Source organism: Cupressus sempervirens, chromosome 3, assembly GCF_028749045.1.
Source record: "Cupressus sempervirens isolate cs-2001-9-10 chromosome 3, ASM2874904v1, whole genome shotgun sequence".
Classification (NCBI taxonomy): Eukaryota; Viridiplantae; Streptophyta; class Pinopsida; order Cupressales; family Cupressaceae; genus Cupressus; species Cupressus sempervirens.
In genome coordinates, this window is record NC_143120.1 from 850,154,942 (window position 1) to 850,443,299 (window position 288,358).

General features: G+C 33.7%; 2 protein-coding genes and 2 non-coding genes across 7 annotated transcripts; 2 read left to right on the forward strand and 2 right to left on the reverse strand.

Moving 5' to 3' along the window:
* Positions 1-18,149: 18,149 nt before the first annotated feature.
* TRNAP-UGG (transfer RNA proline (anticodon UGG)) lies at positions 18,150-18,221 on the reverse strand. Its single transcript has one exon. It is a non-coding gene; the product is annotated as a tRNA-Pro (tRNA).
* A 130-nt stretch (positions 18,222-18,351) lies between these two features.
* TRNAK-CUU (transfer RNA lysine (anticodon CUU)) lies at positions 18,352-18,424 on the forward strand. Its single transcript has one exon. It is a non-coding gene; the product is annotated as a tRNA-Lys (tRNA).
* An 87,377-nt stretch (positions 18,425-105,801) lies between these two features.
* Positions 105,802-209,282, reverse strand: LOC149569448 (kinesin-like protein KIN-12G). Of its 4 annotated transcripts, none has more exons than XR_016362746.1 (22): positions 208,687-209,282; positions 207,758-207,913; positions 206,451-206,534; positions 203,358-203,477; positions 203,133-203,240; positions 202,910-203,002; positions 202,665-202,754; positions 181,080-181,144; positions 180,782-180,856; positions 170,283-170,370; positions 170,138-170,196; positions 169,880-169,943; positions 169,673-169,738; positions 169,342-169,578; positions 159,910-160,014; positions 159,500-159,735; positions 143,832-143,906; positions 137,123-137,188; positions 136,162-136,241; positions 119,471-119,552; positions 119,254-119,362; positions 105,802-106,253 (listed from the first exon to the last, which is right to left on the reverse strand). XR_016362746.1 is itself a non-coding variant. In XM_089822152.1 (22 exons), exons 1-21 carry the CDS (start codon positions 209,011-209,013, stop codon positions 119,273-119,275), a joined length of 2,361 nt encoding a protein of 786 aa, XP_089678278.1. In that variant the 5' UTR covers positions 209,014-209,281; the 3' UTR covers positions 105,802-106,253. The 4 variants fall into 4 exon arrangements, 3 of the variants coding, with proteins under 3 accessions (XP_089678278.1, XP_089678275.1, XP_089678276.1); XM_089822152.1 differs by having other exon boundaries at positions 119,273-119,362; positions 143,832-143,901; positions 208,687-209,281; XM_089822149.1 differs by having other exon boundaries at positions 143,832-143,901; positions 208,687-209,280.
* LOC149569449 (uncharacterized) lies at positions 172,138-174,124 on the forward strand. Its single transcript, XM_089823425.1, has 3 exons — positions 172,138-172,282; positions 173,200-173,548; positions 173,706-174,124. The coding sequence occupies exons 1-3, from the start codon at positions 172,138-172,140 to the stop codon at positions 173,872-173,874; spliced, it is 663 nt and encodes a 220-aa protein (XP_089679551.1). The 3' UTR covers positions 173,875-174,124.
* Positions 209,283-288,358: the final 79,076 nt, after the last annotated feature.

Below are 288,358 nucleotides of genomic sequence, written 5' to 3' on the forward strand. Positions count from 1 at the left end.
CTCTACCACCCTTTCTTGAGGCATTGAAAACTACCTTTTACCTCCTTAGTCCATTGAATTTTTGATTTTACACCACCTTTGATAGTGTTAAGGATAGGAGCACATATCCTAGTAAATCCCCTAATTAACTTTCTATAAGAACTAGCAAGACTATGTAAACTCCTAACTACTCCTAATGAGGTTGGAGTTGGCCAATTTAGAATGGCATCCACCCTTGATGGATCCATTTTCAAAATGGCTTGAGAGATAACAAAACCCAAGTAAACAAGTTTTGTTTTAGATAAGATGGGTCTATGGGACTGGAAGCTTACATCAAGAAAATAGTAGACAAACGGAGCACCAAATGGTGACCACAAAAGAAAAAGTACAACCAAAGAAGAAGAAGAAGAAAGCAGGAGACATCATAGAAAAGATTAGGTATCTGTCCATGTAGGGAAATAGTCCAACAGTGATTGATCAATACGGCTACTAGAGGCCCTATGATAAAGCTGAGTGCTATGAGAGGAGTGTCGCTGGCAAAGAGGTCCCCTGTAGGGTCTCACAGATCTGGAATGACCCGTATTAGGGAAATTGTACGGACGCTTCACACCCTGAATTGGAGTTAAGGGCGAGAAGAAGGTCATAATAAGCTGTGTTTGGGCCTAAATCCTAGGAAATGAAAGCTACAAGTTAGTCTTCTACTTCTCCTCAAGCTTCTGCATCAACAACTTCAAATGCTCAAGGTGCTCTTCCTTTGACCTATTAAACACCAAGATATGATCAAGATATACAATGAAAAATTTACCAATAAATTGAAGTAAGACCTCATTCATCAATCTCATAAAGGTGCTTGGAGCATTTCTCAACCCAAAGGGCATGACAAACCATTCATAAAACCCCTCATTGGTTTTGAATGTTGTCTTTCATTTATCCCCATGTCTAATTCTTATTTGATGGCAACCATATCTCAGATCAATCTTTGAATAGTAGCATGATCCAACCAAGTAGTCTAATAGGTCATCTATCCTTGGCATTGGGAACCTATATTTTATAGTGATTTTTTTTATGGTTCTTGAGTCCACACACAACCTCCACTTTCCATCATTTTAGGGGCTAAAATTGACAGCACTACACAAGGACTTAGACTTTTACTTATGAGTCCTTTTTTTAGTAACTCCTACACTTTCTTACTTATCTCTACATTTTGTTGCGGTGTTAGCTTGTAGGAATCCTTAATAGGTAGTGTGGATCCTAGTATTAAGTCAATTTGATGACTTATTCCTTTGATTGGTGGTAATGACTCAGGTTGGTCCCCTGCAACAATACTAGGAAACTATTTCAGTAGACTATCTATATTCTTGGACAATGGCTCCCGATTCTTCATGTCCTCCTTGGGCTTGATCACGACTGTATACCCTCAGAAATCATTCTCCTTTTTTATACTCAATAACTCTTTACCCCTTACTAACATCAAAGAGGTCTCACACCTTTCTCTTTACAACATTGATCAAGAAGAGGATCCATTTTGAACTTCCTTGCCATTTTTTGTGATTAGATAGGTGTTTTTGTCTCCATCATGTCGAGCCTTAAGATCAAATTGCCATGGCCTACCTAGTATTAAATGTCATGCATCCATTAGGATTATTTCACAAAGAATCCTATCTTTATACTCACCTATTTCAAACTCAACCCATGTATTCTCTTCCACAAAAAAACTATAATTTTTGTCGAGCAAAGAGATCTTATGAGGTGATGTATGGAGTAGTCTTCTAAGTTTGCAATTCTCCACCATCTCCATTGACCCCACATTCTTGGTTGATCATGAATCCATAATTATTTTGCACAATTTTCCATAGGGTTTTCCTTGGGCTCTAAATAGGGATTTTATTTGAGGAGGCTTCCGCATCAATGCAATGTTTAGAAGGGTCCTTTTGATCATCATACTTTCACCATTAATAATTGGTGTTGCACTCCCAAGTGGTGCATTAACACTATTACTACTACTACCCTCATCCTCCAATATGAGTTGGTTTCTTTGATCTCTACTTGGAGATGAAGTGGATGGTCTTCTAGGACACTGATTTTTGGTATGCTCAAACTGATAACAATTGTAGCACTTACCTGCGAACTTTGCATTCCCTCTTCCTGATCCTCCATAATGTCCTCTACCTCTTCTAAAAGGTCTTCTCTCTCCCTTAAAAATTTGTTAACCTTTGTGACTATTTTCACCTTAGAAGTCACTTCTCTATGATTCGTCATTCTTACTGCTCTATCCTCTTCTATAGTTACCTTTGTCCCTACTAATACTCCTACCTCCTCTATCTCTATTTCTATGAGCATCTTTTATTCTAAGTTTATCCTTAGCCTTGATAGCTAGTTGAAAAATCTCATCCACAATTTTAGGTAGAAGTAGACTAATTTCATATTGGATATTGTATTTCAATCCATTCACATACCTGGTCACAAGACCCTTCTGATCTTCATTATTGTTTTCCTTCATGCTTAGCCTTTGGAATTCTTTAGTATAGGTGGCAAAATCTAGGTCTATCTACCTATGATTGTGAAACTTCCTAATCACCTGTACTTCAAAGTCTACTGGCATAAGTTTCCTTTTCATCATAGCAATCATCCTGTTCCATTTGGTGATGGGATTTATGCCATTCCTTTGTCTCTCATTTTGAGTATAATTCCAAAAAAATAATAACATAACCCTTGAGCTTGGTCCTTGTATACTTGACCTTTTCCTCATTCAAATCAAATAAGTGTCTAATACTGCTATCCAATCAACCAATTGTTCTCCATCCATTATGCCATTGAGAGCAGTTCGATCTTGAAGCCTATTTCTTGGAGGGCCTCTTATAGAAAAGCTCATCGATTTTGTCTAGCCTCATCTTCAACTCTATTGCTTGAGGCCTTACGTAATGTCCCCGTTAACATTTAGCTTGTGACATGTCCCTATCTCGTATGCTGACCACTGCCCTTCTCCTCTTATTAGACAATGTCTATAAAATTCCCTCTTATCCATCAATTATCGCTCCTTACCACTTCCTTCGATGCTTTTCTTATGTTTTATCCATCAACTTTAATCCTCCCTTAATGCTTGGAAGTATTTTGAGTTGTTTTTCTTACTCGACGTTTCTTATTTTATATTTCTTATTGCATGTAATATACTCATGCATACTTTTATTAAAATTTGACATATAATAAAGATCTTATAATGGTAGATGGGAAGTATCTACTATTTGTGTTTTATTCGTTGTGTCATCTTCTTACCATTCTACCCATACCATATATAGTGGGCCAACTGATGGTACTAGTATCTTGCGTGGGCCCCAACCAAAAGGTGGCACTCGTCGAAGGTTTGAATGATTGGGTTATTGCTAAATGGGTATTGTTAATATTTATTTTCATATATTATTTATTAAAATTTATTTTGATATATAATAATAATCTTATAAATTAGTAAATTATCTGCACAATAAATAATTACCTCATATATGAAATAAAAATACTTGATATTATTTAATTATATCTTTAATCATTTTAATATATGGTATTATATATTTACATAATCTTGATTATCATTTTTAATTGTTGGGCCTAGGAAGGGTCATGGCACTTTATGTTCTTGGTTTTGGTCCCCTTCTCTTTCTTCTCGCTCTTCCCACTCTCCTCACTCTTTGAATTGTTCTCCTTGGCCTTCATCTTTTCCATCATCTATTTCAACCTTTGTTCCCATTTACGATCAATCCTCTTCTCCAATTCTTTACTCACCCTTTCAAGGTTCTTAACCCCTTTAGGAGATATATTGTCCTACTAATCTATCGAGCTGAAAACAAAACACTTTGGTATAGCTTTGATATCAATTTGATGCAAGGGAGGATGAACTAGGACAACAAAAAGTCCAAATTAGTCTAGGCGAGTTGCCCAAGGCAATAACCAATCTTCAATATGGGCCAAACCACAAGGTAAATAGGTACTAGACTATCTCTCTAATCTACCTAAACCTTAAACTCCCCTTGTTCCTACTCCCACATTCACAACTCCACCTAACTCCAACTTGACTCTGTATTTACCCTTCAACCTTCACAAGTGCCCCATAAGATATTTCAACACCCATGATTCCAAGGAATCCAAGGAGCATTATAGAGGTATAATAAAACTCTTCTAGAATAATTCAAACCATTTCCAAAATTTTAAGCATTGATGAGAGCAATTTATGTCCTAGATTATGCCATATTTTATCCTTCGTCGAACCCTTCACACTCTTTTCAATCCCCATTTTCTATTCCATTTTATCCTTCTATGTTGCATATGATACGATGTATATGAGTGATATTTAATCTAGTTATTTGATAAAATATGTGAATACATATATGTGATTGTATTTATTTAGCATGTTAAGTTACAAATCTTCTTGTAGCTATTTCATCAATAGAAAGCCCCATGCTATTTTACAAGTTAGATGTATTACACTTACTTCCAAAGCAATATTAGTTAGTGAAGATTATATTATTAAAGAAGAAGGCTGCAATACATACTTCTTATTGCTTATTGTTTCTTGTTGGTATACAGACACGTTTTCAAGCATATACCATTCACAACGTAGAAACACATGAAGAGTACATCAACAAGATTTACATGGTAGCATATGGAAGTAAGCTTGGCCCGTAAATAACCACTATCATTACTACGTAAGGAGGTAAAGACAAAATATTACAGTTGAGATTCATTCCCAAGCATTATGTGGACACAAAACCTGTCTCCCTATATTTGTACTTTTCTATAATAAAACCATTTGAAAATCGTGGTTTAGCAAATGTGGATGAAGGAAATAGTATTCTATTTGAATGATGACATCAAATTGGCTATTCTTTGCAAGCCATAGATTTTTGTTATAACTCTATTATGTAATGGCCACTCTCTTTATAGAGTGCATAACAAAGTAGTTATTAAGTTTCTAAAGCTGCATCTATATAAGCAACATGAGACATAAGTAGAAAAGGATATACACAGTTCTAAAAAATGCATAGCATTGTACAAAAAATGCTGTTGTTATTTTGCAATATAACTCCCATATTCACGTGCATGATTTCAAAGGTGTAAAACTATTACTTTTCTTCATCACTAAACATCTGAGGAGGCAAGGCCCACTCTGAAGTTACCCAGTGATTAGTTTTCATTTGTGTGTGGAGTGTATTTAAGTTGGTTTTCATTTGTATTTTAATTAGCTTAGCATTACACAACATACATTTAATCATAGTATATTAGTTTATATGTTCAATATATATAAACTCTAATATCCATATTTGATTAGATAATAATATTTCATATTAATTAGATTATGAGATGATAATTTATTAAGAGTTGTAATTATTTTGATTACTGATTAGTTTTTTTGAGTCATTTATGTTTCTAATGTTCCTGTCGCCAAGAAGTGACAGTTCTTGTTGCTAGGTTTATTTAGTTTTTCATAGATTCACTATCGCATGTTGTAGTTGTATTCATAACCCCTCATCTCACAACTATCAACCCTTGATAGCATACTGCTTGGACACCTTTCGCAAGCTTATGCTCTCAGATTGACATGCATAGACCAGCCGAACTTCATCATAAAATTGTTAATTCTTTTGTTATTATTTGCCCCATTGTTGGCCTATTAAACATTCATTCAAATACCCATAACATCAAATTGTCAACATGGCTCAAACTAGACCTAATAAAATTAGGCCTCAAATTCTATTTTTTGGAAAATAACTCTAAATTTCTCCAAAACAACCCCAAATCTAATTTAGAGTTCAAACACCCATTTGAAAGGTCTCACAAATTCCAATGTTTTTGGCTCTCAAGTTGCTTCTAAGGTACAAAGCCCCAAATTACCCAATGGATGAGGGTTTCAAGCCTAATCAGCTAGGGCTTCTACAAATTCACAATTTTACTGACGACCCAATTGAACCAACTTCACAAACACTTGGAAACTTCAAAAATAACTTCCAAAAACTTCCATACCATGTTCAATTATTTTTAACCTTTAATTTGATAACCCTAACCTTAATATAACTATAGTTTTAACTAGGGTTACAATTAAGATTACTATAATATAACTATAGTTTTTAATATAAGATTACAATTAAGATTGTAATTAAGATTGCAATTAAGATAATCTTAATTGTAACCCTAGTTAAAACTATAGTTATATTGAGATTAGGGTTTTTAATATAACTATAGTTATATTATTAAAAGTTACAATTAAAGGGTCAATCATAGTTAGTATTATAATTAGGGTTACAATTTTTATTAGAGCTAGTGTTAGGGTAAGGATTGAAGTTACGTTAAGAAGTATGATTACTTTTGTGATTAAGGTTAAGGTTTTTAATATAACTATAGTTATATTGTTAAAAGTGGGGTTTTAATATAACTATAGTTATATTATTAAAAGTTACAATTAAAGGGTCAATCATAGTTAGTATTATAATTAGGGTTACAATTTTTATTAGAGCTGTTAGGGTAAGGATTGAAGTTACGTTAAGTATGACTAGTTTTGTGATTAAGGTTAGGGTTTTTAATATAACTATAGTTATATGATTAAAAGTTACAATTAAAGGGTCAATCATAGTTAGTATTATAATTAGGGTTACAAGTTTTATTAGAGCTAGTGTTAGGGTAAGGATTGAAGTTACATTAAGAAGAATGATTAGTTTTGTGATTAAGATTAAAAAACCCTAATCTTAATATAACTGTAGTTTTAACTAGGGTTACAATTAATAGAGCTAGAGTTAGTATTATAATTAGGGTTACAAGTTTTATTAGAGCTAGTGTTAGGGTAAGGATTGAAGTTACGTTAAGAAGAATGATTAGTTTTGTGATTAAGGTTTAAAAACCCTAATCTTAATATAACTGTAGTTTTAACTAGGGTTACAATTTTTATTAAAGCTAGTGTTAGGGTAAGGATTGAAGTTACGTTAAGAAGTATGATTAGTTTTGTGATTAAGGTTAAGGTGTTTAATATAACTATAGTTATATTGTTAAAAGTGGGTTTTTAATATAACTATAGTTATATTATTAAAAGTTACAATTAAAGGGTCAATCATAGTTAGTATTATAATTAGGGTTACAATTTTTATTAGAGCTGTTAGGGTAAGGATTGAAGTTACGTTAAGTATGACTAGTTTTGTGATTAAGGTTAGGGTTTTTAATATAACTATAGTTATATGATTAAAAGTTACAATTAAAGGGTCAATCATAGTTAGTATTATAATTAGGGTTACAAGTTTTATTAGAGCTAGTGTTAGGGTAAGGATTGAAGTTACGTTAAGAAGAATGATTAGTTTTGTGATTAAGATTTAAAAACCCTAATCTTAATATAACTGTAGTTTTAACTAGGGTTACAATTAATAGAGCTAGAGTTAGTATTATAATTAGGGTTACAAGTTTTATTAGAGCTAGTGTTAGGGTAAGGATTGAAGTTACGTTAAGAAGAATGATTAGTTTTGTGATTAAGGTTTAAAAACCCTAATCTTAATATAACTGTAGTTTTAACTAGGGTTACAATTTTTATTAAAGCTAGTGTTAGGGTAAGGATTGAAGTTACGTTAAGAAGTATGATTAGTTTTGTGATTAAGGTTAAGGTGTTTAATATAACTATAGTTATATTGTTAAAAGTGGGTTTTTAATATAACTATAGTTATATTATTAAAAGTTACAATTAAAGGGTCAATCATAGTTAGTATTATAATTAGGGTTACAATTTTTATTAGAGCTGTTAGGGTAAGGATTGAAGTTACGTTAAGTATGACTAGTTTTGTGATTAAGGTTAGGGTTTTTAATATAACTATAGTTATATTATTAAAAGTTACAATTAAAGGGTCAATCATAGTTAGTATTATAATTAGGGTTACAAGTTTTATTAGAGCTAGTGTTAGGGTAAGGATTGAAGTTACGTTAAGAAGAATGATTAGTTTTCTGGTTAAGGTTTAAAAACCCTAATCTTAATATAACTATAGTTTTAACTAGGGTTACAATTAATATTACTATAATATAATCTTAATTGTAATTTTATATTAAAAACTATAGTTATATTAATTGTTATACTAAAAACTATAATTATATTATAGTAATCTTAATTGTAACCCTAGTTAAAACTATAGTTATATTAAGATTAGGGTTATCAAATTAAAGGTTAAAAATAATTGAACATGGAAATGACATTTGTTTTCCTTTAAAACTTTATAATTAAAAATTAAAAATATTTTAAATCATAACTTAAAACTAAAATTTGAAGGTAACCCAAACTAAGTTTAAAGATTGCTTGAATCAAATATTAATAAAATAATATATTGTATTAATTTCTGGAAAAGATTGTGTGAGAGTTTTTTCATATTATTAATAAAATAATATATTAATTATTTTTATAAAAAAAAAATATTAACTATTATTTTTAATTTTTACAAATTTTATACCAATTTCAGCAAATTAAAATATTAACCTACGATTCTTTATGCACATCCAATTAAATTAAACCATATAATATAAAATGTATTGTAGTTTTAAAAATGATTAAAGTCTTACGGATGGAAAGAGTTATTTGCTGCATGGCACGGAGGGCACAGAATATTTGGCTGACTGTTCTATCAGCGAAGGACGTCAGAGTAAAGCCAGTGCCCGAATATAGAACTTAGCCGCTTCCTATTACTGAAGTGACAAGACTATTATACTATAATTATTTTATCTATTATAAAGTGAAATCTAGATACACTTTGAATGATGAGGGAGCTATTTTATAAATGTGACAATTTTCGAGTCGCTAAAGTATATCTGTACACTTCATTTGAGCTATTGTTTTCATAATTAAACATTGGAAATAATGTAAGATAAATCAATGCAGCAATTCATTTTAACTTAATAATTTATATAAAACACTTTTCTATGATTTGGATGAATAGTTTTACCTCTTATATGGATTTAAGATTGTTTTTTTATTAATATTTAATATTTTTATATTTCAGAAAGTTAATTTAGATTTTGTGGGTTTAATATTGTCTTTGTTATTTATTACTATTTAATATTATTATATTTTAAAAAGTTAATTTACATGTTTATGCTTTTAATATATAATTTTTTAAAGCATTTTATTTTTAATAGATTACCAAAATATTATATATACTTATATAATATGATAAATACTATTATATATTATTATCTTAAAAATATTACTATTTTGATATTACAATTTATTTATACTAGTACACAAAAATACATGCAATGAAAATTATAATTATATTGACTAAAATATTTCATATATTATAATAAATTTATTAAATAAAATTTAGATTTATACTAAAACTAAAGGCAAGTACTAAGCCACTATATGACACTTGTCTATATTCTCTCTATGCTTAGTTTTAAGTTTCCTTACAACATGTTTTCATGCTAGTGCTAGGCTTATTTTGGCTAGCAGCAACTGCTCAATTTAAAGCAAAATTTGCTGCTTATTTTTAAATAGTACTCTTAAATATATTTTTTAAATAAAAATTTAATATTATTTATTGTAAATAAAATATAGATGCAAAATGTTAGGCCAATGAAAAACAAGATAACTCTTTTTTATGAAGACACTTCTAGGTTTTTCAATAAGCATGTGCCTTATTTTAAGCCCCCTTTTTCTCCCATGGCTTATTTTCAATTCATAAACAATAGCTGCTCCAGATTCCGAATTTTTCCTTTCTTGGAATTAAAAATTTACATGAGAACACTTCAAAAGCTTAACTTTGAGCATAGAAGACACTTAAGCAGCAGCATGGAACATGAGGTTATTTCGTAAAATCAAAAGCCTCTAGCACACCAACTAATCATTGCACATGGTCAATAGGTTATGTCACTAGTACTTACAGATATATATGTGAAAAGGAAAATGACCATATTGGCAATAGTAGACATAATTATTGGCATATAGGCTTGTCACTTAATTTGGCTAGCAGTTATGTTCCATATTTTATGGAGTAGGTGTTCCCAAGAAATTACAAATTCTCTTGTTTTTCTGCTTATAATTTTTAGACATGATTTTGGGAGAGAAGATTAGGCGAAAATATAAAAATGAAGGAAAATTTTGTAGAAACACGTAGTTTTTTTTGCATATGCAGCTGCAGCTACATGAAATGAAGATATTTTATGTTAATTTTTTTTAGCACAAAATAGAGAGTTAAGCAGTGGCATAGGAACATAGGGTAAGTGGGGAAGCCCCCGATATTAAACTGCTATTCTGAGGCGCCAAACAATTTTCAAATTACGGGCACAAAAAAACAACTTTCACCTGAGGAGCTCTACTTAAACACTTGCAACTGTTGATTGATATTAGATATTGCTGGAAAATCCCGAGTGCATTTCTAACATTATTTATCCACTCGCTCTTCTACATTGGATATACAAATTTTATGAAAGAGATAAATCGTTAGAATGGTAAAATTAGATTATGTTTTGAGTGGAAGGAAAGCAAAGTTAACCTCAGATAACAAATCTGGTAAATAAAATTCCATTGACTTTAAGCTGCAGTAGTTCCATTGAATTGGAAAGAAAATTTATTTTGGATTAGTACCAATTTCCAGTAAATTATTTCAAGTTAGCACCAATTTCTAGTACAACACTTATTTCAAGACCGAAATCTTTACAAATTTTAATATGATAGCAGAAGGGATGTTGCGAGAATTGAACTCGCAACCTCTCGTACCCAAAGCATTTAACTTATAGTTGACAGGAATACCAATTTTGTAGCCCATTATATATCCCATTGTGTGGAAGACTAGTTTACGTCTGAACTGCGGATATCAAATAATAGGCGCGAAAACGGATTTGCGAGGCTCTTAACCTTGTGGTCGTGGGTTCGATTCCCCACGGTGGGCACAAAACGTAGGTTTTATCTGTTCGGTAAAGGAATTGGTTCAGCCATATCCTACCATGCAGGATGATGATGCTCTCTAGTTTTCCAAATGGATGCACAGTTTGTTTCAAGCATCGATTCGATCCTCAATATGATCAACACCAGTATATTGGCGGGTGTAAATAACGTACTAAGAATTCATAGGGTAAATATATGGCATTTTCTAAGTGATGATGGGCCTTTTCTAAGGGCCTCTTTTCTACGAGCGATTGAAGTTAGAGTTGTTGGTAGTGTATTATCTAGGGTTTAGCCACTTCCCGTGCTTGAAATACCCTATTTAGTTCTTGACCAACTCTCCAAAGTAACATTCTTTTATTCTAGTAGATATGTTTTCTTCAATTCGTCTTCATTTCTTTTTCATAATGTTTCTTGGTTTAAATTTATTTATGGTTTAAATTTATTTATCATAAGCTTGATACAATCATTCTTCCAACAATAGACCGTCTCTGTATACAAATCCCCAGCAGTGGTATAGGTCACTACACCTCCCAACCATATGAAACCCGTAGGTCCACTCCTATCATGTTGATGGAGATAATGATCCAACCACAAACACACAAAAAGTAAATGTCCATGGCTAACACACATGACAGACAATAAAGATGACTGAAACCAAGATCATAAGATAATGCAAGTACTACAAGTCCTGGTCAGACACTCAATGAGTAACTATGCAGGGACTCATTGCATGGGGAGTCACTTGGCATTGAAAAGCCTAAGTTAGATATCATATAGTTCAACTTTCCAATGGAAGGCTCTTGCACTGTGTCCTCAAACTTAATCGGGTGTTCACACATTTTATTATCTTAAGTTTTATTACCACCCAATATTTTATTTAGTTATCACTTGATTAAAACTTCCTCTACCAACCTTCTAAGCACAATGATCATCAAGTTGCGAAATAGAAGACCCCTCCATGGTGCTACCCTACCCTACCCATGCTCATCCAACGATGAGTGCCCATAGGCATGCACATTCCCAACCCAACCCCAAATGATCATAACTTTCCAAAATACAAACATGAGTTTGGGCCTTGCAAGTCACTCGACAAATGCACGTGCATGTGCTCGTGTGTGGCGCACCACCATCACGAAGATCATAAAGACTGGATGAGAACATAAGCAAAAATAACACTCAACCAAATACAAGCTCGAGAGGACAAATGTAACATGCATCCCAATGCAACATAAAAGTGCAACAATGGTCTAACTAACATCCTACAGATGGTCTAGGTCCACAACCAACATCATGCCAAGAAAACTCGAGAAAATTTGGGCAGCATGCAAATCGAGGTAAAAACCCCAAAACTAAAAAACTTTGAAATAAAAACCCATTTGGTCTGAAAACACAAAAGCCACGAAAATCCAATAAATTTCAAGTTCGGACACCATATGCAGAAACAACCAGCATAATGGTGCTAAACCCCAAAACCTCTTCTTGAAAAATAGGAAAACATTCATACTTGACCAACTAGGCAGAACCAACAATTAGAAACGAGAGGAACACTAGTTCTCAACCTCCTAACATATAACTACCAGAAACATAAGTATAAATGGAGTTGAAATACAAAAACGGCAAAGCCCCACCTAATAGTCAAAAGGGTAGAAACAAGAATCAACACAATAAAATAATTAACTGGCAGAAGCTACTGAAAGTCACGATAAAACAAGGTCTCCCCAAGCTGGATCCAACGAGACCGATCTCATGAAGATCTCATGCCCATAGCTCTCACAACGAACATAAACACAATCTTCCAGTAGAGGATTTTGGAAAAAGCTCTCAAATTCTTAATTTCCAAAAGTGAGAAGTGAGGAATTAATTTCCTCTTTGAATACTTATTCACTTTTTCAATTAGGGTAAATAACCAAGAAACCTAGTTAAATCTCAAATCAACCCAAACAAAAACAAGCTATTCCAACTAATTGAAATTCATCTATGACAAAGCTAACATAAATTAAAATCAATCAAAATAAAGTCTAAAGACCCAAAACATAGAATTTTTTTAATTACTTTTGCAACAATGTGAACCTCTAAATGCACAGACACATTCACAAGTCTAATCGCATAATGCAAATGAGTCTAGATTTAATCAAATCACCGGAAGGTTTAAATTAAACACTTAAATAAGATACATCAACCATATAGGGAGACATTGGTTAAATATGAACAACTGAATCACTAACTCCATGTGCCACTGCCAGGGATATAAATCCTGCACCCTAAAACACGTGATCAAGTGCAATTGCATATAATAACATAGTCAAAGCAATAAATGCATTATAAACCTAATTTAACCATTTATTTGAATATGCTAAAGTAATCCATTTACAACATTCACGTTCGCATAAAGCATAACAAAGAAAGAATGAAGTAAATAACCATAGCAATAAATCCAACACATAAACATGATCAAAGATATGTTCAAATACTGGATAACCAGATATCATTGTAAAACATACTGTAATCTCAAAATGGCATCATCATGCAAATATGATCAATTGAACAACATAGTAATCTAACATCTATGATACTAAAATTGAAGTATAACACCTAACCCTCCGGTCATCTCAAATGTAAAACATAACATGAGTAACAAGTATTTTTTGGATCAAAATAAAAAGGTACAGACTGCAAACACGAGCGCCACTATAGGGGGGGACAATCATGTTGTGAAGTACCTTAGGATTTGTTTTTCCATCAACCCAAACATAAATGAGATGTGGACTTGGGCTAAAGAGAAAATTAGTACGAAAATCAATAAGTGGAACTCTTTTAATTTGTGCATGACTAGGAGGATCTAGGTCTGCCAGAAAATCCTCTCGTCATATTCAATATACTTTTCCTTAGCTTGGCTACTTAGTGTCAATCAATTTAAATTTATGCAAAATATAATTCATGATTTCTTATGATCTGATGGAAAAGGAATGAGTAAGTCTTGTGTTGTTAGATGAGAATGGTTCTTTAAAAGTAAGGAGTATGATGGCCTAGCCTTGAAGGACCTTAGAACATAGGGCATAGCCTTGGCAATGAAATGGATTGTTAAATAAACTCAAGGAAATAATTTGTGGAAAATTCTTATTAGATGCAATCTAACTAGAGGGCACCCTTGTGGAGTTAAGTTTTTGAGTAACCTGGATGCATTGGACTTCCTAGTATGGAAGGCAAAATAGTGATAGGGGGTTCCAATGTGTTCCGGTCATTGTGGGAAATTTGAGCAAGGGTAATGTCACTCCTTGGCACTGTCCTAAGAACAAAAGCTAGCAACATCTGGTGTGGTGGTGGGTCTATCTGGTGGAACTTAAAAAGTAAATTCAAGCTTATTTCCCTTGTTTAAGGCTGCTCAACAAAAAAATGGGCCAAAGTAGGTATAAGGGTATATAAAGACATTCTTAGCAATGGAAAACTGATAGAATGGCCAGTTCTAAAAGATAGCCACTCCTTTCCCAAATCTTAGAAGAGTACCTTTTGTTTTATCAAGAGTGCTCTTGAAAGCTCGAGAATTGGACTTGAATGTTGCTCTCCCAATTCTTGTGGTTTCCAATTGCATTGGCCCATGCGACCTAGAAGAAAATTCTTATCCATCTATGGGAAAGACATATTGAACCTAAGATCATTTGCTTCCTTTGGAGAATGTTGCTTTAAGTTTCCCTTTAAAAAACTAGGGGGGATTTCAAGATCTGTTTTGTATGCTCTCAACCAAAATCTGTCATTCATGTGTTTTTCCATTGCCCCTTTGCCTGTGATATATGGAACCTTTATGTGTTTGAACTTGATAACAACTTTTTTATTGAAAATATTATCTTTGGTAAAACTTGTATTAGCAGCAAAAAAAAAATGTGTTATGGACTATTATTTCTTCATTGATTCTCTAATCTCTTTAGGAGTTTAAGAATAATTCTTGTGGTTTTGGACTTGAATGTTGCTCTCCCAATTCTTGTGGTTTCCAGTTGCGTTGGCCCATGCTACCTAGAAGAAAATTCTTATCCATCTATGGGCAAGACATGTTGAACCTAAGATCATTTGCTTCCTTTGGAGAATGTTGCTTTAAGTTTCCCTTTAAAAACTAGGGGGGATTTCAAGATTTCTTTTGTATGCTCTCAACCAGAATCTGTCATTCATGTGTTTTTCCATTGCCCCTTTGCCCGTGATATATGGAACCTTTATGTGTTTGAACTTGATAACAACTTTTTTATTGAAAATATTATCTTTGGTAAAACCTATATTAGTAGCAAAAGAATTAATGCATTATGGACTATTATTTCTTCATTCATTCTCTAGTCTTTTTGGGAGTTTAGGAATAATAGCATATTTCAAGGTAAACATATAATCCTTATTGAGTCTCTAAGGAGACTCATAGCTGCTAACACTGTCGTGCAGGACAATTCAATATTCAAACTCAAGGAGGAGTAGTTCCGATAGTTTGTACAAGAAGACAAAGGGACACTGTACAAGAAAGACCTCTTTTATGTTTTCACCACCATGAAGGAGAAGGAGAAGAGCACCCTCTTGGATGAATTCAACATTCCACTTGCATAGTTAATTCAAAGGCTTAAGGAGGAGGGTGTTTGGAAAAGTCATGCAACAAATAGGGATCTTTCTCCCATGAGATTCATGCCCTCCCCTTTTAGATTCACAACCTTGGATTCTAGCAATGAAGAGGAGGAAGAAGCACCTCCAAATAGATAGATCTATACTTTTTCTATTGTTGTTAACTATCATAGAAAATGATTAAAACTCTTTGTGATATCCTTATGGTTGATTTTTGTAATATGTAGGGTAGCAGTCTTAGTAGTCAGTATACTTGTGATATTGCTATCAGAATTTAACTATGTGATTTTGAGTCAAACTCATTGACCCATGTTTCATGAGTAGTGATTCAACATGAATCCATCTCTCATGAGAATAAATGGAACACTTAGCACTCATTGTATCTAGGTGATGCTCACAAGGGTGAAGCACTGAGACTTCTCGGGAACTCACCCATCCCAGTACTACTCCAACCTGAGCGCGCTTAACTATGGAGTTTCCTCCATGGTTAAATCCAAAGCTTACAACCCCATTTGCAAAACCTTCACCAAGTGTTGTGCCTTATGTACCATTCATTATAAAGCCTCTTAAGCTCATCAATTGATAGGTGGGAGATCATTTCCACAGCAAGTCAAATTGTGATATTGCTATCAGGATTTAACTGTGCGACTTGGAGTCAAACTCATTGACCCATGTTTCATGAGTAGTGATTTAGCATGAATCCATCTCTCATGAGTAGTGATTCAACATGAATCCATATCTCATGAGAATAAATGGAACTCTTAACACTCATTGGATCTAGGTGATGCTCATAGGGGTGAAGCTCCAAGACTTCTCAGGAGGTCACCCATCCCAGTACTACTCCAGCCTGAGCATGCTTAACTACGAAGTTTCCTCCATGGTTAAACTCAAAGCTTGCAATCCCATTTGCAAAACCTTCACCAAGTATTGTGCCTTATGTACCATTCATTAGAAAGCTCCTTAAGCTCATCAATTGATAAGTGGGAGATAATTTCCACAAGTCAAATTGTGATATTGCTATCAGGATTTAACTGTGTGATTTTGAATCAAACTCATTAACCCATGTTTCATGAGTAGTAATTCAACATGAATCCATCTCTCATGAGAATAAATGGAACACTTAGCACTCACTGGATCTAGGTGATGCTCACAAGGGTGAAGCACTGGAACTTCCCAAGAGGTCACCCATCCCAATACTACTTCAGCCTGAGCATGCTTAACTACAGAGTTTCCTTTATGGTTAAACTCAAAGCTTGTAAACCCATTTGCAAAACTTTCACCAAGTGTTGTGCCTTATGTACCATTCATTATAAAGCCCCTTAAGCTCATCAATTGATAAGTAGGGGATAATTTCCACAACAAGTCAAATTGTGATATTGCTATCAGGATTTAACTGTGTGATTTTGAGTCAAACTCATTGACCCATGTTTCATGAGTAGTGATTCAACATGAATCCATCTCTCATGAGAATAAATGGAACACTTAGCACTCATTCGATCTAGGTGATGCTCACAGAGGTGAAGCACCAGGACTTCCCAGGAGGTCACCCATCCCAGTACTACTCTAGCTTGAGTGTGCTTAACTACGAAGTTTCCTCCATAGTTAAACTCAAAGCTTGCAACCCCATTTGCAAAACCTTCACAAAGTGTTGTGCCTTATGTACCATTCATTAGAAAGCCCCTTAAGCTCATCAATGGATAAGTAGGAGATAATTTCCACAATAGGATTTAACTGTGTGATTTTGAGTCAAACTCATTGACCCATGTTTCATGAGTAGTGTTTCAGCATAAATCCATCGCTTATGAGAATAAATGGAACACTTAGCACTCTAAGGGGCTTTCTAACGAACAGTACATGAGGTACAATGCTTGGTGAAGGTTTTGCAAATGGGGTTGCAAGCTTTGAGTTTAACCGTGGAGGAAACTCCATAGTTAAGCGCGCTCAGGGTGGAGTAGTACTGGGATAGGGTGACCTCCCAGGAAGTCCTGATGCTTCACCCTTGTAAGCATCACCTAGATCCAATGAGTGCTAAGTGTTCCATTTATTCTCATTAGAGATTGATTCATGTTGAATCATTACTCATGAAACATGGGTCAATGAGTTTGATTCAAAATTACACACTTAAATTCTGATAGCAATATCACAATTTGACTTGCTGTGAAAATTATCCCCTACTTATCAGTCCGTGTACTTGTTATACAGTTGCATTTTAAACTCCCTCGTTTTTTCTTGATGTGCAATAGTAAAAATTCACCTCCGTCAAAAAGAAAATAAAGATGGGGGCTCAGCTGCACAAATGATGTAGAATTCAGCGGTGCCGATGGTGGCATTTCCGAGCAGAGCGTCAAGTCAGAAGCCAAGCACATTATCGGCATGAGAGACTGCTAAAATAAATGCAGTGCCACATTGGCAAACCAAAACCAGTTTTCCGATGACTAAGGCAGACTACCCTTATCTGGCGTCCACTAAACATCCTCTGAGCATGTGCACATAATTTTATAAATATATTCTTAGTTACATGTTGTAAGTTGATGATTTAAAAATATGACTTTAAATTTGTTTCAATACAAATCTACGTGAAAAATAATACATAATAGTAGATTTATTTGAATCAAGATGAATACAAATACATAACAGTAGATTTATTATGTATACAAAATATTTGATTGCATAACATAAAACGAAATTGGGGGCGTTGCGAGAATCGAACTCGCGACCTCTCGCACCCAAAGCGAGAATCATACCACTAGACCAAACGCCCGCTACGTTGAAAATTGAAATCAAAATAAAATTTGTACAGCGAGACAGCATTTTGCAGCCCATTACGCGTCTTGTTGTTTGGAAGGCTAATTTACCTCTGCAGTACCACCGTTAAAGAATAAACGAATATAGCCCGTCTAGCTCAGTTGGTAGAGCGCAAGGCTCTTAACCTTGTGGTCGTGGGTTCGAGCCCCACGGTGGGCGTATTATGAAGGTTTTTACTTTACTTAATTGGTAAGACTTTTAGTAATTCTGTATACGATTCCGTAAGATTGAATTGAGGCTATAAATAGTCTGAGCAGAGGGAAAAAAACTGAATGCATTTGGAGAAGAACACGAAAAAGGAAGGAACTATTTTTTAAATTGTTTTTCTTTCAAGTTTTATGTATGATAACAGTAATATGGAAATAGAAAACATTTAATTATGTTACTGATAATGTGCATTGTGCACATACCTTATTTTCATGAGAATCTTGTGATATGATCTACACTACCAAATCTGAACATTCTAAATTATCCTGGATCGTTGTTGTTGCAATGAGCAGAAGCCATGTGGAAATAGTGTGGTAGACATGTATGCAACATAATACATGTGGAAGCACAGACAAGGGACGTTAACTGTTTGATCAAATGCCTCATTTTTTCCCGAATGCCTGTGTATAGTAATTAATTAATCATTTATAAATTAACCTGGTAGGCATGTATGCATAATGTGGAAGTGTTAAAGGAATTTTAAAGAGAGGTGGAGAAAATAACATTCATTCTATCTTTTCTTAACAATTACTAATTAGTATTTTTGAAATGCAAATGTTACTTTTACTAATCGCTTGGTAAATATATTTGTCAATTGATCTTTTGATTTGCAATATTGTACATTGATTTCTACATTGCTAACCAACTCTTTGATGAAGTAGTAGTAACATGTGTTGATGTGCTTTCTTTTTTGAAGAAAATTTTGATTTTTGGAAAGTGTTGTTGATGAGTTCTCATAAAATATAGTGATCGGTTCCTACTTCATTCCTGGGTCATATCCCTCATTAATTTCTTCATCCATGGTGCTTGGTAAGTTGTTGTAGCTTCTACGTACTCTTCTTTTGCATATGAAATGGTGACTATGGGTTGTTCCTTGGATGCCCATGAGACTATATATTTAACCAAACAAAATGCATGACTTGACGTGCTACTTTTGTCATCAACACTTCCAAAATTTACTAGTGCACCTTCATTAGTTTTACTCAATTTAGTACCTGGAACAATAGGAGTTCTAAATGCCTTACCATTATTCATTCTGAATTTTTTCAATACATCCTATGCATACTTCCTCTGGGTAATGAAGTTACCGTGTTACAATTGTTCAATTTCTAGACAAAGAAAATACTTCATGTTATAGGTCACCCACACTAATTGATCCCATGTTCTTCAAAAATTCTGAGTATTTAGGTGCTTAAGATAGGGTGTAATTTTTGGCATTAACAGGACCTCAAAAGATGACTCATCTATGTCTATCTATATCTAGACCCATTCCTCATATCTGTTGGCCAATCAAAACTAAGGATATTGTATGTCACTTTTCTGTAAGAGTTGTATTTTACTGCACACTAAGTAACCTCTTCCTCAAAATTTTCATATTATAACCATGAGCTAATAATTTTCCCCATGCAGTCCTCCAAATATTCTAAATCAAGATTATGGCATATTTGATCAATTGTTTCAATAATATTTTCTATTGCCTTACTTTGCCACCTTTGGAATTGCTTTACATTTTTATCTCCATCCAATATAAGTGGAAACATTGTATTTTTAGCCCATCAAAACCAATTTGTAGTTCAACCATTTTGGCCTCAATATACTTGGGAAATACTGTAAATTTAGTTAGAGATTTTACTAACCTTGAAGTGGGCATAACCTTGGTTGAACTTGTGTTTTGTAGTGCCTGCCCCTAGTTCGCATTTTGCTTTCATTGCCAAACTCTTTTAGGCCAGTTTTATGCTTGATGTTTAGTAGCATTGCTTATAGATTTTCAGATATTGTTTCAGATTTAGTTGATTATATGATGAGATTACTTGGTACTCTACATTTCATGTATGCGTGATGATTATTCACTAATTTTAGTTATTGATGATGTTTAAGTTAGATGGATTATAATATGTGTTTCTTATGGATACTTACCTCATACTGCATGTGTATGGTGTGTGTGTTTGTTTTCTTTATGTATGGCATTTCTAATGTGGTTGAGGAAGGGAGTCGTAGTCACCTGCTAGTCGGGATCTACATGATGCACCACTTCCTGTCATTGCTTGTTTAGCTTAGAATATTGTGTCTATACATGCATGGATTTTATGCAGGTTGCAGGTACCAGGTATCGACTTCCCTGAATTGCCAAGATGAGCGTACCCTATCGCATTATCTCAATGGTAAGAGAGGGGAGATAAATTCTTAAGTCCAAATCCCAACCAGTTAAGCCATTTGTCCTAATTGAAAATTAGAACGAGTATCTGAGTCAAGTACCCTCTGAATGCATCGAATGACATTAATTCATGATTATAACCCCTTTGTTTGATTTTGTATGTGTTCTTCTATGATGGGTTCTCGTATGTTGTTTATGAGTCCTTAATGATTTTCTATTAATTAAGTCTAATTTAAAAAGATTAAATTAATGATTTAGTTTAAAGGGAAATTAATATGATATCTTTAATATTTAATTAATTGAGAAATTAATTAAATAAAGAGAATTAAATTTGGAGATTAAAGTTTTAAGTATAAATTTAGAACGTGATAATATTTAGTTAATTTAATAATAATATATTTAGAGTTCATTTTTAAATAAATGCTAAATATTATTATTATTTGAGTTAATAAATATTTTATCAATTAAGTTTCAAAAATAATTTAAAAAGTGAAAATATAATTATTTAATAAAAGATTTTAGATTGCATTAAGTGGGTGCATGAGATTAATTTATTAAATTATTTAAAGGAGAAGCCAAGTGAAAATTTAATAAATTTATTTAATAATTCTTCTAATGTGCGTGAAAGAGATTAATGCAAGATAAAGCAAAGATTAATAAAAAAGTTAATATTGAGTTAAGGGTTGTGAGGAAGGAGTTCTCCTGGGTGAACGCACAATTAGTGCCCTGATTTGAGGAGAAAACTCCTTATCACAATTTTGAGGTTCATTTTTGAGGGACACGAATTTTGGAGACGAATTTTGAAAGCAAATTTCAGAAGGAGAATTCTGAAAAAAAATTTAGAGAAAGGTTCTTGAAGAGGAGTGATTAATTCTCTCACAGTTCTCGAGGGTTGCGTATTAGCATCAGGCTTAGGTAGGGTCTTGTGTTTTGATCACTGATTAATTATGCAATTATCCTTTCCTATATTCTTCGTGCCTGTGGATTGTAAATCTGAATTTTTTGTAATGAAAGCTTAAATATTTCAATATTGAAAATTATTAAATGCTTGTCAATATATTCGGCACATGTAGAGATTATAAAAGTAATCAGGAATCCTCATTTGCTAGATTAAAGAAATCAGGATTTAATCGGGAAGGGTTGAATTTGAAATTAAAAATGAAAATTATAGATTGAAAATTCGGATGGTTAATAATAGTTTCTCTATTAGACTAATGTTTGAAAAAAATTTAAATAAAATATCATTATACAATTTGAAAATTAAATTGTTTTAAGTTTTAATAAACAATAAATAAAATTATAAAACCAGTATTTAATTTTTAATTAAACAAACAAAATTTTAAAAAGATATAAACTAACAAATAAATGTGATTTCAAATTTATAAATGGGGAGGGGTTTGACCCACCCCCCCGATGTACTTGGTCGGCGATGGATTGTTCGCAAGCCTGTACTACACAGTGTACCTGCATTTGAAAAAGTCACACGACTTTTTAAAGCCCGTGGCGTCCTTAGAAAAGGCTACAAGGCTTGGTCGGCGGGCCCTAAACGTATGCAATGTTTCGTTCTAATTTTATTTTATTATATTTAATAAAGTTATATTATATTAGATATATTAAATTTTAATTTGTTAATATCGATTTTAATAATTGTTAATTTAATTAATATTAATGAAATTTAATATAGCTTATTTTTAAGTTAGTTATTAATAAATTTTATTAAATAGTTTTGTTAATTATGAAGTAATTAATAATTAATAAAATATTAATATAGTTGTAGATTATAATTAAATTTATTAATAGATTGGCAACTGTCCTTTGAGATGGTGCAAGAATTTGATGATCTTGTTGCTCAGGATTGAGCTCCTTGTTGAGCTCTCCTTGTTGTATTCCTTTCTGTCTTAATAAATTTTTACCCCTCTTTTTGCAAAAAAAAAAATATAATGATTAATTTAATTTTAATTATCTAGTTATTTTATAAATAACGAATAATTAGCTTTATTAAATTTGATTTTATTGAAAGGGGGTAATTTTGTATTTTATCTGAACATAGAAATAGGTTAATTAAAAAGGGGTAATTGCAAAAACTTATTACTTGAAACATATATGAAAATTGGAAAACATAGGCCTTATTGTTTAACTCAAAACTTTATGGTTTCCCAAATCAAACTCAACTGCGAGACTATGATGTTTTATGTACTATTTATGCTTTGGGAGTTTTGGGCTTGTTTAGACGTTGACTAGTTAGGTTGTTACCAGAAGCTCGAGGATTATGTGGTTGTGTTGTCATGTTGATTTGATCTTGATCTTTTTTACCCAACCATGGTAATGTGATGGTTTTCTCTATGATATGGTTGTATTTACTACTTGTTATTGTTTCCAATCTTCTTGTGTGAAGCTGAGGAGTATGGATATGAGATACCCGACTTAACCATTTTTGAGTCATTGATCAGTTATATTTGATTTTTTTCCACTTTCTTTGAGAGGACTGAGATGTTTTGGATGATTTGTTCTTGATGATGTCATGTTGTGACATGTTTAACTTGACCATTTTGGAGTCTTCGATCAGTATTATTTTGGGATGTTTTATGGTTGTTCGTTGGAGAACCAATGGATATTGTGATTTATCAATTGATGCTATTCAGTTTCTCATGGAGAACTGATGTGATTATTGTGGATTATACTTATAATACTTTCCAATCACTTGTATAGGACTGAGGTGATTTTTCTATGATTTTTGATAGATGAGCTTAGGGTAGGTAATCTATATGTAGTGTCGGGAAGTGGCTTGCAATGGGGGTCGGGCCCTAAGTGGCTACTAGGGTAACTCATTGTAAGTTGTTTTTAATAAGTGATAACATTTACACTAAATGAGAGTAAAATGAACCAAATAAGATTAATTGTATATTCTCACCCATGCCTCAAGTGCTAGTACAAACTAGGATGGGAGTAGAGAGAACGCTTGGTTACGACCTTGCATTCCGTAGTATGCCTTGTCAGTATGAGAGGATACTATTGGTTGCAGGGATCACTAAGGACCTAGGATTCCTAAGGGATTTCTCAAGTAACTCTGAACGTGATTTTTGCGATGACACTTGCTTTCTTATATAGTAGATTCCTACATGTCTTTGTGTGCCTCTGGGTCTAGATTTTGATCTACATGTTGGAACCTTTGAGTTAGTATACTTTAAGAATTTCTTGGACTTAGAGAGTATTTTTTTTATGTGAGTTGATATCCTATTTGGGATTTGATACTATCTCCTCAACGTGGTGGGAGTGGGCCATTTAGGTTCCACGCGGTCGGGTGGTAGTGCTTTTTCACTCTTACCATTGAGACCCGTCCGTAGTCACCATGGCTGGAGCATTCCTTATTTGCATTAACTTTCATTCTTTCTATGTATCATTGATGGATGGATATACTTTATGATGTAAATTATATCCTTATTGATGTATGGATGTATCATGTATGGTGGATGATTTCATTTATTTTATTGTACGTATCATGGATCCGAAGAGGATTATGTATTTCTATTTTTACATATGTATATTCTTTTAAGCCTTTCATACCCTGTGACATGTACAGTGGATGAATGAGCATTCCGAATTAATTTTTCAAGAGGCATTCGGAACAAATGTATATTAAAAGGACTTTGAACTTTATAATTATTCTTTCATGTGGATGTGGTAGTTGTTAGACTTAGAATTAATTAAATTTAAATGTGACTCAACGTCTTGGGATCCTTAAGGAATGTAACCTGTTATGTATGTTTACAATTGATTGTATGTTATTGCTTCTGCTACTATGTGTTTGATGTGTATGATCTATCTTTTTTGTTTTAAAAAAAAAATGTTTAGAAAACTTAGTAAAACTTTACGTTAATTCTTTTGGATCCCTTGGTGGGGCGTTACATGTTTGAGGATATACTAATCATTTTGGTGTATCACCATTTTGTCTATTCATTTCTTAATCATTAGTCATTCTCATCCCTTTTCTTCACAAGTTTTTTTAATAGTTCTCAGTTAATAACCATAGAAAAAAAAATAGGAACCAACCTAGAATTTAGAGGTTCGGTCAAGTTATAGGTCACCCACACCTTTGATTGATCCCACTTTCTTCAAAAATTTTGAGTATTTAGGTGCTTGAGATAGGGTGCAATTTCTAGAGTTAACATGACCTCAAAAGATGACTCATCTATGACAATGTATATCTAGACCCACTCCTCATATTGTGCATTTGTTGGCCAATCAAAACCAAGGCTCTTATATGTCACTTTTTTGTAAGAGTTGTATTTTACTGCACACTAAGTAACTTCTTTCTCAAATTTTTCATAGTACAACCATGAGCTAATAATTTTCCGCATGCAATCCTCGAAATATTCTAAATCAAAATTATGGCATATTCAATCGACTCCTTCAATAATATTTTCTATTGCCTTACTTTGCGACCTTTGAAATTGCTTTACATTTTTATCTCCATCTAGTATAGATGGAAACATTGTATTGTTTAGCCCATCAAAATCATTTTGTAGTTCAACCATTCTTGCCTCAATATGCTTGGGCAATACTGTAAATTTAGTTAGATATTTTACTAACCTTGAAGTGGGCATTACCTTAGTTGATCTTTGTTCATTAAACCTAGCAGCCAACTGAATAGCCTTCATTTTTTCAACTCTCTGAACCCATTTTTCACATGTAGGTCTGACAATTAATTTAACCTCATCAAACTTACTTATAGCTTGATGTAATTAAAAAAAACCTTCATAGGCTGCAAACAACCTAGCATTTACCTTTTCATGTAAATAAAAAATATTGATTGGACAATACCTACTTTATCTTTTTCAAAATTTACTCTGCTCTTCTCAGCCTACCTTTTTAATTAAGAAATATTTTTATGCACTGACTCTATGGATTCACTACCATTGATAATTTTTTGCAATGGCAAGGTATCCATATTATATACTACATGAATTATCCTCAATTATCTAGGAGAAACTACCAAATTTATGCCTTTAGGTTTGGCAACTTCAAACTCTACTACCCTCTCTCTTTGTATTTATTCTCATATTCCTGGTAGATATGTCTACACCTTAAAGTCAAATCATTATAATCCCTTTTACCTTATATGTTGCACCATGAACATAGTTAGTATTTTTTACCATTTCAACAATAGCCTCACCAATATCATAATCCCCAACCCTTTGCAAAATAACATTTCCTCGGATGTCAATATCCTTATCTACAATTTCCCTTGGTCTACTAGAAGGGTTACAAGACCATATGGGAAAAGTGGCATAATCTTAGCTATAGTACATTCACATCATTATCTTTCCAACTTGTTCAAACCTAGGTCTATGCAACTTTATGCTCTTTCTTATGGAATCAAAGGCCATAGTATCCACTAGGTCAAGGCTAGGTAGAATTAAACCCCCTTCCCTTTGCTCTAATTTTCTTCCTTCTTCTGCAGTAAGAGCCTAGAACCTCTGATTCAATTCATCTATTACTTCATTCATAGAAGTATCCTTTGCAACATCAAGCTTCTATTTTTTTCTCTCTTCAAATTTTTTTTGGTATTAGTGGTTGTGTTATTGCCACAAGAATTTTTGAAAAGGAAAGTTTTGAAAAAAAAATCATCATCGAAAAATTCATGACATGCCTCCATTTTTAGATCCCTAAGAAACATACATTTATCTCCTAACTAGTTAACTCTAATGTTTGAGCAATAGGAATAGGAGGAATTCCCTCCATCATCATGTTATTAGGGTAAACAATCACATCCTCTTCTTCATATTCATCTTCTTAATATGGAACTAATTTTAACTTTGTGACAGCCCTATCCTTTTCATCCTTCTCTCCTTTTTCATCAAAAGGTATCACATCCACCTCTTTTGGATATATTTTATCCTCTAGAATCATCTCATGGTGCTACCTTGTGGGTGATGGAATAGGTGGAGGAGGTGGAGAAGGAGGAGAATGAACTCTTCTTGGTGGATCAACTGCCTCTTGCCCTTTAAATGTCACATTAGCCAAAGCTTTTCACCTAGGGGCCTCTTTTTGATACACCATTAATTATTTTCCTTCTCTTCTTCTCTTAGCTTCCACAGTCTCCTCTAGTTTACATCTTCCTTGGGCACTTTATGTCCAATTTTACCCTTATGGGCTACCCTATCATTAATTTTCTCAAGGAGATCAAGACCTTTGTAGATTCAATAAACACAACTCTAGCACTTTTGGACTTTCCAAGCTTCTCATTTAATGTAAGATATATTTCAACAAAATTATCAACACGTGTTCTCAGTTTTAGTGACATGGCTTCTATAGAACTAAGTAGATCACATCTTTGGTCAAATTTGTGTATGTCAACCATCATATGTTTGTATGTGAACCACTTTCTTCTCTATTCAGCTTGTATTTTGAAATTGAATTCATTTCTAATTACATCCTCAGGGAAATTGAAAGTATGTGACCCTCATGATGATAATTTCACCCTTTACATCAATGCCTCATAGAAACCTTCTACATTACTTAATCTGGACACACCAAGCCCCCATCTTATAGGGTTTCAACACTTCACCAATCCCTTTCCACCCTCCTCTTGTCATATGAAAATGATGAAAAGAAGTCACTTCTAGAAACAAATTACCTTTCCCCCTCTTAGGTGGAAGATCTTTATCCTCCAATTCCCCTAATTGCATTATCTCTAAAAATCCCATTCTTAAAGTGATATGGAAAGGCGTTACAAGAGGAACACCTAGGAAACCATAAAGTCTAAACACAACATTACATGGGTAAGGGATGATATCCCCCCAATGGTGGGAGATAGGGGGGAAGCATCTCCACTCAATTGGTTTTAAGAAGTTAACTAGAGGAGATGAAAGTCTCTCTAAAATTGTTACTAGATTCTTCCTCATTGCACTAGAAATTTGGTCATCAAATAAAATAAAACTTGGTTTTTCCCAATCAAGGGACATGACAATAGAACATAATTAAACTAGTACTGTCTCACCTCACTCCTCAAGATTCAAAGTCATAGATTCTCTAAAATATGTCATATTTTTGTATAGGATCATATGCATAAGAAAGGAAAACCATTTAAACCTTAGGGCATCCCCATCATGCAACAATGTTAATCCCTTATTTATTTTCTCTTCCAAATATGTATCATAATTATAAATTGTAACATGTCCTGGGTTCTAGATTTAAAGACACATCCACAAAGTTTACCTGATAAAATATCTATTGCTAGATAATCCAAGGACTTGACACAAAGAAGTGTGTGTATCTTTAATTTATTTTTCATAGTTCTTCACTTCAAATACCCCCTCCCCTAGATCCTTCACAGTGATCTTTATACTATCCACAATCTTCAAATGTGCATCAAACATCCTTTCCAAAACCTTTAAAGAAGTATATTTAAAAGAGTTCTCAAACCTCTTAAAATCAATATATTTCATGGTTGCAGAAATTTAATTCAAACCAACAGTAACCTTAATCTCAATGGAAGCGATCTTTACCAAAGTCTCACATTCTAAATATTTTATCTCCTTAGTAATTGGTCATACCTACTTGCTACCGTAAGCAATAGGTCAAAGTCTAAGAACATTGTCAAGGACCACCAATTTACACAAGTCATATTGCAATGCATTCTAGAAAGAATTTCCCATGTTCCATTGAATGAACCCCAATTCAAATCTGTCAAGCTCCAAGAATTAAAAACAAATACAATTGATGCATCAATTTTTCTTTAAATCACATCTGTCAATCACTGGAAATTGCGAAGTGTACAAAAAGAGCTCATACATTTAAGAGAACATTCACTTATGTGCATTTTAGTTCAATTTTTAATCGCTTCCATTGATCTTTATTTACTTCATCATCTCAGCTGACAATCCTTCTTATCATTGAAAATCCACATCACCAATTGGAACGCCATTTTCGACCAATAAAACATGAAAATAGAATCGAGTAAGCTCCACATCAATATTTGACCTTACAAAGCTCATAAGGTGGGTAAATCCACATGGAAAAATCTTGTATTATCGCCAAAGATATCTATCGAGAAACTTTGAAGGTGATAACATGATAGTGGTTAGCTCCTTCATACAATTTAATCTATGCCTTTTTTTAGTTTTGGTTATCGCTCGAGCACCTTTTTTATTCATATTAAAAGATCTATGTCAAAATCCACATATTATTCATCTTCATCTTCATATTTTAGAACTAGGTGCATCTATGTGACACCCCTATCCTTCTCATCTTTCTCTCATTTCTCATCAACAGGTATCACATCCACCTCTTTTAGAGCATTTTTTCCCCTCTAGAATAATCTCATGTTTCTCCCTTGCGGGTGATGGAATAGGTGGATGAGATGGAGGAGGAAGAGGAGCTCTTCTTGGTGGATCAACTTCCTTCTTCCCTTTAAATGTCACATTGTCCAAAGGTTATCACTTAGGGGCCTTCCTCTTATACATTATTAATTATTTTTCTTTTCTTGTTCTTTGAGCTTCCTCAATCTCCTCTAGTTTATCATCTTCCCTTGGCCTTTTATGTCCAATTTCACCCTGAAGGGATACTCTATCATCAATTTTCTTAGGGGATCAAGACCCTCTATAGATTCAGCAAACACAACTCTTGCACGCTTTGACTTTCCAATCTTTTGCTTTAATGTAAGATATATTTTAACAAACTTCTCAAAAAGTGTTTTCATTTATAGTGTTATGAGTTATATAGAATAAGTGGATCATATATTGGGTCAAATTTGTATATCTCAGCCATCATATCTACATGTGTGTACCACTTTCTTCTCTTTTCAACATGTATTTTGAGATTTAATTCATTCATGTGACCCTCATGGTAATAATTTCACCATTCTCATCAATGTCTCATAGAAACCTTCTACATCATTTAATCTGGACACAGTAACCTCCATCTTATAGGGTTTCAATGCTTCGCCAATCCCTTTCCACCCTCCTCTTATCATATGAAAATGATGAAAAGAAATCATTTCTGGATACAAATTGTGTTTCCCCCTCTTACGTGGGAGATCTTTATCCTACAATTCCTTTATTTGTCTCATTATCTCTCAAAATCCCATTCTTAAATTAACATGGAAAGGCATGACAAGATGAACACCTGGGAAACCATAAATTCGAAACACAATGTTGTATGGGTAAGGGATATATCTCCCCAGTGGCTAGGAGATAAGAGGTAAACATCTCCACTCAATTGGTTTTAAGAAGTGAACCAAAGGAGATGGTATTCTCTCCAAAGTTGTTACTAGTTTCTTCCTCAATGCACTAGAAAATTGGTCATTGAATAAAACAAAAATTGGTTTTGGCCAATCAGGGGACATGACAATAGACCAAAATTAAACTAGCAGTGCCTCACCTTCCTCCTCAAGATTCAAAATCATGGATTCTCTGAAATATGTCATATTGTTGTGTAGGATCATATGAATAAGCAAGAACGATGACTTCAAATTTAGACCCTTCTCATTATGCAACAATGTAATCCCTCATTTATTTTATCCTCTAAATATGTAGCATAATTATAAATTGTAAGATATCTTGGGGTTTGGATATAAAGACACGTCTACAAAGTTAGTTTGGTAAAATATTCATTGTTAGACAATCCAAGGACTTGAAACAAAGTAGTGTGTGTAACCCTAATTGATTTTTCATAGTTCTTCACTTCAAAGATCCTCTTCCCTAAATCCTTCATAGTGAGATTTATGCCATCTACATTCTTCAAATATGCATCAATAATCCCTTCCAAAAGCTCTAAAGAAGTGTACATAAAAGAGTTCTCAAACCTCTCAAAATCAATATCATCCATGGTGGGGGAAATTTCAATTAAACTAAAAGTATCCTTAATCTCAATGATAGCAATCTTTACCAGAGTCCCAAATTCCAAATATATGATCTCCTTAGTAATTGGAGCATACCTTCTTGCTAGGCTAAGCAATAGTTTGATGTCTAAGAACACTGTCAGGACCAAAAATTTATTCAAGTCATATTTCTAAGAATTCTAGAGTGGATTTCCCATGTTCCATTGACCATACCATTGTCTGAAATTTTCTAACCCTAGAGTTGGCATGAAAGAATCCCTTACCCACCCATATTTTTCTATTAGGATAAGCAAAATCTTCAGTCCTAATATTTTCATTATGTCAAAGACAACGTCTCCATTGTTGACCCAAGAAATTGATCAAGAAACTCATAAAAAAGCTGTCTATCTTCATAATTAAGTTTTTTGTAATGGATTTTTGGATACATGGTTAGAATTTTACGATTTTGACTTACTAGGGTTTTTTGTCACAAGTTAATGACACAACTAGGGCTCTGGATTAATTTATTCAACCAGAAAACCTTATAGAAAGGAAAAACCCTAGCATCCAATTCGTAGAAAGAGACAAAATTAGGCAATACTTCAATCTAGGGAACATAACTTGCATTTCCCTCTAAAAAATTCTTTTTAATTTTGTGAATGAACCCCACTTCAAAATTTGTCAAGTTCCAAGAAGTTGAAATGAATACAATTGATGAATCAAAACCTTTGAATTCTTCTTTAAATCATGTCAAACAACCACTACAAATCATGAAGTGTGAGAAATGAATTTCATACATTTAAGAGAATGATCACTTCCATACATTTTAGTTCAATTTTGAATCTCTTTCATTGATCTTGATCTACTTTATCATCAACAACTCACAATCCTTTTGGCCATCCCTAAAAATCCACATCACCAGTTGGGACCACCATCTTTGACCAATGGAACATGAGAATATCACTAAGATCCATATCAATGTTTAACCTTTCAAAGTTCATAAGGTGGGTAATTCCACATGGTGAAATCTCAAGTTATCACTAAACATATCTGTCAAGCAACATTGATGGCAATAACATGATAGCCATCAGATTCTTCACGTTGTTTAATATATGCCTTCATTTAGTTTTTAGCCGATACACTATTATAGGTGAAGACCTTGTCCCAAACTTGTCTGGCACTTAATACAACTAATTATTCTCAAAGATGGTTTGGGCAAACTAGATTGTGTATCTTTCACTAAATATAGTATTAAACAAAATCAACTATTTGATCTGATCACAATCTTTCTTAATAAAGTGAGTGTCCTGAAATCTGATCTAATTGCAATCTTTTGTAATAAAGTGAATATCAATTGGTTTCAACTTTCATCTTTTCTATGGCCCTGCATTACTTAAGATTATTATTAAATAGATTTGAAAAATAATTGTGGAATATGTTATAGCTTTAGGAGAGAATGGTTAGTGGGAAACACCAGAGGGCTCAATCATGATGGATTTGGTTTCTAATGTGATAATGAAGATGGCAGATAACTTCAAGATGCTCTTCATGAGAGAAGAGGACATTGACATGTCAAGAAAGCTCCTCCCTCTATTTTATCCCCATCGACCTAGTGAATGAGGGTTTTGAAGATAATTGATTACACCATCAATCTATCTTAGGAAGATATTACTTATAATGTTGATCTTTTTGCTAGAATTATTCACATCAACTATGAACTATTCTTTGGCACCTTACTTCTCTTATTTTGATCTATGGAACATAATTTTGATATATTCAGTCAAATTGTTATTCTTTCTTTTTTCTATTAGTTCTTAGCATGTAGAGTGGCTCAGATAGTTCCAATGGTTAGTCCATTTATTGTACAAAGTTTGTGGCTGAGAACTCTAGAGGAGGCTCAATGGAAAACATGTCATCTTTTGATAGGTCATTGATGGCATCGACTACTCTAGCAGCCGCACCTCCAAGCCTGTTGTTATCATGATTGCAAGAATGCCAGAGTTTTCTAGCCTCATCACATTCTAATATAACTTATTTTGTAAATTTGTTAATTAAAGTGTTAGTTTTATCCAATAAGGACAAATTTCATGTAGAAGTCATTATGATGTATTCATTTGTGTGAATTTCAAGCCATAAATGTGTTTAGTGGTTCATTTAGTAAATTGTTTGTTTATAAGACTATTAGTTTGGAACATGGAGAGACATGTAATATTCACATAACAAAATAAATTATTAATCAAAATTTTGTTAATGGTCTGATTGATTTAGTATATTTTGGAACCATTTTTGTTTTGTTTCCATAGGTTTGTGTAGCCATCGGCTATCTTTGTAAACCCTTGGAAAGTTTTCCCTAATGGGTATTTAAGCACGACTTTTAGGTAGTCATTAGGTATGCATTTTGGATTATTTATTTGTACTATGAATTCCTATTGGAATTCTCTATTATTCGCCATTTTGAAAGTGAAAGATCTTCCCTACTTGGCTTTCCAATTTTGGTGGGATTCAACTGTCATCCTATTCCATCATTTGTAACACTTCACTTGGATCTAGCAAATCAAAGCACTATATTATTTGTTGATGCATATATTTATCTCTGGTACAAATTGAATCAATTACTTTGGTATTATTAGCAAATGTATGGTTTAGTTCTAGCACTAAGCATAGCTCAATTTCACATTTTGTACAGACCATTATCCATCTATGAGTTCAAGAAGTACCTACCATACTGCCTAACTACTCTCTATGGCACAACTTCTCTCCATACATTGTACGGCCTTGCATTTCTCTCTCGTGCATCATCTACACCATCAGCTACCTACGGATTTGCCTTCCTTATACTATAATTCCATCAAGTGGAGACCGTACAGTCTCTTCCTTCATCCTATTGTGTGGCCATCAAGTATATTGTATGACCTTGCTATCATATACGACATCTTTCTACACTCTCACTGTACAGACATCAAGTATATGTTATGACCTTGATATCATCTATTTTTTATCACCGTACGATGCCAATATCAATCTTTCTTCATACAGAGCCTCACCTAGCCATTGTCATACACATTGCATATCATACAGTATTGTTTGAGTTGCATCCAACTAGCATCCGGAGGTCAGGAATAGTACAGTGGTATCAAAGCTTTGATCCTACTAGTTTGTGGACAGTGAATGAGAGTTTATAGCCAGAAGAGAAGAAGAACCCATTATGTTGATAGAATGGTTGTCGAACCAGAACCCATAGCTACCAAATGCATGGCACTACTAAGAGAATTTGCGAGGAATTGAGTGCAGATCAATGATACTTAGTGACTCATGAAAGAAACTCTCAAGAATTTGGCAGACAATAAAATATTTAGTGAACAAAATGGTCATAGCATGGACTCGGTGTTGAGTAAAGAAAGCCCTCATCCAACATGCTCTCGACCTTCCATGTAGTCTTTTCCCCCATGGACAGAGGCACCACATGGAGGGAAGTAGCCTACCTTTGAAGAATTGCAAGAACAATTGAGAGAAGACTGGAAGAATGTGAATTTGGAGGAAGATATATCCTACAAAGATTACACAAATCTAAGAATTAGATATTTGGGAGGCAGAAACAAAAGATATTTTAATAATGATCTCAAGAGGAAGTTGAGTAAAGTAAACCTATCATCATTTGATAGATCTAGATACATAACTATGAAAGCATGGGTAATGAAGGAAAATAATTACTTCCATCTTAATCCCATGCCAAAAAAAGAAGCAATTAAATTTTTGATCTTACACCTAGAGGGAGTAGCGTATGAATGGTGGCATCACGACACCATCACACTGGGGCATGATCAAATAAATACCTATGTGGAATTCATTAAGAGATTGATAGATCAATTTGATGGTAAAGATCCATAACTCAATTTTAAAAATTTGGCATAGCTTAGGCAAATTGGATCGATTGACCAGTAAATTGCAAAATTTCAAAAACTTTTGTTTTGGTCATGTATATTTCTGAAAGATGATGGATTGTGCTCTTCATGGATGGTCTGACAGAAACACTAAAAGGTTGGGTAAAAGGATTCAATCCCACCACCCTGTCGGAGGCCATTAAGAAGGCATAGAGTATGGCATCATCATCGACATCATCCTCTCAAGGTTACTCACATTCCAAACCATCGGTGTTTCCACGAGACAAAGATAATAAACCTCTACTTAGGAAGTTGTCATTGGACAAAGCTACTAGACATGAGCTCCAAAGGAAGAAACTATGTTTCAATCGCAAGGGACCATGGGAACCTAGGCACAAATGCCACAAAAGAGGGAAAATTCACTACATTGAAGTTGCATCCAATGATGAGAACAAATAGGAAGATCTACCCTCCAAAGACAACCATTCCCATGAAGATACCAAAATGGTTAGTCTAAACCATATAGAGAGAATTACAACATTAGTATCTCATGGAGGAACTATCACCTTAGCTAGGAGCTCGAGGTGTATGGTGTTTTGTGTATGGGGAACCCTTCAAGGACAAAGAGTCATGGTGATGCTTGATAGCGAAGCCACTGTCAACTTCATAAACTCGTCCCTGGTGAAATGAAGAGTTCTACCTACTAAGTCACACATAGGATTCCAAGTCAAGGTTGTTGAAGGGACCTTGTTTCTCTGCACACACCTTTTTCCTTAGCTAAGTATCACAATGGTGAATCACATGGTGACAGAGGATTTCTTCATAGTGGACCTAGATGATATGGAGGTTATTCTAGGCATATAGTGGATGGAGACACTTGATGAATACACTCAAATATTTAAACAAATGGACTCCACTTTTGTTGTCGATGAGAAGAAGATTATTCTCCATGGAATGGTCAATGAAGGACCGAAGGAAGTTTCTACACATCAGATGGAAGAAATTTTTTGGCATGATGATGTTGCTTGGGTTGCACATTGTTTCATCTCAACAAAACCACTAAAAGGGCAATGGGCACCTCCCTGGGATGATGATCTCCAAAATATCTTGAGTGATCATGATGAATTTTTATAGATATTCCTCCTAGCATACCTCCCCATCAAGGGTTTTAACATACTATTGATTTGGAAGTAAGCACCAAGCCGTTCATAACCACACCCTATCGCCATCTCAAGAAATTCAAAGATGAGATTGAAAAGATGATCTAGGAGCTACTTGAGAAAGGATGGATTTGTCTCAATTCTAGCCCTTTTGCGCCATTAGTGGAATTGGTAAAAAAGGACAGAATAATGCACATGTGTGTGGATTATTGTGCATTGAATAAAAAGACGATCAAGAATATATATCCTATTATGAGGATCAACGAGTTGTTGGATGAATTACATGGTGGGGTTTATTTTTCAAATATTGATCTCTATTTCAGATACCATCAAATCTGCATAAGGGAGGAAGATGCAGAGAAGATGACCTTTTGATGCAGGAGCATCTTGCATGGAAAAAAAAAATTTGTGGAGGAGAGAGAAAGTGACGAAAATTAGAGGAGAAATAATAAAAAATAAAATAAATGGAAAAAAGGAGAAAAAGAGAAATTTCTATTTTCGAGATGCATAGGTGGCATAATAGAAAAAATAAAAAATAAATGGTTGTCATTCCATTTATCGAGGTGTGGGTAGAATTCTAGAAAGTTATGAATATTGTAGAAAGTTGTGGATATTGTAGAAGGTTATGGAAGTTGTAGAAGGTTGTGGATATTGTGTAGGTGGAATTCTAGAAGGTTGTGGATAAGTCATGCATTGGGTGGTAAGTGCCTATTTAAGCAAGGCATATGAGCATTTCTAATCAAGCTTGAGAAGTGGAAGCTTGAGAAGAAGAAGCTCAAGAAGGTGAAAGCTTGAGAAGGAGAAGCTTGAGAAGGAAAGCTCGAGGAGTAGAAGCTCGAGAAGGTCAAGCTTGGAAAGGTGAAAGCTTTGGAAGGAAAAGCTTGAAGGTGTGAAAGTTGGAAGGTGTGAAGGCTTTAAGGTGTGAAAGAGGAGGAGGAAGTGAAGAGTGAGTTTTCTTGAGTCTGTGGACAGAGCGCCGAACGTGGGGCAGTTTACAGCAGGATTGTGATGGACTTGTGAGTGTGTAGATAGAGCGCCAAATGTGAGGCAGTTTACACTTGGATCTTGGATAAGATTGGAGAAGAGCTAGTGACTGCGGTTTAGAAACAAGGAGGTTGCTTGGTGGCTTGCGAGAACAAGTTGAGATCTTGGAGGTTTCTACCAGAGTGTGGATCTGGACTAGCTTGGGTTTGGATTAGATCTTGAGAGATCTTGTAGAAATGTTAATGTAATTGGTATTGGATTTTCAAGTATAATAAAAGTGTTCTTTGGGAAGCATTTTATTTTTTATTGGTCTTCGTATTGTTGTATTCTTGGTTATGAGTTGGTAAGGGTGGTGTGGCCTGTCATCAAGTGGTATCAGAGCGTACCTTCATTAGTGGTATCAGAGCATACCTTCATCAGTGGTATTAGAGAGTACCATCATCACCTTTCATTGTCACTATAGGCAATATTACTTCCTAGTCATTCCATTTAGATTAACGAATGAACCCACTATATTCCAATCATGCATGAATCACATCTTCAACAAACAATTGTGTAAGTACTTATTGGTATTTTTTGATGATATCCTTATTCATAGAAAGACATGGGAAGAGCACCTGAAGCATATAAATGAAGTCCTAGGAATCATGAAGGATCAATCCTTGTTCGTCAAGTAATCCAAGTGTGGATTTGGTATGAAAAAAATATTATACCTGGGGCATGTTGTTAGTAAGTATGGAGTATAGGTTCATCAGGAGAATATTCAAGGTATCCTTGATTGGCTTCCCCCAAAATCACTCTCTAAGTTGCGAGGATTTTTTGGATTGTGCAGCTATTATCGAAGGTTTGTAAAGGGATTCTCTCAACTCAATGCACCATTAAAAAATCTGACAAAAAAGGGCTCCTTCTAGTGGAATGAAAAGGCGCAACTCACTTTTGATAAATTGAAAGAAGTAATGAACACTTGTCCTATACTGGCATTACCTGATTTCACTCGACCATTCATTCTAGAGTGTGACACATCTAGAGAAGGCATTGGTATGGAACTGATGCAAGATAGACACCCTATAGCCTGTGAGAGTAGGAATCTTACATGAAATAGAATGCTTATATTCCATTTATGACAAAGAAATGTTGGCCATCATACATGCACTAACCAAGTTCTGACAGTATCTGGTAGGTGCCAAGTTTGTCATTTGTACGGATTACAATAGCTTGAGACATTTTCTAGAGCAACAAGACTTGAACAAGAGGCAATAAAAAAGGTTAAGAAAGGTTCAGGCTTTTGATTTTGACATTGAATAAGTGAAAGGAAAAAACAATGTGGTTGCAGATGCTTTGTCCAGGAAACTCGTCATCTACTCACTAACCTAGATTTTAGCTGATTGGAAAGCACATTTACTGGTAGAATATTCCAAAAGCACATTTGCATGTGAGCTAATTGATGACAACACTTAGGCTAATCGGTACAAAGTGGTGGATGACATCATTTACTATAAGAATCAGATATATTTAGTGTTGGAATCCAAATTGAAGTAGAAAATTTTGGAGGTACAAAACTCACCCTTGGCAAGACACCTGGGCTTCCTCAAAACTTACAGATATCTCAGGGAGAGGTTTTTGTGGAAAATTATTAAAGGAGATTTATTGCAATATGTAAGAGAGTGCACAGTCTACTAGAAGAAAAAATCTGAACATACTCTACCCATCGAGTTACTACAACCTATGCCAATTCCAAAACAGAAGCGAGAGAGTATCTCGATGTATTTCATTAGTGGACTTCTCAAGGTGAAAGGAAAGGATTATATATTCATATTGGTTAATAGAATGATGAAGTACATATATTTCTTTGCCATCCCCTTAGATTTTTAGGCTACACAATTAGCCAATCTACTTTTTAGAGAAGTCTTTTGTCTACACGGGTAACCCTTAAACATTGTCAATGATCGGGATGGGCAATTTATTAGTATCTTATGGATAGAACTATTTCAGATAACATGAACAAAATTGTTGTTGAGTACTAATTACCACCATCTAGTAGACAGACAAATGGAGATTTTAAACAAGTGGCTCCAAGGCTACATTCAGAACTACATTTCAACACAACAATGGACATGGGTCAAATGGATACATTTGACGGAATATTGCTAAAATACAACTTACCACATGTCCATTGGGATGGCACCTTTCAAAGAACTATATGAGTACGAACCCCTTTCCTTCATCGATACAATTCTAGGTGGTAGTCATGTACCAAGGGTGAGGGACTAGCTTTAGGAGGGGCAAGACATCCTAAGATGCTTGAAGAAAAACTTACAACAAGCACAGAATCAAAAAAAGATGTACATTGATAGACATTAAATTGAGAGAAGTTTTGAAGTGGGAGATTTGGTCTATCTCAGACTTAAACCATACCAGCAATTCTCATTGAACGAAAAGGGGAAATAAAAATTGAAGCCATGATTTTATGGCCCTTATTGGGTAGTTTTCCACATCAGTGAAGTTTCCTATGAGCTAGAACTTCTAGAAAAGAGTCATATTCATAACATTTTTCATGTCTCCTACCTTAAGAAAGTTGTGGGACAGAACATCACGATAGCTGCAGACCTTTTTCCACTTAATGAAGAAGGAAAGTTCATATTGGAACCAACCAATATCATTAAAGTACATGAGAAGACCCTATGGAACCGCATGGTGAAGGAATATTTGGTATGTTGGAAACACTTGTCATTAGATGATGTGACATGGGAGGGCGAGCACATTCTATAGCATCCAACATTGCATTTGCTTGAGGATAAGCAAGATTTGGGATGAGAGGACTATAATGTTCCCGTTATAAAATAAATTATTAATCAAACTATTGTTAATGGGACGATTGATTTAGTATATCTCAGACCCATTTTTATTTTGTTTCCATAGATTTGTGTAGCCATTGACTATCTTTGTACACACTCAGAAAGTTTTCCCTAACTGGTATTTAAGCACGGCTTGTAGGTAGTCATTAGGTATTCATGTTGGAGTATTTCTTTGTACTGTAAATTCTTATTGGAATTCTCTATTGTTCACCATTTCAAAAGTGAAAGTTCTTGCCTACTTGGCTTTTATGGTTTCGGTGAGATTCAACCCTCACTCTATTCTGTTGTCTGTAACACTTCACTCAGATCTAGAAAATTAGAGCACTATATTACTTGTTGATGCATATATTTATCTCTAGTATGAATTGAATCAATTACTTTGGTATTAATTAGCAGATGTATGGTTCAGATCTGGCACTAAGCATGGTTCAATTTCACATTCTATACAGACCACTATCCATGTGTGAGCTCAAGAAGTACCTACCATACAACTTAACTACTCTCTGTGGTACAACTGCTCTCCATACACTGTATGGCCCTACCGTATGGCCTTCCATTGCCCTCCCATTTATCATCTACACCATCAACTACCTACGAGTTTTCCTTCCTTATATCATACTGCCATCAAGAGGAGATCATACGACCTCTTCTTTCATCCTACCATATGGATATCAAGTATATCGTACGACCTTTCTATCATATATTTCATCTTCTTACACTCTCACCGTACAACCATTAAGTATACAATACGAACTTGATATTATCTATTTGATGTCATCGCACAGTGCTAGTACCACTCTTCTACCATATAGAGCCCAACCCAACCATTCTCATACTCATTGTATACCGTACTATATTGTTTGAGTTGCATACAACTAGCATCCAAAGGTCAAGAACATTACAAGACAAATATAGGAAGGAAGGTTAGAATCAGATAGAAAGAGATATCTAATAAACCCTTGTTAGAGGCCAAAGCATCAGATAATTGGAACTCTAGATTTTTTAATTGGTTTTTTTGAAGATCTTTGATCAAAAAATTTTAAGGTACAATTCAAACATATCTTAAAGAGAAGGAGCATGTCCACTCTATTTTGAATCCACAATGTTGTAGCAGTGGAACCAAAATTTGAATCTTCCTACAAGAAATTTTTGTGGTGTTAGTATTTTATTGATTCTTTTTGTTTTCTAAGTAGTTGAACATATATAATAGCTACACCCATTAAATTTGTGTTACTACTAGGTTTAAACTATAGTACTATCTCACTTCATGAGAGAATAGCCTTGGTTTTATCAGCTTATCTCAAAAGTGAACATTTTAATACTATCTCTGCTTTATAATTGTTTGATTCTAATTGAGCGTAGAGAAGAAATAAAATGATTGTCCAATAAAGAATATGGTTGCAATGATGAATTAGGTGAAATTCTAAGAAGAAACTCGCATATCCAACCCATTCCATCCTATAAATAGCCATTCTTTTTGTTTGTGGACATGGGAAGGACTGTCAAAAAGGTTTGAAATAGAAATATGATTTGTACAGTGTACAAACAACTTATTATTGACATTGGGTTTGGGATTTTCTCAGGCAACGCATAGTGTATTCTCTTCAAATCATGGCAAATACTTAAAGGTCAATCATTTTTATATTTTCAAAAAAAAAAAAAAAAAAAAAAACTTAGATTTATTTATTTTCTCAGTTAGTTCAAAAAAACCACCTAAAGCTTTAATGTTAGCTTTTAAATATGTAAAAATTGTACTCTTACTAGTGGCGATGCATTTTTTCTATTTGTTTGGCTTGATTTGCTTAAAGATTTATTGCCAATGCTTGCAATCATTCTATTTGATTTACAAATTCTTTTCAAAAAGATCAGTTAGTGGGAAAAAGATGTGAAAACGATGTAGAACTATCATACCTTTTATAAGGTTGGGATTTCGCTCACATTGTGCATGACAGATGACATTTTAGGAAGAGAAGAGTTTGATCTCTCCCATCTTTTGTATTAGTTGGATCAATTGTATTATTCATTCCTAAAATGCTTCCAAATGCAAACATTGACGTCGATCATGCATGAAAATGAATGCCAAGTTGAAATTTAATTAATGTCTAGTTGATAAAAAAAATTGTGAAATTGGGGTGAATGCTGAGATGTCATTTCAAAAATTATTTTATTAGAAAATTTGTTGAAAGTAGTTTTGAGTCCCTAGGAATTTTGGGACAAAGCCATTTGGGATGTGTTGTATCATTCCAACCATGGAACATGTGAAATTTAGGCAAATGGAAGATTAATATAGCAATAGTATGTTTAAAGAGTACCTTAAACAACTTATGATATATCATCAAATGTTCTGATTTTATAATATAATTTATAATATACAAAATTATAACTTGAAGATAAATCATTAGCTTAAATTTTATTTTAAACATATATAATAAATAAGGATTAATATAATCAATTACCATAGATAATAATAATACATAATGAAGCAATTCATTGGACAAGGTTGGTTTGGTAGCTCACAATTTATTTTTTAGTGTTTTTGTCTCATTTGTTGTCAATTTGAATTTATGTAAACTTTGATTCTATTAATTAATAGAAGCTTTGCAAATGAAACATAATATATAACCTTTGCAAATGGAACATTATATATAAGCTTTGCAAATGGAACATATAATATAATTTATTCTTGAACTACAGTCAAACTTTCAAACCCTAAGAAGCAAAGATTGGAAAAAAATTGGTTTAGATACTTCACAAATTCAAACACAACACATCCAATCTTGAGCAAGTGTATCTAAAATTATACTAATTTTAAAGTTAAAAAATAGATTAAAATTTTCTTGAATAGAGAAGTGCACATTCATGTGTAGGACCCCTTTAATACTACAAAGAATAAGAAAAATTTTAAAAAGAAAAGTTTGGGAGAAATCAATTATTATGAACATATACTTAATTGGCTAATTATTATTAAAGACTTATACTATATTTCTATCAACGTACCCCTTGCAACTTTTGGTGCAAGTGCTAGTTATTATTGCTCAACACCTATTTCATTCAGATTAAAAAATCTATGTCAAACTCTGCACATGCAAAAAGATGGGACCATTAGTTGTTCAACCTTTAACTATAGTTGAACCCACCCTTCTAATAAGAATACAAGTAAGCATTGTGTGGACCAATGAGGTAAAAGGAATCTACCACCACAACAGGACCTACTGAGAACTTCACACTAGATATCAAGTCCACGTGGAGAAATCTGGCTATATTGCTACCTTTAAAGACTGAACACTTTTCCAAGTGACATGGATACTATTGCCAGATTGTGATCAATATTTAACATCCATTGGAACTCTGGCCCCAATGATCAAATGATCTAGCACTATTGATATCTCCACATGTTAGCATCTGGTCAAACCTGTCAAATCCATGAACCAATCAAATGCAAGGAGGAAAAGTAGGGCCGAATTGACCCATTTACAGACTTGGGGACACAAGAAAAAATCTTGTGGTATCCAGTTCTTAAAACTATTTTGTGGTGCCCTTTGTTGGTTGGTAGCTCACAGGATTCATGCCTGGCTGAGCTGCCCCACAGGTCTAGATCCTCCATAAAAATTAAAAATTAAAAATAATAATAATAATAATAATAAATTGAACACTTTTCAAGTGATGACATGACCACCTTCAGATCTTGATCACTCTTTAACTAGAAAATACATGCAATGGGCCCGACAAGCATGATAGATGGAAACACATTGTGATACCACTAAAAATCTCTTATATTATAGTGATATCATGATAATATAAAATTTGTACAAACAAGGAAGGTCCCACACATTCGAAAGACTATAGTGTTTCACAAGTGACAAAGATCTTAAGCTTAGGAAAAAAACATGGACCACAAGTCAAAATATTAGGAGAAATGACATAACCCTGTTCGACGTGATTAAGACCCATAACTTAAGTGAAGATAAAGTAATGATTAAAAATAGAGTTCATATGGTTTACAAGTGATTTCAATAGTCTTAGGATATAAGGGAAAATTATAAATCTTTTATCATAGCTCTAAAACCCTAGACCAAGGAATTGCACGAAGATTCAACATTATTTCAAAAAAAGTTGGGTTCAGTTCAATTTACCACCACCAATTACTACTTTAAATGTTAAAGCTTTTCTTATATATTTATATTCTTAGGCTTATGGAATTTGGATTAATTGAAGCATGACCTTTTATTAATTTCTAACCCTGACACCATCTAAACATATTTTTGGTTGCATATTGTATGTATTTATGGTTTAAAATATATATCTTTGTATTTCATTCAATCTACAAGAAAGTTCATATATAACAAGAGGTATACCTCCACATTTCAAACAAATTTTGTCCAATTAAGATAAAGATTCTTCAATTATTGGTTTTCTTATCTTAGAATTTTATTTTCATAAAATTGGCAGTGACATCAATTAACCAACATAACTTCTCTAGAAAGATGCATCATTGACAAATTTTAGGTGGGTGACAATATCCATGTTGTGATTTCTAGTTTTTCTTTTAAATCTCTTCAAAGTACCTCAATTGTGATGATAAAAATAATCAAGACAAAAGAGAGTCACTTGCAAAGTACTAATAAAAACAAGAGACACAATGTGTCAAAGTTTTTGCCAATTGAACGGAAAGGGAAGATTAGAAGATATGAAGATCGAATTAGAGAAGAAAATAGAATGTGATTGGAAGATAGAAGTAGATATGAAGACAATGGAATGAAGATGGAAGAAGATGAAAAAAGGGGAGAGGAACAAGATGAAGAAGATGAAGAGGAAGTAGACATGCTTTTAACTATGCCATATCCTACAGAATGATAAGCCCCTTACCAATAGCCAATGTTGTTACAACTAAACTTAAAATATGACTAAGAAATAGAAATCTATGATGTTAATTTTACGATAAATATCTATAAGATTAGTTTATTTAGAAATATTTATTCAAATAATTTTTCAAGAAATATAATTTTTGAATAATTATATTATAAATTAATTATATTATAAATTAATTATATACATTTAACTAGTATATTGATTTTGAATGGAATATGTCAATTTTATTTATTTATTTATTTGTATAATACTGACATAGTTATTTTGATATCTTTTGTGAATATAATCATCTCTACTTATCATAATAACTATCATCAAACAACAAGAAATGAAAATTTAATATATATTTAACATTATTTATTAAAGTTTGTAATTTTCTTTAATGGTTGAGGAAAAATGACTTTTAATTTATATTTAATTAACATTATATTAATGAAAGTAAATTATTTCATATTTTTAAATCAGATTTTAATTAATGGGCTAGTCATCAATAGTTTTGTATTATTTATCTAATAGAAAAATGATTTTTCTCTTGATCATTATTTCATATATGATTAAAAGTAAATTAGTTATATATTTTAATTATTACAATATCTATTTTTAAATGACACAAGAAATAAATATTTAAAATGATAAAAAGATTATAAATTATCATCAATTTTATAATAAATTTAATATAAAATTATTTGTACAATATAGTATCATGTCAAAATCTCATTATAAGATTAAAAATGTATATTTCCATCTTTTACATTTATCATGCACATGATGGAGACTTGAGAAATTAATATAGAATAAAAAATATTCTACAAGATTTTAAGATTTTAATTAATGAGCTAGTCATCAATAATTTTGTACTATCTATCTAATAGAAAAATGATTTTTCTCCCTTGCATTTTTTTGTGTTGGCCAATAAGAACATAGATAAATGATGATTTTAACAATCATTACAATAGAAAATTGTATTAAACTATACAAACTTTTTCTAAAACTTTTAATTATTGGTTATGATTGGTTGAAATAATTCACGAAATTCTTCTTAATGATTCCAATAGTTTTTTGCCTTTGGAAAGAACTAAAAATTATGACACCCTCTTATATATGTTATATCATGTCCAACTTCAATGGCCTCCATTTTGTCCTGGATATTTTTCAATTGATGAATTCATTGACTATGATAATAGCATCCAAAATCTAAATCTTCTTTGAGAAAGTTCCTTATTCTTTCAAAATTACTTCAGTTGAGATTCTCTTGAACGTGACAATTATATCCTTTCCTAAAAATTTATAAATTGAATTTTTTGGTGAAATGGGTCTAAATAGCCAAAGCATTTAAAATTATTAATCTTGGGATTGATGCTAGGAAGGTTGATTTGCATCCGCTAAACATAGATTTATTTCTACTACACTCCTATACTACATACGAAATATTTCAACACATAATAGGCCAATTACCTTATGGAAAAAATAGTCAAGATGTTATTGAGGCTTGGGGACTTCCTAGCTTCTAAAGAAAAGATGGAATTCCTATTTTTTTATTGAGAAATGAGCTCAAATTGACCTATTTATTCTCCTAAGAAACCATAGAGGTAACATTCCTTATAAGACACGTTAAGGCTTTTTCGATTCCCTTTTGGTTCTCCCCCTTGTTAAGTAACAAGGATCCCTTCTACAAATGTAACAGCATTGCCATTGAATTGATATATTCTAAATACATAATTGAATGGTTTACATTTATGAGAGGAAGAGACATGTCTCTATGGTTAACCATTATATATATATATATATATATATATATATATATATTTGTCTAAATGATGCTTTACCAACAACAATGTATCTCATTGTGGAATCAATCTAACTAAAGATGCAACCTTAACACTCCCTCTTAGATAGGAAGGATTCTTATAGAACACATTATGCTCTCAAGCATGTGAAGAGATATCATCTCAATAAGATATTCCTGGAATCAAGATATATCCATCAACTCAGATGTTACCTTCCAATATAATCTGAAGTATATTTCAACAAGAAATATGATCAATCATATTATATTCTAATGTGCATTGACAGTAAATCCTAGATGCCTACCAAAAAAATATGGTGTATCTTAGAAAGATATGTGTTATATGATCTCTGACACTCTGGGACAACAACTGAATGTAGTCTATCAAATAATAGTCATGATCTCAAGGACAACAGCTTAATTTAGTCCAACATTCAGAGTACCATGATCTTGAGGTAGGATTTGATCAATATGATCATCTCACTAGCATCAACATCATGATATCTACCAATAATTATATTATTATATGTCTCAAAAGGATATGAGTTATATGATCTCTGACACATTGCAGGACAACAACTAAATGTTGTCAACCAAATAACAACATGATCTTAGTGGCATCAACTTAATATAGTCTCCATTATGACAAGTGTCATGACCTTTGGCACACTCTAAGACATTAACTTAATGCAGTTTGTCATGATAGATTTGTTATCATGATCATAAAGTATCAAATAGCTTGTGATATCAGTATGTGGATGAAATCAAACATATGCATATATGTATGTATATGTATATGTATATACATATACATACATATATGTATGTGTAAACATGTTCCATATACTGATATCAATTTGATCAAACTAAAGTTATTATTTTAACACTCCCTCTTAGTGAGGGAGGATATGATCAATTTCTTAATCTCATATTCAAGTTTGCATAAAAAATTCTTATACACAATTATATCCCTTTAAGAATATATACTATTTGATTTCTGGCACATTCTGGGATACAAACATAGTTGATCAGACAATTAGTTTTGATCTCATGATATCCGGCTTAATCCAGCACTATCATGATTTACTTAATGGCATGCCTTTTGGTAAAGTATGAGACGACAAGTTAATGTAGTCTATCATGAAAATGGATCAAGAATGTAGTACAACAACCACAGTATCATGATTTCTGACTCATTCTGTGATAGCAATTTAATGTAGTCAATCATGAAACATTTTCTTAACATGATTAGTAGCATATTCTAGGACAACAACATAATGAAGTCTATCATGATAACATGGTCAAATTATCACTTTGTCACCTTACAATAGTAACCTTGCACATATATCAAATGAAAGATCATCACCTTTCATGACATAAGTCACAACAACATCATGTAGTAACTCACATAGTATCCACATGAAGCAAGTTAGAGGGTGGATCCACCATAACTACTGCTAGAGGGTGGAACAAGGGTTTTTACTTAAAACTTCTCTCTTAAGGAATTCCACTTTGAACTTTTCTTTTAAAGAGGACTCATTAACAAGGAATTGCATCTTGTGATTCTTCCTCTGAAAACAAATATCCTAGGAAGTCAAGTTCTCTAGTTATTCCCTTAGAGGCTCTCTTCACCAAATCATACATGTCGAACTCCCTCTAAATCTGATATTAGTATTTCAACTTTCAGGTGACAAGTCATTACTTTCTCATGATGTACAGTAGGCCCATCAAAATCATGTAATCACACATGCATTTTAGACTCCCTCTAAATACCAATCTTCTTAGCTCTTTATCTAGCCTGATCATCAGATGACTAATGAATTTTTTTATCACAACTTCTTTAGATTTTTTTTCATAAGATTGAGTCTACACAATATTTGGCAAAGTACCAACCTTATGTTCATGCAAGAACATCCTTAGACATAAAAAAAAAATCAAGGAAAATAACTCTTATAGGATGTATATGATTGATAAATAATTAAGTAGATAAATATTAAAGATAAGAATACTTATCTGCACATGAGTGTCCATAGACATTTGAAAATGGAACATCTATTTTAAAGATGGTTCAAGTAGAAATGAAATATTTGTTATTATTCCCCTAAAATGTGAATTCCTACTTATACCAGTTTAGAATTTACCGCTACTCACTCATCCTCCTTTCTATTCATCCTCCTTTTTATTGTAATATGTCCCCGATCTGATCATATATGCTTTGGAGATGACTTTGAAGACTAATTGACTTCAATAAGAAGATTTAGATACATGTGGGATTGATCCTTTACGAATCAATTAGATTACAAGTACTATGAATACTAGAATGATCTTCTTGTAATGTTCACTTCACATCATAATAGATTATTTTATTTGCTAGATGCAATCTCGTGGGGTTCAATCTTGTCACTACGAACTAGATGTATTGACAGTATTGTTAGTATTCAATTGACAAATACAATCATGTTATTTTGAGATAATAGAAAAATGTGTAGCTCTTCCAACTAGGCACCGGAGAATTTCTTTGTTCTGGTGTTTGATGTCTATAGTCGTTGAAACTAATTTCTCATGAGTCAAATACGCATTATGTTTCTTTGGTCAGTAGTTCGGTGATATGCGGGTTTTGAAGCATGGTATAATTTTGAAAATATCCAACCATGTCTTTCTTCTATTTTTCTTCATCAAGCTTCTATAGATATCCTCATATTATGTTAAGCTTAGGATTAAAAAAATTGCCAAGAAAGGTGAGTTCCACTCGCTGTGTGCGTGGGGTGTCGACAGGATTTATGTGTTGGATTCAATCTAAGTGTGTTTGATTTCTTTTATCTTGCATGGATTCTTCCCACATTTTTGGTGATCGAGTTCCTTCGTTTTCCTTGTTGCGTTGGATGTTTTTATTGCTCATTGAGTTCTTTCCAACTTAGTAATGGATGCCATTTCTTCTGTGTCAACTTTGATATATGCAATCTCTTATGTATGTGGGAGGAGGCATGGTCAAAATATATGACTTTGCTAAGCATAGGTGGAGTCGTATCTAATAGAAAAGATGATTAAGTTTGATTAGTTTATTACAGTGGTAAACGAAGCTCTATCAAACTCTTCCCACTATCTTTTCACCACATCAAAGAAACTTGGGCGTGGCATCCTCATATCTTCGCCCGTGAAAAGACAGGAGTGGATCATTGTACAACAGCTTCAACCGAATGGTGAGTTGAGAACTCATTATGATCTTTTTGGAGGCATTGGCTAAACTCCAAACAAAATGCACTAAAGATTAAAAAAATCAAACATGATTCTTTTTCAGATTTATGAAAACACAGCAAAAAAATTTCAAAATTTTTGTTGTTTTCAATCACAAAATATATAGATCGTGAATATCAAATGCTAAATTTTTTTTTAAAAATCATTGTGTTTTCATTTTTTTTAAATTTAGTCAATGGTACAATTCGTAGGGAGGATAGTCACGTTTGATGTGTGAGTCAATTCTTTCATATGAGATGATGAAGGTAAGACAACACTCTGCTACGTTAATGAAGGTGCACATGATGTGGAAGGGGCATTAAAATTATTGAGTATTTAAGAGGAGTCTACTAAACAAGACATTTATCAAATGGAAAATAAAAATCTTTTGATGTTGTGGTTCATCCAAGAAGGGATGCGATTATCCTCCCTATAAATTGTACCATTTACTAAATAATTTGATCAAGCTGGTAAGACTTATCTAGTGATCACTGGGTATCAATATCTCTATCAAGCTGGTAAGACTTATCTAGTGATCATTGGATATGTATAGTTTGCACCTCTTGAATATCAATATCTCTATTTCATGTTCCACTTCTCTCCCTCGCTGATAATGAGATTACTCTCTTATTGCAACTTCTTTCTCTCAAGAAGTCATTCTCCTTCGAGGTCTCAGTAATCTGCACAGCTACTTTATTTTCCAATCTCCTTTTATTGATTCATTTGCAACCAGCTCTGATACAATGTTGAGTAACAAGGATCATTTCTACAAATGTAATAACATTGTCATCATATTGATATATTCCAAATGTAGATTTGAATGAATTATAAATATGAGGGGAAGAGACCTGTCTCTATGGTTAACCATCATTAGATAATAATAATATATTAACAATAAAATATATACCATGTATGTATGTATGTATGTATGTATGTATGTATGTTTGTATGTGTGTGTATATATATATATATATATATATATATATATATATATATATATATATATATATATATATATATATATATATATATATATATATATATATATATATATATATATATATATATATATAAGAGTATTTGTTTAAATGATGATTTACCAGCAACAATGTATATCATGATTGAATCAATCCAATTGAAGCTACAACTTAACAACCCTACAAAAATTCATTTTAAAAAAATGTACTCCCTACATGTATATTGTATTTTCCCTTATCAATATAAGAGTACATACATGCATAATGTATGTTTGTATGTGTGTGTATATATATATATATATATATATAAAAGAGTATTTGTTTAAATGATGATTTACCAGCAACAATGTATATCATGATTGAATCAATCCAATTGAAGCTACAACTTAACAACCCTACAAAAATTCATTTTAAAAAAATGTACTCCCTACATGATCTCAAACCTAAAGAAGAGAATGGTCTTATCAATTTTAACAACTTTTATGGTATATTTGTTATGTAGAATAATTTTATATTGCAACCCTCCGATTTTAGCCATGTGGCCCTTGATTTTTATTACAATCACATTTCATTCACTCTCATGTTAGGGTTTTGATTATTTGCAGCATCAACTTCTTCGTAAGAATCTTTACTAGTATAAATCGCATAATATCTAACTCAATTATATCAAGGTGCTCTTGCTCCTTCATTTCTCTTTTTAACTAAATTTATTAGCCATCATCACCTTGCTCTATATTCTCATTTTGTAAACAATGACATATTATTTTCTATGAATATAACTCATACATCCTTCGAATTCTTAATCCCACCAATCCTTGAGGCGGGTTTCAAAGTTGGGATGCTTGAACAACTACATCACAATAGGTTCGTCAAGTATAAATTACCTATTGACATTAAGAGCGACAAGATAATGAATTGAAGAAATAAATAACCTTGGAGTAAGAGCTATAAGATCTGATGTCTAATCAAAAGGGTTTCACTTAATATTTGCCTCCCTCAAATGTCAATTGTTCATGGAATGCCAACTGATGTGCAAAGTCATTGTTTTGTCAATATGCATCATTTAATTTTTTATTCAAATGTCGACCAAGGCATGTGCAAGGTTGTCTACTATAAGGATCATTCAATGAGACTACAATGATTGGAGGTTATTGCACTATGTATAGTGACTAACTTGACTAACTTGTATTGTTGACTTAATCCAAAGCAATATGGAACTTTCCTAATGAAGCTTCTAGGTTCTGACTTACTCGTGCTTTAAAACTTAAAACGGATTCCTAACATGTTTCTTCCCTATTTTACCAATCTAAAATAATAATAGAGTTTCTATCTAATCTATTCAAAACATTAATTTGTCAAAAAGAAATGATGCTAACCAATGAAAAAATACTTTAATTGAACTACAACAAGTAACCTAATTCTAAATAGTTTTTATCAACTTTACCATATCTTTATCTGCTAAAAATCATCCATTTAAATTGTGTTCCTGTTTCAACACATTCTATACTTTTTAAAGACGAAAATAATTTTCCTATTAAAAATGTTAGAGTAAATTATTATTATTTACGCTTTTACTTAAGTTTACTTAAGTTTAATGTATTTATTTATTAGCTATAGTCTAGGAGTTGTTGACAACATGGGAGTTTGTTCCTATCCAAGTCATACTTATCTCCTCACCTTGTTCTAGGACATTCCACCTTTTGTGGACGTATGCTTAGTTGTCATTCTTATCTCCTAGCATCTTCTAGCTTGTTCTAGAAGTCTCCTTGAGGCCTTTATATTTAGACTCTCTCATTTTATTTCACAACTCAACTCATTTTCAAGGCATATTTTATAGCAATACATTTTTCTTTTTTTGCAATATCTTCTCTCTCAGTCCATTTAGTTTTTCCAAGCTCCACCTTTTCCTTCTTTGGTTTCCCTTCAGTAGGTTATTTGCATGCAGGTGATATTGGCACACTATGAAGTTGGCTTTCATCAACATCTACATGGTATCAGAGACTCCTTGCTGCTTCTTCGTTAAAGGATTTTTGAAGCTGCGATTCAGAGACACAAACCCTAGTTTGTGATTTTATCTTCAATTCGGGGGAAGAACATTTTTTTGGAGAACTTTGGGCCTAAACAGATGCTGTCATTGAGTTTAGAAGGCCTGTTACAATTAGAATCCATATAAAAAAAATTTGATTTTGGAGAAAGTCGCTCCGGGAGGCAAAAAAATTTCACCTAGCTAGTCGTATGGACTGTACAAACGATTTTGTACAAAAAAAATTAAATTGTAACACTATGCAGCTACCCCCACACTGCCACTACACCTCCTATGCTCAGCCCAAGGATCACCTCATCCCACCGTGCCACCGTAGTGATGCCTTGGCTTAGTCACTGCTAGCGAGCCTCCCACTAGCCACCGTCGACCTCTACCACTACTGCCAGCGGCATGCTTTTTCTATTTCTCTACAGCCACCCCTACGGCCAAACACAGCACTGCACACATGGATGATTTTGAGCATGCCATGTGGCCCCTACCACATCAACTACATAGACATTTGTACTGCCACGTGCCTTCCATGTGGCATGCCACATGGCCTCTTTTTTTTTCATGACAGTTGTCAAGTCATCAATTTTAATCAATGATTTTTTGACATTATCACTGCATCATTAGCCTTCCTGCAAACACTCCAGGTCCTTTTTTGACCTACTTGCAGCTTTTTGGCCATAACTTGAGCATACAGAGGTATTTTTCCAATCTGAAAGAAGCACCAGAAAATCAATTCTAAGATAGAGAAATTGATGTAGGTATTTTTTGGTTTTGATGTAGTTTTGTGGCTCATTTTTGTGGTCAAAGTCTAAAGTTCTATTTTTCACTCCGGCAAGCATATCTTTTGCATCCCATCTTTGTTTTTTGAAAACGTTATATTTTTAGAAAGCCAGTGCTGTCTACTTTTTAGAAATGTTGTAGTCTACTTTTTAGAAATGTTGTAATTTCCTTCATATTCTATCCCATGCTCTTTCTATCATTTTTTTGGCATTTTTTCTCTATGGTGGATATCTTGGGTGTTCCAAGTCCGAGGATCATTTTCATGGCATAGGATCTTTTGTTTTGGGTTGTGCTATCTTTTGTATTAGCTTTTTTTCCTTTTTTGATCATTTTTTATATCATTTGTAAGCATCTTTATGCAAATACACTAAGATAAAGTGGCATTCTTGCATTTTGGGATCATGAACGTTGTTTTGAGACAGTTGTATTGGCACTATTTTATAAAACACCATGGGGGGATAGTTGTTGCTATTTTTGTGCCCTCTTCTTTTTTCAAGTGAGTGTCCCTTCCATGACATTAGCCCCATGCAAAGTTGGTGATCGTATCTTTATAGGTGTTTGTACCTCTTCAACTCTCTTATCCTTCTTGGTTCTTTCTACAAAGGATTTTGGCCCACTTTTTCAGTTGCCTGTCATCTCACCATATCTACATTAAGGGGGGGTTATTATGTTGTTCTTATGCTTCTTTTGTTTGATGGTTCAATAGTGTGAGCTATGTATTTAGTATTTGATCCTATATACTAGGTGATTGCAGTGGCTGGCAACCTATGCATTTTGGTGAGATGGATCATCTACCATATAGACACGCTCGGTTCATGCCTTCTATTTTTTTGTGGAGGATCTTCAGATTAGCAGTTTCTTTCTAATAGAGTTTGTGGCTTCTTCATGCTTTAGTGATACTCTTCATGATCTTCTCTTGTTCCTATTTTTTGGGACATTCCTCTAGTTGGAGGCTTCTTCAGTCCTTCACTAGGTTTTCTTACCTTTTTTGAGGGGAGGGTTTTTCCCATGTGGTTTTCTCTCTTTTCCCATTTTTAGAGGTTGCATTTCTTTGCATTGTACATGGGTACCTAACATAGCCTAGTTGTCGAGACCCATTAGGCATTTCATCTTAGCTATTGTGAGCTTAAGTGCATTCCCCTAAGTTGCAATTAAGGAGGGGTGTTAGAGTAAATTATTATTATTCACACTTTTACTTAAGTTTACTTATGTTTAATGCATTTATTTAATAGTTGTAGTCTAGGAGTTTTTGATAACACGGGAGTTTGTTCTTATCTAAGTCATACTTATCTCCTCACCTTGCTCGAGCACATTCCACCTTTTGTGGATGTATGCTTAAATGTCATTCTTATCTCCTAGCATCTTCTAGCTTGTTCTAGAAGTATCCTTGAGGCCTTTATATTTGGGCTCTCTCATTTTATTTCACAACTCAACTCATTTTCAAGGCATATTGTATAGCAATACATTTTTCTTTGTTTGCAATATCTTCTCTCTCAGTCCGTTTCATTTTTCCAAGCTCCACCTCTTCCTTGGTTTCTCTTTAGCAGGTTATTTGCATGCAGGTGATCTTAGCGCACTGTGAAGTTGGCTTTCATCAACTTCTACAAAAAAGAATAACAAACTTTCTAAAATATTGTAACAAAATCTACCTTATCATAATAATCTATTTGAGTTTAAAACAGTTTCCATTTCTAATGCATCCAAAACATGAATAAGGTCCAAAATGATTTCCTCAATTATTAAAGCTTCTATGTTGAGTCTAAAATTAAGCCTTTTCGTACAACTATGAAAAATACTAACACAATTCCTAAACTAGCTTACTAAATTGTTGAACTTTCAACTAATTCCCTAGAAACCATTACAAATTTTATATTCAAAATAGAGCAGTGGCAGAATATATAGTATTCCTTATTTTAAAAAGAAAAATAGTCAATCCGCATGTACAGAATTGACTGAAACAAAATAGGACAAAACTATGAATTTTGTTCAGTAGAATAAGTCCATCAAATGTGTGTCAGTCATTCATAAAAGTATGTATTCATGCTTTAGTTGATTGGTTGTTTTCTTCACTTTTGTCATTTAGTTTTTCAGTTGATTGGATCTCTTAGTGTATATAGTTTGATCCTTCCCAAATATCTCTACCTAAAAATTTGCAAGCATCTTGGACATGGTAAAATGTATAGCAATATCATAGATTTACATAATCTGATTCAAATTGACAAAGGCATAATATACACGTATCAATCAAATAAAAACATTAATCCATTAATTCAAAATTAACTCTTAAAGTTAATAACCTAAGTACAAATGCATATAAGTCCTATTACTAATGCACATTAACTTTCAAAAGATGTCTTTTTGGTTGTTGAAAATAGGAATAAAAAGATGTAATAATTGATGCCCATCATTTCTTCCCTCCCTAATTGAAACAATATCCTCATCATGGTGGATCTAGCAGGTCCATGTTTTCTTCTTGCATATGATCATTCAAACAGACTCCCCCAAAACTATATGCTAGAAATACTCTATCATGCTAATATCCGTTAGTAATGATAATGTCATGCCTCTAATCTCTCAATTTGTCTCCCTCTAATTTGTTTGGAGAATTAAATTGCAGCACAAGGAAAATGATTGATGGAAGTTTGAACCTCATTCCTATCCATCTTGTCTATTGTGCCTAATATCTTGAAAAATCTTTCTTGCTCTAGTTTGTGACCAAATGAAATTGTGTGGGTGATGCAAGGAGGGAAAAGCATAACTAGGGCCAAAGGCTCACCCAGCAATCCAAACCAACTTTACAGAGTTAACACAATAGAAGCAAACACACAAAGAGAACAACAACACACACACACACACACACACACACACACAAAACAATATTCTATTATTGATTCAACAAATAATCAACATACATGCCCACTTGTAAGGCCTTCTAGGTTACGATCAAATACAAAATACATTCAAGATCTAAGATAGAGCTTCAAATTCACACTTCCAAACACATATGCAACAAAGTTTTTAAACCTTCTCATTCTCTTCTAAACTCTCCAGAATCTACTTTAACTATAAGCCTGAACACCCTATTTATATTTTCCAAAATGGCTTATAGAACATTCTAGATCATTACATAATAGAAAGGTTGACCCAAAAATGGTCTGGACACATCCCAAGAAAAGATCTTAACATAAATTTCATGATCAAAATAAATCCCACAAGTTTCTCGCACCAAAAATGCAAAAAAAATGTCCAAAATGTTGATGCTCAACATAAATAGGAAAACTTGGCACATGAAGGATCACTTAACATACACTAGGTAACTCGGCACATGAAGGATAGCTCGGCACACACTGTGGAACTCGGCACACATTGCAGAGTGAGATGGGATAACACACTAACTTGAGTGTTAACATGATGTGGGATAACCTTAACTCGGCTTAAACTACAAAATTACTAGCACTCGACAATTGTTGCAACATGGAAATGAATGTAACTTGGCAACAACTAGCAGAATGAACACAAATGAATTGGATAACACGTCAACCCAAGATGCTCCTACATCAGATAACCAGGGTAGAAAGAAATGATTCTCCTAAATCATTGAGATGTCACAACCTGAGCTAAATCTAACTTAGATTGAGAAATTCATGAATATCTTCAAATGGTCTCTTCTTCCACTTTACCAAATATTCATAGTAGTCTTTTCCTATTGTGTTTTTGCCAACTCTATGATCCAATATCTATTCAACCTCTTCAATATGCTTCTTAGGATAATCATCAGCTAAAACAACTTCATCATCTGACTCATGATATTTATATATATTAGCAACATTAAATATAGGAGATATATCTGTGTCATCAGGTAACTCAACTTCATAAGCATTTCCACTGTCAAACTTCTTTAAGATCTTACAAGGTCCAAACTTCTTCATCTTCAACTTACTGTATGTTCCAATAGGAAATCTTCCTTTCTTGAAAAGAACCATCACCTCATCACCAACTTCAACAACATGATGTCTTCTAGACTTGTCAACTTTCTCCTTGTACTTCTAATTACTTTATTCCAACTTCAGCTTCACTTCCTTATGCATTTGAAGACTCCATAAAATCAGAAAATTCTTCTCCTGTAGCACTTCTCCTCTCTTCACCAAAAACATATCTTAAATCTAATACTCCTCTAGGCTTCATTCCAATAACAATCTCAAAAGGTGTCTTCCCTATTCTTCTATTCACAAAATTATTATATGCAAACTCAGCTTTTGCCAACACCATCTCCCAAGTATGTGTTTCATTTCCACGTAAGCATCTCAAAAAATTACCCAAGCTTCTATTCACAACTTTTGTCTGTCCATCAGTTTGTGGATGGATGTAGAACTAACTTCAGCTCAGTATCCATCTTCTTCCATAAAGTTCTCCAAAAACAACCAACAAACTTATTGTCTCTATTAGAAATAATACTTCTTGGTAATCCATACAATCTAACAATCTCTTTGAAGAAAAGTTCAACAATATGCTCAGCATATGATGTCTTCTTACAAGGTATAAAATGAGCCATTTTAGAAAATCTATCCACAACAATAAATATAGAATCATACCCCTTTGTTGTTTCAAGCAATCCAAGAACAAAATCCATACTGATGTCACTCCAAGGTTTCTCAGGAATAAAAATAGGTGTATACAATCCAATATTCTTACTTACTCATTTTGCAACTTGACAAACTCTACAACTCTTCACAAATTTCTAAACATCCTTATACATTTGTGGCCAAAAATACTTCTCCTTCAACAAACTCAATGCCTTATCAATTCCAAAATATCCAACCAATCTACCAATATGTTTTTCCTTAATCAAATTCAACCTCATAGAACATGTAGGAATACACAATTGAATACCTTTGAACAACATACCTTCTTGAGTGAAATATTCATCATACTTACTCATGTGATCTGTCAGATTTAGTGCCTTAAACTCTCTCCATGCCTCAAAAAAATCAGGATCGGTATCATACAACTTTTTCATTTCATCAAAACCAAGAACTTCAACCTTCATTTCAGTCAACAAAGAATTTTTTCTATTCAATGTATCAGCAAATGTGTTGGTAACTCCACTCTTATTCTTAATCACAAATGTAAAACTTTGCAAATACTCAACCCACTTCATATGTCTTTGATTCAATTTATGTTGACTTCCCAAGTACTGTAAATATTTATGATCAGTAGATAGCACAAACTCCTTAGGAATCAAGTAATGTATCCACTTCTTCAAAACTTGAACAATAGCATAAAACTCTTGATCATACATAGAATACTTCCTTTTAGAATTATTCAATTTCTCACTAAAGAAAGAAATAGGTTTACTTTCTTGACTTAATACAGCTCCAATTGCACTACCACTTGTATCACATTCAACTTGAAATACTTTATTTAAATCAGGCAAAGCCAATATGAGTAACTTAGCAACCTTTTGTTTCAAAATCTCAAAAATCTTGTCAACTCCATGTGTCCACTTGAATTCCTTTTTATCTCCTCTCATTGTCTCAATCATAGCATTACAAATAGCACTAAAATTCTTTATAAACTTTTTGTAAAAACTAGCCAAACATGAAATGATCTTACCTCACCCACATTCTTAGGTGTAGGCCATTCCAAAATTTCTTTAACCTGTTGAAAATCGATTAAAGAAGATTAATAAAGAGGGAGATTGTTGAAGATGGAGCTTGTATACTTCAATTATTATTTTGTCATTCATGTCAAACCTGCTATTTGTTGGAAAGATAGCAGCTTATATGATTCAAGTATTACCACTTATTTGATTGATGAAGAGGATTTGATCAAAAGGTGTAACAATAGCACCTACAAGAAAGGTTGAGTTATGCTTATGTAAAGAAGTACAAGAATCAATTAAGATAGTGATAACATGATGTATTGATAATCTATTTAAGGTTACAAAGGTTGGTTACACTAAGAAAGTTTAGAAGACCAAGTTACATAAAGTTTTACTACAAAGCTTGACTGAGTGGATAGTAGGTGTCAAGGAAATTCAGTGCAAGCTGAGCAGAAAATCAATTAGAGCCAAGTAAAAGTCTATTATAGTGTATTCAAGAAAAATAATGGATGCCAAGTAAAGTTTAGTTGATGTTGAGCACCAATAAACTTTAGTTCGTGCCGAGTGATTTTACAGAAGATGGTGAGCAACATAGTATGTGTCGAGCATCAAAAGCTAGATAATGATGAGTGGTTGCATTATTTAAAAGATCGTAAATTTGATGGATCTGAGCCGACAAGTTTGTTTTCTTGGATTATGTGAACCAACTGGAAGATAAGATTGATGAGCTAGAGGCATAGAATTTAAGGTAAACCATTTTTAGGTGAATTCAAAGATAATTCAAGAAGTTTCTAGAAGAGCTATGGAATAAGGGGTAGATTCATTGTATCCTACCCAATCTATCCTAACCCTAAATTAGATAGTGAAGAATGAGCAAAAAATGATCTTAATTTCCTATTTATAGGAAGGGTTGGTCAGAAGCAAAGGTTGTCATGTATGAGAACCTAAGGAAGACAAGGAGACAAGGGTTTTGCTTCATCAAATGACCTAAAAGAAAAGAGTCTACAATGGCATGTTAAGCAAGAAGACTTAAGGGTATGAATGCTTGAAGGGTGAACAAGCTATCAGAACTAAAATGTGTGAAGGTCAAGCGGAATGGAGGACTGAAATAGAGATCTATAATCTACAAATGGAGTTGTAAGTTGTTATCAAATCAAGCCTTACTGTTACTCTCTAATAATTGAATCAATCTAGGGTAAATTCTTTAGATTAAGGTTGACCTAATAGTCATTTGTAAATCCTTTAACTGGGTGACATTCCAAGTGAATGGTCTAAAGTCCTCTAACAAGGCTCACTCCTAACAAGGTCACATTTAACAGTGTGTAATGTAACAGGGTTGGCCTTTCGCAGGACATCACTTCAAAAGAGTGAAAAATAGTAGTATATTACTGGTAGTTTTTCCCAAATGGATTTCCATGTAAATCATTGTGTCAATTGTGTTGATGAATCTATTATATTTCATGTTTACATTTCTGCAAGTTGATTTACAATAACCTACAATTTTTTAAGTGATTGCATAATCTTATGGATGCATGCATGAAGATAAATGTTTTATGGATTTAGTAAACTGTGAAAATTTCTATTTATACATCTGGACCTTGGATAATTGATTCACCCCCCGCCTCCCCCCCCCTCTTAGCTATTCTAAAGTATTCCAACAATTGATATTAGAGTCATCTACTTAAGAGGACTAGTTTTGAAGGTACTAGAAGTACAAATATCAAGATGTCAAAAAGATGAGTACCCAAGCTTAATAAAGATAACTTTCTTGCATGGAAAAGTTTGATGAAGCTACACCTTGGAGGACCTAGAGATCATACACAATCTACAATTACCACTGAGCATGCTAATCATGTTGGAGCCCCAACTGTTGAGGATATGACAAAGAAGAAAGAACACAATCAGGCAATGTTGGAGATTGCCTCTACCCTAAGCTATGTCAAATTTGATGATATCAAAGGTCTTGATAGTGCAAAGAAAATGTGGGGTGCCTTAACCACTATCTATGGAGGAGATACAAATGTTCTAAGAGCCAAAGCTAAAAATCTCAAGGGTAAGTTTGATGATATGAGAATGGAAGAAAGTGAAAATATTGCTCAATATATTCCAAGCATAAAAGAATTTTTTAATGCAATAAGAGGAGCTATTGGAAAAATAGATGATGATACTATGCTAAGCAAAGTTTTGAGAACACTAATGCCTGTATATGCTATTAGATTTTCTGCAATTCAAAAACTAAGATGTATACTAGAGAATGATCTATCACTTGAAGGTCTAGTAGGTAGACTCACGACTTTTGAGATATCTAACTTTGATAACTAAAAACCTAAAAATATTGAATTTTCTTTCAAATCTAAGGTATCATTGAAGGAACCTAATGAGAAGAAGAAGAAAAAAAAGAAAAAGTATGTGTCTAGTGACAGTGATACAAATGAGGAGGATGTAGAATAGCTTGAAGCACTACTGGCAAGAAGATTCCACAAAGGTAAATGCAAGTTCAAAGGTAAATTACCTATCATTTGTTTCAATTGCAATAAGGTTGGTCATATTACTACTAGATGTCTAGAGAAGAAGAACTACAAAGGTGGTGACAAGTATAAAAGTAGAAGAGATGAAGACAACAAGGACTACAAAGATAAAGGCAAAAAGTCATGCTATATTGTTGAAGAGGAAAAAAAAGACAAATCTGATGAACATGATGATGAAGTGGTGTATGTTGCAATGAAGGATGAATCTGATGAAGATGAGGCAACTGCACTTTTGACTTGTGTGAACAAGAATGACAGATGGATCATTGACAGTGGGTGTTCACATCACATGACTAGAGACAAAAGTAAGCTCATTACCTTGAATTGTTATGATGGAAATAGTGTAAGATTTGGTAATAATGCACCATGTTTGATAAAAGGAAAATGTTCTATCAAACTCAAAAATAAGACTTTATGTGACAATGCTTACTATGTTGAATGACTTAATTATAATCTCTTGAGTTTGTCACAACTAAATAATTTGGGATGTAAGCTTGAGTTTGAAAGAAAAATTTCTAAGATACATTACACAAATGGAAAATTGATTGAAAAGGGTGATCAAACTAGAAGTAATCTATTCTATCTTGATATAGAGGATGCTACTTGTCTAGTTGTAAAATTTGATGATGTGTGGTTGTGGCACAAAAGGTTATGTCATGTCAATTTTGATAACCTGGTAAGTATCAATAACATGAGAAAAGTTAGAGGTTTTCCTAAGATGAAGAATCCTAATAATGTAATGTGCAAACAATGTTAGTTAGGTAAAATGACAAAGTCAAGTTTTAAGAGTAAAATGCATACCTCTAAAGGAATACTAGATATTGGTCATACTAACTTGTGTGGACCAATTGGTGTTGAAAGCTACAAAGGAGATAAGTACATCATGTTGTTTGTTGATGACTATTCTAGAATGATGACATTATATTTTTGAAACAAAAATCTGACGCTTTCCAAATGTTTAAGTGGTACTCAACAAGAGTTGAAAAGGAAATAGGTAAAATTTTAAAGTGTTTAAGATCTGAAAAAGGAGGAGAATTTACATCACATGAGTTTGAGATGTTCTGTAATGATAGAGGAATCAAAAGAAAACATCTGCACCTAGAACCCCTCCACAAAATGGAATATATGAGAGAAGGAACAGGTCTATAATGGACTATGCTAGAACACTCATGATAGAGAAAAATGTTTCTTTGAAATACTGGAGAGAAGCTATAAGTACAACTTTTTATAGCTTGAACCGTGTGCAAGTCAAGAAAGGTACTAATTCAATACCTTTTGAACATGGTATGGATACTCACCCAATGTAAAATACTTTAAGGTATTTGAAAGCAAGTGTTACATTCTTAACAACTTTAGGAATGGTAAACTAGATGTAAAAAGTGAAGAAGATATATTCCTAAGATATTCCACAAGAAGTAAAGCTTATAAGTGTTTAAATACTAACAATAACAAAGTTGTGAAAAATGCAAATGTAAATTTTGATGAATATATAGAAGTACATGAGACTGAACCTATGAAAGAACCAGAAGAATACAAATCATTTGAATACTTTTATGAAGGTATGTCTGCTAAAGAAGATGTTGCAAATCAAGTTACAAATCAATAGCAAGTTTTGGTAATTGTCAAGTCACATACTATGAATGTCGAGTTGTATTTAGAAATCAAGCTACATTCAGATGTCGAGTTATAGAATGAAGTTGATGCACATTTTGATTATGAGATTAGTGTACATGAAAGAGATGTTGAACTACCTAATAGAGATGTGCACAGTCACTCTAAAGTTGAAAAAAAAATTGAAGAAACTAGAGTTGAACCAAGATTGTCCAAATATGTCAAAAGACACCATCTTCCTACACAAATTATTGGAGATAAAGATGTTAGACCAATGGCAAGAAACAAATTGAGAAATGATACATGTTTGTTAAGCATGAAGGAACCCAAATCAGTGAGAGATGCTTTAGAAGATGTGGACTGGAGTAAATTCATGGAAGAAGAGATTGAACAAATTGAGAAAAACAAAACATAGACTCCATTTCCTAAACTAGAAGACAAAAATGTGATTGGCATAAAAATGGGTATTCAGAAACAAGATAGATGAAAATGGTGAAGTCGCAAGGAACAAGGCAATATTAGTTTGCAAGGGATATGCACAAGAGAAAGGAATTGACTATGGAGAGGCATTTGTCCCTGTTGCGAGATTGGAAGGAGTAAGAACATTACTTTCTTATTTTGCATACAAATGTTTCAAAGTCTATTAATTGGATGTTAAATCTACATTTCTAAATGACATATTAAAGGAAGAAGTTTACATAGAGCAGCCAAAAAATTTTGTTGATATTAACAATAAGAACATGGTATGTAGATTACACAAAGCTCTATATGGTTTGAAACAAGCACCAAGAGCATGGTATGAAATACTTTATAATTATCTTGTGAAGATTGGATTTGAAAGGATTGATGATAACAACAATCTGTACATGAAGACAACGAAAGGAAAATGTATTTTGTTATCTAAAATTTTTGTTGATGATATCATATTTGGAGGTCAAGATGTTTTATGTAAGGATTTTATAAATCAAATGAAGTAAGAATTTGAAATTTCTATGTTTGGAGAGATCAAATTCTTTGTGGGTTTGCAAGTATATCAAATGAAATATGATATATACATCACTCAATCAAAGTATGTCAAGGAAATACTAAAAAAAAATGGATTGGAGGATTTTAAATCAGTAAGTACACCGATGGTGATGGGACACAAGTTTTTAAAGAATGATGATTCAGCTAAGGTAAATCAAACATTATACAGGTCTATGATTGAAAAATTACAATATGTAGTACATAGCAGACCTGACAAAGCATTATCTATAGGGATAGTTGCAAGATTTTCTACTAATCCTAGGGAGAATCGCTTGATGGTTGTAAAGAGAATAATGAGATATCTAAAAGGAATAGAGAAGTATGGTCTATACTATAAGAAAAATGAGAAATTTGAATTAAGAGCCTATACTAATGTTGATTGGGCTAGAAACATTAATGATAGAAAGAGCACCAGTGGAGGAGCATTTTTTTAGGAAAGTGGTTAGTTACTTTGTCTAGCAAGAAATAAAATTGCACCTCATAATCTACTACTAAAGCTGAATATGTTGCTACTACTGTAAATTGTACAAACATTGTATGGATCAAACATTTACTCAAAGGTATGAAGGAAAAGATCACAGAACTAGTGACACTTTATGATAATACAAGTGCTATCAATATATCAAAGAATCATGTGATGTACACAAAGACTAAGCACATTATAATCAAGTATCATTACTTGAGAGAATTAGTTCAAGATAAAGAGGTGAAGATGGAATATGTTAACACTAAAGAGCAAATTTATGATATCTTCACAAAAGAATTACCTAAGGATGCTCATGAGTATCTAAGAGGTAAGCTAGGGGTGATACCCCTATCAAAGGCTATCTAAGTAGAAAGAGGAGTGCCCTGCATCAAACAACCTAATGTTCATATGTTACACATTGATGCAGTGGATCTTACTTTAGGAGTTGCCTAAAGTAATCAAAAAGCTAAAACTACAAATCAGTCACAAGTAAGGTGACAGAGGGAGAAATTGAAGAAGTCTATATTTGCATGTTAAGATGACAAGTCTTTAGCATTGTTTTCAAAGTGGAAGAGATTTACTGATTAGAGGGAGAACAAAGATAGAGAAATCCTAACATCTACCTAGTAAGAGGGAGATAGAAGAAGAAATTTTGAGGGAGTTATAAGGAAGAGTTTTGTAACTTATTAAGAAGATGGAAGTTAAGATAGAGGGAGAGATTTCAATACAAGGAATTATTTTCTTTTTGGTATTGTCTTACTATTTTAACCTAGTCAATTTGGTTGATCAGTTTGGTTTTCCATCAATGCCAAAGAGGGAGATTGTTGAAAATAGATTGAAGAAGATTATTAAAGAGGGAGATTGTTGAAGATGGAGACAACTGCTTATATGATTTAAGTTCTACCACTTATTTGATTGATGAAGAGAATTTAGTCAAAAGATGTAACAATAGAACCCAGAAGAAAGGTTGAGTTATGATTATGTAAAGAAGTACAAGAATATGTTAAGACAGTGATAACATGATGTATTGATAATATACTTAAGGTTACAAAGGTTGGTTACACTAAGAAAGTTTAGAAGACCAAGTCACACAAAGTTTGTGTGCCAAGCTTAACCGAGTGGATAGTAGGTGCCAAGCAAAGTCAATGCAAGCCAAGCAGAAATTAGTTGGAGCCGAGTAAAAGTATATTCTAGTGTATGCCAAGTAGAACAGTGGATGTCGAGTAAAGTTTAGTTGATGTCAAACACCAATAAACTGTATTTCATGCTGAGTGATTTTACAGAGAATGTTAAGCAATGCAGTATGTGTCAAGCATCAGAAGCTAGATAATGTCAAGTGGCTACATTATTTAAAATATCATGAATTTGATGGATCTGAGATGACAAGTTTGTTTTCTTGGATTTGTGAACCAGGCGAAATATAAGATTGATGAGCTGGAGGCATAGAATTCAAGGTAAACCATTTTTAGGTGAATACAAAGAGGATTCAGGGAGAAGTTTCTAGAAGAGATATGGAATAATGGGTAGATTCATTGTATCCTACCTAATCTGTCCTAACCTTAGATTGGATGATGGAGAGTGAGCAGCAAAAATCTTAATTTCCTATTTATAAGAATGGTTGGTCAAAAGAAAAGTTTTTCATGTGCGAGAACCTAAGGAAGACAAGGAGACAAGGGTTTTTCTTCATCAAGTGACCTAAAAGAAAAGAGTCTGCAATGACATGTTAAGAAAGATGGCTTAAGGGTATGAATGCTTTAAGGGTGAACAAGCTATCAAAATTGAAATGTGTGAAGGCCAAGAAAAATGGAGGACTGAAATAGAGATCTGTAATCTGCAAATGGAGTTGTAAGTTGTTATCAAATTAAGTCTTATTGTTGTTGTCTACTAATTGTATCAGTCTAGGGTAAATCTTTGGATTAAGGTTGACCTAACAGTCATTTATAAATCCTTTAACCAGATGAAATTCCAAGTAAATGGTCTAAAGTCCTATAACAAGGCTCACTCCTAATAGGGTGATTGAAATTATTTAATAGGGTCACATTTAACAGTGTGTAATGTAACCTTTAATAGGGTTGTCCTTTCATAAGGCATCACTTCAGAAGAGTGAAAAAGAGTAGCATGTTACTGGTGGTTTTTCCCAAATTGGGTTTCCACATAAATCATTGTGTCAAGTGTGTTGATGAATCAGTTATGTTTCATGTTTACATTTTTTCAAGTTGATTTGATAGTAACCTACAAGTTTTTAAGTGATTACATAATCTTATGGATGCATGCACGAAAATAAGTGTTTTATGAGTTCACTAAGCTGTGAAAAGTTTTATTTATACATCTGGACCTTGTATAACTGATTCACCACTCCCCCCCCCCCCCCCCCCCAACACACAATTATTCTAAAGTATTCAAATATAACCTTCTTTGGATCCATTCTCAAACCATCAGCTGAAGTCACAAACCCCAAATACACAATCTCCTCTTGCATAAAAGAACACTTTTTCAAATTCTTTTCCTCTTTCAATCTCTACAATACTTGTCTAATATGCTCAAGATGCTCTTCCTTAGTCTTACTGAATACCAAAATATCATCCAAATAGATAATCACAAACTTACCCAAGAATCTTTTCAAAACTTCATTCATCAACCTCATAAAAGTACTAGGTGCATTAGTCAAACCAAAAGGCATTAGCAACCATTCATACAAACCATCTTTTGTCTTGAAAGAAATCTTTCATTAATCACCTTCTCTATTTCTAATCTAATGATAGCCACTCTTCAAATCAATCTTGGTAAAATACTTTTCTCCACTCAAATAACCCATTATGTCATCAATCCTTGGTATAGGAAACTTATATTTCACTGTGATCTTGTTAATAGCTCTGGAATCAGTACACAATCTTCATTCTCCATTCTTCTTAGGTGCTAATACAGCAGGTACAACACATGGACTCAAAATTTCTCTAATCAAGCCTTTTTGCAACAATTCATGCACTTTTCTGTTAAGTTTTTCATTCTTTGTAGATGTCAATCTATATGGTGCTTTTTTTGAAAAACTAGCTCCGAGAATCAGATACATACAATGGCTTATGCTCCTCACTAGTGGTAAACCATCAAGAATAGCCTCAACAAAAATATTCTTATACTCATTTAGCAATTCTATAATTTATTCTGGTACTCGGCTACCACTATCTCTTGTCACTCAGCCATTACTACCCAAACTCTGTCCTCTAGGAACTATAGCAAAACAAACTTGATTCTTCTTCACTTCTTTTTCAAATTTCTTTCCATTAACCATGCAAATTCTCATAGTGGTATACTTAACCTCATCTGAACTTTCAATCAAAGGCAACAATATTTTCTTCTTCCCATTCACCCAAAGAGTATATTGATTCAATCTTCCATCATGTACAGTATATCTATCATATTGCCAAGGTCTACCCAACAAAATATGACAGCAAACCATAGGCGTAATATCACACAATACTTAATCAAAGTAATGTCCAATCTTGAACTTCACAACACATTGCTTACTTACCAATATCTTATGCTTATCTTTTATCCATGAAATATGATAGGGTTTGGGATGTTTTAGCCTATGAAACTGCAACTTTGTAACCAACTCTTCTGATGCCAAATTTGTAGAACTTCCACTATAAATGATCACCTTGCAACATTTTCCATCCTAAATCTGGTCTTGAAAAGACTTCTTCTAAGGACAGGTTCCTCATCACTTCCCTTATCACATAAGGTTCTTCCCACCATCAGATTTTCTCCAACCTCAGGTCCACTTAGTGAAATCTCAATGTCTCCTTGAATCACAACATTTCTATTACATTGCCCACTTTTAGAGGATTTACATTCAAAAGATATATGCCCTTCTTTACCACATCTGAAACAATTACCATGAAAACCACCTCTAGGATAAGAATTACCTCTTCCTCAGTAAGAACCAGTACCTTCTCGGCATGAACTACCACCTTTCCACTCGATCTTTTCTTTGTCATCATTTTTCTATTCAAATTTTCCTTTATCTTGCACATAACTATCAGATTTGCCACCTTCACCATAAGATCTACCTCTACCTCTCTAGAATATGCAACCTCTACCTCTCTTTTTTTGTTCATGCTTCTTTGTCAAGATCTCCTCAGCCTTCAAAGCATATTGATATGCTTCTTCTACACTTTCCAATTTCACAAAACTTATCTCATCTTGAATTCTAGATCTCAACCCATTTATGAACCTTGCAATTTTCTCAACATCATCATCCACATGTCTAGATCCACATGTCCAGATCCAATGTCCAATCTATAAAATTCCTCTATGTACTCCTTCACAATCATGTCTTTTTGTCTCAAACTTTGCATCTTTCTCGACAAGCTAACTTGGTAATCAGCATGAAGGAATTTATTCTTTACCTTGTTCACCATCTTTAGCCAAGTTTTGATCTTTTCCTTTCCTCTCCTTTGTCATTTGCAAATTCTGCCACCATAGTGAAGCATGACCTTTTAGCCTGATAACTGCAATCTTCACCTTCCTATTATCAGAAATGTTTTCATACTCAAAGAACTTCTCCATATCAGAGATCCAATCCAATACAACATTGGTGTCCAACTTTCCATCATAAGGAACAACTTCTATAGCAAGCTTCAAATGTGCCCTAGACAATCCTCTTAGTAATCTTTCCTCATCTTGATCTTCTTTTGGTTCCAAATTTGGGTTTAGTGCTACCACTTCATCATCACTCACATCCTCAAGATGCGCTCCTCTCCTCTGGGCTATCTCCACAACATCTAGTCTGGTTGCAATTTGTCTCAATGTATCTAATATGGCATTATCAGTATTTCCTCTACCAAAATCCATCTTTACAAATCAAGTTATTGCAAGATTGTAACCCTCTATAAGTTATAGGTCAAATCTACAAATTTGCAACCCTACAACCAAATCTAAAATAGGATTCTACACGATCCAAGGTCCTAGTACAAACTTCCTCACACTTCGGCAATTTGCTTGCACACTCAATAACAAACACACTCTGATACCACATGATACAAGGAGGGAAAATAATAACTAGATTCAAAGGCTCACCCAAAAATCCAAACCAACCTTGCAGAGTTAACACAATGGAAGAAAATACACAAAGAGAATAGTACCACAAAGAGAGAGAGAGAGAGAGAGAGAGAGATTCTATTAATGATTCAACAAATGATGAGCATACATGCCCAACTATAAGGCCTTTTGGATTATGGCCAGATACAAAATACATTCAAGATCTAAGATCTAGCTTCAAATTTTCACTTCCAGACACATATGCAACAAAGTTTCTAAACCTCCCCATTCTCTTCTAAACTCTCCAAAATCTTCTCTAACTCTAAGCCTAAACACCCTATTTATACTTGCCAAAATGCCTAATAGAACATTCTAGATCATTACATAATAGAAAGGTCGACCTAAAAATAGTCTAGACACATCCAAAGAAAATATCTTAATATAAATGTTGTGATCAAAATAAATTTTGCAAGTTGGCTCACACCAACAATACAGAAAACATGTCTAAAATGTTGACGCTTAGCATAAATAGGAAAACTCAACACATGAAGGATCACTCGGCATACACTAGGTAACTCGGCACATGAAAGATAGTTCGGTACACACAATGGAACTTGGCGCACACTACAAAGTGAGATGGGATAACATGCTAACCTGACTGTTAACATGACATGGGATAACCTCAACTTGGCTTATACTACAAAATTATTGGCACTTGACAAATGATGCAACTCGGTAATGATTGTAACTCAGGAACAACTAGTAGAATGAATACAAATGAGTAGGATAACACATCAACCCAGGATTTTCCTACATCAGTGGGGACATTGGTTCTCTCCTTCTAATATTGGGTGGAATATAGTTATATCTTTCCCTTAGGCCACTACGGGCTTGAAATGTAAGGTTGTTAATTGCATTTCTATAATCCCAAACACATTGTTGTGAATTTCTCTTGTATACTTTACATGTATCCCCACTTTGGACAAGTGTGTTGAAATCCATTCTAAAAGGGAGTGTCTTTGGATATTCATGTCGTATGGGAAAACTTTTTGTGCTTGCATCTCAAGAAATTTGTCATTTCTATCATCCCATTCTTTCTGATTTTGTATAAAAGAAATAAATGCTTGAAGTTGCAACTCACCAACATACAAATTGAGAAAGGAAAATCAATGATCACCCAACAAGAACCCATGCAAGTAAAATTTGCACATAGAATTGTGTGCTATTGGAACACTTTTGATATAGTCATCTATAAACTCAAAATCATCTTCATAATCCACTTTTCTTTTCAAGTTGATCTGATTAATTTGCCAAAGAAAGAATTATTCTCTAAGGAAAATAGAATACACTCCTGAGGGTTTCTTTAAATATCTTAGTTGTAAAGAAAATTGTATTAGTTGTTCTACCCTTATCTCAATTTCATTTCTTTCTTTGATGGCCTACTCCACTTGTTGATGTAAGTCTTCAATTTGATACCTATCTCTGGATGGAGCTATGGAGGTGGATGGTTTTTGATCAATTAGTTCCCTTTTAGTTTACAATTCTTATTGTAAAACTTGTATTTGATCTTCATAACTCACCTTGACATTTGTAAGTTCATGCTTGATAATAGCACTTCCTTAAATGTGTTCAACTATTAATCTTTAAATCTCTTTTGGGTCTTCGAATTTTCAATTTGTTTTTGAAGTTGAAGTTATTTTTCAAGCATTTGAGTATGTATGATATCTCTCATTATTTTGTCTTCCTCAATTTCCTTTTCTTTTTGTGAGAGAGACATGGCTTCTCTTGACTGCATTTTTTCTTTATTGAGAAATTTCTTAGCTAGTATTTGGAATGCTTCCTCATCATGTAATATTTCCTTACCATCTCTTTACTAAAATATTTCTTCATTTTCCTCTTTATTTGGTGCTTCAAATTCTTCCTCCACCCTTTCTTCCTCAAAGCCCAATTCTTCATAAGTTGGTATATCAGGGATAGAGTTAGAGGTATCATGAGACAGTTCTTGTTGATTCTTTTGAATATTTTCAAGTCCATCACCCTAAGATGGTTCTTGTAGATTTGTTTGAAGATTTTCAACTACATGGAGATTCCTAAAAAGATTCTTTTGTTCCCTCTTTTGAATACTTTGTTTCAGGAATATTTTCCTTAGTAGGAGCTTCCTGTGTATCTCCTATTGTTTCATTGAATTGATATGTAGTTGTATCATTTTGGTCAAAAAAAATAGTTTCTTTCTATTCTTGCTGGCCTCTAACCTTCACAATCTTCTTCTTCCCAGAAATTTTTTATTTTTTTTACACTGGGTGTTTGATGTTGCAGGGTTTTCTTGAGTTGAAGAAAACCTTGGAGAATGTTGAGTCACAACAAGTATCTCCTTCTTCAATCTTTGCTTTTTCCTATTCTCTTTTAATCTTTCAATTCAAGACCAATGTTTTTCTTAGGTCTTGGGTTTTTGTAAGGTTTTTGTTTCTCTTGAACCCTAAGTTTTTATGCAAATTGAACTTTGGGTTCTATTTTAATTTCTTTAACCTTTTTAACCTTAGAAATAGAATTGTTACCTTCCCTTGTTGAGAAATTATACCAAGATGCTTCCCCCATACCATCTATTACTAAATTATGTTTTATATTCAAATGTATGAGGGCTTGATGTCTTACCTCTTTTTGCTTCATCTTGGCCTTAGGGATTATGGTTGATAACTAATGAATAAGAAATTCTAGCAAATTCACTTTCAATTCAGGTCTTTATTCACCATATCATACATGGCACATCATCTTCAAAGTAGGGCCAAGCACCATTCTGTAATGTCCTTCACAAGTGAAGTATTTCATCAACACTACCACCAGAGCTTTCCATGGTTCCAAAAATGATACTTTGTTGACCCCTTTAGTGTTACTATTGCTTTTGATTAATTCTAGTCTTTTGTCATCTTTCTGAGTAGTATAAAGTTGGTCAACCAGTTCCGCCAAATTTGTGGTTCATTTAGTAATTGTTTCCCCTTCAGGTGGTATACCAAAGAGCTTACTTATAATGTTTGTGGTAACATGAATGATTCATCCATGGATCCTAGTAATGTTCAAATGAAAGTTTTGAACAAATTCATCTACTAATCCTTCATCAAAACCTTCATACATTCTAAGAAAATTTAATCACCCTGACTATTGCAACCATTGTTCCAATTTTGTGCTTAATTTTAACCTTTCTGACTTTGATTTCCTTTTTCTACCCATCTAGTCAGTTTTCACAACAAAATTCCTCAAAAACAAAACAAACGGAAGCGATAAAATATTTATGATCAATTTTGGACAAACTAGATGCATTTGTCATTTTTAGTTAACACCAGTACTTGTAATAATGATTTTTCTAACTATTAGAGCATTTCCTTATTATGCCACATAGAACAGATCATAATAATCTATTTCAAATCTTTCCTTCAAATTGGCAGAACACTTTTAACATACTTATGATGTGACTTTTTTTCTTTTTTATATCTTTGGCAAGATTGGAGCATTAATTACATCTTATTATGTTCCAATTTCCCTCAAAACTTATCTAAGAAAAATTAATAATGCATAAATAACAGTATAAGTATACATGTTCCTTATATTACTATATTCAAAGCTAATAATTAATAATGAATAATAAAAAAGTTTGATAAAATAAATTAATGCCTCTTTCTTTTCAAATTTGTATTTTTTCTTTCTTCACATGTGCGACACTAGTCGAAAAAAATTGACAGATGTCATTAGGGGGTTGAGATATTGAATCTATTGGAATACTTTAGAATAACTAAGAGGAGGGGTGAATTAGTTATCGAAGGTTTAGATGTATAAAACCTTTCACAGCTTAGTGAGCCTATAAAATATCTATCTTCATGCATGCATCCATAAGATTATGCAATCACTTAAAACTTGTATGTTATTGTCAAATCAACTTGCAAAAATGTAAACATGAAATATAACAGATTCATCAACACACTTGACACAATGATTTACATGGAAACCCAATTTGGGAAAAACCACCAGTAACATGCTACTCTTTTTCACTCTTCTAAAGTGATGCCCTGTGAAAGGTCAACCCTGTTAAAGGTTACACACTATTAAATGTGATCCTGTTAAAAGATTCCAATCACCTTGTTAGGAGTGAGCCTTGTTAGAGGACTTTAGACCATTCACTTGGAATGTCACCTAGTTAAATGATTTACAAATGATTGTTAGCTCAACCTTAATCCAAAGGATTCTCCCTCAACTAACACAATTATTAGAGAGTATCAGTAAGGCTTGATCTAATAACAACTTACAACTCCATTTGCAGATCATAGATCTTTTTTTTAGTCCTTCATTCTACTTGGCCTTCACTCATTGTAGATCTGATAGCTTGTCCACCCTTCAAGAATTCAAACCCTTAAGCCTTCTTGCTTAACATGCCATTGCAAACTCTTCTCTTAGGTCATTTGATGAAGCAAAAACCCTTGACTCCTTGTCTTCCTTAGGTTCTCACACATGACAACCTTTGCTTCTAACCATCCATTCCTATAAATAGAAAATTAAGATCCTTTTTCGCTTATTCTCCATCGTCCAATTTAGGCTTAGGACAGATTAGGTAGGATGCAATGAATCTATCCCACATTTCGTATCTCTTCTAGAAATTTCTCATTGAATACTCTTTGAATTCACCTAAAAATAGTTTACCTTGAATTTTGTGCCTCCAGCTCATCAATCTTATCTTCCACGTGGTTAACATAATCCAAGAAAAATAACTTGTCAACTCAGATCCATCGAATTCACGATCTTTTAAATAATGCAGCCACTCAGCATTATCTAGCTTCTAATACTTGGCACATACTACATTGCTCGACATCCTCTATAAAATCACTCAACATGAAATAAAGTTTACTAGTGTTGGGCATCCACTGTTCAGCTCGGCTTGCACTGACTTTGCTCAGCACCTACTATCCACTCGGTGTAACTTGTTCTTCTAAACTTTCTTAGTGTAACCAGCCTTTATAACCTTAACTAGATTATCAATACATCATGTTATCACTATCATAACTATTTCTTGCACTTCTTTCGTAAGCATAACTCAACCTTTCCTCTTAGGTGCTATTGTTACATCTTTTGATCAAATCTTCTTCATCAATCAAATAAGTGGTAGTACTTAAATCATATAAGCAATTGTCTTACCAACAACTAGCAAGTTTGACATCAATGACAAAAAAATGATTGAAACATATTGATCATACTTGTATGTTCTCAACAATCTCCCTCTTTGTATTGTTTTCAATCTATTTTGAACAGAATCCAAAAAATTTTGAAAATAAATATTTTCCATTAGTAATTTGGAACTGTTAAGAGTGATCTAATGTATTTATAACTAAAATTCTTCACTTTTGTTTCTGATTTTCAATTTCTCTTATGTTGAATTGTCATTTTTGGTTTTCAATTCACTTTTTTTTTCAAGTCTTTTTTCGGAGAACAAACTACCATTTCGGTTTTCAATTTTTTCTCTTTATTCATCTTTTTGGCATTTATGTTGAATTGATCAATATGGAAGACATGTCCTCCATAGTAAAAAATTCTATACAAGATTCTTATTCTGCCAAAAAAAAAAAAATTTGATATTGGTTTATGGTAAAGTTTCAATCTATGTACATTTATTAGCATGGTTTTCTTTTCACCCTCTATAGGAGTCAGTTGTAAAACACTATTGGAATATATTATTTCCACCTGGTATGACCCCATCTATCTTCTATGAAGTTTTTGCTTGAATTCTTGAAATTTTGAGTCATACAACAATGCCCAATCTCCTTGTTGAAAATTTTTGGTTCTGGTATGCTTATCATGCCAAATTTTCCTCTATTGTTGAATTATTTCTATATGTAGAAATACTTTTGATCTCTTTTCATCCAACTTATTTAATTTTTGAATTCTTTCTTTCTAAGCTTGAGTTAATGAAATTCCTAACTTGCTTGACATTCTCAATGTTTGGTATTGGAATTCAATGGGCATGACTGGTGTTTTTACATAGACCAATTCATATGGTGAAAATTTAGTAGTTGTCTTCCATGGTGTATTGTAAGGCCATACTGCTTCATCCAGACTATCTGACCAAACTTGTTTATTTGTTGTTACTGATTTAGTCAAAATATTCTCTAGTTTTATGTTCGTCTCCTCCACCTGATCAATAGCTTGTGATGTTAGGGAGATGGTTTCATATGAGTTATTTGATATTTCTTCATGAGTAAATCCATCATTTTTTATATAAATTGAGGTCCTTGATCAAAAATAATTATTCTTGGTGTTTTGTATCTCTAAAATATGTTTTTGTATAAAAAATTTGCAATTTTTTCCTTATGTGTTGTTGGCAGTGCTTTCACTTCTAACTATTTAGTCATTTAGTCTATAATTACCAAAATATGATGATTCTCTTTTTAAGGTGGAGTAATTCATCCAATGAGGTTGCAAAGGCATTTCCATTGTGGAAGTATGTCATCTCATTCTCTGACATTTATAACAGTGCTTTATATAGGATGAGACATTTCTTGTCATTATTGGCCAAAAATATCCTAATCCTAAAATATTTTGGACTATTCAGACAACTAAATAATGGTCTTCTTCTGGAGTATTGTGACAAGCATGGATGATGTCATAGCATTATGTTTCTTGCACACATCTTCAAAGTACATGATCAAGGAAATGTTTAAACAAAAGTCTTTCAATCCATACATACCTTGAGCTTTCCCTAATCATCTTCCTTTTTTTTTAATGTTGTAAAATGCGCTAGACATCTTCTTGTTACAAGATAGTTAGCAAGATCTACAAACTAAGGTGAATGCATAGAAATATCAATCAAATGTTCATCTGGAAATATGTCATTAACTAGTTCATCTTTTCCCTACAAAACCATCCATGAGAGGAAATTTGCAACAACATTATCCTTTCTTGCTTTGTCAACAATGGTTATATCAAATTCTTCTAATAACAATAGCCATCTTATAATTCTTCCTCCCACAACTACTTTTCTCATCAAATATTTTATAGCAAAATGATCAATGTGAACAAACACCTTATATCCTGTTATATAATGTCTGAATTTATTTAAAGTATATACCACAACAAGAAACTCATTTTTCAGATGTTGTATATTTTTTCTCAAGAGGACTCAATTTTTTACTAATTTAATATATTGCATTCATGTTGTCCTCCTCGGCTTTTTGTCACAAGATTGCTCCAATTGTATAATTTGATGCATTTGTGTGAATATGAAAAGGTTTATTCCAGTTTGGTCCTTTAATAATTGGAGCAGTCATTAGTGATTGTTTAATGTTTTCAAAATCATTTTGACAAGCATCTGTCCATTCAAAGACTAAATCTTTTATTAGTAGGTTAAACAAAGGTCATGCCCTTTTGTTGAATCCTTTTATAAACCATCTATAGTACCCTATGTGTCGTTAAAAGATTCTCACATCAATTTGATTTGCAGGTGTAATGGTTTTTTGAATTACCGCAATTTAACCAGGATCAACTTTATTCCTTCTTTTTAAATGTGATGTCCCAAAACGATGCCTTCTTGCATCATTAAAGAGCATTTTTCTTGATTGAGAGATAGTCTATGATCTTTACATCTTTTCAGCACATTTTTCAAACTTTTCAAAGCTTCATCAAAAAAATTCCTATGAACTGTATAATCATCTATGTAAACTTCTACACAAGAAGTTGTAAGATCCACAAAAATTGCAAGAACCGCTCTTTGAAATGTGGCTAGAGCATTACATAACCCAAATGGTAAAAATCTATAAGCATAAGTACCCCATGGGTAGGTGAATGTAGTCCTATCTTGATCATCTAGAAATACTTAGATCTTATTGTAGTCACTGAATCCATCCAAGAAGGAAAAGTAATTTCTTCCAGCAAGATTATCCAAAACTTGATCAATAAATGGTAATGGAAAGTAGTCTTTATTAGTTGCCTTATTGAGCTCTCTATAATGAACACATACTCTCCATTTTCCATTCTTTTTTGGAATAGTAACCAACGGAGACACCTATTAGCTATCTTATAATGGATTAAAAAAAACCCTACCTTCAGTAGTTTTTCAGTCTCTTCTTTGACAAATTCTCTCAAAGATGGATTTATCCTTCATTGTCCTTGTGTAATTGGCTTAACATTTTTAGTTTAAATATGGTGCATACAAAGTTCAAGATGTATACCACGCATATCCTTATAATCCCAAGAAAATTCTTGAGTATGTTGTGTCAGCACCTATTTGAGTTTCTTATCCTAAGTCTGTGTTACATGTGCATTGATTATGAGAGGTTTATCCTTTTTTAAGTAAATCTATTTTGTTCCATTACTCTCATCTTGAACTTCTTTTATCAATTATTTTAGAGGGCATATGTATTGATGAGGATGATGTGAAAACATATATGTGCGTTTAATTTTTTGTTGGTTACCATTCCTTCCCTCTTCTTTTCTTAAATCATTTTGAACAATTTCTTGAAATTCTATGAAATGGTCCTTTAATGTTATCATTGTCAAATGTACTACCCCATTTTCATCATCTTCTTTGTCATCATCCACCCACAAGGGAGAACTTTTCATAAGTGTAGGTTTTTTTGATGGAAATAATGATAATTCCTTTTGTTTTAATGCATTTGATATTTTCATGCTTCCTAGTCCACAATCTATCAAAGTCGTTGCCATTACAAGCCAAGGACATCCCAAAATTATGGGATACCCCATATCCTTCCTCTTGCTTTCAAAACTAAAAATTTCAATCAGATAATCCCATGTTTCTATAGTCATTGTGATATCTTCTAGGCTTCTTTTTGGTTAAGTACTACAATTATCAACTAACATCAACACAGTAGATGTGGGTTGTATGTTTGTAAGTCCCAAGGACTCTTTTGTGTACCTATAATTATATTGATGTTTTCTCCTAAGTCAATAAATACATTCTCAACTTCTATTTGTCTAATCTTTAAAGTAATCACTAGTCTCCCTAGATCACTAAATTTATGTGGAAGGAGTCTCCCATATAAAACATCTCTGATGTCAGTTCCCATTTGGACTATGGAAGGCATTTTTTTATTTCTTCTAGGAGTCTTTATGCATAATGTTTTAATCAATTTGTTCATCTCAGGAATATCCTTGATAGCTTGTAGAAGTGGCATTTCAATGTTAATTTTCTTCAATTCCTTTAATAACTTAGAGTCCAATATATCTTTATGATCTTTCTTGGAATTATTGTGTGCTTCTTGATCCTTAAACCTTTCAAGGTAGGGTACCTTTTTAGAGTTACCCTAATCTTCCTGAGGCTTAGTTATCAGGGGTTCGTTGTTCAATTTTTTATTTTTCCTGAGGTTTGAAATAAGTTGATACATGAATAGTTATGTTTCTTAAATGTATGTCATTCACCTGTATGAAGTTAAGACTGGGAGGATTATTATCAACAACATTCCTTCGATTAGGCACTAGTTGGGAAAGTATTTGAGGTTGATTTACTTTCTCATTTGGTTTATTTGACATGATATTTGTATTTGGTGTCCATTGCTTATTAAAGTTCTGATTTGATTTTCATTGTGGCTTCTAATGTTGGGTAGCTTTCCATTGATTATTTGGGTTTCGCCAAGGAAATTGATTCTACCACCAAGGTGGTTGTTATCCCCAAGGCATGTTTAAGGGTTGATTATTCTTATTGTCCCAAATAGATTTGTTCCATTGGTTTGGATTATTCCCTTGGTTTTGATTATCCCAATTATTTATTCCACCATATGGTCCCATATTTTGATTCCTTTGCCCAACATAGTTTAAATCTTGTTTAGTTTCTACTACCTTGTTTTTTATATCAAATAGAATTTTACAAGTCTTTATACCATGTGATCCAACACATATAGCACAAACTTAAATAATATCCAATGGTCATTCTCATAGCAAATGTTGTCCTCTACATTTTGAGCAGTAAAGAGCCAATGGTTCATAATTCCTCATATCTAACTATCCATTCAAATGAATAAGAATATATGTCTTAAGATTTTCTATTTCTTCCATTAATTGGCCAACATCACGTTGTACTCCCTTTTTCTTAGAACCCCTTACTCCATATCTGGTTCTAGAATAATTATGATAGATATCAATAATTCAACAGACATCAAGAATCTCCTATAGATTTATTTTATTAATATCTCCCTTATCCAAGAGATTCAAAGAATCTCTAGAGTCATCATCAATTCCTTTGAGAAAAATGGTCTTTGTGATATCATATGTTAAACTATTCCCACATCTTGTATGGAAAAATTGAAATTTGTCAACATAATCTTCAAAACTTACATCCTCTGTTTGCCTCATTTGGAATAGTTCTTCCTTCCTATCCCTAACCCTACAACAGTTCTGATATTTATCCAAAAATACATTTGCCATCACTTCCCAAGTTGAAATGGATCTACGTTGAAGACCCATAAATCATCTTAAAGAAAATTCATTTAATGTTGAATGAAAAAGGTTTAACTTTTGGTTATTAGATGTATAATCATAGGTTTGATAGAGGACTTTAAATTCAAAAATAAATTGATCAAAATCCTTAGAAGTCTTCCCGCAAAAATTTGGCAAATTGGTTGGTGAGATACTTTTCATAGGAGGTTATTGTCCCCCCTTATTTGTATCTATTGGATATTAAAATGTCTTATTAGGAGGTGGATTGTATCCATTGCGACAACCCATGTTTTCTTCATGATTATTTCTTGAATTTCTTCATGAATATCTTCTTTCATGTTGTACCAAATATATTGTCTTCCTAGTATTCTATGTTCAATTGTTGATTTTTTCTTCTTGAAAATTTTTTCTAAAGGAAAAATAGTTTCCTAATTGATCTCTAGGTTGTTTGTTTTATTTCATCAAACTATTTCAGCACAAGATCCCTATCCCTATAAACATTGATAGCTTAAATGGACAAATTCCTTCAAACTATTCATATGGTTAATCCCCGACAACACCGCCAAAAATGATGTGTAAAGTCATTGTTTTGTCAATTTGTATCATTTAATTTTTCATTCAATGTCCACCAAGGTGTTTACAAGGCTTTCTACTATAAGGATCATTCAATGACACTTCAATGCTTGGGGGTTGGCGCACTATAAATAGTGACTAACTTGTATTGTTGACTTAATCTGGAGCAATCCATAACTTTCTTAATTGAAACTAAAAATTCTTACTTACTCTTACTTTAAACTTAAAATGGTTTCCTATTATGTTTCTTCCCTCTTTTACCAATCTAAAATAATAGTATATATCTTATATATAATCTATTCAAAACATTGCTTTGCAAAAAAGAAATGATGTTAACTAATGAAAAAAAATACTTTAATTGAACTACAACAATTAATCTAATTCTAAACAATTTTTATCAACTTTACCATATCTTTACCTATTGAAAATTATCCTTTTAAATTGTGTTCCTATTTTAACACATTCTATACTTAGTAAAGAAGAAAACAAATCCTATTAAAAAGAATAACAAACTTTCTAAAATACTATACCAGAATTTACCTTATCATCATGATCCATTTGAGTAAAATGATTTCCATTTCCAATGCATCCAAAACATTAATAGGGTCCAAAATTATTTCTCCCATTATTAAAGCTTCTATGTTTAGTCTGAAATTAAGGCTTTTCTTACAACTATGAAAAATACTAATACAATTCCTAAACTAGCTTCCTAAATTGTCGAACTTTCAACTAATTCCCTAGAAACTATTACAAGTTGCATATTCAAAATAGAGTAGTGGTGCCCCCCTCTAAAACATAGTAGCGACGAAATATATAGTATCCCTTATTTCAAAAAGAAAAAATAGCCAATCCACATGTACAAGATTGACTAAAAGAAAATAGGACAGAACTATGAGTTTTATTCAATAGAATAAGTCCAAAAAATGTGTGTCAGTCATTCATAAAAGTACACATTTATTCTTTAGCTTACTGGTTATTTTCCTCAGTTCTATCATGCAATTTTTTTAGTTGACTAGATCTCTTGGTGTATATAGTTTGATCCTTCCCAAATATCTCGGCCAAAAAATTTGTGAGCATCTTGGACATGATAAAATGTATAGCAATATCACATATTTACATAATCCAATTCAAATTGACGAAGGCAGAATATACATTTATCAACCAAATATCAACATTAATCTATTAGTTCAAAATTAACTCTAAAAGTCAATAACCTAAGTACCTAAATGCAAATGCATATAATTCTTATTATTTACACATATTAACTTTCAAAAGATGTCTTTTTGGTTGCTGAAAATAGGAATAAAAATATTTAATAATATGTGCCCATCACCCACCTTTCTTGGACTTGATAGCTTATATCGAACAATCTTAACATGAGACCTTAAAAAGAAAGCATCCTAATTGACAATTTATCGCTACTTCCTTCCTTATCCTATGAGCAAAGAATCAACAAAAATATCCTCCCATCATATAAATGTATTTCTCATAACATATTTTGAAAATTCACACTCAAACATTGATTGGGCTTGTAATATTTTTATGTCATTTTCAAACAAAAACCTATAAAAAATTGCCAACAATTTTGAAAAACTATAAACTATATTTAGAAAGAGATGAAAAATACATGAAGGTTTTCAAACATTGGTATTTCTCCCATCCTAATTGTCTAGCTATCTCATCATCATTATTAGAACGAGTTGTACTAAAAGAATGACTTTAATCCTAGCTTATAACAAACAATAGTTATGTGCTCAACACATACAATTCAAACATTACTCTAAGAGGTGCTTTCAAGTATCCAACTCAAATACCAGCCATTTTATAGGGTTTAGGGTGGCAGAGTTCACAATTGAGAAAAAAAGTGGTAAACAAGTGTATAACACATGGAAATATATCAAATAGTTGAACTAGATCCTAAATTCCATTCACCATTCCCATCTCCTGGTAGGGCTATTGTTGAGTAGAGAAAGGTGGGGCCATTCCACTAGTTCTAATGGGGGTGTTGAATAAAATGTAATAAACTCTTCTTCTTCTTCTATAAAGGAGAATGGGGGGTCCACTTGCTTTAATAATATTATTCTAGCAAACAAACCCCGGATGTAGCAAGCATTGTATAATGAGCCTAAGTAGCATTAGGTAGTTGGTTAGGTACAAGTTGACCAAGCAGATGATTCTTATTTGGTATTTTCAAATGATTAGTCACATTTGGACTGAGACACGACCCAAACTCCCTAGGGGGGGATAGCAGCAATGAATATTGGACAATGGATGAAATCTCAATCTAGCAATATTGTGTGCGTGAAGAAGGGAAATGTTACATGTAAAAAAATTTCATCGAGAGTCCTATCATGACAAGACTCAAGGAAGAAGCCTCATCTAACTACGTACTAGAAGTTGCAAAAAATAGGGGCTTAAGTGGCTTAAAGTTAGTGTAGTTTTAGTTAGAAAAAACTCATTAAATGTGTGTGTGTGTGTGTGCGCGCGCGCATGTGTGTGTGTGTGTGTGTGTGTGTGTGTGTGTGTGTGTGTGTGTGTGTGTGTGTGTGTGTGTGTGTGCGTGTGCGTGCTTTTAGAACCATTTTATTTGACACAATGAAAGAAACATTAAATAGTAAGGGATTTCATACAATTTGATAGATTTATAGTTTGTCAACCATGTTTCCTCTATGACCACTACATATGTACCAAATAATATTGGAAAAGATTTCTCAACAAAAAATTATTCTACCAAACCTACAAATGGAATTTTCTTACCCTAAGGAATGACACAAGCTCCAATATTTCAACAATCTACCTTCATCCCTTTTATTTCTATATAGTATAGCCATTCTTTTTGAAGCCTTCATATTATTCAAACCCTCTCTTACAACATCAATAATAAGATCTTTCATTTCTATGTGTCAATCTATGCATATCAAAATTATATGTCAATCTAAATATACTCACAAAAATGATATGTCAAGTGGTTTACAATACAATCCGCTAGCCTATAGAAATTCTCATATCCATTTAACTATGGGAATCATACCATTGAATTTGAATTGTGTGAGAATACATGTGACCCTATAAAACATTTACATGTTGATTCGTTAATATTTTAATGAATCTTGTAAATTTATGTACATAGGTTTTACCCTTTACCATGTTCTATTCACACCTTTGTATATGTACCAGGTGCATTTGCAAATCATTTCTATGTTAATGTTTGGCCTAGTGTCACATTTAGCGAATTGGCATGCAATATTGCAATTAAGAATAAAATGGGATCAATGACTTGAGTTTAACTTTCAAACCATTTTTTCTAACACAAGATATCATCAAATGAATGATATGACTAGAACTTCTATAATTAAAACAAATTTGGTTCTCAACACCTTAAACATTTTTGTATATTTAAGTATTATAATATGTAATCATAAGCATAAATCATTAGATGACACAATCATGCACCATGACACCTCTTCATCCCTATAAGTCTCATTCAAAATTAAAATTTTGATCAAGGGCCAATGAGGGTTGATTTCAACATAAACATGAGACAACAAATCATATCAATAATGTCAGGGACTCTCCAATGTTATTAACCTCAAATGAAAATAGAAAATAAAATTGAATCAATTGGAAGATCCCCCACATGTGAAGCTACAACAAACTTACTAAAGCTACGCTATAAATTTACTCCACGTATAACTAGTTGAGGTATTCAAATGTAATATTGTTTCAATTCTCCTAGTGTTTGTGACTACTATTAAACCACAATACACACTATGAAAAGTGTGTGCTCTTCAAATGTATGATCCATGATCATATCACAAATTATTCAAGTAGAAGATCAAAGATAATGTAAATAAATTTGCATAGCACCTGTGAATACAAACCTGAAAATTTAGACCCAACCCATTCCCTACACAAACATTCTAAGTAAGTGCAAGTTTGTGGACAAGTTTGTTTAAAGCCTATTCAAAATTAGTTTTTATAACAATCCAAGACTAAAATTTGCATACCCAAACACATATGTTAATTGTTCAAATAGATCAAACATGATGGGTATAAAAAATATTATTCTCAACCAAATATTAATGGAATACAATGTGGTGGGTTTATTTTCCCCTAAAACTCTAATTGATATTACGATAAAATAAATTCTCCCATAAAATATCAACATGAGATAAATTGCAAAGTGCATCTATTAAACACACTTCCTCGTTGTAATGCTCAATATTGTAGTAAAGAAATAATCATAAAGAGTATCAAAGTCAAATTCATAAAATAAAAGATACTGCAAGAGAGGACACATTGGTGTAATTCAACAATAATAATAAATCCTCCACATTTGTAGCACACTATGACTCATTATGTGTGTGTGTGTGTGTGTGTGTGTGTGTGTGTGTGTGTGTGTGTGTGTGTATATGTGTATGTATGTATATGTATGTATATATATGTATATGTATGTATATATATGTATATGTATGTATGTATGTATATATATATATATATATATATATATATATATATATATATATATGTATGTATGTATGTATGTATGTATATGTATGTATGTATATGTATGTATAGTATGTATATATATGTATGTATATACATACATACATACATACATACATACATACATACATACATACATACATATATATATATATATATATATATATATATATATATATATATAGAGAGAGAGAGAGAGAGATAGATATGTGTGTGTGTGTGTGTGTGTGTGTGTGTGTGTGTGTGTGTGTGTGGTACCAATTTTGGTTTCTCTATTACTCTAAATTCACTTATTGATTACCTATTTTTATTATTTTATATTGGCCATATTTTGTTAAATAATATTATATTATATTATTTTCTTCATTGACTTGTATATATGTTAAATGTTATTGTGGATGAGGTTATTACTTATCTAATTATTAGTGGAAGCTTGTTCACATGTTAAGCTTATTGGGAAGTAAGTTGTCCTTACATCCTAGGTGGCATTCTAGAAGTAACTAATAGGAGTCATTTCATTATATACATTTAGTATCTTAGCATTTGATATTTGCATTGTGTATGGATGTGTGTATAAAGAGTAGTTATCATTATGCCTTTTCATATTTCTTTTACGAACAAGTTTTCTAATATACATTTGGTATTTGCAATTAATTCTACATTATTAAAGCAACTCATTCTCGTCATTCTCTCTTGTGGAATTTGTTTTAGTCTTTGAAGCACCTTGGGCTTCTTGTAGAGTCACCGGATTACTTGTTCTTTTTCTTTTTAAATAATGGACAATGAATTATTTCCTTTGCAAGGTTTACACATTACTACCAAGAACACCATTACATCATCAATCATACACTTTTTTAAGTACAAATTTTAATCACGGATAATATATGCTAGGTATACATTATGTACCTAGCCCCCTATTCATTCTTGATTATAAATCATAGTTGTAAACATTATTTTATCTATACTTTTGTCCTCAATTTACTAGAACTCCTTCACATAATTTGGAGGGACATATTCTAGATTCACAATTATTCACACAATGGTGCTTATGTTTAATAGTATGACAAGAACAATGGACAAATGTTGCATATTGGTGGCAAATGAAGAATGCATTAGATAAAAAATGATCATAGTTTAGAGTCCAAGGTAAAAATGAATCCATCCATCGCTATTTTTTTGTATCTACTTTCTCATGTAGGCATTTTGCATTCTTTTACACTTTCATTATGTACCTCTTTGCATAGATCTATACACTCTTTTTCCTTGTCAATTTATTTAACGTGCTAAACATTGATTGCCCTTGAATCCAAATTTCAATTCTCATTACAAATCATTAGGTTTTTCCATCAAATACTACTCTTGATCATTCCTATACAATAGTAGGCCATGTAATGTAAGGCAATGCCTTTATAGTGGAATTTTATATGAAGAGCTTGTAATTGTAATTAATGTGTTAGATATGTGATTGGCATGAGTTCTACTAATGTTTGGATACCTCTGACATATGGATGTTTAGATGGATTAGCATTGTTGTGATTTCTATTTCCATTTGTATGATTTTTTCTTATTTGATATTGTCTTGAAGGTTTTTTCATCATTAGGATTTGAAACTTGCTTTCAAATTGAGCATTTTTATATTTGACTATTGATTTTCTTCTATACATAACATGCTAGAAAATGAGGAGATGATGGACATCTTAGATTTTATTACAAGCATATTGGTGGAGCACAAAGAACATGCTTGAAATCATGTGATTTTATGTATGGCTATAATGATTTTTTTTATTTGTTGACCTTAATGCAGTTTACACAACTAGGAAGAACATGTGAAGAATAAGTGGTGTATGTCAGGCATAACAAGAATTAATTTCATTATATAGAATGAGATGTTTATTTATCTTGTATCAATTAAATATATGTTTAATTTGCATAAAATATCTTTGTAACATTCAATAAAATAATTCATGTGTGGTTTGCACATGATAAATAATTTAATATTTAACAAATATATACCAAATAGTAAATGTGAGGTCAAGGTTTGTGTCAGCTCTTATTTTTTAAATGTGTGATTCACCTCACCATACGTTTATCTTTATGTAAGCTCGGATCTTCATAATCAACCATTTTTTAGTGGTTGAAGTTGGACATTAGAAGCTTTGGTTTGGTATCATTATGTCGGGCTTTCTTTCCAAGATTGCATACATGGAGCATGACATAGGGTATACCAATACATGTTTGGACACATACAAGATGCATTTGCATTTTCATTGCTAAATAATACATTGACTCTAGATGTTTTTTTAGAGTAATGTTTTCCCTCTTAAAAGCTTTCGCGAGGCATGTATTGTTTAATTCGTGATGTCTTCAATCTTTGAATATGTTTATTTTGTAAGCTTGCTCATACGTTTTTCTCTCATAGGATAATGTATGAAATTATTTGATTAACACCTATATTATTTTTAATAAAAATAATCATATTAATTGCTCCAATTTCCCTTCACTTTTATTCTTTCCTTACATAATGTCATCTCCCATGGTATCACTTTCCTATAAGTCAGAGAAATAGAGGGAAAAAATGACTTTAAAATGTCCTTACTTTCAATAATTCATCCTTAGCCTATTATCTTTTTGAGAAGGGAAGGAATCATACAAACAAATATACTTTGCATAACTCCCTACAACATGACATCCTTACTATAAAGGACGTTATCAACTCCTTAAAATGGGAAATCTATTGTCCCCTAATTAAGTTAGACAACAATTGACCAAATGTGTTTACAAGAGTCGTCGTAAGGCATGATCTAAACTAACATGTATAAAATAAGGGTGTTAGTTAATATCTACATGAAAAACTTGCCACACAAAATAATTTAATTTTCTAATGACTTTTCATCAAATCAACAACTTCAATAAGAATTCAACTCAACCTTCAATTGACCAAGCGCATAATGTTCATTACTTGAAAAATCAAAAGAGAAGGTCACTTTCCAAAATCAAATCATTGGTGTTTAACCCTATTAACATCTTCAAAGTTTGTAAGAGCTTCATTATTAGAACTATTAGCAAACAACAAATTACCCATGTTCTGTCGAAGTGACATGTTCATTCCTTATAAAACTATCTCATGCATGATAAAGTTTTCCCTAAAAATATATTATGAATGCTACACAAAGATTTAATAAGTATTCAATGGATGTCTCATTTTTCTAATTGTCACTTGTTTTTTCGTCTAACACCATTAAGAGGTGAGAATGCAAATTTTACCACCAGTAAAATATTTCCAATAAAATACTACTCATGGCTATTCTATCTTTTTTAATTGTTCTTTAATGTTATGAAATTAGTTAACATTATTTTGTAATTTATCAGAGAATACCAAGAAAGAAACCCTATAATGAGGAGTAATCCCTATAAAAATATTGAAAAGTGTTAAGAGTTTTAGGTGACTCTACAACACTCCCAAGATCAAATGAAAGACCAAGATATCTCTCACAAGAGATTGGCAAGACAATTACATGAAGATGCAAGAATGATATTATTGATAATAGACTTCCTTGACATCCAATGGATTGATTAAACAGCATATAATGGGCCTCCTTATATATGAAACACAATAAGAGACAATGATAACGAGAAGATAACCTATCACCTACACAAGGTGGAATTGTAACGCCCCGCCAAGGGATCCAAAAGAATTAACCTAAAGTTTCACTAAGTTTGCTAAACATTTTTTTTTTTGTAAGAAAGTATGACATACACATCAAACAAATAGTAGCGGAAGCAATGACATGTAATCATCGACAACATACATTGCAAGTTACATTTCTTAAAGATCCCAAGACGTTGAGTCACGTTTAAGTTTAATTAATTCTAAGTCTAACAACTAACACATACATATAAAAGAATAATCAGAAACTCCAATGTCCATAATATACATTTGTTTCGAATGCTCCTTGGCAAATTAATTCGGAATGCTCATTCATCCACTGTACATGTCACAGGGTATGAAAGGCTTAAAAGAATATACATATGTAAAGATCAAGATACAACATCCTCAAATCCATGATACAAAGTACAGTAAAAATATATGAAACTATTCACCATACATGATACATCCATACATCCATAATGATAAAACATCTATCATAAAATCTAACCATCCATCATAATAATCCAAGAACATAGTGAAGGTAAATGCCAATCACGAAAACTCCAGCCACGGTGACCACGGAACGGATCTCAATGGTAAGAGTAAAAGCACTACCACCCGACCGCGTGGAACCTAAATGGTCCACTCCCACCGCGCTGAGGAGATAGTCTCAAGTCCCAAAATAGGATAACAAAACCTATAATCATAAATACTCTCTAAGTCCAGGAAATCCTATAAGTATGCTAACTCAAGGGTTCCTAAAAAGATCGACATCTAAATCCCAGAGGTACCACAAGACACGTAGGAAACCTAATATGCAAGCGAGAAAGTGTCATCGCAAAAGTCATGTAGAAGTTACCCAAGCAATCCCTTAGGAATCTCGGGTCCCTACTGATCCTGCGGCCACTAGTATCCTCTCGTACTGACGAGGCATACTATGGAATGCAAGGTCGTAACCAAGCATCCTCTCTACCCCATCCTAGTCTGTACTAGCACTCATGGCATGGGAGAGAACATACAATTATCTTCTTAGTTTCATTTTCTCTCATTTAGTGTAAATGTTTTCACTTATTAAAAAAATGACTTACAATGGGTTTCTCAAGGCAGCCTCTTAGGGCTCCGACCCCCATTGCAAGCCACTTCCCGACTCTACACATAGATAACCTACCCTAGCTCATGAACTCATAAATCAAAGAATCATAATAAAACCATCTCAGTCCTATGCGAGCAACTGAAAATATCATAAAAAGATAATCCACAAAATATATCAGTTCTTCATGAGCAACAGATAACATCAAATAGTAATCAAGTAATCACGATAGTTCTCTATCAGCAACTGAAGGCATCAATGATAAGTCACAAAATCCAATGGTTCTCTAATGAGCAACCAGAAAGTAACACAAGTATAACTGATTGAGACTCAGAAATGGTTATCAAATATAACTGATCGAGACTCAAAAATGATTAAGTTAGGTATTCTCAAATACATACATCTCAGCTTCACATAAGGAACTGGAAAGCAATCACAAACAGTAAACACAATCATGTCATAGAGCACTTCATCACATTACCATGGTCAGGTTAAGAAAGATCGAGACCAAATCATCAAGACATCACATTCACAAAACCCCGAGCCTCTGGTAACAACCTGAACTGGTCAACGCTAAACCACCCAAAATATTCAAAGTATAAAGACAACATCAAAGTCTCAGAGATTGGATCTGAAAGTATATTATTTAAGTTAAGGTAAGGTTTGTGATTTAGTTTAATGTCGAATTCAAGTAACAAAGTTTTCACAACTACCCTTTTTCGAATAACCCAGTTCTATAATAATTTACATTAAATCAATATCCAAATTTATAATTTAGTCAAATAACATTCATTATTAATTAACTTAATTAAACTAATTTTAATTAAATTAATCAATATTTATTAGATCTAATTATTTATTTTAATCCCACTACTAAATGTTAATTTATTAATATTTAAACAAAATTAAAATCTACAGCTATTTTTATACAATTAATATTTATTTATTAAATATTTAAAAAGTTTAATATATTATAAAAATTAAATATATTATAATTTTTATTATTTAAAATTTTTAATTAAATAAAATTCGTTTTTTTAATAATTAAAAAAAATTATATATAAAAAAAATTTAAAAAATGAAATCTTCAAAACGTTTATAGCCCGTCGGCTTTGGCCGCAGGCCTGCGGCGGCAGGTACTCTGTACCTGCCGTCGCAGTACCTGCGACGCAGGTACTGTCTGCCTGCGCTGATAGTGGGGGCGGGTACGGGGTAATTCCCTCCCCCCCACTAACATTAATATATATACTTTTTTTTTAAAAAAAAATATTTTTTTTATATATATGATTTTTATTTAATTCTAATAACAATAAAATAAATTTTATTTTAACAAAAATAATTTTGTTAAATTCTTTTTTTTTTTTTTTTTTTTTTTTTTTTTAATAAAGCAATTTCTTCAAAAGGGTAAATATGAAAAATATAAATATATATATATATTTATATATATATATATATATTTTTTATTTTTTTTTTAATTTATTTATCTAGAACTTTTCAATTTCATTAAAACAAAACCCTTATCAAATTAGATCTTAATTTCTAAATCAAGAAAACAAGGGTTCTAATTAATTCATCCAGTCTCCATGGATACAGAAATTATTGACGAATAATTAATAGCTTCACAAGATTGAAAGCTTAAAACTTTTATCACAGAGAATTAAGATCTTCAAACCCCAGACATGAAGAAGGCAGGAAGGGATAATTGCATATTTAATGGATAAAAAACACAAGACCCTACCTGATCCTGATGCTATTATGCAACCTCCAGAAAACTGTGTGCGAATTTGCTCCTCTCAATAACCTTTCCCTTCGAGACTTTCTTCGTGTCAGCCTTCTGAAATTTGCTTCCAAAAATTGTCTTCCTCCTAATTCTCGTCCAAATTCGTATCCTACGAAAATGAACCCCCAAAGTTGTGATAAGCAAATTCTCCTCAATTCGGGGCACTAATTGTGCGTTTACCCGAGAAGACTCTTTGCACAACTCAGTTAACTCAAATTAACTTTTATTATCTTTTCTAATTCTTTTGCATTCAACTTTCATGCACAATAAGTTGAATTATTAAATAACTCTATTTAAAATTTCACTTGACTTCAATTCTTAATTAATTTATTATTTTAAATCTTATGTGCACTTTTAAGAAATTAAAATAACATTATTAATTTTTATAATTTAATCTTTTAATTTAATTCTTATATTTAACTCATGTTTAGATCATGCGATCTAGAATTCTTAATAAATTAATATCTTTCAACTTTTTAATTTATTTTAGAACTTAATTGATAACATATTTAATTAATTTAAATAACAATAATATTTAGCATTTATTTAAAAATGAACTCCAAATATATTATTATTAAATTAAATAAATATTATCCTGTTCTAAATATATCTTGAACTTTAATTTCCAACTTTAATTCTTTTAATTAATTAATTAATTAATTAATTAAATATAAAGATATCATAATAATTCCTTATTAAATTAAATCATTAATTAGTCTTTTTAATTAGACTTAATTAATAGAAAATACACCAAGGACTCATAAAGCAACATACGAAAACCCATCATAGAAAAATACATACCAAATCAAACAGAAGGGTTATAATCACCAAATTACATCATTTGATGCATTCGGAGGGTACTTAACTCAGATACTTGTCCTAATTATCAATTAGGACAATTGGCTAAAGGGTTTAGGATTTGGACTTAAGAGTTTATCTCACCTCTCTTACCATTGAGACAGTGCGATAGGGTACACTCATCCTGACAATTCAGGGAAGTCGATACCCGGTACCTGCAACCTGCATAAAATCCACGCATGTACAAACACATTATTCTAAGCTAAACAGGCAATGGCAGGAAGTGGTGCATCGTGTAGATCCCGACTAGCAGGTGACTACGACTCCCTTCCTTAACCATATCAGAAACACCATACATAAATAAAACAACACGCACACCATACACATGCAGTATGGGGTAAGTATCCATAAGAAACACATGGAATAATGAACCATTTAACTAATTATCATCGATAACTGAAACCATTGAATAATCATCATACATGCACGAAATATAGAGTACCAAGTAATCTCATCATATAATAAACTGAGTGTAAACATCCTCTGATAATCTCTAAAATAATGATACTACTCATCAAACATAAATTGGCCTAAAAGAGTTTGGCAAACATATCATAAATGTAGCTCGAAAAATGTAATCCCAACAAGAAATGTCTCCATCTCACTAAGGCATGAACTACTGCTGCTAACTCAAGGTCATGTGTAGGATAATTCAACTCATGATCCTTGAGTTTGCGTGACTCATATGCAATCACTCGACCATTCTGCATTAGAACTGCTCCAATACCCTCGAGGGAAGCATCTGTACACACCATGAACTCAGCTTCTGGATCAGGTACAGCTAAGATCGGTGCACTGGTCAGAAGCTCTTTGAGTTTCTGAAATGCTTCTACACACTTTTCTGTCCAAAGAAACTTCTTTCCTTTCCTCTGAAGGGAGGTAATAGGGTGTGCTATTCTGGAGAAGTTTTGAACAAATCTGCGATAATACCCAGCTAGACCCATGAAACTACGAATCTCCAACACAGTAGTGGGTGCAGGCCAATCTACTATTGCCTGGATCTTCGCAGGGTCTACAGAGATACCTTCGCCTGAAATAACGTGTCCCAAATATTGTATCTCTGATTGAAAGAAATCACACTTTGCCGCATTGGCATAAAGTTGATTATCTCTCAAGCACTGCAAAACTAAACTCAAATGTTCCTCATGTTCCTTTTGGGACTTAGAATATATCAGAATATCATCGAGGAACACAAGAACAAATCTATCAAGATAGGAACGGAACACCCCATTCATTAAGCACATGAAAACTGATGGAGCGTTCGTCAACCCAAAGGGTACCACTGTGAACTCATAATGCCCGTAGCGAGTTCGGAAGGCGGTCTTATGAATATCAGCCTCCTTGATGCGAAGTTGGTGGTATCCTAACTTAAGATCAATCTTAGAGAACACTGTAGCTCCCTTGATCTGATCAAATAAATCATCAATCCTTGGTAAAGGATACCTGTTCTTTATTGTCACCTTATTCAGCTGTCTGTAATCGATGCAAAGGTGCAAAGAACCATCCTTCTTCTTCACAAAGAGCACTGGAGCTCCCCATGGTGATACACTAGGTCGAATACTACCCTTGGCCAAAAGTTCCTCTAACTGCAAACGCAACTCACTTAGCTCTTGAGTGGTCATACGGTAAGGAGCTCTAGAAATAGGTTCCGCTCCTGGAGTGAGCTCAATGCTAAAATCAATGTCTCTCTTCGGAGGCATGCCTGGAATCTCACTCGGAAAGACATCAACATACTCCTGTAAAATAGGGTGATCTAGGGATGTAGTGCCTGCCCCTAGTTTACATTTTTTCGAGCTACATTTATGATATGTTTGCCAAACTCTTTTAGGCCAATTTATGTTTGATGAGTAGTATCATTATTTTAGAGATTATCAGAGGATGTTTACACTCAATTTATTATATGATGAGATTACTTGGTACTCTATATTTCGTGCATGTATGATGATTATTCAATGGTTTCAGTTATCGATGATAATTAGTTAAATGGTTCATTATTCCATGTGTTTCTTATGGATACTTACCCCATACTGCATGTGTATGGTGTGCGTGTTGTTTTATTTATGTATGGTGTTTCTGATATGGTTAAGGAAGGGAGTCGTAGTCACCTGCTAGTCGGGATCTACACGATGCACCACTTCCTGCCATTGCCTGTTTAGCTTAGAATAATGTGTTTGTACATGCGTGGATTTTATGCAGGTTGCAGGTACCGGGTATCGACTTCCCTGAATTGTCAGGATGAGTGTACCCTATCGCACTGTCTCAATGGTAAGAGAGGTGAGATAAACTCTTAAGTCCAAATCCTAAACCCTTTAGCCAATTATCCTAATTGATAATTAGGACAAGTATCTGAGTTAAGTACCCTCCGAATGCATCAAATGATGTAATTTGGTGATTATAACCCTTCTGTTTGATTTGGTATGTATTTTTCTATGATGGGTTTTCGTATGTTGCTTTATGAGTCCTTGGTGTATTTTCTATTAATTAAGTCTAATTAAAAAGACTAATTAATGATTTAATTTAATAAGGAATTATTATGATATCTTTATATTTAATTAATTAATTAATTAATTAATTAAAAGAATTAAAGTTGGAAATTAAAGTTCAAGATATATTTAGAACAGGATAATATTTATTTAATTTAATAATAATATATTTGGAGTTCATTTTTAAATAAATGCTAAATATTATTGTTATTTAAATTAATTAAATATGTTATCAATTAAGTTCTAAAATAAATTAAAAAGTTGAAAGATATTAATTTATTAAGAATTCTAGATCGCATGATCTAAACATGAGTTAAATATAAGAATTAAATTAAAAGATTAAATTATAAAAATTAATAATGTTATTTTAATTTCTTAAAAGTGCACATAAGATTTAAAATAATAAATTAATTAAGAATTGAAGTCAAGTGAAATTTTAAATAGAGTTATTTAATAATTCAACTTATTGTGCATGAAAGTTGAATGCAAAAGAATTAGAAAAGATAATAAAAGTTAATTTGAGTTAACTGAGTTGTGCAAAGAGTCTTCTCGGGTAAACGCACAATTAGTGCCCCGAATTGAGGAGAATTTGCTTATCACAACTTTGGGGGTTCATTTTCGTAGGATACGAATTTGGACGAGAATTAGGAGGAAGACAATTTTTGGAAGCAAATTTCAGAAGGCTGACACGAAGAAAGTCTCGAAGGGAAAGGTTATTGAGAGGAGCGAATTCGCATACAGTTTTCTGGAGGTTGCATAATAGCATCAGGATCAGGTAGGGTCTTGTGTTTTTTATCCATTAAATATGCAATTATCCCTTCCTGCCTTCTTCGTGTCTGGGGTTTGAAGATCTTAATTCTCTGTGATAAAAGTTTTAAGCTTTCAATCTTGTGAAGCTATTAATTATTCGTCAATAATTTCTGTATCCATGGAGACTGGATGAATTAATTAGAACCCTTGTTTTCTTGATTTAGAAATTAAGATCTAATTTGATAAGGGTTTTGTTTTAATGAAATTGAAAAGTTCTAGATAAATAAATTTTAAAATATATATATATATATATATATATATATATATATATATATATATATATATATATATATATATATATATATATATATATATATATATATATATATATATATATATATATATATATATATTTATATTTTTCATATTTACCCTTTTGAAGAAATTGCTTTATAAAAATAAAAAAAAATTTTTAAAAAAAAAAGAATTTAACAAAATTATTTTTGTTAAAATAAAATTTATTTTATTGTTATTAGAATTAAATAAAAATCATATATATAAAAAAAAAAAAATTTTTTTTTTAAAAAGTATATATATTAATGTTAGTGGGGGGGAGGGAATTACCCCGTACCCATCGCAGGTACTGCGACGGCAGGTACAGAGTACCTGCCGCCGCAGGCCCTGCGACCGCAGGCCTGTGGCCAAAGCCGACGGGCTATAAACGTTTTGAAGATTTCGTTTTTTTAATTTTTTTTATATAATTTTTTTTAATTATTAAAAAATGAATTTTATTTAATTAAAAATTTTAAATAATAAAAATTATAATATATTTAATTTTTATAATATATTAAACTTTTTAAATATTTAATAAATAAATATTAATTGTATAAAAATAGTTGTAGATTTTAATTTTGTTTAAATATTAATAAATTAACATTTAGTAGTGGGATTAAAATAAATAATTAGATCTAATAAATATTGATTAATTTAATTAAAATTAGTTTAATTAAGTTAATTAATAATGAATGTTATTTGACTAAATTATAAATTTGGATATTGATTTAATGTAAATTATTATAGAACTGGGTTATTCGAAAAAGGGTAGTTGTGAAAACTTTGTTACTTGAATTCGACATTAAACTAAATCACAAACCTTACCTTAACTTAAATAATATACTTTCAGATCCAATCTCTGAGACTTTGATGTTGTCTTTATACTTTGAATATTTTGGGTGGTTTAGCGTTGACCAGTTCAGGTTGTTACCAGAGGCTCGGGGTTTTGTGAATGTGATGTCTTGATGATTTGGTCTCGATCTTTCTTAACCTGACCATGGTAATGTGATGAAGTGCTCTATGACATGATTGTGTTTACTGTTTGTGATTGCTTTCCAGTTCCTTGTGTGAAGCTGAAATGTATGTATTTGAGAATACCTAACTTAACCATTTTTGAGTCTCGATCAGTTATATTTGATAACCATTTCTGAGTCTCGATCAGTTATACTTGTATTACTTTCTGGTTGCTCATTAGAGAACCATTGGATTTTGTGACTTATCATTGATGCCTTCAGTTGCTGATAGAGAACTGTCGTGATTACTTGATTACTATTTGATGTTATCTGTTGCTCATGAAGAACTGATATATTTTGTGGATTATCTTTTTATGATATTTTCAGTTGCTCGCATAGGACTGAGATGGTTTTATTATGATTCTTTGATTTATGAGTTCATGAGCTAGGGTAGGTTATCTATGTGTAGAGTCGGGAAGTGGCTTGCAATGGGGGTCGGAGCCCTAAGAGGCTGCCTTGAGAAACCCATTGTAAGTCATTTTTTAATAAGTGAAAACATTTACACTAAATGAGAGAAAATGAACCTAACAAGATAATTGTATGTTCTCTCCCATGCCATGAGTGCTAGTACAGACTAGGATGGGGTAGAGAGGACGCTTGGTTACGACCTTGCATTCCATAGTATGCCTCGTCAGTACGAGAGGATACTAGTGGCCGCAGGATCAGTAGGGACCCGGGATTCCTAAGGGATTGCTCGGGTAACTTCTACATGACTTTTGCGATGACACTTTCCCGCTTGCATATTAGGTTTCCTACGTGTCTTGTGGTACCTCTGGGATTTAGATGTCGATCTTTTTAGGAACCCTTGAGTTAGCATACTTATAGGATTTCCTGGACTTAGAGAGTATTTATGATTATAGGTTTTGTTATCCTATTTTGGGACTTGAGACTATCTCCTCAGCGCGGTGGGAGTGGACCATTTAGGTTCCACGCGGTCGGGTGGTAGTGCTTTTACTCTTACCATTGAGATCCGTTCCGTGGTCACCGTGGCTGGAGTTTTCGTGATTGGCATTTACCTACACTATGTTCTTGGATTAGTATGATGGATGGTTAGATTTTATGATAGATGCTCTATCATTATGGATGTATGGATGTATCATGTATGGTGAATAATTTTCATATATTTTACTGTACTTTGTATCATGGATTTGAGGATGTTGTATCTTGATCTTTACATATGTATATTCTTTTAAGCCTTTCATACCTTGTGACATGTACAGTGGATGAATGAGCATTCCGAATTAATTTGCCAAGGAGCATTCGGAACAAATGTATATTATGGACATTGGAGTTTCTGATTATTCTTTTATATGTATGTGTTAGTTGTTAGACTTAGAATTAATTAAATTTAAACGTGACTCAACGTCTTGGGATCTTTAAGAAATGTAACTTGCAATGTATGTTTGTCGATGATTACATGTTATTGCTTCCGCTACTATTTGTTTGATGTGTATGTCATACTTTCTTACAAAAAAAAAATGTTTAGCAAACTTAGTGAAACTTTAGGTTAATTCTTTTGGATCCCTTGGCGGGGTTCTGTCGAAGTGACATGTTCATTCCTTACAAAACTATCTCATGCATGATAAAGTTTTCCCTAAAAATATATTATGAATGCTACACAAAGATTTAATAAGTATTCAATGGATGTCTCATTTTTCTAATTGTCACTTGTTTTTTCGTCTCACACCATTAAGAGGTGAGAATGCAAATTTTACCACCAGTAAAATATTTCCAATAAAATACTACTCATGGCTATTCTATCTTTTTTAATTGTTCTTTAATGTTATGAAATTAGTTAACATTATTTTGTAATTTATCAGATAATACCAAGAAAGAAACCCTATAATGAGGAGTAATCCCTATAAAAATATTGAAAAGTGTTAAGAGTTTTAGGTGACTCTACAACACTCCCAAGATCAAATGAAAGACCAAGATATCTCTCACAAGAGATTGGCAAGACAATTACATGAAGATGCAAGAATGATATTATTGATAATAGACTTCCTTGACATCCAATGGATTGATTAAACAGCATATAATGGGCCTCCTTATATATGAAACACAATAAGAGACAATGATAACGAGAAGATAACCTATCACCTACACAAGGTGGAATCACATGTCCACCAAAGGTGGATCATCCTCCAGTATGCAATGAAGTATGTGTGATGATGAGGATGATAATGCAACATGTGCACTAAAGGTGGATTGAGATAACACCTATGACCACCTAGAGTGGAATTCTCCTACACCATGTGCTTAATTGAGTTGCAAACTCCTAGGCATCTCAATGACAAACTACTATGCAATGCATTTCCTAAGTAAGTTTAAGTAAGTGTAATTAGTGAATATTTAATTACACCAATAAAAAGTAAAGAGCCATTAAAATTTAACTTCCAAAATTAGAGACAAATTGGTATGAAAGCTACCTTATTGAGCAAGGATGTAAATATTTTTTTCCAATTAAGACTAAGGATGATTTAGAACAAGTTAAGAATGATAGGAATGATAAGCCTCAAGGAGGCAACTCACACAAGGAAAACCATTGTCAAGTAAAAACATTGAAGGAAATCTTGTGTATGATTAGGTGAATGCAAATTCTTTCACGATGAGTGTTATTTTGTAAGCAACAATTTGATCGAAGATAAGAGGAAGCGAAGGCAAGGATGCAATCGTAAGTCTCAACCACTTGGTGGGAACTTTTTTATGTTTAATAAGTGGATAAGCAAAAAATTATGTCACTACATTGTCTTTGGAAATTTGGTATGAATTTTGGTTATCAAGGATTCCATTAAAGACATAATCATGGTAATGTTTGCAATTATGGGTTAGAATTTTCAAGGTAATAGATACTTATACCAATTGATACGAAAATATTTTTGTGATTTTTTAAGTTTAATCTAAATTATTGACTATGATGAGTTGTTCTTACTCTAAATCTATATATTTTAATTGTTATTATATGTATTATGAATATAATTTTTATCAACATCAACCCTTCGCTAATTTGAAAAAAAATCATTCTTAAAATATTTTTAAAAATTATTAAAAATTATTAATCATATGATCATAAATTACTTTTAAAACATGTTTAACATTTTCCATCTTCAATTTAAGAACACTTTTATATTGACATCTTAGACACAAATTAAATCTTCAATATAATTTTAAACCTCTTTTTTATACAAAATCACTATTTCAAAACTTAGATGTTCCAATAGAAACTTAAACATAAAGCAATGAAAAATCTTAGCATCTTTCATAGAGCACAACAGATGATAATCATCTTGATTTGCCTCTGTGAAGCAACAGATATGACCACAAGATCAATGCAGGGGCAGATTTAAGGGTTTGGTCGGTAGTCTTAGCAACCGGTCGGACCATCCAGTACTAAAGGCTTTGATATTGGCGGGCTTACAGATGATGATTTTGCTTGATATGGTGTCCCTCTCTTTCAATGGGCTCCAGCTCGGTTCCATTTGAAGACAACATTATGTGCCTCCAATAGGCGGACAGGCGGATCCCAGGTACGCCTTTTCCCTTTTTCTTGCATCTGATTTTGCACCTGTTCAGGCTTCCTTTGTTTCTTCTCCTGGCATTGGTAAATTTACAACAGTAAAACACCATTAAAAACATATAAACAAGGCACCAGTGGGAATGATATGGTCCTCATGGATGGAACAAACGGGGAAATCATAGATACATCTACAGAGAGGATACTTGTAAAAGTATCATTGACTGATCAACCTAAGATAAGAGAGGAACAGTCAGAACTTGATGGGTCCACCTTACATAACACAGGATCTGATAGTAACAGGGTGGCAGAGAATCAGATAGTCAAGGCACCCGTAACAACAGAACAACAAACTAGTTTGGAAGAAGCTACGAAACACAACGACATCTCTGGCAATAGTGGCTTGGTTCTGACATACGAGGATAGTTTAATGCACAGCAGCATCATCAAGTGGAATCAAGGGAGCTTCCTCATTATTCCAGAACCTTCAGCCGGACACACAAGTTCATTCAATCTTGGAGGGACAAATGGTAATTTACCTACAAACACTTTGAGCTTATCACAAGCCAGCGAACCACTCACAGGAGGCAACTACATCTATGTGAATGCCAAACAATATAAAAGAATAATTAAGCGGAGAAAGATACGAAAGTTTAAAAATGCAAAAAGAGGGAAGTTAGCAGCTTTACTTCCGAAACCGATTCCACAAACCCCAAACAGCACAAGGGAGGGAGAACAAAGTCTGAGGCCAACTGAAATCTCTAAAACAATTAAGCAGTTTGATAATATTAAAGATATTAACGGTAAAGGGAAGCCAGATAATTCTCAGGTGATAGACACAGTGGATGAAGGGCTACCGAATAATTACAGCCCCACAAGGACACCTATGACGTGGTATCCAGACATTTTTGTGAACGATTTAGTAGCTATGAAAGAAAGGGTGTGGGCACTTGAAGAGGAGCCAAATAGAAAGTATCACAATGAAAAGAGTTACTGAAGATAACTGGAAGCTGGCAGCGGAGGTCAAGTCACTTAGAGAACAAATTCAAAAATTGCAATTTAATATGGAAAAAGGAGAGTATGAATTAATATTGTTAAAGAAAGAAGTAGGGGAAAAGAGGACAGCAGCAAGTACTACGGGAGAAGGAGAGGCTACAGAAGCAGACAAAAACTCGCAAATGAAAAATATACAAGATGACATGGCCAATATAGAAATAAAAGAGAATCAACTCAGAGAACAGATCGAAGAAGTTAGATCATGGGCCAACATAGTAAAGGGGCCAGCAAACACTCCTATTGACAACATAGAAAAACAAGTTCGGAAACAGATTAGAGAGGAAAAAGAAAGAAATGAGAAAGCAACAAATATCGTTGTCAAAGGGCTACGAGACTATGGAGAACAGGGGAAAACAACGGATTTAGTTAAAAACTTCTTTAAAGACCAATTAGACTGGCATGGAACAAGCATACAAGCTCAAAGAATCGGAAAATGGATTAGAGGAGGCAAAGATAGACATGTTAGAGTGACAATGAGGAATATAGGAGATAAAAATAACATTTTCAGCAAGAGGAAGTTTCTTAGAGGCACACACATATATCTTGATGATGACCTCACTATAACTCAGCAACAAGAAAGGAGGAAGGAATGGGAAAAAGTGAAAACAGCAAGAGGAAAAGGCAAGTGGGCGTGGCTACGAGATGGCAAAGCCCAAATCAGCGACAAAATCACACGCAATAAATAGGAACTCGGGCCCACCCAAGAACATTTAACTATAGTTAGCTGGAACTGTAGAGGTTATCCTTGGAGAAGAGGACCTGGGTTAGGGCCGATAGCTAAAGATAATGACATCATTATGCTTACCGAGACTCATGAACACGATGGATGTAGAGTTCCAGATTTTGAAGGGTATAAGAAGGTATCACTGTGGAATGAAAAGATAGATAATGGTAAGGGGCATGGAGGCATCACCGTTCTAATAAAAGAAACTTGGAGCAAATTTGTAAACTTAGAGAAAGAAGATGTAAACAAGCAGTATATTTGGATAAAAATAACAGAGAATCAGATTTCTACAAGGGTGGCTATATGTTACTTCGCTCCAAAAGGCTCAAAAAATATATAAAACATAGATTGGATCGAGAAGATCCGTTCGTTGCGCTAAAAAAAGACATAGCAGCCTTTAGCTCTTTAGGGGAAATAATGTTAATAGGGGATTTCAATGCTAGAACAGCAAACAACCAAACTCTCAATCTTAAGGAGAGCTACAATGAAAGCAGAGATCCAGTTTGGCTCGAAGAAGGGACACAAAAATGGGAAAGATCTTCACAGGATAGCATGGGAAAGATTAATCATTTTGGTGTTGAATTACTAGGCTTATGCTGCCTATACAACATGGTTATATGCAATGGTATGGAAAAGTGGCCTAAATCAAGAGGCATCACATGCAAAAGACACAATGGACAAAGTGTTGTTGATTATGTTATATGCTCGCAAGACTATGTCGCAAAGATAATTAACTTTGAAATAGAAGATTGCCCCATAGAGTTAAAATCTGATCATAACCCCATCTTGATAAGGGTGACTACTCACTTTAAAGATCAACATATTGTTCCAAAACTTTTACAGAAGAGGAAGATGATTCCGACTGGCAAAGTTTTAATGACACAAGAAAACCATGATACTTTTCAAGACTCTCTTTTGCGGTTGTCTAAGGTTCTGGGAAACCATCTAGAGTCTGAAAAACAGCATTTCATGGACAAGGATAATCTTGTTCTTACTATCATTAAAGCATTGGAGGAGTGTAAAAGATCTAGGGCCACAAAAGAAGCCAAGAACACTTTTCCGGCCAATCCTTGGTTTGATGAGGAGTGCAAAATGGCAAAAAGGAATTGGAAAAAGAACATGAACAAAGAAAGTAGAAAAGAGTATGATCAACTGATTAAAAAGAAGAAAGAAGAGTATGTGAACAAGAGAAGAATAGAGTTGATTAATCTTGGTAAAAACAACCCCAGAAAATTTTGGAAAGAGCTTCAGCAAAGAAAAACTGAGATAGTGAATAACATAACAGGAACCAAATGGCTAGAATATGCCAAGACTCTCTACGAATATGATCTAAGAGAGCATAGTACCATGGAAACAGAGACTACAGGGGAGTTATTCAGCGAAAATGATATTATTCAAGGCATTAGGAGGTTAGTTGCTGGTAAAGCGCAAGATATAGATGGGCTACAAGCGGAATACTTAAAATGGGGTGCTGAAATCCTCACACCACACATCACTAAAATTTTCAACAGTGTCAATAGAGAAGGTTTCCTTGTAAAATGGACTATAAGTGTGGTGATCCCACTCCACAAAAGTGGAGATATAAACAATCCTTCTAATTACCGAACCATCATGATCAATCCACTATTTGGCAAGTTATTTGGTAGTTTGGTAGAACAAAAAATCAACAACTGGGCTGAAACAGAAGGCAAACGTGCAAAAGGGCAAGCAGGCTTTAGACCGAAACACTCTACTATAGATCACGGCATCACTCTCAGGCATTTGATAGAGAAAGTTTGGGACACTCTGAGGAACGAGGCTTTTTGTTGTTTCGTGGACTTTAAAAAAGCTTTCGACACAGTGCCACGCAATAAACTATGGGATAGAATGGTAGAGCTGGATGTCCCTAAAGAACTTAGGTCAACGGTTTACAGATTATATGAGCAGGTCAAAGCTAAAATCAGAACAACAGAAGGGATATCAGAAGATTTTGACAACAACATCAGGGTTAAGCAAGGGTGTTCGCTTTCTCCAACGCTATTCGGGCTCTATATTGACAAGTTAGAAGAGTGGATAAACAAGACCAATGGTGAAGGGGTGCAACTGGCCCACTTCGTGATAAGATTGCTCTTATATGCAGAGGATCTCATAATTCTTGCTAGAACAGCTAAAGGTTTGAAAGAGCACTTGAAAGCACTAAAAAAAATTTGTCATGAGGTAGGAATGCAAGTTAACACTAGCAAAACCAAAATTATGATCTTCTCACTAAAGAAAAATAAGGGCATACAAGACAAGTTTCTGTTTGAAAATAGCCCCCTTGAGATTGTGGAAGAGTACAAATACTTGGGCATCGATTTTCATAACAAACTCAACTGGGATACTTGTAGATCGAAAAGGATCCAAAGGGGCTGGAAGGCGTTATACTCTTTACAAAACAAGTGCAGGAACGCAAAATTATGAGATTGGACGACCATGAAAACTCTGTTTGGTTTGCTGGTCACTCCGGTTATTCTATACGGATGTGAAGTGTGGGGCAGTAGTATGTCCAAACAAAAATAGCGGCAAGTAGAAAAAATTCAAAAACACTTTATCACATGCAATCTTAAAGTCAAGACCACAATTCCGTATGAAATCCTTTTGGCGGAGGTGGGTTCCTTTTCATTAGAAGCCGTCGCATTGATCCGAATGCTAAGCTATTTAAAGAAAACCCAAGGTCTAGAAACACATCGTTGGCCCAAGTTGGTAATAGAGGAAAAACTTGTGAGGCGGAAAAGCACATGGATGAAACAAAATGACAAATGGATGCAAAAATGAGATATCAACATCCAAGCTTGCCCGGATAACATTAAAGAAATAAAAAAGTTTGTCAATGAAAAATTTCACAATATTCTGTGGACAAGACACATAGGGAGGAAAAAATCTTATTACATTAAAGAATTTAATCCCACTTCTAGTCATGATGAAAAGGCCTATATAAGGGCACCTATTAACTGGAAAGCAAAAATGTTGATGGCACAAATTAGAACTAGTTCACATCAACTGCGATGTGAAACTGATAAATGGCAAGTTCCAAAAGAAGAGTGGGCAGACAGAACATGTTTATTCTGCAATATGGGAACAGTGGAGACAAAGCAACACTTTGTCATGGAATGCTTGGCTTACAACGACATCAGATATGATTATACAAAAATTCTACAAAACAAGGACTTCAACTATTTATTTGAGGAAGATCGAGTGAAGAGAACAGTGGATTTGATTATCAAAATTTAGAGAAGAAGAGACAAGTTAACCAAAACTTTGCAACTGACTAATTTGGCCTCTGACTCGGGAGGGCGGTTGCATGGGTCCCATAGACTACTTTAGTCTCGTGGACGTCATTACAATCTATCATATCATATCATATCATTAAGGCAACCTTAAATTCATCTGCGGTATTCGTCTCAACCTTCCGTGAAATAAATGTCTTACGCAGTTGTTATGTAGTTCCCTAGGATAAAAGATTTAGTTTTCATTACCTTGGGATTGCTTTAGCTTTCCATGAGAGAGTATATAGTACAAGGGTACAAACCAAAAATCCTTTGCGGAAACATGTTTCTACTTGTACTTTTTTGCTTTATTAGGAACTAATTTTGAAGCAATCAACCCAATGTGTGCACCATTACAATACTCGTGGACGCTAGCTTTAATCAAAGCAAATAGATCGTCCAATAGAATGTTTGCTTTACACAGAAATATGTAGATGCTCATTCAATAACCGAATACGTTATAAAATTTGACAAACTTGTCATCGGAAAAAAGTAGGCTTTTATTATAAGTTATATTCGTTTGTTATTCAGATTTGATCTACAGACCCTTATTCCAGATTTTAGGTCAAATGACGCTTTTATTATCTGCTCCGTATACAATTTCTTGATATATATCCTTCAATATATCGTATTCAGCTGGAGCAGATAATATTCTTGTTTACAAACACATGTGCCAGATTGGAACAGTATGCACTTGATTTATGAATGAATAGTTCCAGTACCACAAAGCATTGTGGAATGTCTTGTATGTAGAAAGACATTATGGTTGAAGCCGTTTTAATTGTGAAAGGCTAAAAGACTCCATATCTGTGAATGAACATTTTACCATATATTTCTATGCATGGCAAACAACAAAATACGCTTTTTGAACTCCAGATAAATCCCGATATAGGCAGGCTTTATAAGATAATTTTCAGCGCCATAACTTATAATCCTGCAAATTAGGGAAAAAAAATCCAATTAAAAAAGTATAAATAATGGAAGCAAATAATTTTTGAATGATACATATCTACCCTACATTCTATAACTATAGATAAGTATATTATTATAAATGTTATATTTATATTCTGCGTCGTATATTACATTTGTGTACTACATTGTAAACCAAATTACAATTAGAAATTAGAAATAGATGCATAGCTAAGAACTTTTTAAAGGGAGAGATATAAAGATTGCAATTGAAAATTGCATATATAAACCAAACGTTCTGTGAGATCCTGATGACAAAATTGCATTAGGAACATAGAGAGAGAAACAAGATAAGAGAGTAAAAACAACAAGCTAAGTCACAAGTTTTTACGCATTTAAGGAGAGGGTGGAGGTAAGAGGTCCAACCAATAGGGAGTGACCACCAAACGGTCATAAAAATAGAAAATTTAACAGCCCTGTAGAACGATGACACCTTGACAACCCTCACAGTGTAGGCTTTAGGATCACCAACCCAATCATTTGCCAACTGCAATGTCTACCATGATGATAGAAGCCCTAAAATTGGAGAGTGAAGAAACCAAAACAGTATCCTCTAAGTAATGACTAGGGATGGAAGGATGTGAATCATCATCATGTCACCATCTGACGTAGTGATAAGAAGGGGAATAAAATACTTAGAAAAGCCATTATCATGTACGATGTCATGAATATTAGAGTGGTTATAGGAGAATAGTCGTTAGGAATCTCTTAAAAATGAACGCTCCACTCAATTAATGCCTCATAAGTGGTAGGATGAAGAAGCTTCTAGCCCTTAACACCATCTGCATACCCAACAAATATACAAGGCTTGCTAAGTAGATCCATAGCCTTTCTTACTTTTATTCAAATGTGGGCCCACTTGGCAGAGCCAAACACACAGGTGGCTCACTAAGGGTTTGGAACTAGATCAAGCTTGGAAAGGAGCTAACCCCTTCACAACCTAATGAGAAATGTATTTGAAAATAACATGCAAAACTGATGGCTTCCAGTCTAAATGATTGTGCTAGAGATTTGTAGTGCTGTATCATATGGTTAACCATCTCTTTAAAGGAGCAATTGTTTCGTCGTGCACCTCTACTATGTTGAGGACTATTGGATGCAAATCAATACCTTCAATAACACAAAACTACTCAAACCTGTATATGACATATTATGTCCAATTATAGTACACAAAATCTAGATGCATTTCTTAGTTTGTTTCTCTACAAATACTACAAAAATTTAAAAATGAATCAAAAACTTTAATTTTTGTTTCAAAACTCATACAAATGTGTACCTAGAAAGATCATCTATACAAGTCAAAGCATATTGAGCTCAATTGACAAATGAATGTGGAAATGTACCAACCAAATCACTATGTACAAACTCCAAGAGTAGAGAGGTTCTTTGCTTTCTTAGGATGCATTCCTGACAAACACCAGTATAGAACCGAATTGTTGGCATGCGTAAGCCATATAATGCTAACAAACCTTTTGTAGATAGTTGCAGTTCTAGAGGCCAAACAGTTTATGTAATAAATTTCTCACTTCATCTGAATGAGTAAGCAAAGACAAAGTGAGGTACGTGATAGAGACTAATTGAATATATTATTTTCCTATGGCAATTGTTAAACACTATGCAGTCCATTGATGACAACTATTTTTTTAAATGAACTCAATTTGCTCACTGGAACTTATATGTTTGGTCAAGTACATAAATAAGAGACAGTTGAAAATATCAATTAATGCCTCATGACTGGTAGGATGAAAAAGCTTCTAGCCCTAGACACCATCTGCATACTCAGCAAATATACAAGGCTTGCTAAGTGGATCCATGGTATTTCTTGGTTTCAATCAAATGTGGGTCCACATGGTGGAGCCAAACACAAAAAGGTGGTTCACTAAGGATTTGGAACTAGATCAAGCTTGGAAAGGAGCTAACCCCTTCACAACCTAATGAGAAATGTATTTTGAAAATAACATGCAAAATTGATGGCTTCCACCCAAAATGGTTGTGCTAGAGATTTGGAGTATTGTAACATATGGCTAACCATCTCTTTCAAGAAGCAATTGTTTTGTCGTGCAACTTTATTATGTTGAGGATTATTGGATGCAAATCAATACCTTCAATAACACAAAACTACTCAAACCTGGATATGACATATTATGTCCCATTATCTGTACACAAAATCTAGATGCATTTCTTAGTTTGTTTCTCTACAAATACTACAAAATTTGAAAAATGAATCAAAAACTTCAATTTTTGTTTCAAAACTCATACAAATGTGTACCTAGAAAGATCATCCATAAAACTCAAAGCAGATTGAGCTCTATTGACAAATGAATGTGTAAATGTACCAACCAGATCACTATGTACAAACTCCAAGAGTAGAGAGGCTCTGCAAGATTCCCCTTTTGTCAAACTCATCCTTTAGAGGCTTGTTTAGGATGCTATCCTGACAAACACCGTTATAGAACCGAACTATAGAAATGCGTAAGCCATATAATGCTAACAACCTTTTGCAAGTAGTTGTAGTTCTAGAGGCCAAACAGTTTATGCAACAAATTTCTCACTTCATCTGAATGAGTAAGCAAAGACAAAGTGAGGTAAGTGATAGAGATTAAATTGAATATCTTTTTTGCCCATGGCAATTGTTGACCACTACGCAATCCATTGATGACAACTATTTTTAAAATGAATTCAATTTGCTCACTGGAACCTGTATGGTTGGTCAAGTACATAAAATAAGAGATCAGTTGCCAATATCTCACCAACAACAACAAAGAACACTATCCCAAGAACCTATTCTAGTAAATTGTTACTCTTAAGAATATCAAGCACAAAACACAAATCTAAGGAATAGAAACTTTCTTGTGTATCAGTCATGTTGTGAGATGCACTTGAGTCAACAACACAAATATCAAGTGAAGCTACTACAAGGGCTTTTCCCTTCCCTTTCCCATTACTAGAATCTATGGAATTGTGATGATTGCTAAAGTTAATTCCTTAATGTTGTTTCTTTAAAGATGGTTAGATGAGTGCAACATCCCCTTATGGAGCATTGTCAGCATGTTAACCATTACCCCATTCAGGGCCTATAGGCTAAAAAGCTAGGTTTAGGAAACTTATTAGGGATTTGATCACTACTCAGTCCAATTAATCGAGGGATGACAGGTGTCACATTGAGCTCAATCGATTGAGAATTGCATGATGGCATTGGCTCATTGCAACAAAGACCATTCACCTTCAAGAATTATCTGAAGAGACATTCACAACCTACCAAGCAACCCAGATAAGTTTTATGATAAATATGAATATAATGGACTAAAAATGGTTGGAGAACACATCCAGGCATTTAAGGACATTGTAGATAGATATCATATAACTCATGAGGATTTAGCATGTAGGTTGTTTCCTTATTCTCTTGGGGATAATGAATGTAATTGGTACCTTACACTTCCAGCAAGTTGGCATGACCTAGAGAATGTTTACCTCAACCAATTAAGGGGGTGAGTAGATCCTACCACATTATACCAATAGTTTAATCCTGTCGGAAACTACCCAGCAGACCTTTAATTTAATATGGACTACTAGGGGACATACAAAAGGTTGAGACCCCATAGGCCATAAATGAAGATGTAGCAATTGGAGCATATTTCAAAGCCATAGACACCTAGACTGCTTTGATGCACAAGCATCCAAGGCATATGGCAATCTGCATCAACCACAAACACTTGTAATTCATTTTCTTCATTGTTGGTTGCTTTTCAATTTTGGTGTATCTTGCGCCTCTCTTTGTTGGCATCTCTTCATCAAATCTCCAACTCTTGGAAGATAATTGAGTTGATTAAAGGTTCTGCAGATACATGTATTCAAAAACCTCCAATGTATTATCCAGTGTACCCAGTAGAAGAGATTGAAGAGACACAGACCATAAGACTTGATTATGGGCTTACAGAACAGGGTAGATTATTCCAACAGAACTGGTAGAACACTTTTGATTGTAAAGATATATGTACGCAAGCTGCTGCATCAACATAGCAGTGAAGTGAAAGGCCTATGTCGGAGTACGAACTTTGAAACAGGCCATGAACATTCATCAGTTCATAAGAGTTTTAGTTATAGCAGGCTATGCACAAAATCAATTTGTAGAAAATACATTGGAAATTGCCATCGATAGGTGGAAGGAAGCCATTCCATTTCCCAATCTCAAGCAATAATCAAAAGAAATCAAGATGTGGGTTTTGAAATGGCACCCATGTTAATAATATAACTTTGATATTCATAATGGTCTGACTGTGCAGATCACACAAGTATCTTCTCTTCTCAAATACCTTTTAGATGGCTATAAATACTTCAACCTTTCAATAGGCATGATTGGCAATCCTTGGTAAATAATTATTTGTTAGTCATTAAACATTAACTACTTTGTTATTGTTTGTTAAACTGAAACAACCTACTAAGCGCCAATCTTGAGGGAGTATTGCGGGCTGACCTAGATAGGGTCATGTCCCTCTAAGGGACATAGCCTTTTATAAATGGTATAAGAGGTCGGTGTGATTGAAGTTTAAGGACACACAACACATTGAAGTCTGCTCCTTAATTAATACTGCCCTAAGACGAATTGCAGGAAATATAAGTATTTCCAGAATTATATTATTTCATTCAAACAAGACTGTTTATTGAAGATTATCTACAGCAGATCAAGAAAGGTATAATCTAAGTTTGATTCACTTCAGAATTTGCAGAAACTTTACAACTCCAAGAAGTAGGAAGATTTGTTGCCTTGCATTAGTTGGCAAAGAGAATTAAAAAACTGCAAGAACAGATGTTGGGAATAGAGAAGGAAGGCTGCTGTGTGAAAGAGGGGAGAGGCAGTGTGAAGGGTTGATTAACAACAGTATGTTAAATTGCAAAGAGATCCCCAAGACTAGCACCCATGTAATAAGTTGGCCCAAGACAGCAAAGAGATGACTTCAGGCTAAGGCATGTGGGTGACAGCAGAGAAGCATGTAATTTGCAAATGAAGGTGGGTGGCAATATTTAAAGTACTCAATATCCTTGAGGCTACATATTGGTATATGGTAATGAGAAGATAAAAGTAAGGTAGGAGGATGGCTACATAATATATGAGTAGCATTGGATTATAAAGATAAGGAAAGTGCAGAGGATAGGAAGAAGGGAGAAAATATGGCCATTGACAGGCCATAACTGTAATTTTGTGTTTGCAAGTTTGTTGAAATAAAATTGTGTTTCTTGGTTACAATCTCATGTTGATTTAGAAGCAGAGAGTCTTCGCAAATTTTTGTGCTTAAGTTTGACATTTGCATGCAGGTACTGAATGCTTTGCTGTTAAACAGGACTTGCACTCCTCAACAGACAGATAAATTTTTTAAGGTCTATGACTTAGCTATCAAATTGAATCAACATTTAAATCAGACTCTAGGAGGCATTGGAGGTAATCTCCCTATTGTTACATATCAAGGGATGCAGGTTCAAAGACCTCAGTTCAACCTTGCACTTGCCACAAGGGCTCTCACCATGAATCCTATTCCTATGTATGCAACCCTGACCCCTGAACCAAATTCTACCAGCTCAGGCTATCACATGGCCAAACTGTGCTTCTTATAATGCACAAAACTACACTCACACTGATCAAAGGTTTCACAACCTGATAGGAATAAATCAGCAACCAAGTACTTGCAACACTGCTGTAGCAAACCAAGTCTCAAATGCTCCTTCTCTTAATCAGACAACCAACCTAACAGAAGTAGATGCACTGAAAAGGAAGTTTTCCCAAGTCACCAATAAGCTAACTCAAATAAGAATAAGTCCTCCTGTCAATCAAAATCACAACCAGTACCGGGAAAGGATTAGTTTCAAAATCAAACACATTACCAGAACCAAAACCAACAGAATAACAAAAGGCCATTCATGCACCAATAAAATATTCGGCCAAAAAATTGAGTTGTGGCCAACAACCATCAAGATAATAAGGAATCAACCCATGTGGCTCAAACCATGAATATGGCATATGTACATCTCCAGAGTAATTGGTGCAAATTGGATGACACTTGCTCCCACTCTGACGTATGTTGTGCTCAGATGGGAAAAGTTATAAAGATTGCCCAGCCAGATGCACAACCCACTAGCAAAACTTGACAAACAACTCGGACACTGTCAATATGACCATGTTGCTAGATACATCTTTATTCCATAACGAAGAAGAAAAGGAACCAAAAGTTGAAACCTATGATGCTCACGCATTTCAGAACATGTCATGTCCCCATTATTGGAGGCAGTTCGATTTAATTAATTTAATTAATTTGGTTGTCCAAAATAATGAATATTTTATGAGGACGACTAATTAATTATTTTAATTAAATAAATAAGTGATATTAAGTTAATTATTTATAAAGTTATCAAATAAATAAATATTAAAAGGTAACTTTATATTTAATTAATTTAATAAAGTGACTTGGATTATAAAAATATTTTATAAAGTCACTTAATAGATAAAATAAAATAATGTTCTTGAAGCTTCTGGAGAAAATGGAGAGAAAAGAATAAATAGGCACCCCGGAGCTCCATTCTAATCAATTAGTTGTTTATTTCTCTCTTGATATCAGATTGTGATTCAATCACATGTGCATTGCGGAGCCTAGGGTTTCTGCAATTGACACAACTAGCCATTGAGAACGAAAACTCTCAATTGGTTCGCAATTTTGAGGGTGTGAAATATCACCTGAATTATTGCAGATTGGAGGTGACATTACAGTCATTTCATCGGGGCATAATCTGTGGCCTAAGGCCAATTTTGGAGGATCATTGTGAGAATTGATTTTTGAGGATTTAAGCTATTTGCAAGGGTTTGGAGTTCATCATCTTCTTGCAGAATCAGTCAGCAAAAAAATCGGAGATCATTCAGTGCGAATTTCTGATCAGTCCGTACTAGGGCCTGGACTCACCTTTTTACTCATAACTCCATATTGCTTGGGAGTTTGAATTTATGCTTTGGAGGGGTTATATATTTACCCTAGGCGGTTCAGAACATTCATTTTAAGCATCCATTACCAAGTGGGATTATTAATAACAGTGTCGTACACGACAGGTCCATACTAGGGCTCGAGTCACCAAATTGTTCATATCTTTCCAAATATTCAAAGGTTCATTTAATGCTTTAAAAGGACTATTCAGCAACCCTAGGCATCCCTGTTTGGGGTAAATTCAGCTGTCATTACTGTGCATATTTTTCAGTACAGGTGCCGTACTGTACGGCCTGTATTAGGGAACTGTACAGCAAGGTGCGGGGGTGTAAATTCCAGGGTGCAGGATTCCAACAGTACTACATACAAGATATCCCATCCCTTATCAATGGAAGAGTTCGTCTATTGCAGCAAGATCAGAGCATTGTAAAGGAGGATGACTTGGATATGCGTTGGGAGGAATTGATTGGGGAGACTGTGGATGAAATAACATTCCTCAGCAAACGAACAGCTGTTTCAAACCGTCCTGCTCTTACAGTCATCCAAAGGTGTGCCACTTTTACAATCATATGAAGAGTGTGTTGCTGGAGGAAAGCCTGGTTGGGCAGGTTTGCCTTGTCCTCGAATAGGTGCTTAGTGCAGACTCTTGCAAGCTGTTACAGTCTGAAATTAGTACTGTACTGGAGACTAGAAGGTGTCAGCAGTGCCATACAAGCTACAGCTGATGTATGTGAACCCTATTTAATCTGAAGCTGCCATTAAGGATGTTGTACCATAGCTGGAAAGCTGCTACAGGACCATACAGGTCTGAGGATCTTTAGGAACGATCTTCATCAGTCAAGGTACCTCACTGCAGTACCAAACACACAGTCTTTTCAGGTTCTTGTTATTAATTTGGTTGCAAAAATTAAGTACAAGTTATAGATGTCTAGTTCTCCTTATTGCAGTCCAGTTTGTAACAGATGTTATTATTTAGCTTAAGTTGGACTGTTAGACAATTTGGTGAAAACTAGCTATTACCATAAGCACTTATATTAGAACTTGTAACAGTTCAATCAGATCTTCTGAATTTTGTTCGCATTGTTATTATTATATTGTATTCATTGCGTCTGTTACATCCATCTTATTTGGTGAATTTGTTTGAGACATTACATCCTTACCATTTAATGGTTGCATGCCAAATATTTGATGAATTGCCACAGTTCAGTATTGGTTTTTTAGTGACTTTTATAGTAAGGGTCATTACAGAACATGAAGGGTGCTTACAGCTTGACAAGCCAAACATAAGGCCATTTAAAATGTCTACTCCTCCCCGTAATGATCTATGTAACGCCCTTTTTTTCTAAAAATGAGACTACTTGGATTTTTCACAAGGTAATGAATATATAAACAATTTCTCAATAAGTCTGCTATTTTGATAATAATTTAATGAGGTTTGATTCCAAATACATACGCTATTCAATTCCAAATGCATACAATATACAGTTTATATACAAATCAATTATAATTGCATGCAATCAAAATTATAATGGTATATTTGTTGTTTCTGATATACAGGAAGTTGCATGCAATGGCCAAGGGAAACCTCAGTACCTTGTAGACTTGTACTATCTGATATGCAAATTATGGAGGCCATCTCTGAAATATCGCATTGAAGTATACTCTGAATAATGTTGTAGGTTGTGTCTGACATGACAATAATAATATGCTCAAATCATGGTGCCATCTCTGACTGTAACTTTATATGCTTGCACTGAATGGATGCCAAACACAATATACTCTATTACAAAGTGATTACAAGATACAAATAATTAAGTTTCTCCAAATCATGCTTGATCTAATGATGCAATCATCATAATATGTGTGATGCAAAAGGAAGAGGCACCTTTCTTAACTAGACAATTATCTGGGTGTCTGACCCGCAAACCTGATTCAGGTCCAAGCTGGTTTTGGGAACCGGTATGTCCTAGGTTCACTCAAGGTCCGGATTTGACCATGTGGGTCCATCCGAATTTGCCGACCGCATATCCGGATGAGCCCACAAGGTCAAATCCAAACCTTGCATAATCGGTCGAGAATCCCCATAGACCATGAGGCAAAACATAAGATGTGGACCCAAAACTTGGAAAACTCAAAAAAAAAAAAAAAAAAAATTGGTTTATATATTTTTCCTTTAACCCTAAAACAACCCTTATGTGGTCTTCACAAACACATTTCATCACTCATTTTTTCTATTATTTTGCTCTCTCGATCTTTTAAGGTTGAAGTAAAGTGAATATTCAATCATGTTTCAAACATCAATGAACTATAAGTATACTTTGAATTTTCATTTTGCAATTCAATAATTTGATGTGATGATTTTCTATTGAATCATGATGTTTAGCTTTGACATTTGGCATTGATAAATGATCAAGCATCATAGATTCATACCAAGAAATGATTTAGGTTTACAATTATGTATATTTATCCTTTTTTTGATATATAATGTGTATATACATATATATATTTATATGTGTACTCTGATGAATCCTTACGAATCATAATGGGTAAAAAAATCCATGAATTGGAATTTCAAATTTGAATCCATCCCCAAACCTAAATTGACAACTTAGGTTATTAATCAATCACCATATTAATTATCGCATAACATTGTATATTATGCTGAATATATATAGTCACAGCCATGATGCAATTCATGAAGTAATATGGTAAATAGGATTGTACCATGATTATATGTAAGGGCGAAGCTACACAGTACAATATTATATAGGGTTGTGCTTATAAGAAAGATAGTGATATGGGTTATGTATGGAAGAAAGTGAATGTGGATATAAGATCATCCTATATGAACGTATGTATGATAGTATGATGCCACTATAGAGGCATGACAGTTTAATGATTGTTGTGCTTATATATATGGTCAAATGCAAATATTGTATGATCTATCATGGATATGTGTATGTAGGGTGATGGATACAAAGTATGTTAATGTAGTTTGAGTACTACCTAATGAAATGCATATTATGAAGGTGATTTCCAGATGATGGGTGTCTCCAACCAACCATCAAGTCATCAATCCCTCACATGGGCAATATGTTATGGTGAGATTTACAAGTGATCATTTAGGTCACTTATAATGGCATCAAAGGCATGTTGACTACATAGTGGATGGATGTCGTTGTGACTGTCTAGCTTCATCAATCATCACAAGCTTTGTTGCTTGTTACAAAAATGCAAATTATGTATAGGGGACAAGGTATGTACCCTCCTTCAAAAATGCTTTCACACAAGCATTTGCATCCCTAGACTCCTTCTAAGTATCAATCCTTTAAGCTCCTGTGTTGCCTTGAAGAAGTGTTAGACTCCCTCTTAATGGAAGAATACTCATAATCTCAATCATCAAGAATACTCACTTCAAGAGCCTCACTTTTATCCAACCTGATCATTAGATGGCTAATGAATTCTAATTACAACTTCTTTGAAGCTACTGTAATAAGACTAAGTCTCTACACAATATTTGGTAGCATGTGTAAAGTACCAACCTTCTTTTCCTGCAAGACCATCCTCAGAGATAAAGGAAAGATCAAGGCAAATAACTCTTATAGTACATACATATAACAAGAGACTAAATAAATGTGTTACTCAAAGATAATAAATACTTATCTACACACCAACATCCTTGATAAATGTTGCTCCAATGGAGGTCCATATGCATCAAATCAAAAAATGCCTCAAATGGGAATGAAACATTAGTTAAGGTAATTATTCACCCCCCCAAAATGTAAAATTCCCACATACTTAATTTGATCAATTGATTTGAACCATCAAATGGTCTACTTCAATAGCTTTGAAAAGAACAACACTTCCACTTGTAGATGAATATGCATAGTTGTATTCCTATTCAATCCTCTCAAGATGATCCTTGTGTTCCTGCGCTGGTTCTATATCCATGTTCCAACTTTGATTGACCATGCTTTGATTGTTGTATATAGTTTACTAAACATCGAGTGTCATATGATATATGATTGTTGAGAACATCTCACTGTTACTCTAAATACAGTTTCTTATATTGAAAACTATCACTTAGGCACCCTCAGATCTATTCACATTTCAACTTGGATAACACGAGTATTTTCTTCACACATCTTAGCACGGTCCTATACCTTATGCACACCATTTATTTCTATTTTTTTAAAGTTTGATTACAATATAGAATGCCTCAAGGTTTATTCCAGATTTTAGGATGTCACTAAATAGATATAGGTTTGACACCCTTTATAAAATATTCTTCATCTTTATTCCACATCCTTCATCTATATTCAAAGGTACTACCGTTGAGCTATGCAGCTTCCCAAAATTTGACAAACTTTGTTTCTCCAATCCAAAGTGTTATCACCAAATAATATTTGTTCTTCCAGTTTTGAATATCATTGACAACCCTCTCCTCTTGACCAAAGTAGTTCTTCATGTGCTAGATCATGGTATTGATGGAGGGAATAATTTACTCCATTTGATTTGCAAATGGTATAAAGTTAGAAAGATGGTAAGTACTATACACACCATGGATACTTTGTCCACCACAAATCTAATATATTTGGTGATGTTGGGTTGTTGGGGTTTTCATTTGCCAGGTGTATCTAACATGTTGGGTGTATTATGACTACTTATTCCATGGTTCAATTCAAGACAACAATTCATTGTCTTGGTCTTCCAAAATACATCGAATGATATTAGGTACAAGATTCTATTTCCTGGGGCCACTTACTTCATTCTGAAATCTTCGATATTGATGTCAATTGGAACCTATTGGATGTTGATTGGTCTTCCTAAGTTGGACTGATTTGTCATCCTCTATGAACGATACTCCTCTTCTCCAAGTGTTACATGTACTTCAATCCTAGTTGCTGACCTTGTATGGTCTATTATAGAAGATACATACTTCAATAAACTATCAATCTTCACAAACTAGATTTATATTCTAAGTTAAGGTTATCATAACTTTCATAATTTTTGTTAGAGTAATTATTTGTTCTAACTTATTAATTAAATCACTTTGATTTAATTAATTAAGTTGCCTATTACTCTAGTTTTCTTAAGCTATCTTGTAGGTGCATATAATTAATATTTTATTAATTATATTGTGCAACCCTAGCTTTCTTAGGCTTTAGTTTCCCTTTTCGGGTTTCATGATTCCTTTATAAGGATTCACCTCTTTGTATTTTATTAAATTCACTTATTGGATTATATGAGATATTGCTCTTTGCATGTCCATAAGATGGATCTGGCTTTTTGGCCTCCTTGATTTTTCCTTGCCTCTGTTCTTTGCTTCATCCATGTGACAGGTTTATGCATGCAAGTGTTCTTGGGAGATTAGTTTTTCACCTAATCTAACAATTTTCAATCGTTGGTTATTCATGAAAGTTTATCCAACTCTCTAGATTGTTATATGTATGTATTACACGTTCCTCTTAATTCTACTCTAGAATTTTCACAAACCTGACAAATCATCCATTTAAATTATGTACAAGGTATGAAAGAAACTAATGATTTCTCTCTTGATGTGGCAGGAGCATCACAAGACGTAGGGTTGAATTTTATAACAATACTTTCAAGGATGTAAAGGTTTTCTTATCCTAGTCCTATATTTCCACTTATTTCTTTTGTTTCAACAAGAAGGAACTTGTGTACCACTCTTTTTAATGTTACATCAACTAATGATTCACATAATAAAAATGAAGACTGTGAGTTTAACTACAAAATAAAAATATATCACTCAAACTAAAAAATAGCCTGCTCTTTGGATTGCAAATGTTAAACAGCTAAAGCATACAATCATTAAAACAGACTTCTACACTTGGATTTTTTAGACAAGTAAATTAAGGTATTCCCTAAGACAAATCAAATGACATGCATTTCCTAACATGGGGAAAACAAGGAAGCAAAATTATCAATTAAGCTTTGAGATTTTCATTTGAAAGTTGTTAGAAAGATAACTATTACCTCAAGAATAAGCAATCACCTAATTTATTTCAAAACCAGAAGGATAAGGAGGTTTTGATTGGGCATCAATATGTTTACATTGTTCCTCAGATTGATGCTCTGGTTCATCCTGGAACAATTGAAATTTTTCATTTTTAGTTAAAGAGATTTTTGAAAACAAAATTTGAAAATTCAGTTGTGCCACTAATAAAAAGTTGGGAAAACATAACAAACAAACCTTAATCGTGCTTATCACTTCTTGTTGCTCGGAGAACAGCCTCTTGAGATGAGCAAGGTGCGTTTCAATCTCATCAATATGTCTACAAGTATCAATGTGAATGGTGACAATAAGTTATTTTAAGATAGATGTAAAAAATAGTTTGTTCAATGAGCGTTCTTGTCTTTGATAGAGAACTAAGCATTCTGAAAGCTAAATGTGAGCATGCTGCATACAGCAAGTAGCAGTAAGAAAACTATGGTTTGAGCAATTTATATCTAGCCTCTACGAATTCAACACTAGATACCAGTCCCACAATATAAAAGGAATTGAAATGAAGAGATTGTTTTATCACAAAGGAATCGGTGGATAGGTTCTACAAAAAGCACCAAATCAGTAAAGCATAGTTTATTAACCAGTTCTACATGGATAAGGATGGCATGAACATAGAAAAGGAAACATTACAACTACATACAGAATTCTACACCAATTATGTCTGCAGAAATTACAGTTAACAAATCTAAGGATGTTTATGAAAGCTAGACTATTCTTAATGGAGGTTCAAGCTTAGGGGCCAATTTATAAACAGTGTCATGGGAAAAGAACAGCCTTCACATTAAAAAGAACCCTATGTAAAAGTCAAGCATACCTTTCGCGCATGTTGCAACCCTGAAGTCAGGCCATCAACAATAACTAACTTCAACATAAACTGAGGTTCTACAGTTTGCTAGTGACTTGCATTTAACAGTTTGCTAGTGCCTTGCATTTAATACATTATACCCATGATCATCTTTGAAGAGCAATACCAGAAATTATATAGTGTGTGGTGATTTATTAATGCAAGAGCATCTTCAAAATAAAAGGGGCTGTGATAGATTTTTTTTTTAAAAAACTGGAGAGAAAGTGACAAAAATTGGAGGGAAAATAATTTTAAAAATAGAAAATGGAAGAATGGAGAGAAAAGGCTTTTTCATTTACCAGGGTACATGGGTGGCATAAAAAGAAAAATAAGAAAAATGGTTGTCATTTCATTTATCGAGGTTTGTAGGTGTCATCTTAGAATTTTGTGGTGAGTTCCTTAAATCATGCATTTAATATTTGTTATGATCCACAAAGGCAATGTAAATTTCTAATTGGCCACATGGTGGCGCTTAGTTGTATTTGGGTGGGAATTAAATATTTGTTGTAAGGTAGTTGCATTTACATTTTATCCCACATTGGTTGTGTTTGTAACATCTTGGGTGGTAAGTGCCTAATTAAGCAAGGCAAATGAGCATTTGTAATCAAGCTCTCAAGGTGTGATCTCTTCTTGTATAGAAGCTTGGAGAGAAGGATGAAACAGAGGAAAGAAGTTTGAGAAGAGCTAGTAGTTGCGTCTTGGGAAACAAGGAGATTGCTTGGTGGCTTGCCAGCACAAGTTTAGATCTTGTTGGAGGTTTCTACTAGAGTGTTGTTGTGTTACAGATCTAGACTAGCTAGGGTTTGGATTGGATCTTGAGGAGCTTGCAAAACTATTACTTGATTTGTATTTGGCCATAACTAGAAAGGCTTTAGAGCCTGCTACATTGCATGTAAACAGTTATTTTATGAACAAGGAGTTGTGGTTGGTATCAAATCTTATTTCTTGCATTGTGTTTCTGTTGTGTGTTTATTTGTTGGTGGCTAGGACTTCTCCTTTGGAGATTCTCCTGCCTTCTACTACGTCATTTATAATTTTATACTGATAGCATTCATCAAAGAATGTTAATAGTGATCAATGCTGAAACATTAAGGTCAACAGATAAATACATTAAAATAAAAGCACTTCCTTATATTATATTGTCAACTCTATTCTACATCCCATAAACATATTAGTCCCCAAGCTAAGATGTAAATTCCAATAGACATTATTATCCTTATAATTGCTCAATTAGAAAAATCTCTCATAATGTTAGGAACAAAATTCACATCTTCAAGGATTTATTGGGAAGAATTGTCTTGAAAATAAAGTTTTCTAGAACATCATGATATTACAAGATAATCGAATAGGGGACATTATAAAGCCAAGGGAAGACACAACTAAATAATGTAAAGCAACTAAATAATGTAAACCTAACCACCCAAGAGCTCAAAACAACAAATGAGGAGCAAGTGCAAGTGGAAGGCAAAAGTTTCTAAGATTGGTAAGCAATAGAGATCAAGCACTACTCAGAGCCTAACCCTCATCAAGATTAAAGCTAACGGGATGATTTCCAATTTCTAAGGTCTCTTTGAGTTTTCTTTTGAAAATAAGTCCTCATGATTTTACCATAATATAGAGTTATCCATTTAGAAAATTAGAAAATCTAATCAGCTAGTTTAGTATTTTGGGTATGGGTTTGAGTATAGATATTTGAATTCAATATGGCAAAAAAAAATTGTGGGTATGGACAAAATAATATATGTGTATGTACGTGCATATGCAAAACTATAAATTATTACAAATTATATTCATAATAAGGAATAAGCAAAAATATTTAAATGCCTCGGATTCATACTTCACAAAAATAAAAATAATTAAATCTCAAGTTTCAACAACATTTGTGCATCAAAACTGAAAGTTACACTCCTTGCAAAGACGCAATTATGTGAATTAGTTTAGGATGAAAGATGATCCCACAAACTCCACATTTCAATATTGTAACTTATTCTAATTTGCACCTATTATAGAGGAACTAAATTTAAAAAATATTCAATGTTGGGGATGGAAAAATTTATTTAATTTGGTATTTATATATATTAAAATATTATAATGTTTCTTTAATAGTCATCTTAGTTAGTTTTTAATTTATTAAGTAGTTTCTATTTCCATCTTTAGTTCACGATTGTTTCTTTTAGAAACATCGTCTTCGTAAATCTATCTGAGGAGCTTTCACCTCCTTTGTTTTTTCAACTACAACAACATCAATTTATCATAACATGGTATTAGAGCAGGTGGAGGGGATTTCATTAAATTTAGCAATTTTTTAAAGGAAAATTTGAGCCTCTTTTGATCTGCATTTTTTTCTCGAACTTTGTTTTACAATTTTTAGAAATAAAAATCATTAAAGGTATTTTATAAAACTTTTGTGGTTCGTCTTCGAGGGTTTTTGCTAGAATTCACAAGCCTACTTATGTGTTTTGATCCCATAATTTCTTGGTTGAAGTAAAAGTCTCTGGTATTTTAGGGTTGCATGTTGCTTGCATCTACTTGCATCTGCTTGCATGTTGCTTGCACATGTTGATTTACCATGCGAAGTCTCGTGCTTTGTTGCCCTTAAAAAAATTGGCAGGCTTTCATAATTTTTTTCCTTGAAAAAAATTCTAATGGATTTTCAAAAATTTTCCCTTCAAAAAAAAATTTATTTTTTAATTCGCAAAATTGCATGGGATTCCTTTGTGGGTTTATAATGTTTCCTCAAAACTGTCATGTCCCTTTTCTAGATTGGACATCAAAGACGATAGAGTTGGCCTATCATTAGAGTCTCGTAGGCTGGCAATGGTGTTTAGGTACTCAGTTAGGGTACACAATATTCGGATCTGGAGTTTCAGACATTAGGAGAGCAGTTGAGAACAGTTCCTTAATTGTAGGAGTTTCCTACATTTTAGGAGGTGGAGATGGGTTACATTCTTGGGTCTCTATGAGATCATTCTATGGTTTCAGTTTCGGAAGATTCAGAGACATTCCCATTTTTTAGGAGTATCCCTATTTTTGAGGGATGAGACTGTCAGTTATTTCAAATTATTCGGCATCAATCACAGGAGGTGAGGAGATCAATTTCGCCTTGTAGAGGTGTTTTGGCTATCAGTTCGCCATTTGAGAAATATTTTAATATATTTAAATATTCTCTTAAGTTAGCATTTTAATAATTTAAATAAGGCTAAGTTATAGCCATTTTGGAGTAATAAGGGGTTTTTTGGCCTCATCTAGGTTAATATCCCTTGGTGTAATAGCTCGTTGGAAAGGTCTTGAACTTTTCTAAATATTTTTCTTTTGACTTAGAGCATTTTGGTGAACGGATTTCTTTCTATTGGGAAAAATGTCATTTTTTGGATACTTGACCGCTTTAAAAATGAGAAATATATTATTTTATAACTCAACACCACATGGGGATACTTTTAGGGTTCTGTTGATGCGATTTTTTGTATCACTTACATAACATATTATCAATTGAACATTTGATACGGAGTATCAAACATACAATTCCTCTCTTGAAAAATTATTGCTCATGGGATATGAGAATAACTCCAATTTTCCTTACTCTTGTGGATACTTGCTCAATTTTATCGATATGATTTGTTGGTAATCACGTAGGCGTCCTTATGCAAATTGTTGAGGGTGACTTGGACTTTGATGAGGTGAAGGTGATGGTGGCTCGGTTTGTGAAATGTGCAGAGGCAGATAATGTTGATGGTGGTGATGATGGAGATTGAGTCTGCCGATGATGATGTTGATGGGAAAGCGATGGTGGTGGAAGGTGAATGGATGTGTTCTGATACTTGACCTACTTCCCTAACTTCCTCCTCTAAACTTCGACTACCCAACTACTCACTATTCTACTCCTACTCTTATAAATGGAAGGTTAACAAATGGACGAGGATCAAACCTAATGAGAGCTGACCGGCAGCCTCATTTCCACAGGTGCAATGATTCGAAAGAATAATAAACTAGTTTGCCACACAAAGCTTCCCAAGCAGCCGCTAGGATGCTAGTGTTCTAGTATTGACCCCTATCAAACACTTACCAATGCTACCATACAACTATCCATCTACTTTACTCTTTCTTAAACAATTTGGAATGAAATTTGCTTCAACAACTTGAAAAGAAATCTAACTATGTAGAAGTAGAAAACATGCAATAACACCCAATGTTCTTAATCAACATGCAAATCACACCAATGAAGAAGAGAGCAATTTTGGTATTATCTTCGCAACAATTTCTCCAACACTTTACAAATGAGAGCAAATGGCCTTATATAGGGGCCAAAAATACAACGGACAGTGGAGATCAAAACAAGATCAACAATCTAGATTGCATCCTCAAAACCCTAATTAGGGTTGTCACCCCATCGGCCAATGAGAAAACACCACCTCATCAATGGACCAATGAAAAAAGTGCAAAAAATGACAACCAATGAGAAGGCACCAAAATGGTGGCCAATCAGAAATAGACACTTGTCCTATTTTAGAAGAAAGAGAAATTGCCACTTGGGCTACATCAAATGATCTTCTAATATAACTCATCCCTTTTCTTTCATTTTCTTAGCTAAGGCAATGAACTTAGCTAGCCTTTCGTTAACTTCTTCCATAGGAGGACAAGGTGTGTGCTTCGTCTTGAGTTTCGTTGACTTCACCATGTTGCTTGTTGCTTGCAGTATCTTTTCATGATCCTTCTCATATTCTTTCGCAAATCCAATAAAAGCATTGAGAGAGGAAAGGGTGCCCAAATGCTTCTTCTTGATAGCAACCTTTTCTAACTCATCCAACGTCAATCCAAAATCCGTCTCGTTGACATCCTTTTCTCTGATATCCTCAAAATCAAGTGCCACCCCAACATCCCTCATCATGGTTGAAATAGAAGTGTCGACACTTGGGCTGTGATGTGCAACTACCTTTTGTATATCCTTTTATGGTACCGCCATTGGTATTGGTTATTTGCCTAATTTTCGAGAAGAAGGGTGTTTTGGGCATCATATCCTCTTTGTCTTTCTTAGTGTTTGTCCCCTTAGGATTCTTGCTTGTAGTAACATCCTCCATCTCGTCGCCCTATTATGAGATGGTAAAGTGGTGGACAATTAGACTAGCAGAACCAAAGGAGGCAATCCTTAGACTAGAACGAAAGAGAGAAATCCTCTTAAAGACCCCTTTCAACTCTAAATAATTTGAAATTACCTTTACCAATAGCCAAGGGGGATTGTCCTTCCTTTAGTTTGTCCTTCATCTATATCATGTCCACTATACCGATATTAGTGTCAGTTATTCTCTTCATTTTCGAGAAGAAGGGTGTTTTGGGCATCATATCCTCTTTGTCTTTCTTAGTGTTTGTCCACTTGGGATTCTTACTTGCACTAACATCCTCCATACTCGTCGCCCTATTACGAGATGGTAGAGTGGTGGACCAGAAGGCAAGTAGAACCAAGGGAAGCAATCCTTAGACTACAACAAAAGAAGGATGTCAGCTTAAGGACCCTTTGCAACTCTAGATGATGAAAATTCACCTTAACCAATAATTGTATAGCGACTTTTCGGAATTAGGACTAGACCTCAAGAACTTCAAACCCACTTGCAAATCAAAATTTATCATGCAATTCACCTCCAAATAAAATTACCCAACCTAGGGCAAAAATCGCAACCTCTTGCAAAAATCAGAATTTTATCTTCCACAAATTTCAGCTCCCACAAATTTTGCCCTCCACAAAATTCGGCTCTCACAAATTTCGCCTTCCACAAAATTCGCCAAGCAAGAAGAGTGCAGATCTGCTCTTGCAAAATCGCCAACACCTTGAGAAGGAGAAGTGAGAAGTGAGGAAGAAATGAGAGAGAGGCCTCCTCTTATACCCAACTTTCTTACTCCCCCCAAGCTAGCCAACTTGGACCTTGGGAGCAAAAAAACCAATAATTAATGCAAAATTATGGCCCACAATTAAATACTTAGCTAAATATTAATTTTGCCAAAATGAAAATTGCCAATTAGTTCTAAATTGCAAAAGGAAATTAAATGGTGCCTTGGAGATGTTAAATATTTCCATTTAATAAAGATTTAGTAATTAATACGTCATTAAAATTGGATTTTGGCTAACCAAAAGCCCTTTTTCAATCTTAAATTACCAATTTCATTAAAGGCAAAAATATTTCAAAGCAATTTTAATCTATTAAAGCCAATTTTTTGCAATTTTTACCCAAACCGATTTTGCTATGTCAATAAAAAAATTTGACAAAAATAAAATAAAATATCTTCTAAAGCCAAAAACCGATTTTTGCAATTTAGCCTCATTTCAATAAAATTAAAATTTTCACCAAAGAAAAATTTGAGACTTTCCAAAACTTAAGTCTAACAAAAAATTTTCCTTTTGAAAGATTATTCAAATTCACACAAGTATATCCGGATTTTCAAAGGAAAATGTCTAAGTACAAATTTACAATTTTATCCTGCCAAATATTGCTCTTTAAAATTTTGTTCTGCCTAAGGATGAAATTGGTTGCTCTGGAAAATCAAGTTGAAACCGGGTGAAAAATAAGCTAAGTCCCTCCCACTGGCCTAAAGGTGTCCAAGGCTTAAAATTTTCAAAACTCAAAAATTTGCCAAGACAATCAAATAAAAGGGGGTCCCCAAAAATTTTGGGACGATGGTGTGAGGACCTCACAACAGGTTCGAGCTAAGTTTGGTGGGTTATAAGGAGGTAAAGACAAAGTTTGAATGCATTATTGACATATTACATCTTGGATTTGTGTTTTGGGCTCTAATTGAACTTTTAGCGTCTAGGACGCCAAACCCACTTGCTTTGCCTGTTTGGGATGTAGCCCCCAAAACAGTGATCTAGATTCTTGCAATCAAAAGCATCTTGGAGATTGTGCATTGTTTCTTCTGGGGAACACAATACTAAGTCAAAGTTTTAGCTGGGGTGTGGGTATTTTACCCACATGTGGGCACTTTGCAGCTGTACGGCCGCACCTGACAGCCATCTACTTTTCCACATACAACATTTGAGAGCTAGATTCTAGCCGTAGCTTCCTTCTGGGCTCATATTTCACCTTCACGCCTTTAGGTTGGTTTTATTCTTGGTTGTAATCATCTAGATATTATTGTAAATCTTCATCCGGTTACATATTAGGTGTATATTCAAAGAAAATCTACTTCAAGCGACTTTGCTTTAAATGTATTTGGAATACATTTTCAGAATTGGTTCATGTTACTGTACTTCTATTATTACTTATTGAAATATCATAAAAAATATAAAACTATCAAACCATTCTGCAACTTCTGTCTAGCTTTGCAAGAAAATTTTAATAAATAGGAAAACCAAATTTAAAAATATAAAATTACAGTAGATCAGTGGAAGAGATCCATCAGGGATCTTTCAAAAACTTAACTATTCAGTCAAAAACAAAGTTTTGTATTCTATTATCCTTGTCTTGGATTCTCTTGGTTTTGATTGATTTTTACCTCAAAAATCATGTTGGGTTTTGATCAATTTTTCACCTCAAAAATTTTATTGGGTTTTCGTCAATTGTTCTCCTAAAAAATCCTGCTAGTTGTTCTCAATGTTTCTCTGTCCCTAGGGAAGAGCAGCTCCATTATCCAGCATGAAGTTGGATATTTTGTGATGATATCTGGTTAGATGTTTCTCTCATTCTAAGAGGGTTAGTGAAAGACTTATCTCAGTGGCAAAGTCTATAGCAAGCTCTTTGCTCTTATTGCAAAGCGTTTCAAAAAATGGGACACCTTTCTCTGGTCTTTTATGGATGAATTTTGGCCTCTTGGTCATTAAGATTTTGCAAATCCTAGTAAGGTCTCAGCAACAGCATATTTTCTAAAATTTGTGACCAAAAGACAACAATTAGACAATGACCATTAAGCGAGGGTATTAAAATATTATAATGTTTATTTAATGGTCATCTTAGTTAGTCTTTAGTTTATTAAGTAGTTTCTATTTCCATCTTCAGTTCACAATTGTTTCTTTTAGAAACATTGTCTTTGTATATTTATATAAGGAGCTTTCATCTCCTCTTTTTAAAACTACAACATCGATTTACCATAACAATATAATGGTCAGCACAAACTCGCTGATTATTCAACACATTTTGTGCTTAATAATGTCTTTGAGTGGTTAGATGTTGAAACAAATATCCTATTAAGTCACCAAAAATCTCTTTTGAATATGAAGATAAGCTAAGATAAGATAATATTAATGTCCACAAAAAACCAACAAGGTTTATGGAACTGAGCATACAATCAGAAGAGCCGGCCAAAGCAAAAGCATCATATGGTGGCAAAGAAGAAACAAAAGCAATACACAAAACAAGAAAGAAGACAAGGTAAAGATTAATAGTCCTTCCTTGTCACAAAGAAATCAGTAATAGAGGGGTAAACCTGTGAACTATCCATAGTCTTAGAAGCCATGTAGAGTCGTTGTAGGATTGTTGTTGCTTGGAGAGATTGGTGTAGTCTCTAACCGATCTTGAATGAGAAGTACCGAAAGCCTTTTCAAACCCTATGGAGGAGATAAGGGAGAGAAAAAGGCAGTAATGAGCTGGTCCGAAGTATGCCCCTGAGGTATAAAAGACTGCAGGGTAATCTCTTGATCAAGCACTGAAGAGACATTTCTTAGGTCCACCATTAAATCTTCAAATTGTTTAGATCCTTAAACATTTTAATAAATTGTAGATGTAAATTATGACAACAACAAATGGTAAAGCAATCCTTTGGATTATAATTTTTCAGTTTCATACAAAAGATTTGGATCTTACTATTTGAGGATCTTCAAGTGGGACAATTTAGTGTGGTTGACTACATCCCATGATTTTATGTAGAGAAAATCATTTAGAAAATAGAAAATCTAATCAGCTAAGTTACCAGTTCAAGTACTAGTATTAAAATTTGGTATAGAAAAAAAAAATAGACTGACGGTATAAATGTATGTTTGTATGTATGTCGTAATATGTATAATTGAAAATAAACTAGATATTTTTAGATGTTTCATGTTCATTATTTGCAAAAACAAAAATATTCAAGTCTCAAAAGCATCACTACTTTAAAATTGAAAGCTACACTCCTTACAAGGACACAATTTTAAGCAACACCTTGGAATAAAGGATGGTCCACTAATATCCACATTTGAGTAGTGTAAACTATTGTGATTTCTGCAGATTTCTGTTAAATATTTAATATTTGGCCGGCAAAATCCGGCCCGAAGAACAATGATAACACATACTTCAACACTTTTGGTGTTAGAAGATAGATCAACTATAAATAAGGTCATCACCTTACAATAGTGATCTTACACATAAGAAAGGTTGTCACCTTTCATAACACAAGTTTGCAAACATCTAATTTTATTCATGAATATATATAAAACAATGAATTTACAAATTTGTCATACCAAGTTTATCTCTTAAGTACTATATTTTCAACCTTGCAAGAGGCTCAGTACAAATGTCAACATTTTGCTCATTGGTGCTGATGTAAATCAGCTTGATAACATTTTTGTCGACCATGTCTCGAATGTAGTGATAAGGTGTCTCAATGTGCTTTGATCGATTTTGGAAAACAGGATTAGCAAAAAGTTTGATGGAGCTCTGGTTATCACAATGAATCACTGTGGGATCTAGTTGTTTTCCATAGAGTCCAAATAATAGCTTTCTTTGCCATACTGCTTTGCGGACTCCCATGGAGGCTAGCATATATTTGGCTTCGGTGGAACTCGAGGCAACTGTAGGTTGTTTTCTACTAAACCATTATTTTATTGTTGACCCAAGACTAAAACAACATCCTTTAGTACTCTTATGGTTTATGGACCATCCAACCCAATCAGAATCAATATATGCCTCAAGTTAAATACCTAAATTCTTGTACTTCAAACCAAGACCAATACTGCCCCGTAGATATCTCAAAATATGCTTAGCAACCATCAAATGAATCTTCTTTGGTTCACACATGAAATGACTTTAGACATTTGTGGCATAGCAAATATTAGGTCTAGTATTTACTAAGTACATAAGTGATCCAATGATATGTCTGTAAAGAGTGGGATCAATAGCCCCAAAATTCACAAATTCTTCTTTTAGTTTGTGTAGATTAGCTTCTATCGGAGTTCCTAGAGGTTTGATGTCCATCATTCCAAATCTAATCAAGATGTCCTAAGTGTACTTCCCTTGATTTAGAAAAATGTGATCTTTCTTTTGACATACCTCTAGGCCCAAAAAATAGTGTAGTAGGTTGAGATCATTTATTTCAAATTCAGCTATAAGATCTTGTGTGCATCTTTCAATTAAGTGATCATCACCTGTTATCAGTAGATCATCAACATATAAAACAAGTAATAACATGTCATCATTAGAAATTTTGAAGTAGATGTTAGGATTTGCTTCGTTCTTTGAGTATCCTACTTTGGTGAGATAGCTAGCTATCCTTTCATACCAAGCTCGAGGTGCTTGTTTGAGGCCATAGAGAGCTTTCTTGAGTTTACATACATATAGATTCTTATTTTTTATAACAAAACCTTCAAGTTGTTCAACATATACTTCTTCATTAATGACACCTTTCAAAAATGTGATCTTGACATCCATTTGATGTATCTTCCATCCTTTGGATGTTGCAATTGCAATAATTGTTCTTACTGAAGTGTATCGAACAACTAGAGCAAAGGTTTCCTCATAATCAATACTTGCCTTCTGAGAAAAACCTCAAGCAACAAACCTTGCTTTATGTTTTTTAATATTGCCATTTGAAGCATATTTCATTTTGTATAACCACTTTGATGAAACAACAGATTTGACTTTTGATCTAAGTACAATATCCCAAACATCATTTTGTAGTATAGATTGATATTCTTCAATCATAGCATTTTTCCAAGCTTGACAAGTTAGTGCTTCTTCAACAATTGATGGTTCAAATTTAGTAAGCTCAGTTACTACAGCAGTATAACAAGATTTGTTTCTAGTTTTCTTGCTTTCCTTGGAAATTTCATCTAGCTCAACATTATTTTCTTCAATCATTTTCCTTGCTCATAATGGCCTTTTTTTCATATTAGAGATGTCTCTATTTTTTGTATCTAGTAATGGTTCATTTTCTTCTGATATGTTCTCCCTCTGAATTTCAGTTTGTAGATTTTCATCCAAGTCTATGATGGGCTCATCTTTTGTGCTTGTTGCTAGTTTTAAAATAGTGTTTTCTTCAAATATGGCATCTCTACTTACTTCAACATATCTTTGTCCAAGTACATAAACTCTATACCCTTTGGAGTTTTCACTGTACCCGACAAATATTCCCTTCTTCCTCGATGGTTCTAACTTCATTCTTTCATCTTTAGGTATATGAATGCAAACAGGGCAACCAATTATTCTAAGATGACTTAAGTCAAGATTAATTCTTGTAAAGACTTCTTCAAGAGTTATGTTTTCTAGAATTGAGTGTGGACATTTAATTTGAATGTATACAGTAGTATTGGTGGCCTCTGCCCAGAATAAGAAGAGTAAATTTTGTTCATGAAGCATGGCATTTGCTACTTCAACAATGGTTCTATTTTTTCTTTCCACTACCCCATTCTGTTGAGGATTATAAAGTACAGTATACTCCCTCTTAATCCCAACAGAGGTACAAAAAACTTTGAAATTTTTAGAGATATATTCTCCTCCATTGTCTGATCTTAGAGTTTTAATTATTTTTGACATTTGATTTTCCACAATTTCTTTGAATTCTTTAAATTTTGATAAGACCTTATTTGATTCTTTGACCTTTAAAAAATATATCCAAGTTTTCTTAGAGAAATCATCAACGAATATTATGTAGTAAGAGAATCCTACTAGAGGAAGTGTTGGCATAGGTCCACAAAAGTCAAAGTGAACTAGTTCTAAAATTGATTTAGACTTGTGTTCACTAGGAGGAAAAGTTCTTTTTAAATTCTTTCCTAGTGCACATCCTTTACAAGTGCCTACATGTTTTGAATTTACACTAGGTATTCCAATGGTGATTTTTTCTACATTTGGAAGTGAACTGAATCTAATATGTTTGAGCCTTCTATGTCATACTTCATTAGAATTTATTACTTTGTGGCTTAGAGCTTGCTTTGGAACGTTGCATAGTTTATATAGAGTCCCATCTCTAGTGCATATGGTTATAGCATTCTTGAGATTAGTGTTTTTAGGCCAGTACAATATTTTGTCTTCATTGAAGGTGACTTGAAACCCTTTATCAGCAAGTCCAGGGATCAATACTAGGTTTCTTTTTATGTCTGGTACAAAAAGAACATCTTTCAATTTAAGAGTAACCCCAATTCTTAGTTGTATAGAATAGGTCCCAATTCCTTTTACTGGATAGGTGGAGCTGTCTGCAATGTTGATTCCTTCAGTAAGATAATTTCCAAAAGTTTCAAACTTATTTTTGAATCCTATTATATGTCAAGAAGCACCACTATCTATTATCCATACATTTTCATTGGATTTCATCTCACTTGATAGGGCAAAGTAGAATAACAGATTTTCATCCTTTTTTGTTTCGGCTAAGGAAGCTAGGATTTTTTCTCTTTCTGGACAATTTCTAAAGGTATGTATGAATTTCTCACACTTATAACATTAAACCTTGGAGAAGTCATTTTTTTTGCAATTGTTATTTCCTTTCCTTTTATCATATTTCTTTCTATTGAATTTCGTCTTCTTCCCTTTGTTGTTGGAGACTGAGAAAAGAGCTTGATATTCTCCCTATTGATTTGAAATGATCCCTCTAGAAATTAGTCTTGATTCTTTTGATGTGCAATCATTTTTTAGTTGATCAAAAGCTGGTATTGTCGGTTTGCTAACAACTTGGATGAATGCTTTCCAAGACGAGTAATCCTCTAACTGCTATTATGGATAGTGCTTGATCTTATACTTTGCTTCCAATAGAAGATAGATGATTCTTTATTTCATAAATCTTTCCAAAGTAAGATGAAATTGACTCTCCTTTATTCATTTTTGTATTCATCGGTTGATTTTTTAATGTAATCAATCTGCTTGAGTTGTTGATTTCAAATGTATCCTTAGTTGTCTTGAATTACCTGAATGCTTTTTTGAGATTTGAGATGAATGGAAGAATATGATCTTTTACTCAATCAACAATGATTTTTGTGGCTTTATTATTTCGTCTTTTCCAAATAGCATTTTTTGCCTCATCTTCAGGTATTGAAATATCTAATTCAATGAATGATTCTAGTTCTAATTCTTCAAGAATTGTTATAATACGAATTTTCCATGAGAAGAAATTTGTTGCTTCTTCAAACCTATCCTCTACTCCAACGTTGTTTGACATGTTGTCACTTTTGATTCAAGAATTTAAATTTGGAAGTCTCTCTACCAATTAGGCTTTGATACCATGTAAATTTATATGATCGTTTATTGGTGGAGACTAACTGAACTATATAATTTTATCTGTGTGAGCAATCTTCAATTTAATTCTGAATTTGTAGATAAGAAAAGATCTTCCTTTTCAATGTCTTAGTACTGATTTAATTCAAGTAGATATAGAATATGCAGATCTGAGTTTTACTGAGATAGTAATGCCTTGTTAATGATTATATTTCAAAGCTCACAAATGCATATAATATACGTGTGTGTGCGTGTGTGTGTATTGAGGTATGTTTACGTAGGGGTATGACCCTATGTAACCATACATCAACACATAACTAAAATCCTTTTAAGAGGCACCAATCAAGTGCTACAATTCTTAATATAAACTTAGCCTTAATTAAGGCTAGCGTCCAATCATAGTATCAGTTAATGTTAGAGTGAATACAAGTAATGAACATATGATCAGATCAATATTACCTTATCAGCATTCAGAATATAATGATAAGGAATTTATATATATATATATATATACAAGTTTGAGTATGAGTGCATAAGTAAATAATAATATATATAAATCTGTACATATATACATATGTGTGTGTGTGTGTGTGTGTGTGTGTGTGTAATCAGGATTAATATATTCAGTTATCATTAGATATATTAAACACATTACTTTGCTTCAATTTCCATGAAGCGAATATTCTTAACAGTCAGATGATGAAATAAGTCTTCCATGAAATTGACGAAAATAGCTTTGAAATATCATGAGAGACTAAAACCTTTAACTTGTTTAAACCCTTGAAAATTGTAATGGTTTGCAGATTTAAATTATGATACCGACAATTGGTAACACTAGCGAGAATATGAAAAATTGCACTTGAATACAAATATCTGTAATGTCCCCTCTTGTGGATTAAATTTGAATGTTGTAACCTGCAACCATTCATCAGTATAATATAGAAAAATTGTATGTGAAACGCATTAAAAATATTCAATTAAGTATATATTAATCTAAATACTACCCATACTACACTTCCTAATCCTTCGGAAGAGATCCTTCTCAAACCACTTACCCTCTGGTAAGAATTGTATCTCAATTAGGTAATTGTCATATAAAGAACGTCTTCCTTAGGCCTCTTTGGGATCTCTAGTAACACTACTTAGTAGAGATCCCACCTCTTACCAAGTATCTTATCTCTGACATATGCATATGTTTGACCATTACAATATAGATTGTCTCTAAGAGATTCTCTATAAATCTCTCTTTGGGTTCCATTCGGAATCCTAACATTCAATCAAGAATGTCCTCTAATCTTTGAGTTCTCTTAAAAGAAACTCAACATTCTAATGATGCTCTCTACCAAGTTCTTAATTGATCTCTATGAGAACAATAATGTTCTCATCTCAATCCTTAATCTTGATAATTTTATCTACCAAATGATTCGTATTTATTTATGAAATACACATATCAAATGAACATGCCTCTGGTTCCCTTTAGTTTTTTCATTTTATAATCCTTCATAGAATATATATTATTTCAATTGCCAACATTCAATATATATTAGTTTAGTTTCTTTATTGTTTTTTAATCCTCCCATATTTTATTTATCATCCGTGTCCTTTTCGAAGAGTTGCAAATCTTCATAACCACAATCCTTTTGAAAAGTCACAACCCTTCATAATCACAATCTTTTGGAAAAGTCATAACACTTCATAATCAAAGTCCTTTGAAAAGTCACAATACTACCAAAAAGTTACAACCCTTCATAATCACACTACTATCAAAAAGTCACAACCTTTCATAATCGGGACCCTTTTGAAAAGTCATAACTCTTCATCGTTAAAATGTTTTTGAAGAGCCACAACCATTCATCATTACAAGCCTTTCAAAGAGTCACATCCTTTCATCACTGAAAATATTTGAAAATACAATCACTTGTTTTCTTCTAATAGTCCTTATTTAACTCTTCTCTTCTTCTGCTCTTTAAAATGAACTCTCCTCCCTTTTATGCCTTAATTTTAAAGAGACATCTTTTTATTACATCTCTTGACTTTTTATTAGATTTAGTTAATTTATATTATATTATATTATTTATTTACTTATCTATTTTATATTTATTATCATTTATTATTAAATCTTATTTAGAAAGATAACATACTTTCTACAATATCCTCTTGTATTTAAGTTTATTTATTTATTCATTGAAAATTTGTTATGATTTAATTGTTTTAAATATTATACTAAATATTATTTTGTTGATAATATATTATATATATAATTTTAATTTCTTATTTCTATACTTGAATATGATTTATTATCATTATTTATTCAATTATTATTAAAATTATATCTTAAAATGGGGACATGACATTATCCCATGAAACCTCCTTGATATATTATACTTTTAGTATCTCTTTTCTAGAAGAGTTTTTTTGTCTAAGAAGTATTTGTTTAATGTTTTATTGGACCCACCAACCGTAGATACACGTTTTTTAGGACTTGCCAACATTACTTAATGAGATTGACAGAATAATTTTAAATTAATTTGGAACAAATAAATACTTATCAATTCATTTTCCTAATATTTAATTCATGGCTCTCCTCCCAAATATTAAGGCAACAAAATATACATTTGAAACTTTGATTACACATATAATAATGGAATTATGCATACCTAGCCATTTGAGAATTTGTCTTTCCGCACATAATCCATTTGTTCCAGCTTTTCTTGTCTACATTAGAAACCATTTGTACCTGCAGATATGCAAAGATATAATAAACAAAATTGGTCAGCAAGAAGAACCTTTTTCTATTGAAACTACTACATGTTATTTCACTACAAGATTAATTAAATAATGGTCCTGAAATAACATCACTTGTATATTAAAAAAAAGCAAGTGAGCTCCATAACAAATGGTTCATAAGGTACAGTATGTGTTCAGGATTTTGCAAATGGACCAGCAAATTAAGCAGAATAGATAGAGAGGTCAACTTCACATTTACACATATTTATGCTAGAATAGTATTAGAAATTTCTAGAGCTCCATCCTTATGACCATCACTTGAATGCAATACCTTCAAAGTGGACCATTCATGCTCATTAAAGTTTAGTTGGAGTAAACCATGACTAATGAAATTTAGGCCAATGTGGATTTTCTCAAAATAATGCAGGTTCCCAAAAGTCATCACATAATTTGGTCTATTGTGGAAAAACCCTGTGCATTTAAAATAACACTAAAGGTTCCAAAATGAACTGTCTAAAACACAGAAACTTGCAGAACTTGTGGAAGTTTGTTCAAATTGGAGAGCAAGCTAAATGAGCTTGATTGAGTCGACACACTCTACTGTACTTAGCCATGGTAGCACTGGGTAGACTGATAACCCAGGAAATCTGAATGCTTGGTCTTGTAGCATACCTAAAATGCAATGTATTAATCTTGAAAACCACCAAATAGAAATTTCTGATACATATTCTGCCTCAAAACTATGCAAATGAATCCTAAAATTCATCACACAATTTGATGCATTGTTGAAACATGACTCATATATAATATAAAAGATGTCATTAATATATACGTCAGGTGCTATTATTAAATAGAAAGGTAAACTAATTCAAAATAAGAATCTTTACATACCAGATCAAGCATGCCTTTGCCAGAGCTTAATTCATGCTGCTGTTTCCAATCAAGAAGTTCAGCTAACTGTTTCATGAAGAGGAAACTAATCAGCACAATCACAATCTGTCCTCAAAGAATTGTAACTTTACACTACAGGTGTTTAACCTTTTGAAAGGAAACTTTTCCTACAACCACTATTCAGTTGTTAGAATTTTGTAACTGAGAATTTTTTAAAAGCCTTCTCAGCTCAAGCATAAAAATGAAGAAATCTACATTTACTGACTCTTGGCAGAAATTATTGTTATGAGTTGTAAAGAGTGAGTACAGGATATTTCTACATACAAATGTTTTCATCTCATAGATAAAATCAATCTAAATTGAAGTTGGCCATTAGTTTACATGTGATTGTTGAGATTTATTTTAGACTCCTTGCTATTGCAACTAGCTGCAATTTCAAAGTCCTATATATCTAATTTTTATAAATTTCAACTTCTTTCTTTTCTGTTTCAACTTCAGCAATAACGATACAGGAACAACTGTGTATTGAGAAGATACATGCTTCAATTTATTAAAAGATCAATATGTCACAGTGCCTTCATTTGTAAAATTAAATGTCTGTTTCTTATGAATTATAAAACAAACCAGTAGACACATACCTCAAAAAGTACATGGATTGTCAAAGAATGATTTGAAACGCTTCTTTGTTATGAAGTTTTTTTTTAAATTATTATTCTGATGTATCCAGTCCAAAGTCAAATAACAATCATAAACCCTTGCTTCTCTTGTAGTACAAAAGTCCCAACATCCACATTTCAAGACCAATAAGAGGACAATTAAATCTTTCTGTAATTTCAGAAAGTGATTAAATTAAAGTAGCTATTTAAATTGTTCAAAATTAATTTTACTTTTAATAATTAATTTAATTAGCCAATAGGCTATTATGTGTTTGACTTTAACCAGGAAACCATGATGTTTCACCCGGAAAACTTCAATGCCCACAAAAGAGTTGCCAGAAAGTTTAGTTGCTGCCAGTTGATGGACAAAAGACTTCAGGGTGGACACAAAACTACGACAGCTGTCAGGCCAATGGGCTTATTTTTGCCTTTGTTCCTGGCACTCTTTTAATTTTCAAAACTAACCTCCATTAGTTCATTTCATTGGGCTTCCATAGATAATCCAGAAAGTGACCATTAAAGCTGTATAGTCAGCATAAATCAGGCCAACACACCCACTCGGCTCTCTCCATGGCTACCTATTTAATTTACAAATCTAACCTTCCCAAACATTTCAGTGATCTTCCATTATTCGTCCAACATGGGCATTGATGTGGATATTCTCCGGTGAACAGCCATCTGATCTTCTCAATAGTTGTGCGATGATGTGTTGCATGACAGTATGGAAAAGGTTGGCATTGGAAATCAAAATCATAGTTGTTCAAGTCACATTGAAGTACTCAACATAAACTGCATGGTAACGCAATAAAACACCAATTACATGCTGCTAACATCATCTTATGGTTTGATTTGCCTGTATTATTTGAGGATATCAAGGTGTCCATTTATGATAAATCTCTGACTATCAAAGCAGCTACATTTTGCAATATATTTTATATTTGCAGAACCTCCTAAGGTTGAAATTGGACAGTTGTGAGGACCTGACAGAATTGACAAAGTCCCTTGTCAAGCTCTGATCATTACAAATTAGAGGAGTTAAATTTGAATGTGCATAGCAATCTGAAGCAGTCACCAGCTGGATTTGGAGGGTTGGCCAAAAAGCATTGCAAAATCAAAACTAAGGAGAAAGGATAGCACTAAATGTAAACCAACTAATTCACATTGTCGCTCCTTGAACTAACAAACAGAGCTAGTCAATGTGACGACCTAGTGACAATTGGCACCAAATAACTGTCAGTCCACTACCAGATTTACTCCAACTGCCTATGCAAATAGTATAAGAATGCATAGGGCTACCATGTAATGTCCCTTGTTAGGGTTGGACATGAATATTGCGCAATTTAGTCATTTTAATCTTATAGGCTCCTAAAAATCATTGTTTATGAGTTGTAAGTAACTATTCTCCTATGATACCCGATGTTATTACTATTTCATTTATAAATCAAAGACTATGAATGTTATCCAAGTTGCCTAGATACCAACTAAGGACTCCCTTAAAGTTTACAAGTCCAATTCCGCATCCCAAAGGCTTACTTATGAATCGCTGACCCCTGCCCTCTATGGGATGAATCCATTAGGTTGGATTTATATATGTCCCTCCTTGATAACATCATATGCTTCTTATCAATCATCAAATAATAGTAATATTGGAGATAATCCTATTTCAATTATCCGTAACAATAACATTAAAAGATTAGGTATATGCTTACTAATAACATGGAAATTACCTCTAATCCCAATATTAATTCAATTATAAGCATACATTAGAGTTAATTCTATTTTTAAAAATTATTTGTAATAATATTGGAAATTACTCAACAATTATTCATATCAAGTATTGCTTCTATAAGGAAACAATTATATTTTCAATATTCACTCTATTATAAACTCCCATTACATACCTTTGTTGGTTGACATCACTATATAAATGTATATATAAAAGGTGGGTTATTGTGACAGGTCACTGATTTCGTACGAGTCTAGATGTAATTGTCCCTACCTCCCACTTGGTGGTATCCATGTGGGGTATTCTTTGCAAGCAAAGTAGATGTGTTTCTTATAAGCGGTTCACCTCCTTTGATGGTAATGTTTGATTACATCACCTCTTATAATATATGTTCAAACTACCTTTCATTTCACACATTAGTGGGTTGACTCACTAAGTTGTCGCCCTTTTTAATATGCTTTGTCTTATCTTGCCTTTCGATTTGAAATGTGCAGTTGTCAACAAATAATGTCCTCTACAGACTTATATAACTTTATTTCCATACTTAAATCTTCTCCCCAATGTGGTATATATAGTGACCACACAATCACGCCATTTCTAGTTTACCCCTTGACCCATCATCAACCATCTGCCACATAGCATTATCGATAATAATTATGTAATGAAATCATTGATGGTCGTATATTTAATATAGTTATTGTTTATAGTTATTAACATTATTTATGGCAACGTTTTATTATTGCTTATGGTTATTATCTAATTATTCATACTTCAATATATCTACTGTCTTTAATTCAATGTATAATTCTTATTTATTTATAAATATTTGGCTATTAATTTATACTTGGCTAAATATTCAATACTATTGTTTTAACTATACAAGTGACAACTTAACAAATATATATTGATTTACTCATAATCACTTAGCCATTCAATTTATAAATCCTTTTAATAAGTTCCTTTATTTATTACATTTAGGGTTATCACATAACAAACTATACCCCATCGAAGGTTGTGCACATCCCTGGGTTTGGAATACAGTCATCTAGAAGTCTACTCATCAACTCCACTTTGAAGTAGGCTTCGTATGATTTTACAAGTCTTAGTTTGCATTTTTTTTCTAGAAACAAACTACATAAATTCCTCCATCACTGCATAGAACACAGGCAACTAAGAAAAGGTATGCTTAGAAGATTTGATAGCTATAGATTATGTGGAATTGAAAAGGCTACTTGAAACTTTAACGATATCATTTGTAAAATTCATCGTCCACAATATGTGGATGCAAAATTATTCAATTATGCGTTGTTCATAATTGACTTTTTTACTAATATTTTAATTTTGTTGTAAAGATTGTCCTATTTAAGGGTATATTTTCTTTGTTCCAGTTGACTAAGTATTCTTAAAGCATCAAACTTTGAACTCAGATAGATTGTTTTATTTTATCAAGAGGGCTAAAATACAAAGTTTTGTTAACACAATTTCTTTGTAATGTTGAGCAACATCCTTATTAGTTGTTATTCACACAAATCAAGCCTATCTTATCTAATGTTGCTTTTACAACTGTCAACAATAATTGTGACAAAGGTGTCTGTAGACTAGTTTAATTGCTTTTTTGCGTTATAGATATTGGATATAGAAAACACAAAAATACCACATGTACCATTAGTATTTCATGTGATTCTTCAAAAGGAAAATGTCACGTTTTAAGTAGCAAATGAAACAGTAAAACCAGCAACTAACTCTACTTCAATGAATTGGTTGGGATTGTATCAAAGTAACCTCTAGAGCCTAAGGTTGACCCCTCTATTCCAAGACAACACTTTTGCTTCATGCCTATCAATGAAATTGCAAAAAAGAGAAACACAATTATTAATGCAGTAAGAATTGTGGCATAAATGGGTTCAACCTCAACAATAAGGAGGAAATATGGAACACAAGTCTTGCAGCAAACCATAGGACTATTGGATATGTCTAAGAAATATATGGACATCACTTTGTGATGACCAATAGCAAAGTGGGTGTTGTTGGGAATAATTATAATGTCCTCAAGTATGTTGTTAAGTTGTTAAGTATGTCATTGGCTTCTTAGAGTATCCAAGGGGTAGGCAATTATGGGTCATGACGATTCACCTCGCACCCCTTCAAGGTTTATATATGTACTCTGTCAGATAAACATATGGTGATCATTGGATGTCATGTCCCCAAATTTTAATGTAATAATTTAATCTAATTAATTCATTAATTAATTCGTCCCAAAATTTAAATAATATAATAAAAGGACCTGTAATTAGTTACTTTAATTAATTAATATGGGGCCCAAGTTAATAATATTTGTATTTGCGGTTCCGATTGATTTATTATATTTGGACCCATTTTTATTTTAATTGTTTCCATAGGTGTTGTCGTTAGCAATCTTTGTAAACCCTTGGGACTTCCTCCAAAGGGTATTTAAGCACAACATGTAGGTAGTAGTTGTCATGTGATTTGGATTATTTTCTTTGTACTGTGAACTCCACTTGGAGTTCTCTTTTGTTCGCCATTTTGAAAGTGAGAGATCTTCCCTACTCGGTTATTCCGATTTGGGTGGGATTCAACCCTTGCCCTATTCTGTCGGTGTATAACTTGGTTCGAATCTAGCAAATCAGATCAAGTTTCCCTTCGGGTTGAGACTCCCTTGGGACAGAGTTCCCCTTTGGATTGAATTGCCCTTCGGGTCAAGATTCCCTTCAGACCAAGTTCCCCTTCGGATCAAGTTCCCCTTCGAACCGAGATCCCCTTCGGATCAAGATCCCCTTCAGATTGAGATCTTCTTTGGATTGGCATTGCCTCTGGACAGAGATCCCTTTGGCTCAAAATTGCCTCCAAATAGAGATCCCCTTCAGGCTGAGATTTCCTTCGAGCTAAGATCACTTTCAGGCTTAGTTCGCCTTCAGGATATTACATTGTATGGAATCATGGTGTTTTATGGAATCTAAACACTTGATGTAAACTTAATCAGCATTAATGAAGAAGCTTCCAGTTCTCTGATATTGCACTGTTCTCTATCATATTACATTCCTTGGTATCTACACTATGCATTAACTCACTTCACATATAACAGTAAACATTTGGCAGCATTCACTTTACCCACCGCAGTAAACATTTGGCATCATTGACAGAGTGTTGATGGCGAAGGGTAAATCATGGGCCAGCCAATAGACTACAATACAAGTAGTGGCCAAGAGTATGAAAAAGAAAATCCAAAACTCTTTGAAGGTGACCAAGCATTGACACCAGAGTTTGTCACATCGGTACAAGCGTCGATTGAAACTCATGTCAGGAGGGAAGCTAGGTGAGAGGAAGTCTCATGTGAAGTGCCCTCAGAGTGAGCTCCGCTATAGAACGATTGATATGCTATCTCCCATGACTGTTAGTGCAAACCTTCCTTACTCTTCAGAAGCGTCATGAGGAAGCCAACAATGATTACTGAAGAAAACAAATTCTCCAAGCATATGAAGAGAACCAACACCAAAGGAATAATTGAAGGGAAGAAGAGGAACGAGATGAAACTCGTCGAAGGCAACACAATTAAAACTTTCTGAAGAGAAATAGAAATAAAAGAGAGCACCGAAGTTGTTAGAATTTTATCACGTTGCTGACATATATTGTACACAATTAATGACTTAATAAAGGCTTGTGTGTCATCAACATTTTTGGGAATATTGTCTTTAGACATTTAGGAGTATTTGATGAACTGGGTTGCTGTTGTATTGGAGGCAAAACCATTATTTTGATCGACACCTAAAACTGGAAATTTCTACTATTATATTGTGTAATGTTTTTGTTGTTTCAAAATTTGCATTTGGTGCAATTCTTTATTGTTTTATGTTGAATCATCAAAAAAAAAAACCCTTCTGCACCCTTTGTCTAGTCAAAAAGAACACTAACAAAAAAATATATTATTCTTTCAAAAAAAAAAAAAAAATTTAGGGCAACATACCGCAAAATCAGAAATTCTCTTAACCAAAAGCAGTTGGGAACTAAGAAGTTAAAATAGAATGATTTTCTTTGGTAATAATCATAAAGAATTTGGTAGAGTTGAGATCAGTAGAAACCTAGGCAATAAAATTATAATATTGCCAAACATCAAGAAATGCAAATATTAGGAATGTAATAGAAAATAGAAGTGAATACAAGATAAATACGTTTTATTAACAATATATCAAAGTGTTGTTTACTATGTCAAAAATATACTTACAGAAACTGACTCCTAATTATTGTAACCATGTAATAAATAACGATAGATTGTAAGTGATATAAGCCAATGATAAAGAAGAAATGGTACCTTATCTCGAAGATTTGAAAGTTCCTCTATAAAAAGTTCTCGTTCTCCTCCCTCATAAAACTCTCTATACCTGGTCTGATGGTTCACGTAATCAAAAGACAAAGCCTAAATCTACTTATATGAATGAGAAAGCCAAACAAATCCAAGAATAGATTCTTCAACAATACTTTTACAAAAAGATGCAGGACATCTCACAAGAAGCATAGAAACACGGATCAAGCATGAGATTGATATCCATGCAGATAAGAATAACAGATGTTACGCAGAAAAGAATAAAGGACATAACAGATAATTATTCAAGCAAACAAGTACCAAAATAGAGTTTGTTCTAGTTTACTTAGCTGCACTAGTATGACAAGGTTTGGTTTATTATTAGAAAATTTGAACTAAAAAAACCCATTCTAAAGACCAATGGTAGATTTGCTATGGAAAATGTTTAACTTGCTTCTACAATAAACAGAAATTGGTCACTCTATATTCCTCCATCATAAAGGAGAGGTCAGTTTTCCATAGATTGGTTCAAGGCAAAGCAAAGTTTAAGGTTTTTAAGATAACATTCCATTTAGCTAACATTCCGTTGGCTTAAAGATAACATCTATTGTATTAAAGTGGTGAGTTTTTGGAATTAAATTATTAAGTTGTATAATTTTAAGTATTGGTTGCCTTCGAATTGGGAATGCCTCATGGGTAAACTTGGTCTTTTTTGGTCAATAAAAAATGGAGGTAGTGACCTGAAAATTTGGAATGTTTTTATTTTCAGTGTAATCAGATCAGACATTCAGCAAGTAGATTCTGTCATAAACTCAGATTTTATTTTGAATTCTTAAAATGAAGTTTAATCATTTTAGGCAAATTTTCATTCCAACGGTCATAGTTATGGGGTTTCAGAATTAATTTGGCTCATAACAGTTTCAGAAAAGCACTAATTAAGAAGCTAGTGATCTTGATGCAGTAAAGGTAAGGGAGCTAAATGAATGCTTACTTTTGTCTTACAGCACTTCACAACAGATTTTTTCAATGTCAATTAATGTATTGTAACTCCAAGTATATCAAAGAAGAAGACCTACTTTTAGATATAAACCTCACATGTAACTTCATTAAACTTAATAATAATAACTGATAACTTCCACATTCATGTTTATTGATTTGTTGCAAACTTAGAACACTCTCATAACCCATCAATTGACTGAAATTTGATGGGAACAAAAAATTCTCTCAAAGCTGGTCAACTCGGCAGGTAGATTTATAGATAATAATATCTAGGAAAGCAACTCATTTGAGATTTCATTAGATTAGACAAAAAGATTGCATCAAAAATTACTGAGGAAATTCGGACAGTATCTCCCCCTGTAAAACTTGTACATAACAAATTACAATTCCCCAAGATTATTCAAGAGAAAATCCGAAACTTAAACTGCATATAAATGAAAAAAATGTGATGCTAATATTATATCTCATATTCTCATAAATGACTCCAATTCTTTTGCCATCTTCAACATGCAAAACAATGATTTGGAAGTGAAACCCAACTCATTTGTCTCTCCTCTTTTATAACTTTTCCAACTATAGCACCATAACTAGACATTTCAAGAAAGATCTAGAATGTAAATTGTAACTACTATTTGATTTCCACCATTTCTAAGGGAATCAAAGGCAAACAAGGTGTGTGAGGGTAGTAGCTTGCATTATCATATCACTTTGCACAAGTGATGCGATCCTCCAATAAAGTCAAAGCAACAACCAAGGAGATCAAGTAACCTCCTTCATGGAGATCCCATCATTGTTAAATCTGTAACTTTGATTACCATACTGATCTGATTGTACAGATAGTACAGATCTTACCATGCATGGAATGCCTTATGAAGTCCTATATATAATTGTTCCTTATCTAGGCATGATCGGTGTCTCCTTTGGAATAATTGTATTTGAGTATTAACTTAACTAATCTTAGTTAAGTTTGATTACAAACCTATTCTTCCTTTGGCGCTGATTATGAGGATACAATTATGGGCCGACCTAGATAGGGTTATGTCCCTTCAAGGGGCATGCCCTCCGGTTGCCATGTTTATATAAGGTATGGTTGTAGATAAAGGACAAACAAAAATAACACATAGTCTGCTCCTTTAACAATACTGCCCTAGATGAATACTTGCAGAGAAAAACATTTCCAGAATAACATTTATATTATTGATATCACTTCATTCAAGTATGGTTATAGAAGATAATCTTCAGCAAGCCTAGAAGAAGGTATTATCTCAATCTGATTGGTAGTAGAATTTGTAAAAACTTTACATGGTATCAGAGCTCTGGTAGTCGAGCCTAGGCTATGCAAATTGACAAACAGACTTTATATATCTAGCAACATCCTTCTATCTTCAATGGCAAGCACAATCAAACCCGAGGACAAGTTTGATGGGAAAGAGCACGTCGTTGCTTGGAAATTCAGAATTATCATGATTCTTGAAGACAGTGATGTGAGAGACAGTTTATTGATTCAGTATCCAAGCAACCTGATGTTGAACCTAATAAAACTATCTAGAGTAAAGGAAATAGGAAAACCATGCAAATCATATTAGATGGAGTGAAAAATGAAATAGAACCCATGCTAATGAAACAATGAACAACATTTCATATGATGAATCCATTAGTAAATGCATATGAGGTTAACGATGCGACTAGAACCCTTGCACTAAAAAGGCAACAAATTATACAAATAAAGAAGGGTGAATCTATGAACTATTACTTCCTAAGGGTTGCTAATGTAAGAGACGATCTTGCAAGTATAGGGACCATAATTGAAGACAAGGAACTAACACTCGTGGCTCTAGATGGGTTACCAGATTCATGGGAAACATTCTCACAAGGACTAAGTGCTAGAGACAATCTTCCAAACTTTAATAAACTTAAAGGAGATTGCTTGCAAGAAGAATCTAGGAAACTTCAGAAAGGAGGAAGATTGAAAATTGAAGATGAAGAACTTCATGTTCTCAACACAAATTCCTATAAAGGTAAGAAAAAGCACTTCAAAAAGAAGAAGGGTAATCAAAAGAATGAAAAACCTAAGAAAGATCTATCCAAAATAAAATGCTTCAAATATAAAAAATTTGGACACAAAGATCTAATTGCCCTAAGAATACAAAGCAACAAGTAAACTATACAATCATTACTAGAAAAGAAGATAACTATGATCCTAAGAATCGTGTATTGTATTTTGCACTATCAAATGAAGTATCAAGCAAAGCATGGGTGATTGATAGTGGATCATCTCTATTACAATAATAGATAAGTCGTCTATTATTAGTTAAGAGTTATCTGTTGTAAATATCTTAAGCTTTAGTTTACTTACATTTTTTGCTTTCTCTAGAATAGAATGTTTCTATTCTTTACGATTGTTTCCTAAGGAAACATCGTCTCATTTTTTTGTATATATTGACCTTTCAATCTCTATTAATATCAAGCAAATATTTACCAATTATCTCGTAATATGGTATCAGAGCTAATACTTAAATTTTTTTCCAAAAAAATTTATGATTTCTTCTTGAAATTATTTGTTTAAATTTTTTCAATAAATCAATCGATTTTCTCTAAAACCCACCTAGGGTTTCCTACCTAGAGAAATCTCGAGCTAGGATTTTGCAACTCCTCTCTGAAAATCACGATTTCTTTTTGCGTCTGGTTCTACAAATCACGTATTGAAAAAACGTTTGAATTTCGTGGTCTTGTGCAACCTGTGATCGTTTTTTATCAAAAATCTAGAAAAATCATGGTTGGGACTAGGATGAATTTTTTCTCTAAAAATCACGACTAGCAAATCACATTTTCAGTGGTGACATTCAACATGTTTTGGGAAGAATCCCACATGAAAGCAGAAAATGACGGCCATTCCTTTTGTGTGGCAAAACAATTGATAAAACTTGTGTTTTTTGCAACACTTGCGGTCATTTTTTGTTTGATACAAAATAATCGGCTATCTCAATACCACCATTGTCCATTTTCAAGCATCTCCTTGCAGTTTTTTACTTTTTTCTACACTCAAAACCTCCATGGCCACAGACTGGATTATTTTCTCGAAACCCTAATTTTTTGGGTTGGAAAAAATTTTTGATTGCAAATTCTTGGTGGGTTTTTCGAAAGCTCAACCGAGTTGTCATCCATATTTTTTGGATGCCTCGCTTTTCCTACCTTGATTTTTTAGCCAACAAAACAAAAAAACGACAAAATATTCCTTCTACGTTTTCCAAACTCTCTTCTGGGTCACTCTGATTCTTCTGTGTCTTGTATTTTTGCCTCGAAGAACATGCCTTCACAGATTTTCACAATTTTTCATTAAAAAATGTGCCATGGCATCTCTGCAAATACTATGCTCGAGCATAATTTCAAATTCAATGGTTGCAATTATGGAACCTAGAAGCAATGCACCATCGCAATTTTTGAATATCGGAACACCGATCAACTTGTTCTGGGTGTTACGAAACGTTCGACTTCTTCGGGTCCTGATCAAGATACATGGGATCTGAAAAATCAAGAGGCGGTAACGCTTCTCAAATTATCTGTAGCTGATGATCAGCTTTCTCAAATTCCATCCGACAAGACAACTACCAAAATTTGGACACATCTCAAAAGTCTTCATGAGACTTCCAATAAGAGCAAAGCCTTCTTTATGAAAAACGCTCTGTTTTCTATTGTCATAGATGAGCGCCCTCGCTCCAAGCACACCTGAATTAGATTCAAGAAATCCATGATTAGCTACTGGCCATCGGTCACAAGATGGAGGAAGCCAATATTGTGGTTATCACTCTTCAAAGTTTACCAAAATCCTATGAGCGTTTTTATCGAGACTCTCAACATCACATCTACTAGTGTTTATCTGAAGTTCATTGATCTCTTCACCCTGCTGCTTTAGCAAGATTTGTGGAAACAACAATTCAGTAGCAGCTCCAATTCCACCTCCACAAAGCAAGCCTTTGTTGCGAAATCCATTCAGAAGGATAAGGGCAAGTTTTAACAACCATCTCAGCAAAAGTCTTCTACTCTAGCTTCAAATGGTTCCAGAAAGAACATTCTATGCAACTATTGCTACAAGTTTGGTCACATGAAGGTTAAATGTCAAAAACGCTTGGCTGCCTAGTCTAAGCAGTTAAGTTCGCAATCCAAAGCGAACAGTGCAGAGTACACTGAGCAAGCAGAACCTGCCTTTTACACCTTCGTGGCTAAAAGACCTGCAAATCATGTGAATTCATCTGCCTAGTACATTGATTCAGGTGCCCCTCGACATTTCACTCACCGCAGAGACTGATTTACCGACTAGAACCTTATTCAGACTCTGTTATTTTTTGTGGTGGAGAAGAGTACACTATTGTCGATAAAGGCAACATTCAAATTCAGTCTGTTGGGAAGAATCTCATATTCCTTGATGTGTACTACATTCCAAGGATGGAACTAAATCTACTCTCAGTCAGTTAGCTACTGCGACACTCTACACACTTGGCAGTCACCTTTAATTCACATTAGTGAACCATCGCTGATCGAGCAACTAAATCTATTGTTGCAGTGGGTCTTGAGGATCATGGTCTTTTCAAACTTTCTGATTCTAGTGATTCTCATAGCTTAGCTATGGCTGCTCGGCGATCTTCTGTTAGCACACTTTGGCATCAACGATATGGGCACTTAAATGTGCATTATCTCTCATAGCTTGCTCAGGATGAACTTGTTCTTGGATTGCCACAAATTTAGACTCAACACCTTGGAGTTTGTGACGCATGCTAGGCTGGGAAGCAACATTGCACACCTTTCACAAGTGGCGATTCTTGGCGAGCTTCTTAAGTACTTCAGCTTGTTCATGTTGATATCTATAGCCCTATGGCCACTCCTCTTGTTCTTGGGTCCAGGTACTTTATGTTGTTTGTTGATGATTTCAGTAGAAAAATGTGGGTGTGTTTCCTTAAAAAGAAATCAAATGCATTTCTAGTATTTCAAAAGTTTAAACCCTTAGTTGAAAAAGAGTCTGGGAAATCTATTATTACTCTTAGATCAAACAATGGGGGGGTAATTTTATTCTAATTCTTTCTCCAACTTCTTGGATACACATGGCATCAAACGCCAATTAACCACACCCCACAAGCCACAACTAAACAATGTAGTTGAACATCAAAACAGGACAATCACTGAGATGGCTCGTTCCATGCTCGAACACATACATGTTCTAAAGCAGTTTTGGGTAGAAGCAGTTAACACTGTCGTTTATCAGTTGGACCGATCATCCACAGTGGCAGTCAAAGATAAAACTCCAGAAGAGGCCTAATCAGGTCACAAGCCCAAAATCAATCACCTGAAGGTTTTTGGCTCTCGTACTTTTGTTTGGAACCCTGATGCTTTACGCACCAAGTTGGATGCCAAGAGTCAAAATCTCATGCTTGCTGGATATAGTTGTCTTCACAAAGCTTACCACCTGATCGATGTTGAGACATCTTGTCTCATCTACAGTCGTGATGTAGTCTTTGATGAGTAGCGAGGACCATTCGTGCATGTTTCTCATGTTCTTGATTCAACAGACCAACCTATGATGGCTCATGATTTGGGAGTTCAACTTCCATTAGGTCCACCTGATAGGAGGGCTCCAGTAGCTCCTTTAGCACTAGTTATTCCAGTGATACCTGTACAAACACCTCCGGCTTCTCCTGTAGGATCATCTCACTTTGTAGATGCTTCACAAGAGTTTGATCCAGCTTCTTCTGATGAGGATCCTACTAATCAAGCATCTCTTAGTACTACTGTTGGTCATTCTCCTATCCGGCCTAGGTGGTGGGCTAAGACACTTGCTAATCTTCATGATGTTGAGCTCATTGATGGGAGAACTACTCGGAAAAAGAGCAAAACTACAGATTGTATTAACTTTGCTCTTATGGCAAACATTCACAGTGTGTTTGAACCTCAATCATATTCCAAGGCTAAAGGAATTCCAGAGTGGGAACAGGCCATGACATCTAAACGCCAGAGCCTACTAAAGAACAACACTTGGGTCCTTTCTTATCTTCCACCAAGGAAGAAACCCATTGGCTGCAAATGGGTCTACAAAATCAAATACAAATAAGATGGTACTTTGGACAAGTACAAAGCTCGTTTAGTGGCGAAGGGCTTTTCTCAACATCAAGGCATTGATTATGAGGAGACCTTTGCTCCTACTGCAAAGATGAGCACCATCAGATTAGTCCTAGCCATGGCAGCACAGTTTGGCTGGAAGGTCCATCAAACGGACGTCAAGAGTGCTTTCTTGAATGGTGATCTTCATGAAGAGGTCTACATGACGCAACCTCCTAGTTTCAAGGTTACTGGTAAAGACCATGAAGTTCTCAGATTGGTAAAAGCTCTCTATGGCTTGAAGCAGGCCCCTTGAGCATGCTACATCAAGATTGATAAGTACCTCAATGATCAAGGCTTCAAGAGGAGTTCTTCAAACTCAAATCTGTACATCAAGACTACTGACAAAGACATCATCCTTCTGAGTATCTATGTGGATGATCTGATCATCACTAGCAGTTCGGCATCTTTGATTCAAGGAATCAAATGAAATTTATGCCAGTCTTTTTATATGACCAACCTTGGGCTCGTGCATTGTTGCCTAGGTGTTGAAATTTGGCAAGTCTTCTGGTATATTCATCTCTCAGTCCAAATATTCTAGGGCTCTGTTACACAAATTCCAAATGCAAGATTGTAAACCTGCATCTACACCTATGGAGAAAGGTCTCAAGTTATCAGCAAAGTCTGATTCTCCTTCCATTGATGATACTATATACAGGCAACTAGTAGGCAGCCTCATTTACCTCTCTACTTCTAAGCCTGATATCAACTTCGCAGTCAGCTCTATTTCGCACTTTATGATGCCTCCTAAGGCTGATCATTGGATGGCAGCAAAGTGTGTGCTTCGTTATGTAAAGGGCACTTCAAATTATGAACTTTTGTACTCTTGAAGTTCCAATCCTAAGATTAGTGGGTTCACAGATTTAGATTGGGCAAGTTCTATTGATGATAAAAAGTCAACATCTAGGTATGTGTTTAGTTTGGGATCCGGTGCAATCACATATATCAGCAAGAAGCAGCAAACAGTTTCTCTCTTCTACAGAGGTTGAATACAGAGGGACTGTTAAGGTAGGATGTGAAGCTATTTGGCTTTGTCGGATGCTTGGGGATATGCAGATGTCACCAACAAGACCGACTACTCTGTTTGTTGATAACGAAGGCGTTATCAAGTTAGCACGGAATCCAATCTTCCATGAAGGAACCAAGCATGTGGATGTTTACTGTCATTACATACAAAAATTGGCTGAAGACGAGACTATTGATTTGCAATATGTTCCTACCACAGATCAGACTGTAGACATTCTCACCAAGCCTCTTGGTCCTAATAAGTTTGTCAAAGTCAGAGAAGAGTTTGGTGTGTTAGATAGATTAACCATACAGGGAGGGTATTACAATAATAGATAAGTCATCTATTATTAGTTAATGGCTATCTATTGTAAATATCTTAAGCTTTAGTTTGCTTTCGTTTTTTGCTTTCTCTAGAATAGAATGTTTCTATTCTTTACGATCATTTCCTAAGGAAACATCGTCTCATTCTTTTGTATATATTGACCTATCGGTCTTTGTTAATATCAAGCAAATATTTACCAATTACCTCGTAATAATCTCAACATATTATAGGATACAAACAAGCACTAGACTCTATATCAAAAGAAGTTGATGATAAAATTACCATTGGTGACAATTCAGCTCATTCAGTCAAAGGAATTGGGAATTGCACCTTGAAACTAAAATCGGGTAGTCCCCTACATCTCAAAGGAGTACTCTATGTACCAGGAATAAAAAGGAATCTAATCTTTGTTACAACACTTGAAGATGATGGACATAATGTTGCATTCATGAACGGTAAATTAATGACTTGGTCTAAGAACTCATCATTTAAGAAATCAAAGATGATTGGTCAAAGAAAGGGATACTTGTATGAATTAAATACAAAACCTCGTCAACCTATTCAAGCCTTAATTCATGAAGTTGTTGATATAAATGATATATGGCACAGAAGGTTAGGACATCTAAATTTCAAAACCTTATCAACTATGGAGAAGATGGTTACTGGTTTACCTAAGTTGAATAAAGATCATTCAAACATATGCAAAGGATGTGCTCTGAGTAAGAACAACAAAAGTCCATTTCATGATAGCAATAGGAAAACTAACAAAGTTTTGGAATTCGTCCACTCATATTTATGTGGAGCTATGTTTGTTCCTTCTCTTGGAAGACTCTAGTTCTATATACTTTTTATAGATGACTTCTCTAGGAAAACTTGGATTTACTTCTTAAAATGTAAAGAATCAAAAAAAATCCTTAAGACATTTGAAGAATTCAAAACTTTAACTGAAAACTTATCAGGACACAAAATTAAAACTCTTAGAACTGATAATGGAGGGAAAAATACTTTGGATTTGTTTAAAGAGTTTTGTAACATAAAAATTAAGAGGGAATATATTGTTCCTTATAACCCGCAACAAAACAATAGTAGAAAGGAAGAATAGAACAATTATAGAAATAGCAAGAGCTATGATATTTGATCAAAATTTAGAATATTATCTTTGGGCAGAAGCCTCTTGTACTATTGTATATATTCAAAACAAAAGTCCTCACTCCTACCTTAGAGATAAAACTCCTGAAGAAGTCTTTACTCAAGTTAAACCTAATATAAGCCATCTGAGGATATTTGGGTGCCCAGTATATATACATGTTCCAAAAGAAAAGAGAACTAATTTAGAACCCTCCAGGAAGAAAGGTATTTTTTGTTGGGTATAGCAAAATATCTAAAGCATATAGGATTTCCATACCTAGTCAAAAAAATATTGAACTTAGTAGGGATGTAATATTTGAAGAAAATTTAGCATTCAAAAGAGCCGTAAATTCTGAAGATCCCTCTCCCTTACCTAGTTCTAAAAAAAATAATGAATCTGAGTTTTAGAGCAAGAACATTGAAGAAATTGAAGATGAAATTCAAAATCTTAATCTTGAGGAAACTCAAAATCCAAAGAAAAGACCACTTTGGGCCATTAAGACAATAGAGGAAGCACAAGACTTCATTGCACCACCTGGAACCTTCAGAGAAAGAAAAGACCCAAAAGATTTTCTAGTTATGCAGCAAACATGAGTGATTTATCTAAATCAGAACCAACCAATGTTTCAAATGCTATTAAATATATAGCTTGGAAGGATGCTATGGCGGAAGAATACCAATCCATTATTAAGAATGATGTTTGGGTAATTGTTCCAAGACCTGAAGGAAATTTGTTGTTTCTTCTAAGTGGATATTTAAAATCAAGCATGCTATTGATGGTAGCATTGAAAAATATAAAACCAAATTCGTAGCCAATGGATTCTCTCAAAAAGAGGGAATTGATTATGAGAAAACCTTTGCTCCTGTTGCCAGATACACCTCTGTAAGAGCAATCCTAGCTATTGCAGCATTGAAAGGATGGAAAGTACATCAGATGGATGTAAAAACAGCATTTCTAAATGGAAAGATTATAGAAGAGGTATATTTGGAACAACCTGAAAGATTTGAAACTCATAACCCTAAAAATTTTGTTTGCAAGCTCAAGAAAGCTCTCTATGGGCTTAAACATGCTCCAAGGGCCTGGTATGAAAGAATTGATAATTATCTCACCAGTTTAGGATTCTCAACTAATGAAGCTGATCCAAATCTCTATTATAAAAAGGATAAAGATGATGTGATAATATTGATACTATACGTTGATGATTTACTAATTATAGTTGATGATCATCTTATAGATCAATGCAAGAAAGATCTAATTAGAGAATTTGAAATGAAAGATTTAGGACTCCATTACTTCCTAGGCCTGGAAGTATAGCAAAATTCTGACAACATCATACTTAATCAAGGAAAGTATACATTAGACATCTTGAAGGGATTTGGAATGTGAAACTACAGACCTATGTCTTCTCCAATGGAGACTTATCCACATAAACTTAAGAAATGCAGTAGCAGAATCACCCTCCACAGATTCTACTCTTTATAGCAAGATGATTGGGTCTCTTATGTAGTTGGTAAATACAAGACCTGATATTTGCTATGTTGTTAATGCCTTAAGTCAATTTATGTGTGAGCCAAAGGAGATTCACCTAGTTGCAATTGAACACATTATGAGATACTTACAAGGCACGCTTAACTTTGGGCTCAAATATGAGAAAGTTGACTTGGACTTACATGGATTCACAAAATCGGATTAGAGTGAAAGTGTTAATGATAGAAAAAGCACTTCAGGTTGTTGTTTCAGTTTAGGATCAACAATGATATCATGGATATGCAAAAAGCAATCATCAATTGCACAGAGTTCCATAGAAGTTGAATACATTGCAACAGCAATAGTCTCTCGAGAAGTGGTTTGGCTTAGAAAGTTACTTGTGGGATTATTTGGTCAACCCATGAATCTTACTATTATTCATTGTGATAATCAGAGCTCCATCAAGCTTTCTGTGAATCCAATTTTCCATGACAAGTCCAAGGATATTGAAATTCCTTACCATTATGTAAGAGATATGGTAAACAGGAATACTATGAAATTAGAGTACATTTGCACTATAAATCAGACAACAGATATTCTTACCAAACCTCTCTCTCAAGTGAAGATAGATCACTTCAAAAAAAGACTTGGTATGGTTGAATTATAAAACATTTGTATTCTTTAAATTATTAATAAAATATTTTTTATTGTCAACCTATTGACTGTTATGGGCTTAACCATTTGTATTCATTATCTAAGAGGTGATGATCTCTGAGATAATGAACACTTGTATAAAAGACATTATGAGAGATGACAATCTCTTAGATAATGCATTGAACAATAGAGAACTGTTGTCAGATCTAAATGAGTTTAAAATCATATTGTGATGTAGACATTTCTATGTCTATGAGTCACAATTTGGATAAATGAAAAATTTAATCATTCTCTAGATTTTATCCTATATTCTGGTAGATCTTAAACTCAGGATCATGTTATGATATAGGACTACTAGTACCTATGAGTCACAACTTGGATAAATGAAGACTTTAATCATTCTTCGGATTATACCCTGTATGTTGTATGCTTTGAAATACTGTTATCACTAGTATCAATGATAAGTCCTGTTGCAAATATAGTAATATGGCATAGTATCATGTGTTCAATGATACCACATGCTTAGAAAATTTAGATAGATATAGAGTATCAATCTATGCTTATTCATCGTAATTGATGACGCTAGATATGTTATCTCTCAATATGATTATCAAGTTAAGAGGGAGTGTTAAATCTATAACTTCGATTACCATACTGATCTAATTATCCAAATCGCACATATCTTATCATACATGGAATGCCTGATGAAGGCCTCAATATAATTGTTCCTTGTCTAGGCATGATCGGCGTCTCCTTTGGAATAATTGTATCTGACTATTAACTTAACTAATCTTAGGTAAGTTTGATTACAAACCTATTTGTCCTTTAGCATTGATTATGAGAATACAATTATGGGCTGACCTAGATAGGGTCATGTCCATTCAAGGGACATGCCTTTTGGTTGTCGTATTTATATAGGGTGTGGTTGTAGATATAGGACAAAAAAAAAACACATAATCTGCTCCTTTAACAATATTGCCCTAGACGAATACTTGCAGAGATAGAACACTTCCAGAATAATAATTATATTAGTGGTATCACTTCATTCAAGTCTGGTTATAGAAGATCATCTTTAGCAAGCCTATAAGAAGGTATTATCTCAATCTGATTGGTAGCAGAATTTGCAGAAACTTTACAATCATTAAGGTAAGCATGCTAGATTATCGTCTCAAAATAGCTCCTCCTCACAAGTATCTCATTCGAAGTATTTGGCATGAAAATGGATGTCAACCATGCAATTTAAATCTAAATATGATTGGTAACAAAATTTGCATAAACTTTACAATCATAAAGGTAAGCATGCTAGATTATCATCTCAAAATAGCTCCTCCTCACAAGTATCTCATTCGAAGTATTTGGCATGAAAATGGATGTCAACCATGCAATTTAAATAACTAACATGCAAGTAGCCCACCACCTGAAGTTCCCTTATGAAGCATTGTAAATTTTCAACTTTTATAGGGTGTCAGGGAAAAATGAACATGGCTCAACTGGTCCCCCAATAATTTCAACCAAATGTGAATGTGAAATAAAATTACACATTTCAAATTAAACATATTAGAACAATAGAAATTACCTTTTACACCTCAAAACACAAGGTTAGAACAAAACCAAAATATATTATATAACTAAATTAACTTTATTTTAGTAATTTTGATTACTCGACCCCTTAAATGTTGTTGCATCAACCACCCAAGGTACGTGTAAAAAACCTAAGCTCCTATTGACAGAGTAATTTGAAGTTATACTATATTAGTTTATACCAATGTAGCAATAAACCCATCGGTGTCTTTGATAGCTCTATTTACCCACCTAACTAGATAATCACTATCATTTCTTACTCTAATGCCCTTTATAACTCTTGATTTCCAGATGTGCACTACCTCTTCCTTTGGCTATTATGGTTTTTCTATTCTCCCAAACTTAATCTCTTCCCCACTCATTATTGGCATGCCTCCTATAGTGATGGGATATTACAATAAGGACATCCCAAGAGTGTCACCTATTTTGTAAGGATATCACAATCCCTATTCTATGATACATTCTCTCCTATTTTCTCGTATAGAGTCACCTATGACAATCCCATCACTATAGGTGACTCTATAAGGACATCCCAAGAGTGTCACCTATTTTGTGAGGATATCACAAGGACATTTTCTCCTATATGCAACGATGAGAGAGTGACAATGAACATATAACCCTTGTATCTTGGGGATGTCACTATTTCCAAAAACAATCATTTTGTAAGATATGTATCCTTGTGGAACATTATAATGTGCCATGTCAGGGCATTATCCATTTATCTTGAATTGAACCTTTGCAAACCAATTTTCATTTCCAATTCTATTCGTGTATTATGATATGATCCTTTACTTACTTGCCTCTATTAATATTTATGTATTTATCATGGCTTTTGGGGAGATGGGTCGTGACCCATTGAATAGTTTAGTTAAATAAAGTTTGGATATTTCCCTTTTTCAATATTACTTATTATTATTTAGTGATTTAAATATTCCTTGTAACGTGAATATTTCTATTATTATTATTTTTTCTTTTTTTTAATTATCATATTAGTGTACTTGTTTATGACTATTTATTAATTAGTTGTAAGATCTTATTTATATTGTTGTTTCTTATATTAATAGTTTATTTGGCTAATTGATTAAATATTTTATATATATATACATATATATATATACATATATATATATATATACATATATATATATATATACATATACATATATATATATATATGTATATATATATATATATATTATATATATATATATATATAATATATATATATATATATATATTATTAATGTACATGTTCAAAATTGAATTTTTGAGTAACTTATCATAATAATGTGCGTATGTACAAGTTATATGGCGTGTTTAATAATGATTAAACAAGTATACATATATTAATATCTCAATTATGGTTACATGACAAACACTCATGTGTAGACTCAAGTTCGGCTGTATCCTAATATCACCCATTTCATCCCACATATATCCTCTTCCTTGGTTGACTAAATATAAGCAAATATCTCATTAGCCAATCCAAGCTTATTTTCAGTATTAGTTAATTGAATTACAATCATTAATTTAATTGATTTTTTATTTCAATATTTCTTATATAATCCACCCTTAATTAAAATTATAGTATCTATTTAATAAGTCCCACACTCATATGCCATCTTCAAAAATTAGATAAATACAAATTGTTTATTTGAATCTGATTTCCCCATCAAACCATTTAGACGCTAAAATCATTTAGTGAACTAACTAATCACTTCAAAAATCTTTAAAATCACTAGCCATGTCAACCCTGCATATGGCTCAATGCATACGAAAAGCACCATTGAATCTTGCCCATTTATTCAATTTATAAAATCTTTGCCACAAAAGACTTGTGGATGAAGGATTTTCTATTGTCTCTCATTTAATTTTCTTAATATGAGTCCGTATTTACATACAATATGAAATAAAGGTGTCAAATCCTAGAAACACTTTCAAAAAGCACATTTGTAGACTTATAATATTTGATCTGCTTTTATGTTTTGCAAACTAAATCATTTAAACACTACTACATCTAAAAGTTAATTAATTGCATTCTACAGATGATGACAACTAATATAAACTACCGAACAAATGCACAAATATCAAAAACTGACTAGATTAGAATATCTGCAAGCTGTTTCTAGATGTGATTGCGTAAATATTTTTACATCAACATTTCAGATCACACTCCACGATCCATCACCAGGATGATACTAATAGAGAGCACAAGGATGAAACCGCCCTAATGATGGATATTGAAGCATGATCCAAAAGTTGATTCAAAAATATTCATGCAATTGAATTCAGAAACAGCTTGCAGATGAGCTCGTGAATTGTGGAAATCCACTTACTCTTATTAGAATATAATAGGCCGAAGATAACTACCTTCGAATCTGTTCTATGAGTTTGATGTTTTCCATTGCAAAACGGATTAGCTCTGGATTACGATCAATCCGTCCTCGGAGAAGCTTTACTTCTTCCTTTAATGCCTTATTTTCATCTGATAATACTGTTGCTGAAGAGATAGAACCAGTTGCTATAGATTCCATCTTTGAAATTTTTTCTTCACGGAACCTTAACAACATCCGACTGCACTGAGTTTCTTCTTCCCGCTGTTGAACCTGCAATTAAGAAAATAAACGGCTTCCAGATGCATCCTTTGTAGAATAAGAGCAATATGTGCCAATAAACTCAAAACTAAACAAAAAAATTCAAGAAATCCATCCTTGCTGAAAAAGCGTGCTGTGTTAAAGGAAATTGAAATCAAATAAAAGGATTGCACAAGACAAGCATACCAAACATTGCAGGTACTCAATTTCAGTGGATAAGTGCTTTGAAAGCCGTTCGGCTTGTAATTCTCGTCTCAGAGCTCCTGCTACAAGACTTTCCAAACTCCGTATCTGTTCACAAAAGTATCAGAGTTACTATTAGCTCAATTACTTTTATGTCACTAACACTGAATCATTAAAGAGAATAGTTACAGAGAAAAAGATTTATCAATAGATTAGACAAGATTCACAATATAAACAAGCAGAAGATAAAAAATTGCATCATAAACACTGTTAAAAAATTTGAGTAGAGAGGATTTGTATAATGCATATAATCATCACTACACAGAGGTGGCTGTTGCAAGAGAAGAGCTTTTAAGTTGTAAATAGTGAACAGATGTACAATATGAATATTAGATGACTAAAGATGGAGGACAAAGCATTATCTACCTTTCACAGAAACAGTGATAGCCACTAGGAGAGTAAAAACAATTCTTGTCAGTCAAAATTCATATCCACCATAGATTGAGTGTCATTGATACCTAAGGTTACCTTGCCTGGGTCACTGGAGCTTTCAACATTGTCAACATGACACTTTGGAGGGCCCTGAAAATCAGCTGTATGTACCATTTTAAGAATTTTGGCATAACAAATTATGGGATAGAAGCGGAGTTACTGACTTCAAGCACCTGTTTGAAGCCCTTTACTATGGAATTCATCCTATTATGTACGAGTGTTTATTGCAATGATGCCCTCTTGCTGTTTACCAACTCTATGAAGGAGTTGTAAAAGACTGGTTTGCATAAAACGATTGAGAGAGTGACCGTCCTTCACCTTCTTAGTCTGACTCTGTATTGCTTTAGAGATTTCCTCCTGTGACCAGCAGATTAGGTTTATTTTTGGCTTTAGAAAAATTAAAATGTAAGCACCGCCATCACCAAAATGGGAAACAAATGTTTCGAACCCAAAAATTTATGGGACCACCACATTGTCCCCAAAAGCTAAAGTAACAATAGACTAGATAAGACACTGACCTATGAAAAGATGTTGCTGGAGCTGAGGGACATTTTGATTCTCATCCGTAAGGGGATTGAGATTTTTAAAGATTGTTGTAAAGCTCATCCCTCTTCATACTTGATTAAGAAGTGACTTTAGTTGTTGTCTTCTATATACTTCTAGGACAACCACTTTTGTTGTCTCATGCTCAGCATTGCCTTTTCTCTGCTGTCCATATAGGTGAAATTTTATTCCTCGAGCTTATCCTTGATGGCAGAGTTACTAAAAAATGAAGGAAATAGGAATGAATAAGTAGGATAAGGAATGGCAGGTGCAGAGGAGCCTCCAACGAGCCAAGTTAGAAAAATCAGGTTTGCATTTTCATTTTTGCACTCCACCCTGATGTAAAGTTTAGTTTGAAGTGCGACAAGATAAGTGATCTTCAAAAGGCATAGGAATAAGTTGTTGAGGATGTGTTTATTTTATCTTGATTATGAAAGAAATATCATATTGGAGAACAAGTAAAGGAATCTGTTGCACAAAAACAGAGGGGTTGAACCATGAATTTCAGCATATATCAAAACTCCTGCCTCCTCCAAACAAATGTTCCAACCTTGCCAGTAGTGGTCAAGACCATTTTCCAGGCAATAAAGCAATCCAGGAGTCAAATCACATAGAGCTGAAATATATAAATGCAGCTGATTCCAATAGTTCAACTCGCGAAGGAGATTATTTTTGTCAACATTCATATTTAAAAACTCCTCATTTTCAGGAACAATAAAAAATATGATAGTATCTTTCACTCCAGAAAATGAGACTCGTGGTCAATATTTTAGTGATATGATCATCAAATAAAATGGAAATAAGGCCAGATCTGCACCTTTGTCATCTGTGTAGCTAGAAGTGCTCACTTTAGAAATTATTGATGAATCAATGAAGTACATTGCAGCTACCATCCATCAATAGCAAAAATGACCAAATAAAGTTTTGGTGGTTCAAGAGGTCTGTAGCTTAGAACCCATATATTCCTTCTGAAATATTTGGCCAAATAGAGAATTTTCTTGACTGCACTGATTAAGTTTATTTGCTGATTAAGGTCAAACACTGTTTTTGCATTAAGTCATAATGCTTTTCACCATACTTTTGGAATATAGACATTGCAAAAATTGAGGACACCAACATGAAATGACTAAACAATTAACAGATCATTTAAAATACCTCAATTGAATGGCATTCCTAGTCATTGGAGACGTGATACAGGACATCTGATTTTTGATAGTCAACAGCAGAAACAATGAGGCCCTTCTTTGGTTGGAAAAAATCTTTCAAAGGCACTAAATGAAACAACCTTCTTCTCAGCAAAAGCCAAGGCTTCTAAGAAATGTTCAGACCTGCATATTAAACCTCACTAACCCCAATCCAAGTCCTTAAATGCCAAAATCAAACCCAAGACACTAGCTGCAACAAACTAAGCACTGCCAAAACAAAGGTAAAAAGACTTTGAATTGGTATTATCAATTTGCCATCTAATGTATTCTAGCGGCCCTTATCATTGTGTCCATTTTTATGTGTATCCAGCCACACCTAACCTTGATTTCTATTCCAACCTCAATATTCATTCCAAAACCTTGGCGATCAGCTCAAATAAAGCAAGCAGTTATGGAAAAATTAAATATCAATCAAAAGCTCCTTCAAATCCATCACTGCATGATTGCAATTACAAAATTTTCTAAGCAATACCCACCAAAATAGCTTTAAACCCTTGATCCCTATGAGAAATTTTGTATGATACAGTTGTGAGGTTTTCACACTATCACCCCATTGTAAATGGGTACCCCCATTGGCAATTTGGAGCTTTAAAAAGCTGTCGGTGAGAACATTAAAATAGAAGTTTGTCGAGATCATGCTATAATGGGTGATTGAAGTCTACATGAAGAAGCAAGCTGGCTGCCATTGAAAAAAGGCCTGACAATGTTTAAGTCTGGGGTAAGCCACGAAAGTGACTGAAATGTGAGGATGACTTCCATGGAAATAATTTTGTGCCAAACTTTAGATATTTATCCTAGCTTCTAAACTCGCCCAGCAATGATTGCAGACTTATGGAGAGTATCTTCTGAGACATTGAAGGCCATTGGAGGACCAAAGACAAGGATTTTGCAGTCCAAATCTGCAGACTTCTGAGATTGGAAATTAGTTTTAATAAATTCATAGAAAAAATCCAAATGCTCAGATTGCCAAGCACTCATTCTAAACCAATCCCCCATCCTTGAGCATCGGTTTCGAGGCCATTAGAGGGTTAAATATGAGGTATACAGGCTCAGATCTGCAAACTTCATGAACAGTGGCAATTTTTTTGAAAAATCATAGAAAATAATCTTAGTTACCCGGGTTCACCACTTTGCCCTCTGAACCACATATTGGTTCAAACCATTTCATGGTTCAGGTCCAATACCATAGAAATACAGACAGGATTGATTTCTGGGGACATGGTTCAAACCAACATCAACCCAGATTGAACCCAAGCGAATTTGTGTTGCCCAAATTGAATTTCCAGCATACCCGAGCAAATTTTGCCCTATGAACAGTGTTTAAGTCGTTTTTTTAACATATTTCATAATTTGTTGAGTTCCACAACCCTAAAAAGTAAATGTAAATGGCTTATGTTGGCTTCTAATGCTCATTATAACTGTGCAAATAGATTATTTGTCTCGAGCATCAGCAAATAGGTGATTGAAATATATGATGGTATGATTACGATTCATGATGCTATGATTACAAGTTTGAAGTTTATGGTGTTTTGTTGTTTAAATCATATGATTTTATGATACTATGTGACATTCTAATTTTAACTTATGCTTCTAGGCTGCATAAATATGTAAATATATAATTTTTTATAAGTTTTACATGTTTTTTTATGAATGAACCCAAAACACTTTCCAAAAATTTGCCGTACAAGCGAACTGGTTCTTCGAACCCATATTTTGAATCAAACTCGAACCGGTAACTAAGAAAATAATCAAAGGGTTTTAGGCATCCAAACTTGTTTGCAGATTGTTTGGTGACCAAAAACCTTTCTTTTCCAACAATTTTCATTCATTGCGGAACTTTGGTAAGGCTGCCACGAATGAAAGTCTGAGGACTAATGTGAGAAAATCATATTCTTCCCTGCAAATCCAGGTTTTGTCTTTGTTTGCAATCTGAGCCCAACCTTGTTGCAGGCTTTTCGTGACATCTTGAGGCTCATTTTGAGTCATTTTAAGTTCAAAAGCCTTGACTTGGAAACCCACGTCTGCAGATATAAAGAAAAGTGTTCTATTTTTCCATATAAATTCTTTGGAGGATCCAGCCCCAGCATGCATTTTGCAGATTGATCTCCACATCAAAACCTACCATTTCCAATTGATTTCAGTCACTTGAGGTCTGAGGTAAGGCCGTTACAAGCAAAAATTGAGGACAATTTTCTGAAAGTCAAATTTTACTCTTTTATTTTTTTTAATTCTGTGTTTGTCATATTCATTGCAATCTAATCCAAGTCATACTAGCACCTCGTGGATGTTGCCTAAAGTCATTTTGAAGGCCATACAAAGATCCGGAAAGGTATGTTGCAGACTTATCCTCAGAAAATCAGGAATTCTCTCGTCATGAAAATAAGGTTTGTTCCAAATCAAACTCATTCATACTACTGTGAGAACCCACATGTATTCATTGGATTATGTTGGGATTATGTTGGAGCCTATTTAAAACTAATTTTCAGACTCATTCCCCTAATGTCTTCAGAAGATCAGAATACAACAGGGGTCTGATTTATCATTTATGTTGCAGTAAATCGTGATTCTAATGCATGTTTAAATGGTAAATCTTATGTTCCAAACATTCACTACAGTTTTTGTACAAAGATTTTGATAATGGTTTGGATCAACTGCAACTTATCTTCAGACTTGTCCAATTTATCGTCAGAAAAACAGATTCGAATGCAAGACTAATTTTGCTAATTTTTTAGGCTAAGTGTTGACCAAACTTTGTCCTAGGATTCTAATCCAAATGTTTGTTTTAATTACAACCTTTCAAGGGATAGAATCACTAAGTTGGTATAGAATTCATGGGCTAATACAGGGATTGTGAAATCTGAAATTTATTAATTTGTTTAAACCCTTTGAAGACCATACTGAGTTCAAACCTTGTAGCAGAAAACCATGTACAGATCAAAAGCAGGGATGGTCACAAAAGTGAACAAAGGAAGGTGGAAGACAAGTTCAAGTTCAAGGCCAAGGATAGCAAATGAAAGAGGACTAGTCCAAAGCGATTGAGTTCAATAGGCAACACTTCAAGATGGTGCATTTCAAAGCTGGGATGAAGGAATGAAATTCAAAGACAAAGCTGAAAGAATTATCCCAAGACCAAACCTTCATGAACGAAGGACATAAAGAAGAGTTTGAGGTCGAGAGCAAGAAAAAAGCCAAAAACAAGTTTCCCATCAAGGGAGTGATCTTGATGATAATCAAGTCATGCAAGGAAATGGATTTATTATGCCAAGGACGATGTTAATGTGTTCAAGGGATTGCTTCAAGGATCAAATACGAAGATAAAGAAAATAAAGAAGAATTCCAAACAACGAGGGTGGAAATACCAAGGCTTCAAGCATTGTAAAGTCCATCCATCCAAGAGAAAGAAGTCCAAGAACAATGAATGTTCCTAATGATAAGGTGGTAGAATTAAGAGAAAATTTGCCTGGAGAAGTTAGAGTCATAGAGTTACAACATGGAGGCCTTCTTAGTATTGACATGGAGGAACTTTGTAAAATTTTACTTTAAGTACGTTGATTTTATTAAAAGGAAGATGGAGAAAGGAGTATACATCTCGGATGATGAGTTGTATAATAACTAGGCGGTTTTCTTGCTTCTTGTTGGTCTCAAGCCTTGAATTTTCTCATGGGCTTATGTTTTGGTGCTTCATTTCTATTGGCTACGTCTGGTTTCCCTAATTAGGGTTTTTAATGGATTAATCCAAGCCATTTATTTCAAATCAATCTTTAGTCATTCATTGTAATTGGGGCTCCTATATAAATGCCACCCCTCCCATTTGTAAAGCAAGGACTTGCTGGAGAAGTGTTGTTAATATAATGCCAAAGTCACTCCACTTTTCAAATTGTTGCATCTTGCATGGTGAATTGTTATGATCAAGTTTGAATAATTGCATGGTGACGATATTTCCCAACTTAGAAAAGGATTTCATTTCATGTTGTTTAGAAGTAGTTTAGTTCAATGAAAGAAATGTGGATGTTAACTTGCAAACCTAGGATTAGCCATCTAAAAGTGTTTGGCTCTTTAGCATATGTTTGGATTCTAGATGCCCAGCACTCCAAATTGGGTTCCAAGAGTCAGAAGCTCATGTTTACAAGTTCTAGTGACAACCATAAGGCTTACCAGCTGATTAATGTAGATATTGATCATTTTATCTTCAATTAGGATGTTGTCTTTGATGTTGAACAAGGACCATTTTCCTCCTCTAAGAAAAATCCCGAGGATCAACCTTTGAAGACCTTTGATTTGGGTGTATGTCTTCCATTAAGTTCACTTGATGAGAGGGATAATGTAGATTTTGAATTTCATGATACACTACCTAAATTTTCCTCCAAATGATGCTAATCTTTCACCTATTGCAAATCCTTTTCCACATCCAGCTCCAGTTATTCCTCCTCCTGATGTTGGCACATCTACTCTCTAGACTAAATGGTGGGCTAAAACGATCAGTGATCTTTGTCCTAATGAGCTCATTAAGGGTAGATCTAGAAATAAGGGCAAGCAGCAAAATATAGTTAACTTTGATTTTATGGCCAACCTTCATTGTATTTATGAGGCTCCAACATTTAAAGAGGCTGCAGGGATTCCAGAGTAGGAATAGGCTATGGATGCAAAATACTAAAGTCTTTTGAAGAATCACACCAAGATTCTCTCTGATCTTCCTCCAAGGAAGAAACCCATTAGTTACAAATGGGTCAATAAGATCAAGTATCACACAAATGATACCTTAGATAAATACAATGCCAAATTAGTTGCTCGAGGATTCACACAGCAAGAGCGCATTAATTATGAAAAGACCTTTTCTCCTATTACCCAGATGAGGACAATTCATCTTCTTCTCACCATTACAGCTCAATTTGGATGGAAAGTCCATCAAATGGATGTTAAGAGTGCCTTCATCAATGTTGAGTTGTGAGAAGAAGTCTACATGACACAACCCCTTGGTTTTAAGACTGTTGGAAAAGAGCGCCAAGTTTGTAGACTCAAGAAAGCACTCTATGGACTCAAATAGGCCCCTTGAGCGTGGTATTCATCGATACCTAGTGGTGCATGGTTTTCAACATTGTCCTTCTAACAATAATTTGTATATCAAATGCTTTAGTAATGATATTCTCTTTCATGTTGTCTATATGGAAGATTTGATCATTAAGTTGATAGTTCAACATATTTGATTGTAGAAATCAAACAAGATTTGTGCAAGGATTTTGATGTGACAAATTTAGGGCTTCTTCATTATTGTTTAGGTGTTGAGGTTTGGCAAACTGATGGTAGCATCTTTATTTCTCAATCTAAGTATGTCAAGAACTTACTTGATAGGTTTCATTTGTAGGATTGTAAACCTTCTTCTACACATATGGAGAAAAGGCTAAAGTTGTCTGCCAAGTCTAATTCTCCTCCTATTGATGAAACCACTTACAAACAACTAGTGGGCAATCTCATCTACCTCACTGTCACTAGCCCTGATCTCAATTTTGCAATGACCTAATTTCACGCTTCATGATAGCCCCCAAGATTGATCATTGGGTAGCCATGAAGCGTGTATTGCATTATGTGAAGGGAACCTCTAATTATGGACTTCTTTACACTAGGAGCCATGCTTCCAAACTCAGTGGGTTCACAAATTCAAATTGGGCAAGTTCGGTCGATGATAACACATCAACTTTTAAATATTTGTTCAGTTTGGGATCTAGTGCAATCACTTGGACTAGTAAGAAGCAACATGCAATCTCACTCTCCTCCAGAAAAGTAGGATATCGAAGAGTTGTTAAGGCAGCTTGTGAGGCAGTTTGGCTTCATTGAATGCTTGCAAATATGCATTTATCTCAAGTAGGTTTGACTCCCTTGCTCTCTAATAATCAAGGAGTGATTAGACTTGCCAAGAACTTGATCTTCCATGAAAGAACCAAACATGTGGACATTCATTGTCATAACATTAGGCAATTGGTTGAAGACGGGACTGTTTACTTGCAGTATGTTACAACAGCAGATCAAACTGCATATATTTTTACTAAGCCTCTTGGTCTACATAAGTTTTTTCAATTTAAGGGACATGTTGGTATTGCGGAAAGATTGACCATTAAGGGAGGGTATTAGAATATTATTATTTTATTACTTTAATGGTCAATTATGTATTGTATTTAATTATTTTTAGATAAGAATCGTCTTTACGATCTTCTTAAGTTTCTTGTTAGAAACTTTCTATTTTGCATATTTGTAAAACTCTTTATAATGATCTCTTGGATCATTTGTTAATACATAAAAATATATTAACAATTACTTTGGGTAATATTTCCAAGGTTGGAAATTGTGACTTTGTAATAATTCTTACATTTACTTTATCGGAGTCATTATGTTAAAACATTGATACCAATTCAACTTAAATGTGTACTTTTATTTTTTGGTTCATGCATTTAGCTAGACAAAGTCATCTAGCTGCTAAATTTATTTTCAATCAAAAGACAAAAAAATTGAATAAATACTACTTGCATTTTATTCAATATGGATGTGAGTCGCACAAAAAATTAAAATATTGCCAAAACTATTAACTGCAAATTTCAATCTTCTGGTTTTAGATTAGTTTTATTTCACCGGAAATTTACTCTTCTAACTCAAAGAGCAATTCTACCACACATCTATTCCATTTTCTGTCACAATTAAAGGTACAACTCAAAAGTCTAAGATATGGAATAAGGTGGGATGAATACCCAGAGACTCTTGTAATGGAAAGGAAACTGCCAATTTGATGTGATATTTTTACCTGTAATACTAGCCAAGTTCAACAAATCTGCATGTCAACTAAAGAGGGCCATTTCTATCAAGAGGACATTATGTTTTACCCTATTAACTGACTAGTTGTACTTTTCTTATATGGAAGTCAAAAGAACTAAGCAAGTTTAATCTTCTCTTGTCATTTTGAGTTAACAAAACTAAGATTTTTCTTCTATAAATAAATTTAGCCACATTTTAGATAAATGCATAGGTGAAGTTCAAGCAAGATTAATCAAAATGGATAGTGATCTCTGCTAGGTAACAGTGTTAAGTCAAGTGAATAGCTTCTGTAGAGTAATAATAGGTCAAATTTTGCGTACTTAACACATAAAGATGAAGTATATACCATGTAAATTTTTGGCATCTATGCAGTTGACAATTTCAGAAAATTTACCTTCCACATACAGTTACTTGAACATTCTCCACTTTCACAGATACATTTTGCAGTAGAAACCACTGGAGAAGCTGAACTACTTGTTTGACCACCATTGCAGATATAAGCAGACTCCAAATTACCGGTATGATCAGTAGGACTTTCAGAATTGTAATGCAAGCTGTTTAATCTCCGTGGTGATGTTGCAAAAGAATAAAAGGAAGCCTTCTGCAGGTATTGTGCATTTTGCAACTCTTGCTGGCGAAAATAAAAACAGCACATCAGGAAAGATATACAAACTGAATTGACAAATCAAGAGGGTTTTTAGGATTTTATGTTGATACTAGATTACCTTTAACATTTTAATCTGTGCCCGCATCACTGAGATGTCTTCAGTTGTATCTTCATTAATGACCACCTTTATAAAAATGAACAGTGACTTTTCAATAAGTATTACTGTTTGCATGCAGGACAAACAATAAAATCCTGGACAGAATATTACAGAAAGAGAGATTTCTAACAAAATAAAAATTAAAACATAAAGAGCAATAAAACTAACAGCATTCTGTATGAACTTTGCTCGTTGAGAAAACTTCAGTGTGCTCAAAGTATCCACTGCAGAACTGCCCATTCAAACAAACTTATATGGTTTTCCACATATGTACAAATCTAAGGAACCACAATATCAATGCATAGATAGCACGAGTCTCAGTGTTAAAAGTACAGACAATTTTCTCAAGAAAACCAATGTCAAAAGTAGCATTCCCAAATAATTCTTTCAAAATTAGAGAAGCAAAGGTAATTCTTTTAGCATTACCAGATAGATGGGCTAATATTTGCAACTACTGTGGTTTTTGAATTTCCACCAAGAGAATCCTGTAAAGAAAATGTAGTTATTAAATTTACCTGCAATAAAAAGGTAGCCATTGAAATGAATGAATATTACAACTTTCTAGTTTCACCTGTAATAGAAAAGTAAGTTTTGAATCACGGTATGGCACATGTCGCTGCTTTCCATTAGCAATGTCAACGAGGTTCATGATCACCAGTCTGCAGTCCAAACACTGTAGATGTTAAACAAAATAATATTTCTGACAAGGTTGGAGACAAGTAACCAAAATCAGTGGCAATCATGCTCAAAGATATAAACATCAAATTGAGAAGAAATATATGGTATGTTCATCCATGGTGATTGGAGATATGTGCATGCAACATGTTAAGATTCTTTGTATGATAGTGCATTACAGAAAGGATACTTTAGCATGTTTTGCATTCTTTCAAACTCCTCACATTAATAGCTTGTGAACTTCCCACTAAATTGTAGCTTATGTTTTTTCCATTAACCAAAATAGCGGCCACATGAACCATACAGACTAACAGGCCCCAAAAACATAAAGCACCTAAGAATTAAACTTTGACATAGCTGCCAAGAGAAAACCACAGAAATATGGCAAGGGAATAAACTAAAATTCTCAGAGGGACTCCCTGTTCAGCTATGCATACAATCAAGGATCTCAAGCAAATAATTTTGTAGGGATCCTTGCCCTGCATGATAGAACTGATATAGCTGTAACTACATTTTGATAAAACCAAAGGACAGCATGCTTGATTGGAGCTATAAGTAACCCAAGGTTGTCTTGTCCACTCAATGACTGCTAGTAACAGAAAACAGTTAGAAGAGACTTTTAACTCTAATACAAAACTTATTTGGCTGAGTTTCTGTCAAATCTATCATAAAGAGCATTAGAGTACAGTCCAGAACATTACACTGTGCATTTTGTGTGCATGTTACTGTCTATATTTCAAAACATTTAAGCTGTTACAGAAAAGTCGGTGCAAGTGTAAGCATTGTCTAAAGCTCATTCACATTACAATGTCCACGGTATCAGAAAAGTTGGAATATCAGTCTACAAAGATCCCTTGTAGGATGTCTATTTGTATAGAAAATTGCAGATATTGTTTCCAGAGTTAAATGTCCATTCTTCATGTGAAAAAATTAGCTGCCAACATTTGATTTTGCATCTGATTCCATTGTAATGCATTTCCCCCATTGTAATTTTAATCAGATTTAGACACAATTTATACCAGATTTAACTTTGATTTTTTGGGTCAAAAATCCTTGACCAAGCTTTTTTTCTAATTTATTGGGGAAAAAATTGGAAGCAACCCTGATTCCCAATTAATCAGGTATAATTGGGATATTTTCATGATTTATGCTTCTATGGACTCCTACCTACAATCAAGAAGTGTCAGCCTACCACTAATCAAAGTGATCGTACAACAAATTAACCAACATTTCCTTAATATGGACCACACATATGCGGTTGGATTTTTAATATTTGACAGAGCTAAATTGGCAGCTGCACTTCATCCACTAAGGCATCTAATCCACCATGCTGTAATGTTTCATAGTGTAGACTTTGTTGAGTGATTACTCCCTTTAGTCTAGACAACCTTTACATATGAAGCAACAACCTCTGTACTACCCACTGTCCCAATTGCAAAAAGTGGATCACAAGCTACATTTCTACAGTATTAAGACCCTTGCTTGACAGTTCAGTTGGTTTTACTTTTCTTAATAACTGGCAAACAAGCACCTAATACATATCTTATCGAACATTTGGTCTTGCCTTACCTTGCCATACACTATTTTATTGCTCATGCAAGGAACCTCTTTCCTTGAGAAATAATGCATTAAACTCTAATTCCAATTGATATGTAGTATTCCAAGTTCTAATCACCTCAAACCATACATAACAACCTATGTTCCCTAGGGACGCGTACCCCGCCTAAAACCCCCCCGTTTCGGGGACGGGTATGGGGCATCCCCCAGCCGTCCCCAAATTCCCTTTTTTTGCAAGGGACATCCTCGAAACTTGGGGACGTGTGGGGGACAAAAGGGGGACAGCCAGCCGTCCCCGGTATGAAAAGGGGACGTCTAGCCGTCCCCCGACTGTACCAGGTACGGCCAGCCGTCCCCCTTTTTTGCAAACTCAAAACATTAAAAAAACATTTGTTGTGTCTTTTTTGGTCGGCTAGTGGGCCCCACTCCTCCAAAAACCCTAAAATGTATATAACTCAACATATTTAAATTGTTTTAACCATTCTTTGGTTTTCATTTTATGTTGCAGCCAGCTGAAGTTTTCATTTTGCAAGTAGAGGAGGTAATAGTTTTGCTTCCAAGAGCTTGACCAAGGGTTTGATCTTCTATTTTGTTCACCAAGTAAGTATAAAACTCTTTGTGCTTTCATCTATCATTTTTTTAATAAATTTGTAACTTGCAAAGTCTGATTTTTTTTTATTTTTTCATTGTTTCAGCTCATATATCTATTCAATTGCATATTTAAACACAAAAATTAGAATGTCAAAGATTGCACTTAGAGGCTGAAATCGAGGGGCAAAATTTGACAGTGACATCACCATCCATTCCCTCACAATCATCTAGGCATATTTCATCCACCATTGGTACTAGTGGCAGCCCTAGTGGGTCTAGAGGGAAGAGAAAGATAAGTAGTAGTGAGAAGGGCTCGGTGGAAAGTATGTTTAATGCACAAGCAAAGGAGAAGTGTGAGGCATCCATTGGTAGATTCTTTGTTGCTAATGGTATCCCATATAATGCAGCCCGTTCCACTTATTATAAACAAATGGTAAAAGATATTATGAGCATGAATTCCTCATTTGTGCCCCCCGGTGAGCATAAGCTACGAACCACTATCCTAGATGAAGAGTACTCAAAGGTTGCTTTATTATTTGAGGATATGAGACTCACTTGGGTTAGGACAGGCTGCTCTATTGTGATGGATGGGTGGACCGATGTTAGACATCGGCCACTCATCAATATCATTGTCACATCCCCTGCTGGCTCTTATTTTTTGAGAGCCAGAGATTGCTCAAGAAAGAAGAAGGATGCAAATTTTCAGTTCACCATTTTGCGAGATGCCATAGAGGAGATTGGGCCCTCTAATGTTGTACAGGTTATCACAGATTCTGCACCTGTGTACAAATCAGCAAGTTTGATGATAGAGGGTGCTTATAGGCACATATTTTGGACCCCTTGTTGTGTTCATTCCTTGAACAATACATTGAAGGACATAGGGAAGATTGAATGGGTGAAGCAAGCGGTGCTAGAAGCTAGAGAAGTGCAAATGTTTATTTGCAACCACCACACTTCACTTGCTCTATTCAGGTCCTTCTCTAAAAAGGAGTTCCTCAAACCAGCCGAGACAAGGTATGTCAATTATAATTATAGTTTACTTTTAGTTTGTTTTAACTTTAAGTTATTTAAAAAAATTATTTATAAGTTTACTTACATGTGATGCTTTTTGTTTTAAATTTTAATCATTAATATTTAAGTTTAAATTTTTAATTTTTAATTGTTGCTATAGGTATTGCACATATTTCATCTTGATGGAGAGGATGATTGAGGTGTATGAGGCCCTTCAATTGATGGTGGTGAATCCAAAGTTGGGACGATGGTCTCATTCTAAGTCCACTGAAGGAAAAGCGGTGAGGCAAAGGATCCTTGATGAGAGTTGGTGGTCCACAATGAAGTAAGTTGTTGGTTTTTAAATTTACTATTAGTCTTTTGCTTGCTGATTTTCCTACTAATAATCTTAAAATTCTAATTCTGATTTTTTTTTTTTTGGCATTTTGATCTTGCAAATACATTTGCTCTGTCATAGCACCCATTGTTGATGTCATTAGATATGCTGATACTGATGCTCCTAGCTTAGGAGAGATCTATGAGACTATTGACAGCATGTTGGGTAAGATGAAGAGAATTATTGCGGCAAAGGATCCTACATTGGGCTTTTATGAGGAGCATATTAGGCCTATTGTGACGCGGAGGTGGAACATAATGAATACCCCGCTTCATATGGCAGCATTTGCTCTAAATCCCAAATGGTATGCATAGTTGGGTGAAAGGGGCCTCCCATGTGATGATCCTGAGGTTTTAGATGGCTTCACAAAAGCAATTGATAAGATGTATTCAGCTCAAGATGCCTCTACTCTTCGTGCACAGTTCCTTGACTTCACCAACCTTCGTGGCCCAAACTTGGGTAAGCCACAAGCAAGGTTGGATAGAGTTGTTTTGGCACAAAGGGATCCTATTGGATGGTGGACTTGGCATGGGAGAGATACACCTAAGTTAAAGATACTTCCCGGTCACCTCCTTTCACAAGTTGCTAGTTCTTCAGCTATAGCGAGGAACTGGTTCACATATTCATATATCCACTCTATCAAGAGGAATAGACTTACCTCTAAAAGAGCGAAAAAGCTAGTGACAGTGCATCATGCTCTTCGACTTGCCGATCGCCAAACTCCAGAGTATAGGCAGACACCAGCTTTCGATGGGATGTTGAGCCTGAGGATGTGGCCCAGATAAATGAGGATGACATAGCACCAGGACTGGTTGGGGTTCCATTAGATGAGACTACGCTTCCTGTGGAGGATGACAGTGAGGAGGATTCTGATTTTGATGCCATGGATTAGTAGAGGCAAAATAGGAGCAACAATCTGCTTCATTTTCTATGTTTTGCTTTTTATGTTGAACATGAACATGATTATGATACATTGATTATATGATACTTATTACTTTATGGCAGCCTATAGCTTTGGGCATATTTTGATTTTGATTTTCAGATTTATGATTTATCATGCTTATCATTATGAGTCTTATGATATTGACAATGGTTAATAACTTAATGTTCATTGTTCAGTGTTCTCTGATATTGTATTGATATGCATTTTCAAAATTGGATGCTAAAATACTAAATAGTAAAATACTAAAATCGGATATTATTTCATAGATGGCATTCAAATGTTGTATGTTATGGTTCTATAATGTTTAAATGACATACTTTGTGCTTAGTTTCATATGAATGACATGTATATTTACAAATTTCAATGTATATACTATATTTTAAAATTTTCCTATATATATAGCCGTCCCCGTCCCCCCCCCCCCATCCCCAAAATCGCCAAAAAAATTTGCCGTCCCGAAAACCCGTCCCACCGTCCCCCGCCGTCCTCGTACCGAAAACTTGGGGGAACATAGATAACAACCCTGCCACCATTCATAGCTGAGTAAAAGGAAATGTGATTCTAAGGAATGCAATAACTAGTTAGTCACACTCAAATCACAACTTCAAAAAATAGCATAGAAGATTGGATGAAAGAACACTAAAATCAACACAAAATTCAAATCTAAATAGCAATTTGCAGTCTCCTTGATGCAACAATTTGTCTAAGGTTGATTGGTTGTATGTGTGCTCACAAATCTGACAAAATAACTGTATGTAGATGTTCCATAATGCTCTAGCTTGCAAGGATATGGTGAAAGGTCAAGAATTGCTCAAGCGTGAGAGTGCAGTTGCATAAGTTGAAAGTTGCATGAATGGAAATGAGAATGCAAGAGTCTTGGTTGTGTGAAGCAATTGAAATGGAGGGTTAAGATGGAAAGGAGAGAATCAAGGGTGAAGAATGGCTAGGGTTCTCTTACTCCAAGTTTGACACTTGACAACCTTGGAGAGGATAAGAGGAAATTGGGGGTCGGGAGGAAGATTTGTCATAAAAGCATTTCTTTTCCTCACATGCCAAAGGAATATTGGGGAATGGAACAAAGAATATAATATTCTTTGGAGAGGACAAAGGGTAAGAGACCCACATGGGTCCTGTAATGTCCCAGAGTTTAATAAAGTGATTTAATTAAATTAAATTAATTAAGTAGTCCAAAAAATAAAATAATATTATAAAGACTTCTATAATTAATTTTTTAAGTAAAATAAAAGTGGGTCAAAATAATAATATAATGATGTCCCATGGTAACCTTTTGGAAACTTCTTGGAGGCAAATATAAGGCGATGGCTGGCAATGTAGGAAGGCATCATGATTTAGGTTTCTTTGTATTTGTGATTCCATTTGGAATCAGGTATTTGGTTGTATGTAATTTAAGGAGGTGGAAAATCCTCCCTATTCTATATTTGCAGTTTCAATGGGAGCAACTACTCACCCTAGTCTATTGTTGGAGATATAGCTTCAGATATTTCACTTTGTACTTTGTTATGGGATCTATCTCTATTTTGTTGAAATATAGCTACAAATTTGTAGTTCTTGGCCATTCAATGTTGTTGGTGTATATTATGTGTTTATGATTTATTCCTATACTTGTAATAATCTTATCGATAGAGGAACTATCTATAATTAAAATCCTTCATTGGAAGTAACATTGATGTATGGAGTGTTTGGAAGTGTGTGGCTTACATTTTTGTACTAGTGGAACTTTACCATTTGGGGCTGAAGGGTGTCGAATGTCATTGATTGAGGGTCGAAGGTACTTTTTCCTCAAAGGCTTCCCTTGGGTACTTTGCCTTTGGGTATTGTGTCGTAAGAGAGTGTCAATACATCACAGTGGTATGTGACATATGGCAGAAATTTGGGTACTATGCAGTTTGGTATATTATATGTTAAAACATGGACCGGAAGGTAAGATTGAGCTAGAGATGGACCTGTTTGACCAATTGGTAGGCCTATACCAACAATGTTGGCAGATAGTTAATTTGCCTTTCTAACATTACAATCGTACCATAGCTAGTTCAACCTATAAAGAAGATTAAGAGTTTGGGGGTCTAAATCATAGTATGGCACCCAGAGATGGAATAGAAGATGCATCTATGGATATGACAATATTGTTGAGGGAGCTAAAAAGAAGTCAACAAAAACTCTGCCATACCCTGGCAAGGGGACCAAATCATATTGGTGAGACACTCAAGTGCATAGCAAGTGGAAGAATGAAGGGCAACATGTCCCACACTCCTCAAACCAATACAAGACCAACAATGTCAAATTTCCCTCCAAGGGTCGAGCAGTTGGAAATGCATCCACTCACTTTGGCTGAGTCACTAAACAAATCAAACAACATTAGGTTGATGGTGGATGACACACAGACATATCTCTTAAGGATTACATAGATTTGCAAATGAAGTATCCATCCTCCAACAGTAATATAGTCTACAACAATAATCTTAGATGGGAGATCAAAAATAAGGTACTTGATACCATGAGCCCTATGAAGGATGAAGTTGTGCCTTCAACTTCACTACAACCAAAAAAGGATTTTGATAAGCAAGAGTCAACAATTGTCCTTTCGAATGTAGTACATCCAAGTCTTCAAGGAAACCAAAAAGGTGAAGAAGATGCTTACACAAATTTCATCAAACCAGCAATCTTCAGTCAATTTGATGGAAATGTAGGCTCTATCAACGATCCTTCAAATAACCAAGCTCTACCAATGATTGATGAGCCTCATGGAGGAGCAGGCTCTATCGATGGTCTCATGTAGGAGCAATCTCTACAATTGGTTGATTATGGATTTTATCCTTTTAGTTGCGCATGAAGCATGCATGATTGCAATCTCTTTATGTGAGTGGTTTCCTCATGAGAAGAACAAGTTGCACCTAATCCTTGAGGTTCCACACCATTATTTTTTGAAAAAGATTAATCGACATGATAACATGAAAGCTTGAGATTTGAGCCTCGATGTGTTTGATAATTGGCTTTAGTGGGATGTTGAGGACCTTAGGCATGGCGATGTTTATATCACAGTAAAGCAGCAAAAGTGTGATGGAGATTTACTCTTCTTGCCTACATCCAAGTGTGTGCATGTGATCATGATGCAACATGGAGACTCCAATGGATATGGCTACCAACATTAGTATATGCTAAAGGATCCTAGAGTTCGTGGATTGCACAAGGAAAACCAATCTAAGGGCTGAGAGGGTTATAATATCCCCAAATTTTAACATAGTCAAATAATTAATTAAGTTGTCCCAAAAATTAAATAATGATATAAAGGACTTATTGAATTAAATAGTTTAGTTATAAAATAAAAGGGGAAATATTTATAATATAATGATGTCAGCCTTCTTTAAGGCCTTTATAGGGTGATGGTTAGTAGTGTAGGAGCACATCGTGGTTTATGTTTCTTTGTATTTTTTATTCCATTCAAAATTGGATATTTGGTTGAATGTAGTTTCGAAGGGGAAGGTCGTCCCTAGCAGTTTTGGTGGGAGTAACTCCTCACCCTAGGCTGTTGTTGGAGATATCACTTCAGATATTTCACTTTGTGCCATATTGTTGATCTATATCTACTCTATTGAAACATAATTACAAATATCTAATTTTTGGCCATTCAATGGTATTGGTGTTACTCTGTGTTGATGACTCATTCTTGTGTCTGCAATAATCCTTCGTCACCGATTCGAGTTCAATTCAAAATATAGGTTTAAAGAACCGGTTTGCCGATATGGCAAAATTTTGGAAAGGGTTTTAGGTTCGTTCGTTCAAAAATGTGAAAAAAAAATTTTAAAATTATATATATATATATATATTTATTTATTTATTTATTTATTTATTTATGAAGCCTAGAAGCATAGAGTATCATAAAATCATATGATGTAAACTCCACCTTGCACAAACTTCTTTTGGTCAATCACCTATTTGCACATCATAAATGATGTTAGAAGCCAAAATAACTTACATTCACTTTTTAGGGCAACCAGAACTCAAAAAATATATAATTCACCCAAATTCGTCCCAAATTCGATCTGGGCAGCCAAAAGTCGTCAGGGTTTAAATTTTGGACTACGGGTTCAAACCAAAACAAGGAAAATCAAACCCGAAGCGGACCAGTATTTCAAACTGGTTAGAGAAGAAGTAATTTTTTATCTCTTATTTTTACCTCATTGCTAGAAATTTTGTAGGAGAGCAAAATCAACTAAAGCAAAAATGATTGGGATGCAAAGCAAGAGATTGTGATTGACTGATATGGAGGGCATACCTAATGGTTTAAATGATAGGGTACATGATAATATTAGATGTTGATAATGTTAAATGTCCCACGAGTGCTTAGAGCTATATGGGATCGATATTATTGGGCACACGAGCATCTTGAAAAGCTTTTGTGAGGATTCCTCTATGGATGGAAATGATTTACGATGGGGATTTGGATGGAAATGTTACTGAGGTGTTCCAAGAGGTTATATTGTGCAATGGAGAAAGATATATTAGAAGCACTAGCGATAGATATTTTTGCTCGTATGTTGGAGACTATGCATTGGGAATCTTGTCCCTTGATGCGGGTTATGTCAATGTAATCCTCTACCTGTGTAATGCAACCAACTATGTTACCATAGTCAAGTTTTGCGATGGTGTAGACATTACCACTATTGCAATTATCTTCACTTATTGGTTTGACCTTGCAACCCTTTATTAGTATTAGAGGGACCAACCCCTAAACTGTGCTTAGGGACTATAGCTTGAGAGATCTACAAATGAGAATTAGATGAAACATGGAAAGGTGGTTCAACAATAATTTCCTTTCGATCAAAATAAGATCCCAAATATAATGTTTCAACTTCATGCATTTAATAGTAGCATTCATAGTATTTGTCCTCCTTGTATCAAGTGAATTTTGGAGTAGAGTCATCAAAGGGTTGAGTCTGTGGGTAGACTATCAAGTTAGCCTTAGCCATCTTATGAAATAAATCAAGGATTCACTCAAGGTAGTGAATGTACGCTTATGATTTTTTTGGGCTCTTGGTTTTTGTAGTTCTTGGGGAACTAAGACAACATTTGTTTAATGGGTTGCTTGTTGACAAACAGGTGAGGATAGAGGTATGACAGCCATGTCTAGAACATGTTGGTATCAATGGTACATCGCCAACAACATTCTTGTTCTTGTTCCCATTACCCGAAAGATCATTATCAGGTTTGTCATTATGGTCCTTGTACAATTTAATCATCCCCAAAGATACCAATCTTTTCTCAATGGCAAACCCCTTATCCCAAATGTCCTTAAAGGTGTCAATGCAATTCATTCGCATATTGTAGGCCATCTTATGTTGTAAGTTTTTGATAAAGATGATGACCAAGTGTTTCTTAGGGGGATTGTATGAGAGACAAATCAAATAGGCTTGCCAACTCTAGAGGTACTCATCGAGACTTTCCCCACTGTTTTGCTTGGCATTACATAGATCTAAGAGTGTAAATTTGCTTTTCTATATTATAGGTGTATTGGGAGACAAACTTTTAAGTCAACTCTACAAAGGTGTTGAAAGTGCCATAGGGGATCCTATAAAACCATTCCAACAAAGAACATCCTAGACTCTTGGGGAACAAGTGCATGAGATAACTAGTATTGTAGGTTACTCTTGACAAGACATATAAGAAACGTAAACTACAAAACAATTAATGAGAATTTCTAAAAAGAAATTATAAGACATATAAGAAGCGTAAACTACAAAACAAATAATGAGAATTTCTAAAAAAGAAACTATCTATAGATTTTCTAAAAAATTGTATTATTACTAGTGGGAATCATTTATATAGATCTTAAAGACACTAATATTATTAATCATTTTACAAATATATGCAATCTATAGTGATTCAAATGAGACATTACCCCAAAGTGGACAAAGATTTGTTGATATTTGTGGCTTCTTTTAAGCGTCCACCTTCAACACCTGAAAGTTTTTGCCTACTTTGCCAAAAAAGAGAAAAGTCAAATACTTAAATCTAGTCTTTAAAGAATGTATTTAAGAACATAATATACGTAACAAGTTTCATGCAAAAATGTTATTTCACCTGATGAGATTTAAAACCTATCTCCATGCAAAAAAAGACAAGTAATAATAAAGAAATGTATAAATAAATAGGCATGATGTTTGAACAATTATAAGCACAGATGGAAAAACAAACACCTTTCTGAACCTGCCAAATCAACCAAATGGAGATGCCCATATAGCGTCTTGTTCAAAGATCCATTCTGCGGCAATATGAGTGAGCATCAAACCTATTGATTACACTATTCCACAATTCAACAAAATAATTATAATATTAAAATATTGCTAGAATTAAATTCCCATGAGAAAGAAGAAAGATTGCATTAGGAGAAAATTTTCAATATTATATTTTGTTTCCATAAACAAGCTATACATCAAATTAAATCACTCATATAAACTCAGTTTTGAATTTATTTTCCCTGATCTTCATATTTTTATAAAAAGACCATTTAATGGGTGTTTTATGACCACACCACCACAAGATAAAGTGTCAATGAAATCATATCCTCTCTTGATCAAAGTCACCGTGTATGCTAATATATTGTGAAGATCATAGAGGCGACTCCATGAAACAAACTGCAAACTTGCGACTTAGCGTGGATGAGCTTATAATGACCCTTACTAATCTGTACTGCAAATGCTAAAGCACAAACGAATTTTTTGTATTTTGTTTATTTTTGCTAATTTTTTATAATTTTTGGAAATATAAATGCTTAAGCTAAGAACTAAAAGACAATACTTAATTTGAGAAATGATAACCAGACCCGACTTGTATTATTCTAATTAAAGTCAATTCTGCATATACATATAAAATCAATTTTATGAAACCTAGATTGGGCAATTTTCCACATCTTCATGAGATTCCTAACATATGGCCAACTACATTCATTCAGATTGTAACAAAGCTCACACAAGCTGGAAAATTACATTTACTACCCCCACATGACCTCCTTGCTTGCCACAATTCTGCCAATAGACAAACAGCCCCAGCAATAATGATTGTGTTTTGATGTGGATGGAGTTCGCACCTAAATTTGTCAACGATGGGACCTTGGGACTCAAACACACCCTTTCAGATTAAATGCAAGCTCCTTATACAACTAATGGCAGGTCTATAAATTAATTTTTAGATTCTTTATAAACCGCCCAACTCTAAATGCAATCTCCAAACCTTGGTTTAGGCTATAGATGCTATGGGAATGCAAGTCGCTACCTCTAGATGCAAGAACGTCATCCTTTAGACCAAGTTCGAATTCGAGTTTGCAACAACACAGTGTGATGGGAAATTCTCCATACCCTCTCCACAATTCAGACAAGTTTCACAAATGTCAATCTCCAAAGATATAGGATGAACAGTAGGAGATATGGAAATGCTATACAAAAACAACAATTTACTAGTCACCCTTCTAATGCAATTCTCAAAACCTTCTCGAAACCCTCAATCAATTGCACAATAATTTTAGTATAATTAACGAGAATATTCTCCTTAGCCACAGAAAATACAATAGGATGATGTTGGCCAATTGTATACTTAAGCACAATTGGCAAGAACTTCTTGCAATCTCAAACTCAACCCTTATACTTCAATAAGGGCCACAAAATATTAGAACTTAGAAAGCGCCACAAAGGCAACAAAAGCAAATTAAATTTTCTAGCATGCCTTCCCAATGAAATGAGCTCCTATTTATAATCCTTTGTTGGCCAAAGTTTTCTAAAAATCTCCACTTCAAAAATTGTGGAAGTTTCCCAAAAGAACTCGACACTTCAGACTTTCCAACACACTTTTAAGAAACCTCTTAATGTCATTATTATAATAACATAGATATTATTATAATAATGCAACTTTAATAATTAATTAATAAATAAGAGCTCAAGCAATTGTTAAACTCATTCACTATACATGACAACCAATTGCCAGAGCCACCCATTGCACTGCCAAAAATAGCAACTACCAAATATAGACTCACTAAAAATAGTAGGTCCACAACTAGGACCCCTGAAACACCCTATCAATTCATGAAGGTCGCCATGATGAGCTAACTCCATCAACTACACAGACTTGCCAAAAATGGGGACATTACAGTTCTCTCTCCCTAAGAGTGCTTGTCCTCGAGCAATCTGACCTGACACTAAAACCTCCACTAGGATCCCATAAGAAGCAAGTGATGTCCCTGTCCTTACTAAACCAACTACATGCCTATACCATCATTAGAACCAATAACATGACTTGCAACATAGCACCGAACACCAATGCTAATGATGTAGAAGTCGAAACATCACTAGCAAACAAATCCATAGGAGATCTCGACACACTCTCCTTCACTGTATCTACTCAATCATCTCACAGACAATCCAACTTGGCACAGACCAACTCTGCACCCGATGCAAATCCCGAACATGTGAGTCAAATACCAAACTATAAATACTCATCACCATATAAACTCTATCACCACTATGATCATCTCTATCATCATCCTCATGTTGCTATGATGACTCATCCTCAATCACATTGTTGCAAACCCACATACCATTATTCATTGCTCCCTTCGGCCTCAACACACAAGTATGACCTTTAGAGAAAAGCCCCTTGCACTAATAGCAAAGATGTCACCTCCTCAAATCCTCTCTAGAAGTGTTATCTGATCTCCCCACTAACTTGCCCTTGTCCTCAACAACTGGTGGGGACTCGTCATCAAGCGAAAGAGCAGAAGATTTCAAAGCAACCTTGCTTCGAGAAGAGGACTCCAAGTTTCGTGTCTTCCTCATCACTACATGTAGACAAGATGGGTCTAATGACTTCACCCATCTACGAAGTGGCTCAATCAATCCCTCCATAAATAACATCACTTGTTTGCGCTCAAAAATATCATAAACCATGACTGAAAGCCTCAGGAACTCACTGATGTAATTATCCAATCCACCAAACTACTTCAGCTAAGCCAACTCACGGAAGTACACCTCCGGGTCCTTCCTACCAAATCTCTCAATTAGGCAATCCACCAACTCCTGATAGGAAGTGATCTAATCATGTTGCAAAGAAACTAACCCAAGGTACCACCAATCATGGGTAGCTCCATTCAGATGCAACACTCCAAATCTAATAGCATCCACCTCTAACATAGGACGCAAAGCCAAATATGTGTCGATCTTATGAATCCAAGCTCAAGCTGTAACTCTTCAAGTACCATCAAAGTGCTCCAACATCATCTTAATGGCAACTTGCTGTAACTTAGTCTATCGAGGTCACTGTCTCTTAGATGTTGACCTTGCTCTGTAATGTTCTTGTTTTTGAGTCAGGAACCTATCAAAATTTAGATGATCTTTAATAGCCTGCAGTAAAGCATCCCACTCTACAAAGTGTGTCGCCATGTCATTAGCAAAAGGAATGGCCTCACAGACTCAACACTGACTGCATCCACCTCAAGTCTTAGAAACGTGGGCCTCTACGGCCTATCATGAGTGCTAGTATGTATGTCAACTCTGTCAGCTAATCCGCCACAATCCTCAAATTGTACCTAATCTGCACCTCTATACCTATCACCATCTCAGGTTCTATCATCGACTCGAGATCTATGGGAACCAACAAAAACATCTTGAGCTCTCTCCCTACTCCGTCCTCGAGGAAGTTCTATCTACTGCAGAGCATTAGACAACTAATGCAGTACACTTGTCATCTATTATCGTCCGACTACCAAGCTCCTAAATGTTTGCATAGCCTCTCTATCAACATCAACATCTCTAACTCCTAACCGGCCTAAACAACCCAGACTACCAACAGAACCAAGTTATATCTCGGGTTCACCTTCACTAGGTCGAGTTGTACGTCCTCTTTTGGCATAGTGCATACCCGATACAAATCTCCTATCATTAGCCATGATACTAAATAGAAAATAATGAATCAAATACTGACCACAATCTAATCAAGCACTGACCACTATCAACTGATTCAAAGCCCAATTGTTGCAATTTGGCAAGAAACCACTCTGATATCATTGTAATGACACTTACTGATCTGTACTGCAAATGCTGAAGCACAAACTGATTTTTTGTATTTTGTTTGTTTTTGCCAATTTTTTGCAATTTTTGGAGATATAAATGCTTAAGCTAAGAACTGAAAAGACAATACTGAATTTGAGAAAAGATAACCAGACCCGGCTTGTATTGTAATTAAAGTCAATTCTGCATATGCATATAAAATTAATTTTATGAAACCTGGATTATGCAATTTGCAACATCTTCATGAGATTCCTAACATTGTATGGCCAACTGCATTCATCCAGATTGGTCCAAAGCTCACACAAGCTGCAAAATTATATTTACTGCCCCCACATGACCTCCTTGCTTGCCGCGATTCTGCCAATAGACAAGCCGCCCCAGCAATAATGATTTGCGTTTTGATGTGGAAGGAGTTTGCACCTAAATTTGTCAACAATGGGACCTTGGGACTCAAACACACCCTTTCATATCAAATGCAGGCTCCTTGTACAGCTAACAGCAGGTCTGGAAATTAATTTTCAGATTCTTTGTAAACCGCCCAACTCTAAATGCAATCTTCAAACCTTGGTTCAGGCTGTAGATGCTATGGGAATGCAAATCGCTACCTCTAGATGCAAAAACATCAACCTTCAGACCAAGTTCGAATTCCAGTTTGCAGCAACACAGTGTGATGAGAAATTCTTTAAACCCTCTCCACAATTCAGACAAGTCTCACAAATGCCAATATCCAAGATACAGGATGAACAGTAGGAGATATGCAAATGCTATACAACAACAACAATTTGCTAGCCACCCTTCTAATGCAATTCTCAGAATTCTTAAAAACTTCTCAAAACCCTCAATTAGATGCACAATAATTTCAATATAATTAACAAGAATATTCTCCTTAGCCACAAAAAATATAGTAGGATTATGTTGGCCAATTGTATACTTCAGCACAACTGCCAAGAACTTCTCAAAATCCCAGACTCAACCCTTATACTTCAGCAAGAGCCACAAAATATCAGAACTCAGAAAAAACCACAAAGGCAACAAAAGAAAATAGATTTTCAAGCGTGCCTTCCCAATGAAATGAGCTCTTATTTTATAATCCTTTGTTAGCCAAAGTTTCCTAAAAAACTCCACTTGAGAAATTGCGAAAATTTTCCAAAAGAACTCAACACTTGAAACTTTTCAACACAGTTGTAAGAAATATCTCTTAATGTCATTATTATAATAAAATAAATATTATTATAATAATGCAACTTTAATAATTAATTAATGAATAAGAGCTCAAGCAATTGTGAACCTCATTCATTGAAGTTTGACCTTCTTAGTGATTCTTCAATCTTGAATTATTGATTGTCCTTTCATTCCCTTTGGAAGAAGACTCTCCATTTTGCATTTTTCCATATGTAAAAGTGACGCTTTGCTTTCTTAACTTGTTTATCTAAAGAATCAAGTGGTTGAATTGATTAGTCCTTCTTGCACTCATAATGGGGATATACATGATTTTGATGATTCTTTTGATCAAGAATGAAGAAGGTGCTACACTTTCTCATGAAAATCCATTGACATCCTAGATCACATTTTCCTCCTTATTTTATATTCATCAACGACATTTTCCCAATAGTCTTCTAGGTCCATCTTGAGCTTGTATTTATTTCCCTTGTAGGTGAGGATCTTCTAAAATGGATCGAATTGATCCCTTGCCTTCTAGTTTCCATGTAGGCTAAACTGCAACTCAGTGAGTTGTCTCCAATGCTAGAATTGTGAAATTGCGAAACACATCTCCAACATTTTTCCAAGTGCAATAGGGAGGGTCATGCCTTTCCTATGCTTCTCCTTTCAAATATGATCAACACTAATACTTGTTTGAATCCTTGAATCCTTATGTAAATGAAAGTTTGGAACTAAATGAACCAAGATCCATAACTTTCTAGCAATGGCATTGCCTCCATGGACAACCTCTAATGAAATCCTCCTTGTAGCGAGCATTTGAAAGGTATGCCATTGCCTCCGTGGACAACCACTTACACAATCCTCCTTGTAGTGAGCATGTGATATACATGGAAAATGTATCATTAACTCCTCTATACTTCCCCTTCGCATGGAGTGGAAGCTCAACATGACATTCATATAACTTAACTTGTTCTTTCTTGTTCCCTCCCTCACCTTTGAATACAAGACATATGTACTTGATGTTCTTTGCAAGGATAGGTAAATTGTGTAAGAGCTCAAATAAAAGGTCTTTGTCCTCTCCAAGTTCTTTGATTGGATGTCTAGGTTGTCACTTATTATCTCAACCCTATTTATCATTAATTTTCCAATTGAGACTTCCTCGATGAAATAGAACATCCGATTCTCAAACAATGCACCTTGAGATGCTCCCATGACCCTATTCACCCTGAGTTCATTGCACTAGATAACTGGTGGAAATTGCACAGTATATTCTTCTCTTCATAATGTTGATAGCCATTGGGAAGGTAAATATGTGTGCAAGGAAATGTGTTTCAAAAGGACTACAGGTAACAACTAAAACACAAACCAAAAATGCAAAGCAACATAGAAGATTAGATGAAAGGAAGCTATAAAAATAAGAATGCAAATGAAGTAATAAATCCATAACCTTCTCGATGCAACAATTTTCCCATGGATGTGTGCTCACTCAAGTTTTTGGTAACATAAGGGCACTCCAAGTGCAAATTGGGTGAGTGAGATAACAATGGTGAGGAATTGGACTTATAAGGTTTGAATGAGATGAATGGATGGTTTTCACACCTTATCCTCGCATTTTCAGACTTTTGTCTTCAGATTTTAAGATTCATTTGCAACATTAAAATCTCGACTTGCTAAGTCATAAGACTTCTAAGTAGTGGTAATTCAGAAGTGGTGTGGTCTGAAGTTAGGTTTCTCAATTAGATTTCTTTATAAGAGCTTCATACAGGGCCATGGCTGAGACCATGGGAGGATGAGTAGCAGCTAGAAAAGTGTGAATGAAAAGGTTCGTGGCAGGTTATTATCCTAAGTTCCAAATGTCTTCCAAGTGGAAGAAAGTCAATGATACCAACTTCGAGCACCCAAGCATAAAGAAGACGAAGTGGAGTATGTTTGGAACCAAGTATCAATTTATAGACACCTAAATCTGATCACTGAACATTTGATCAGAATACATCATCATAACTCATCTTAATTTTTTAATAATTCATCTCTTTAATCAATCTCCCTTTTCGTGTATAGTCCTCCTAGGTAAACTAATTAATTTGATTTGCCTATAGTGTCATCTCTCTAAATTAAATAAATATATTCATGTGTTCTACCAAATCCTCTTTCCTCTATTTTAAAATCAAAATAATCAAAATGTCAAATTTCCATAGTAACACGCGGACGCGTCCCCCCCCTTTTTGCCCGACGTCTCGGAGACTTCAACGCACCGGAGACTTGGGGACTCCGTCTCCCTGTCCCCAGCGGTGCCACTAGATTCCACCACCTCCACCGAGGATGGGGGACATCCTACTGTTCACTATTTGCAAATTCAACTATTTATGTTTAATGTTCGATGTTCCAATTCAATGCAATGTTTCAAGTATTCACTCTTTTACATCTTTACATCCTATATTGCAATACATATTTTCATAACTAACATTTTTAAATACCATATGCATAGATATATACACCCCTCTTGTCCCCTACCGCCGTCCCCCCACCGTCCCCCCGCCGTCCCCAAATTAAGGCCCCTCTGTCCCCCCGTCCCGGAAACTTGTCCCCCCGTTTCGCCGTCCCCCCGTCCCCCAGGGTGGTGTAACTATGCAAATTTCTTTCATCCATTTGCACAATCCTAAAAAGCCCACTTGCATCATTTAATCCTCCATTTGATTATATAAATCACATTATTTGTTTAATTAATCCCGACCTCCCTGTTGAAATTAAAAAAAGAATTTTTAATTTCCTACTCATTCTCTCTCCTCCCATCACATCCTATCCCCACTTGCACCAAGTGCAATCAATCTATATTAAGTCTGCAGACATATCTGAAGATAAGTCTAAAATACTCAGAAAATTAGGCACAAACCTTGTAAAACATAATCAAAGTGCTAGCTCTAACGTCTGATCATGAAGATAATGCCCTTGGACTAGTTCTTATAATAAATTTTGAAGACAAACCCTGAGAACTCCTTACATAGTGCAGATTTAATCATTTAAACTCAATAAATCAGATGATCAACATGTTAAAGCATGTATTAATGAAGGTATTTGATAAATTAGGACTAAAAACAAAACCTTTCACCACAAAATATGAGTCCGATTTTCCGAGGACAAATTCCTGAAACAAGCTTATTTGGATGTCCTCTCTCTTAAACCAATACAGCAAATCCACTTGAAAATGGCAAAAGTTAGTCATCTGATGATCAGTGAGGCTCTTGAAGTGAATATAATGCGATGACTTAACTTTAGGCTCTTGAGGCAAATCCCTTGGAAAATGGCAGAAGTTAAAGGCTATATGATAAAACCATCAGTTGTTATTCTGTAATGTTCTGAACTAAATACATGCCCAAATCAAATGTTGTAAAGCTCCAACAAAGGAATTTTTGGTTTATATTATCTATCAAAACACACATTTAGAATAGAGTAAGCATTAACAATTTGGCTTGAGAAATCATGATAAGGAAGATCTTTCTTAACTCTGATGTCAGGCTTGTTGTTTGTGTAATGCGATCTTCGAACTTGTACACCAATGGAGGATCGGTGATCATGATTTATATGAACTCTGTTTTTTACTCTTGAAAATACACACACACACACGATTATATATATACATTTTGTTCACAAGATGACTTCATCATTATCGGGCTCATGTCTTGAAGAGACTATTACTATCGGGGCTTTATATTCATCTCCTCTACCACCGATAGTAAATGAAACAAGTTACATGGAAACTAACAATTACATTTGTTAATGCTAATTGTTGCATTTGTTAATGTGAGAAACTAACAGCTGCATTTGTTAATATGGGAAATTGATGATTAGTCATGCCCACGTAGAGGCATGACCCTACGTGACCTTTGGCCATGTAGAGTCATGCCTCTGCGGGGACATGACTCTCTATTTGAATATATATGTGTGTCGAGCAGTCATTGGAAAACAATATCAATACAAGGCATACAAGTCCCAGTTCATGTTTTCTCTCTCTATAGGTTAATATAATCAAGATCATCGATCCTCCAATGGTGTACAAGTTTTGGAGATCGCATTACACAGACAACTATTCAAAGAAGAACATTTGCATCATTCATTCAACAATCTGAGATATCTAGTAAGGTAATTTGTATTTGTGCAAATCTGCTATAATAGTTTATCTCTATCAGAGATCCTTACATTCAACATGGTATCAAAGCCATCCTAATAGGAAAATCTATTATTTAGAATTAAAACTAAAATCTCAAATTTACCAATATACAAAATTTTATCCTCAAATTCAAAATGGTTAATCACGTAAGATTAGAGGATAGACTTGAGGGGGCATCAAACTTTTCATCATGGAAAATTCAAATCATGATAGTACTAAGAGAAATGGAATTAGAAGAGTACATAGAATCAAACAAATCTATTCCTGAAAATGAACCAGATAAAACATGGAAAAGACACAACAAAAAGACCATGAAAATTATTATAGACTCAGTGAAGGGTCATATTCTTCCTTCTATATCAAATCTTAAAACTGCTTTTGAGATGTTTTGAATTATAAAGAATACTTTCGAAATTAATAACACAAGCAGATTGCTAACATTGAAGCAAGATCTACTATACGTCAAGACGAATAATGGAGAAACTGTTATGTCCTATTTCCTAAGAATGTCATAATTAAAAGATCAACTTGCAACCATCGGAAATGAAGTAGATGACAAAGAACTTAGCATTATGGCCCTAAACGAACTACCACTATCTTGGGAGACATTTATTCGTGGATTAAGTTCTCGACCAGATCTTCCTAGGTTTGAACTACTAAAAAACGAATGCACTCAAGAAGAGTCAAGATTAATTACGAGAGGAATCATTTTAAATCAAGAGAGAGAATTTCAAGATCTTCAAGCCAATACCAATAATAAGGGAAAAAGAAAGGGAATTCATCAAGACAACAAGGAATTCAACAAATCATACAAGAAAAGAGATTGGTCCAAAGTACAATGCTTCAAATGTAACAAATTCGGTCACACTCATAACTTTTGTCCAAAACGGGAGAAAATTCAAGCAGCCCTAGCAAAAGTTAAGTATGAAAAGGATGAAAATCTTGCAATTTAAGTTATTGAACAAAGAGATAAAGTGGAATGAGAATCCCATAGTGAGGAATTGGAGGGAGAGTGATACATTTCCAAAACATAAGTGACATATGCAATATTGATAAATCAATTATCTATAAATTCAATTTTTGAATCAAAGATATGGTATATCAAGATTGATGAGCAAACAACAGATATTCTTACTGAACCTCTTAAATTGGAATATTTCAAAGGTAAACTTGATATGATCAAATTGTAATTTTTGAATATTGAACCTAAGTTTCAATTTATATGTGTGTTTATGCTTCTAAGTTGAATAGTTGCATCAAATATGTAATGAAAGATGACGACCTTTCAAAGACATATATATTCAGAAGGTAATCTTTGTAAGGTGACGAACTTGCAAATGATAGGCCTGTTATTATGACAGTTTTGTTCTAGATATACCGAAAGTAATTGATAACGAATGCATTATGATTACTCTAGATATTGTTTCGGACAATCAGAGATCATAATATATGTTATGATAGTGTTCATAACATGGTGATTAAAATTATTTGGCAAGTCACTCTTTCAGAGTGTTAAAGTCAGATAATGTGTTGTGTACAAATACTCTATATTCTAGTACTTCTTAAAGAGTCTATTACTTCTCCCTTGCTATGAGGGAGTGTTGATGTACAGCATTAGTTGAAGTAATATTAAATACTTGAAATCATGATTTATATGAACTCTATTTTTTACTGGTGAAAATATATATATATATATATATATATATATATATATATATATATATATATATATATATATATATATATATATATATATATATATATATATATATATATATATATATATATATATATATATATATATTGTTCACAGGATAACTTCATCATTATAGGGCTCATGTCTTGAAGAGACTATTACTATTGGGGCTTTATATTCATCTACTCTGCCACCAATAGTAAATGAAACAAGTTACATGGAAACTAGCGATTACATTTGTTAATGCTAACTATTGCACTTGTTAATGTGAGAAACTAACAGTTGCATTTGTTAATATGGGAAATTGATGATTAGTCATGCCCACGTAGAGGCATGACCCTACGTGGCCAAAGGCAACGTAGAGTCATGTCTCTAGGGGGACATAGTCATCTCTTGACGACTACAGAACAAAACTCAAACAACTAATACAACAATATTGATTTGCCACATCACTTTCACATTCATCCTGTTGCATCTATAGCCTTTGCTAACACAACACTGATTCCTCAAGTTGACCTTGATAGCCACCTGTGCTGCTTCCTCTGCTTCCAACTCCTCGGTACCTTGAGCCAAGTGTCACTGCACTGCCTCCAACTAGATGATCAGCTCCTCCCGAGCTCTCTACGCATCCACCAAGACAACCTCCCGGCCAACACCTACTCCCAGTGCCTCTGGTACACAAAAAGTCCATGCCTGCAGCAACTTCAACTCTTCTCAACTAGTCAGACTCCCACGACTGATATCCGCAACGACTGAGGATCCAGGGCACGAAACGCACCATTTCTATCATTTTCTGCCGATTCTACACTCTTTTTGGCAATCATTGGTTCTTCCTCTACCCTGTGGCATCATCTATTACTCATTCTAAGCATTCTTCATTTGTCGACCTTTTTTTTTTTTGGTTTTTAGAAAACCTCCTGTCACCCTTACACCATACATCCTACCACTGTATCGACTCCTTCCTTATGCAATATCCTGTAACGTCCTCCAAAGTCTGAATGCAATAGAAGCCGCACGCCAAAACCCCACTCTTCAGAATCTGTAATCTTGCAATCCAAATCCGTACACATGATATGCTTGAAAAATCTGTACAATTACCTCGCATTCCAAATTATAATTTTCGTACGCTGTCTTTACTTCCAAATTTTGTACGCCATACGGCCAAAATCCGCAGTGTCAATGGCTTTCCTCAAAAATCCATACAGCACATGTAGAAATCCGTACTGATCAAGCCCCTAAAAAATCTGTATGGTCACTATAATAAAAATCCATACCATAACTGTTGTTGAAAATCCGTATTGGGATACCGTACGGTGATTTCAATAAAGTCCGTATGCTAACCTTCTCAAGCTATTAAAATCCGTACAGTGGTTCCAATGTTACAATATGCAGCTCTTTAAAAACCGTACACTGCTAAAAAAATTGTACTATACTAAAACTGTACACCAGCCTTCAATTAAAATCCGTACATTGTATTAAAAACCGTACTACAGCAAAACCGTACACCTTCAAATATGAAAAACCGTACAGTGCTACATTTTTCTTCAAATATGGAAGCCGTACAGTATTGTTTTCTTCATATATGGAAACCATACAGCACTTTTCCCTTCAAATATGAAACCATATGGTACTTTTCCCTGAAAACCGTACAATACTTTTCCTCTTTGTTTTTCTTTTTTTTTTTTGGAACAACTATGTACAATACTTACAGTCTTCTTCTCTCAGTTGTTCGTCCATGGAGGTGCGTTACTTCTTTCATGGCAGACATTCAACTTCGACCTATTCACTGTGTTAGCAACTTCCTTTCCGTCTAGCATCCATTGTTTTACTGCTCCATTATCACCCATTTCCCGAATTTGATATGGTCCAACCCACTTAACTTTGAACTTGCGTGGGTTGATCTTATTTCGTCCATCATCCCTCAACGCCAACTGTCCTGGTTAAAACCTGCTATGCCTGTTCTGTGTCATCTCCATATCGCCCAATTTGTTCCCAAAGCTCCGTACCACGAACTCCATCAGCTGCCCCTTCTGGCTGTGAATAACACATCCACTCCGTACTACTGCAACCTTTATTAAACCCTTCCACTTTGTTTCCTGTGTGGATCGTATGATGTGTCTTCCTTGCCGCCAGTACCTTTTTGCTATATCTGTGGTTCGACGCAATACTTTCTTCCTGCGCAGTCGTACAGTAGAATCTTTCCTTCTTTTGGGTTCGTACTGTATGTTCTGTCCTTTAGCTTCAGTCATATCTGTGTTTCCTTCTTCGGCTTCTTTGTGTTGCTTTGAACATTCATTTCCTCCTTCGGCTTCTCCATGTTTCTTCAGACATTCATTTCGTCTGTCGGCTTCTCTGTGTTCCTTCAGACATTCATTTCCTCCTTCGGCTTCTCTGTGTTCCTTCGAACATTCATTTCCTTCTTCTTTCTTACCTTCGTCGATCCTTAGCATATTACAACTTGGAAAGAGCTCGTAATCCTCTATCTGCCAGTGGTAAAGACCATTTACTGAATCCAGATCGTCATCTCCTTCCAATTGTAGAACTCCCTCCTGATCTGGTTCCATATTCTGCCTCCTTTCATCCTCTTCTTCTTTGGAATCTGACGATAGAGCTTCTTCTCCAACCACCTGAGTGTGTAGATCGATGACATACTTCTGACCTTTGCTTTCAAGTGATAAAGTATTTTTCTTCCAATCATGTTTTGCCTTGGCTTGTATCAGCCACCCCCGGCCCAAAATGGCATCATATCCTCTCTGCCTTAGAGGAATCACAACGAAGTCCAACAGGAATGGTTGTGTTCCAATTGTCACTGGTTGCGCTGTGAGTACTCCCAATGGCTTGATTCCATGTTGATTGGCTATTAACAACTGGAAGGTAGGTAGCCACAACGTTGGCTGTCCCAACTTTTTCCAAGTGTCTTCAGGCAACACATTGACACCGGACCCTCCGTCCACAATCGTTTTCGTCAATACAGTCCTGAGAATTCTCTTTTCGACGATTGCCGGATAGCGTTCGGATGAAAGAGCTAACAACATCGGGTCTTCTGCACTTGCACCCCCCTGTTTCTCCTTTTCATGCTCTACAAGTTGCTTAGCACTCGAGACTATATTTGTGAGGGCCGTACAGAGTTGAGGCATAGTGAGCAACAGATCATTTATCCTGACGGGTATCTTAGCTTGCAATATTTGCCGTACAATGTTATGTTTTGCACAGTTCCGAACGGAGGTACTTGGCAGGTCCTTCAAGTGTACCGTTTCTGCTTGTGTTGCTTTCTGGATCTCTGCCCGTGCTTCCTCCAATCTCTTTTTTTCTTCCATAATGAACACGAACAGCAAAAATCTTCTTATTATTATTCGCATATGCCAGAACATTACATTATGCTTGAATGATAAGATCTCCTCAATACAATGCTTCCCGAAGGGGTTATAAATACTTTCCGAAGAACTTTCCCGAAGGAGTCCGTCAGCCACATACAACATGTCGCTACATAACAAAAACCTTTCCAAAGGGACCCGTCGGCTACATAACAAGAACCTTTCCGAAGGGACCTGTCGGCCGATACACAATTTCTACCGACAACAAACATGACTCTCCGTCTGAATATATGTGTGTACCAAGCAGTCGTTGGAAAACAATACCAATACAAGGCATACAAGTCCCAACGACTGCTCTCTTTCTCTCTGCAGGTTAATAGAATCAAGATCGTTGATCCTCCATTAGTGTACAAGTTTGAAGATCGCATTACACAGACAACTATTCAAAGAAGAAGATTTGCATCATTCATTCAACAATCTGAGATATCAAGTAAGGTAATTTGTATTTGTACAACTCTGCTATAATAGTTTATCTCTATCAGAGATCCTTACATTCAACAAGGCGTTCACTAGGAGTGTCTTTGGAGTCTATTGCAGATGTCACTCTACATCAATGACTCTATGACTTGGCTTGTTCTATGCTTAGAGCATTCTCTATCCCAGAGCTTCACTCGATTACACTCAAAGATATGGAGGATTATCACATTGTTCCTTGACTACATGGAAGTCATGATGGGCATCGTTTATTTGAGCTATCTATGACAACCAAAGGCACATGTGCACTTGGCACTAGTGAATTACTTCTATTTTCATGGTACAATACAGCTCAATTACTATGGAGTTTACTAGATAATGAACACCTTGGCAGAAATTCAAGAGCAACATGATGAAGTAAGAAACATATAGAAGAAGCATGACTTGCATCACTTTTTTAGGATACGACTATTCCATTAGAGTCGCAAGACGACAAGCTTGATAACATTGAAACTTAGGTTTCAAATGTTGTCAACCATATGCAACCTGGAACTGTAGCAAAATTCAAGGATGTGGATGCATTTTTCATTATAAATCTTTTGATTATTGTTGCAGTGATCAAGACATGGACCAGCAGCAATCTTTTTAAACGTATATATATATATATACATATATATATATATATATATACATATATATATATATATACATATATATATATATATACATATATATATATATACATATATGTATATATATATACATATATGTATATATATATATATATGTATATATATATATATGTATATATATATATATATATGTATATATATATATATATGTCTATATATGTCTATATATGTATATATGTATATATGTATATATATATATATATATATGTCTATATATGTATATATGTCTATATATGTATATATGTCTATATATGTATATATATATATATATATATGTATATATGTATATATGTATACATATATACATATAAACATATATATATATACATATATAGACATATATACATATACATATATACATATATAGACATATATATATATATATATATACATATATATATATATATATACATATATATATATATATATATATATATATATGTATATATATATATATAACTTAGAGAGGGCAAACTCCCAATACAATGCAAAATTCCATTGTGCTAGACAAAACTCAAGAAATGGGAATGAATCCTGAAAGAAATTGTACTGAGCTTCATGAATAGATTCAACTTTGGAAGAATGATCATGGGGATTCCAAAGGGGAGAATGATGTCCACATTTTAGAGTCACTTGAAAGAATCCTTCATGCTTACTATTGGCCATGTGCTCTTTCACACTAAATGGAGTGTTGTATAACTAAGTCGCATATACACTTGTAGCTTCAACTTCTATTTTGTGGTGATAGCCAACATAATTAGCAACAGACATTCAAGGATCTGATACCTTACAATATTTTTTCATCAAATCACATAGCAATAGGCAGTTTGAATTTCATGTACTAGAGAAAGCCACATTGCATCCAAAAATTGTGCACCAGTTATATTCATATGGCAGGGAATGATTGTGAAGATTGATGTTATAATTGTATGCATATATGAGCAACACCACTTATAATTTGATGCAATAGCAATCTGCTCTTACTTGAATCCATGCACTCATCACTAGCAGCCTTATTCATGCAAAAGTTGGATAAATTGGGTCAACTTTAGATTTAATCTCCCCTATGACAACTTTAAGACATTCTTGATTTATGGTGTGTAATTTAGATACTGCATTGGCTTTCCTACCCCAAGGAAAAGAGAAATGACTAGGTCATGTAAACAAGTCTAAATTTTATGCTATTGGATGCTTGTATCTATTGATAGAGGACAGACCAAGAAGCATAAGAAAATTTCTTCACGAAAGGAAGATCTTGATAATTGCTTGCGTTTTTTCTAAGAGAAAGTCGGACATTCAGAGGGAGTTTGACAGTTCATTAGAAACAATCTTGGACGAGGTAAGGAGGTTGATATAATTAGAATTTTACATTGTGGGGAGAATAATAACCAATGTTCCATTCCCATTTGAACCATCTTTACAGGGGAGAAGTTCAATTCTCAGATAATCTAAGAAGGCAATTTCTAATTTATGTCTATGGACTTTCATATGCAAATAAGTATTTCTTATACTTGAGTGTTAAATTTATCTATCCATTGTAGTCTCTCACTCTCTTATTTGAAATTCTATACATACTATAAAAGTTAGTTGCCTTAATCTTTTCTTTTGTGTCTAGGGATGTGCTTGCAGGAAAAGAAGGTTGGCACTTTATAAATGCTACCAAATATTGTGCAGACTCAATTTTATGGTAGTAGCTCGAAAGAAGTTGTGATCTAGAATTTTTTAGTCATTTGATGATCAGTTAGGCTCTTGAAGTGAACATTCTTGATGATTGAGATTATGAGTATTCTTCCATAGGAGCTCAGAAGGTTGATACTCAAAATACATGTGCTGTACTTTGATGGGCCTACCACTGTGTACATCATGAGGAAATAATTATTTATCACCACAAAGACAGTAGATTGATATCAAATTTAGAGGAAGTCCGACAGGCATCCTTGGGCGAAGAGAACTTCTAAGGGAGTAACTGGAGGACCTAACCTCCCAAGATCTTTCATTCAGAGGGAGATTTACGAAGTGCAATTCCTTGTTAATGAGTTCTCTATGAAAGAAAAGTTTGAAGTGAAATTCCTTGGGAGAGAAGTTTGAGGTGAAAACCCTTGTTCCACCCTCTAGGAGCAGCTATGGTGGGTTCACCCTCTAACTTGGTTCATGGTGTATATCACATGAGTTACTACATGATGTTGTGATTTGTGTCATGAAAGGTGACAATCTTTCATTTGTGAGGTTGCTATTGTAAGGTGACAATCTTAACAATAGCTTGACCATGTTATCATGATAGACTTCATAAGTTGTCTTGGAATGTGTCGTAATCATGTTAACAAAATGTATCATGATCAACTACATTAATTTGTTGTCTCAGAATGAGTCGTAAATCATGATACTGTGGTTGTCATGTTGTATTCTTGATCCATTGTCATGATAGACTACATTAACTTGTTGTCTCGAATTGTGCCAAAAGTCATGACAATAGGTAAATCATGATAGTCCTGGATTGAGCTAGAAATCATGAGATCAAGACTGACCATTTGATTGACTATGTTTGTGTCCCAGAATGTGCCGGAAATTTGATAGTATATATTCTTAAAGGGATATAATTGTGTGTAAGCATTTTTTATGCAAACTCGAATATGGGATTATTGAGATTAAGAAATTGATCATATCCTCCCTCGCTAGGAGGGAGTGTTAAAGTAATAGCTTCAATTGAATCTGATATCAGTATATCGAACATACATATACATATGTATATGTATATACATGCATATTTTAACATGTATATACATATATGTATACGTTTGATTTACTTCACATACTGATATCTCATGCTATTCAATACTTTATGATCATGCCTTGATCGAGCTATATATATTAATATATATGCTGCAATAGTTCCCCTCTCAGCGATTCATGACATTAATGATACTATATTTGTTGTTCTTGTTCTATTATCATGATAGACTAAATTAAATTGTTGTCTCAGATGTGTCAAAGATCGTAATAATAAACCCAGTGTTGGTGCTTTTAGAGAGACAAGGCGGCTAAAGTTGCAGAAGCTCAGCCTGTTTTAAGTTTTTAACTACCTTTGGAGAGAAGAAAGTTGCATTTGGACTATGGGGGGAGGGGGTTTCATCTATCAACTTCGCATTTGCAAAGAAATATTAAATTTCACATTGGTTCCACAATCATTCTTAGAGCCTCGAAGGCAAAAATTAAAAAATGTTTAAAAAATCCACTAATTAAAATGATTCAGTGATTTTATTAACCATTAATCATCAATTTTTTGATAATCAATTGTTAACAACATCATTGAATCAATGATAAAATTTATCAGCAAAAAATTTAAATCATAGTCTCAAAAAAAATTCCAATTTCTATTAGTTTAAAGCATGATGATTCAATTTGATGCTAAGTTCTATGATGATTTGATGAATGACATTGATAATTATGTTTCTATGATGAATGTTACAATGTTATGTAGTTTTTAAATTCATAAATATATTAGAAAATCAAAATTTTAGACACACACATATATATGTCCCCTGCTCTAACAAAAATAAACGTCCCAAAAACCCTTTTCCCTATCTACCCATTCTGAAACTCGGGATAACATAGCCTATAAATTGATGGAGCTTTGAATTTAATCTTTGATTTTCTCCCTTAAATCTAAAGCATTGTATAGTGGAGATCCAGTTCATTTTTCCTGAACTATGAACATCTACAACTTTCTTTATTTTCTGAATTTTCTCTATAATATTATATGATCAATTCCCTTCTTTATTGCCTAGATCAAACTCCTTCTCCTCATCTTACTAATTTGTTGATGATTCCTTCTTAAGTAGCAATTTTCTTTGCCTCGTATGAATTTCAAGCTTAAGTCAACTCTTTACATTGTGTTTTCTTCTTGTTGTTCAACGACTTTTTAAAGGGGGTTTTGGCTTTGGTTTACATTTGCACAACAAATGTGGGACAAAATATTTTTGGCTCTCAAAACCTCAAGACTTGTGCACATTGATTTTCAATTGATTCCCCCAATATTTGCACTTAATTTCATTTCAAAAGCTTTCCAAGCCATCAAAGGAAAATCAATTGAACTAAAGGACAATCTCAATCCTTTTTTAAATCCACCCTCAACCTTGCACAAGTTCTCATGGCAGATTTTGATCTTTGTGGGGGCTAATCCTTGTTAGTGTCTCGCTTCTCCCCTAGTGGAGATTCGACCTTTATAGGGACTAATAGGCCCCTTATTCACCAAAGGGGAAATTCAATCCCCATAAGGATGCCCACTTTACTTGTTCACTTTCTCACCAAGTGGAAAAAATGACCTCTATAGGTACACTCTTGATCCCAACACTTAATCCCATTGTTTACTCATCTCAGACCTCCAAAGGACAAGTGGAAAATGTACTGGTAAAAGGACAAGTTGGATACCTTACTCTTCAAGTGGAAAATTTGGCTTTGTAGAGACAAAGGGTAGATTCTATGGTCATAGGGACTAAGAGAAATTTCATGTCCATAAGAACAAGCAATCTTTGGGAAGGGTGAAATGTAATGTCCCTTTTCTAGCACAAGTTTTGTGAGTTTTTTGTTCATCTATTTCTTCATGGTCTTATAGGCTAACCAAGACATTTAAAGGACATTGAGGCCATTTTAGCCTTGGCAGTTTCTATTGCAGGTTGATCTGAGGTGTCTCGATGTAGTTTTTGGCACTTACTATTTATAGTAAGCAGTTTTGGGCATGTTGAGGACCTTCAATGATGATGACATGTCAATGATAAATGTTTAATATTGACAGAAGAATTATATTATCATTGATATGATTTATCTATGCATTAATGTAGTTATTTTACATACATACATACATACATCCATACATGCATGCATGCATACATACATACATACATACATACAACTTTATTAATGAAAAACTATAGTTATGTTGAAAATATTTTAAATCCCTTTATTTAATAACATATTTGATGATATAAGACATTTGCGGACATAACATTAAAGGAAAAGGCAGCACGAAAAAATAAGAATCGAGGAAAAATAGGAGTCATGATAAAATAGGAAAGAAGCAATTGCAAAAACTAGGGAAAAGAAAAATCTCAAAAAAAGAGATAAGGCAAAAAGTGATTTTGTTTAACTCGCATTGGCAAGGTGAATGATTGAATTCTCTTGAGAATGGCTCTTTTTGAGGATGCATGGTTGAATATTGTTATTGCTTATGCTTTGGTTCTTGAAGGAGATTGTGCTTCTTCTTGCTGGTTGATGAGGATGGATGAAAACCCTTACAAGAGACATTTTCCATGTTGTTGAGAGATACAATCTGGAAGATTGAGATTGGCTTAACTACATGAGTCATATTGGAAGTTATTGGGAGTAATTACCACAATCTTCAACAGTGAATATTACAGATCTGATTTATAACAGCAGCTGTGGGATGTTTGGCAAGTGTGTCATACCTGTATTTAATATTTATTGTTGTTGTTGCATAACACTTCCAATTGAAGTATTTTGGTGTAGTAGAGCCATTAGCTAGGGTTTGAAAGCTTCTATATTGCTTGATTGTAATTGTTGCAAACATTTATATTCATTTCCAACAAATGGGTATGTTGAACTTGCGCTTATAATCTGATTTAATCATCTAGGGATTCACAGTTTGCAAGATATTATTTCATTTCCAAGGTTGTATCATATTTGGGGTGATTAAATTAAGGTTTGAGCTTATTATATTGTAATTTATTTGCAATATAAATCTGCCCTTCAATTATATTGTATCTTCTCTCTTCAAGCTTTAAGGAGAGAAACAAAGACACAAACAGGGCAGCCTATATGCAAATTGTGGTGCAAAGGATACAAATATGAATCTAGATGCAGAAGAGTTTATATAGATTCTCAGTTCAGCACAAGAAACGTCAAAGCAACCATTCAGCTTAGATATGATCTAAAGTTGGGTTGGCCATAGTAATCTCCATCAGGTATGTGGAAGTAAAAGTTCAACATAGCTATTGAGTTTCAGTTTGCATTATTTTAGCTTTTAATTACTAATGCAAAATTGCTTGTTCAAATTAAATAATTATTGACGCGTACAAATGCAAGAATAGGTAATCAAATTAAATAACTAGACATACATACAAAAAATGCTTCAGATATAATTACTAAAAATATTTTAAAGGTGACAAAGACAAGCAAAATATCAGTGTTAACAGGAATTAGACATATTACTCTGCATTGTACGGAACAGGTAAAAATACTATGTGAACGGCTACTTTCTTTGTTCATGATTGTAACAGCAACTTTCCTGTTAGCAGTACCCTGCATTAGCTTTAAGTGGTCAAATTTTCTTCTGCTTTAACAAAAATCTGAAACAACAAACTGTAGAATTTGGGTGGCATGATCATGGAACCACATTGACAAATAATAGTTTAATACAGGCAAAAAAATGAGTAGTTTAGCAAAAAGTAAAGTACCTTACGTAGCAGTGTAATTGCATCTTGAACAGACATCACACCTACTTCACTAAGATTTTCCACATAGACCCCTCTCTTGTGGTCCTCTCTTACCTAAATATTGAGGGGAAATTTGATTTTAAATTGTGCATCTATAAACCCATGTGAATTACAGCCTGCAGCAAGCCCGCACAAAGAAAAACTTACAATAAAAATTTTAGACAAATCAAATTTGCATTCTTACAAGCAGATTTGTTGATGTCGGCTCCAATAGGTCTATGACTTGTTCATTGTAGATCTCCAAAAAAGAACATTTGCAGGAATACTTCAGTCCTTCATTTATTCTCTCATCCTGCACTTGTTGTTTACAGATGCAAGATTTTTATCAACTTTTTCCTGTAACAGGAGGCTTAAAAAATTAAAATACAAAAATAAAATAAGATAGACCATGCAGATATAATCAACTTACTTGTTGAATTCTTGCAAACAAATGCTCAATAATACGAGGTGTCAACCCACGACCTTCACTTGGATTACCATCAACTCCTTCAAGGTCTCCAAGAATGGTATGTGTCTTACCACTTCCAGTCTGTTTTGCACGTGCAGAAAGATGCACTTTCCTCAGAAATTTGCAATCAATAGTGAATGGAATGATAAATTCTACAATCTTAAAAACTGTGAATTTGAGATACATTTAACCAGATTTTGAGGTACATTTAACCAAGGCAGTAACATCAACAATAAATTACACTTCAAAGATGTTTGAAGGGCTACAGGATTTGTACATATGTCATATGCATCTTTCATTCGATCATATCCCTCCTCATTTGTAGGATATAATTCATCTTCAGCTACTCACCAAGAAAAGAAACTGGGTTTGCTGAACTTTTCAAACTTTACACATCACACTGCTAAGGCTGCGTAAACTTTTATTTTTAAGCAACAGGTCCCCGTTAGTTCTCACCAAGCTTTTTGGTCAGATGGAACTTTGTTAAAATATGTTCTGAATGTATTCTCTCTTTAGTTATCTCTTTGCAATAAGATCAACATATCAGATAATTATGAGAAATGGATTAAATCTTAATGATGAAAACTGGATTGGATGTGTTTGTGTGGGCTTATGAGAAGAAGAAAATACAATAACAAATAAATAGCCCCGTATAAATCATTTGAAAGCTCAGATGAATCTTTTTCCAGACTACATTTGTATGACATTTTAAAATTGTTTACGGCTTATATATTTGAATTTCTTTGCAACATAAAATTCTTTAGCACACAATTTTTGTTTTCTGAAAAAAAAACAAATGCTGTTGAAGAGATTATAAAGGCAGCTTCAATTTCCAGTTTCAGAAAAGCCTCAGACTTAAGTCAAACATTCCAGCTATATCAGCCATACACATTACGGAGCATATTGTGTATCGTTCATAAGAGTATAAGCTAAGTATAAATGACAAAGATGACAATCTCTTCTATTGAAATAAAAATAAGATACACATTTTTACCTACTTCTTTCACATAAAGATATTGTACAGTACTTAGTTTTACATATTCGGAAAGAGACTTATTCATAAAGTTTTCATTTGTTTTGTACAAATAAACCATCATATGTAGTTGTCCCTCAGCTGCATAGAAAAATTAGTAGAAATCAACGGCCCAACAACAAAGTGACCAAAGACACTAGCCATGCATAGATTAGGAAAGGGATGAGCAACAGGATTCCAATACAGAAGCTCATGCTACGAATCTCCCTAAGTACTAGAATTTTGCAGAAGTTCTCAGGACATGCCCCTGTTGTTTGGTGAGCTACATGGATTTAACCATAGCATGGCTGAGGGATGAACTTGATCTGAAAGTGTGGGACACCTTTTGACATGGTGCAGATCTCAATTTTTTATTGGATCTTTATGTCTAGCTTATTCTGCACTTTGTTGGGCCTGTGGGTCTGTCATTGCAAAGACCACTCTAGTTATGATTCACAAGAGGGAGATTTGAATACCTTCCTTTCTCTATTAAAGCCTTGTTTAACATTCTGAAAAAACAGTAAGAGCAAGCTAGCCAATTTCTCTTAGAGAGTAGCAACTTGATGTTTTCCATGATTCTAACATATGCAATGAACTGATTGGCTGCCTTATTCAGTACCTATGATTCTTCTCCCCATTCCTCACCCTTCACTGCCTATGTATTGACTTAAAGAATAATGCATTTTTGAAGCATAGGCAACCAAACACAGTTTCCTTTTACAGCTACTTAAGTCTTCGACTCTGTATGCACTATGCAGCATATCCAAATCAAAATATTCACAAGAAAGACAACATGGACACTATCTTGTTCCCCGCTTCACTGTTTGCCTTAAACAATGCCTCTCTCATATTATTTTAGAAAATTTAAGCAATGTTAAGTAATAATTTGCATTTTATTAAGTTATTTTGGGTTGGGTTAGAATTTTGATCATTGAATATGTGATATTCATGTTTCACTTTATGATTCGTGCATTCCAAGCTTTGTCAGTGTTGAAGAGTATCAAGTTAGCCAATAAAATTGTATGCATGCAATGCTAAGGTTTGCATTTCAGTTGGATTATTTCTACTTATAAATTTGAGCAGATGCAATGTCATGAGCACTCTGTTGTGCGTGAAGATCCTAGAATTGAACAAGGTGCATAAACAAAAAATATTGACAAAAATGATAGAGAACAAAAGCCAAATCTAGATATTTCAATTCTTGACAAGTTGTATATTTTATTAAATATCACTTATAAGGGATTGCTGTTCAATTTCTGAAGGTGAAGAAGCATCCAAATTGGGGAGGATGTGACATGTCAACCATGGGATTTATTGCTTGCATAAATGTTTATTGAACAATTCTGAAGTTATGATAAACCTTGAAAGTTGATTGTGAATTTTCACAGGTTTCGATTAAACTTTTGGCAATAAATTTCTAAAGACTTTATTTGCAGTTTGGAGATGGTTTCACTAATGTATTTTTAGATACTGAATTTCCACATCTTAATTTGGGCTAGAAACAAATTAGCTTTTAACCAATTTTGTTATTAAATGTTATTAATTTTATCAAACATTTATCAAAAATTTGGTTGCAGAAGATATTCAATATCATTTGCAAACATTTAAATTGAACATCAACTCCAAGTTTGATTAGGAACTACATTGTGCACAAAAGGAAAGTTGAAACACTTTAGTATAGATAAGCGGTCATTTTCTCAATTGCAAGTACAACTCTGCTTCCAAAGGCAAAACATAATTAATATCCCGTTAATGACAATTGTAACTGTGATAATCATTTAAATAAATGTAAATGATTGACAAAGTTGCTATAGAAGATTTTAAGTTAGAACTGAAAAATAATTGTGGAAATTGATAATAGTTGAGAGAGCTTGGATGATGAAGCAAGCATGTCACCCACTATAATTTCATTTCATATTATAGGTACAATCATTTTTTTTTAAATACCTTAGCACGTCTGAAGATAGAATAAATAATAGTCTGTGATGTTAACTTTTTGCTGGCAAAAAATTAGTATTATAAACAAGTGTCCACCAAACTACCTGCCCATATGCAAACATGCAACTATTGTAGCCAGCCAAACAATTCTCGACCATAGGCGCCCCAACGACATTAAATACTTCTTCCTGAAAATCACAAAAATGATCAAGTTTTAAAAAAATCTATCTAAATTGTGCACTATGCTCTTTATATGATTAACAAATTAAACAGTTTTCTTGTCGAGTATTCATTTCATTAACAAAACGGGATAACAATTGACATGTAATGTAAAATCTATTTATTTCAATTCTCTCAACCAAAATAAGACAGAACGTCCCCTGACAATATGAATTAATGCAGTCCTGCGATCAATAGACAGAAAACCACCTCTCCTTGTATGAACATCCTATCCATTTGTTTGTTCAATTACAAATAACAAAATAGGTCTATCAAACAACAAAGCGGCCACTAGTGACACAAAGTGGTGTCATGATCATCTACCAATCTGTAAATTGATAAATCAGCATGACCCCAGAATAACATAGTTTGCTTCCAACAATTACAGAAATATGCTCTTTTTATTTATCGATTTCATCAAAGTGCTCTTTTAATTGCCAGAAACATACAATTATCAGACTAAAATATTCTAATAAAAACACGACAATTTGATTGTCCATAATAATAATTGGAAGCATATCTGATTAACTGTGCATAGACAAAAACTCATATACAATTAGAAATTGTTTGATTCGTGGGAAATTGCAACTTAAAAAACACATCAATGGACAGAATAGAAACCTAACTACAAGCAATTGGCCTTTCATTTGGCAAATCAAATGGACCCGCATTTTGACATCGTAGTAAAAAATCAAGCGCCTCTGCATTCCATCCCTTGATTTACAGATTTTAAATGAAGTGCAGCTCATCGTTTCCTTAATTAACAGAAATTAAATGCAACAATAAACCATCATTCGACCAATCAATATACACCAAATGCATCTGCAATTCAAAGTCCTTCGATTTACGTAAGTCAAATGCAACGTATTTTGTATTTTACCCGATTGCTAGAAATTAAATCCGCTTTTCAACTACCTGTTCAGTGGATTCGGAGAAACCAAGTTCGCAGATTCAAAGTGACGGACAATTAACACATCTAGATTTCACCCTCCATCGATTGAGATAAATTAAAAGCAGCTGTATTTTATCTTTAGTAAATTGATATAAATAAAATCCATTTTTATTGACCATTTGTGAATTCAGAGAAATCAAACCCGATTGCATTTCATCCTTAAGCGTTTAATAAAAATCAAAAGCATCTCATCATTTTGTCATACTAGAATATTTTAACCAAATTCAAACCTATTCCCACCTGAGTAACACTCTCGGAAGCAACGTGGTCGAAAGAGAACCTGGTCTCCGGATTCCCTAGCCATGTTAACGAGTGCGCACTTTCTTGCCTAATGCATCTGCCGTAACCGTTGGACAGAATCTCGTCGGCACTAAGCGGACGAATACGAATCATAACCTAAACAAAACCAAATGACCATTAATAACCACAACTGTCAATAAAATTGCATCCAGAATCACGAACAGAAAGTCGAAAAGAAAATAATCCACAAAAGCAATCCAAAAGAAGATCCCATTTTTCTGGAAAAAATCTATCAATTGGTCTGCTAAATTATAAGAAATGCCTGTAATTATATAGATATGCTCTTTATTTTAAACTTTTGCCCTTATATAATGGTAAATATTTGTAGAATTATATCTTGGACTGCTAAAAATGTTTGATTATAATTGAATTTTTTTAAATAAGGATGATTAATTGCAACACGAAAAAATCAATCGAGCACGTATAATGACAACAGAAAACATTTTTAAGTAATTTTTACCCTCTGACCTTCCTCACATTTGATTAAACCATAGACTGGCTCGACTACATAACAATGTGCATCTGCATATTAAAATAGTAGTCATCCGAGAAATGGCAAACGTCATAAACAGGACAAAAAGTTTATTTCAAATCGAGGATGCAAATGACTCTTCTTTTCATCAAACGTAAAATGTATCAAACAGAAAAATTTAGCATCCACAGTCACGATTCACGGATGTTAAACATCATACAAGTGTATTCGTATCTTTAGCAATATTCTCGATCACCTGACGATTGGCCATAAGCATGAAATGGTTGAAAATTGCTCGATTTTAAAATAAATTGATGACGTAAAAAAATTGACATGCACTTTCAGAAAACCCTGGAAAAGAAAAACAAGCAAAAAATCTTGGAAAAAATTCAGTAACCTTCACGTTGGCATTCGTTGTGCAATAGGGATCTTCCCGAAGTTCAAAATGTTGAGCATCTCTGCACTCGTAACGGAGGAACAGCTGACTACTCTGCCTCCTCAGACTTTGCGACCTGGGCAAAGAGGGAGGAGTGGATTTAAGGCTATAGGTGTTGCTGTTATCAGAAGAGGCATTGTCAATGCTTCCTGTACTTGAGGAATCCGTAACATCGCTCTCTGCCCTGCGATGACGATAATTATTGTGATTATTAGTATGACGACTAGACGCAGGAGTAGAGGCCGAGGAAGATTGCACAGAATTCCGTGACCCACCCGGAAGACCCATTTTAATCTGTGCAAATTTTTCAAATCTCCATGGCCATATGGATATGAGAATGACGCAGCTGGAGGAAAATTTTACGCTGTTTACAGCATAATAAACTGATAGATTTTTATGAGGATGTGTGGAATTGGTGGCGTAATGATAGGGTTTTGGATTAGTTTATTCTCACGCGTGTAGTTTAACCAACAGGGTCTGACGAATTCTCGGCTTTGTGCCGTCCTGCCGTCGAGGCATTTTGTCTAAATTGGCGTCGCTTAACAGAATTTTCAAAATTATGAGCGCGCGGAATGAAGAATAACGTTTTGCATCCGTTTGCCTTTATTTAAAAATAATCTTCCCTCCAAATTCTCCCGCTGTGTAATCATTCATTATTATAGTTTTCGAAAGTCATCTTCTGCTTTTTGTCTTTGAATCAGTGGCGTTTAGCACGCGATAAAAAGCAACTGAAACAACTTCGAAATGGGTAAGCAACGGACCCAATGGCTAATTACTATAATTTATTAATTACTTAAAAATTATAAAACAGTTCTATTTTAATTTTAATAATAATATATTAATGTCAAATCATAGTCATTTGATAGACCTGGAATTTTATGGCGTATTGGTTGTTTTTGAACCGCATATGATTGATAGGTTAATTTTTTCTAAAACTGTAAATATGGCACTCAAATTACTAATAAAGTGTCAAATTTTATTATAAGCAAGTACAATATATTACTTAATAATATAAATATATATGCATGATATATATTTTATTTGATAGTATTATATTTTTTATTTTCATAAACTTTTAGTATTATTTATAACAATTTAGAATATTAAGATACAATATAACAGAAAAACTTGCTTAATTAATTTGATACTTTGTATATAAAAAAATATACTTTTTAAAAATCCATTATAAATTTGTGACTTTTACGAATATTATAAAAAATATTATTAAAAAAATTATTATATGTTATTAAATATTAAGATTTTTAAATATATTTAAATAATTATTTAATTTAAAATATGAATTTGACAATCAACTTTTTTTCATAAAACGTATAATGAAAGGCACTAAAAAGATCAAACCGTCATAAGAAATTCATGTGACAGGTAAGGGTGACCATCAAATTCCAAGCCTGGTTTGGATAGACGCTTCCAAACAACTTTATGGTATAGATCGACTTGACAAATTGCTAGTTGAAAATTAGCAAGCTTTACATTAACCAGTGTCATAAGTGGTAGGGGAAGAGGGTCATAATCAAATGCATTATGTACATTCTAGTTATATTTGACTTTTTAATTATTGATTTTAAAGGAGTCTCAAAAATAAGAAGTGCCACATGGCCTATACTTGTTGTTATATAAATTGTCATAGAAATAAAAAACTTAGTTTCAAAATTATTTAAATCTAATAAAAATAATGTGTTTGTGATGTTTCGTGCTACCAACGCAGTGTATAAAACACAATTAGTAAATTGCATGGTGATAATGGTTGTGTATGAGCTCTGGAATGAAGTTTGTATGGGATGGGAGGCTACAAGGAAGTATGTCATACAGTGGAGGAGGGCGCAGGTCGTACTTGGTGTTGATGGACAACATGAAGGATGTACAGTGATGTGGATGGAGGGGGAAGGTCATACCGCCAAGGAAGAAGTAGTTTGGGAGAGAAAGGAAGTGGTACAGACAGATATTTGAGCCCGCGGTGACAACACTCTTGTTCGAGCACAAACACAAAGATTTTTTTGGAAGCCAAATGTGATAATAGAAACTCGAATATAGATAATTCTTTCAAGAAAATATATGCACCTAAAGATGATGCTCCGATTTGCCAAATCCGAGCGAAGTATTTCAAACAACGAAATAAGGTGAGGGTTGAATCCCACCGAAACTAAGATGGCCAGATAGGGAAGATCTTTCACTTCCAAAATGGCGATCAACAGAGAATCCCAACAGGAATTTGCAGTACAGAGAAAATAATCCAAATTGCATACCTAAAGACTACCTACAAGTCGTACTTAAATACCCGTCGAGAAACTTTTCAAGGGTGTACAAAGATAGCTGACGGCGACATAAACTATGGAAACAAAATAAAAATGGGTCCGAGATAAATTAAATCAATTGGCCCATTGACAAGGTTTAATTAAATACATTCATTTCATAACAAGGACATTACAGTCCTCCCATCCCAAAATTTGCTTGTCCTTAAGCAAATGCACATCTAGTTCTAAGAAACCTTCCATTATCAGCTCCTTCAGTTCCAAGTCAAGCACTAAGTAGATCTTCCCGCTGAAGTAAATGATGTCATCAATAACTTTGTATTTTTCATCATGTACATAGCCATCTATCAACTCACATGCAAAAGTGTTCTTGGAATACTCGACCAATAGATGGGCGCGCCAATTATCCAAGGAATATGGTGAGGTGTTGCCTATCTTGTTTTTATTTGCAGCGTTTGGGACCAAATCCTGTTTAAAAATTGCTTCCATCTTCTTGATTGCGACTTCCTTCGATCCTTTATTCGACATTCCTCTTAGCAGCACCTTCTTGCCATCCATCTCGAATGAAAAGTCCATCCTTTTGAAACTTTGGGTGTACTAGTCAAGAGTTTCCAACCATTGAATGCCCAAAATGATATTAGTATCAACCAAATCTATGATAAAGAAATCATTTGTCATGGTATAGTTTCTCATGGAATTTTGTAGCCATGGGATCACATGAGTGCAAGGTAACAAGTTTCCTCCTGCAACCTTAACCTCAAGTCCTCCATGCTCAACTGCACACAAGCCTTTAATAGTGACCAAAGATTAATTGATGAAATTGAGTGTGGTGCCACTATTAATCATGATTGAGACTCGTTTTCCATGAAGTGCGTTGTGAACCCTGAAGATACCACCTCTAGTTGATGTAGTGAGGGTAGCAATGGAACCCCCTTTTTGTATCGGGGCATTTATTCTCTCCAGTTGGGTAATGTCTTCATTGATTGTTGCAAGTATTTTTCCTTTGTCGTCATCAAATATCACTTCAATGCAATGAATCTTTCCCTTCCCAAGGCAACAATGACCAAATCCCCATGGTTCTTTGCATGTAAAATAGAGCTTTTTCCTTTAGAGTTCTTGCCAAGAATCTTCATCAATATGAGCTTTCTTCTGAACTGTCTCCTTGTCCTTGTCTTTTTGTGGGGGTGGTGTTGGTGTAGCTATGTGAGTTTTGGAGGAAGATGTGGCCATGTCACGCACCTTCTTAATAGCTCATTGAGTGCACACGAGTTGAACCCTTTGATCCAACCTCTCAAAGGCTCCCTCGGCCTATCCATGAATAACACAATTTGAGTCTTTCAGAGATGTCTATGACTAGTACTGACAACCTTTGGAACTCAGTAATGTAGTTGTCTATTGTGTCTGTTTGATTTAGTGAGCTAGATCTTTGAAGTTTAACTCAAGATCTTTCTCATCGAAACAATCAATGAGTCTCTTAGTGAACTCGACATAAGAGGTCACTTGGTCATGACCGAGAGTGACCAATCCATGATGCCACCACTCATGCGCCACTCCTAGATGAAGTGTTGCGAACTTGATTGCCTCCTCTTTGGGCATTAGATTGAGTTGGAAATAGGTATTTGCCTTTAGGACCCATGGCTATGTTGTAATGACTCCAGATCCATCAAATGGCAATAAGTTTACCTTTCTTATCTTTCTCTTGAGATCATCATTAAAATAACTATTATTTCCCTTGCCAGAATACCTCATTCTTAGATCAACATAGTCTCTATAAGATATATCACCTTCCATATTCGTGTTTCACCAATCTCCCTGAAGTTTTTCTTGCATTTCCTCAAAAGTGGGCTCTCTTCCTTTGCGTGGTGCTTCTATCCTTGGAAGGAAGATGGGTATCGAGGGTCAAGAGTGAGAGGGTTGAAAATTTGTCCTTCCCTAAACAAAATCATTCCTATGCCCATTTTGTTCTCCTGTCTTTCCCTCGGCCAATTTTTGTAGAGTTTCCTACATAAGTGGGCTCTCTTCCTTTGCGTGGTGCTTCTATCCTTGGAAGGAAGATGAGTATCGAGGGTCAAGAGTGAGAGGGTTGAAAATTTATCCTTCCCTAAACAAAATCATTCCTATGCCCATTTTGTTCTCCTGTCTTTCCCTCGGCCAATTTCTGTAGAGTTTCCTACATAAGCCTTTGTATTTTGTTGATTCGCATTTGGTTTTCATTCAACTCTCTTAAAAGATTCATGAGCTCTGTCATGGAATCTTGATGATCTAGGGTTACTTCGCCTTCTCCTTCGAGTATAAACTTGCACTTGCTTCCACAAGCAGGCAGGATCAAAAGCTCTGATACCATTGTGATGTTTGGTGCTACCAATGCAATGTATAAAACACTATTAGTAAATTGTGTGGTGATAATGGTTGTGTATGAGTATTGGAATGAAGTTCGTATGGGATGGGAGGCTACTAGGAAGTATGTTATATGGTGGAGGAGGGTGTAGGTAATGTATGGATGAGTTCGTATGGTGCAAATTGAGGACCGTATGATAACAATACAATGAAGTTGAGGTAGTGATTGGAAGTACGGTAGAAGAGACTGGGTGGTTGTACATTGTATAATAAAGAGACCATACGGGGCAAGAAAAGGGTCGCACGATGGCTTAATGAGAGTCATATGGTGGTTGGGAAGGAGTATGGTGGAGGGAAACAAGATGTATGACAAGTGCCAGATGTTTGTACAACAGGTCGTACTTGGTGTTGATGGATGATAAAAAGGATGTACGACAATGTGGATGGAGGGGGAAGGTTGTATGACCAAGGAAGAAGCAATTTGGGAGAGAAAGGAAGTGGTACAGACAGATTTTGAGCCCGCAATGACAACACTCTTGTTCAAACACAAACACAAAGATTTTTATGGAAGCCAAATGCGATAACAGAGACTCGAATACATATAATTTCTTCAAGAATATATATGTACCGAAAAATGATGCTCTGATTTTCCAGATCCGAGCGAAGTATTTTAGATGACAGAATAGGCTGAGGGTTGAATCCCACTGAAACTGAGATGGCCAAATAGGGAAGATCTTTCACTTCCAAAATGGAAAAACAAAGAATCCCAATAGGAATTTGCAGTACAGAGAAAATAATCCAAAATGCATACCTAAAGACTACCTACAAGCTGTGCTTAAATATCCATCGGGAAACTTTCTGAGGGTGTACAAAGATAGTTGATGGCAACACAAACTATGGAAACAAAATAAAAATGGGTCCGAGATATATTTAATCAATCGACCCATTAACAAGGTTTAATTAAATACGTTTATTTTATAATGGGGACATTACACTATTATATAAGAGTAAAGTTATCAATATTAATTGAAATGGTCAAGCTCATTGTTATGAAACCCTAACAATTTCTTTAACATGATTTAATTATTATTTGAAACTTATATAAAAATGTGTTCCAAAAAAATAAAATATTAAGTTATATGTAATACACAGTACAATCCAAAAATAATGCGAAGATGCGGAAATAAGTAAGCAAAAGAGCAGGCTGATGGCCTACCAAAAATTGGCAACACCAGCAACTAGTTAACTGCTTGAACCCTTGTACTTGTTCGGCTCCTCAAGGAGATGGTGATTCCTCTCAGATTCTAGTGGATAAATTTGCAAATGTATAGGCAACAATCTCCACGCATAACTCTTTCTCTACTTTGGATTTTGATCATCCTACTTAAACGAAAGGGGCTAGGTTTCCAACTATTGCCATGGCTAAATGACATGCTAACTAGCCTTTGAATCACCACCCCTCCAAAGGGCACAAAATTGGTAATTTAGCAACTCCTTAATAGAGAAACCCCCCAGATCCAAGGTGAGGATTAGCAAGAAACATGAAACTATGGGTGATTTCCACCCACATCCCTTCAATGGCAACTGGGCTAATTCCATCCTGCTTGGTTGTGGGGAAAACATTCTTTCTTCCACTAATACTCATCGTCGTCAGGAATTCAGAGCCCCTAGGGTTCCAAATCTGAATAAAAGCCACATCAAAAACTCTCACAATGGTTAGACACATGTTTACTCTAAATAGACCTCCAAACCCTGATTATTAGCAACCCCCATTTGGATGGGATGTGGGATCTCTACAATTCTCGTGGCATCTTTGAAAAATAGAGTGGAAATGGCTCCCTTTTGACTCATTTTTTTGTTCAAATGATCTCAGTTCTGGAAGACCAAATAAGTATTACCAACCTTCCCAATATCATTGTCTTTATTAAAGGCAAAAATCTTGATATAAAAAATAATCTTCTTCATGGAAATACATTCTCTTTAGAAGGTCAATTTGTTTAGATCTTTGAATTAGAACCTAATTTTAATCCTCAAACCCTAAATTCTCAAATCAATCCAAAATGAGTTTCCTTTAGAAACTTCCCTATCGAGCTTGTTGATGAAAGCATTCTCTGTCAGATTGGAGATTCCCTTGGGGAATTTGAAGATTTGATGGAAAATTATGTGCCATCCACAAAGATCAAAATATTATTTGATCTCAGGGTTGGTGAAACATCTTTGAAACCCATGAGAATTATTACAAACCACTCTATATATTACCTATGTCTTGAAACTTTCTTAGGTACTTGTAAAGGATGTTTTTGATGGCTTTCATCTGAGGAAAACCCTAAGGGGACATGTCAAAAAATTAATTTATCTAGCAAGTGTTGGAAAAAAATTAGTCACCCAAGCCCTATGGAGAAACCCCTTACTAACCCTCCTTCCCACCATGGTTCCCAATCTACACACTCTGCCACTAAGGTTCCCTTGAATGAACTTGTGGATCCTAATAAGATTAGGATCACCCCAGAAGATATTTCTCCTCAACTATCATGGAACATTGCCTTTAATCCTAATGTGGGAGGCTTTATTATCTTGGATAACCCATCCTCCTATGTGAAAGATATGATAGCATGCCCTACATAGGTTTTTTCCTGAGAACATGGGTCCTGGGGAAAATATTGAGAAAAGGAATATTGCCCCTCTAATAGGAAAAATAGTATGAACTTAAAGGTGGTCCACCCCCTTTCCTAATTATGAGGGGGGATAATGTGTCTGATCTTGCCCTGGACAACACTCCTATTCCTCTCAATCCCTGATTAAGGCATGGAATCATATCTTCTCCAGTAACAAGGAAGGAGGATGTTTTATCCTTATAGTATTGGATCCTACATCTCTAGGATGAGTGAAGAGGAAAAAGAAGCCTTTTTGTGCCTAGCTTAATGACCAACTCATCAATATATGTATAAAGGAAGTAGTTTTGGAAGGTCTTGAAAGTGAGAAAGAGAAAGTTATCAATAAACTTATGGAACTGGGGGGAAGGCTATACCCATGAAAATCTTCATAATGATTTAATTAATATGGAAAATGGGGATAACCTTCTAGATCTAGAACAATTTCTAGAACCAAGAGTCTCCCAAGATTTGAGAAGGCTTAAAAAAGAAGAAGGAGAAAATATTTGAATGAACTCAGGTCACATGATGTAGAGGCCTATGGTTGAACTAAACTTACTACATTGTTTGATCCAGTGAAGGGGAAGTACCTTCCTATAGGAAAACGAAGATCATTACATGGAATTTTAGGGGCTTAAATGCCCCTAACAAGCAGCACTTATTAAAGTGTTTCCTTACCCAATATAAACATGATATTATTATGATACAAGAAACAAAAGTGAATAAAGATGAGCTTATTCTACTTGGGAGAAAACTTGGGTACAAGAAAATCTTTAGGAGCCCTGCCACAGGGGCCTCTTGAGGATTGGCTTTAATATGGAACCCTTGGTCAACTGATATCACACCTTTGAGAAGGGAAAAGTATTGGTTTTTAGCCCATGTAAGATTTCATGGCCTTTTGTTTACTCTCTTCAATGTGTATTGACCAACCCTAACCGGTGATAAAAGATCCCTATGGCTAGATCTTGACCTCTCTCTACAATCCTCATCTCCTCCATGTATTTTGGGAGGACATTTCAATGCTATCACATCTCCCTTAACAAAAAGTGGGGCCTTTCAAAATTATTCCAAGCATCACTTGACTTTAATAATTGGATGCATAGATCTGTGCTACTAGAAATTAAATCCAAAGACAATTCCTTCACCTAGAATAATAAAAGACAAGGTTTTAGTCAAATAACAGAGAGACCCGATAGATTTATGATCTCAAGCAACCTACCGAAAGAGGCTTATGTTGTGATATTGGAAACCCTACTCTTCTCAGATTCTGACCATTACCCGGTCCTATCAATAGATACAAAAGAAATACCTGCTAGAAACCCATTAAAATTTGAATTAATGTGGTTCAAGGATGGTTCCTTGATTCCAATCTTGGAGCATTGGTTGGTTAATACCAATGTGGAAGGGTCAAGACTATATAAGGTTGTCCAGAAGCTAAAAATAATAAAACAGAACCTTGTCCATTGGAACCAAACTCACATTGGAAATAATTTTTACTTAAAAGGGGATATTGAAGTAGACCTAACTTGTATTAATATAGAAGTTATGAAAAGAGGCATGGATGAGGAATTATTTATTAAGGAAATAAAAAACTAAGACTAAAATTGGAAGATATTTTGGACAAAGAAGTACACTGTAAACAAAATTCATGTGAAACATGGCTAAGTGAGGGTGACAGAAACACCAAATTCTTCCATACCAACACCAAACAAAGAAGAGTTGTTAATAGAATATTTAAAATAAACAATAAACACGAGAACATGATGGAACAACTTATTGATATTGCTAAGGAGGCAATCTCCTTCTTTGAAGATATGTTAAACAATTTTGAGGGTTCCCCCTTAAATTCCTAACATGCTATGCTTAGTAATATTCCACAAAAAAATCCAAAGAACAAAATTCATTATTACTACAAAAAATCTCAAAGCATGAGGTAACAACAAATCTTTTTCAAATGGCCCCTGACAAATCGACATGGTCAAATGGCTTCCTTGGATGTTTCTTTCAAAAATGTTGGCACTTCATGTGTGATGAAATAACTAGTGCCCTAGAAAGTGTTGAAAATTTAAGTGGACTCCTCAAAGAGGTCAATCATACCTTCCTTGCTTTAATTATAAAAGTGGATTTTGTAGCTAGCTCCAAGGATTTTTGGTCTTTTGCCTTATGCAACATCTTGTAAAAGTTATTGTCTAAAACTCTAGCCAATTGCTTGACTAACCTCCTCTCATTGCTTATATGCGAGGAACAAATGGGCTTTGTCCAAGTAGATCTATCTATGATGGAATTATTATTGCACAAGAAGCAATCCATTCTTTTGGCTTTAACATAACCCTTGGCAGATATATTCAGGCCTTTGGGCTTTCTAAGCGATTGATAAATCTGCTTTATGAATGTATCTCAACTCCCAAATTTCCAGTCTTGGTCAATAGTCCCCCTAAGGGTTTATTCTCCTCATCTAGGATATTAAGACAAGGGGATCCCATATCCCCTTCTCTCTTCATTTTTGTCATAGGCTTTGGGACAAGCCTTAAGAAACTTCAAACACAATCATTCCCTTAAAGGAATTCAGATCTCATAGGAAGAAGAGGCAACCACCCACCAAAAATTTGTAGATGATACCATGTTATACGAGGAAGCGAGTTGTAAAGAATTAGAGGCCGTAAATGGTGTCCTTAGCTCCTATAAGAATGCCTCGGGCCAAGATCTTAACTTATCCAAATTTGAGATCTCCATTTTCAATACTTCTGCTACCCAGGAACAAAATATTAGTAAAATCCTAAATATTAAGAAAGGCTCCTTGCCTTGTAAGTATCTGGGTGTTTTCCTAGAATTAAGTTAGAAAAAGGCATCTAGTGGGAAGCCCTTCTAATTAAGGTTAGATCTAGGATTCAATCATGGAATGGGAAGTGTTTTTCCCTCACTGATATAATTGCTATGCTAAAGTTTGTTCTATCTGGTATACCAATTTAGCAGTTATCAATGCCAGAGCTATGAACAAAAACAAGAGATGACCTTAATAAACTTTTTAAAAATGACTTATGGTAGGGGTCAAAAGATAAAAAGAAACTTGACCTCCTTGCATGGGAAAAAATATGTCGACCAAAGCAAGAAGGGGGCTTTGGAACTAAGAATCTAAAGGACCAAGCTATGGATTTAGGAGCTAAGTTGATTTGGAAAATGATTTAGTATCCACACCTTAAATGGGCTAGAACACTTTTCAGCAAATATATACTCCCCAATGATACCTTAAGCATTCTCAGAACTAAGAATCTCCCAAGGGGATCTAACCTGTGGAGCTTCATGATTACCTGTAGGCCAATTATCTTTAATAAAGTCATTTGGAAAATTAGGAAAGGAAATCAAATAAGTGTCTAGACAAACTCTTGGGGCGGCTACAGGCTATTCTTAGCAAGCTCATCACCATTTACTCTTCCAAAACTATTCTAGAAGATAGAATTGGGCATTTCTTAATCAATTATGTAGAGAAGGACATGGAATCCTCATTTGGATGGAAGTGGAAAGTATTCTCCACCTTCCATATTCCCCTAGAGGAAGAAGTAATTTTATCGAATATCTTAAATAGACAAAATATTACCTTTACAAGATTAGCAGAGTGAGTATAATACCAAGGATGGATATAATTATCTAAGCAACCTAAAACATCAACCTGAGGTGGAATTGTAATACTCATTATGCTTGAATCCCCTATGTCTACCAAAAGTTGGGGCCTTCTCATGGCTGGCCCTTCAAAAGTGAATTCTTACATAATCAAAAGAATTGGCTTTTAGGGACCCCCAAACTGCCCTCTATGTTATGTCATTGAGGAAGATATGGATCACATCCTTCTCAATTGCTCCTATTCTTACTAAAGTTTGGTATTAGTTGTGTAATAAATTGTACCTTATGATAGCTCTCCCTAACACAACTCTGTCTCTCATGCTTTCTTGGCCAAAATTTCATTCCGACAAATCTACTATGGTTTGTGTGTTAGGATTAACCTTGGACAAAAATAATAGTTACATGCAAATATAATTAATACCAAAAAATAGTAGATTGCATAAAAGAGAACACAAGACACCAAGATTTAACATGGTTCACCCAATTCTTGGCCTACATCCACCAACAACAAGTCCAATATTATTATTATCTAGTGATTACAATCTGCAATCCCTTATAGCTCAATATCGCTATAAGAAGCTACAATATCACCATTACATTATGAAATCCCTAACCCTAAGCCTTTCTATACAAGCTTTTGTTGCTTGCAAAATTAGCGCTAGAATAATAGAAAAATAGTAGCTAACGCCTTTTACAATTCAAGGCATTTTTGGCTTCATGGGCATTGCCCTCGAAAACCCCCATAGCGGTATTGCCCCTCAACCCTACCCTATACTGCCACAAGGAGCACACTTGGGGCATTGCCCCAAACCCCCGTAGAGATAATATGGGGATAAAACCATGTCGAATAAACCTCTGAGTCTGATTAGGCTCCATATCAGGAAAGGAATAGAAGAATATTTAAGGAGTCCAGTGTGTGTTGGGGACAACTAACCCTAAAAATTGAAACCCTTATCATAGAAGCCCTTAACAATAAACTATAATATTCTACTAGTTCATTAAAAGCCACATCAATCTAGGATGAAAAAATAAGAAACAAATGGCTAGGCCTCAAACATCCATCTTTCTATGGTAAAGTAAGTAGGGAAGGCAAATTAAAAATAACACTTTGCAGATGGACCCCTCCAGTTGAAATTTGGGTTAAATTGAATTTTGATGGAGCATCAAGGGTAAACCTAAGAATTGTTGGGATAGGACATTGTATACACAATCATGAGGGAAAGCTTCTAGCCCGATGTTTGAAACCTTTAGGCAAAGCTTCTAGCAATGAAACAAAATTTAAAGCCATCATCGAGGGGTTATGGTTATGCACTAAACTAAATCTTAACCAAGTTGAAATAGAAGGGGACTCAGTTATTATGGTCAATGCATTTAGGAAGCAATCGATGCCTAACTGGAGATTAAATTCCCTCTTAACTAAGGCTTTAGACCTGGCTAAAAATATCCAAAACTTTATTATCAACCATATATATCGAGAGGCCAATGGTCTAGTTGATAAAATTTCTAATGAGGGAGCTGACAGAAGGGAGAAAACTATATTTTATCCTCACTCCTTCCCACCTTAAGCTTTGGTCCTTTCCTCTATTTATCTATTTTAATTAAAATTAAAATTTCTTTATAGGTAGGAGGTTGGCTCTTTCTCCTAGGCCTCCCATTTTCCTTCTTCTTACATTCTTTTCTTTTCTTTTCGATGGCTTACATTTACTCTTCCTTGTCACATCTCTCACCTAGAATTATGTCCTACATTATGCACCATCTTTATTAAGCCTTGGAAGTGGTAGTACTTTTGGCTAATTTCCCTAGTGAACAAATCAAGAGCCTTTATGGAATTTATGTGGACACGATGGAAAACATTCTTATACTTATTTACTTTAGTGGGTTGCTTTCATGACCTCACTTCTCTCCATCAATACTCTAATTAGGCTATCTTGTCCCTCTCAGCTCGTGGCTTTTGACAGGCTTATCAAAATAGAGAGAATCATGCATATTGTTAAAATTAAGAATATGGCCATCTAGTGAGTTGTCCTACAATGCATGGGGACCTAATACATAAATAACCCAAATAGGTTTTGGTCCAACTCGAACAGTATCTCTATGTTTATTGTTGTTTCTCATCACTTCTATGCTAACCATGACCTTATTGCCAATCTATGTAGGGAGTTGTTTGAGGATGTTCTACTTGGTAATCTAGACATTGTTCTCCAATATATCATGGATTACCTCACTATTCCATTAGCAGAAAACTATGATATGTTGTATGTCAGAGGGGAACCGGCCACAACTTATCCAATCACATTCGCGAAGAACCCGACTGGTTTCTAGGCTAAAAGTGACACCTCCAAAACAAACTTGTGTTTCCTCATTCACTTTTGCTCTATCTTAGAGTCCTTAGAAGAAAATTGTCTGGAGTGTTATTTTGGTGATGAAGATATTCCGCGAGATAGATCCCTTAGATCCATTATTGATATCTTTGGGAAGCCTTTAGAGTGGACTAATGCCCTTCTTTTATTGTGATTATCTCAACCTTTGGATCTTGCTAGAGCTCAAGACTAATACTCTCAATTTACTTTTGCTTTTAAAAAACCTTATAATTTTTAACTCTAATTATATCTTAACATGATCATTTATCCTTTTGTTTTGAGCTGAAATTTTCTCACTGTGCCTGGTATGTGTAATTTACTGAAGTCTTTGATGAATTATTAACATTAGCAATACTCTCTCACAAGAAATATTTTTCATAATGTAGTTTGTTTGCTATAATCGATTATCAAAGTGACCGTATTTTATTAAGTGGGTTCTTTAAATTTGCTAAAATGGAATTGAATCTTGAGTTTGTTCTTAATTTAGTTAGTATTATTGCCTCTTTTCTAACTCTTTACAAGGTTTATCTGCTAGTGGAAGATTGTTTGTATATTCATAATGTAAATTCACTGAAGCAATACTGTGACTTGAGGACTACTCTCTTTAACCTTCAAGGTTGTAATCTATAATTTATTTTTCTCATTTTCTTTGGTATGGTACTCAATACTTTGGTTAGCATAAGATACTTTATCATTTGATAGGCCTTTATTAATGACTTGTCTTCCCTATTTGCCTATTGAATGGTGGGCAAGGTGAATTAAATTTGGCATTTTGTAGCTTTTAAGGAAGGAGGGACCTTCTTTTATTATAGAGAGGTTATTTTCATCTAGTTTACCTCTAGAATCTTAAAATCCTAGTTTTTTGAGCTACTATGTTATTTGTCTTTAAATCTTAAGCCAAGGTTGTTCTTTCATGTTAGAACATTAACTAACAAATCACCCTATAGCTTTCTTGGGCATAGATTTTCCATGATGATGTCTTATGAAATTGATGAAGATGTTCATAATTTTGATCTCTATCCCAACTATATGGAAATGTTCTATGTTTGGTTGTTTGGTGCTTTAGCAGGTGGATTTGTAGATAGATAGAGGTTTACAAGCTCCTTTTTTTTTCAACTGTTAAGGGTGCTACCTCACCGATCTCTCGTGTATTAATCACATAAGTAATCATTATTTGTAATCATTCAATTATGGAACCGCTCATTTATGTAAGCACATATTATACATATTGTAATAGGGGGCATGCCCCCTAATATTTCTTGTAAAAGAGGGGATGCCCTCTTCAAGACCTAACTCGAGCAATTGTACGTATATAAGACTTCGGTCCCAAGCTACATCAGGGGTTTTCTTTACCTTGTTCTTTTTTGCTCGATGCCTTCACTTGAATGAGGTTTTGGTAAATATTTTGGATATTAATAAAATGGGCACTTGCCTCTTATCGATAAAATAAAAATAAAAATACATTTTAGAAAAAACTATATATTATCAATTTATAAATGTTTATGTAAGTTTATGCCTTGACCCTTTTGTTACATTTATTAGTATAAATTCTACAATATAAATTGAATAATGATCTCGTGAGATGTATCCTAACTCATCACAATAAAAATTAATCAAACCATAAAAAATGAAGCATTATTTTAAAACAAATATTTAAGTTTAAAAAATCATTATGTTTAGCACAACTTGATAGAGAAGAGTATGTTGGAAACCTATTTGGAACATATTGATAGAGGCAAATATTCACTTCAGGTGAATTCTAATAATTAAATAGAAATCCTCAAGTTGACATCCCTTTTTACTCTGCTAAGTGAAACTAAATCTATAATTTTAAACTTTATATAGCTAGAACGTGATTTTTAAAAATATATAATAAATAAACATTAATGTTGAAAAAAATTGCAATGAAAAGCACAAAACTATTTTATTGATAAATAGTTATCTTTGGAATAATGATGAACATTACATCATGTTTCTCTCTAGAATTGTTATTTCCTCAAAAAACTACAATTAAACACCTTGCAACAATTTTTTTAAAAAAATTACTATCTAAGATTTTTTTTTAAAGATCAAATGATTAGTTTTAAATATTTATCAATAGAAATATTATATAATTATAAAATTTAATTAAATAGAACTATATATATTTGTCAATTGTAAATAGACTATGATTAATACTTTATATATAACATCTAGTAAAAACTTTTCCAAACAAAAGAAGAAATATGGAAGGGCCCCCAAAAAAAGAGCTCCTATAACACAAAACTATTTCAGCCAATCATGTGTTATATATATAACACATGATTGGCTGAAATAGTTTTGTGTTATAGGAGCTCTTTTTTTGGGGGCCCTTCCATATTTCTTCTTTTGTTTGGAAAAGTTTTTACTAGATGTTATATATAAAGTATTAATCATAGTCTATTTACAATATGTATAAAATTAACAAAACATAATAATACAAAACAATAGTTACTAGTTATTGGTTGAATTGGTTAAAATTAATTCAATTTTCAAAGAAAGTGAATGCAATAGTACATTGCCTATGACAAGTACAATAATACATGTTATTTTTAGTCCATGCATTAAGGCAAGAGAATATAGTTTTCATATGCATTCTTAAATTAATTAACTTCCTAAAAATCTTGCAACAAGTCCAGTTTATCCTATGGTGCATGTGGATTTTTGATTAAATTACAATTTTCTATATTTTATTTCTCTTTTCTAATTAGTTGTGGTCTTTTTTCTTAGTAATATTTTTTATTTCCAAATGAGAAAATTAGAGAAAAATATTATAGGGTTTGAAATGTGGCATTTTGCATTAAGCTTTTACAATTGACATTTTGTAAACAATACATGTGGTTTGTTTTTGTTGTCACAGTTTGCACACTTGTATACCACAACACTTGCATGATTAAAAAAGATAATAGTTGAAATTTGGTGGCTATAGATGATGTTTGTTGTCTTTTGGATAACATGAGATATGGCAGAAAAATGCCTTCAAAAAGTTACAATATGGCTCAATGATCTCTACTACAAAAGCTTCCAAAAACATCATAGCTACACATCTGATTTTGTGATGTTGATTTTGAAACCTTGAATTTGTAAGTATTAGTGAGAAAATTATTTCTTATTATTTTCATATTGATTGTAACCCATTTTTCTTTCCATTTTACATTTTTTTCATTTGTGGGTTTCATATTTATCATTTAGTTTTGCACAAGGGCACGATATTGGAGAGGTCTTTCCTTTGTTGTTAAGACTTTAAATGGATGTGCATGATAAATTGATTGATTTCATCCTCAAATTCATCTATGATAGTAGATTTCCACAATTAAGCCTTGCCAATACATTGTAAGTAAATATATAGTGCTTACAACCTATACTATAGTTATTATTGTATGAATAATTAATATTATATATAGCCTCTTTTTGAGATGGACGAGTGAAGAGATTCCCTATTAAGATCTTCATCTCGTTTGAATTGTAGGCTAAAATATAGAAGAATATTATGGTTTTCATCTAGACTTACTTGTAGCCCAAACTAGAGAATAATATTATGATCTTCATCAGAGTTGAACAATAGCCAAAATTGCAGAAGTATATGTAGTAGCCTTGAATAATTGTATCATACATCAAAAGAAATTAAAGTTATGCTTGGATTGTTATGGCGTCCACCATAGTTAAATGGATAGCCGTGGGCATACACAATTTGGCACAACTTAGAACTCATATTTTATATACACCTACTTCTCTTAACAATGGGCTTCTTTATACAAGCAATGCACGTTTAATTCACACTCATTTAATTATATTGTAATGACTTAATTTTGGACATGGTATGGATATAGCAACAAGTTATATATTTGGGTTTAGAGATTCTCGTTTTTATGTATGTGGATATGGATATACAAAGTTTGATACAATTTTGAATTCATATTTTGTACACACCTATTTGTTTTAACAATGGATTTCATATAAGTAATCTAGGCTTAACATCCATTCAATAATTTTCTAATCTAGGCTTCACTTTATAATTGGTTTGGATATATCAACAGTTTTCATACACCTCTCTCAAAATTCCCAAAATGTTTATATGCATTATCTACCATGCTTGCAAATATCTCCTTGCAATATTTTCCTTCTCAAATAGTACTATTATGATAAAATTGCTAATCACAAGATTTACTCAAAGTGATTTCAATTAGAAAAATAAGGATTCCATAAAACAAATATAGCCCTAATTCTCAACTCTGAAACTCGCTGAAGTGTTTAGTGTTTTTTTTGAAGGTTTCATTTAACAAACTAGGATAGATATGAAAATAAGATGACAATATTAAAATGTGTAAGAATGACGTGCTTCACATAGCTCACAACCATTTATATTCTTTGGTTTACAGTGTGTTGAGAGTCTTGGCCATTATATTCATATTTCACTTTGATGAGATTATCATGATGTTCAAAAATCAAGTCTTACGCTACCATACTATATGTTTAGTAATATACAATGAAAAGTGTCTCCCATTTAAAAAATATATACCTTCATTTATTCTAAAATCAATTTAATATCCCTTGTAAAATATATTTCCCATTTAAAAGAAAAATCTCTTCACATATACAAAAATCAAGTAACAATCTCTTATTAAATATTTCCCCCTTTAAAGATAGTTTAAATATTTAAGCAAGCATAGGACATGAGTATAGCATGGCTAGTAAATTCATGGGCTGAAATAGATCCATCAATTCTCTCATAATAGGTTAATTTGACAGATCCATCAATTTTAATTCTTAGCATGCAAACTGAGAGCTTTGGAATACGGTATGGACATCCATCAAAGCATAGTGGGAGGAGGAGGATTATTGTTAGATATTATAGGTAAATATATTTTGGTAGACATGTATTCAAATTGTTAGAATGTTTAGAATAACCAAGGGGGTGAATCAATTACTCGAGGTTCGTAAGTACCATTTGAAAAATCAAACAACAAACAAACATTGTTTTGATGATCTTGATGTAGCTCGGTCTCTACTGAATATTGATAAAAAAAATTACGAGTAGTTCACTATCCTATAATAACAAACTTTTGTGAATGTAAAACATGTGAATGCAAAATACGACACTAGGATTTTACATAGAAACCTAATTTGGGAAAAAACCACCAGCAACATGTCACCACTTTTTCACTCTTTTGAAGTAAGCTTTATTAAGAGCCAACCCTATTAAAGATTACAATACACACTGTTAAATGTGACCTACCTAGAGGATTTAATCACCCTTTTAGGAGTGGCCTTATTAGAGGATTTTGATCATTCCATTTAGAATGTCACCTTGCTAAAGGATTTACACAAACTATTAAGTTCTTCAATGATTGTTAGGTAAACCTTTGATTAAAAGGATTTCAATACAAACTATTTACAATGATTAGGAAAAAAAAGGTAGGGTTTCGATCTGTATGATTACAACTCACTTTTGCAGGTTTATATCACGTGTCGATTCCCTGATAAATCCCCCTTGTCAACTCTATCTCTTAACTTGCTTGGTAACCCTTCAATCAATCAACCTTCACCTTCCAACAAACTTAAGCCTTCTTCTCAAATTCACTTATCAACTTCACCAGCATCTGTGCAAGCCTTCCTAAATGGGTAATTCAGGCTTTTCCATTTTTTGTGATCACCATAGATCTAAGGGTTTACAATCTAATTCATCAAGTTCATTGTATCTATCCATCTTCCATCTTTTCTAGAAACTTCTCATCCATCAAATTTGATCTTAGATATCATACCTAATCCTCTCCTTGGATTAAATTATCCAACTCATCAATCTTATCTTCAACACTGTTTCCATATCCCAAGAAATCAACTTAGTCAACTAGAAATCATAATTCTTCTTACGTATTCAAAATACGGTTACTCGACAATCACAAAATTCTAGCACTTGGTCATCACTTAATCACTCAGTCGCTTTAAATCTTGGCACTAACTATCACTCGGTTGATACTGATGCTTGGACAACACTGAATTTGCTCAACACTTACTATGGCTCACTTGACACTAGCATCACTCGATATTCCTTAATATTGCACTCTATTTCTCGGTTAAGCTTTACATCAATGATATATCTTGATTTATACTATAAAGAATTGAACATCAACATGATATAAACAATTAATTTGGTTTGTCAAACTCTAACTAATTAAATGTCCATTGTAACTTCCTCTTCATAGCTCAACCTTTCCTTTAGGTGCTTTTGTTATGAGAAATTTCTCAAATCCTCTTCATCAATCAAAATAGATATGAAATTTAGATCAGATAGCAACATGTCTCATCAATAGATTTGAAATCTATGACAAAACAACAATTGTAGTTTCCTACAATCAGCTTCTTTGGCATTGATGGAAACACCTCTATACATTTTACAATTCATATATTTGCAGGAATATAATCTCCCTATCTGTTACCATGCAATCCAAAATATTTCACTATCATGAGTAACCAATATCCTTAGTTTCATTCTAATTCAAATCTATGCAATTTTAGAAAACTCCCTCTCTAGTATATCTCCCTTTTATGGTTCTCTCCTGCTTTTCTAATTCTATCCCTTTTTTACATAAGTCTCTCTCTCTCTCTCTCTCTCTCTCTCTCTCTCTCTCTCTCTCTCTCTCTCTCTCTCTCTCTCTCTCTCTCTCTCTCTCTCTCTCTCTCTCTCTCTCTCTCTCTCTCTCTCTCTCTCTCTCTCTCTCTCTCTCTCTCTCTCTCTCTCTCTCTCTCTGATAACGATTCCAAAGACACGCAATTACTTCATGCATCTAGATTATGTAGATATTTTCATGTCTAGCTGAATTCTATCATTTTCTATGACTAATTTGTTATGTTGATCTCCTTCTTACTAAACTTCACTACCTTAGGAATCTCCTAAAGAAGAACTATTTTGTATCAATGTGCAAGGTATTCTGATTAGCACATTTAATGCAATGTACCTTTTCTTCTCAAGTTACTTTACTTTGGGGAATCACCCCTAATTTACCTCTAAGATATTCATGAGAATATTTAGGTAAATCTTTAGTGAATATATTAGCAATTTTTTCTTTGATGTGCACATATTCTAACTTCACTTCTTTGTCTTGAACTAGTTCTCTTAAGTAGAGACACTTGATAGCAATGTGCTTGGTATTAGTGTGCATCACTAGATTATTTGATATGTTGATAGCACTTGTGTTATCACAATAGATAACCACTGGACTTGTAATTCCTTCTTGCATTCCTTTCAACAATTACTTTATCCACATAATATTTGAGCAATTCACTGCAGCAACCACATATTCAAATTTGACACAATTATGTTTCTTGCTTGTCCGTGAAACTAGTCTCTCTACTAGAAATAATGCTACTAGTGATTTTTTTGTCACCAATATTTCTTGCCCAATTAGAGTAAGTAAATACCTTCAGTTCAAACCTATCACTTCTCTTGTAATACAATCCATAGTCGTTTGTACCTTTCAAATATATCAATATGCTTTTCATTGACATAAAGTAATTCTCTTTAGGATTTGTTGAAAATCTAGTAACTATCCCAATTGTTAATGCAATATCTTGTCTACTATGAACAACATATTGCAATTTTCCAATCAGTAATTTGTATAGTGTCTAGTTCACATAAGTAGATTTATCATTTTTAGATAACTCATGTCTTGTAGACAGAGGTGTGCTCACTAGTCTTGATTTTTTCATTCCAAAGTTTTTCAATATCTCTCCTTTATATATGTAGATTGAGTAATGAAAATACCAAGCTTCATTTGATATAATTGCAATCCAAGAAAGAATTTGATGTCACCAAACATTGACATTTCAAATTCCTTCTTTATTTTATTAGCAAATGATTTACAAAGTGCTTCTTTTCCTCCAAATATAATGTCATCAACAAAAAATTCAAATAGAAACACTCTGTTGTTCTTACCAGTCTTCAAATATAGGTTATTGTTATCATCTGTCCTTTCAAAACCAAACTTCACCAAAAAATTGTGTAGTCATTCATACCATGTTCTTGGGGCTTGTTTCAATCCATAAAGCACATTGTTTAGTTTATAGACCATATTCTTCTTGTCTGGGTCCATGAATCTTTTAGGTTGTTCAATGTACACTTCTTCTTCAAGTATACCATTCAGAAATGTAGATTTGACATCCATCTAACATACCTTGAAATTTTTGTAGGTTGAATATGCAAACAGAGTTTTGATTCCTTCCAATCTTGCCATAGGAGCAAAAGTTTCTCCATGATAAACTCCTTCTTAAACATATCCTTTACATGCCTGTCTTACCTTGTTCCTTGTGACTTCACCATATTAATTTGACTTATTCATAAAAACTCATTTTTTCCAATAATATTTTGGTCTCTTGGTCTTGGTACTAGGGTCCAAGTAGGCTGAAAACAACGGTGTACAAAATGATCCTCACAAAATTTGCACTCTCTTGAAGTACACCTGATTAAGAGCTTACCTATATAGAATATTACAAGGACATTGTCAAGTGTCACCCAATTAAGAGATTTAGTATAGATTTGTGGGAGTCTTGCTTGATTAAGAGAAACTTGGTTAAAGGAATTTGGAACAAAACTAATGTGTCACCCATAATGGGACTTTTTATTGAATTGATTATTGGACAAGAGATATTTTGAGCTACACTTGAACATTTGTAAACCTCTATCTTTCCTTCCTTTACTATGCAACTTAGACACAATCACTTTAGTTCTTGGCTCCGCTAGCTTTAATACCACCCACTCACAGTGTTATTTGGCTTACTGGCTCACTCTAACATAGTATCTATTCACACACTATTCTTGACTCTTCCTCGTGAGCCTTATCCTCTTGATATTATAGTTATCTCAACTTTGTGGTTTCTTCCTCTTACACTCCATAATTTAAGTCGTTATTTCAAAATGAAAGTCTTTTTATACCATCTTCACATGCTCTATTGTAAACCATAATTTGAGAATTTAAATTTGAATTCTCTAGCCCATGTCTATCTCGTACTCCTATATTTGTCTTGCATTCTTGTTAGACATACCTTGTATAGATAGAAGTCAAAAATGTTCTATGAATTTGATAGATTGCTCTACTTTCTTTCCTCGATGTTACAACATCATCACCATTAAATGCAATGTTAGGTGTGATCCACTTGCTTCATGACATGGGAGTCATGGGTATCATGTCTCTACACTTCCATAGTACTAGCATGCCTCATCCTTTCTTTATGTTGGTAGGCCATACCAACCTATCTACTTTCTTGACAACACTCTTCATATCTATATACACTTAGCATAATTTTGTCTAAGTATAGTTTCTCCTTTTACATCCTTATCTTTGCCTATCCTTCTTGCTTCTCTTGTCACACCTATGAACTAGAGTCACACTGATGTGCTCATAGTGATTCACTGGCCATGACTTCATAATGGTTTATGTTCTATCTTTACCTTGACATTAATGATAACTAGATCATAGCTAGTTGCAAAGGTATCTTCACTGGTCTAGTCCCTTAGAATTTTGACAATTATGCCAACAATATCCTCCTTTGGAATTGATGGAAACACACAACCATATCACTTATTACTACTTCATTTGTAGTAGATAATATCATGACTTTACCTTGTTCTCTTCTATTTTACCATCTTCGCTTGATATGATATCTCATGTTATAAGTTCACTTGCTTATTATCTTATGACAACTCCTACTTTGACTACCTTTTGTTGCTTATATCAGCCTTTTCTTCTTTGTGTTGATTCTTCCATATCTTCCATATTCTTCCTCTCTTGTTGCTTCTTTTCTCATGCCTCTTCTCCCTCTATCATGCTTCTTCTCTCTTTACGTTTTTCTTCTTTTCTCATGCTTCTTCTACTCCTCGTACTTTTCTTTCTTTATGCTTTTCTTCTTCTTCCTTTTTAAAAATAACACCAAAGCCACACATCACGTCTCCATGATTGCTCCCCTTATGAAGTAGTCACAATTGTTCATCAATCTATACTATGATTAGTCATTTGCATATTACGGACCCTTGCTTACCCCTATTGATCTATTTCAGGCTTAATAGGGGTAGTACCCCTAAATTCTCTCTAAGATACTCAAATATATCTTTTTGAAGAGGGTTTGTGAATATATCAACTAGTTATTCTTTTCTTTGTATATATTCCAAACTTACCTCTTTCTCTCGCTCTTTCTCATATGTGTTTTGTCTTCGAGTACATAACTGGATTCTTTGAAATGCTTATTTCACTTGTGTTATTACAGTTGATAACCACTGATTCCTCTACTTTATCTTAAATTCCTTTAAGTAGATGTTTAATCCAAATAACCTATATTCATTTTATTGCTTCTTCTACCTAATTTTCTTCTATTGTTCACTATAATATGCAGTTTTGCTTCTTTCTGGCTCATATCACCAGTCCTCCTTTAAGAAATAATGTACCACCAATCATGCTCTTTCTATCATCAACGTTCCTTGCCCAGTCAACATTAGTGAAGATGTTGAGCTCAAAGTTTTGTTTGCGAGGATACCATAGACCATACTTTTTAGTATCTTTTAGATACTCGAAGATCCTTTTGACAATGACCATGTGTGATTCCTTTGGATTGGCTAAGAATATAGTCGCTATCCTAATAACCTATGTAATGTTTTGTCTACTATGCACCATACACTACAACTTACCAATCATTGATCGGTAAAGAGTTTAATTTATTCGCAATATCTCATCCTCCCTTGATATTTTACAGCTGGTCACCGTAGGGGTACCTACTGGTTTGGCCTCTTCTAGACTAAATATTTTCAAAATTTTATTTACATATACTATCTATCCAATGAATATTAATCCCTTTAGCTAGGACACTTGTAATATAATGAAGAACCTAATTTCTCCAGTCACATACATATTGAACTCCTTCTTCATATCTTCTACAGACTCTATGCTCATCTTTTCATCTCCTCCAAAGACAATCTCATCTACTAATATCTCTACAACAAAGAAACCAAGTTTTACCTCCTTTAGATAGATTTTTTGTTGTCACTTATTATCACAAATGCAATCTGATTAAGTATGAGTGTAGTCTCTCATACCAATCTCCTTGTGTCTACTTCAGTCCATATAGGGATTTATATACTTTGCATACTTGATTCTCCCCTTGTTCAGTATCAAACCCTTCTAGTTGTTCTATATATACCTCTTCTTCCAATAATCTATTGTAGGAATTAAAATTTCACATTCTTTCAGTGCATTAAAATTCTTATATGTTGTGAAGGCTAGAGTATCCTAACTCCCTCTAGTATTTCCAGCAATGCAAAGGTTTCTCCATAGTTTATGCCATCCTCATATGTATACATCCTTCGTAGACAAGTCTAGCCTTGACCTTGATTCATTTTGTTTCTAAATACTCATTTTGTGCTTGTGAAATTAGTGTCCTTAAACCTAACCACCAAGTTCCATATATTATTTTTCACCATCTAATTTATTTTTTCTTCCATGGCCTCTCCCTCATCACCATCCTTTAGAGCTTCTCTTGTGACTTTGGGCTCCATGTGTGAGAGTAGATAGACTGTCTCTCTTGCATTCCTTGTAGTCATCACTCCAACATCCTTATATCTAATGATTTTATTTGATTAGTGGTGTCTCTTATCATATTTGGAAAGAATTGGTTCTCCTTTAGGTGCTTCTACTCTTTGTTCTTCAGGTTTACTCCTTCTTCCTATATAGGCACTTGTTCTTGTATCACCTCTATCGGTGCCTCTATCACTAGCTCATTCAATGGAGTTTATATAAACTTCTTGCAATATTTTAGCTCTTTCTTTATTTCTTCTTTGTTCTTCTCAGAGAACTCTTCTACATTTACATTAGTAGATTCTACAATTTTGTTTGTTTGAAAGTTCAAACACTGGTGCACCTTGATCTTTGTAGAGTATTGCAAAAAGATGCATTCATCACTTTTTGGCTCAAACTTTTCTTGATATTCATCCCTCTTCATGTAGAATTTTCTTCCAAATACTTTGAAACAACTCATTTATGGTGAGTGTCCAAACCATAGCTCATAGGGTTTTTTTTGTTCATACCCTTCTTTACCTTTACCCTATTTAAGGTGTACATTGTTGTGCTTACAACTTCTTTGCAATAGATGTTTACAACATTATTTTGAGTCATCAATGTTCTAGCACAATCTATGATTGTTATGTGATTTTCTCTCTGCAATATTATTCTATTATGGTGTTATAGGAGTTGACATCTACCTCTTAATCCCCTCTTCTTTGTATTAGCCCTTAAATTATTGTGAGGTAACTCACCCCCTCAGTCTAATCTCATGCACTTTAATGCCTTAGTGGTCTCCCTCTCTACGTTAGCTTTGTAGGCTTTGAACATGTTAAAAGCTTGTGATTTATCCTTTGGATAAATGATCTGCATCATCCTAAAAAAAAATCAATGAACAACATAAAATACTTATCACCAGACACAGTCTTAGTCCTCATAGGACCACACAAATCAAAGTGTACTAACTCTAAGATTTTTTTTAAAAGTTAATTATTTACTAGAGAAACCATAGCTAGTCAAGTTACCTAGTTGAAAATATTTACACATGACATTTTTAGGTTTATTGATTGGAGGAAATCCTCTTACACCTAACTTGATATTACCCTCAAAATTTACATGATATAAAGATGCAGGAGCATCCTAGGGAAGTCAACAATCCTATATGCAAGGGCTTTAGGATCAAATTTGTGGAGTTATGGTTTTCACAGTTGGGGATTTTTTCAAGGCACATTGGGAAACCTTGTCCTAAGTGTGCATGGTGATTGAAGCAATCATTTTGGTGATTGTTGGTTGCGTGTTCCTAATTTACTAGTAGACTTTGAAGATTGTATTCATGAGCTTTGATCCAAGGGAGTTTGTGTGTGCACTCTTGGATTTGGATAGTTAGAGAGCACGTGGACCGATGTCTAAGTGCACAAGTCAACTTGTAGCTTGTTTTAGTATAATTAGATCATCTTGTGGATTCTAGAGTCATTATTCATCTAGCATGGAGGAAGCAAGGAGTAGCTAGAGGGAAAATTTTGTTAGCAGGGCTAGTAGCTACGGCTTGGGAAATAAGGAGGTTGCTTGGTGGTTTGTGAGCACAAGTTTAGATTCTTCTTGGAGTTATCTACTAGGTTGTAGATCAAGACTAGTTGGGGTTTGGATCTTGTGAGGTCTTACATAATTACTATTGTAATTTCTTATGTATTTTGTGTAACCCAGAAAGCCTTATAGCCAAGCATGTTAGATGTAAATATTATGATTCTATCATAAGGATTGGTGTTATTCTAGATATTAAACTCTCTGTTATTGTTTATATTTTTCCATGTAGTTATTTGCTAGGGGCTAAGGCATCTCCTATGGGGATTCTATTGCCTTGCACTTCATATAACCTCCTATGCAAAAACCAACTACTAACATACTTAGTTCTATAACATTTATCTATAGAAGTGTTCAAGAGAATAGATTACCTTTTTTTTGTTTTCCTATACCTAGTAGCTTACCTATCCTGTCAATAATTCTACAAGACCCTTTGTCAAACTCAAACTTATGACCCTTTTTTATTATCTAGGTTATGCTTAATAAGTTATATTTGAGACCTTCTATAAGATAAACATCTTCATAGATAGTGAAGTCGTTTAGGGATACAATTCCTTCACCTACTAGTATGCACAAAGATTTGTTACCAATTCTTACCATTCCTTCACTGTACTCACTGTACTCTTCTACCTTATGGAACTTTCTCATGTCACCAATAATGTTGTGTGAACATCCACTATCTATGATTTAGTCTTTTTTATGGTTAGTGTTTGATATTAGGACTCTTTCTACCCTTTCCTCCTTTATATAAAGGAATGTTATTTTATCATCATCCTCGTTATCTGAGATGGTTGATGCCTCATCAATCACATCTTCCTTAGTGATGTAAAAATGCTTATTTTCTTTTCCTTTCATTACTACATTTGGACCCCAATTGCAATAGCATTGTGACAGCCACTTGTTGCCCAAGCGACAGAACCATGAACTGGCTCCTGTTGGATGGGAATCAGAGTTTTGTTGTTATAAATTGCAACGACAAGGGCATTCTTCACAATTACGATGGATAAAACTATGATAACTTGGAAGAGGGAAGGGGCAAGAGTTCATGTTGACACCATCACCATTGTGATAGTTGGCCATTGTAATGATGACGTCTTAAGCTTCCAATCCTCCATCACAATTTTTGACATACATGCAACAATTGTACTATGGAAGCAACATTGATCCGTCAAAACTAGTCAATGTAATTGTGACCATTTTGCAATAGTTGTGCCTTGAAAGTGATAGCTAGCCATCAGAACATGTCATTGCAATTGCGATAACTAGCCAGATTATTTAATTATTTTTTAGTAAATTCATGTTATACCCCTCAATTTGATTGCTAGATGTCTATCCACTGAAATAAGCATATTGTGGCATCTTGAATGTTGCAGCTTGTAAAAATAAGTTATAAAATAGATTTATAAGAACAAATCATAATTACTAGAAGAAGTTATTAGGGTTTTCTAAACCTAGGTATTTTTCTCTCTATGTTTCTTAGGTACCTATTTTATTAGCTTTTTTCGTAAACCCTTTTTTTGGTCATCTCCATTTGTTGTTATTTCAATTAGTTTGAAAATGTGTTACAATGTTTTTTAATATAATTGTGTAAAGGACTATTTCATCATTATAATGCAAGAGAGCTAAAGAAAAAATCAAACATTATAGTAGATTGTAGAATTCTTAAAACTTTTGGAGAGATTTAATTTGAATTTCTTTCTTCATATATCTCCACAAATGGTACTACGACTACATGAAATGTATTGAATCTGATATAATGCATTTTATTTGGAAAATATATTAACACAGAATAGAATTTCTAAACAATTCAGCCAATGGCTTGGTAAATAGGTGATGTAGAAAAAAAATTTAGAACATATTTTATGTTACTATTTAGTGTGTTGCTTGGAAAACAGGTAAAAATAGAACATGTTTAATTCCTTTTGTTACAATTCACTTTGTTTGGAAAATAGGCGAACAAAGAACATTTTTTTAGCAATTCAAATTTCTTCTTGTGTTTTAAGAAACCAAATTATGGGTTAGCATTAGATGTAAAAATGTGTGCTATAATGTGCAAGCTAACACATTTATGTGGTGATGTATTGTTGGTCTAATATATGTTTATCTTTGGTGCCATATTTCTAATATTGGGTTTTGTTTAGAAGTATTTGGGAGGTGCCCATTTCATTCAATATATGAAGGCCATGCGTAACTTAGTGAAGAAAAGAGGTAGATAGTCTCTTCTAGAAGCTTCTTCAAAGCCAAGAGGGAGGAGAAGTGGAAGTATAAAGAAACAAGAAGAAGTTATAGAAGTGACCAATTATATCAAGACATTGATGAATGGAATGAATAGTTATGATGAGATGGCTACATGTTGAAGCCCTCTGCTTGGTGAGACCATTTCTCTTTCTTTAGACAATGGAATCATTACACCCAGTTTAATTTTACTTGGTCTAGAATTGTCCATTCCCCACAATAATCAGATTACTCATTTTGACTCCACTATTAAATTCTATGCACTTTCCCCATACTATTCATCGAGCTCACTAGAATCAAAAAATATTTTTGATGAGCCTTCCTTCAAAGAAACAACCGATTTAGCCCTAAATTCTCTACCCTCTGCAGTAACATTACCAATAGATCACATTTTCAAGGGTTATTTTTTACAATTCATAGATAATCCTGATTGTATCTTGATTATACAACAAAGAAAGAAGAATCCAAATATTTAGAAAGTGATTTTTCTAAGTAGAGAAAATCATGATATCATTGTTCAAGTTTCTTAAATCTATTGATAAACACTGAATTCAAATGAAGGATTTCTAAATCAATGACAAAATAATATACTTTAGTAAGCTACAAGACCAACTGTAATATGTTTGAAAATGAAGACACTGGTATATCAATCAAGACAATAGACCTACATGCATATTGAGAAGAAAACTAGCTCGGCTGAATGAATTCAAACTAAGTGCCACCGTTAGCCACACTACTGCAATAGTTGGATTTTTTATGTAGGAGCATCCTATTTTACATGACTATCCTACATATTTTCCTAGTTTCTCAGTTGTTGTTGAGTTGCAATGCCTTGCATTGTTGACATCCTTTGGTTTTTGAGTTCCTTTAGTTGTTAATTTCTTTTGTTGCCAAGCTCCTTTGGTTGTCAAGTTCCTTTGGTTATTGACTTCCTTTGGTTGTCGAGTTCCTTTGGTTACCAAGTTCCTTTGGTTGTCAAGCTCCTTTGGTTGTCATGTTCCTTTGGTTTCCCAGTTCTTTTGGTTGCCAAGTTCCTTTGGTTGTCAAGTTCTTTTCGTTGCCGATTTTGTCAAGTTACAACATTTTGTTTGGTCCTTTGTTAATCGAGTTGTCTGTGTGCAGTTTCTAATTGGAGTCGACCTTTGCATTTAATTTTGTGATAGGTATTTTCTGAGAGATAACTTGTATCTTGTTTTGGCATCTAATGTAAGGGTGTATTTTGTTAGTATTTGCAACAGGTTGATTTGTGGTTGTACATGTATTTAAAGGGGTCTTTGGTAGATTCTTAGAGGAAGGATGGTAGAATAGTAGAGTGGGAAGAGTAGAAGCAAATATGGAATGAAAAGTTTATCATTGAAGATTGAAGTCTGAATTGTAATGTTGGCCATAACCCAAAAGGCCGTATAGCTGGGCATGTATTTTTATGTTTTGATGAATCTATAAAAGTATTTTGGCTCTTCTATCTCCTTTGGTTGTTGTTATTTATGTTGTTTTCTATTGTGTTTAATTTCGTAGGTAGCTTGAATAGCTGGGTTTTCCTTTGGCCCTAGTTATCTCACATCCCTCCCATGTCAGGTGGCATCAAAGCTTGAGGTTCATCCTTGTGGAGATTGGATAGTGTAGAACCCTAAGTGAATTTGGGTTGTAGGATTGCAAATCTGTTGATTTGACCTATAACTTGAAAAGGGTTACAATCTTGCAAGAACCTAATTGTAATGATGGTTCGAGGTAGAGGAAATGCTAATAATGTCATATTGGATATATTGAGACAAATTAAAGCCAGATTAGATGTTGTGGAGATAGCCCACAGGAGAGGAGCACACCTTGATGATGTGAGTGATGATAAAGAAGTAGCACCAAACCCTAATCCAAAACTTCAAGAAGATCAAGATGAGGAAAGATTGTTGAGAGTATTATCTAGGAAAAATTCAAAATCTGTTGTAGAATTTGTTCCTTATGATGGAAAATTGGATACAAATGTTGTGTTGGATTGGATCTCTGAAATGGAGAAGTTCTTTGAGTATGAAAACACTCATAATAGGAAGATGAAAATTGTAGTTACTAGGTTGAAAGGACATGCCTCACTATGGTGGGAATATTTGCAAACTGATAGACAAAGTAGAGGAAAGGAGAAGATCAAGACTTGGCCAAAAATGGTGAACAAGGTAAAGAACAAGTTCCTTCTTGCTGATTACCAAGTTAGCTTGTTGAGAAAGATGAAAATTTTGAGACAAAGAGACATGACTATAAAGGAATATACTGAGGGGTTCTATAGATTGGACATCAGATTTGGACATGTGGACGATGATGTTCATAAAATTGCAAGGCACATAAATGGATTGAGATCTAGGATTGAAGACGAAATAATTTTTTGAAATTGGAAAGTGCGGAGGAAGCGTATCAATATGCCTTGAAAGCTGAGGAGATCATAACAAAGAAATATGAACAAAGACAAAGAGGTAGAAGTGGTAGATTCTAGAGAGACAGAGGTAGATCTTATGGAGAATGTGCACTAACTCCAAAGTTATTAATGAGATCACAATAAAATATAGGTTTCCTATGCTAAGGATGGATGACATAATGGATTGTTTGAGTGGAGCAAAGTATTTTACAATGATTGATTTGAAGAGTGTCTATCATCAGATTAGAGTCAAAGAAGGTTACGAGTGGAAGACTGCTTTTAAGACTAAATATTATTTCTATGAATGGCTGGTAATGCCTTTTGGTTTGACTAATATACCTAGTACTTTTATGAGGTTGATGAATGAAGTTCTCAAAAGATCTTTGGTTAAGTTTGTGATTGTTTATTGGGATGATATTCTGGCATTTAGTAAGTTTGGCATTTAGTAAGACTAAGGAAGAACATCTTGAGCATGTTAGACAAGTATTACAAAGGTTAAAGGAGGAGAAGTTGATGATTAATCATAAGAAATGTTCTTTCATGTAAGAGGAGATTGTGTATTTTGGATTTGTGATTTCAATTGATGGTTTGAGCATAGATCTTGAGAAGGCTAAAGCAAATTTGGAATTGCCTACACCTAAGAATGTGGGTTAGGTAAGATCATTTTGTGGTTTGGCTAGTTTCTATAGGAAGTTCATAAAGAATTTTAGTTCTATTTGTAATGCTATGACTGAGACAATGAGAGGAGATATAAATGAATTCAAGTGGACACATGGAGCTGATAATAGTTTTGAGACTTTGAAACAAAAGTTTGCTAAGTTACCTATATTGGCTTTTCCTAATTTTAGTAAGGTATTTCAAGTTGAATGTGATGTAAGTGGTAGTTTAATAGCAGCTGTATTGAGTCAAGAAGGTAAACCTATTGCTTTCTTTAGTGAGAAGTTGAATGATGCTAAAAGGAAGTAGTTTATGTATGATCAAGATTTTTATGCTATTGTCCAAGCATTGAAGAAATGGAGACATTATTTGATTCCTAAGGAGTTTATGTTGTATACTGATCATAAAGTTTTACAGGCTTGGGAAGTAAACATAAGTTGAATTAGAGACGTATGAAGTGGGTTGAGTACTTGCAGAGTTTCACATTTGTGATTAAGCATAAGAGTGGAGTCACTAACCGAGTTTCTGATGCATTGAGTAGAATATGTTCTTTGCTAACTGAGATGAAGGTTGAAGTTCTTGGTTTTGATGAGATGAGGGAGTTGTATGATACTAATCTTGATTTTTCTGAGATATGGAGAGAGTGCAGACTACATAGTTTGACAGAACAACTAAGTAAGTTTGATGAATATTTTATTCAAGAAGGTATGTTGTATAAGGGAATTTAGTTGTGTATTCCTAAGAGTACTATGAGATTTAATTTTATTAAGGAAAAACATAATGGTGGATTGGCTGGACTTTTTGGAATTGGTAAGACGTAGAGTTTGTTAAAGGATAAATATTATTAGCCACAAATATATAAGGATGTTCAAAATTTTGTAAAGAGTTGTGGAGTTTGTCAAGTTACAAAAGGAGCAAGTCAGAATACTGGATTATATACACCTATTTTTTTTCCTAAGAAACCTTGGAGTGACATCAGTATGGATTTTGTTCTTGAATTGCCTAAGAGAGTGAAGGGGTATGATTCTATATTTGTTGTTGCAGATAGATTTTCTAAGATGGCTTATTTCATACCTTGTAAGAAGACATTAGATGCCCAACATGTTGCTGAGATTTTCTTCAAAGAGATTGCTAGATTGCATGGATTACGAAGAAGTATTATTTCTGACAGAGATAGTAAGTTTGTTGGTTACTTTTGGAAGACTTTGTGGAAGAATATGGGTACTGAGTTGAAGTTTAGTTCTACATTCCATCCACAGACAAATGGATAGATAGGGGTTGTGAATAGAAGCTTAGGTAATTTTTTGATATGTTTAGTTGGAGATGAGCCAAGTAATTAGGAGATGGTATTGGCACAAGCCGAGTTTGCGTATAACAATTTCGTGAATAGGAGTACAAGAAAAACACCTTTGTGATTGTTATTGGAATGCAACCTAATGATATATTAAATTTAAGGGATATTGTTGGTGAGGAGAAGACAAGTGCTACAAGGGAAGAATTTTCTAATTTTATGAAGTCTTTACATGAGGAAGTTGGAACAAAGTAATTTGAAGTATAAGGAGAATGCTGATAAATCTAGAAGACATCATGTTTTTGAGATTGGTGATGAGGTGATGGTTCATTTGAAGAAAGGAAGATTTTCTATTGGAATATATAGTAAGTTGAAGGTGAAGAAGTTTGGATGTTGTAAGATCTCAAGAAAGTTTGACAGTGGTAATGCTTATGAAGTTGAGTTACCTAATGACATGGATATATCTCTTATATTCAATGTTGTTGATTTGTATAAATATCATGAGTTAGATAATGAAGTCGTTGTATCAGATAATTATCCTAAGAAGTAGATTGAAGAGGTTGAACATATATTGGATCAAAGATTTGGTAAGAGCACAAGAGGAAAGGATTACTACGAGTATTCAGTAAAGTGGAAGAACATACCAATCAAAGATGCTACATGGATTTTCCAATATGAGTTGGATTCAGCTTAGGTTGTGACATCTCAATGATTCATGAGAATCATTTCTTTCAACCTTAGTTGTCTGATGGAGGAGCATCTTGGGTTACATGGCTATCTTGCATGTTTTCCTAGTTTCTTACACCCTTACCTAAAGTTTTTTCCTAAAGGCAACCTTGTGAAACATAGAAAAAATCTCCAAGCTGTGGCATTTGAACTATGAGATTGAGTCTCAAGAGAAGGCTGACTTCCTTACTATTAGGGTGCATCTAACTACCCTTTAGATTAGATTAGGTAGTTTTTTTTCATGCATTTCTTCTCTCTTTTCCTCTTAAAGAGTAGTTAGATGCACCCTGATAGTAAGGAAATTGACCTTCTCTAGAGACTCAATCTCATAGTTCAAGTCCCATAGCTTAGAGATTGTTTCCATGTTTCACAACGTTGCCTTTAGGTAAAAACTTTAGGCAACAATGCAAGCTTTTGTGACAACAAATATTAGGAAGATCTAGTGAAATGATTGCTACCAATAAATAGACAAAAGATAAAAATTTTCAAGTTGAATATTTCTTTTGGAAACTCTTTGATTGAAAAAGTAGAAGAATGCTAGGTTTGGCATAAAAATTTTTTTATGTAAATTTTGATAATATAGTGAAAGTGATGTAACTAGATTGCTTCTTAGTGCTTTTCTTCACTAAGGACTCACCTAGGCTTCTCTTCTAGTCTACTAGGGTTCCTCTTTTGTCACCCTAACCTCAAGAGGATTTCTATATTATCCTCCACACTTCACTATCCAATTACACCAATATTTTCATAACTTGCATCCATTATAGAGACATTCCAACTTGTCCTCCAAACTCTCAATTCAGCAACATGGTCATTCTAACTTCAACTTGGAGTGAGGGATTCAATTTGAGGGATTTTAGACTTCCTCTATCCTTCTGGTCTCAAACTCCATAGGTTTCACTATCGATTCCTTCAAATTTGGTAAAATTGTCCTAATTTAGGCCCAATTGAATTAGGCCTCCAAACTTGATTTTTGGACTATAAATCCTATTTCCCTTAACAAGGTGGCAACCTAGTTACCATTTTTAATACCCTTTTGGAAGTACTTCAAGATCCTTAGTTCTCAACTTGTCTGTGCATCACTTTTTTATTTTTATGCCTACAAGTAAGGGTTTCAATAATTTCATATAAACACTTACTAGGGTTTAATAAAATTCTTAGAAAATATTGTCTTGGCAACTTATCCTCTCACCCATAGCTTCCTCACTCATCCCTCCTCCTTCTGAAAAACCTTGATTGAACTTACTAGCATATTCAATCTATTAAAAACAACTTGAAAACACTATGATTGCCTAGCCATGCATCAAAAGCTTGCCTAGGATATCACTCGATAAATAGAAAATATATTTGTCCAGGATTCTCTTTTGCTATGTACACTATACAAGGAATTCACTTTCACATCCCTCAAATCCATGATGATTCCATGGTGAGGGTTCATGGGGGAGCCATATTTCAAATAACTATCAAAACAGGAACATCAAACTATCTATTTATAAATGATTTTTAAAATATAAACAAATGAACTCCTATGAATTTGCAATATAAAAAAAATGCATGGTAAGAAAGTGAAATACAAATATTCAACACAAATAGGAATCCTTTAATTCGTTAAAGTATTTGTGCAACCCAAAAACACAAATACTGTTAATTCAAGAACAACAGTTCATGGTTTTCAATTTTCAAAATACTTTTATTACAAAATCCAACCATTGGAATGGGTATCCTTCATGGTATTATATTTTTATCAAAGGTTTCAAACAATTATCATATCTATCAACTCCATTTTCATGACAAGCAACATTCTTGTCAAAATATTGTCATGCAACTTTTCGAAGTTATTGATAATATTTTGCATTTTCTAGCAACTTTGACATCTTTTACATTTATGATTTGGAAACTTAAAAATTGGTCTACTATGATCTCTTTGTGATGTCTAATAATTATTTATCCTTCCAAGCATCAACTCACATGATTTGGACCACTTTGACCTAATTGAAAACTTTTGCAACAAATTGACATCTTTCCCAACATTGTACCAAATGACAACATATGAACTCCAACTTATGAAAAAAGATGTAAAAACACCATATAAGACATAGTAAGATCAAATTCAAACTTTCTCCATAATTCTATAGTATAAGACCCATAATCATAATCTTGCTTCCTAAAAACCTAAACACAAGGCAAGAAAAAACATCTAGAGTGGATAGAGCCTAGTTAAATCCATCTAGGAGAAAACTCACATGACCTTTTATGGTACAAACACACCCAAGTGACTTTTCTAAGGTTAGTACAAGCCAAAAACCAAAAATGTGGAACTAGGACTAGGAGTAAGCCTAGGTGCTCTTGCACCATACTCCCTTGAATGCAAAGAGTTCAATCCATCCTTGGATTGAGAAGACTAGGGTCTATTCCCAAATTCTTGAAGTATACTTCCTTGATCCTAGTAGCCTCTACATAATCATTTCCATGCCACTTTACAAGATGTTCCTAATAAGTCTTTATCCTAGTTTTATTGTAAACCTATGAGTCAAGCACCTTTTCAATTATCTTAGGTAGTGAAGGGGTATGTTCAGGTTTGCTGTATCTTGAATGACTTCTTTAAGTATCTTATTAGCATTTGGAGGAGATCCTTTTTATTTGATCAAATCAACAATATTAAAAATTGGGGATAACCCAATATCTGCAGGAGTCCCACCTTGTATGCATTGTTGCCATACTTGGCTAGTATTGTGCAAGGCCCCAACCTTCTCATTTGAAACTTACAAGGGAATCCCTTTTGAAATGATGATTTTTGTAGATGAACCATTGCAAGATCCCCAACTTTGAATTGTACATCTCTTTTACTGTCATCTACCTTGTACTTGAGTTTCACAACATTTTTAGTTAGGGTCTTCCTCATTGTTTCACTGACTTCCCTCATAGAATGGGTGAAGTCCTCTGCATAGAAACTTGCTTCTACATCATCTTTTAGCTCCCTTATTTCAAACACTCCTCTAAGATGCAACCCATAAACAATTTCAAATGGATTTTTATCAGTTAACATGTTGACTATATCATTGTATGCATATTCAACCTGCCCAATGAGTTGATCCCAAACTTGGTCATACTCCTTTGTACGACACCTAAGAAAGTTTCCAAGAATTATATTTATTACCTCAGTTTGACCATCTATCTGAGGATGATAGGTGGATCCAAAAGATAGATCTATGCCTAGGTTATGCCACAAGGTTTTCCAAAAATGACTCATGAACTTTGTTTCCATATCTGAAACAGTACTTAAAGGTAAGCCTTGGATTCTTACCACCTCCTTGAAGAAAAAATAGGAAATTTGGCAAGCATCATGAAATATTTTGCAAGGGATAAAATGTGCCATAAAAACTTCTCACCTCTATTGCAACTTTGGGAGTAGGCCAATTTAGGATGGCTTCCACTTTACTATAATCCATTTTGAGGTTCCCTTGAGACAAAACAAACCCAAGGGACACTAGATCTTGCTTCATGAAGTCACACTTTTTCCAAATTTATCATTAGCTTTTCCTCGTGCAATTTCTTGAAAATAATTTGCAATTTTTTACCATGCTCCTCCTTCATTTCACCAAAAATAAACATTTCATCTAAATAAACAACAACAAACTTACCAATCTAGTCTTTTAATACCTTGTTCGTAAGCCTCATAAAAATTGAGGGAGTATTTGAAAAAACAAATGGCATTACAAGCCATTTATACAAACCTTATGTACTCTTGAAGTTTGTTTTCCACGCATCCCCTTCCCTTATCCTAATTTGGTGATAGCCACTTTTGAGATCTATCTTGGTAAAGTACCTTGCTTCCCCTAAAAAATCCATTAGGTCATCAATCCTAGGTATTGGGAACCTATACCTAATGGAAATCCTATTAATGGCTCTCAAATAAATAAATAAATTCTCTAAGTTCCCTCCTTTTTAGGTGCTAAAATAGTAGGTACAACAAATGGGCTTATATTTTTCCTAATTAGGTCTTGGTCTAAGAGTTCTTGGATTTGTTTGGAAATTTCCTCATTTTGTTGAGAGGTCATTTTATAGGAATGTTTGTTGGGAAAGGTGGCTCCTGGAATAAAGTCAATTTGATGGATAACAGGTCTCTTGGGAGATAGGGTAGCAGGTTCTCCATCACTAACAATGTCCTTGTACTCATCAAGCATTTCTTGCACTTCCTTAGCTAGTTCTTTTTTCTTTTTTACCTTGTCAACAACTTCTTATTTAGGTTTCAACACTAAGAAAAACCCTACTTCTTCCCCTTCCTCCAAGGTCTTTAAGAACTCCTTTTCACCAACCATAAGGATATTAGGACTTAAAGATTTCACTTCTCCCTCTTCTATTAAGGATAGAATCTTGAAGGTCACACTATCTTTCTTGAGGGAGTATGCATTTTTGTTTCCATCATGCATTCCTTGTCTATCAAATTGCCATGACCTTCCTAGTAGAAGGTGACATGCATCCATAGGTATAATTTCACATAACACTTTGTCCTTTTACCTTCCTATTGAAAATTCCACCTATGCTTGTTCACTTACAAGAACATGTTGCCCCTTGTTTATCCATGTAACTTTATAGGTATTATAATGTGGAATTCTTTTTATATTTAGTCTTCTAGCTACCTGGTCTAATACAATATTATCTATAGAACCTAAGTCTATGATGACCTTACCCACTTTTCCCACTATCTTGCACTTCACCCTAAATAGTGTTCTTCTTGGCTTGGTTCTTATTTTATGGAATCTTTAATTAATGTCATCCTTATCATCAAGTTTTTTCCCTTCTTCTAATTCTAAGGGCACTTTAGATGGTTTTCTCCTATTACTATACTCTTCTCATACATAATTGACCCTTTTTACACTCCCTTGGGAAGTAGAACCTTTCTCAGGGCACCATATGGAGGGTGTCCCATCTGGTTGCAATTGCAACACTTCATAGTTGCAAAGTAGGATTCTATACCTCAGTAGTTGCTTCTTCCTCTCCCACTACTATGAGAGCTTCTTCCCCTACTAAAAATTCTTCTATTTGAATTCCCTTCTTTTTTTTCAGTCAAGTTGGTTTCCCCTTGGGTTCTTTAATTTGAACCTCTACCTCCATAACCTCTTTGATTCTTACCATCTCTGCCTCTACCTCTACCTCTAAATTTGGTGTCTAATTCCTTCCTATTCTTCTCTTCCACTTTTAGTGCCAATTGGAAACATTTATGGACTATTGTAGGTGTCCATAGATTTATTTATTCTTGTATGTTCTACTTCAACCCACCTTGATACCTAGCCACCTTAACAGACTCTTCTTCTTGGATCCCTGATCTCAAACACAACCTCTGGAATTCTTCAGTAAATGTTGCCACATCCATATATTTTTTTTTTAAGCTTTGCCTTTTCTTTTGCAATTTAATTTCATAATCTTTAGGTAAGTATTGTTCCTTTACCTTAGTCACCATGGCTTTCCAATTTGCAATGAGTTTCTTTCCCATCTTCTCCCTCTCTTCTTGGAGGTACTTCCACTAGGTTAGTGTTGATCCTCTTAGCCTAAATTAGGCTACTTAAACCTATTGTGCTTTAGTAACACCTTCACAATCTAAGTGATTTTCTATCCCCTCAATCAAATCCATCACAAGTTTAGTGTCCATCTTTCCACTAAACAAAGGGATTCCTTCTAGGGTCTTTCCACCCAATGCCTTGATGGATTTTAGGAATGCCTCCCTAGTAAATGGAACATCTACTTCAAGAGTGATGTCTTCCTCATCAACCTTTTTCTTACTTCTACTATTAGCTTCTCCATCTTGATCTATTTTCTTATTTGCCTCAACAACTTCCTCTAATTTTGTTTTCATATCCTCTAGTGCTTCCTCAAGGAGCCTATTCCTATCCTTTTGCTCCTTCATCTCCTTGGCAAGTTCTACATTGGTCACCATGCCAGTCTTCCCTACTAACTCTCTAGTATATAAAGACATACCACTAGCCCTAAATCTTTGGTGGCTCTAATTCCAATATGATGTAACTTGATCACTTCTTACTCCTTTACTTCATTAAGGATTCACCTAGGCATCTCTCCTAAACTACTAGAGTTACCCTTTTGTCACCTTAACCTCAAGAGGATTACCATATTCATCCACACTTCACTATCCAATTACACCAATGTTTTTACAACTTACATCCATCATAGAGACATTCCAACCTGTCCTCCAAACTCTCAATTAAAAAAAAAATGGTCATTCTACCTTTAACTTGGAGTGAGGGATTCAATTTGATATATTTTAGACTTCCCCTATCCTTCTGGTCTCAAAATCCATAGGTTTCACTATCAATTCCTTCAAATTTGGCAAAACTAGCCTAATTTAGGCCTAATTGAATTAGGCCTCCAAACTTGGTTTTTGGAGTATAACTCTGAATTTGCCTTAACAAGGTGGTAACCTAGTTACCAATTTGAATACCCTTTTGGAAGTATTTCAAGATTTTTTAGGTCTGTGGTTCTCAACTTGTCCATACATCACTATTCTATTTGTATGCCTACAAGTAAGGTTTCAAGAATTTCATATCATTACATACTAGGGTCAAATGAAACTCTTAGCAAATCTTGTCTCAAGAACTTCTCCTCTCACCCATAGCTTCATCACACATCCCTCCTCCTTGTTAAACACCTAGATTGAACTTACTAACATATTCAATCTACCAAAAGTAACTTGCAAGCATTGTTATCATGTAACCATGTATCAAAAGCTTGCCTAGGGCTTCACTTGAAAAATAGAAAATAAGTTTGTCCAAGTTTCTCCTTTTCCATATAAAATTTACAAGGAATCCACTTCTACATCCCTCAAAGGCATGATGACTCCACAGTGAGGGTTCATGGGGGAGCCATATTTCAAAAACATTGTCAAAACAAGAACAACAAACTATCTATTTACAAATGATTTTTAAACTATAAACAAATAAACTCCTATAAAATTTAAATATAAACCAAAATTCATGGTAAGAACATGAACTATAAAGATCCAACACAAACAAGAATCCTTCAATCCATTAAAGTACTCATCCAACCCAAACACAAAAAATGTCAATTCTGCAACAACGGTTCAAGGCTTTCAATTTTCAAAATCTACTTATTACAACATCCAATCCTTGGAATGGATATCCTTCATGGTCTCATAGGTTTTCTCAAATGTTTGAGATAGTTATCATAACTATTAACTCCATTTTCACGACAAGCAACATTCTTGTCAAAATATTGTCATGCAACTTTTCAAGGTTGTTGAAAATATTTTGCATTTTTTAGCAACTTTGACATCTTTGAAATTTATCATTTGGAAACTACCAAATTGGTCTACTATGATATATTTATGACGCATAAGTATGATTTCATAAAATCAACTCACATGATTTGGACTAGTTTTAACTAATTGACAAATTTTGCAACATTGATGTAGGAGCATCTTGAATGGAAAAAAAAATGAAAGAAAAGGGATTTCTATTTTCAAGGTGCATAGGTGGTGTAAATAGAAAAATATATAAAAATGGTTGTCATTCCATTTATCGAGGTGTGTAGGTGGAATTCTAGAAGTTTGTGGACAATTTATTAAATCATGCATTTAATATTGGTTGGGCCACATGGTGGTGCTTAGTTGTATTTGGGTGGGAATTAAATATTTGTTGAAAGGTAGTTGCATTTACATTTTATCTCACATTGGTTGTGTTGGTAAAATCTTGGGTGGAAAGTTCCTATTTAAGCAAGGCATATGAGCATTTATAATCAAGCTTGAAGGTGTGATCTCTTCTTAGTAGAAGCTTGGAGCGAAGGAGGAAGCAAAAGAGTGAGTTTTCTCAAGTCAGTGGATAGAGCGCCGAATGTGAAGCAATCTATAGCAAGATTGTGGTGGAGTTGTGAGTGTGTGGATAGAGCGCTGAATGTGAGGCAGTTTACACTTGATCTTGGATAAATTTGTGAGAAGAACTAGTGGTTGCAATTTAGAAACATGGAGGTTTCTTGGTGGCTTGTGAGCACAAGTTGAGATCTCAGAGATTTCTACCAGAGTGTGGATTTGGACTAGCTAGTGTATGGGTTGGATCTTGAGGGATCTTGCAGAACTGTTATTGTAATTGCTTTGTATTTGGCCGTAAGTGAGAAGGCCTTACAACTTGGTACATTTCATGTAAATAGTTATTTTATGAATAAATAGTTGTGATTGGTATCAGATCTTGCATTGTTATTCTATTTTTTTGTGTGATTATTTGCTGGGGCATAAGACATCTCCTTTGGGGATTCTCCTACCTTGCATTGCATCAAGTGGTATCAGAGCACAGTTGTTCTTGAGCATGTAGACAGATCACCAAAGTTGTGATAGTTTGCACCAAGACCTTGGGAGGACATGCAGATTGATCAATGGATGTGAATATGGAAGACTGATCTTGTTGAGGCATGATTGTAGAGAGTTTGTGGATTGTAGATCCGTGTTCCTAGACTTGTGATTTGGTTCTTGATTGTTCATGTGAGGTGGCAGGTCCAACCCAAACACAAAAAATGTCAATTCTGGAACAATAGTTCAAGGCTTTCAATTTTTAAAATCTACTTATTACAACATCCAATCCTTGGAATGGGTATCCTTCATGGTCTTATAGGTTTTCTCAAACATTTGAGAGAGTTATCATAACTATTAATTCCATTTTCATGACAACCAACATTCTTGTCAAAATATTGTAATACAACTTTTCAAAGTTGTTGAAAACATTTTGTATTTTCTAGCAACTTTGACATATTTGAAATTTATCATTTGGAAACTAACAAATTGGTCTACTATGATATATTTATGATGTATAAGTATGATTTCATAACATCAACTCAGATGATTTGGACTAGTTTTAACTAATTGACAAATTTTGCAAAATTGATGCAGGAGAATCTTGAATGGAAAAAAAGAATGAAAAAAAGGGATTCCTATTTTCAAGGTGCATAGGTGGCATAAATAGATAAATAAATAAAAATGGTTGTCATTCCATTTATTGAGGTGTGTAGGTGGAATTCTAGAAGTTTGTGGATAATTTATTAAATCATGCATTTAATATTTGTTGGGCCACGTGGTGGTGCTTAGTTGTATTTGGATGGGAATTAAATATTTGTTGAATGGTAGTTGCATTTTCCTTTTTTCCCACATTGGTTGTGTTGGTAACATCTTGGGTAGAAAGTGCCTATTTAAGCAAGGCATATGAGCATTTCTAATCAAGCTTGAAGGTGTGATCTCTTCTTAGTGGAAGCTTGGAGAGAAGGAGGAAGCAGAAGAGTGAGTTTTCCTAAGTCTGTGGACAGAGCGCCGAATGTGAGGTAGTTTACAACAGGATTGTGGTGGAGTTGTGAGTGTGTGGATAGAGCGTCAAATGTGAGGCAATTTATACTTGATCTCGTATACATTTGTGAGAAGAGCTAGTGGTTGTGGTTTAGAAACAAGGAGGTTTCTTGGTGACTTTCGAGCACAAGTTGAGATCTTAGAGGTTTCTACTAGAGTGTGTATCTGGACTAACTAGTGTATGGGTTGGATCTTGAGGGGTCCTGTGGAACTGTTATTGTAATTGCTTTATATTTGGCCATAACTGGGAAGGCCTTACAACTTGGAACATTGCATGTAAACATTGATTTTATGAATAAAGAGTTGTGATTGGTATCAGATCTTGCATTGCTATTTTGTTTCAATTGTGTGATTATTTCTTGGGGGTTAGGACATCTCCTTTGGGGATTCTCCTGCCTTGCACTATGTCAAACATATTGACATCTTTCCCAACATTGTACCAAATGACATCATATGACCTCCAACCTAAGAAAAAAGATGTAAAAATACCATAGAAGACATAGTAAGCTCAAATCCAATCTTTCTTCATACTTCTAGAGTATAAGATCCATAATCCTAATCTTGCTTCCTAAAAACATAAGCACAAGGCAAGCAAAAAAATATAAAATAGCAAAAACATCTAGAATGGATTGAGCCTAGTCAAATCCATCCAAGAGAAAACTCACATGACTTTTTAAGGTCCAAATACACCCAACTGACTTGGCTAAGGTTAGAACGAATCAAAAACCAAAAATGTGGAACTAGGACTAGGAGTTAACCTAGGTGCTCCTACACCAGAAAGTTAGTAAAAAGAAAAGAGTTAGAGAAACCCCTCTTTTGGCCAAACCATATAGTTCAATATGTAAGGAATGTTATTTGGGAAAATGACTAGTTAAAGATTTACTGGTAAGGTCTATTTTGTAATCTATTTTTGTTTCTAGATTTGATTGAGTATATTTTTCTAGCATCAACTTTTTGGATCACGCTTTATGATCCATCACCAAGATGAGAGAATGTAAGAATCTACATAATCAAATCTAGAAACAAAAACTACATTTTAAATGGTTTGTCAATATTTGATAATGTTAAGGTTTATTCTACTGAAAATATTATAGACTTGGTACATATAGATTTATGTGGTCCAATAGGCCCTTAAAGTTATCATGGTGATAAATACTTTATGCTATTTTTTGATGAATATTCAAGGATGATGTTTGTAATATTTTTGAAAGATAAATCATCAGATTTTCATATGTTTAAGATATACAAGGAAAGAGTTGAGAAATAAATAGGTTAGACCCTAAAATGTCTCAGATCTAATAGAGGTGAATTTACTTCAAAAAAATTTAATGAATACTGTGAAGGGAGGGGTGAATCAGTTACTGCAAAAATATTTCCTAGATCCCTTTAGATGTCAGTACAAAATAAACTCTAAAAACTAAATACTGTTGATGCTCGAGAAACACACATAAAATGTTGTAATTTGATAAATACTGAATATGCTTGATAAGTACTTAACATGAAAATCTTAGATGTTATTTGTGATTACCATTACTTTAACTTAGATGCAAACATATAAAAGAAAACAACATGAACACTTTTGATACTAGGATTTAACATAGAAACCCAATTTGGTAAAACCATCAATTGCAACTAGTTACTATTTTCACTCTTCTGAAGTGAGCTCTATTAAGAAACAACCCTTATTAAAGGTTACAAAACACACTGTTAGGTGTGACTCTATTAAAGGATTTAGTCGCCTTGTTGGAGGTCTTTAAACAATTCAATAGAACTGCTACCTTGTTAGAAGTTTTACAAAAAATTGTTAAGCCAACTCTGTTAAGAGATTTAGATCATTGCTACAATGGTTAGAGAGTAATAATGAGATGATCTAATTTCTAATGCAACTAAATTATTGATTATAGATCTCTATTCTAGCTTGTATTTGATCTTTCTTGATCGAATATATCTTTTTAGCTTTACAAGGATATTCTGCTTATCCTTCTGATTCACTTCCTTACTAAATCATTAGATCTTCAAAATCTTCCATACATTACACATTCTTACACACATTCAAATTATCAACTTGACCTTATACTTATATGATTAATATTTTCAAGTTGGCTCATATACAACTTAGAATAATTAATATTCAACTCTTTAGTTATCTAGAACCAATTGATAAATCAATTAAACTCAATATGCCAAAATAAGACAATCCTTCAATAACTGACCCTACTTGGTACACGCTAACTCAAAAACAATTTTCTTGTGTTAACCAAGTGAACTCGGTTAGCACTACATATTCACAAAAATCCTTTGGTAACTGAGTAAGCTCCGTTAACATTGGTTTCATCCAACATTTTCTTTATTAATTGAGTGAGCTCGGTTAACACTGGTTTCATCCAACATTTCGTTCATTAACTAAGTGAACTCAATTAACACTCATCTTCTATATACTTTCCTTTGATGCCCAAGTGAACTTGGTAGACATTGCCTTCTGAATTAGGAAAACATAAGAACACTTAATAGACACAGAAAACTATCTTCACTGTTCGAGTGAGCTCAACATGCACTGACTGATAATGATATGACATTTGTGTAAAATCAAAGACAATACACAATTAATTAATTGTATCCAAAAATCTCCCTCTTTGGCATTGATGACAACACAACATGTCATAACATAAAGAGTTTTTTTTTGGAATAGGAATAAAGTAAGGAACATATCCTTAGTTTCATTTTGATTCATCTATGAGAACTTTTTTTGTCAGTATGAACTCTTTTTGCCTTTAGTTTCTCCCTCTGTAAAAAAACTTCTATCTACAACAACTTTTGCCAAGTTCATTCTCCCTTTTAGACATCTCTATGATAGCAAACTTCTCCCTCTTACAAAAATCTTTTCCTTAATTAATATTTCTAATGACAGTAAACTTCTCCCTCTTTGACAACACATGCTAAAGATAATAATTTTGTTAATATCAATGTACCTTAAGTATTGATTCATTTGCAATATGCCCTTGTCAATATTGCACCAACTGATTGATCTTCAACAAGTTCTAGTTGATGGATCACTAAAATTCATTTAATGAGCTTTAGATAGGGGAATTACCCCTAGCTTATCTCTTAGATATAGAAATTCATCCTTAGGCAATGGCTTGGTGAATATGTCTACAATCTATTCTTTTGTTTTTACATATTCCAATCTAACTTCTTTATCTTTCACCAATTCTCTTAAGAAGTGATATTTTATAGCGATGTGCTTTGTTTTGGTATGCATCACTAGATTCTTTGATATATTGATTACACTGGTGTTATCACAGTATATGACTACTGGATCTTTAATCTCTATCTTCATTCCTTCCAACAATTATTTGAACTAAACAATGTTAGAATAATTAACTGTAGCTGCCACATATTCTACCTCTGCTGTGGATTGATAGATGCAATTTTGTTTCTTGCTTGTCCAAGACATTAGTCTTTTACTAAGAAAGAATGCTCCACCACTAGTGCTTTTTCTATCATCAATACTTCCTACCCAATCAACATAGTGAACACCTTTAAGTCCATATTGCCTCCAACTTTATACCATAAGCCATTATCTTCAATACCTTTTAGATATCTCATGATTCTCTTGATTTCCATCATGTGATTTAATTTGGGATTTACTGAGAATCTTACCACCATACCAATTGCTAATGCAATATCAGGCCTTGTATGCACTACATACTACAATTTTCCAATCATTGATTTGTACGTGGTCTAATCTACTTCCTTTGAATCATCATTTTTGGAAAGCTTATGTCTAGTAGACATAGGAGTTCCAAGATAGGGGTTCCAATTGGTCTTGAATCTTCCATTCAAAATTTCTTTAGCATCTCCTTGATATATTTGGATTGAGTGATGTAGATACCATTTTTGTTCTGCTAAATCTGCAATCCAAAAAAGAATTTTATCTCTCCAAACATAGACATCTCAAATTCTTTACTCATTTCTTCTAAAAATGCTTTGCATAAGTCATCATTTCCTATGAATAAGCTATCATCAACAAATATTTCTGCCAACACAATCTTCTTGTCTGATCCTTCTTTGATATACATAATACTATTATCATTTGTTCTTTGAAAGCCAATTTGTATCATATAATTATGAAGTCTTTCATACCAAGCACTCGAAGCTTGCTTGAGACCATATAATGCTTTATGTAATTTGCAGACCATGTCTCTTTTGTTAGGATCTAGAAAACCTTATGGTTGTTCAATGTATACTTCCGCATCAAGAATTTCATTTAAGAATGTAGATTTAACATCCATTTGATACACTTTGAATCCTTTGTGTGCTGCACATGCTAGTAGAGTTCTAACACCTTCTAATCTTGCAACAGGAGAAAAAGTTTCACCATAATCAATACCTTCTTCTTGAGAATAGCCTTTGCACACCAATCTTGCTTTATTTCTAGAAACCTTTCCATCTTCATTACGCTTATTTCTAAACACCCATTTTGTGCCAATTACATTTTTATCTTTGGATCTAGGAACTAGGGTCCAAGTTTTATTCTTCTCTATTTGTTCTATCTCTTCATTCATTACTTCAAACAAACTTTCATTATCATAACATCTTTAACATTTCTAGGTTCAAATTCAACAAGTAAACATGTACCTTTTAATTTGCATCTATCTTGTCATTGTTCCATCATATTTGTCTCCAATGATCTGATCAAGTGCATGATGCCTTCTGACATATCTTACTAACATAGGTTCTTTAGATTCAGAATGAGTTTCACTGTCTTCATCATGAACTTTAGTATCAAGCTTGGGTCCCATTGTATGTGACTCGGGTCCATCAAACTATTTTTGAACTAGCTCGGTAGCTTCTAATTGTAACTCAGGTCCTTTAGACTGTGACTTGGGTTGCACTATCTACAACTTAGTAATTGTTGGGGATTTTGGGAACTCAGGGGGTGAAACTTCCTTTCTCTTAGATTTGGTAGGGTATCAGATTCATAGTAAACAAATCTTTTGGCTACTTGCTATTTTTTCCTTCACTCTTTTTTGTAAACTCATCAATTCTCATATGTGCACTTTCTATGATTTTATGAGTAGAAAAATTCAAACATTTGTATGTTTTACTTATGTAGGAGTATCCTAAAAATATTCCTTCATCACCTTTGACATCAAATTTTCCTTTTTTGGATTCTTTCAAGATATAACATTTTTTGCCAAATACTTTCAAGTAACTTACACTAGGTTGGTAGCCATACCATAGTTGATAAGGAGTATTGTTTGAATCTTTCTTCAACTGTACTTTATTTAAGGTATGAACTGTAGTGCTAATAGCTTCCTTCTAGTATTTGATTGCAACATTCTTTTCAATCATCAAGGTTCTTGCACAATCCATGATGGATCTATTTCTTCTTTCATCTATACCATTTTGTTATGGAGTACTAGTCTTTTGATCTGTCTTTCAATGCAAAAATTATTGAATTCATTGGAGATGAATTCACCACCTCTATTTGATCTTAAACATTTCAATCTCTTTCCAATTTCTTTTTCTGCTCTTGCTAGATACCACTTGAAATTTTGAAAAGCTTCAGATTTTTCTTTTAGATACATTATAGTCATCATTCTAGAATAATCATCAACAAAAAGAATAAATTTTTTTTCTCCACTGTATTACTCTATTCCAATAGGTCCACACAAGTCTGTATGCACAAGTTCTAAGACTTCTCCTGACTGATAGTTTTTGCTTTTAAAACTAGTCTTTCCCATCTTATCAATTTGGCAATTTTTGCCTAAACCCATATTAGGCTTCTTCAAACTAGGAATACCTCTTACTCTTTTATGTTTGTTTATCTTAATCATATTATCAAAGTTTACATAACATAATATTTTGTGCCATAATGAACTTTCTTCTACTTGATCAATAAAACATGAACTTTCACTGAGATCAAGATAAAATAGATTACCTTTTGTTTACTTACCAGATCCAACCAAATTTACTTTTCCATCCAGTAGTTTGGCCTATCCACCCATGAATTCTACCTTGAATCCAATGTTATTCAACTATGCCACACTTAGTAGATTATTCTTTAGTCCTTCAACCCAATAAGCATTGTCACATATAAGTTCCTCCATCAAAGAAATACATCATTTTCCTTTTATGTTAGAAGGTTCATTGTTTCCAAATCTCACACTACCTCCATCATAATATTCCATGTGCTCAAATTTTGTTTCGTCTCTAGTCATATGGTGTGAACAACCATGGTCAATAATCCATGTATCATTTTTGCTAACGTGAGAGATAAGTGCCATTTTATCTCCTTCATCATCATATTTATCTTTTACTACAATATATACCATTTCATCTTCACTGTTATTAGAATCTTTAACCATAAAACAAGATTTCTTACCCTTGTCCTTGTATTTCTCATATTTCTTGGAATCCTTCTTGCCTTTGTGCTTATTTATCTTCTTTTCATCTTTGTTTTCTTTGTTTGGACACTTTGCAATAATGTGACCAACTTCTTCACAAGAAAAATAGATCAAAGGAACTTTACCTTTGTACTTTCCTCTGCCTTTGGAATATTTTCTTGTGAGTTGGGTTTCAACAACTTCAAGATCACTGTTTGAGCTTTCTTTTGATTCTTCTTCTTCACTTCCTAATTGACTAGGCTTTGATTTCTTACTCTTTTTCTTGAGTGAGAGTTTAGCTTCAAATGTAGACTCAATACCTTTTGAGCTAGGAACATAGTTATCAAAGTTATCTAACTCAAAAGCTATCAATCTTCCAACTAAAGCATCCAAAGATATTTTATTGTTTGGATCACATCTCATCTCTTGAATAGAAAACACTCTAATTACATAAATAGGAAGAAGAGTTCTAAGTACCTTGCTTACAACTATCTTTTCTTGAATGTCTCTTGAAGATGCTTTAAATGCACTCACACTTGCTTTGGTTCTTTCTACATATTTTGCAATGTTCTCATGTTATCTCATTTTCATCTGATCAAAATGACCTCTAAGAATTTTAGCCTTAGCTCTTCTTAAATTTTCATCTCCTCCATAAATGTTTTTTAGTTTGGTTCACATTTCATGAGCAGTTTTACAATCTTTTACTTCATCAAATTCAACATAACTGAGAGCAGATGCAATATCAATCATCACGATGTTATGATTTTTCTTTTCAACAATATCTTCAATTGTTAATGTTCCAGTGGGAGTCTTGTATTCAACATCAAGATATTTACAACTTGAATCACTACTGGTAGCCAAATGTAACCTCATAAGTCCTTGCTAGGCTACGACATTGTCTCTGTTCAACTTGGGAATTTCTCTTCTATAGACATCTTGGGGTGATCCCACAATAATGGGTTCCACTTTTTGACCAATTTTGACACTGAAATCAATATTTTTGCAACAAACGTCACGTTTAAGTGACTATATCTCCAAAACTATAAATAATTTCAAGATGACATAAACTAGTGATTTTGAGTACTTTGTTCCTACTTTGTAACAATATTTTTTAATCTAAATTTTTTTTTTATTTATGTCAATTTTTTTTATCTCCTCCAAAAAGTGGTACATAATAAAATTTAATATTTTAAAAAGTGACAGTCCGTTTGACACACATAACTTTTTTTCTAGAAATGATAATGAAGTAATTCTTTTGGCGCTAGATTTGTAACATCAATATCTAGTGTTTGCATTTGGTTTGATTTATTTTTGTTGAATATTGTATAGTTTATGAAGTTTTGAAGTGACATGAACCGTAATTCAGACATACGTTCCGTTTGACACAGATAATTTGAAGTCAATTTATCATAAACCATTTTTTTTTTTTTGAATAGAAAGGTATCTCAATAAGCTAGTGCCTCCATATTTTTCAAAATTTTTTTGACCTAATTTACTAATTTTCTCGAGGTGTCAAAGTCGGTTGATGTTCAATCGGTAATGAACCTATAATGAGTTAAACTCATATTTGAAAATCTTAATGATTAAATTATGTAATAAAATTATAGTCGTTGGAAAGCTTGCTCCAAGCAGCACATTTTGAAATTTTTTATTTTACAGTAGGATATCATTCTCCTGCAATTATGGCAGTCAAAAGAGCAAAAAAAAAGAAAAAAGAAAAAAAGGTTAAAATTTTTGTGATTTTGCATGTTCGTATGAACATGGCGTTCGCGCGAACACGTTTACCATGTTCGCGTGAATGTATGTTTGCGCGAACATGCAAATCATGTTTGTGTGAACATATATATCACATATGTTCGCGCGAACATACGAAATATGTTCGCACGAACATAATTAAGAAAAAAGTTCGCGCGAACGTGTGGTAAACTCAATTTCTCATTTTGCAATTTTTTTCATTTTTGTTCGTCCCACTAAAGTGGAACCCATTATTGTGGGTTCACCCCCTAGTCTTTAGCTTAGGTCCTTGAAACCTTCTCTACAAGCACCAAAAGCTTTGATACCGATTGTTGGAAATATAAGAGGAGTAACTGAGAGGGAAGGGGTGAATTAGTTACTCCAAAATATTTCCCAGATCTCTGTAGATGTTAGTACAAAATAAACTATGAAAACTAAATACTACTAATGCTCGAAAAACACACATAAAATGTTGTAACTAAATAAATACTAAATATGCTCAATAAATACTTAACATGAAAATCTTAGATGTTATCCGTGATTTCCATTACTTTAACTTAGATGAAAACATATAAAAGAAAATAGCATGAACACTTTTGACACTAGGATTTAATGTGGAAACCCAATTTGGGAAAACCACCAATTGCAACTAGTTACTGTTTTCACTCTTCTGAAGTGAGCCCTGTTAGGAGCCAACCTTGCTAACGGTTACAAAGCACACTGTTAGGTGTATTCTTGTTAAAGGATTTAATCACCCTGTTAGGAGTGGCCTTGTTGGAGGTCTTTAGACAATTCAATAGAACTACCACCTTGTTAGAAGTTTTACAAATTGCTATTAAGCCAACTTTGTTAAGATATTTAGATCATTGCTACAATGGTTAGAGAGTAACAATGAGATGACCTAATTTATGATGCAACTAAATTACTAATTACAGATCTCTGTGCTAGCTTATATTTGATCCTTCTTGATCGAATATATCTTTTCAGCTTCACAATGATATTCTGCATATCCTTCTGATTTGCTTCCTTACTGCATCATTAGATCTTCAAAATCTTCCATGCATTACACATTCTTACACACTTTCACATTCTCAACTTGACCTTATACTTATATCATTCATATTGTCAAGTTAGCTCATATACAACTTAGAATAATTAATATTTATCTCCTCAGTTGGCTAGAACCAATAGATAAATCAATCAAACTCAATATGCCAAAATAAGAAAATCCTTCAATAGCCAACCCTGCTCGGTAGACACTAACTCATAAACGATTTCCTTGTGTTAACCAAGTGAACTTAGTTAACACTATATATTCATGACAATCCTTTGGTAATTGAGTGAGCTTGTTTAACACTGGTTTCATCCAACATTTCCTTCATTAACTGAGTGAGCTTGGTTAACACTCATCTTCTGTAGACTTTCCTTTGATGCCCGAGTGAATTCGGTAGACACTGCCTTCTAAACTAGGCAAACACAAGAATGCTCGATAGACATAGAAAATTGTCTTTGCTGCTCGTGTGAGCTTGACATGCACTGAGTGATAATGATATGACATTTGTGTAACATCAAAGAAAATACATAATTAATTAATTGTATCCAAAAAGTGATAAGTACTTTATGCTATTTGTTAATGAATACTCAAGGATGATGTTTGTAAATTTTTTAAAAGATAAATCATAATATTTTCATATGTTTAAGATATACAAGGAAAGAGTTGAGAAATAAATAGGTTAGACCCTAAAATGTCTTAGATCTGATAGAGGAGGTGAATTTACTTCAAAAAAAATCAATGAATACTATGTTGAACATGGAATTAAAAGACAATTGACTGCATTGAGAACATCATAGTAGAATGGAATTATAGAAAGGAGAAACAAATATATTTTGGAATGTGAAAATATACTAGTGAATAAAAAAGGAGTGGCACAATAATTCTAGAGATAGGTAGTAAGTAATTTGGTGTACACACTGAATTAAGTAAAACTCAAGAAAAGTATAAATACTATATGAACTTTGGTATGGATATACACCTAGTGCTAGTTGTTTCAAATAGTAGATGCCATATCAAGAAAGATGAAAAGAATGGAAAGCTTGATATAAAAGTGATGAAGGAATATTTATTGGTTACTCTACTAAAAGTAAAGAGTACAAATGCTTAATTAAGAGGGCTAGCAACATAACTAAAAGTACAAATGTAAAATTTGATGAATTCTCAAATAATAATGAGGAAAATAACATGAAGAGACCAAAAGTTACAGTGAACTAATATGTCATGAACCTGTGAAACCAAAAATGATACTATAAGTGAATACAAGAGAAAGTAATGCTCAATTGGTAAATGTAAAGTAGAATGAAGCCGATGAAGGAAATGAAAAAAAACATAATATGGAACTAGTTATCCCAAGTCATGTGAGGATAAATAATAGTCTATATGATATAATTAGTGACATGAGTAAAGGAGTATTAACCAGAAGTCATTTAAGAGCAAGAGACAATACATAAATCCTATTGAAAGTTGAACTTAATATAGTAAAAGATGATTTAAAAGATGATGAGTATATGGAAATGAAGAAGGAAGAAATTGATTAGATTGAGAAGAATAAGACATGGTCATTGGTACCGAAACCTAGTCAAAAAATGTGATAGATACTAAATGGGTTTTCATAAATAAGATGAATGAAAATGGTGAAGTGATAAGGAATAATGAAAGATTAATTTGCAAAGGATATGATCAAGAATAAGGATTAGATTATGGAGAAACTTTTGCACTTATTGTTAGATTGGAAGGAGTCAGAATATTACTAGCTTATGCTACATATAGAGTATTTAAAGTCTACGAGATAAATGTTAAATCTACTTTTTAGAATGGAATACTAGAAGAGGAAGTCTATATAGAACAACCTAAAAAAATTATTACAGAAAAAGGTAAGGATTTTTTCACAAATCATATAAAGAATTGTCTGGTTTAAAGAAATCATTAAGAGCATATTATGAAAAGTTACATTCTTATTTAATCAAGATTGGATTTGTCAAAACAAGTGATAATAGTAATGCTCATATGAAAGCATAACATAATGATATGCTATTAATTGTTAAAATATTTATTGATGATATAAACTGAGAAGAGCATGTGAGTATCTATATTTTGTTGTTCCCTTTTTACTTATGTCCATCTGATGATATACCCATGATAGATATTGATACATACCATAGCTTGTGATGTAGGTATAGTTTGATAAAACTTTAGTAGAGAGGAGAGCAACAATGCAATGTGTGTTCTTAGATGACACTATCCTTGATAGAGTTATCATCTAGGATCAAATGACCAGAGATTATATTGTTAATTTTCCTGTGGGCTACATCATGTGTTCCTTGATTAGATGCATACTTGGTGTAGATTGAATCCATAAGGGCTTCCAATGTGGATAGGGCCACCTAGTGATGGATATTTTGTCATGACCTCATTGCATGGCATGGGGTCCATCCCTTCTTTTTGATGTGTTTTGAGAGCTCCATGATTTTGTGTATAGAGAGGGAAAGAGTTGGTGGGATTTGTGGTCCCACAAGTATGAGCTTGAGAGAATATATCCATGATCTATCTAAAGGTACAACCAAGGCACAAGGGAGACCCTACATCTATAGATATATAGGGTATGTACAATAGGCACATGTCGAGGGTAGTGCTTACTAGAAAAGAAGATGAGATGATATATCATCAATCACATTGTGATCTTATAAGGATGTAAAGTAGTTGGAGGTGGATAGAGAGGAGATAGCCTACATGTTTGCAATAGGCCATTGTTGGAGAGACATGCAAGGTTGGTGGAGTAGTAGGAGAAAGGAGAGAGAAACAATTCATCCAAAGTGTGAGTGTAGCTAGAGGTAGAGGTACAACAACTACAAGTTAGTATAGTGGTTAGAGATCGATAACTTATAAATCAGTGATCTTAGAGCCACAAGTGGGACAAAACAAAGCAAGATGTAGAGTGGCATGGGGCTAGAGAAACATACTATTATGCAACCTCTATTGTACTGGTTCTAGCAGATCAGAGAGTATCCAATTACTCTCAAAGAGTAGAGAGGTTAGAGGGTGTGGTTTAGCTACATGACAAGGCACACACTCCTCCCCCTCCTCCTCCTATACAAGAGGGTGGGAGTCATTTGTGAGATCTCATGATTCTTAGATTGTATTAGGGATCCATTTTGAGACATTTAATATTTTGACATTATCTATAGATTTTGACGTCACATTGTACCTATACTTGATTCATCATGATATATATGAGATACAAGATACTGACTTATATATGTTGTGTACTTGTCACTTTTATTTTATGCTTGTATCATGGGCATATATTTACTTTCAACAATTAATTTCCTTATTCTCATGTGTTGTCATTGATATACATGATTTCTTTATCTTTCTAGTACCATGTATGTATGTGATGAAATCATAGATATTATGCTCAGAGTGATTTTCTCTAATATATGTGATGAATTTTGTAATGTGAAAACTTATCATTTTGGCAAAGATCAAATGTGATTATATTATTAAACCCTTTGATTGTAGGATAGAAGAATATTGGTGATGATGAATAAAAGATAAATATATGATCAAGCAAAGAAGAAGAGAAGGTGTGAGGATACACAGTTGACAAACAAAGACTCTCTCCTCACTCATGATGCAAAGTGTAAAATGTAAGCTAGAATGATAACCTAATATGACAATTATTATGAAATGCAAAGTGTGTTTTGCAAGGTTCATCTAAGTAGGTCATTGTTATTATCATTGAGCCTTATTGAGGGTCATTGCAAGATCATACAACCATGACTAGTGCAGGCACAACTATGAAGATATGAATATAATCTATATTTGATAGTCCATGTAGGAATCTAACCTATGCATCAAAGACATAGAGGTCAAGATGATAGTGCAACTAGATTCTAAGTTAATATAGACAAATTATTCTAAGTTAATATAGACAAATTATTCTTACATTAAGACATCAAATATCAATATGTCCACAAGCACGGTCTTGTAGAATAAACACGATGAAACAATTAAGGACATATTTCCAAATCACCTAAGTGTCCAAGGGGTCAGAGCATATATATATATATATATATATATATATATATATATATATATATAGTATTAATAATTAAATTCAATAAATTTTGCATTAGTAATGTCATTTTGAGTCAATATGAATCAATATTAAAGGTTAAAAGAGCATATTGTAATGAGTTGTCCTAATATGGTCTTGAATTGGTTATTTGATAAAATTTGTATAAAGTAACCATGAAGTGGTAAAATGATGATAAAATATATTATTATTCCATTCTAATACATTTGGAATATTCTTGTGAAGTTGTAAAGTTATTTGAGTCAAATATTGTAAAAGTTGTAAAAAGACAAAATGGGAAGTTAGATGGTCATAAGAGGAAGTTGAGTAGTTGTAACTTCCACATGAAGGTGTAAAGACAATTAAAACCTTTTTAATGGTTGTTAATAGACATTATGTAAAGTTGGATAAGGATTGGAAAGCATTGGAAGCATTTTGGTATCAAATCTTCATTGTTTCAATCTATTGTTTTGTTGTTCTAAAAGTTTTTTCTCTTGTTTCCAGGTCTTGTACGACCATGTATAGCCTAGGAAAAAGCTTATTTATATTATGGTAGTTTACTAAATTGAATAATATTTCCATTCCTTTTGGTTTGAGATTGCTTCATGCACTATTGAGTAAGTTATCAAAGTTTTGGTGAAAATCGTTTGTAACTACCCAAAACTCTGATTCACAGTTAGCAGTTATGGGAAAATAATCATAGTGTTTTATTTCACTATTGGACCTTGATATAAATTAGAGAAATGATATATAATTACCCATTATACAATATTAATGGTGGGATTGGTTTTATTATGAATATTTGAAGAGTTATTGATGACTGTATTTTCATGACCACAATAGAGTTTATTTCACACGTGTTAATGCCTCTATCATGTTGAAGAAATTGTGTTGATAAATAAACTTTATGGTTGATTTGAGGGTTATTGAAGGGTTTTAATATGATTCTTTTATAAAAAACTATACTCATAGGAGAAACAAAGAAAATATGCCCCATGCCCCCATTGCTATAGTAGAGTGACATCTTAGAGTAACTAAGGAGGGAACAATAGTGAAAATTGATAACAAGTAGCACATAGAAATTTATCAAGAAAATCTCAGTCATTTTAGTTTAAGCACTGTGTTCAAAAGAAAATAAAAAGAAAAATCATTTAATCTCTTGGAATTATGCCTACAAGTGAGATATAGTGCACAACTAGACTATTGATAAAGTGTAATCCCTAGGTAGACTATCTAATAAGCACTAAGAAATAATCGATGCCAATCAAAGATAAGTGTTGAAAGATATTATTGGGGGTGATGTCACAGAACACCAACACATCCTAAAGACCAAACATGACACAAATTGTGCCCTATAGACATAGAAAAAGACCAATTCTAGATCAGGAGACAAGTGTGTATGATGAAGTAAAATGGGTTGGTGTCAAATCTATGAGATTATAGATAAAAGCACATAGGTCTCAAGTATCACCAGTTTCCAAGTTTTCACCACTTGGAAGTATTTTATTGGAGGACTTTTTATGTTTTTTTGTATATTTTGTATACTTCAATTTTTTTGGTGATACTTCAAAGTGCCCATTGCTAAGTTTTCACTAAGATGATCATTTTTTGAGGCCTTTTTCTTCTTTTTACAAAAAAAATTCATGGCCTTTATTTTTTTGAATTTTTTTTTCAAACTCATAGAATATGTACAAATCTCTATATGTAAAGAGAATCAAGCATAGAACTTGTTGAAATGGAGAATGTTGATATGCTCAAGGAGTTGACCTCCCTCTAATGTTGAGAGATAATAAGAACTAGATCCAAAAGAAATAGTAACAATACAAGGACCCAACCGGTTAGGTTCAATTTTTTTAGTTTTTTGTCAATTTTGTTGATTTTTTGGGACTTTCTCTCTCAACACCAAGTTACCAACTTAAAAATCTCTATGGTGAACTTTTTTATTATAACTCTTATACGTCATTTTCTGGCAGACTCTTAGGTGATGAAATGTTTATTTTCTTCATTCATCCAATAGTTCTAGTTCTTGCAAGAGTAAAATATGATAATCATCATTAATAATTGGTCCTCTAAGGCAGAATAAAAGTTAAGGTGTCTCAACCTCAATAGGTAAGACAACTTCAACACCATAGACAAGGGTGAAAGGATTAGCTCTCATAGGTGTACAAATGCTTATTTTGTAAGCCCATAAAGTGGGATTGATATAGAGGTACCAATCTCTACCATATTTTTCAATATTTGTGTGCATGATCTTAAGAAGGGTATTTTTAGAGGCTTTTGCTTGACCATTTCCTTAGGGGTGGTAAATAGAAGACCATTGTTTCTTAATCTTGAATTTTTTGCACAATTGTTTGAGAGCCTTGTTTTTACATTGTCCTTCATTATAAATAACTATGGAGGATGACACATCATATTTACTAATGATATAGTTTAGGATGAACAATGAAATTTGTTTCCTTGTAAGAACTGGAAGAGGTATGACCTCAAAGCACTTAGTGAAGTATTTTGTAGCAATGATGATAAAATTTGTGACCTTTTAATGAGTTGGGATACATCTAACCTACCAAGCCAAAGGCCCCATTTAGAAAAGGCCAATGTGAGATATATGAAATTAGGTACATTCTTAAAGCATAAGTCAAGTTCCCAAGTATCTAAAATTTCTCGCAAGACTTGACAAATAAAATATCATCTGTCTGTATGGTAGGCCAATAATAACTAGCCCTAAGAAGTTTTTGACCTGGCACAAGATCATCAGAGTGATATCCACACATGCCCTCATAGACTTTATCCAGTGCACATTTAGATTCCTTTCTTTCTAAGAACCTAAGAAGCATTCTATCTAGATCACTCATATACAAGTCACTAAGGATTAGGGTATAGTGGGAAGCATTGCAAATAAGATGGTGTTTCTCATGGTGAGTGAGGTCACTAGGAATGATTTGGCCATGGAAGTAAGAGTAGATGTTGATATAATAGGAGGAGTCATGACCAATAATGGTGTGGATAATGCAATTTTTGGATGAGTCATAGGTGGGGTGATGTAGTTCTTCCACCAAAATTCATATCTTGATTCATGTTCTTCTAGCTGCAAGATAGAAACCAAGGTAGCCATAATGTCAATCTCTTTGTTCTAAGCTCTAGGAATTTTTTGGAATGTGAAAATGGTAAAATAATTTTTGAGATCATCAATCATCTTCTTATAGGGTATGAAATTTTCCTCTTTTGTTTGATAGTCCTTATTTATTCAATAGATAACTAGTTGAGAATCTCCAAAGACATGTAACTCAATTATCCTCCAAATTAATTGGTTGATTGATTCCATTAGTTAGAGCCTCATACTAAGCTATAGTATTGGTGCAAGGAAATAGTAATTTTTAAGACTTTCCAACACCAACACCATTTTGTATATGGGAACCATAAAAAAAGTTCTAGGTGCATTTAGTCATGTACATAATAGATGAGTTAGGAAAATTAATTTGCATAGGAGTATTGCCTTCAATTCCTTTAGCTAAAATAATGTACCCAAGTAGTTTTTCAAAGCTGACTCCAAAAGAACATTTTTTGGGATGCAACCTTAGCTCGAATTCTTCCATTTGATCTAGGATTGAACCTAATCTTCAAGGTGAGTATGTATTTTATTTTATTTTTCCAAGGTATCATCCACATAATCTCCATGGACTTGTGCATCATATCACTGAATATAGTTTCCATAGCTCTCTGATAGGTAGCTCCAACTAATTTTTGTCCAAACAACATAATGTTTTAGCAAAAGGTTCCCTATGATAAGGTGAAAGAAGTCTTCTCTTGGTCTTTAGGAGCTATATTAACTTAGTTATATCTCAAGAATCCATCAATGAGAGAACACATTTCATAACCTAGAACCATATCCACTATCATATTTATGATGGGAAAGGGAAAGTCATCCATAGGGCATGCTTTATTGAGACCTCAAAAATTAGTGCATACAAAAATAGATTTTTCATGTTTTGAAAATCATACAATATTTGAAATCCACCTAGCATAGTCAATAGCTCTTATAAGCCAAACTTTGAGAAGTTTTTCCAATTATATTTACTAGGAGAGTTACATGTGGATGCATTTTTTCTTAATTTATGTTTCATAGTTTTTGTGAGGCCCACCCTCATATCCTATTATAAATCTTAAGGAATGAATGTGATTAAGAGATAAATTGAGTCACGATTGACATTATCGCTATTAATAAGGATTTATGAGATTCTTTTGGAGACTGATCTAGATTTTAGATTATCATAATGTTGATACTCTATCTAATAACAATAGGTCAATACCGCATGAAAATGAGATTCAAAATGTTCATCTACCAGGCAACAAGGAAAGATAAAATAACATTCATTCTACTAAGAACAACTTTGAGCATAGGTTATGATGACTATAAGACATATGGCTATGGTTGGAAATTGGTTCTAACTTATTATGACATAATTATTGAAACATTCTATTAGTCTGAAGGTTAACCCTAGGAAATCACACAAATCGTTCATAAAGTGATAAAGGGATATTGCTAGGAACGTTAATATACCTAACTTGATTAAAGGGTACTAGTTACCTAGTCTACACATGAGCAATTTTCACTTAGGACATATATGTTAAGATTCATTTTATATGTTTTCATGATTTACTAAAGGGGACCTAGAGTTTCATTAAAAGAGTTGGGAAATGATAATGAGTTATATTAAGAAAGACCATTGTTGATACACATATTTGATATTTCAATGTTTTGAATAGTTTATGAGGATTATTAGATGGAAGTTGATTGTAAATGTTATGCAAATTATGTGATATTGGATTATTTTGCATTATTTGCATTTATTGTATATTATTGAGCTACTGATGTTTAAGTTGAGTGTGCAGGAAGAGGAACCATGGAAAATTTAACAGGGAAACAAGGTATAAACACATGTTAAATGACTCTACCAAGGTGAATATTTGTAAGATTCATGAACCTCGTTGTGATGTGCTTATTTCGTAAACGTGAGGTATGTGTGTGTGGTATGGTTTTCATGTATAGATTTGAATGTGTTATGGGTAACATTTTAGTGCATTTTGTGTGTGTCACTTGACACTTGTACTTGTTATGGGAAATGACATGTTGTTCGTCAATGGATCATGTGGCCACCTTGCTCCGTGTTATATGCCTCCATTGGGAAACTTGATTATTGCCTTAGTTAGAAGGGGACAAGGTTATTACCTTAGGAAAAGAAATTTGAAATTTGAATTGCCTAGCTTTAGGAGGGTCATAAAGTAACTCTAAGGCCAATTGTGATTAAAACTAACCTTACCCATGTTAGTACTATAGGTTAGGGGGTTATTAATGACCTCTATGGTGTCTAGTGGACCTAGGAGACCACATGAAAATGACATTCTTCATTGAATCCGAAAATAAGAGGGTTATAAATAGAGGCATGACCAAATTTAACCTCACTTGGAAACTCTCTACTTTTAGAGACTAATAGGGTTTGAAGAAAGAGGAGGGAGCTCTACTACAAGTATTCATTGCCTTACTTGGAGGAATTTTGGTAACATGATCCATGGAGCCTTTTTCATTTGCATGTAGGTTAGAAATGGTGTTCTCATTTCATGATGGGATTGTGGTGTCTTGTGGTGTGTTTGTGAATGGATCTTTGTGGTATGTTGCATGTGGGTAGAGTTGTGTGAGTCTTTTTGGATTTTGTTGTTCATGATCTATGTCTTGTGAATTGGGTGTGAGGCATCAATCACCCTTGGGAGGGAAGAGATGCTTGGGGTGAAGGGGTTAGTTGAGCTCACACATGGAGTTGAGGAACTCTCCCTTGTGTGGAGATGGTTGTATATGTTCTATGGAATGTGAATGATCTTGGTACAAGGAGGTACAAGGAAGTATGTAGAAGGGAGAATGTTGATTGCCCCGAAAGGGCATTTTGACATTGAAAAGATGTGAATTTTGAAGGCTAAGAAATCCTCCTCATGATGAGAGCCCACCTTCACCCGTTTCTTGATTCATTTGTTGAATCTTTGTGCATAACCTTGGATGGGATGTGTTGTGATGCCTTGTGTTAAATCTGATTTTATTGTTGTGTAATTGCATGGCATGGGAATGTGAAGAATGCAACCGTTTATGTTTTGTTTCCTCGAGCTCGGTGGGTGGCCTCTTTGAGGCCTAGGTTGGGAGGTGAGCCTCCATGGTTTCCAATTTGTCTCTCTTTTGTAGGTATTCTTTTGAAAAGTTTTCAGAAGCTTGATGTTCATGAGATTCTTGTTTTGCATAGAAGAGGATCTTCATTGTTGTGTTGGAAAATAGAGAAAGGAACTTCATTTTATTATGAGTATTCATCATGTTGTAAGTGATGCTATTGGTGCCATGTCATTTCTAAAAGAGTGACTGTGAGATTCCTTGTTGGCATGTTTTCTATCTTGTTATGTTTTGAGAAGAAACTGAACACAAACATTTGATATCCTTAATTCCTCTAGATCCAGGAAAATTGTTTAATTGTTTGATGATCAGTACTAAAATTAAACTTGTTGTAAACTGTGCATTTGATAATAATAGTTTTGGGTGATAACTTAAAGTAGGGCATTTGATGTTACTAGAAATTTACTAAATAGAGATGTTCTGATACTTTCCTTTTTAGTTGTTAATTGAGTTGCAATGGAATTCAATTTTGTATTCAATTAGTCATATTAGTTAGTAATTGGTCATGTGGATGATTAAATGATGTCATATGGAAGTTATGATGTATTTTAAATTTGATGTTAATGGGTTATGCTCATCTGGATTTCACAAAAGAACCATGTAAATTTTTGTTGAAATTGCAAAAGTCGAGGTCTATGTTGAATTTGATTAACTAGATAGTGCACATAAGAAATTTTTAAAAAAAACTACTATAATTGAAGCATTTAAATCCAAACAATCCTATGGTAGCTTCACAAAGAAAACTTAGATAATGGAATGAGTCCAAGGAAATTATGCCATCCTGTAGGTGTAAATACACTCTCTAGAAAATGTATGCAAAATGATCAATTAGAGTTTCCAAGTTACAGACATTAAATAATACATAAATGGAATTAATCTTAGCTACCATTATGTCATCAAATATTATTTTAATAGTGATAAGATAGGAATGCAAAAACATCAATTAAATTTCCTTGTTACATGGGCGACCAAGACAGTAAAAAGTGTCAGGGGATATTATTGAAAAACATATTATAATACTACAACTTAAGTGGGGATGGTCACATCCCCACCCACTCCCTATGTCGAATGGAAAAAAACAATATTATGGTGCAGGAGGTCAACAAAGAAAAATAATTCCTTAAGTCTTTCACTCTATCCTAGCCATCTTACAACATACATATCACCTTTATTGTGATAAATAGCTGTCAAATTGACTCCATTCTCCCCTTGCATGTTAACAAGTCAAGGTAAGACCACGTGGGCAGCAAGAGTAGGGAAGAGGCGACCATGCCTAGGGGTGGGTGAAAACTTAATTCAAAAAAAGCAACGTTTTTCACTTCTTTCAAAAACATGCTTCTTCCTCCCATAGGCGCCTAGGTTTTGGCAAGGGAAATAATTACAAGTCTGAACTCTTTTCACTCACGCCTAGAAAAGAATGTTAGGCACATGTAGCGAGGGAAGCATATTCAAAAAAAATTGGGAACATAGGAAAGGTGAAAAGCATTACAACATGTCACAATATTTGCATGGAAGAAAAACACTAGCCTAGCGCCACCACTTTCTACTCTTAGCACATGAGCAAGTACACGCGGGCTGAATTCCCCTAAAATCTTTGGCAACGGCTACCTAGGCAGGAGGATCGATTGCCTGGGTATCCCCGCCCCCCATCCCCATGCCTCATGCCATCATCCAGGCATCGCCCATGACATCCCGTGGCCGTATTCTACAACTGAGTGTGACAAATGAAAGTACATACGCGTTCAGGAAGGAAGGTGGTGAGTTTAGGCAGCAATTTATGCTGAGATGGGATCGCTAGCTCCAACCAAAATTTACACGCCGCCAAACAAGATTTATGCTGAGATACGATCGCCGCTAAACAAGATTTATTATATTTATAGCCCAATTAAGTTCGTTCGTTGATTTAGTACTTTTAATATATTATATTTATAGAATTAATGAGAATGCCTACTTACAAATTTTGATCTTAATAAATAATTTTTTTATTAAAACTATAAAATTTTTGATCTTAATAAATAATATAATAATAAACATAATTATAAAAATTTTATAAGAAAAAATACATATTATATTTATAGATTTACATAATATAATAATAAACATAATTATGTTGAAAAAAATATTTTAATAGAATGGTTTTTCTTAAGAATGCCTACTTACCAAATATAATAATAAAATACATAATTATATTATATTAGTTTTAATAAAAAATTTATAAGTTTTATTAAAATACATATTATATTTATAGTTTTACATAATATAATAATAAACATAATTATGTTGAAAAAATTACTCACAAATATTTCAAATGTCAAATATGAATAAACCATGCTTAAATATTTTTGTTATATGTAAATCTAAATTTATATTATTTAATTTATTATATATTTAAGCTAAATATATAAATATATATAATTATTCAAAAGATTTATTATATTTTTAAAAATACATAAATAATTTAATTGTTTCAAACTGAAACTTATATTAATTAATAATTTCAAACTCATTTGTTGACAAATTTTTTAATACATATTTAAAAATTAATATTAAATTCAATAATGTTATAATTGACAAACTTTAGTAACATTTGTTTTTAAATATAAAAATAAATTTAGTAAATGTTATAAATCTTGTTAAAATTTTGAAATGTAATTCTAACTATATATTTAGAATTATTGACCCTTATTATATAGATTCAAATGAGCAATTACATCAAGCAAATCTAAATGCACTAACAATATTTTCTAAGAACAATAACTAGTAAAATTAAACTAATATTTATCTCAAACATGAAAAATTTCCTTTTAAATATTTGCACATGTCTCAAATATTAAAACCTAAAAATTATGCCATTTAGAAAATAAATTATAAAGTTGGATCACAAAAGTCACACACCTAATTGTTTAAATGAATACGAATCAAATACATTACCAAATCAAGGAAAAAAATAGAGAATTTTAACTTAACAAAATAAACTTTGTGCATCACAAAACCAACAGTGTATTTCTTCATTGTGCCTAACATACAGCAAAATATCACAAATTTATTTGATAGAAGTTTTAAGGATAGCTTACTCCTAATATATAATCTAAGTTCAAAAACATGAGCAACCAGTTTTTTGGGCACCGCCCTCATTTATTTCCTTGCGGCAAAAAAAAAACAATCATCTAACATTTATTTTTCACCGCCAGTGTGTGGCTGTTAGATTTGGCAGAGGGGGCGTATCTGCAAGAGTGTGAAAAGACAACAGAGTATGTTCGTGTAGGCGTCATTGCAGGAAGGACACTGTAGTGTCAGAAAGGATGGAAAGGGCGGGCATCCGGGCAGTCTATCCTCCTACCTGGATAGTCGTTGCCTGACTAGGTAAAAGTATTGTAGACTAACTTGAATACTAAGGGTGATATTTTATTAGTTGTCATAATTAATTATTGAAGAATACTAATGGTATAGTATCCTTGTTAATGTGGTATAAATTAATAGTGTTGAAACTATTATATAAATAAAATTAATATGTTATAATGAAAATGTTACTTAAGCAAAATACTAATGAGAATTGCAATAAATAATTTGTTATAAAATTATATATATTTTATTTTCTAAAAGTTATTTACATATTTAGAATTAATATTTAGTGTTTTATTCATTATATTTAAACACTTGCGATAGTTGTGTTTCTTTTTTCAATTATTTTTCATTTTTTATTAGTTTGATAGTTTCATAATGAATAAATTCAAACCGACAAGTGGCATTTATGTTTTGTTACTTGGGTTCAATTAGAATCTCGAATCTCTAAGCCCAATTTTTGAATGGCTCTCAATTGTTTAATCATATCTTACCAATTCTATGTCAAACTCTAATTGTTTAAATACATCCTTCGTATTTATTGTTTTAATATTTGTGATATAAAAAACTTCATCATATTGCTTTTAATGTTGAATTTCCCCAAAACTTTCAAATAGAGAGTAAAAATGTAACTCATAGATATACACTCTTATAACTTTGTATTGCTTGTAGACTCAAGAGCTACCTTCAATTTGTTATGATTTGATTATTTCTTCAGTATATAATTTGTGTTCCTCGTCCATAATTTTGGATAATGTATCTGGCCAACTATTTTACACTACTTATTGAATATTGAATGGATCCAATTTTACACTACTTATTGAATATCATAAAATATTATAATAAATAAATTGGCTCAAAGAAAGCTCCTGAGGGAAAGAAATATAAAGAAAACTCTCATTCATTACTCATAATATACAAGATGTGCAAAGTGTAATCGCTAAACTAAAATTGTCGACGAAACCAAAAGGCTTGCCTTATATCCTCTAGATACTCAAACTCTCACCACATATTGGAACACTAATGAGGCTTTACAAAACAACCATATAAAGTGTCGATACAAATATAATCATGAATTCATTTATATAAAGTTTGATAAACTATAATGATTATCTCAAGATTAATTAATTAATTTAGAGAGAGAGAGAGAGAGAGAGAGAGAGAGAGAGAGAGAGAGAGAGAGAGAGAGAGAGATATGACTTATTAAAAGTAATTGACTAGTTATAAAAAATAAGAGGTGGAATTTCCATGTACATACTAGTGGTCTAATTTCAATGAGTGTTATTATTTTTCTTAACAAGACTAGAATATCACCATATATTATAATAAATAAACTGGTTCAAAAAGAGCTCCTGAGGGAAAGAACCAAAAAGAAAACCCTCATTCGTTACTCATAATATTCAAGATGTGTAAAGTGTAATCCCTAAACTAAAATTGTTAAGAAACCCAAAAGGCTTCCCTTATATCTTTTAGCTATTCAAACTCTAACCACATATTGGAACACTAATGAGGCTTTATAAAATAGCCATATAAAGTGCCCGTACAAATATACTCATGAATACGTTTATATAAAGTTTTATAGACTTTAATGATTGTCTCAAAATTTATTGGCCATAATCCTCCACATAGATATCATCAATACCTACAAAATGAATGAGTTAGTTATAAAATTCATTTAAAAATAAGGTCTTAGAAAATTGAATATCATTTCATAATTTCCTTACCATCTCCACTTGTTGTGTTTTGGTTAAGATCAATAGAAAAGGGCAATCTATATTGTTGATTAGTTTGTTGATCATCTAATACAACAATGCACATTTAACACATCCATTTAGATAAAATTAAATTATAAACTAAAAACTCAAATATAATTTCAAATTTTTATTTTTTATATCATAACAAATTCTAAATCAGAATATTGTTCTCATAATCTATATCACATTATGTAACAATAAGAAAAATCAAAATTCCATTACCTCCACAAGTTTGTTGAAATGTTTGAGGATGAATAACCTTTGGCATTGATGGTTGATCTCCACAAACTACATCTTGGTTATTTGATAAAGCATTAAATGCAATTAGAAATGTGAACTAAGTAATCAATTTTAATAAAAATAGTTAATAGTGAGTAAATTACCATCTAGTACTTGTGTGTCATCTGTTATTGTTTGGTTCAAATCAATAGAGAAAGGCAATCGACGTCGTGGAGATTCTCCTTGATCAACCAAACCTATATTGACACATGTTCAACATATGAAATAAAAATAACAAGTATTGAGCTATATGTTGAAAGTAATAAAGTACTTTTAAATAAATGTACTCACCTTGTTGTGACAGAATAACTCTTTCTCCTTGTATTGCTATGCCTGAATGATTAATGACTTTTTTTCCCTTTTTCTTTTTAGAGCGTATAGAGGGGAATTGAAAATTTTCATGCTCATCAACTCTTTTACTTAAGTTTTGAGTTATAGGTTTTTTTTTTAATGAATAAATCGACGCTTACACATTTTGCTTGGACTAAACCATGGTTTCTTTCGCCTCACAGGCATGTTCTCTAAACTAGGAATTGATTCAAAATTGTTTTTCATATTCTTCTCTAGTTGACAAATTTTGGAGAAACGAATTTACATAATCAATGCAATTTTGAAGTTCATCATGAGAAGTATCAAATGATCTCACGCAATCTGTAGTAAAAAAAATAAAATTGTAAAGTCAAAATACTATTTTAAAATATTATCTATTTCTTAAGAAAAAAATTGGTATTAAAACTTACCAGTTCTCTCATCTTCACCAATGTTGACTCCAAGCACATCTTGATCTTCTGAAGGTATAGAACCATCTGCAATTGGAAAAAAATCACTTAACTTTTTGATCCATAAAATAATTTAATATTTACTTGTAAACACACATTCTTATTACTAATGTTATAGTTTTTATGACCAAAATTCCCTCCAACTTTGTCGTAATCCTCAACCAATGCAATAACATCATTTGTATTTAAGATCAATTTAAGTAGGTCTTAACAATATAATAATCAATTATATAATATAAATAATTAAAATTAACTTTCAAATGATACTTACCAACCACTTGACCTTGCTGGTTTATATTGGTTCTCTTTAGTAGATCTAAAATCTTCTGCACATGTTTGCATGTGTTACCTCTTTTTGCCCACTCACAATCAAACACTTGCAAATTTGGTCCAAAATTTCTTACAAGATACCATTTGGTTGAAATTTTTTGACTTCTAACTTTAAATGTATCAGGAAGGTCATATAGGTAGCAATCTGTATCTGCTATTCTTTTTGATCTCTCTAAAGAAGTTAGGTAGTATCTTTCCTTTTTGAAGTTGGTTAGAAACCCAGATAACTGCAAGTATCTCTTATTTTTATAGTATGGCTCTACCCTATGAAGAAGAACATGAATGAGCCAATCCATTCTCCTTGTGCATTTTCTAGAACAGTCGGTCAAGTGGTGACTCTTGATGTGCATGTGGTATGACTCTATGGAAGCATTAGTATCTTGATTTGCATGAGAGAAACCTCTAAAGTTTTTTGCCCAAATTTCTATGACAAAAATATGATAATGTCTTAGCATATATATATTAAAAGAACCAAGCAATAAAAATAAAAATATAATGTAATGAATAATGTATATGATCTTACCAATGTGTCTCTCATCATGACACCAAGTCTTTCTAAAGTAATCAATAAACTCTTTTTGTTCTTTGAATTCATCCATAAATTCTTTTATTAGATGAGTAGTGACATCTCCATCATCACTTATGGCACACATTATCTCACCTAGTCTAGTGAACATATTTGTTGCAACATCCTTATTGCTTACAAACCTATAATAAAAAAGATAATATCAAGCTATGATGTTAACAAATATAACTTTACATGTATTTTAAGTAGAAATGACTCACTTGTAGACATTCTTCAACCATGCCCTACGTACGTGCCAGATACATAAAAGTACTCGACAATTGAAGGATGATCTACAAGTTACATTATAAGCATTAATAAGTAGCATTCAAACACAATCAGTTATTAAACTAAAATTATATGTTTAAATAATGAAATGTATAGTTTGAAAATCTATATATCAAATATAATTGGAGGATAATCAAACCTAATTGCTTCAATCTCGGCACTAGCGTCATCGGTCATGAATGCATTGACTTTCCAATCATCTTTACATTGCTTGCCTCTTTTGTTAACTTCTGCTAGCCACCCATGTATATCATCAATTTTATTTCTTGAAGATATGGCCCATGCAATAGGTACGCTGGCCTCTTGTTCATCAAATACAAGTAATGAATATAACTCATACTGCACATGAAGAAATCAATAAATTAAGATTTTAGATAAATTTTAGATGAAATAAACTAAAACATATTAATATAGTTGACATTGGTAAACTCATAGCATATTTGTTTGTTGAAAAAGTGGAATCCATTGCTATAATAGAGTTATGTGAATATCTCACCATCATCTCTCGCATCCATGGTGTTTGAATAACTATGATAAATGGAATGTTTTCTCCACTATTGGGTGTTTTATAGTAGAAGAAGTTGTCTTTCTCCTCTACATGCCATAAACTTACACTTTTGGCATCATTTTCATTTTTTTGTGATTGAAGGGAACACACCCTATTGCATGCATTCATTACATCTTTTGTTAGTAGAGATGTGTCCCTCTTATTCATTAAATTCGTAAGACTAGGATCCAAATAATGTTGCTCACATATTGTGGAAACACCCACACCCATCAATAACAATGACTCAATATAAGATTTATATTCATTTGACAATCTCGGTGCAACCATACTCCTTGGATCACCAGAAGGGTCATCCTTTCCATGACAAAATTCACCATTAGCATCTTGATGACTAAACTCATTATAAGTAATGGTGGCAATATCTGGTCTTCCATACATAACTCTAACACAAAAGTGTGTTTTACAACCCCTTTTCTTTGCAAACCTTGGTAACCTTTACATATTTGTTTGTGGTTTTCTTCTATTATCATCAAGTCCAAATGCACATTGATATCTATATATACATGTACAAATATATTTATACCAATTTATAATCAATAAAGTTTAAAAAATTAAAATATTGCATGCTTAATTATTATACTAAATCTAAACAAACCTTGAATACATCTTGGTAGCTTGGTTATTAGGGTTTGTCAAGTTCATCACATTATGTTCTTTTCGTATGAACATTGTTTTTGTACCATCTAGTAGACCTTCTCCCTTGACAAAGTGAGATAGTCTCTCAAGAGGGATAGCAACACATAAATCCATAAATGCATTATGATGTCCAATAGGTGTCCACTCTAGTTTTGCGATTGAAAAATCATTTCCTTCATTGGGGACATCTTGCACAGGTAGTTTGATGAGTGATTGCCATTTAAACTTTGTATCAATTATGAGAAATATTAATATGGTTAGTGATTCTTAACTTGTTGAAACATGTTAAAAAAAACTAATACAAATTATTACATATATCCTCGATAAAAAAATTAGTATATTGAAATCACAATAAATACAATTATATCCTCGATATGAAATAATTTCACTATACCATCAATGAAATGATTTCTCAAAATTATATTAGAAGTTGATATTAGATATTTTATTCTCTATTTTTCCAATCTTGTGATCTAGTAATGAGATGCATGTTACTGCAAGCCTAGGACACATGATTCATATTGCCCTAATAAGCGAATTCCTCTTATATAGAAAATAAATTTCTATAATTTCAAAACCTTTACTAGGAAATCATGTTGTCACTTATAAATCTATAGTTATTAAAATCTAATATGATTAGTCCACTAGTCATATATTCTAATTCATCATTATTTATCACTAACTAATTCATTTATTGTGTCATTAAAGATGATCACCTAATTTACTTTTTAATACTAGGCTTTGTGTTATGTATGTACATTAATTTAAGCTTAAAATAATTTTGAATGAACTTGAGTACAACTAACATGGGATGTAATTCTCCTGCCTTCCTAGCAATCAAGATCTGAGTCATTTTGTTATCAAGGTCCATAGTGTTCATTGTATCAAGGTCTAGGTCATTTTCACATAGAGAAGTTATGAAGTTTTCCATGACTTAAGTCCATTTCACTGTATCCGTGGATAAGTACATTTAGTTATCAAGCTTTAATTCATTTAGTTATCAAGGTCCATAGTGTTTAAGGTCCTTAGTGTTCATTTTCACATAGTGAAGTTATGCAATTTTCCATGATTAAGTCTGTTTAGTTATCAATGTCTAGGCCATTTGAGGTCATTTGCACATAATGAAGTTATGTAGTTTTTCATGATTTTGTCATTTTCACGTAGTGAAGTTATGGAGTTTTCCCATCATTAAGTCCATGGAGATTTCCACAATTAAGTCTATTTAGTTATCAAGGTCTAATGAAGTTGTGTAGTTTTCTATGATTTTGTTAGTCATTTAGTTAAGTTATGGAGTTTTCCCATCATTTTGTCAATCATTTTCACATAGTGAAGTTATGGAATTTTCCCACCATTAAGTCCATTTAGTTTTCCACTGTAGTGAAGTTATGGACCTTTTCCTTATGGAGTTTATTTCATGATTCAATCCACTTAATTTTAGCCCATTTAGTGTTTAGCCCACTTAGTGTTCATCTCATGAAGGTAAAGAAATTGTTTTCTAGTTGAACATGAACAATTAAATCAATAGATAAAACTATCATATTATCCATCATTTATTAATCTAATTTAGGAGAAAAAATTATGGAACTCTAGTCTTATTGGCACTAGATCATAACTCATAGCATAACATCTAGGCTATATGTTCACAAGGTGAAATTGAGTTTCTTCTATGATTAAAGCCTGCTTAGTTTAAGTTATGGAGTTTCTTTTATGATTCAGTCCACTTAATTTCAACCCATTTAGTGTTAACCCCACTTAGTGTTCATTGCATCAAGGTCTCGGTCATTTCACTATGGTCATTTTCACATAGTGAACTTATGGAGTTTCTTCATGATTAAGTCCATTTAATTATCAAGGTCTAGGTCTAGGTCATGTAGTTTTTCAATGATTAAGTCCATTTAGCTTTCTACTATAGTGAAGTTATGGAGTTTTTCCTTATGGAGTTTCTTTTATGATTAAACCCACTTAGCCTTCATTGGATCAAGGTCTAGGTCATTTTCACATTGTGAGGTTATGGAGTTTTTCCATGATTAAGTCCATTTAGTATCTCGTAATCAAAAGTATCTCGTGAAAGATATTGACCCTATTAGGAATCTATTACAACTATATAGTTTATCTGTTATTGTTAGGGAACTAGGCCTTATTAGAAGCCTCAACCCTATTAGGAGTTGTTATTATAATACAAAAGGTACAAGATGAGCCCACTTCTCAAGCATGCATATTCAACTGTTGTTATTATAATACAAAAGGTACAAGATGAGTCCACTTAACCAACTAAGATCAATTTCATATTTATAAATAATAATCAGGCACATAGAACAACAATTAGGAATTTCAAGCAAACGTTTACAAGCAATGGGCAAGGGACAAAGCAACCTTGTGCATGAAAAAAATAGTGTCATAGTATGAATCTAATCCCTAGAACCACTATTGTGTATGTTCTCAAAATATTTTTCAATCACGCACATAGTCCTAAAAAAAAAATTTGGCAGCACTAAGGTTCTTAGTAATGGTCAACTCTGTAGCTTTTGCAATCTAGAGTGGGTGACATCCAATCCTGGCGTACCAAGGTTTTGACATATTTCAAGAATTTAATCAATCAGAGATACTAAGGAGATCTGACAACCCAACAAAAGACTACACTTGTGGGGATTTGCCCCACAAGTACATTTATATAGCGGTTGCTACTACCATGTCAAAAATGGCTATTACTGCTTGAGGTACCATCCACGTGGTTGACCCAATAAAGGGAATGTCCACTACGGTTTAACCCTCTCTAATCAAAGAAGACTCACAAAGTTGTACCACATGAGGACTTGGTTTGGATTTAAGGGTTCCAAGTTTCTGATGTGCCCAAAAGGGAACAGAGCATACTCCTCTAGCCTCTTCACCTTACCCAAACATAGCAAACAAGATTCTTTGACACACTAATTTGAAATCACCTGACCAACTTTTTGGAAAATCCAACAACAAACACCACCAGTCTCAAAAGAGAAAGTACTAGTGGATGTTGAGGACAAACCCAAGCGGAATAGTGAGACAATAACAAATATCCTTCCCTACCTACAAGGGGATCCTTCGTCAAGAGGAGCTTCGCATGTAAAGCAAGCAAATGAAGCTTAGTCTCTCAAGATCTCCCAAATAGTGTTCATAGGGCCTAATTACTATGTGAAACATATATGCATGAAAGCAAATCTAGATCCAATTTTAGAGCACCAAATGAAGTGTGAATCTATGAAAGCATGTAAAAGCACTCAAGCCAAACACATGAGATGTTTATTTTAGTTCCAAATCCAAGTGTTATAGAGATCCAACAAAATACCTAGTAATCCTTGCAATGCATTTTTCTCTGTTGTACCTTTCGTTTATGCTTGAACACTCACTCACAATGAAAAAAGAAAAAAGCAAACACAAGATATGCAATAATATAACAAAGCCAAGAGGTATTCCTAGATTAGAGGGAAAATAAACTGTACACAGTTTTCCATATAAATTATTCCAAGTAATCAATTAAAAACCATTGTTTCTTGACAAGCTTATACATATGTTTAGTATGTTTTCAGCCCTTTGATAGAATGGACAATAAAGTGGTTGGACTATCATATGTTTGAGGGAAGTTACAATATAAAATCTTCTAAGCAATTAAATTCACTTTTGATATCTATATTTGAGCAGATAGCTTACCTATATTTGTCATCAAACTTGCAATTTGACTTAAAGGGCAAACTAGCAAATAGTTGTAAATATACCTTTATTAAAGGAAAATGTAGAAACTATTATGATGATAACCATGATCAATTGGAGGAGACAAAATGGTTTTAGATTATAATGATTTACCAACTATCTTTGAACATAAAATAAATTGGAAAGAAACCCTTGGGGTTATGTGTTCATATCATTTTTGATAGAGTTAGACATGCCATTTTTTTCCACATTTGGAGATATAATGTAATCTATTTTTAATAATCACAATGACACTCACCAAGAAGTTGCACTTTTAGGGCTTTACTAAAACATTTTTTAAGTACATGAAACAAGTAGATGGACGATACCAAGGAAGAATGAGAGGAGAGAATATATTTATTTTACAACATGGGATTTGTAGAGACAAAGTGACATTCTATCAAGGAGATCCCAATATAGAACAATATTCGCTCCAATCGCTCCAACTATAAGGAAATTTTAGAAGTAGATAACGTAGGCAATCATTTTAAGGAAACATATACCTAGACATGACAGTAGACTTAGCGATCAAAATTCATTGTCGAAATGGAGATTTAAAGAAGCTACAAAGGGTCAGATGTTCTATCACCCCATTTTGGGGTGTTTTCTTTTTCTAGGGAGTCATATAGACTGCTTTGGCCTTCTAAACATTATCAAAGTATTTCATTCAATCATTCAATCCTTGTAGAAGCTACACTAAATAGGGATGCACAATTTCATACTCATTAAAAAAAATACTAAAGATTGATTAAATATGAAAAAAGACTTTATGTTAATTATACTTATAGATTAATATTAATAGACTATCATGATAGCAAATACATAGTATGGAAATCCCAAAGATCTCCAATATTATGGAATCCCTTTTTTTGGCATAACTGATTAATGATGAGATTATTGGCACAATTGATTAAGAGATTGTTGAAGTGGTGTTACATGATGAGTTTATGATGCATTCATATTGATTTGATAATAGGTAAATCAATTATTTGGATTTCATTGATGTCAACTATTTGATGTAGTATTTTTAGCATGTTACCAAATATTGATTGAGTAAAAGATGAGTTATAGTATGAATTAAATTTTGTTATTCTATCGGAAGGTTAACTATGAGTCATGATGCTATGTTTATGATAACACCTATTTATGTGAATAAATGAGTAAGATATGGTTAGTAAATAAATGAGTAAGATAAATGAATAAATGATAACACCTATTTATCGGAAGGTTAAACTATGAGTCATGATGCTATGTTTATGATAACACCTATTTATTACTTGGAGATTCCATTTAGATACATTAGTCTACCATTAAAGTTTCATTGCAAGATCAAGTTTGGTAATGAAGATTTTTTTTTTGTGCATTAGTAGTAGGATACATAAATTTTGAAGTCAACTTTTAAGGATTTAAAGGCTCTAAACAGGGGTAAAACATCAAATGACTAGATCTTTCACAAGTTGAGCATTATAGTGGAGTTCGTGTCATTTCTAAAATGGGGTTATAATATCCTATTGAGACAATTGGTGATGTGTTATGGTCTCTAAAATTGTGCTACCTTAAATACAAGAAAATGAAATTCCTTCAAATTTTCTTTGGAGTTATGAAATTTGTTGGGGCTTGTTCTAATCTAGAAAAATATGAATAATAATATCTTAGGGATGATCAACCTCAAATTTTAGGGTTAAGATTTCTAGAGCCTTCTTGGGCGATTAAAAATTGCTGATAAAAATAAGGCATGTAGGATTGTCTAGGTCAGTTCTGGGTGTCCATCATATAGTAGCTCTAGCTTGTAGAATATTGTAAGCAAAGTTCCCATGTGGTTTTTCATGTCACATTTTTTAATGTTGTAATTCCATTGTATTAGAGATAATAGTTCTAAACAAGTTTCATGTTCTTGCAATTTGTTGCTATTTCTCTATTTTGTTGTGTGTATTTGTGGTAAGAGGGGGAGTACCCTTCCTTAATCATATATTTGTGTACCAAAAACCTTTACATATATAGTTTTTGAAAATATTTGTTTTCATCATGGTTGGTCTATTTATAATAGTTCTAGTTATTCTACATAAAAGAAATGATATGGTTGTTAAAATGCAAATTGGTGTACTATATGTATTTTTACTCTGGTATTGAGGTACTCTAGGTGGTATAAACTTGTATTGGTTTTCTCTATGTTGTGGTGTTTGTGTAATATTATTATTGGCTAAACAAAAGTGTTAAAGTAAGAATGATATGCATGTGTTAATGATTAGAGTCACAATTCAAATGAGGGTTAGAAGAATGATATTGTTAAGAAGGGGATTAGAAATATTACACTAGCATGAATAGCATAATGTTGTTGATGAACAATTGAGGTATTTTTTTAATCATTATAGAATATCAAAGTGTGTGTTTCAAAGAAGCACTCTAGAAACTACCTAGAATAATATTTTGCACTCTTCCATGTTTGATTATATGTCCTTTTAGTTTGGCATGTAGATTATATGTTCTTCAAGAATGTGGAAATTCTATATTTTTAGGTTCCTAGTGTTTCCACAAATGACATGAAGAGTGTGATTTGTTGGCAATTATATTGCCTATTAGGAATGGTCCAATAAATTATCTCTGAATTTCTCCTTGTTAAAGTTTGTAGTTTTGTTCCTTGGAGGATATATTCAAAATATCTATATAATTTGTGTCAATTAAAGTTTTATCATAGATATCTGTACCACAATAATGTCTTCTATTATATGTTTCATGACTACGCTTTCCTTGTTGTCCAATTTTAAAGAATTTTATGCAAGAATAGATGTTATATCCTAGATCATTTAGTAAATATGACACATGATCTTGGGAATTGTGTTAGATGTTCAAGGAACATCTCTACTTGATTCAAATAGAAATAATTGAGCTCTTTGGTCTTGCATCATGTGTGAAGTTGGATTATAAGATTATTTATGACTATCTAACTCATAGGGGCTTTTCTCTTTTTTATGTCATGTTCTTGGTTATGGTCTTTGATATGTTGGTAGGTAAAAGTGCAAACTCGTGCCACCCTTTTATGAAGGAAAAAGGCTAACAACACCAAATCTGTTAAACTTCAACATGGCTTAAAAGTGGTATTTGTGTTCAAAATTAAAAGATAATGTAAATTGATAAAATGGGTAGAAATAGATGAAGTTTATCCCTATTTAATTTAATTTAATTTTTTTAAGTTTAAAATTTGATACATTAGTTTAATTTTAATGTCCATTTTTTAGTTTTTGAAAGATATTGCAAATGAGGGGGTATAATTCCCACCATAAAACTATATCTTAATAAAGGTTTTTTCATCTGATTTTAAAATATGTTTTAGATGACATATATAGCTTGTACAAAAAAAGAGAGATTGGTCTATGATGTATATTTTGTTGAGTATAACTACTCAAAGTCAAACTTTCACCTCCTACCATATGTCCCCTATCAAATCTATATCAATCAAAGAAAAGACTATACATTATCAAAGAGGAATCTCTCCTCTAGGGTAGTGTATAGTTTTTAATTTGTTTGATATCATCTAGTTTTCTTTTCCTTTTTTTGAACGAGAATTATCTTTATGTTAAACTAACCACTTTTAATATCTTGTAATTAAAATATATTATATGTAGTCAAAACTCTATAAAATTTATATGAGCATAATCCCGAATTCAAGCTCTATAAAAGGATATTTTTAGTTTTTTAGAAACTTGGTTTTTTATGAACTTGGTTTTAGAAGTCTAAATTTCTACAATTCTACAAAATTTGTTGATTTTGTTGCCACATGGGATGATAAATAGGCAATTTTGGCTGAAATGGGTTTGGTCAAACCTGATTTGACATAAACCCTCTATACAAATACGCACCAATTATTCATTGATTAAAATATTTCACTTATATACACTCTGTTTGCATGTTTTGTCAAATCACATCTTTAACATGTGTGTGGCACCACATACAATCATTGCCACATTGGTCCACCCATAACTGGTTTAATCATATTGATTTTGGTCAAACCCCTTTTTGGCTAAAACTATTGATTTAGCCTAAAGGGTGACACAAATTTTTATGGTTACCTTGATTTGATTTTGGGTCTCACCTTTCTATGTGGGGATAGACATTCATTGTTTTCATATTGAAGATTCTTCTAGGGTTGAATATTTATTCTTACATGTTACCTAATCTTGACATTTTTTGGATCACATTGGATATTATGTTATGATGATTGGGTCTCTCTATCTCCTAGAAAGGACCACTTTTGTAACATTTAATTTTTGGTGGCTAACAAGTTGGGACTACCCCTTGTCCCCTTTTCTAGTTGAGCTAATTGATATTCATATTTATTTAATTTGGTATAAATAGAATATTGAATTAGATGCAAAGTGTGTGTGGTATAAATTATGGAAGATGCAAATTTGAATAAGTAGAAGAATATGGTGGAAGTTGTTGGTATGAATTGATAATGTTTTCATAAGAGATGATGTTAAAAGAATCTACAGTCTAAAGAAAATGTTAGAAGTGGTTATTTGAAGGCCTATTTCAATAATTCATCTCATGTATCTTATTTTGAGATAGTGAGTCTTATCTTTAGGTCCTTTGTGTCTTTTCCTAATATAATGTATCTTGGAAGTAAGTTTGGTAATAAGCCTCTTGCAAAAATTTTATCATTGTGAGTTAATTATCAATTTTTTTTTTTCCTCATTGGGTTTTCCATGTAAATATGGTGTTTGCTTGTGTGTTGTATTCAATGTTATATCTTTCATCATTTCTATTTAAAGTTACACATGTTTGAATAAAAGTTAAAGTTAAATTTTTATAAGGCACTGATTATGTGAGAGTCCCCTTCCGAAAGTAAATGCTACACCTTCAACCTAGTCACTAGTT

Bases quoted from the DNA above. Each gene is read 5' to 3' on its own strand.
- LOC149569449 (XM_089823425.1), top strand. From the start codon at position 172,138: ATGGGGCATCCCCCAGCCGTCCCCAAATTCCCTTTTTTTGCAAGGGAC. The intron at 172,283-173,199 runs GTACGGCCAGCC...ATTTTTTGAGAG, and splicing joins CCGTCCCCCGACTGTACCAG to CCAGAGATTGCTCAAGAAAG. The intron at 173,549-173,705 runs GTATGTCAATTA...TTGTTGCTATAG, and splicing joins CTCAAACCAGCCGAGACAAG to GTATTGCACATATTTCATCT.
- LOC149569448 (XM_089822152.1), bottom strand. From the start codon at position 209,013: ATGGGTCTTCCGGGTGGGTCACGGAATTCTGTGCAATCTTCCTCGGCC. The intron at 169,944-170,137 runs GTAATGCTAAAA...TTGAATGGGCAG, and splicing joins AATATTAGCCCATCTATCTG to TTCTGCAGTGGATACTTTGA. The intron at 159,736-159,909 runs GTATGCTTGTCT...TCTTAATTGCAG, and splicing joins TTGAGTACCTGCAATGTTTG to GTTCAACAGCGGGAAGAAGA.